Genomic DNA, 287,164 nt, shown 5'->3' with positions numbered 1-287,164 from the left:
TCCTTTGGATGGTCCTTTTGGAAGACCCCAGGGCTCAAAGAGGCAAACACCCATCACACAACCCTGCCTCAAGCTTGCTGGGCCTGCTAATGCTCTACTGATAAGGGTATGCATTTAGTGACCCTGAAACAGAAGGCATTTATCATCTCTTACACCCACAGGGTACCAGAAACCACGGTGCAAACCCTGACAGAATCATAGAAGCATAAAACAGTTTGGGTTGGAAGGGACCTTAAAGATCATCTAGTTCCAACCCCCCTGCCACGGGCAGGGACATCCCACTGGCTCAGGCTGCCCAAGGCCCCATCCAACCTGGCCTTGAACCTCTCCAGGGATGGGGCATCTACAACTTCCCTGGGCAACCTGTGCCAGTGCCTCAACACTCTCATGGTGAAGAAATTCTTCCTAATGTCCAGTCTAAATCTGTCCCTCTCCAGTTTATACCCGTAACATCCTAGCCGGCACTTCTGAGAAGCTGCAGGCTAAGAGGAAAAAAAACAGCCCTGGTACCTTGGAACAACCGCAATCTGAGCAAGAACTCGAGGCACCGTCACGCAGGTTTCCAAAGCCAGGCTGACACAGAAGAAAGGCAGCCACCTCCCCCATCGCCCCCGCCCCGCGAGGCCCCGGTGCGAAGCCGGCCCCCCGCGCACCTACCCCGCAGCCCCGCGTCCCGCCGCGCAGCCGCTCGGGGCCGCAGGAAGTGAGCGCAGCGCTGGGGGCGGGCGCTGCGGCGGCGCGGGAGGCGCGGGCAGCGCTGGGACCCGCGCGGCGGCCAATGAACTGCCCGAGGCGCGGCGGGCGGGCGCTCCTAAGGGTGTCCTCAGCGCTCGGGGCGGGGGCCACCGGCCAGTATCTTTATCGATGATCTGAGTGAGGGGATCGAATGGACCCTTAGTAAGTGGATCCTTATAAGGAAGATTTAGTCTTGATATAAGGGAGAATTTCTTCACTATGAGAGTGGTGAGACTCTGGCACGGGTTGCCCAGGGAAGGTGCAGCTGCCCCGTCCCTGGAGGGGTTCAAGGCCAGGTTGGATGGAGCCTTGGACAGCCTGATCCAGTGGGATGTCCCTGCCCATGGCAGGGGGGTTGGAAACAGATTATCTTTAAGGTCTCTTCCAACACTAACTATACTATGATTCTATGATTGTAAGTTGACAGATGACACTGAGCTGGGAGGAAGGGTCGATCTGCTGGAGGGCAGGGAGGCTCTGCAGAGGGGTCTGAACGGGCTGGATCGATGAGATGAGACCGACAATGGGGGTTCAACAAGGCCAAATTCAGAGTCCTGCGCTTGGGACACAACAACCCTGTGCAGCGCTATAGTACCTCTCTAGGCTAAACAACCCCAGTTCCATCAGCTGCTCCTCCTAAGACTTGTGCTTAGACTATTCACGAGCTTTATTGGTCTTCTTTGGACAAACTCCGGCACCTTGATGTCTTTCTTGTACTGAGGGGCCCAAAACTGAGCATCTTTGGCTTACCTGTGGTATTCGCAGCCAACACGAGTTGATTTGCCCTCAAGCCAGCACAGACGGCACTGCAGGCCACCCCACTTCTGTTGATTTTCTCCCATTTCATTGGAAAGTGCTGAGAAGTCAGTACAAGCTGAAACCATCACCAAGACTTGATGGCAGTGATCTGCCAGCCCAGCTGGGAATCCATTCGTTAGCCCCACTCATTGCTACTAATTTTTGTGGGTTCATAAAGAAAATCCCATTTCTCGGATACATCACTACAGGTCTGAATTGCAGACCACGGAGACTTGTAGCAGAAGCAGCAAATGGTCGGTTTACAGTCAGGTGCATTCCTGGGAACAACAGCTGCTGGGGTAGGTTTTGCTATGGCCTGCAGGGCTGATGCTCCCTGCTATCACTAGTGTCATGTCTGACAGCTCAGCCCGGCCTCAGCTGCAAATCAGGTCCTGTTCCGGGCCTGGGGCAGCATGTCAAGGAAGGGAATTCACCAACACCCTCACCACCTTCACACCCGGCTCCAAAACCTCCTTATGCCATCTCTCCTGTTGAGAGGATAAATATTGCTTGAAAAACAGAGTACTTAGCCAAGATGCCCGACTGCTTAATCACCCAGGTTATCCCCGTCACCTCCTTCCTGTCACTGCCTCGGTATGATCCTCACTTGTTGTGTCTTGTCAGCTCTCATTGAACTGAACCAGCCCAGCACTCCCATTTCAGAGCCCAAATACCCAAATGAGTTATGTTATGAATGCCTTAAATGTTGTCTCTCTTTGCATTCTGATTTGTGAGGTGTTCACTGAGTGGTCTGCTCTCTTAACACAATACCAGATTCACACAGAATCACACAGCTCAGATTTTAAAGAAAACTTTAGGCATTATTGGTGATCCAACAGGGAAAAGGGATAAGCACACACTGGTATAGGCTGGTATTGCATGATCACAGCTCCAGGGCCTGACTGGAAGTGAGTTTCCAGGTGAATAACAGACCTGTCCTGCCCCAAGCAAGCCTGGAATGATGGGCTAGTGCTGCATCACTGGCTCAGCTGCCGTTTGTCCCGTTTGTTTTACCACAAGGTCCTAAGCACAAAGCACAATCAGCATAAAAGCCCAAATTCTCAAATACTCTGTGAACTCAAATTTTACTCAACTTATTACAGCAAGAAAGGTAACAAATTATTAGTAGTGATCAACAACAAGTTAGCAGTAACAACTTTTAAAGGCAGTGTGTCTAATGATTACTACAAGGGAATAAGTGTAGTAATTAAGATACACCACAAATTGCCTCCTCCTCATCATCCAGATCTACAGTCGTGGGGAGCCTCTTTATCGCAGCAAGGACTAAGGGGCTGTCCCTGGACAACTGTGAGGGCCTATACAGTGTGTCTACTCTTAGGTGAGGTCTCCAACCATCACTGTGAGGTGTCCAGCATTTATATGATGGAATAAGCAAATGACATCACCCCAAAACGCGGAGTCTGTGGCCATAGCTGCTTAATGACTCTCCTTCTCACGCTCTCTGCACCGAGAACAGCACAGCACAATTCCATTGATAATAGTGATGTGAGAAGTTACAGATTAAACTGTACACAGAACAACACAATAATAATCCATGGGTCACCTATATTTTTTTATGCCTGTGGATCAGGCCCTCTCACTTCACCTGTTATTGTCATAAACTTGTTACCACACCTCAGCATCTGCAGTTACACTATGTGATGTGCATGAAAGAATGGGCAGGACCACGCCCAGTGCGCTACTGTCCCCCTTCACTGTTGGATCACCAATAATATACAAAGTTGTCTTTAAAATCTGAGCTGCATGAATCTGGTGTTGTGTTAAAAGAGAGCAGCCCATTCAGTGAATGCCTCACATATCAGAACAGTGTGATACAAATCATCCATGGGTCACAAACATTGCATCACAGAATCACTACGCTGGAAAAGACATTTGATATCATCAAACCAAATCATATCTGTCCACTACTAAATCATATCCCTAAGCACTTCATCTATCTGTCTTTTAAATACAGGAACAGTAACTCAACCATGTCCTTGGCCAGCCTGTTCCAGTTCCCAAGAACCCTTTCGGTAAAGAAACTTTTCCTCATGTCCAACTTGAACCTCCGCTGGTGCAGTTTGCAGCCATTTCCTCTCATCCTATCACCCATCACTTGGGAGAAGAGACCAACACTCACCTCACTACAACCTCCTTTAAGGCAATTGTAGACAGTGATAAAGTCTTCCCTCAGCCTCCTCTTCTAGAGGCTAAATAACCCCAGTTCTCTCAGCTGCTCTCCAGCCCCTTCATCAGCTTCTTCTCTGGACATGCCCCAGCACCTCAATGTCCTTTGTGTAGTGAGGGACCCAAAACTGAACACAGGATTTGAGGTGCAGCCTCACCAATACTGAGTACAGGGGCATCATCACTCCCCTGGTCCTGCTGCCCATGCTGTTCCTGATACTGGCCAAGATGCCATGGGCCATTTTGGCCACCTGGGCCACTGCTGGCTCACATTTAGCCAGCTGTCAACCGGCACCCCCAGCTCCTTCTCTGCCAGGCAGCTTTCCAGACACTCTTCACCAAGCCCATAGTGCTGCACAGGGTTGTTGTATCCCAGGCACAGGACTCTGAACTTGTCCTTGTTGAACCCCCTACTGTCGGTCTCAACCCATCGATCCAGCCTGTTTGGACTCCTCTGCAGAGCCTCCCTGCCCTCCAGCAGATCGACCCTTCCTCTCCCAGCTCAGTGTCATCTGTCAACTTACAATCATAGAATCATAGTATAGTTAGTGTTGGAAGGGACCTTAAAGATCATCTAGTTCCAACCCCCCTGCCATGGGCAGGGACACCCCACTGGATCAGGCTGTCCAAGGCCCCATCCAACCTGGCCTTGAACCCCTCCAGGGATGGGGCATCTACAACTTCCCTTGGCAACCTGTGCCAGTGCCTCACCAATCTCATGGTGAAGAAATTCTTCCTAACATACCAGTCCAAATCTGTCCCTCTCCAGTTTGTACCCGTTCCCCCTCGCCCTATCACCACACGCCTTTTTGAATAGCCCCTCTCCAGCTTTCCTGTACGTCTTTCAGGTACTGGAAGCTCCATTCCAGGGTCCATTCAATCCCTTCATCGATAAAGATATAGAGCAGAGCTGGACCCACCCCCGAGCACTGGGGACCCCCCCCTGTAACCGGCTCCAGCTGGATTTAACTCCATTTCCCACCATTCTCCGGACCCGGCCTAGACCCCCTCGGCTCCGGCACGGGCGCTGCCAGGGCTCCAGGACGCGGGGCCTGCACGGTGACGTCACTTCCGCCCGGCCCGTTCCACTTCCGGCGGGCGGTGCCTTCCCCCTCCGGGGTCGGGGCGCGCTCCCTTCCTGTTATTGCCGAGCGGGTGGCGGCTGCGGCGGCTCCGCCACCGCCCGGGGGGCATCGCGGGCCCAGGGGCGCTGCGAGCGGCGGCTGCAGGGTGGCTCGGGGCGCTGCGAGGGCGGCCCGGTGCGGCGGGGTGAGTGGGGCGGGATCCGGGGCCGCCCGTGCCCCGGGAGTGCCGGTTTGCGCGGGCTTGCGGGGACGCTGGCGTTCCGGAGCTCGGAAAGGAGCCTGTGAGAGTTTATTTGCTGGCGTTGTCGGGATCGCGGGATTGCGCTGCTCCAAAAAGTGGAATAGTTTTGATTTAGGCTAAAGTAGAGGTAAGTTTAATCTAAGTAACAGATTCTTCTTGAAAGTCGGACAGAACGCCTCTCTGACGGCGTGTTTGCTTTAAAACGGTGTTTTTCCAGACACTCTTCGTTCGTTGGAGATGATGAAGTCTTGTGTTCAGTACGATCAGTGCTGAACAGATGTTTCTTCTGTAATCATCTCTGTAGCTTTTCCCCATCTCAAATGCCAGGTCAGGCAGAGCTGGATTCAGCTCCAAATTAGCAAGAGTTTTGACTGTTGCATATTGTGTAATAGCATTAGAATTAGACCTTGGGAAGTAGTAGCATATGCGTAAGATTTCTGGGAAAATTTATACATATTTGTGTAAGTGGGAAATACATTCTGTAAACAGCTTTTCTCTCGCTGCACACGACTGATAGGGATCACTCCCTCATGTTGCCCAGGCCTGATAAGAGATACTGGTTTTCTAAAACATCAAAAGGAGTTTTAGAGACTTTTATTTGCTGGCATTTTTGGTATCACAGGGTGTCCTGCTGCTCTTCGGCATCTAGAGTGGGCAGCGCGACCTGGGATGTAGGGGGCAGTTGTGTCCTGGAACAGTGCTGCCTTGGGCTTCTGTCTGCTGGGAAAGCTCCAGGACGTTCTTCTGCCACGTCTTGATTTGTGGGTCTCCTCTCGTAGGGACATAACCTGTGAGAGGAAAACGGTAGTGGCTTGTTGCTTTGAGTGTGCCTTCCCCACCCCGAAAGACAACTGTTTCCTATAAATAGGTTTGGGCACTTCTTGTGATGGTTTGTGTTTAGGCTCGCTGTGCGGCTCATTAATGGCACTGGACCACAGCCTCTGCTGATACGGTGGGTATAAGGATCGGTGGCTACAGCTGCGTGCTTCCAGACTTAACAGTACCAGTGTCACATCTGTGTTGCCCGTAAAAACTTCTTATTTCTTGCTATGCAGAGATCTGGTTTTATTGATATGAGCTATGAAACTGCTATTTCTTACCAGTAGGTGTGCATGTTAACTGAATGTTAAAAAAACTTAACCAAACTAATACGAACTGCATGTTTGTTTTACTTTGGGGGTTTTCTTGCCGTTTTCAGTATTCCTGAAGTTAGTATCAGACCTGTTACAGAGACATACCAGTAACAGCAGCCGAAGTAACTTTTTTTCTCTAACTGTTGTATTATTGACTTTAAGAATGTATTTGAACAGAAGTTGTTTTATAAACATTGCATATTCAGAATGAGTACAAAGAAGGGATATGTTTGGAAGTAGACAGTATGGACTACAAAGCTTTGCTTGAGTTAATTCACAGTTGCAAGCATTCTGCAGCAAATTTGTAAAGGATTGGCAAACTGGATTCTGAATCTGGATTTTTCAAGTACTTAATAGAGCTCTGTATTCTGTTCTGTTTGTTACTTGTACCCCCACATAGCAGCTTTCAGCTATATCAGCCTTTGAAATTCATCACATTGGATAAAGTTAGAAACTTCCCATCATGACATGAGTCATTCCTGAATTTCTCCCACCTCACAATTAATTTATAGAGATGTTCTCATACTTATTGCTTCAGTGCTGTAATTCTGTAATGCAGTGTAATAATCAAAGATCACCTCTGGTTGTGAATAAGCATTGTTAGTTCCTAGGAATAATCTAGTACTCAGGATTATGGGATTTAATGGTTTGTCTGCTGTGGGAGGACTGACTAAATAAGCTGTTCTGAAACAAAGCCCCTTGTGAACTTAAGTTCCAAAATAAATATTCTTAAACAAAAACATGGGCAAACTTTTCCAGAGCTTGTTATTTAGAAGCATATTTTAGCCAATGTCATCATGTAGACAAACCACACCAAGCTACAGCGTTCATTAACCAAGCTATAGTGTTCACGGAGGAATTTATGAAACCACACAATTCCTTATGTGATCTGTGAAATATTCTGCTTTTTCATTAAGACAATAAATACAGCAGCTCCAGAGCTGTGATTGGAGTTTGACTGGAGCAGATGCCCTGTGTTTCATAGGTGTTAACTTGACACCATTCTTAGCAACCTGGAGACAGTGTTTTCTATTTTTTCAAGCACGCTAGGCTCAGTGGACAAATCCATGCCAAGGTGCTTTAGCTGTATGGCTGCTTCAAATTGTTATTCTGTATTAACAGTAAATTTGTTTTGCTTCTTATTGCAGTTTACTTGCATAAATAATAAAACTGAGTTGTTTCTAATTTTTTTTTTTTCCTGGAGTATTCTTTGGGAAAGGTGATGTTTAGCTGTTTACAAAGCAGCTGTGCTTTATTGGAAGTCATGAAGTAGTTCAATGCTTAGTTAACTGTTTCTCTGACAATCCGTCAGTTCCTGCATTATGGAAGTAAGTGGAAGATAGTTCTTCCTGGATAATTCACTTTTTTAAAGTTGCTGAAAACTTTAGAATAGGAATTTCTACAGCAAGCAAGGGTTTCACAACTCACTATGATGCTGTCTCAGAAGACCAAGTAGATCATAAAAGGTTTCCAGTTACTGGAGGAGAATCACACCTTTAAAAGTTGTTATTGGGTAAAGAATGGACTTCCTGATCACAGCTGTTCCTCAGATTCAAGTGTGTAGTGTGCTTTTTAATAGCTTTGTCATGTGTAGTACAATTTTGAACAACCTTGATGATCATCATAGTTTTAACTTCTAAAGATGTTAAAGCTGTCCATGAGTGCCTAGACAACAACCCTAGGGCTCACATTTAGCCTGCCAAAAAGCTGCTGCTTTAACGAATTCATATATAAAAAGTCAATTATCTATGTAGGCTTCTAGACTTCTGGTGCAGATTCTGTAGGTATCAGGAATACTCAGATATCTGAATGCCTTGCACATATTCAGTGACTCCAAATAGAAAACTGTTACTTTGGCTTTTCTTGCCTGTTTTGGAGTAAAGGAAGTTGGGATGGTGATGAATTAATTCTAGATCATGCAAGAAACGCTAGCATCTTGTAGATGGGGATCATATGTAGGTTTGCTTTGCCTGGTTGAGTACATTAGTCAAGGTTAACAAAGATTAATTTGAGAAATTTATTTGGGTGTGGGGAAGCTAAGATTTTCTTTAAAACTTTGATACTGATGAGAAACCTGTTTTTATGATTTATGACTTGAGTGGCAATAGTACTGCAAAATTAGTTTTACCAGTTTAGTCTTATAAGACAAAACTTAAGGTTTATAATAGTATTTTTACTCACTGCTTTATAGTTACTGAAAAATGTGTGAACTCTAGTAAATCTCCCAGGTAAGGAAAAATGTGTGCTTTTTGTGTGCATTATTGAGTTGGTGAGGGAGCTTCGGGGAAGGAATAAGAGGTTGTATTTTGGCTATTTGAAGAAGAGACTTGTGGCTTGTACTGTAAACTAAGGTAGCATTCATGAGGGGCTTTGCACCTTTTTATACATTGCACTTCATGCTTGTAGGAGTTTTGTCTCATCCTTTTAAGAAGCCAGACATCCAGCTGCTCCAAGTGATGATGCCTGTCTGAAAATGTAGCTACAGCTAAAAGAGGTAATTAGTGCAAAAATATTTGCACTAAAACTGGATGGGGATTTTCTTTTGTCCTTTGAGTTGAATGTGTCATGACGAGGAATTGTTATAAGTGTCTTTGTGTTGTATCTTAATCCAAATGTGAGCAGTGGAGAGAGAAAATAGATTTGTTTCTCTTGCTATATGTTTGGTGTCCAAATGTGAATTGTTTTGAGGACAGTTAGTCCAGATAACCTCTAGAGTTTCCTCCCAACTGAATGTATTTGAAGAATCTATTTCTGAATGGTTACTGTAGTGTTAAATGAACCAGAAATAATGCTCTGAAGTATTAACTGTTTTTGTTCCTGCAGCACAGCTCCAGGATTAACTTTTAAAGCAAAGAAACAAAACAAACCACCCCCCCATCATAAAACCAAGCCCAGTGAGGGGGGGCAGGGTAGAGGGAATAGAACTGGTTTGTTTGTTTTGTTTTTTTTTAAAAAAAAAAAAGAGAGAGACACTGCAAATTAACTTTTGGTCAAATGGAAATGCAGCAGACTGAGTATGGGTTAATGTACTTCTGGATTCATTTTCTCAGTCTTAAGCAGTACACAATGGTTTTGCAGCCAGCATTTTATATAGTACACATTTACGCTTCAATTCTACAAAAATATTTTTCTACTTAATTCTGGATGCAAATTTTGTGAAATGCAGCCTGAGAAGCCTTTGTATTTTAAACAAGAAATGTGGGGAATGGTGGACATGGTCGCTTGTTCTCTATTGAGAACTTTCTTTTGTTAAAGCCAGTGGAGTGAGGGAATAAAAGCATTTACCAGGCATAATTGACCAAGTAGACTTGCTCAGGATGTTTGTAGTCTGTTTTTTGAAATAATATGCTCCAATACCTGAACTCTAGAAATGTAAAAATAAAATTCAAAGACACTAGTCTGCCTTTGTGAAACTGAAGGGGAGGGAATGATGGAGTACTGCTGAAGCTTTCATCTTGCTGGCACATTGCTAACTTGCAGCAATAGAAGTAAATTACTGCTATAGTTGAGTTTGGGAACACTTGGGTCAAACATAGAACTCAAGGTTCAGTGATCTCATTTCATGTCCCGTTCCTTTTTGCCGGTAGAAGGTTGAATATGCTTCAAAGAGACTGTGGGTTTGGGGTTTTGTGTGTTTTGGGATTGTTTTTGTTTTGTTGTTTGGTGGGGATTTTTTTTTGTCTACCCACTAAGACTTTCCTTAAATTCATTTATCTTCATAGATTTTTGTGTAGGAAAACTTTGTCACGTTTACTTACAACTTCCAGTTAACGAAACGTTTGCAAATGTAGATTTTGAGGATCACAAACCACAGGGCATATTTGTTGAATACAAAAGATTTATTGAATTGACTAAGTTTTACTGCAAAATTCCCTGGAACTTTAAGACAGCTGAGTCACATTGTTGGCTGTACATTATGACCCTCTTCTACGGCAAAGAAATGTAGAGAAACCATCCCTTGGGTGTTTTCTCTCAGGGTTCAATCAGAAAAAGAAAACTGCAGGGTTGCCCCTAAATTGTACAATGTGTCAAAAACTTATCTGTCATTGACTTAACTGTTTTTGTTATTCCATAGTAATTACTCAGACTTTTGCCAGTACTTGATACAGCAATTAATGGTGATGAATGACTGTTGCCCAGTGTTTTCCAAATCTGTTCCTGCTTTTTAACTCTTGTTATCAACTTGCATCGTGGTCCTTCCAGAAGCGTGGATTTTCTGCTGAGATTGCATTTGTTGTTTTGGAAATGTATCTTAAAACTATAAGCTGTCTAGCTGTGGATCCTTGCAGAGGACACTAAATCTGTGAGTAAAAAACTAGTCCTTATTCCTTTTTTTTAGCTAGTTGTAGTCACCAAAGAAACAAGTTCTTGAACATCCACGAAATGCAAGAAGCCTTGAACAGTACTGAAAAGAAAATGTTTAAGATTCGGCATTTTGTCTCAAACTAGTCATCCATAAACAGAAATACCTGCCTGTTCTGTGATCAGAATCTAGTAACAATTTCTATACCTTGGGACTCTGACATCTGATTTATTAGAAAACTGAAAAGACCAATCTCTGCAAACACGTAGGCAAACTGTACGCTTGAAAATACAAGCACAAAAAAAGTAATAATGAGCAGAGAGTAAAGACTGGTTTACCAAGCAAGCAAAGTGGAGGTGAATTATTTCTTTCTCAAACTCAACAAGAATGCTTTGTGTGATGAGGTGTATTGTTACCCAGCATCAATGCTTGTGTCATTAAGTTACTTTTCATTAAGGCTGGGAAACAACTTGACTCTTGACTACAGGCTAGTTAGACTACAGGCTAGTTAAAAGGTTAGAGTTAATAGTGCTAACTTAAGGAGAGGTTTCCGGATAGAGCCAGCTCCCTTTGGGAAAAGGGAAGTAAAAAAATCCATTCCAAATAATTCTCTAACATATGCTTGTGGTCTTCAAACTACTTAGATTATAAAATAGACTGCTTATTCTTCATTTTTCTGTTCATGTTCCCAGCTCTTAACGGAATAATCAGCAAATGTTGTGACTGGATTATAAAAGTGGAGGTGATACTAATAAAACTGAAAAGTTTATGTGGATGTTGAACAACTAGTTCCACTTAACAGTTTATCAATGCAGTCTCCACTGGCAGGAGGAAAATTATTTATATATTATATTTTATCTTGCAAGTTCACGCTGTCACCTCTGGAGTCTCCTTCAGTTTTGATGTTAAGCACTGCAGAAGAGCACTTGTCCTGAGAAAACCTCTAGTGTCTAAGTGAAAGAGCTAATTTTTAAGCAACACCCAGACATCTTAAATAGTCTTGGCTGTGGTGTGTAAATGAGGATGTGACCAAATAGAGTGCCTGTGGGTGCCACTTTTAGTCTAGTGAGTTTGTTACAAAGATTGATTTATAAAAAATTATGTTTGTATTCTGGTGTAAAATAGTAATATATGAAATGGAAATGCTGTCATTGTCGATGAAGAATTTAACCAGTTATATGAAAAAAAGAAAGCACGTAAAGTTGATTTTAACATTTTAATTGGGAAGATAAAGTTTAACTTTTTTTTTTCATGTTTTAACTACTCACCAAGGTTGTGGTTACTAAAGCTCTAATGATTTATCTCTTTCAATTTGCTTTGAAATGGAGGATAAGGCACTGATGTGTTGTTATCACTGCTCAGCAGCACTCTCTTGATCTTAGATACTTCCAACTTGGAATGTTTTGACATGTAGGGGAAGATGGCGTAACTACTCCTAAGAGATAAAGGATGAAAACGGAAGCCAACAAGCAGCAAAACAACAGAGTTGATACATGAAGAAATGGAGAGCAGAACCTATCCCTGACTGTGGAAACACTTCTTAAATGTATTGTCAAATTACTTGGCAATCCAGCTTTTCAGCTCTTCTTTCATTCCCTCTTTTCCAAGCCTTTCATTGTACATGAGCAGATAGGATAGTATCACAGGCAACTGCAAAGTGATACAAGGAGTGTAACAGTTACTATAGCCTCTAATCTCTTGCTGTCCTTATATGTGAGCAGATTATTTATTTAAAGAACAAAAAAAGATTATTTGCAACATAGTCACTCTTCCCTAATTTATGTTTTTAATAGTTTGAAATTAAATATGAAACATTTAAGTGTTTTTTGTCTTCTGTTCTATCCCAGGATTAAACTTCACCAGGCTGAAAACCACTTTCACTCTTTTTGAATATACACATCTAAAAAAAATTAATGAAATGTTCCACAGAACCATATGTTAAAAATATTTCCTTGTTTGTGCAGATGTGTAAAGTTCTCTTAGTAGCAGTGACTGACTACTACAAGTATCTTTTTGCCTTTTCTAAATAAAGTACTTTCTTTTTACCATAACCCTCTTACAGAGTTCTGATTGCAGTAGTAGGCAGCATATACTTTAGTCTCAAAGCATTTAATCTGAATGTGAAAGTGACTTTCCAAACTTGGAAGTTGAGAAATCCTCTAAACTATTGTGGAAATGTTGCTGGTGTTCACTGTTTAAATACCTATGAGCTTATGAAACTTTCTTCTTTGGAAAGTTGATGTTAATTGTGAACATTTTCCATTTAGGCAAATATTAGCCATTTCTTTCAGGTATAGTAAACATAAATTGTTGGTACCCTGACCTTGTTAGAGAAACAATTTGATTAACAGCCTGAAGTGTAGGAAAGGAGACACACTCACAACAAGCTGAATGCCTCAGTAGCCCCACAGTTGAAATCATGCTTTCTTGTTTGCACGACATAGGGTTTGCAAAGCAGATGCTTCTAACAGATATGTACGGAAATGATAAACATTTGAGAACCATTTGTCACAATTTACCATAGCTGGTTTTAAACTTCAGGCTGAAGCATGCGTGACCTAATGCAGTACGAAGTCACAATGACTCATGTTTGTTTGCACTTCTTAAATACAAATGCAAATATGTTAGTGTCTCAAGAGTGATCATTGTTGCTTTGGCATTCAGCCTGTAAATGCAGAGAAAAGTCCTATTCAACTAGAGTCAACAGCTAGAAGAATAAACCTACACTGCTTGAGGTTTCAGAGAAACTTTTATAAAGCAGTCACGTATGCCTTAGTGTATCAGTAATTTACTCAACAACCTTGCTTCACATAGAAGGCCTGGTTTTCTGAAAGGGCTTTGCCGCAATACACCTGTGTGATCTGTGACCCTTAGGGAGATGAAGCCTGATGGTAGCATGTAATGGTGCTAAATGCTTTGCAGCTGACTAGTATCCCATTGTGACACTCGCATACCTGGTGTGTGGGGTAAGCTGAACGGTCTTGGGCTGCTGGTGCAGTAAATAAACGCCTGTTGATAATCTATGGAAAACTGATCGTGCTTGCTTTTCAGCAGGGTTATCATCTACTGCTAAATAAATATTTAGTTAATCACCGTTGACTCTGTATCACAAACAACTCTGTTAGGTAGTAGTACTTCATTATTTCTGACTCCTGGAAAGCCGTAGTATTTTCCTGTTGGGAGGTAGAAGTAGGCAACTACTTTCTCCACTGCTTTGCAGAGAACTAGATTTTTTTGCCTACTATCTTGTGCCATATGTCTTTGTAGAGGATAGTTTGCTAAGAACTGTATTTATTTCAGCTGTTTATAGGGCAAGAGTATTTAGCTGCAGAATTGAAATATGTCCTTAAGGTGGCTGTGCCTTTGTGTTAACTCTGCCATAAAGTTCCGTTTCTCAATAAATGGTTTTAACAAGGGACTTAAAGAATACCTTGGAGGAGAATGTGGTGTTTTGGTTTTTTTTCAGTTTAAGACAAAGAACCTCTCACTTCCATGGCCTTTGCTGAGGCTCCTCAGAAGTGCTCCATGGGAAGTTAAGTTGCATCCCATCCTCTGTCAGTAAATAAAAGATAATAATTTTTGTTAATGGAATTCACTGAGTCCATGCAGACTGAAACCAATATTTCTATAAATGTCATTTGCCTACAGAAGTTAGTTAAGATAAAATAACTGGAAAGCTAATCTGTATTTGGATAACAGAAACTTCTGTCTTCCAGCTCACTGTTCTGTGTTTAATATTAAAATCTGCAAAGCTGTTGCTACTCATTGCCACTCCAGCATGGTTTTGGTTTTTTTTTTAACTTTACATATTAGTTGCTTTCAGGGTCTGGAGTAATTTAGTATGGAAAAAACCCTTTATCTACATTTAAAGTTGCTGTCAAACTCCATCGTAAGAAATGTTACGTGGGAAGTACACAATATGCTGTAAGTCAGGCTGAGTTTGATGTCTTTTTCAGCTGTTTCTCAGTAAAGGAAGAGCTCACAGGGTGGATCTTTTGTGTAGGGATGGATGTAAGTTAATAAACAGAAGTGGGCCTAATCTCAGTCGAATTTATTATACGTGAACATTTCTTTGTGTCTTCCATCCAGAGGAGCTGGTTAGGTGAATGTTGTAGGCTGAACCCTCTTGTTATACTGTTGCTTGTGGTACAGGAACAAGTGTAGCAGTAAGAGGACTGCAGTATCTCCAGTGTTTTATTGCAGTTCTTTCTCTGCTCTTCTGGGCAGTGGACAGTGGGAGAGGAAATCTTTCTTCCTCTTCAGAACAACTGGAGGTTCATCTTGCTACAGCAGTGGGAGTTATTCTAAAACCCAAGGTGAAATTCCTGGGGGAGGTCAGTGCCAGGAAAGGCCCAGTATGAGGGTTACAGCTCTGCTACACGGCTGCTCACATTAGGTGGAGATTCAGGGTAGGCCAGAGCACACAACACCTGGGTTTGCTCTGTTTCGGCTCCTTGTCCTTGTCTGTGTGCCAGTGCTTCCTGTTTTTAAAGATCCTGTTTACTGTCTGGGTTCCACATATCCCAGGAAGGTGGGAGGATGGGAAGAAACATGGAAAGAAAAGTAAGCAGTGTTACTTCAGGTGGAGTTTTATATTTTTATATATTTTCAGCATTTATTACCTATCTAATCTGGTTTTGTGGGTGACATTCAAGAGCAATCTTTTCTTTGCATCATCTCTACAAATTTACAAAAGCAGAACATTTCTGCGCATGAAAACTAGCGCTGGAGCCTATAGTATTTGTCACAAGGAGCGGAATGTGGTTTATGGTGTGCTATAAAGCTTCAGGTTCTTTCCAATGGTCACATAAAAAACGTTTGTCCTCCATATAAATAGAATATTAAAGAAAAATATGTAATCAGAGGAGAACCTTATTTCTGTTGGTATGAGATGACATGTTGTGTTGATTTTATTGCTGAACTTTAAGGCTTTTTATTTAAAGAGCTTGAAAGAATTTGCATGCTGTTCGCTGAGCTTCAAAGTGCACACCTAGCTCTGGAGGAACAGCTCCAACCAGAACAGAACCAGGTGGGAGAATAAATCTCATCCTGCTGTGTCGCGGGCCAAGCTGATCACTGAAATACTGAGTAAGCAGAGATGTCAAGTGTAAAGAGAAGATGTATTGCTTTTCTGACTCTTTGTTGTGCTTTATGACTACTAGTCTTCTATAAATAACAAAATCCTTTCCTTTGAGGTGAAGCTAGAAATGGAATTACTGAATTATTTTGGACTATAAAGGAAGATTTCATTCCAGGCTTTTCTTTGTTTAACGAAGATAAAAAAAAATATCTGCCTTTAACTGGAAGAAAATGTTCTAGGACAGACATTCTGCTCTTGATATGTCATGGGATCCCTAGGGAAAAAGCAGTCATAGTGGGAGTTGTAGAGGTCACCAGCAGCCTGCAAATGTTTCTTTCTTGTGATCCTGTTTTCATGGCTCCCAGACAGTGAGTGAAGCTATAAACAATATGTCTGTATGGATGGGGAAGCGCAAGCAAGGGGTTTGAAATTAAGGATTTACAGATGTCTTTTGGCTTTCTTGGAGGAAAACAGAAGTCTCTACCAATAGAAAATCTTTTTAACCGTTAATCTTGTTTTCGTTTCAGCTGTTTGATCCTGTATTGTTTCAGTAACAGATAACATATATACATTACCTTGTAGGCAATACTTTATAGTGAGTTCTTTTTTTTTCAGGATGACCTCACCGTTAATTTTATTCAAGTTATCTGAAGGTCACTACAACCAGAATCCAAGAATACTGTGTTCTGAAAGAAACAAACAAAAAATCTTACAGATACCTTTAAAGAAAACAACTTTGCAACATAGTCAGCATTCTACAGATGTTACTGGTAATGTTAGGGTTTTTAGCTCTGTCTAGGACAAGGCACTGTTTTTTTTGCAGGAGGGAAGAAGTTAGTAACTACAACTAAAATTGATAGTGTTTTGAAATACTTTTCTTTTTCAGAAGGAAACTAAATGCTAAGAAGATATGTTTTCGACAGTCTTAAATCCGTTTGTTTTTTTCCCTTGAGCTGTTGTTTGTAATCAGATAAGCAATTCTGCGTATTGGTGCCTTTTCTGTGGAATGCAAAGGGTGAAAGTAATATATAAGAAATGTGAAGATGTAACTGCAGTACAGCAGTCTGCTGCTTTCTGTTCTAAACAAAGCAATATTGCTACTGTTTAAATCGGTGTGTAATAGTATTTTCATGAGGACAGTTTCAGACATCTTTCTACTAGTCTTCTCGGACTTTGGGGAAAATGCCAGCTTGGCAAGGAGGAAGAACAAAATGACAGTACTGAAAATATCTAGTCTGAAGCAGTCTTACTGTCACCACACAGCAGGTTTAGACAGCAGCAAAATTAGGCAGGCAAGTCTGCCCAGTTTTCTTTGTTTAGCACAGTACAGCTATTACAGCACAGTACACTTACGCTTCTTGCTTCGTTCTATGCTTGCTGGATTTCTTGGTAGCTGGTGCGTCATAGATGGAAGAATTTCCTTCTTGCAGAGCCTGAAGAGTAACTGTAACTGCTTGTGCTGATGACAACCTTAACAATAAGTCTTTCAAAGTGAACAAAATTCGCTCCCACCCCTGGACTGGCCCACAGACTTGCACAGTGTGTTTTCACCTGCTTTATAAGACACATGCATTAATGCGAGATGGAGCTCCTCTCCTTGGAAAGCATGTCCACAAATAATTTAAAAAAAAAACAGAGGGAAAAGCCTTTTACATACGTGTTTGTGAGTATATCTTTATTGCCAGATACTGATATCTGTGTGGATTTGGTAGAACGCTTGTGAGTAATCTCTAGACAGTGAAAATCAATTCACTTCATCTGATCTGAAAACAGATAATCTGTAAAAGTCAATGTTCTCTTAGCAAGGAAGGGTTCTCCACACTTTCTGGTACAAGAGCTGTGGAAGGTCATTTCTTGATTGCTTAGTTTTGTAGCGTAGGTTCCAGCTGTACTGAAGGGAATCGGTTGTTTTAGCAAGACACATAAAACTTAGATCAGTGACACTCCTGCTTGAAATTCTTCTGGCAAAATGTTAATGTACAAAAAAACACATTGGAAAAAATACAGCCAGGATGTCCTGCTGAGCTATAGATGCACAGGGCTTTTATGTGTAACAGTGTGGTGAAAACAGCTGCAGTAGCCTCAGATTTCTTTAGGGGGAAAATTTGAGTGGTTTTTTGACTCAAGTTAATTTGTTCCAAGCTTATTTTGCTTAAATTATGAGCATGGAAAGTACTTATTTGAGTACTAATGTTATGAACCAATTTTAATTCTTCTGCAGTACAATTCTTACTGAATTCCTCTCTTATTGAGCGCTATTCCTCAGGGGGACGGAATTCTTTTCAGAAGTAGCAGCAGACTTTATGATAGTCCAAGGTAAAACTTCTCAGTGTTGACATATTTGTATGTTATCAAGAAGGCATTAGAATAATAGTTGTAGGCAGTGAGTAGTAAAAGATACAGTAGAATGAAACTGAGCTAACCATGCTACTGCTGTTCTGCACAGTCAGGTGATGAAACTGTCATAGTTTATGACAACCAGATTTTCTAAACTTTGAATCTCTTCTAAATCTTTTTTGGGAGTGTGTCACCTGTATCAGACTGGTACTGATTTCTATAGTATATCAAAACAGATTATATAAATTAGCATTGATATGTGTTGAAGCAAGTAGGAATGAGTATTTTGCGAGGTATGTTGCTTGACTCCCCTCTTTTTTTGTCCTTATTTTTGAATAGAGTTTCAAAATTCAGTCACTTCTAGGTTGGGTGCTGAGCGAGGTTAGTGATGGAGAATGTGCTGAGTGGATCAGGAGGGCTCTCTTGAGTTGTAGAGAGCGCGATTTGATCAGTGGCTATCTGAGTTTGGCCTTTCTGACCACATGTGCTATTCCAAAGCTTTTGGCATGGGAAAAAAGTTCCAGGTGTTTTTGGAAAGTCAGAGATTTCAGGTGTGAGGTAGTCTTCATTTGAAATGTTTGCATGTATCCTCAGTTGGATTTAAATTACATATCTAGAATTCTCTTAAAATTATAGTCCTTTTACTGTTGGAGAACTGATTCTATTTATTCCAGGCAGCCTTCCAGATTTGAAAGCATACACAGAAACACAAGCTGCCAACTATACTTCAAAACATTTCTGTTTACATTTTTGCTTTCCAAATCCAAACCCTGGAGGCGTGCTTACATGTGCAAGTAAAATGAATCTGCACACAGAATAACTACATGCACCATTTCAGCAGACGTCTGTATCCTGGTTTAAAAGAAAAGCTGCTGATTTGGTGTCGTTGCTCTAAAAGGATTGCAGATTTTAGGATGTCCCTTTTGGACCTTTTGCAAGTCTTTAAAGAAATGATATTGAAAAAAAGTTATCATTTAACAGCTGGAATTTTTAAAAAGCCGATTGACATCTGTTTTGAAAAAGCACTTGTCTAAAAGGCCATAGTATGTATGTGTGTGTTGTCGTACCCCCGCCACCTCCCGCCGCCCTGCCTCTATTTCTTTGTTAGCAGTAATTGGTGGAGAGGGAGGAAAAGCTTGAGTAGAATGAACAACCATTCTTGAAGCTGAACTGGCTCAGCACTGCTGCAGTGGTGCTCACTCCCCTGAGCAGACCTTGGCATTTGTCTGACTCCTTGGTGATCTCAATAAGGCAGGTGAAACAGCAGAAGTTAACCCAAAAAAGGAAAAGTGAGTAATTCCCTGCCCCTTTAATCCATCTGACCTGTAATGAGCTGGCTAGGGGAGCACCAGCGCCAGCATGATAAAGAATGAAAACGCACACCTTGGGCAGGGAGAAGATAGGCTCTTACAGCCATCGGTTCAGGGCCTCAACAGGATTGTAGAACTGAACTTAAAATTTTGACGGCTGGTTTGAACTCAGTCCTTCTTGTGAATACTTTATTTGATTATGGTCCATCTATCTTTTCATTGTTTGTATGTGTGGATAGAAAGGTTCTTACGACTGCACGTTCCTTGTTTCGTTTTGGTTTTTTTTATGCTGGTATATGCTTTAACACTAATGTGTTTCTGCCTACACTTGTAATTAAGTAGTGTAAGTAAGTGTGTGATTCACCGGTATGGATAGGGAGTCTGGTTCATGCTTTGCCTGATCCAAAAGATGCTGTTTAACTTTCTGTGTATTTTTTCTTAACTGTAAACTGAGCATAGTTATCAGTAATTCGGAATTGTCCAAGTTTCTCTAAATGGTGTTATTTGGGTTCATTTGTAATGTTTTGTAATTGATAAGCTTTCCAAGTTTGGCTCTTTAAATACACTGAGTGCTTAGAACTTCCCATTTCTGCATCCTCTCCAGAGACTTACGACAATGAGGGAGATGAAATAGCTTATTTAAGCTCTTTTTTAAAAAGAAGACAGTTGCAAAGCCCTTCTAAATATGCATGAGGTGTTAGATGGGAAAGCATTTTTCTAAACTTGCAGTGGCACTTTAGTGCCTTTGTTGATATTTTTAAAAGCCCAAACTACAACTACAAAGGAGGGATTAAAAAAGACAACCCTTTTGCTACTCAGAGTTGCTTAGGAAGCAGTGGATTTGGGAAAACATCGCTTCCATTCTAATGCTTCTTTTTAAGAACTGAAGTGTGGAAAAAGCAGGTACTGGATGTACTTGGAAGAAAACTTTATGCAAAATAAGTACCAAGGGATGGAAGTGCAAAAATTAGGGTCTTTGGTGGGGTTTGTATGTTTATTGACATGTTTATTTTTTAACTTTATGTATATTTATATATAAATACATACAGCAAAAACTTAGTGAGCAAAGAGCTCAGCTTTTCCACAGCAGGAGCTTTCAGAAAATTGGCGAAAGAGAAGAGATGTGAAACTGTTGGTTTGAGGTTTTCTCTCTTTTCAGTTGTTAAGGCAAGAAGCTACGATAGAGGGGCAGCCCTAAGAGGGTTCTTGGCTTAAGAGTCGACTAAGAATGGCTTTAGAATAGTAGCCTCGTTGTTATCGTAGCCCTGCGCTTTCAGGACAGATGGAGGAGTCACAAATACATAAATACTGCTTCTGGTTAAGGAAATGAAAAATAGGTGGTGATTAGTAGAGTTTATTGATGAAATATCACTGTGTGCGTGCCTAGTTCTTATGGTCTTTCTTTGGCATCTATTCTTGGCCAGTGGGCTACAAGATGTCTCTGCTCTTTCCGGATAGAATTTTTCTTGTGCCTTCTGTAAGCTGGCATATGGCAGCGCTGCTAGAAGGTCGGACACGTGTTCTACTCCTTTCATTGGGCTTGGCAAAGACATTGGTGTGGCTACCAAAGGGAACTACAATGGGGTCTTGATCCTAAATAAAACAAGCCCAACGAAAAAGTGTTAATGGAGCTCAGTTGTTCCATCTCATTCATGGAGAAGAGTTCAGTGGTGGTGTAAGTAGTTTATACTGATCTAAAATATCTAAACCTAAGTTTGTGTACATGGATTCTTAAAATCAAGCACAGAGATTTTAGTAAATACTTCGAACTACTATGTTAGTGGTGTTTGAATGCTTAAGAGTTTTGGAATGAAAAAAAGGGTGTTTTAAAAAAAAAAAATTAAGCATTGATTTGGCTGAACTGGGCAGAGCTGATGGTTTGTATCTTGTCCGAATGGTAATAAATGTTTCTCTTTCCCAATTAAAAATGTGAAGAACTGGCTTTGAGATATGCCTAGAAATTGCTATAATAATAATTTGAGTATTAGCTATTTTCATCCCCCATGCTATTGTTTTCTAATAATAAATTATAAACTTCAAGTTAAAAAATTAATCGTCTGTTTTTTAAGGCCGTATGTGTTTTGGGGTTTTCTTTTTTTTTTTTCCCCACACTAATGTGATTCTGCTATTAAATTTATTTGAGTAGATATTTACATTAAATATAAGTTCCTTGGACAGCAGTTTTATCAAATGTTTTTCCTTTATATGGTGTAAAACATAGCCGTGAATATTCATCTACAACTGTAAGTGGTGTTGGAAAAATTTTATCTGAAATTCCTTATGATGTTCAGATTTTAGACTTCAATGTTTAAATTTCTGATTTTTACATAGGTTTGCTTGTACGAATCACTGCTTGAAAAACTTCCAGTGTAAAGTTATCTGAAGACTTCAAAATGCCTCCACGACCATCATCTGGCGAACTATGGGGCATCCACTTGATGCCACCGAGGATCCTCGTGGAGTGTCTTCTCCCAAACGGAATGATAGTGACTCTAGAATGCCTCCGTGAGGCCACTTTACTAACTATTAAACATGAACTCTTTAAAGAAGCAAGGAAATACCCTCTCTATCAGCTTCTTCAAGATGAATCTTCTTACATTTTTGTAAGTGTTACACAAGAAGCAGAAAGAGAAGAGTTTTTTGATGAAACACGGAGACTTTGTGACCTGCGACTTTTTCAGCCGTTTTTAAAAGTCATTGAACCAGTAGGTAACAGAGAAGAAAAGATTCTTAATAGAGAAATAGGTGAGATGATCTTTATTTAAATATAGCTAATCTGTTTAACTGGCTTTTCTTCAAAATACAAACCAAAGAATTGAAAGGGGTGTTTGTCACATGTGTCTGTCAAAGTTTGCATTTCCTTTAAGTTGTTGCATCGAATGTCCAAAGGTGCTGATCATACTAAAGCTGACATTGATTAACTGTGATTTAAACTTTTTTTGCTGTTCTGTAAACACTACATTCACATGGAGAGTATTTGGTTTGTACATATTTGTAGTAGTATGTGGGTTAGAGGATGGTTTTGCTTGTTCCTTACTGGCAGGATTTCATATTATTACAGAGTGAAGCCCGTTCTGTCGTTTAGGAAGTCAATCACCTTGTTTTGAAGTTTATAGAACTGTAAATTCTGGATTTTAATACAAATCTTAAACCACATTTGCAATACCAAATTTTTTTGACACTGCTCTGTCTTGCTTAGAAAGTAAAATTTTAGGAATGAGGTAGCCCTCACCCCTTTCAACAAAAAGAGTGCAGAAAGGGGAGGGAAACAAAACCATCTGATGTTGTATGGGCAGAGTGGAGACAAACTGTGATGTTTTGAATCATCACTGGAGTAGCTTATCATTTTCCATTATCCACTGAGACAGCGCAGAGAGACTAGCATATATTTCAACACTGGACTAGGTATGTAAATTCGGGCAGTACAAACATTCTCATTTAGTTCCTAACAGATGTACATTGCAGCAGTGGAGACTTGTCAACTGGAAATACTTGTTCTGGGGTGCTCCTAATTGTTAAATTATTTAATTGTTATGAGTGCATCATAAGTAAACTACTTCTGTTTTGTAAACCCTAGCCTGTTCAGGACTTAAGGAGAACAGTGGTTAGCTAACCATGCAACTGGGCAATTGAAAGTTTCCATTTGAACATTCATGCATAAATAATTATTTATGCTTGTAAACTCATTAAAGTAAATGGAATTGCATCTGAGACAGGATCTGAGAGAAATAGACTGCTATCGTATGAATCTGTGCCAAAGAACTAAGTTCAGTGTCTCTTTGAGTGCTTGTCACATTTTTAAATGCTGTAGTTCATCAAAGAAATTGAATAGCTGTCATTCAGTTGTACGCAAAGTTGATTATAGTCCTAACAGCCACCAAGAATCCTGCCAGGTCTGTTTAGGAAACTTTGTGCTGACTTCAGAGGAAGTTTGTCCTTTTCCTCCAGGAGAAGTGTTGGCTGTGAGAGTGGTGATTTAAGGCTTCCAGGATCTTCAGTGAATGTACACCTGTCTTTCTGTGATTTCTGAGTGCACTTTACTTTAGAAGTGATTTGTCCTTGAATGAAATAAAATAATATGTATACAAGCAGAAGCCAGTGGTTAACACAAATATTTTATATTATGTTTTGCTTCAAACATACTTTTTCTGGCGCTGATAGAAGGAATATTTAGCTTTCTTTATTAGTTACAATTATTCCCACATGCTTCCTCAATTCTGTAGGTTTTGCTATTGGCATGCCTGTCTGTGAATTTGACATGGTTAAGGATCCAGAAGTACAGGACTTCAGAAGAAATATTCTTAATGTTTGTAAAGAAGCAGTGGATCTTCGAGATGCCAATGCACCACATAGTAGAGCGTTATATGTCTGTCCTCCGAACGTAGAGTCTTCACCTGAGCTACCCAAACACATATACAATAAACTAGATAAAGGTAAGATGAATATTTGTAGTAGAAACATAATGGTTTTTTTTTTCAGTGATTGAAATCAAGGAGTACAGTTGGTGACGGAGTTAATCACTGTTTTGCTTACCATGTTTAGTGCACTCCAGCTATATCGTATGCCTTAAGTTATTCAGAATAACTTTCTTGATAGAGTGTAGATTCAAAAGGAAGACAACAACACTTAAAATTACATTTTTTTTCTATTTTAATAACTTAATCTTGAAATGTAACTTGGTAAAGAGATGTGATTTTTTTCTTAAGGGCAGAAACAGCTTGTTAGCTTTACATTTTCCTTTGACACTCAGAAATGTGGAATTAAGTGGTACTGAATCATAGAATCATTAGGTTGGAAAAGACCTTTGAGATCGTCAATTCTAACTGTACCTGTCCACTACTAAATGATAGACTGAGTTATCTGCAGTCTTCAAATACGAAACAATTAACTACTGTTTTCTTGAAAACGAAAGAGCCGGTAGCATTAGATTAATAAAAATATTATTAATCTCAAGTCATAAAAGTTTGAATTTATGCTAGAATAAAAACTAAACCAAGTACATGTAGTTCCTTGCAGAAGTTATAAACCTTCTATCAGTTTGGGCTATGAATCTTGTCTACATCTTTCTTCAGTACTACTTTAAGCAATTCTCTATGTTGGAGGGACTAGAGTTGTTTATTTTGGGTTTGGGGGTTTTTTTGTTTTATTTTGTTTCGAAGCTGTATTGAAAATTATAGTCCTAACCTTATTTTACATTTGTTCTAGGGCAAATTATAGTGGTAATATGGGTAATAGTCTCACCAAACAACGATAAGCAGAAATACACCTTAAAAATCAATCATGACTGTGTGCCTGAGCAAGTTATTGCTGAAGCAATTAGGAAGAAAACACGAAGTATGTTGCTGTCATCTGAACAACTGAAACTTTGCGTCTTGGAATACCAGGGCAAATATATTTTAAAAGTGTGTGGTTGTGATGAATATTTGTTAGAAAAATATCCGCTGAGCCAGTATAAGGTGAGTAACATAGTGGATCTATTTTGACATGCACTAAAACAATCCAAAATTGTGAATGACAAAAGTGATCAAGTTTATGACTGGCTTGCTTTTTAATTAAATTATCCAAAACATAGGAGGTAAAAGCATATACATCTTTTAAACTAATTGGCTAATGCATGAGAGTAGTGTGCATATTTGTTGCTGTATACCCTTCTAAAGAAAGGAGGAGAGAAAAGATAATTTAAATTAGAATTTATATTACTAGTGTATTTTTTGTTCTTTGAATGAAATACTTTATCTCTACTATTAGCAATAAATCAGTGGTAGGTACTTTCAGAAATATCTTAGATTTCTGATGGCAAGAGATGAGTTATGCTTGAATGGGGTTGCTGTAATGCAAACGGAAATTCAATCACAACTTAAATTGAGGCAACCATGGCTACTATGAATCTTGTCCATTCCCATTTTAGTGGTGGAAAAAATCTAGGGAAACTTTTTTACTGTTACTCTACATCTTCAAAATTTTAACTTATTAAAGGAGTGATAAATTTCCAGCACTGCATAAATCATTGTTAAATCTTCCTTGTGGCTGGCTGTCCTTCACTGCAGGGATTTTGTCAGTGCTGTGAGTGTGAGGCAGAACTGCTGACAGAACAGCATCTGAGCAGCACTCTGTGGGGCAGACAACAATGTTACCCTGTAGATTTCCTGACAGACTGCCACTGCTTCCTCTTTGAGGAATGTATTGTTCTAATAAATAGCTTCCATTCCTTCGTCTAAAATGGTTGACTTTCCAGAGCAATGGGTGAGAAGGGGGCTGGGGAATCCTGAATAATGGGAAAAGCAGCTCTATTTCTTGGGAGCTGGGGAACAAGTGCAGGCATACATGAATAATTTTGTACAGTCATCTTGAGATCAAACACTAGATCTATTTGATCTAGTGTTGTTTCTTCAGAAGTATCTGCTATGCCTTTTCTGTGCTGTAAAAGAGCTTGCTAATTACACTCCACGGCTGGACCTGTCTCAGCGCGTTGTATTTTGTGGTACTGCTGCCAGACTAAATGCTCTTAAGCCCTCAGTCCTGAATGGATACCATAAAGGCTTACAGCTAGAGTCTGTCAGGATCGGTGCTTAGCATATAAGGTATTAAGCACAACTGAACTAAAAATGTCTGCATCTGTCATTTGTCTTGTGCTCTCTGCCTGCAGCTGGGAGTCCCAGTGTCCGCCGCGCTAGGTCCGCACAGCAGACTAGTACAGCCATAGCCTATGCAAAAGCAGCTCAACTGCTTCCAGGAACAGCTCTAGTCTGGAAGCTGTTTGCCTTGTGCTGCACTACACCACAGCTAAGGGGCACTGCAAGAAACCTGACTTGTTATTTTGTCAGCTCTGTTCTCTATCTCCAGTTCCGCCTTCCACTGGTGTAGACATTATTCATATCAAAGTCAGTATAAAGCACTACTGTGCAATTCTACCTAACAACGTGTTTAAACTATTGGATGTTATAACTGTCAACAGTGTAGAGAGTGTGCATACGGGAACAATGATAACTATAAATAGGCTTTTACTTTTCTTGAATGCTTTAAGGTATAGATTACTAAGAGCATACGCTTGAAAGCATAATAAATTTTGGTTTTGTTTTGTTGCAGTATATAAGAAGCTGTATAATGCTTGGTCGCATGCCCAATCTGATGCTCATGGCTAAGGAAAGCCTATATACCCAGCTACCACTGGACACCTTTACAATGCCATCTTATTCCAGGCGTATCTCTACAGCTACACCCTACATGAATGGAGAAGCTACAGCCAAATCCCTCTGGACTATTAATAGTGCTCTCAGAATAAGAATCCTCTGTGCAACCTATGTAAATGTGAACATTAGAGACATAGACAAGGTAAGGCAAATGCCATATGACATTGTATATGGTTTTCAGCAACTCATGGTTTCCCTCCTGAGTTTTCTGTTCTATGTTTACATTGGAAAAGAGATGGTATTAAATATGTTAGAAAATTAGACCCCTTTGTTATTTAAATTTAAGTACTCAATTCTAAAAAATACAGCTATGTTTCAGCATCTGTAAACTTTTGTGTACTGCTTAAAAGGCACGAGTTGTGGTATTTAGTTAAATATTCTGCTTGATAGGAACAGAACTCAGTTTGCGTAGTTCACTTCAGCTGAGTATGTAATGGATAGAAGAACAAAACCCCTGTTGTTATTTATTATTATGTCTAAGCATGCTCCTAACTTTGTTTTTAAAAAGGGAGGTCTGGGAAAATCAAGAAGAGGCAGGTAGGGTCCAGTCCCATTGAGGTCATACTGCAAGCCTGGCTCTCTTAATTTTCTCAGAATTTGTTTGGTCTTCTTGTTCACTACACCTTGGCTCAGGAAGAGTTGAAAATAAATTCCAGGTTTCTTTAGACTTTCCAGTTTATTGTTGTATTTTTAAGGGTTAGTTTTGCAATTGATGAAGAAGACCAAAACATTTTTTCTTGAAGGGTATGGTTATATGGTGTTCTTCATACCCTACACAGGTGAATTTGGGTTGAGGAGGTGAGGCTATTTAGTTTTCTGTTTTGGTTTTGGTCTTTTACTTGATGGAGATCAAGGGGTAATGTGTTGTAATCACAGTCTGTGTTGATAGCAGTGAAAAAAATTTGCGTATGGTAACATTTCAAAGATAGTACTAATATTAACATTGTTTTCAGATCTATGTTAGAACAGGTATCTACCATGGAGGGGAACCTTTGTGTGACAATGTGAATACTCAGAGGGTACCTTGTTCTAACCCCAGGTAAGCTAAGTACTGAACAACAATAGAGTTGTTGACTTCCAGGGCAACATAAATGATAGCACTGAAACGAACAAGTAAAGTCTTGGCTTAGCTATTATAGAAATAGAGCTTCTTGCTGGGAATTCCTTGCCTTAAGTTTTATAAGGACATTTTTACCTAATCCTGTATTTATAAACAGAATTAAAATATAAGTATTTTGTCTTGTTGCATATAACATTATAGTTTCTTTCCTAAGCAGATCTGTTTTACATGTGGATTTGCAGTTATCTCTGATACTCCAATAGAATTACTCATGAATACTGTGAAATCGGTGTAGCTCTGGGCGACTGAGCTCTGTTTTTGACTGGATCAATAGCAACTGTTCCAGTTGTGGGTTCAGATTTCACCTTCAGCATGAGGCAGTGTGATGTAATGTAACCTGCAAATTTGTTTTGGTGAGGTTGTATAGTGTCTACTAAAGAAGAACCCCTGGGTTTCATCTGCTAACATGGAAGTCACTGCCAGCTCTGGGCTGGCTGTTTTCAGGAGATTTGGCCAACCATTAATATTAACTGGAGAAATGAATCACATGATCTTTGAGATGCTGTTAGTGTGTGAAAAGAAGCTTCATATGAGCATAAGTAAACATATTGAGAAAAAGTATCTAAAAGATGTTGAATTTCTGCCCATAACTGACTAATAAGGAGGTGTGAAATTTCAGCATCTGCTGCAGCATGTGTTAAGAAGTTGTTCTTGATTTGCATTTTCTGTCTGACTTCATTGCTTTGAAAGTTTCAAATTGTATCTGTGCATCTTCTATTAATGTGATTAGGTGTTAAAATTAGAGAGCCTAATAATATATGCAGTTACTGAAAAATAGCTTCTCCCTCTGAATTTCCCAAAGAAAGCTATATTTGAACTGATAGTTTAACTGTTTTAGAGAGATGATCTTCTTGGAAAGGCAGTGAAGAGCCTGGCTTTAAAACATAGATGTAATCACAGAGATCTGTATTATATGAAATGAACACATAGAAAAACTGAATTAAAGTTTATCTACCAATTTCTTTATTCTTGGAGAGGGGCTTGGGCAGTTATTTCCTTGTAAAACTGGGCTTTCAGTACCTACAGACACGTTGAAAAATTAATACTGACCTTAGAAGCTGCTGCCTCTTCCGACTGAGAAAATACAGCGTGGCAGTCTGCTTAGGAAAATAAATTGTGTTCAGAAATTGCACTTCAAAAGCAGAGTTCTGCCAGTTGAGATATAAAGTCTACTTAGAGAAGTTCATGAAAACAAAATATGTATTCTTGTAGAACCAGTCTGTGCTCTTTTTACTATGGTAAATAGAATAATATCTGATTAGGTATATTGTTTTGGATTTCTGTGTTATTTCTGTGTTGTAGTCCCGTCTTGCAGTTATCTTTCTATTTTCTAGCAGTTCACATTAAGTTGAGTTCTGAAAGCTATGCTACATTTTTTCCTGCTTGCTTTTTTGCCCTGAAGTGAAAAATATTTCACAAGCTGAACCTTACATTAGTGTAGCTCGTAAGCAAATCCACCATCTCTAGGTTTCTCCTGCACTGTCAGTTGCAGTCAGTAGGTGGCCAGGAGTGAAAGTGAAGGAACCTATTACTCAGTTTGCAGGAATTAAACCTAGTGTGACTTTTCAAACAGTGTTGATGCTAGAAGGCTGATCAGGGAAATTTTCATTTCCCAGAGGATTAGATGTGGTCAAATGCATGTAGGAGGGCCCTCCTTCAGTAAGAAAGCGTACTCTTAAACACATACCGAGTTTAGGTAGGAATACAACAAATGCTTTTTAGTATAACTGTTGATCGAACGCAGTTGGCCCACACTGCCCTTTAACATAATTTTGTTCTGCTTTTTAAATCTTACAGATGGAATGAATGGCTCTTGTATGACATGTACATTCCTGATCTTCCACGTGCTGCTCGACTCTGCCTTTCTATCTGTTCTGTTAAAGGCCGGAAAGGTGCTAAAGAGGTAAAATACTTAATGGCTTCTAATACAGTAACGAACGAAAGCTATTTAAATCAAGTTTGGGAAGATGTTTGGTAAATGCTGTCCTGGCAATGAGTCTTAATCCAATGTTTGATTTGAATCTGATTAAAATAGAAGTTCTTTACTTTCTTGTATCTAATTCACATTACCACTTTTTCATAGTCAGAAATCAAATATCTAACACGGAGAAAACCTTATCTATTTAATGTTGTAAATAGTGTCTATACTGTACTGCCAGATTCAAAAATCAGTGATAAGTCTTTTGAGGTGCAAATCCCTTTAAACTCAAGTTTTTAAACTGTTTAAAAAATACTTACCTATTTACTAAAAAAGGGTAATATTTATACTTGAATTTAGAGTTGGTTGTTAAAGTAAAGAAAATTAGTGCTGCTTTAGCATTTGATACAAGATCCTAACTAGTGATTTTTAAGAATCTATATATAGCATCTAATTCCAGCCACCAGCATCATTAAATTCTAGGGTTGAGTGTGTCACAGGTCCTGTATATTATTTTGTCTGCAACCAGGTTTATAAATCTTATAGAAAATTCTGATGTATAATCTAAACTTATTCTTTTTTGGTTTAAAACCGTTAACCATTGTCACTACAGGCCTTGGTAAAAAGTTTCTATCTGTCAAAAAAACTCAAAACAGTTATTTGATGTGGGGAAAAATGTTAGCTTATGTTTGCAAGAGTTTTGCTAAAATTCTGAAAAAATGACCGCTGTAACAGTCATTCCTAGAAAAATACGGTAATCTGGGAATCTAACAGCTTTCTCTGGGGTAAAATTGCTCTTTCTTCTGACTGCAGTAATTAACAGATGACACTGAAATCTCATCTTCTCATCTCTTTAAGGAGCATTGTCCACTGGCTTGGGGAAATATAAACATGTTTGATTACACAGACACTCTTGTATCTGGGAAAATGGCTTTGAATCTTTGGGCAGTACCTCATGGGCTAGAGGATTTGTTGAATCCTATTGGTGTTACTGGATCAAATCCAAATAAGGTTAGTATTTGCATAGTAGTTTCCTCTTTAGGAATACATTTTCAAAATATGCTGTATTATGATTAGTACAGAAAAACTAATTCAAATTCCCTTTATATAGGAAACTCCATGTTTAGAGCTGGAATTTGATTGGTTTAGCAATCCTGTAAAGTTTCCAGATATGACGGTGATCGAAGAACATGCCAATTGGACTATATCACGTGAACTGGGGTTTAACTACAGCTGTGCAGGGCTGGTAAGGCAAACTCCCCTTCCAACAACAGCTACTGAAATAAAAAAGTATTATTTTTTTACTTAGTATAATAATGAAAAATAAAAAGCTTTTTAAACTGTTTAAAAATTACTTACCTTTCTATTAAAAAAGGGTAATATTTATACTTGAATTTAGAGTTGATTGTTAAAGAAAATTTGTGCTCCTTTAGCATTTGATGCAAAATCCTAACTAGTAATTTTTAAGAATCTATATATAGCATCTAATTCCAGCCACCAGCATCATTAAATTCTAGAGTTGAGTGTGTCACAGGTCCTTTATATTATTTGTGTATCCTGATTTATTGTAAAAGGAAGAAAAAATTTTTTTTTTGTTTGTATTTAGCAAAGTGAGTAATACATTCTCATTTCTTTGTATTACCAGTAAACTGACCTAATGCTTCACTGACCACCCAGAACACTTTAAACTGTTGTACTATGCAAATTGTTGATATTTCTTATATTGCTGATTCAGGTGTCTGAACTACCTAGTTTTCCTTTTCAAAAGTTGTAATTTGCCTTCAGTGATACTGTTTTATTTTGTTGCGATTTCATGTCTACAGGTAGGCTTTCTTTTGTAACTTAAAGGTACTTGTAACTCTTCACTAGCTGTTTCATGGGCTGCTTATGACAGTGAGTACAGGGAATGCTAAGGAAATTGATAGGCATACATGTGAGTGTAGTTCTTTATCTCCTCTCTTCCATGAGGAAATCTGTGTGCTGACAATTTGGCTTTTTGGTGAGGTTTGGAGCTTTCTTAAAATACGCTTGGGATTATTAAAAAGAGAGAAAGAGGAAAGCAATAAAGCTAAAAATGCTAAGTATTTTAAAGAAAGGCTGTGAAATTAGATGATATGTTTTACATTTTCTTCTGGAGGCTGGTTCAAAGACTTGAGAGGTTCCCCAAAAGAGCTTCTGTGTGGAGAAGAGTCTCAGAGTGGAAAGTTTGCCAAAGAGTGCGTAGGTGTAAATAAGCTTCCAGTTTGGGAATTCTGGTGATACTTGCAATGGTTCCATCTCAACGTAACTTGAACAAAGGGTTGTAGGCATTTGATTTGCTGTTCTACAAGAAGTCCAACAGAGTGGTGTATCTGCTTATGATATGTATGGTGACTGAGCAGTGCTGCAGGGCTCTTAAGTGTTTAAGAACATCTGGCTTCTTAGTAAATAACATTCCTTTGCTATAACACAGCCTATTACCTGGGCTTACGTATGCTGACCTCATTTTTGTTCCATCTGTAGGCCAAAATAGAAAATGATGAGAAGAATAAGCTCTTACTTCAGTGACAAAGCAAAGATCAATTTACACTTTGCAATTTGAAAAAAAAATCTGAGGTAGAATAAAGTCTCAAATTATGGTCTTTTTTTTGTGATAATCCTTACAAAATGGTAGAAGGTGGTCGTAGTGGTAAATATGGAGAAAGTCTACTAATATCAAGGGGACAGGGAAACAGACTATATATCACTGCTTTGGTCTGTCTCATTATTCATGCTGCTTTTCTTTCAACCCTTCCTGTTTGTCTGAAAAAATTCTCTCATTACTTATCCTTTCTTAAATTATATTTCATTAAACACTTAGTAAGTTTGAACATTGCTGTTATGCCTTAGTATTGTATTTGTCCCGTTTATCTTTTAATGTACGATATCTTCAGGTCTAAAGCCAAACTTTTTTTGTTCGGGTATTGTATTTATAGCTGTTTGTAATATTGACTAAAGTTAAGGAGTTAACAGGCAATGTGTTGTTACTTGTTACAAAATCTGTTACTGGATTACTGTGTAGCATTGACCATAACTGAAAGCAGTAAAAAATGCTTGTCTGGAACAGCCAAAATAGCAAAGCAATCTCTGAGGTATGATTTCTACATAGAATTTTTTGTTGCGATACAAACAGTGTAACTTCTTTTTGTTTAACCTTGAAATGCATTACACTGCATTTGAGGTCAAGTAATACAGACTTAAAAGAAATCATTTTTAGGTCCATTAGTATCTCAATTATGAAAGATTTATCAAATATTAAATCTAATTTACTGTCCCACAATTCATAGAATTTCAAGTTTTTGGTGTTGACCGCAACAGGATAAATGCATTTTCCTTCTGGGCTTGACCTAAACTATGATCTTTCTCACCCGCTATGCAGGTACATTTTATACTTTTTTGACTTTCACTTACTCTTTGGGATGACTCTTTCAGAATCAAGATTAATATATACAATTAATCTCTTGTTCAGTATCAAACAATTGATCTTATGGCAGGAGTAGGGTGATTATAGAGTCATTTATGAATTAACTTCCGTACTGAATGTCTCTGGCTTTGCTACTTGCATTGTATCCCTACTGTAATATTTAAGAATGTGTTCTTAAAATTTTCCTGTACCACATAGAATGTAGTCCTGGATATTTTCCCTTACTTTTAAGTCCAGTACTTGTGCTTACGAATGGTAATTACAGAAAACATGTTGGTGCATTAAGATCTCACTACATCACACTACTAACAGAGCAAGGTTCTAAAAATTCAGTGAGTTGATCAAGTCATACCTTAATATTGATAAGCAAAGCTGTAAGCTTGAAGGCCAGAATATTCTTGCCCCATTAATAGTAGTGAACCTATCATGAGAACACATAATTTATGTAATTAAAGCTAGATGTAAAGTAGAAAACTTCCCGTCTGAAGTAGATATTGTGGTATAAACTGACAACTATTTCTGTATTGGTACATGTTCTTAGAAATAACACCACTTCACCTTTTAAAGGGTGCTCTGATATCTCTGAAATTTCAGATTGTTCATTTCTTCAGGTGTGTGGGTTTTTTGGTTTTTTTTTAAAGCTAGATGCCTTGGAAAGACTCTGTCAAAGACATGTAGGTATTTCTCTTTCGAAGTACTAGTTCAACCCGTTGAAAATTTCTGTCAACAAAACTGGCGAAGCTCAGTTCCTGTAAAAACGCTGTTCAGCTCTTGTAGAACTTCTTGTAGAATTTCTGGTACCGCTTCATCTTAAGTGTCAAACTTGTTTACTGCACTTGTATTTTATACTAAAGGCGATAATATATGCTGCTTAAGATTTCTCTTTTTGCAATGCAGTTGGTTCTGTAGTTGAAACCTCAGGTACTGCATCATTTCATATGTTGCTTTGCAAAAAAAACCAAAAAAAAATCATTAAATGAACTAAGAAATGGCAAGTGTAGGAGAAAAACTGAACTTGGCACATGAGCTGTGAAAAGTCAAGTAGTAGTTTTGATACCTTTGCCATTGGTCTTAAGTGGTTCTTGTAAACGAAGTCCTGGATAAAACTAATTTCAGTTTGTACTAGTTCATTTTCTGGTCTTCTTTGGGAATATCTTAAACTAATTCTGGTTAATGTTTTCTATTCTTCCTCATACTCAAGCTTTCCTCTGGTGTTCTACCTTTTATTTATGTAGTTTCATCCCCCATATTCTGCTTTTTGGGTTCTGATTCTTTTCACTCCTTTTAGCAGCTCTGACTAATCTCAAAACTGGAAACAGAAATGACCACTTCCAATTTGTGCTGCATTATGTTGTTCATCAGATGTCCACTGCTGCTCCTTCTGCACACAGCTGATTTGGATGAAATGTTCTTGTCCCAGTAATGACTAAAAGCAGCTGTAGAAATCAAAGCCTAGTCTTTCATCTCTCTCTGTTTTTAAACTTTAAGTCCTCAGGTATAACAAAAGGGAACAAGAGACTGTTGTGGGACATAGGCTAGAAGTGTTGCTATGCTGTTAAAATCCTCCACTTCATGTATGTTGTATGGCAGGAGGAAATGCGTGGAGGGTTAATGGATCGCTTTCTCTTTGCAGAGTAACAGAATAGCTAGAGATAATGAATTAAGAGAAAGTGACAAGGAGCAACTGCGAGCCATATGTACTCGAGATCCTTTGTCTGAAATCACTGAGCAAGAGAAGGACTTCCTATGGAGCCACAGGTATTGATAACCAAAAACCAAACGAAAGAAAAAATCTTGTTGTCACAGTCAAACTTCACCCCATTTGTTCCAAATTTGTCATGATTGTCTTGGATTTTGCTCCCTTTTCTTTATTCTGTATTGTTGGTGTTTAGAAAAGGCTTTAAAGCAATTCTGCGTTGTATGTCTTGGTGCTTAAACACATGGAAAAAAGTAAGGTGTTGAATTGGTTTGAGCTTTCCTCACAGCTGTAACTTTACCTTCACGCATGGATCCTGACACCACCTTATGGTATTGATCAGCTTCTGCAGACAATGGAGGAAAGCACAAGACTGAAGGGACATAGTGAATGGTTATTGAAGCAAAAGTGACGTTGTGTACATATAACTTTTTTCTCTTTCACAGACACTATTGTGTGAATACTCCAGAAATTCTGCCCAAATTACTTTTGTCTGTTAAGTGGAATTCTAGAGATGAAGTGGCCCAGGTAAGATACAGCACTGAATTAGTTTAGAGTTTTGAAGAAGCTTTATAATATGCTGTTTTAAAGAAAACTTCTGGAAGTTAAAAACATTAAGTGCGCACGATATGTTGAATGAAAACTTAGATGATTCAAGTTGCCACTGTAATTGGTTGGTCTGGTCCATAGTTTTTGTTCTCTAGTTCAGTCTGTGTCTTAAGATTTCCTCTCAGTGGCATTACTTGATTCCTTGTTATGTTGCTGATTTGTCAATTACAGTTAAATATGAGGTTTTGCTTCCATTCTTTTTATAGTGGATATAATAACAAAGTCAGCTGGCAACTAATATGAAATTGTTTATTCAGGGAGGACTTGCAAGTAAACAGCTTCTGTTCAAATGTAGTTTGTGTCTGATGATACCTTCTAATGGCTCTGTATTACAACATGTTCCTAATCAATGCAAATGTGTAACGTACTTGGAATTCTTGTCCACAGATGTACTGTTTGGTAAAAGATTGGCCTCCGATCAAGCCAGAACAAGCAATGGAGCTTTTGGACTGTAATTATCCAGATCCAATGGTGCGAGCTTTTGCAGTTCGGTGTCTTGAGAAGTACTTGACAGATGACAAATTGTCTCAGTACTTAATCCAGCTAGTACAGGTACAATAACATATTTTGGTATATTTGATGTATATAGGCGATGATGACAGAGGCTTGAAAAAAACCAAAAGATGATGTGAAAAAGAGGTCATCTAAAGTATCTGTCTACATAGCAGATTATTTAGTGGGAGGAGATGAAATGTAGTTCATTTTCTGTAGTGCTGTGGTTTTGATTGTTGATATTAAATGCCAAATTTTTGCAGAGATGCAGAACTGCTCTGCCAACTGGAACAGGCAACTATTTCAGCTGGCCTGGCATATGGGAAAGTATGAACAGAAGCATCTTCTCAGAATTTTGAGCAAGTTGAGGCTAAAATATTTGGTAAATGTAAAGGAAGTATCAAATGCTAAATTCCTGTGATAGAAGCAGCCGGCGCGCTGTTAGGAGATATTGTTCAAATCCTAACACTTGCAAATATTAATACCAATATCAGTCATTCTACAAAATATAATGTAAAACATAGATAGCTTTTTATTTAATTGTCTTTAATCTGTATATGGTTCATAGAAGTAATAACTGCAGCTAATATTTTGTGTTCTTTTTATCCTTAACTAGGTTCTGAAATATGAACAGTATTTAGATAATCAGCTTGTGAGATTTCTACTCAAGAAGGCACTGACCAATCAAAGGATAGGACACTTCTTCTTTTGGCATTTAAAGTAAGCTTAATATCATCTTAAGAGGTGGTGGGATTCCTGTTAGTTGTATACAACTAGTTGGTCCAAAGTTTTGGCACACTAAACGCCCTTTTCTAGGGAAATATTGTCACTTAAAATAAAGTTTCGTTTATATCGGTTAAGAGTTTGAATGCATAGTTTGGCAACAGAAGTCATCTCTTGCGGTTTCAAAAGGTAGTTAATAATAGATACTTTAGTCTTGTATTTCTTTTTAGATAATGATGATTATTCTAAAAGCAGAGTAGTCTGACTAAGATTGCTGGATGCCTCTGGTGTTGTTAGCTGTTTACACCTTTGACCAATTTCTGCTATTTGAACTTCATTTTGCGTGCCACATTCCCCCACCAGTCCTTTCCAGAGAATTTTAAAAATAGTTGAGGCCTAAAGAAGGCCACCTAATTTGACTGGAAAAGGCTCTGAAAAATAACTGTTCATACATGCTTATTAAAGATTATATAGAGCTTGATAACAGAAATATCTCAGTGTTCTTCCTTGCTTCCTTTGTAATTCCTGGTGTTGGGAAAGCTGAACATAGATCAGTGTACAGCATGCTGGGTTGTAGCTAGGTCTCATGTGAAAGTGCTGTTCTGATATAGTGTGATCAGGCACAGAAATAGGATCAAGGAATTGTTGTTGTGCTTTCAGTTTTCTACTGCCCTTGGTAATCACCAAGGAGAATGGAATAAGTTGCCTCAATAACTTGTTTGAGGGAATGTATTTTAGGACTGTGCAAGGACTGAGAGTATGTAAGAAGAAGGAGGGGCAGAGCCTGAGATTGGCTAGATGAGACAAGGAGAAAATGAAACAGATTAGTTTTGCTCTCTGTAAAGAAATCTGGAACTTGAATTGAAAGCTTGAAGTTTACTACAGAGTTTCTATGAAGCGTGTATTTTAAATAAAGGCCAGAGGTAGAAAAAGTAAGGATAGAGCAAGAAGGAATGGGGGAAAAGCCTAAAAACTGAGTTCTGAATTAGTTATAAAGGGTACTGAAGTTTGATCAGTCCAGTCAAAATGAGATGACTTTTGGGAGGTCAACACAAGTTATTTATCTGAAAAGAAGGATCCATAAGCAGCACTTGGGAAGATGTTACAGGTATAGCTTCATTTCTGGCACCTTTAAGTGGTCTTGTGTTTACGCTATAACTGTTCTTCCTCTCTGTGTAGGTCTGAAATGCACAATAAAACTGTAAGTCAGAGGTTTGGTTTACTTCTGGAGTCCTATTGTCGAGCGTGTGGAATGTACCTAAAGCATCTGAGCAGGCAGGTGGAGGCTATGGAGAAGTTGATTAACCTCACAGATATTCTCAAGCAGGAAAAAAAAGATGAGACCCAGAAGGTATTCATAAGTCGTCCACATACCAAAACTATTGCTGTTGAGTCACAGGAATTACTTAGGACTGTATCTAATTTTATTAACTAGAAAATTATTAATGCTAACTGCAGTAGATAGTATTATTATCCTAGAAGCTGTAATGTTTTCTGTGTGCGTTGCCATTGTCTTCCTCTTAAGGGTTTCAGTTTGTGTAAAATGTGGCTAAGTGGAGTTACTTATGTTGGAACTGTGCAAAACCATGCTTTAAAAGCAAGCCTAAAATCTGATACTTGCTTTCGTGTACATATAATTAGTGTTCTCAAAATCTGAATGTGATTATTTATCAGGTACAGATGAAGTTTCTTGTTGAACAAATGAGACGGCCAGATTTTATGGATGCTTTACAAGGTTTTATCTCTCCTCTTAATCCTGCACATCAACTGGGAAATCTTCGGTATTGTCTTCAGTTTTAAAGTTTGTCTTGATATTTAAGTAAAAGCTTAGTCATGTTCAAATGAACGATGTTAAGGTTAAATGTTGACATATTAAGTATTAGTAACTTCAAAGTTAACTGAATATAATTTGTAGCAGAGTAATTCATAGAGAGTAAAGTACTTTCCATCTTAACGGCTTAACAAATTAAGGAGCAACAGGACAGGTGGCTGTTCCTTTTAGCTGACAGGACTGCAATCCTTTTTCCATTTGTAAGGAACATGCACTGCCAGAGGAAGATTACAATATAGGCTGGTTTTCTGATGGGCTTAACAAATGGTTAACATTGAACTTACTAATTTAAGTTTGAAGCTGAAAGTAAAAGTGCCTGATTGTCAGTTACCCGTGAATCTTCAGTTTCAAAGAGTTTGCAGAAAACAGGCAGAACTTTGTAGTATTACAGGAACATGGCATGGGAATGAAATTGTGCCTATTTCATAGAAACCTTACCTCTTTTCTAGGCTTGAGGAGTGCAGGATAATGTCATCTGCAAAAAGGCCCCTGTGGTTGAACTGGGAAAACCCAGATATTATGTCCGAGTTGTTATTTCAGAACAACGAGATAATCTTTAAGAATGGAGATGGTAAGGAAAAATAAGTGTCATCCAAAAGCTACATATGTGTTTGTCTTTGTAATGTATTGTTCAGTATTTTTTCTAAGCATATAAAGTATTTTTGAAAAATCTTAAATATTAAAAAAAAAATCTTAAAAATCATCTCAGCAAAGCAATCTTCTTTTCCAGAAATATTAAGCATGCACACATAAGTGTTTGTCTCAGTCATATACAGATGTTGTATGTTCTAAGATGCCTCGTCTGTTGAAGTGGTACACGATACCATTTAATGTTTTGGTTTTTTTACTGGGAAATATCTTCAAGCTACTACAGATATGTGATCTGTAATTCCATTGTCATGTATTTAGTGTATATTTTTAAACAGCTCTGAAATCACCACCGCAAATTTATGTTCATTCTCAAGTATTTAATGTCTGCTTTTCTCTGTTGAGAGAACAAAACCTAGACTGAACTATGCAATCCTCATTTCCCTTAGACATACTTTTTGAGTGAAAAGTAAAATAAGACGTAACAATATGTTCTGGTGTTACGAAATTTGCAATCTGTATGTTTTTGACTATTCCAGACTTGCGTCAGGACATGCTGACACTTCAGATAATTAGAATTATGGAAAACATCTGGCAAAATCAGGGTCTTGATCTTCGGTAAGCATTAGAGGTCGTTCTCAGGCAGTACTGTTCTTAATGGGATTTGCATTGATTTGTTGCCAGAGATCGCTTCTGTTCTCCCAAGGGTAATAAATAAAATGCTATAAATAGGCATGTTTGTACATGTTAGAGTGATTTTTAAATTTTTTTAAAAGAATGTTTAGTTAACTAAACTACTGGATTCCATAAAGATAAGATCATATTTGGAAAATACTTGAGTCACATTCTACATACCAGGAATGTCTACAAGAGCTATTACCGACTAGCCGCACACTGGTCTGCTGATGGTGTATGTAGGATTTGCTTTGAACTACCAAACTTGCAGCCCCCTTAAGCAGTGACTCTCTGTAGTCGGTATTTTCATTTCAGTACACAAAGTATGTATGACCGAGTCAGATATGTCTGCAGCTTTTCCACCTCTAGATAGTCAGTGGGTACAGGAGCTTCTGCAGAATGCCAGTCAGTATAAAATATTCTGCTTCTGGAAAACCGATGCGACAGGCTACGTTTCCAAACATGTGTTTGCTGTACAGTATGTTTTTAGGCAGTGGTGTACCAGAGCTGCCAACAGATACTGTCAAACCAAGTATGTTATTTGCACCCCTAGTTCTCACTTCATTGTCATCTAACAAAAGACCTATTGGTCTGCATCATCTCCCAACAGTTGCATCTCGGCAACTGTTTTGTCTCTAGTAGTGTAATGAGAATTATGCTTTGTCCAAGAATGGTTTGCCGAGTTCCAGTTCTCAGTGCCTGTGTCTCAAAGAGGAGCCAGCTATGGAAATGTGCAAAAATACATTCTCTCCCACCTCTTGCCACCATTCTTAAAGAAGCAGCATGGAGCTTTAGAAGAGAAGTTAAATAGTTGTGGTGTGACAAGGTGATTTAAAAAAAAAACCAAAAAACCAACAAAAACTCCCAGCTGTCCATCTGCTAAACCAAATGACTGAGATGAGCTTGCAAGATGAGGCAGCTGATGGACTCTGGCTCCTGAGCAAGCTACAGATTACACTGGTGGACAAAAAATCTTTTGAGGATCTAGAAATTGCGACTTATCCCACTAAGGCCATGAAACTATACATCTCTTGATTTTCACATGCAGATTACAAAAACCCTGATTTATGATGATCTCTAAAGAGTCTATGATTAAAACAACTGTTTACAGTTAGTCCTTTATAATCTGGATAAATCATAATGTTGCTGACTATAGGTTCCAGTTACTGTTTTGTAATCTGTTCAAGTCCAATTCAGAGACTCATTTTGAAGATCCTGGGCTAGTTTTATGTGGAGTGTTACCTGCTGCTTGTTTATAGTAACCCATGAAATCTCAGCATTTGTTTTCTCGGTACTTAAATTCTCTCTATTACTTTGCTTTGAATATAGTTCAGTAGATCTTGTCAAATCATGCTGAGTGCCTTTTTAAGGGCTTTTTCAGTGGATTCCCCAAGGCTTTCAAGAATATGTTAATAAAATTTTGCCTTAAACTTTTGTCCTGATACAAAAGGGGACATCGCTTAGTATGCACGGTGGTGCTGGGCTGACGGTTGGACTTGATGATCTTATTCTATGATTCTTTGAAAACTGAAGAGCTATTTTGGTGGATACAGTGGCTAGCATTTTACTGTACTGATATCTGGTACATTTTTTCCATAAGACTAATGGTAACGCACGTGTAAAACATTAGAAAAATATTCTCAGACAACGCTTACTTGGTAAGAGTTATAAAATATGCCTGTTGCTTGCTATTTTAAAACTTTATTCTGTGAAAAAAAACACAAACCCTTCCATTTTTCAGGATGTTGCCTTATGGGTGTTTGTCTATTGGTGACTGTGTGGGACTCATCGAGGTAGTGAGGAGCTCTCATACGATCATGCAGATTCAGTGTAAAGGAGGCTTAAAAGGAGCATTGCAGTTCAACAGCCATACATTGCATCAGTGGCTCAAGGACAAGAACAAAGGAGAAATGTGAGATTTCTTGTTGCTTGTTCTTCTTGTCATGTGCTCTTTCTGATGGAAATTTGAAGAGGACTAAAGTTCATCAAGTGGAAAATATGTCCATCTGGTTTGGGTCGTGTCCATTGTCCCATCCTATGTCCACCCAACCCCCCCCCTTTCCCCATTTACCTGTTATTCCTTCCTGCAGCTCTTCTAGTGAGTGGCTGTGTGACTTCTCAGTGTTAAAGCATAAGTTGGGGATAGAACTGTGCCGATATGGCTTAAGTGTGTAACTTAACAGCAGCTTATCAAAATGAAAACCGCTGGCCTTGAAAAGAGGCGACAGTCACTTTAATAGCGGTTTACTCTTCTGTGATCTAACTGTAAGTACTTCTGTTCCCAGAGTATGCTGAATTTCTTCCTTACTTTTATTGAAGTCCAGGAACTCTGTTTCATTGAGATACAATAGGAGAAGTTGGTTCCTCCTTTATGAGAAGGGAAAAAAAATATGCACTTTTGTAATAGTAGAATATCTATAGGAAAATATCTCCTTTGTTTGTTTTCAATAGGTATGACGCAGCTATTGACTTGTTTACACGTTCTTGTGCTGGCTACTGTGTGGCTACCTTTATACTGGGCATTGGTGATCGCCACAATAGTAACATCATGGTAAAAGATGACGGACAGGTAAGATGTTTCTCTAATGTGATCTCTCAGTTTCATATGAGTTTATTTGAAAATAAAACCCAAACATCTGAACTATAAATAAATTATCAAATTTATTATGACATCATTTAAACAAGAAATTTCTAATCTTAAAATACCTTTCTGTTTTTCTAAGCTGTTTCATATTGACTTTGGGCACTTCCTCGATCACAAGAAGAAAAAATTTGGTTATAAAAGAGAACGTGTGCCATTTGTCTTAACACAAGACTTTTTAATAGTGATTAGTAAAGGAGCCCAAGAGTGTACCAAAACAAGGGAATTTGAAAGGTGAGCCTTTTTTTAAGTGTTTAACTTCCAGAATATTTTGTACCTAAAATGCAGTTTACGACTGGTGACCATTAATAGTTGAACTTTTTAACTGAAAAGTAGCATTTTAATTGGCATGCAGTGGGTCCGTTCTAATTCTTCAGTTGAAGATCAGCCATCCACTTGTAACTCAGTAGGTGATCTTGGCACTTACAAGGTCTTTGGTTCATGAAACCTCACTTTAGCTTTGAAGGGCCAGCACACGTGTATAAAGATAAATGTTTAAATATGTGATTTTTTCCTTTTATTTAACACTTAAAATCCTCTTGGGATTGCGTAATTGCAATAACTTGAGAATTCTTAAATGTCAGGTGTAATGCACATCATAGCCTTGCTGGTCACTCAGCAATATTTCTCTCCTATAGTTGCCATAGTATCAGCTTTTCAGGTGCCCTGTGTCATTTGTGATATTCTGCAGAACCTGCTAAGAAAGGAAAATAATAAATAAATACATAAATAAATACATAAATAAATTCTGCTGTTGTCATTTTTAATCTGTCTTTCCAGAGATACAGTCTTTGAGAGGTTTCAATTTTAATCTTAATTCATTATTTTGCAGGGAGGGAAGGCAGATAGTGTCTGTAGGAATGCTGCAGTAATTTTTTTTTGCATTTTTGTTTTCTTAACCCGACTTAAATTAGCAATTTCGGCGTAAATGGGCATTTCTCACCCAATGTTGTGATACAGTAAATGCCCGTCTTCAATGCATTCTCCAGAGTATCTATCCAGAGCAACAGCTAGTGCCCTTGTTAAACTACAGGAGAGAGCTGTGTTCCTGGTGGTAGTCAGGAATCACTGTTTGCAGCAGTATACCAGGAAATGTGCTTTGAAATCTGAAATATCAGTAGAAATCGCTAAAATGGCTCTGTGAACTATAACATCGTGTGGAACATAATGAATTGCAGATGAGGTTTAAGGCTAGGTAGCCTGTCTTGAGGTTCATCTGACCACTACCAGTTCTTACAGAAATATACATAAGGGTATTTTCTCAGCAACACTGTGGTGTTTTTATTAGATTAAGCCTGTGTGGTTACCTGAAAACTGTTTTGGAAGTGAGAAGTATTATGCATCTAATGGGAAGATACGCTAATTTTTTTCCCCTGTCTCTTCCAGGTTTCAGGAGATGTGTTATAAGGCTTATCTAGCAATCCGGCAGCATGCCAATCTCTTCATAAATCTTTTCTCCATGATGCTTGGTTCAGGAATGCCAGAACTGCAGTCCTTTGATGATATTGCATACATTCGAAAGACCCTTGCATTGGACAAAACTGAGCAGGAAGCTCTTGAGTACTTCATGAAGCAAATGAATGATGCTCACCATGGTGGCTGGACAACAAAAATGGACTGGATCTTCCACACAATAAAGCAACATGCTTTGAACTGAAATGAAAGCAAAGAAAACAAGAACTGATAGCCCAATTTGTGGGTACTGCACTGTTAATACCCGTTAGCAGCAAAGACTGGTTGCATAGGAATTGCACAAACCACGGATAACATTAGAATTTATGGCAAGAAAAGAGATGAACTGTTCAGACAACTGTCAGAAAATAATGTAAAACAGGGTTTCAGATAGCACTAAAATCGTACACTTCAAAAATTAAGCTTTAGTATGATGTGTGACTTCATGTTATGCCTTAAGCCCAAAAAGGTAAACTTGGAAGAATGTTTCCTTTTTTCATTTGATAGGATAAATTAGAAGGAAAAAGAAAATAGTGCTAGCATGAACATAGAGTCCATCACATATTAACTTAGATCTGGTACAGCAGGTAGAGATTATGCTGGATTGAGCAGAGTGGAAAGACAGTTCAAGTGATAGCAAATATTTAAATGTAGCATAGTTTGAAGGGAAGGAGTTTTAAGCTCAAAGATCTAAACATAATAGTGAGAGGACAGTGCCTTTTAAATGTGCTCAGAGGCATTAACATTTACGGGGTTTAGGTGACACTATGATTTCTGGGTCCGTCACCTGCACAGTTTCTGAAAGCAGTAGGGAATAGGGCCACTCAGCATGGTGTTTCTTCTGCTCAGTATTTCTAGGGGTGCAATTCATTCCTTCACAAAGAAACTCCCTATCATCCCAAAAAACTGACTAAGCTGGAAATGGAATGGTCAGAATTGGGTTTAGTGCAACGGAGAGTTGTAGTGTTCATCTTAGGTTTGCTTTAATCTAACTTGAACTGAATAGATTTTTTTCATACATGTTTTCCAGAACCTAAAGAAAGGTGAGTTATTAAAATTATTGAAAGATTATTTTTTTATAAAGGCTATTTATATAATAGGAACTATTATTAATATATATTCTTTATTTACATGATTTGTCCAATATTCACTCTTTTAATTTTGCAGCCCAGTTTTATCTGTCCAAGACTCCCGTTTCCATTAACGTCACTGAAGGTGACCAGATATACTCCTAGGACCAAATTCAGCCCTGGTGAAAGAGGACACAAGTACTGTTGAAGTAGTGGGAGATGCACCCACTGATGCCAGAGGTGAACTTGGCCTAAGTCTCTTCAAAAATTTTTGTGCATCGCTCTTCACGTTACTGAAGAGATATGCTGGCTATTCAAGGAACGTTCGTTTAAACCCTCAATCTCTGGGTCCACCATTTCTCATTTTTCTTCCTCCTTTGGAAGTGGTTGTTTAATCCAGTAACAGATACATCAGAAATAGCAATTTAGATTTTCAATATGATCAGTAATAAGCAGTTCAACATACAGCAGATACATTGGCTAGCTCAAAGCATGTGGAGTTACCAAACATTTTATAGCTTTGTCTTTTGTGTGTGTGTGTGTAATGTATATTTGTAAATCTAGTTGTTGTCCTCTAACGCAGTTATGATGTGTGCAATCAACTAAATTGGCACCACTTTTTAAAACCGTTGAGAGTACCGAGGATTTCAGATTGCCCTTATGCACAACTTCAGGTAGGACTGTTTTTTTAAATATTAAACAGGTTTTTTAACTAGTGAAGCCCATGATTCTAAGGGTGATGTTCACCCTAACATTTTAAACTTGCTAGATTGGCAGCACTTGGAGTGAATTCCAGAGGTCTAGGGCTTTCAGGGGTTCAGCTCGTTCACTTGCAAACACGCACCAAGGTGCCACTCAGAAAGTGCAATACCACATGTAATATAAAATATGCTGACAGCTGGTGTTAGATTAGAATATAAGTATATAAATAAACTGTACTTTGTGCAGGCTGTACTGATGAGGTAATGAGTGGTTGGCTTCATTTAGCAAATTTTAATATATTAAAAATGTGCAATCAATTATGTTGTGAAAGGCTTTGGGGATTGTAAAGCCAAGACTTTGGTCTTTCAAGACACTTTCATAGTCAAGGTCCTGCAGTCGATTACTGCACAGATGGAGACTTGATCTTGGGCAGGGGGGGAACCCGTTTTGGTGAAAACTATGGAAGTTCCAAGAATAGTATGGGGAATGTGAAGTTTCATTTCCTTAGTTCTACTAAATGTTTTGGAGTAGTCTAATAGGCTTCCCATTACTCTTCTTATTGACTGTTACATTTTCTTTTTCATTCATGTGGATATTTTAACTCCTGCTAACCTTGGTCATACTTTCCAGAGTAAAATTACCCTTGTATATATATTACTCAGCAGTCAGTACACTCTAATGCTTTAGCTCTTTCAAAACATGGCTTAGTTTCAGTTTAAATTTGGTTCAAAAAATCTGAAACCCTGTTGGCTGTAACTCTTTAATTTTACTGAGTAAAACTTGCACAAATGCCACATTAGGTGCTATATATCTTATTTATCTGGTATTGAAACAATGCTTTACCTCGTTTATCTGAAAGAGGGTCAGCCTTTTCCAGCCTGGCTGAAAAGATCAGCTCAAATTTATTGGATGTTATGAGCCCATCTTGTACTTTGCCCCTTCCTCTAGCCATTTACTTCTGTAAATACGAATATAAATGTCTTTCAGATCACACATACAGTGCTCAGCACCCTTTTTTGCACAGACAGAAAGAGTCTGAGGAATCAGACTCTCTTTCCAAAAGTCCCTGCAACTAACTGCTGTGCACAAACAGTAGAATTTAGTATGAACATTAAACAGTAAAAGAAAGGCAACTTCATAGTGATACAGTCATAATATGATTTGGGATAATTATAGCCTTTAAATTTAAAAAAAAAAAAAGTAGGAGAAGCTCGTGAACTTTAAGCAGTTGCTCTGACCACAACCAGGATGGGCATTAGAAAAACATTCTGCCAGTGTTTCAGGAAAATCATTTTTTAAGCTTCAGAGCATTCAGCCCTAATTACTTTATCCTGTTATGCCAGTTTTGTGCTGAGGTAGCTTCACTGGAGGTCGTGGAGGTACTGTTTGCTTACATTGGTGTAGATGGGAGGATGTCATCTGTTCTCAGCATCAGAAATCAGATCTGCTTACAGACTGTGAAGGCACCTGTTACTGAGCTCTAGATTTTTACAGAGATTGCTTGGAATTTGAATTTTTATTTTTTAACTTTTTCCACTTCATAGAGAATTTAAAATGTTCTGTTAATTCTTGAGAGTCAGCTGCACAAAACACTATGTAGCTTATTTTGAGCCTTAATTGAATCTGAACACCTTGCTCCTGCAGAACTTTGTAGTAGGACCACCAGAGCGAGGAGCCCAGGACTGGGCCTTGTGTTTTATTACAAAGCATTAGGAAATGGTGATTTAGCAAAATACGAATTTAAAAACAGTAACTTTTTCAACTATGAAACTAAATTTGATTTAATGACAGAACACGCTGCTGCTGCTGCTGCTTAGTTTTCCTTGAAAATATGTTCTTTGCTTTCCGAAAGGTAGCAGAAAAAGCGCCTGAACTGACTTGCATATGCACACTTTTCTGTTCTGAAGGGGTGCATTAGTGGTTTATTCATAGGTGAAACAGACCTTCAGTGTAATTTTTAAAATATTTTTAAAAGCATTTAAATAAAACCAGAATTGTTAGTGGTTTGGCATCTTGTGGAGAAGACATAAGCCTGCATACTAAGGGCGATATAGAAATTACCAAGCTTGTAGAGAACTTTGTATGTGATGACCCTGTTGTTGGTGGTTTGGACGGTTGTTTTTGTTTGATTTTTTCCCCAACTTTCCTTTTTATGTAAAATATTAAATGCCCTTTAGCAGTCAGTACCCCATGTTTGTTGACAATTTGAAGGTATTTTCTTTGCTTTGTCATTTTATAACTGACATGCTCCAGTGACTGTTCTTAATAATAATTGTCAATTCCTCCTGTTCTGCGTGTCTGTACAGGTTGCAGACCTGGGCTGGACCCATTCAAAAAATAATTATCAAAAAAGCCACTTGAAATTACTATTGTTGATATCTTTGACATCTTGAAAATGCTTCAAGTTAATGAAAAAGGTGTGGTATTACAGAAAGAATTGTAACTTGCTGCTTCTAAGATTTTTTTTTTTTAAAGCTTCTTTCTCTTGTTTTGGTTTTACTTGAATGGAAGAAGAACCACACTTGTTTTTTTTTTTAAATACTATATAGCTGTGGATGTTATTGCAGATTGTTGAAACCCAAATTGGTTTTGCAATACATGTTTCATACAAATAATGAATTTGTATCTTTTTTTCATGCTGAAAGTTGTCTCAGTTTAGGTAAGGCTCTATCTGTCCAAAATGATGTGTAGCTCACCCCCCTGCAGCTGGGGTGGGTTTTTGGTTTTGTTTTTTTTCAGTTTTATTTTTCACATCTGTGCTAATGAAGGCAAGCCAACTGGAAACTGGATATAGAAGTTCTGTCTGCATACGCTAACCAGCTCTGATCCTTGAGAAGTTCTGAGTCCACTTTATGGTGATATAACACTGACTTCATCAGAATCAGCCTGGATTCACAACTGCATATGAAAGCAGAATTAGCCTTATATGTATATTAAAGTTCCAGATTACTTATTCGTATGATTCAGTATGAGAGGAATGTTTACTAGAAGCCTGGTTTAACACTTGACAATTTTACTTTGAAATACTGTTTATTAACTAGTTTTCTAGCTCTTCAATTCACAACTCTTGTAGTCTATTCTACAGTTACTTTCATTCTTGAGACTTGCAGAATTTTTATTGCTTGCTAACTTAAATGTTTCCTCTTCCTACTCTTTCATAGTATAAAGACTTGTTGAACCCACACTCAGGAAAATATTTGTCTTAATTTGCAGCACAGTATTCTTGACTTCTGACCTTTATGGGACAGACTTTGAAAAGTATGAGGTCTTAATTGTGTTAGCACTCCTGACCCTAAGCCAGAGGTAGATCCCTCTGTCCCCACTTCTTCACTTCCCTCTCCAAAACTCCTCTCCCCAAAAGAGAGAGATGCCTGTAGCATTAGTACAACATAAAATATTTGTAAGAGAAGATTAATTGAAGCAATGCTGTGCCTGTACTTTGAAGCTAGTGTCCCCATTGGTTTGTATAAATGTGTCTTAAGTGTCCTTACTGTCACTTCTGTATGTGCTGCAATATTCCTTTGGCATAAAGAAGGCCCAAAAAAACACATACTCACTCTTCACTTTTTTGAAATTCTAGTGCCAGTTGCCCAGTAGCTGTTAAACTGGTTTAGGAACCATTTAGTTCACTGCAACTGCATCAATTCTGTTAGGAATTTGTTCCAATGTTAAATCACAGTTAAACCTGACTTGATTATACTGCTGAAGTTATAGAAAGCCTAATTCAAGCATAAGCTGTTTATCCTAAGAATCTTGTATCTGCTGTAGTTTAGTTAATCCATAAGAGCCAAAATAGGGATGTTCATAGCTGCAATCTTGCAGCATCATTCTGTTTTGTTTCTTTGGTTTAAGTACATTTAATCTATTCCCAGGCTGTATTTGATAGTGTTCTATATCCTGAATTACCAACTTACCCAGGCTGGCCATCGTTGTCTTACTGTTTCATTTGGGGCAGGGACAAGACGAAGAAGGGAGTCAGAGATGTCTCTTCTTTCTTGTCTTACAGCCACTGTGGTCCAAATTCTTCACCTTCTTTTGTGAAGATAGATGTATACAATTCATCATCTGGGAGTATTATCCTTTCCCCTCGCGCCTCTGCAAGTTTAACTTTGTATATCCACACACACTATCAAAGTCCGCTTCTCTGGTGGAGAAAATAATTTAAAATACATATGACTGCAGTCTGATGTCCTGAATTCTTAGGCTTGAAATTCTGAAAGTATTATTGTCATTACAACTGGCTCCACAATTGCAGGAACTCACAGTATCGCACAGATTCATTGAGGTTGGCAGAGACCTGTGGCGATCGTCTGGTCCAGACAGCCTGTTTGGAGCAGGGTCAGCTAGAGTAGGTTGCCCAGGACATCATCCAGTCAGGTTTAGAGCCTGTCCAAGAAAGAAGAGTCCACAGTGAAAAGTTATTTCCTTAATGTTTTTATGAAATTTCTTCTATTTCATTTCCTAGTGTACTTTCAGTGGGCAGCACTGAGAAAAGCCTTGCCTGTTGTCTTTACTCCTCTCCATCAAGTGTGTATATACATTGACAAGATGCCCCTTGAGCTTTTTTCAGGCTAAAAAATCCTAGCTCTCTCAGCCTCCTCTCCCATCCATCATCTTCATGGCCCTTTGCTGTATCCATTCCAGTATATCCGTGTCTGGCTCACACTGGGGAGCCCAGCATTGGACGCAGCACTCCAGCTGCGGCCTCAGCAGCGCTGAACAGAGGGGCAGGATGAAGCCTCACCTCCCTCAACTGCTGGCAATGCTCTTCCGAAGGCAGCCCAGCATCCCGTTGGCATTTTGGATAAATAGAGCCCAGGAGGGTGCAATCTCTTGATGCTTATATGTAGCTTTGTTGAAGCTGGTAGCAGTTACTTGTCTGCATCAAAAGGAGAGGACAAACACCCACCAGTGCTTGAAAAAAGATCTTTTAAAAATATTATCTTTGAAATAACCACTACTGGGGGCAGGGAGGATGTTGCCGTGTGTCTGTCATTCCGTGATAAAAGTCCTGTGGTAAAGTAGTTAGAAAGCAAGACATTTTTAGTAATAGTGGGCCAAAAAAGTATTTATGATGCAGCAAGATGCATGTGTTGTCATACTGAGAATAGTCTTGCAGTTCTTCCCAAAAAAAAAAAAAAACCCAACAAAAAAAACCCCAAATCAAACAAAACTGCAACCTTTCTTCCCTTTCTGCTGTGCTACTCAAGTAACAAAAGTCTGGCCTATGATACTTATTGTAGTTTGTGTTCATGAGAAACTGTAAAAAGTCTGCCTTTTATTTATCTTTGCAGTCTGTATCACATACTGTTTATTAAAAAACTACTTTTGTTTGTTTTTTATCACACTTTTGAGTGTTAATATATATACTAACAAATTAAAATAATATGGTTGCTACGTTTGTGAGTTCTGAAGTGAGGATTTAAGGAATCTTCAGTCTTGGAGGTGTGGTTTGATGTTGCTGCTCTGCTTTTGAAAAAGGCTGGAAAAAAAAGGAAATCAGAATTGCATATATGAATTAATTTGGGGAGGGTGGGGCAGAAGTAGAATTTGCATTATTTATAGATGGGAAGTCCTAGATGTACATGGCATTCATTCTTGTATACATTGATCCTCAAAATAATTTATTTGGGATGTGGGCTGTAGAAGTTGTGATAAGACAGCAGATGTTATTGAAGCGTTTCAGCTGGATGTTTTTTTTCAACCCCCTGTTAAATCAGTCTGGTTTGGTTTTGAAAACTATCCTTCATGCTTTCATTACTGAAACTATATTTAAACAAACAAACAAACAAACTGGGTTGTATTTTTTTTATCCAGCACTGATTTTGGAAGAGTGAGAAACACATTTGGGAAATACAAGTGTAAGAGCATTAGGAGGCGGTGGAAGAATTGCTCCTGCGGATATGTTGGTCTGCTTTGGGCTTCAGCTGCTGACAAACTCATATCATGGGAGGGGTTTGAGCTCTTTTGCTGAGAATTTCACTGTTTTGGAGGGATGAGGCAAGTGTCATGGGTTTTAATGGTGAGTTTTAATCAAGTCACTTCTATGCATCTTGGTCCCCTGTAAGTTTTAAACTTCGTATGCTGGTCCATCCTGTTTCAGGTCACTACTGCCTAGCTTTGACAAGAGCCATGTTCCTGAGGTGCTCAGTCTGCACTGGATCAAACTCCATTATAAAAGGTGAACATCAGAATCCTTACATTTATTTTGATGCTCAGGCTGGGCTTCAGGCTGGAGAGACCAGGGGCAGGCGGGGCTAGTGAGTGTGAAGAAGCTGGTTCAGTAACCTCCACTAATGTTTAAAACTGCTGTTTATTAAAGCATAAGGTGAGTTTTACCTTTTCGAAACAGTTGAGTGGTTCCTACCTCGTTTTACACGCTCAGGGGAAGGGGAGCATCGGTTCTTGCTCCGATGCAAATGTGAGACCTCGCTGCCGTCACCGGGGTGGGATTGCTGGGGTAGTTCCACATCTCGGATTTGGGAAATTTGCATAATAATGCCGACGGTGGAGAGGAATGACTTATTAGCACAGGAACACCTCAATGATCCCTCCTAATTTATGCTCAGAAATCGCTGGTTTCCAACCTGGAAAGGCTGGATCCAAAACCTCAACGCAAGTAACAAAAAAGCAGGAAAACCAATGCTCGACAGGATACCTCAGCTGCCTTCCTCTATGTCGTGTTAAAAACAAATCTGCCTTCAGACAAGGTTATTACAATGACCTTTACTCACCGCTTTCATTGAACAAAGGCTTTGCTCCGGTTTTCTAGAACGATGCGGGGCGCTGCGCGGGGGCCGCCGCGCCGCCAGGGGGCGCCGCCTCCGAGCTGCCAGGGGCCGCCGTGCAGGGGCCGCCGCGCCGCCAGGGGGCGCCGTGCAGGGGGCGCCGCCTCCGAGCCGCCAGAGGCCGTTGTGCAGGGGCCGCCGCTCCGGGGGCGCCGCGCAGGGCGCGCCGCGTGGCCCCGCCCCTTCCCCCGCGGCGGCGGTGCGGAGCGAGGTGAGTCTCGGCGAACCCCGAGGCTCTGCAGCCTCGCCCCGCGCTGCGATCGGCGCTGCGGGGCCGGCGCCCGCCCCGAGCCCCGCCCCGCGGGCGCCGCTGCCCGGGAGCGGCCGGGCTCCCCGCACTGGGGAGTGCCGGAGGGGCCGGGGTTAAGGTGCCGGGTTTGTCCCTTTAAAGCAGAGCCCGGGCGGGAGGCGCGGCCCCGTGAGGCGTCGGGTGAGGGGGCGGCGGCAGGGTTGGGTTGGGTTGGGTATTGGGAAGAATTTCTTGACGCTGAGGGCGGGGAGGCACCGCCACAGGCTGCCCCATCCCTGAGGTGCCCGAGGCCAGAGTGGATGGGGCTCGGGGCAGCCTGGGCTGTGGGATGTTTCTGCCCCGGCAGGGGTGGAACGGGATGGGTTTAAGGTCTCCCCCAGCCCAAGCGCTCTGAGGGGCCTTTCCCCCGCTTTCCCTGCTGGTGGGCAGCCTCGGCTCTCGAAGGTGTCACAGCAAAGGCGTGTGTCTGCAGCCAGGCCTCCCTTGGAGCGCCCTGGGCCAGCGTCTGTCTCAGATGTTTCTGGTGTCAGAGAATCACAGAAGGGTTTGGGTTGGAAGGGACCTTAAAGCCCATCCAGTTCCACCCCCTGCCATGGGCAGGGACACATCCCACCAGATCAGGCTGCCCAAGGCCCCATCCAACCTGGCCTTGAACCCCTCTAGGGATGGGGCAGCCACAGCTTCCCTGGGCAGCCTGGGCCGGTGTCTCACCACTCTCATCTTCACTAGGTTTCTATTGTCAGGAGCTGCCAAGTGCAGCCAAAGCCAACTGACCTGGGACAAAAGGAAGACAAACGCCCTACGCATCTACTGACCCCATGACAAAATTAATACAAACATTTTACTTTTTCTACCTTCAGTTTCCATAGCGTCACTCTTTGTAATGCTTGCGCATCTGATTATGGGTTTTGTTTTATTTTGTACTCAGACTTTAAAGTGTTTTAAAATCCTGTTGCTCTGTGGATGAAAATCTTCTCAAGCTGGTGTATTTGCTACGTTTGGAAGCTGTACAGCCATCAGCTTCTTAGCTGCTCTGCTTGCTGAGACTGAAGAGTGTAGGATTTTGGTAAGAGAGCACGCCTTTTGTTAATACTTGCAACATTAGACCTTTACCTGCAGGACTCTGCCTCAGAGTGTCTGGTTTCTGACAAAAGGCAGCAACAGGGTGCTGCAGAGCTGCATTGTAGGTTACACTGAGTGCTTGAGTACCTGAAGTCCTGACCCGTCTCTCTTTATGGTGAACCTTCATTTGTTCCAGGGCACGGATATGAAACAGGATTGGGGTACTGGTCTGCCTTTAGTGTGTTCTTAACTGTAACAAAATAGGGTAGGAGGTAAGAAGGGGGAGTAGGAAAAGACCCTCTTGTCTTTATTGTATGGAGTTTCAAAATGTTTGTATTGTTTCATTAGATCATGAATGATAAACTAGATACAAACACATCTAATTCTTGAATGTTTCCACTTTACCTCAATTTAGACTATTCAAAATGAACGAACATCCTAAGAAGAGGAAAAGGAAGACTCTACATCCATCTCGATATTCAGGTCAGTGTAAAGCTTGAGTTATAGACACTTCAGAATATTTGTTTTTCTCAGAATAATTACTTTATGAGAAGCAACCACATGTGCTAATACATGGAAAATTAGTAACAAAGGGTGGGATGAGAAGTCTCAGCCTGAATGTATTGAGTACCCACTGTGCATTCTCTGTTGGTGAGCCACTTCCAGTCCATGCCTCTGAGTGGTTTTGTTCTCCCTGTAGATGGGGAAGATTACTCAAGCTACAAAATGAAAATGGTTCTGCTAACACATGAGGGGAAGAATTTTGTAAGAGAGGGTGTCCAGAAGTGTTCAGTGCTGAACAAACTGTGTTCCTGCCACTGTCTCAAGTGGGAGCAGAGTTTGATAGTGACTGTATGTGATACTCTGCGCATCAGGAGAGCAGCTGAAAGTATTAAATCACAACAGGAGCGTTATCAGGCCAGCACAGCACAAAGAGTAAAAATGCAGTTGGTGAAGAAGTTTTTGGTGCGTATGAGTACGTATGTAGGTGCGTCAGTGTGTTAGTACAAAAACTGACTTTTTTTCTTTAGATTCTTCAGGTGCAAGCAAATACATAGACAACAGTGGGATTTTTTCTGACCACTGCTATAGCGTCTGCTCTATGAAACAGCCAGATATAAAGTTTTCTGAAAACAGAGGTAAGAGTTCTGGGCTCTCGTTCTGCAATTCTTTATAAAGCATATCCTATGCATAGAAGTAAAAAGAGTACAAGATATGTAGTGGGTGGCTTCTGAGCATCATTGTGATCCGACTTGACTTAGACTAGTGGAAGCCTGTTTGATCATCATAATCGAAATACAAAGTAGAAACAATGATGACAAAAAGATCCTTCCCTTTTACAGCATTTCTAACAATGACTAGACTCATTTATCTACATGTAGCTAAGTAATGTAAAACTGATGTAAATAATCCAAGAGTTCAGAGGGAATTCACCAGCAATTGCATTGAACTGTACTTATGGAAAACAGCATGTGTTTTTATACAATTTCAGCTAATGGGTGTGAAGTTTAGCAGAACAAATGTGAGAATGGGTTTTTACTATATTTGCATTTCTTTTCACTCCAGTACATTAGCCGGCAAGTCTCCAGGCATCTTACAAAGCATTACAGTTTAAAATGTGAAGTCCAGGAGTATTTAAGAGTGTTTTTTAAATAGTCTTTCAAATGTAAAGTTTTATCTAAGGGGTTTAAATTTTCTCCAGTAGCATCAATTTACTGTTTTTTGCTGAAATTTTAAAGACAGAGTTGTCACTTTTTGAGTTATGTTGTCTTCTGTACGTATGGAAATTATTTCTGAGCTATTTATTGTTACTTTCTGTAATGTAGGTTATGATGGGATCAGTATATAAAGTTATGCTACTAGAATAAGTAAATAAGTTCTGTGGTTAGGGAATCACGATGATGCTAGTGTAGGCAAGTGATGACAGGAAAATCCTTCCTCTATCTTTCAGGTAGATTCCACAGTCCTGTGCAGAGCTTAGACACAGACGATGATGGGAGTCCTGTGCACGCTGGGACATCTCAGTGGAGTGGCTCACATTCCAGTGTGGTGGGGTTCCACTATGCAGAGCCTAAAAAGAAGGATAAAGGTAAAGGTCAAGGTGTATTTGCAGCTTCGATGCTGGGAAGCTGAGGAAATGTAACCTTTTGATTTGACGGAAGAGGTGAAGGATTTGTAGTTTACATTATTTAGTAGATAGACAAACATAAAACATAGTCTGGCTGGAGAAAAATAATCGCATTTTGCATTTGTAAGCAGCTACAGCTAACGGAAAAGTCAAACACGGACCCCTGTGTTTTGCAAGATATTTTAACCTTTTGCTTTAATTATCTCTTTACTCCTGCAGATAAAGGTACTGATAATGGAATGTGCAGAGACTTGTGTGATTCACCAATATTCAGTGATAGCCCTACAGAAGAAGAGAAACCTTTGGATGTTCAAACAGTAGAAATTTCTACAACAGAAGTGAATGCTGTAGAAGTTCATGATATAGAAACACAGACTGTGTCACCAGAGAAACTGGAAGCTGAGGACCTAGAAGAAATCCCTCTGGAAACCTGTAGAATTTTTGAGAAGAACCAGGCTTTGAATATCACAGCTCAACAGAAGTGGCCTTTGCTGAGAGCCAACAGCAGTGGCTTATACAAGTGTGAGCTCTGTGACTTCAATAGCAAGTACTTTTCTGATTTAAAGCAGCATATGATCCTGAAGCATAAGACGTGTACAGACGCTCAGGTCTGTAAAGTTTGTAAAGAAAGCTTCTCCAGCAAAGTGCAGCTCATTGAACATGTGAAACTACACGAGGAGGATCCGTACATTTGTAAATATTGCGATTACAAAACAGTGATATTTGAGAATCTGAGTCAGCACATAGCAGACACTCACTTTAATGACCACCTTTATTGGTGTGAGCAGTGCGATGTGCAGTTCTCCTCCAGCAGTGAGTTGTACCTGCACTTCCAGGAGCACAGCTGTGACGAGCAGTATTTGTGTCAGTTCTGTGAGCATGAAACAAACGATCCAGAAGATCTGCACAGCCATGTGGTGAATGAACATGCGTGTCGACTGATCGAGCTAAGCGACAGCTATAATAACAAGGAGCGTGGACAGTACAGTCTCATAAACAAGATCAGTTTTGATAAATGCAAAAACTTCTTTGTATGCCAAGTGTGTGGCTTTAGGAGCAGGCTGCATACAAACGTCAACAGGCACGTAGCGATTGAACACACCAAAATATTCCCTCATGTTTGTGATGACTGTGGGAAGGGCTTTTCAGGTATGTTGGAATATTGCAAGCATTTAAGCTCTCATTTATCTGAAGGGATTTATTTGTGTCAATACTGTGAATATTCAACAGGACAGATTGAAGACCTTAAAACTCATCTGGATTTCAGACATTCAGCAGATTTACCTCATAAATGTACTGATTGTTTAATGAGGTTTGGAAATGAAAAAGATCTTTTAAGTCATCTTCAGATACATGAGACAGCTTGATGACTTCCTTTCCCTGTAATCAATTTGTTAGAATTGGAATTAATTTTCAGTCACTGAAATGTGATATTAAATACAATTTTAACAGCAATTGTACAATTCAAATGTTTTAATCTTTGTATCAGCAACACACGTATAACAGCTTGGTGTTGTGAATTTCCTTACCTAGGAGTTTCAGTAGGACTAATCACATCAACAGTGTGATGGATCAGATTTTGAAGGGGGGGACAGTGGGATTAGTTGCATGTTGTGATAGTAGTTCTGGTGGTCATCCTGCACTTTCTCACCTAGTAGATAAGACCAAATCTCAAGTTTAAAAAGGGACAAAGAGAAGCCGACATCTAGTTCCATGCTTACAGAACGTCATAGTGATCTTAACTGCATAGCCAGCTCCTATTACCCTCTGTGGCAGCAGGTCATTGTGCTGATGTCTGGCAAATTGAACCAGCCTGCCAAAGACAAGGGCGTTTTAAATATTTCCAGACGTGGACGTCTCCAACTTCACATACCAGCCTGCGCTTGATAAGCTTTAAAGTCGTCCTGTTTTTCTCTTGTACATAACTGACCTCATCTTCACTTTTGTTTATTCAGTGTTCAATTTCAGATCCTGTCTGTGGGACTGTCCATCAGCCCTCTCTTCCACACATTTACTACAGGCTGCATGATTTTTGTCTCCTTTATTTATTCTCAGTTCCTATCTTTTAAAGCACCAAGGAGACACACATTGCTTGTGTATAGATTGGGTTATGTTTTAAGGAGTAATTGTAAGGGAATTTGCAAAGTGATCCAGCTGAGAATGTGATCTTTCATATCTCAGTTTCTCATTTAGCTCTCACTGAAATCATGTTTGTCACCAACCTCATTTAGAGCAAGCCTCTAGTAGTTTATATTATTGTAATTCTGTGTAATTATAATTAGCTTTCCACTGCTAGGACAGTTATTTTAATTCCGTAAATCTTAAACTCATCCTATATGCTGGCTTAAAAATCTGTTCAGATTAGGTGGCGCTGTCCTGCCATTCCAATCTTTAGAGGTGAATTTTTACAATTCATTCTGTATCTGTATTTCTGAGTGGATACTTGGACAGATAAAAATAATAGGCCTTTCAGGTTTTGCTAGTTATCAGGGTGATATTACCCATAAATCAGTGGTGGTGTTTACATTTCTTCTGCATTGACTGTAAATTTGTAATGTAAGATTGTCTAATGTAAGCTTTGTGTAGATATAATTAATGTATAAAACATTTCTTGATCGGTAAGATTTGGTGTTACCAGCAAGGGCAAGGTCTTTGCATTCAACTTTTAAAGCTAAGGATAAAAACTGGCTGAATATGGCCAGTTTATGGAAGTTCTCATTTCTAGAGAAGTACTTCTGGAAAGTCTGCTATGAACCAGTTTCTGTATATTTCTTTGTAGGAAGCAAGACCATTTTTGTCATTTTGAAATGCTGATTTACTTCTAAGTCTTCTGTGTGGTCATGGAGAAGAGCAACCCAATGGTGTCCTGAGTGTGTTTTATTAGTCTGTTGTATAAAGAATGACAACGTCTGTCGTAGAATTGCTAATATCTTATTTTGAACAGATTCATCGTGGATGGCTTAAAATGGTAGCAATAATACAGTTAACTGAACACTAATGATAATTACTTTATGTATCTGGAAAGCTGATTTTGTTCACATGAGGGGTGGGTGGAACACTGGTTCTCTGAATCCCTGCTTTTGGTGATGACACACAGGTGAAATGGCATGGTTGAGCTTTGGAGAGAAAATCGTTCTAGGGGACAGTGACAAGAAGTGGAAAAAAGGCATTTTAAAAAAACCAAACAACTAGTAAGTGGGTGTTAGAATTGTGTATGTTTGCATAGGCCAGCATTGTCCCCTATACAAGAAAGGTGGTCTGTAAAAACACAGAGGCCTGTGAATCAGAAAACTTGTTTGATGACGCCTAACTTCATATCTGACTTTGAGTTGTGCTATTTCTAATCTCTAAATTGGGAATGAAAATAATACCCCATAGGAATGTTACAAAGCCAAATAATTTGTAACTACAATGCACTGCACAGTGTCTGAGGGGAAAATACTTAGAGGTTTGGTCTAGGTTGGATGTTGTAAATAAGGGACTCATGTTAGTGGGGTGGTTTTTTTTTGTATCAGAAGGTGGATATAAATTTATAGGAGTAGCTGCTTTCATTTTGTCTGAGCAGTAACAGGTAAAAAGAACAGGTAAAGAGCAGGATATGGGCTTCCACATGACCAGCTTTCTAAAACAAGAGAGATATTAAGTAGCAGAAAAGATAGGCAGTGAGTGGAGTCCCTCTGGAAGTTGGAAGGCTGAAAGGAATACTGTTCATGCCAGGGACAGCATGGTGGAAATGGGAAGGCAAGCATTTTTTTTCACGTGCAAGGGGGAGGTCAGTAGTCAGGCTCTGCTACACCGAGCACGTGAATGTGGCTGCTCAGGGTACTGCCAGGGGCTTTTTCATCTTCAACCCCACAGCCTGAACAATTAATTCATCTCTGTCCTGAATGACAGAAACGAGCTTTGGCAGTCAGGAGTACACCAGAGTTGTCTTTCTGTCCAAGACTCTCCATGTGTCGCGTGCCGTTGTTCGTTACACCGATACTCACAGGGTTCACCTGCCTTGGGACCAGTGCTCTAAACAGGAGCTATACAAAGTCACAGAGTGTTGTATTTAGAAGCAATTTGTATTTGACTGCTTGAGTTATGACGCTTTAGGTGTGTGTCATGTGCTTCAGCTTCCCAGGTCATGTTTGTTCTTCTGTTGAAGAACACTTTTATATGAAAAGAGTCTGTTGAGTTTAAAACAACATCAGTACTTCAAATCGCTAAAAGACTTAAAGCAAGCGGGCAACTCAAACACTGTGCTCTCTGTAATGCTTATTGTGTGTTGCTGATTTCCACTGTTTATGGTGATACTGAAAATTCTGGCAAATAAACTCTTAAAGACTCATTTTGGAGTTTTGGAAAGCAAGAACCCTTTGTCAGCCTGGGAAACAGGAGGGAGTAATCCGCATCAGTCCTGTGCAGTGAGATGAGAGCTGGGACGGAATGTATTTCCCACTTAAATGCATGTGGATAAATTTACCCAGAAATCTTATGCACATTGTATTACTTCCCAAGGTCTAATTTTAATGTTATTATGAACTTCACAACAGTCAATACTCCTGCTCATTTGGAGCTGAATCCAGCTCTGCTTGAACCAGCATTTGCAATGAGGAAGGGCTGCAGAGGTGATTCCAGGAGAAGAGAGGTCTGTGCAGCGCGGATCACACTGAACACATGGCGTCATCATGTCCAGAGAAAGAACAGTGAATGGACAAACACCGTTTTAAAGCAAACGTGTTGTCAGAGGGACATTCTGTCTGACTTTCAGATAACGCAGTTACTGAGATGAAAATTAACTTTAGCTTAAATCAAAGCCCCCCGCCTCCATTTCACGACCCGCCGCCGCCCCTGCCCTCGATGAAGATGGCGGCCGCCCCGCCCCAGCGGCCCTCACTAAACATGGCGGCCGCCCCGCCCCTGCTGCCCTCACTAATCATGGCGGCGCGACCCCGCCCCCCCTGCGGTCCTCACTAAAAATGGCTGCTCGCGCCCCTACGGCCCTCACCAAACATGGCGGTCCGGGCCGTGCAGGAGGGACCGGAAGCGGAAGCGCTGTCCGCCCCTGTCCCGGCGGCGGCAGGGGAGCAGGAGGCGGGCAAGTGCCGGGTCGGGCCTTTCCCCTCCTCTCCCCGCCGGGCCGAGGGCAGCGGCGGCGGCCTCTGCATACCGGGGAGGTGCCTTTGGCGGGGAGAACGCCTCGTCCGTCCGGGGCGGGCCCCGCCGAAGCCGTTTGAACCCGTCCCGAGCTCCGGCGCCGCCGCCGCCGCCGTGTCTGTCAGGGGCAGAAGCGGCGGGGCGGAGTGCGGCGAGTGGCTCGAGAGGTTTGGTCGCTGCTGTGACTTTCCTTGCAGCTGCGATGGCGGAAGCCTCCGTGTCCCCGCTGAAGCACTTCGTGCTGGCTAAGAAGACGATCACTGCCATTTTCGACCGGCTGCTGGACTATGTCTCTGAGGGCGCAGCCTTTGTGGAAGGTTGGCGTTTGTCTTAAGCTCATGGGCCTTGTCCTTTGCTTTGAGCGTGTTTGACAGCTGCACGGAGCACCTTAGGACATCCATCGCCGTGCTGCTTGGGGAGTCTCCTCTGAAGGTGTTCAGAAACAATGTGGATTTTGTGACATGTTTTAGTAGGGATAGTGGTGTTGGGTTGATACTTGGACTAGATGATCTTTTCCAACCTTAATGAATCTATGGTTCGGTATGCATTCAAAGTCACATTTTTAATTTGACGTGATTTTTTTTCAGCTCAGGCTTGTAGGAATGCCTGGGATGGTTAGATGTATGCAATGCTGATTGCATCACTTGGGCTGGTTGCCTGACCTCCTTTCCATGAGGGTGAAAGCTCAACCTCTCCAGCGTTTATATCATTGCGGGTTTTTTTGCATAGAAGAAAGAACAAACAGGTTCTCCCATTATTCAATAGGAAAGTAAATCATCATGAGGTATTGCAAAAGAAGATGCTGATACCCTCAGGTTTTAGCAATGTGAAGACGTGTGTTCCCACATGAAGCTCGCTGCTCATCTCCCCAGCAAGCTGTAGACAGCCCAGCCTCGCTGCTGTACCCTAGAGAAATCCTCTCCTTCCTTTCTGAAGGAGGCAGGTGTCGCAGAGAGCGGGGCGCATCCACACAGCACGCTGTGTCCACTGGGTTGGGGAAGAGGTTATGCAAATTGTGAATATTTTTCTTCTGCTTAAACGATGAAAGGTTATAAATCCAGCAGTTAGACTGTTGATTGATCTGCAGCGATTTATATGGCTTATTTCAAAAGCACTTGTGATGGAGCTATAAAATGACAAAGACTTGATGTCAGTGAGTGTAGTGGTAGTGGGGTTTTGTTTCGTTTTCTTACTGCCTTTTAATTAAAATTTACAGATTTTTTTTTTTGGCATGTGGAGTAGTGGTTACCTGTATTTTGCATCCTCATGCATGTACTGTGTATGTGATTGTTTGTTGTTCTTTTTCTATGTGTAGCAACATACAGGAACCCAGAGCTTGAACATATAGCAACAGAAGACGAACTTGCAAAGATACAGGCATATAAAAAGAAGTTAGCAGTCATTGGTGAGGTGCTTTCACGGAGACACATGAAAGTGGCATTTTTTGGCAGGTAATGAATGGAATTACCAGAACTTAATTTGAACCTTTTTTTTCCTTTTTCTCTTGTAGGGCTTAGTGTCTGTATATCTATGGTAAAAGCAATGTTGGTTTGTTGGTTTTTTTTTAACACAGTGGTTTTGTTTGTTTAGTATCTTTGTTTTACTGGACTGTTGGGAACTTTTGTTTGTGTTTGATCACAAGTACTGAAAACCTAAAGTTTGAGCTGTTTATTTTTCCATTTATCAGCAGCTGATGGAAAATAGGCAGTTAGAGACACTGGCCTTGTTCAGTGCATAATTAGTTTGATAGAGCTATGTGGTGATTATAAGGGATAACAGTAACAATGTAATTGCATGGCTTTACAGATCAGTCTGATTGAAACTGTGAATTTCTGCTTTCCCAAATCACTAATTAGGTAGAGTTCTAGTTCTTTGTGGTGTTACTGCAGACCAAGTGTCAAACCTTTCGCATATTTAGATAGCATTTCCAAAGTTATAGGTGATTTAAATTCACTTCTCTTCTTAAAAAAAAAAATACTGTACTTTCAGTATTTGAAAATTTTTAGCTTTGGTCAGCTTGAGATCATGTCAGCTATATTTTTTTTGATTTTTGCAGCAGGAAAAAAAAATTAATAAAAAAACTTGTTGCACCGAAAATGTGTTACTACATAATAAGTGTCCTGTTGAGGTGCTGTCAGGTGATACACCGGAAGCACTGAGGTTTCATGTCTCGCTGCTCAAATGTGTTGTGATTTGGATTTCAGTCTCATCTTAGTGGAAAAGTCTTAAGTTTTCAGTGAGAAATTGTAATTAGGGCTTAACACTTCCCATAAATGCCCGTATTCTAAACATTGTGGTATTCTGTCCCTATAATATTTGGAGATTGTAGCAAGGTGATGGAAATCTGTCTTACTGAAGTCAGATATAAAATAGTGAAGTTTTTTTAAAAGATTGTGGCTCCAGGACTTTCAAATGCTTTTATGTGCCTGGTTATCCTGGTGTCTGTTAGTCCTCTTTGCTTCAGGAAGAGTGATTTTTCTGTGCTTAAATTTAAGCATGTAGTTACAAAATTCTACTGGAATAGGAATCTTAATGTTGTAGTTCTAAAAATCCTGCAATAATGTTGGAAAAAGTGCGTACAACAGTGGTCTTCACTTTGCTATAAATAATTTGGCTATTTAAAGAAACATTAAAAGGATCTGGGTTAAAGAAGTCAGTAATATCTCAGCATCGATACTTCACAAAGTTAAAAGTTGAATGTGTTTACAAGGTTTGATTAAAGTTGCTTTTGCAAAGGGCAGAAGTTCAGAACAGGGAAACTGGAATTTAACTCTCCATTTGACATTTTGAATAAATTTGTAAACTCTTGTACAGCAAGCACTGAACTTTGACTAGAAGAAGTAGCTGCTCAAAAATGAGTTATAGGCTATGTAACTTCCTACTGTTGTGTAACAGATACTTGTGGGTGAGAGGTGTAGTGATAGTGGGACGTTGCTGAGAGCTTCAAGTTCTTGCAGATTCTTGTGCTGGTGAACAGTTCCTTTTAATCAGCAAAATTTAGGTTCATTAGCTATCTCTTTCTTCTGAAATAAGGGCAAGACTAAGTTCCATTATTAAAGGTGCAATTCTGCCCAAAATGTGATACATGTTTTCAATCATTTCTTTTCTATGGCAATGCTGGGGTTGATGCAAAGGAGAGGGCAGGCTGCTGCCTGATGTGAGACAGCGTGCCGTGATTTAGCTATTGCTTTAAGCTGTTCTAAGGCATGTTTATTTATGCTAGGAGCTTTTTCTGGTGTAGCAAAGTCGAGGCAGTGTCTTCTACAAGTTCCTTGCTCAGACTGAGGTGTGCCAGATCAAGCATGCTCACCCGTACAGGCTGGGCTTGTTGGGCCAGTGTGTGTTATGCAAATAAAATTGATTTTCTTGGTTGGGTGGGCAATGTTGGTACCAAGAAAGTTTTTTGAAACTACTTTTCAGATGAACTTTTCCTGCACTCCCTATTCTTTTCTGGCTGGCAATGCTGTACTGGCCTGAAGCTCTATCACCTGGGAACAGCTTGCAGTATGTGGGCCTGATGCAATTAAATGGGGATACATTCAGTTTCAAAGGTATGCGTAGTGCTGCTGTGCTCTGCTAAGAGTGCTTTTATTTCTTTCCTTCTAGAACAAGCAGTGGAAAAAGTTCAGTTATTAATGCGATGCTGTGGGATAAGGTACTTCCCAGTGGGATTGGCCATACGACTAACTGCTTTCTCAGTGTGGAAGGGACAGATGGAGATAAGGCTTACCTTATGACAGAAGGATCAGAAGAAAAGAAGAGTGTCAAGGTACAGTTTTTGAAGGATTAGTGCTACTTTTTTTTCCACAATAACACTTTTCAAAAGATCTGTTTTTTAAAACTGATTTCAAGTTCGCGTAAGACTAACTCCACATTTTTTAGTTCTTATCAGGAGTGAATAACCAACAAACTAAAATGGTTTACTTCACAGTTTTCAGTGGATATTTCAGAGAAACAAGTGATATCTTGTTGTAGAACAGCGTATGCTGAGTCGTTTATTTTTATAGGACTCAGAGTAAATTCTGTTACTTGTTAAATATTTGGAATGTGCCTCTAGTTGGGCTCTGTTGGGCTTATTTAACTGTTCGCATTGATATGTTGAACTCTGAGGCAAATTCATGATGGCACTCAGTATCAGGCAGTCTAGCTCTGTAGTGAATACTGCTTTATGGCTCCAAAGAAACTCCCGTCCAGATTTGAAGACACAGCTTGTTTAAACTTTAGAGGCTGATGAGACTAAAAGCTTAAAAATAATTATTAAAAAAAAAATCACAGATATTCACCAGGAGGAAGTATGAACTCTCTTATTCTGTCCTGGATAGATCCTGTCCAGGTTTGCTTGAGAACAAAATTGGTGTACAGACTTGTTCTTGGTGTGTATTCATGTTTGTCTTCTCTTTATGCTCATTATAGACAGTCAATCAGCTTGCTCATGCGCTTCACATGGATAAAGATTTGAAAGCTGGCTGTCTTGTCCATGTCTTTTGGCCCAAGTCAAAGTGTGCCCTGCTGAGAGATGATTTGGTTTTAGTGGACAGGTATGGTTTCTATTTTGGTAAATGTTTTTTTTTTTTTTAGTAAATTAGCCTCTATAATGTTTAAAAAAGAAATTGGCTTACTTATTGATTGTATTTTGGTTGTTAGAATGCAAAATTATCAAAAGCTCTTTTTTTTTTTTTTTTTTTTTGAGAGTACAGAGTTTATTCTCTTGCACTTACTGCCGCCTTTCATCACCCCACTGTTTTTGGCCTTGGAACAGTTGGAACAGCCAACTGTGTGTCTTGTGATTGAGCTGAATAACAGACTAGCTTTTGGCTAAGGATACTTCTAGCTTTAAAACAAACAGTATGGAAGTATGAATAGAGTAGTTGTAGCAACAACCTTTCGCCCACCTCCTGTCTTTAAACACTTCAGACTCATCATGTGAAGTGTAATCTGGACTTTATTTTTAAATGCTTCTGATAAGAGTTGCAGTGCCTATGTACCAAAGTAATAGGTGACCTCAAAATGTAGTTGTGACTGTCAGCTGTGGGCACCTGAGTGTAGGGCTGGAATTTCCTGCAGTCTGTGTATTTAAAGAATTCTGAAAGCCATTGCTTTGTTTATGTCAAATGCCCATGTTGGCCACTAAGCTAGGACTCAGTAATGTTTTTTCAGACTTTAGGTGGTCTGTATCTAACGTGTGAGTCAACATAGATTGAATTTGAGAGTAATTCACTCAAGTATGAGTGAATTTATATGATTCCTTCATAACCAATGAGATAACATCCACAGTGTATTCTGATATAGTTTAGTCTTTTTTTGTTGCATCTCTCATCTTGCAGCTTTGAAAGCACTGGGAGTTTGTCTTTATTTTCTTGGGTGCAAACTCATGTCCTGTGTAAGTCCCAGAGAAAGCCACCCGGCTGGCATAGGGAGCTCGTTGGTTTAATGCACTTCTGGGCTTCCAAGCTTATACAGTTGTGCTGTCTCCTTGGTACATACGTGTAACACAAGTGCACTGGAAGCCCAGAAGGAATCCTTGCATAGGTACGATATAAGGCATGATTTACTCTGCACAGTCTTGATTGCTAAAGGTGAAACATAAAGGGGGAAAAAACCCATCATGAAATCTGAGAGAATGGGCGCTTGTAAAGAGAAAGTAATCTTTTTACTTTTAAATACAGCAAATTTGTGTAGTAAACATGACTTGATGATCATATTCCACTTGTGTATTTTTAAAACTGACAGCACTGTAGTTTTAACTTCACTTTAAGTTCTTATGCTATGCAAGATGTGGGTAGATTTAATAGCACTTTGAAGCAGACATTTATTAATGGAAAAAAAAGTGATGAACAACTCTTGTTTTTTATTAAAAGCTAGAACTTGGGATACAGAGGGGGGGCATTTTGTGAGACTGTCTGAATTTCTTATTAACTGTTTGTCAATTCCCTTGGAAATTATACTGTGCATATTTATTCAAACTGCATTTTGAAATGAGTAGATGGTCCAGTGAATTAATGACTGATACATGCAAAAGTATAATTGGCTTTTGCTGTATTTGCATTAAGCTCGAAGTAAGCATCAATCTAAGGAGATAAGGCTTTGTATCTTCTTAAAAGCCCTTAGGCAATCTCACTCTATTTTTTACCATTTTATAAAAAATAAATACTACTTTGCTGTGTGAATACCAGTTTCTGTTTTTTCCTCTCAACAGCCCTGGCACAGATGTCACCACAGAACTAGACAGCTGGATTGACAAGTTCTGTTTAGATGCTGACGTGTTTGTCTTGGTTGCCAATTCTGAATCAACTCTCATGAACACGGTACGACATGCAATGGTTCTAACGTTACTTCTTCGTTTAAATACTCAGCAGTTCCATAACTGAAATGGCTCCCCTAGACCTTTACTGAAGCTGCTATGAATCACTGCACTTAAATCTTGTGGATGAAATGTAGGGATGGGGGGCAAGAAATGATATATATCCTCCACTAGGGAAAGGAGAATCAAGTTTCTCACCAGTTTTGCTTACTCTGACTTCAGCACCACGTTAGTCCTTTCTATCTCAGTTTCTTTTTTGATAAATGGATTTATTTTGTAGTGCTTGTCTCACTCTACAGTTTGTCAGTATGTGTCAGCTGAAGACACTCTTAATTATCAAAGAAATAGGATATGGAATATTTAATATCCAGAAGTTCAGTAAAATACACCAAGTAGGTGAAAGAAGTTGAATTTCAGTCTTCCTCACGTGTTCTTATCTGAGAAGAGGGTGAATTCCCTTAATACACCTGGTGTTGAGGACAGGTGCCATAGGTTGCCTTCATTGGACTGTGTTTCTTCTGGAGAAGATGTTAGTAATGAGCATTCTCGTTGCATGGTTCTGTGCTGCGTAGAGAGCTGAAGATGTTTCAACACCTTTATTCTATAAAACCTTGTTGCAAGAGAGAGAAGACTTCTGTATACCTTGCTGCCAAAACACTGTATGATTTATAGAAGGCGGGCATGCAAGGTGGCCAAAGGAGCTGTTGTAATACACAAAGTACAGACGAGAGATTTGCTTTACTTTTGTAGCGATCTCCAGTTTTGACTAAACTAAGTATTGTGAATGCAGTTGATATCACTGTAAGGTTTCCGGGTTATTGGAAGGGAGGGCCAGAACGTAGTATAATGCTAATAAGAAATCTCTTGAAGACTTCTATTAAGCCTACTGTAGACAGATGAAATACTCTGATTGTTCTGAGGATAGTTCTGGCATGCAGTGTCTGAACTTTAGTCTAATTATTGAGGCAATTTTTAATACAATAAAGAACTCAATGTACAAAGACAGTGCTTCCTTGAATTCTAGCAAATTAGAATAGTTTGATAGAAATCTGAGAAGAGCATAAAATATGTTTAAAACACTACATTCCATCTTCTGAACAGAAGCGGCAGACTCAAATACAAAAGAGATGTGAATTAAAAGGAAAAGTAAGATGATCCTGGAAGCATTCAAGTCAAAGAGGAGATCTGGCACAACTATGACTTTATCTTCTTCTCCATTATCTCACAAGAAGCGTGCTTTTTGGCTTTTAGTATGGAGGGAATCTGCAAGTTGTTTGCAATACATCCATGCCAGAGTTGGTTTGGGGTTTTTAATTGAGAAAAACGAAGAAGAAAAAAAGATCAAGTTTTAGAGAGTACCTCATTACTGTATGGAAACAATAGGGATCTGCATGCTAGATTTTAGTTTGGTTTAGTAAAGTAACAGAGAGAAGGCCAAATTTGTTTTGGTTCTCTCATTCACTCTGAAGAAATGAATTGTTAAAACCAGTCTGACTGAGATAGTAAATATGCAGGAGAGACGAATGAGCTGTACATCTGCTGGAAGATTCTGTAAGTTTTGTATTTGTCCTGTCCTTAAATCGCAGTCACAGAAGTGCTACTCTGCTTTTTAATGTGATTTTGGGCCAGTCTTTGTTCCTTGTTGGGCATGGCTGAAAGCAACTAAGTAGAAATAGGTTAGTCTTGCAATTTGTTTTAAGCATTACAGTCTTGCTGAGGTTTTTTGGTTGCCATGCCTATAAATCCTCACTTAACACTGAGCACCTTGTAATTATTAGAGTCTGGAAATAACCAGTATCCTGAGTGTATCTTAGAGGGAAAGGAAATAGGTTTTGGCTGTGATTGAGGCTTTGGCTCAGTAAACAGCTCTTACTCTTTTTCCTTTTTAATATTTTCAGCCTGGTAGACACAAATGAAATTGTCCTTAACAATTATGTAACTGCTGTAAAGCACTTGTATTTTGCTTTGCATTGAGGCTAATGGTAATTTATTTCTTCATTTACATGAGTTTATCCTTCAGGTAAAGCATGTGATAACTGTGTTCTCATCCTCCTTAGGCATTGTTTTTACTTCTTACCATACAGGTTTGAAAATATTTGAAGGTGCTGTGTAACCACAGACTTCTTGCATGAACGTGATTTTTCTAATAATCCCTCATAAATTCTCTTCAGACAACGTGCTTGTTTCTGCAACAGTCACCTTGTTGGCACATACATCCCCAACTGATGGAGACTAACGTATCCCCAGTGTTGTGTCCAAAATATCCAGTCGTGTCCTGCTGCAGATTCAAAAAGCTTATGACAGCACAGAGATCTCTTCTGTTTGAGCTGTGCTGTGTCAGGATTCATTTCATCACAACTTACCTATTATGACTGTGAAAACAGCAATGATGGGTGGTAGGTACTGGCAGGGGACCCAAATATGTTTTCAGATACCTGCGTGTCTTATTTCTAAAATAAAAACCTTCAGCAGTGGCTTTTTCCCTGTGGCTCTAGCCATACGTCCTCTGGACGTCCTCGCCTGTGACTTGTCTGTAGGTCAAGCTGAGGTTGCCTAATTGAAGAATATAGTCGGATGGTGTTTGTCTGAATATAGAAACCAGATTTGGCAGGGTGGACAGGAGCATCTTGGTAGTTCAGCTAAGGAAGACTTCATAGTTTTAAACAAGCATCTTAAAAAATGAAATGAGCAGATACAGTCGTGTTTTGTTTGTTTATTTTTCCTTCCTCTCTTCAGCAACAATATTTTGAGTGTCACAGTTGAAGGTGAATTTAATAGAGGGGTTAGGAGGACCAAAGGAGATGAAGTTTTGAAATAGTAGGAGTGAAAGGAAAAGGGGAAAAAAAAAAAGACAGTGAATGATGTGATAGGTTTATGGAAAAATAGACTTCTGCACCACTGTTTTCTAAACTATTTGTTTTGGAGGTTTTCTTAATTTGTACCAGTTTTAAAGAAGCTTGCAGTTTATTTGGCGTAACATTGGCATCAGTTTGAAGTCATTTAATGACTAGTGAACTGTCATAAGCTTTTTTTTTGTGTTGTGTATGAGTGGGTTTTAGTGCTAATGAATTCTTTTTAATAGGAAACTTTTAAAGAAGTTTAACTTCAGAATTTGTTACAGAAGAATCTGTGGCTCTGGCTTCGATGTCTAGAGAGTTTTCTGTTTGTGCTTTAATTCTCAGGAAAAACATTTCTTCCATAAAGTGAATGAACGACTTTCCAAGCCAAACATCTTCATCTTGAATAATAGATGGGATGCCTCCGCATCAGAACCAGAATATATGGAAGATGTGAGTGACTTAATGGTTTTTGTTTGGGTTGATTTTTTAAAATATTAATATGTATGTAAAGAAAAGGCCTGCACATTCATAAAAGCATACTAAATTGGCTAGGTAATGCAGTTATTAAGACCAAGATGGTGTTTTTATATTATTATTAAACGGATAAGTTATTTGGTCAGAAAATGGAAATAACTTGTTCTTTGTTGAGAGCAAAAAGCAGCCTGCAATTCAAACTACAATATGTGCAAGCAGGTAACACAATGGGAGGCTTGTTTAGAACCTTTTCCCTCCACTTATTTTCAATCTTCGTGGCATTACTTTTTATTGTTTAGTGGTAAAGCAGCCTGAGGCTACAGGTTATACACATATGTGTGCATAGAGTAGCTGACGCAGTACAGAGTTAGATGGAACAGTTGAGTGTGCTCTTTGGATCTTCCCAACGGCAGCTGGCTTGCAGTGATACTTATTTCTCTGTATATGGGAGATGAAAGGGTTACCCCAGTAATTGTCAGAGATATCTGACTTAAATAAATACAGGCAGTAGAAGAAGAAAGTATGGTTTGTCCAGGGCTGTTCAGATGGTTAAAAACAGCAGCTGCTGCATGCATGGGTAGGATTAGAAGACATCGGCTGCCTAATGGGTTGTTCAGCATCTGTTTCTGACTCTGACGTTGTGATTTGGTCACTGTTCAATTTTTGGCTTTTTTCTCATGAACTTTTTACCTTTTCCGTAGGTGCGCAGGCAGCACATGGAGCGCTGTCTGACGTTTCTAGTTGATGAGCTCAAAGTTATTGATCCTGTAGAAGCAAGGAATCGCATCTTTTTTGTTTCAGCAAAAGAAGTTCTGAGTGCTAGGAGACAGAAGGCCCAAGGAATGCCAGAGGGTGGTGTGTAGGAACTCTTACTTTTCCTGAAATACAGAAAAATATCATAAAATATTATAAAATATGATAAAAAAAAAATTTAAGATGCTGTCACTGTGAGGAATTGCACTCTCCCTTATGGTCTGTTGTGTTTCACAGGTGAAGCACTTACTGAAGGATTTCAAGCAAGATTCCAAGAATTTCAACATTTCGAGCAGATATTTGAGGTATTTATGATGGGCTTTTTAGATTGCCTGCTTTTTAATGCAAAGGTAGCTCTTCCTTATGCGAAGCTTAATTTTACTGAACGTAATCATTATTAAGAAGTGGGGGGTATAAGATATTCAAACCATTTGACATTTTTGCCTTATCTGTGGGCTCTGATCATCTGTTCTTACCTTGATTATCAGGTATCTGTTACTGTATCAGGTATCAATGACTATTGTTCAGTGAGGGAAGGGACTAAAACTGGACTTGTAGCTCATATTTTGAAATCTCGATACCTGTATAGTCTATATAAAAAAAGACTGTGCTCTTAGAAAGTATTGTATTACTTAAAACCATGAGCTGGGGAAATATTTGATGTATACTAAACCTGATTTTGCTCTGAAGTTGTAGCTTTTTATTTAATTATTTTAATTCAGGGTACAAATAGTAGGAAATCCTGTTTCGCCAATGTAAATCTAAATATTTACTTGCATTTTTAAAGCCAGAGTTTTGAAATTATCACCATTAGCTGCCTACTAGCTCTGATAGTCTCAACACTAATGCTATTTTTGCATCCTTGTTGCTGTACAGAATCCATCCTTCACCTTCAGTTTACCTGCGTTCATAGCTGGAGTTTGCAGTTTCTCCAGAAGCAGACCTGGCTAGACAATTGAATGATTTCTTTGTAATAGGATCCATTTGCCTCGCTGAATTTGATAACTAATTAATTAAAACCATTTGTGGATATCTTGAGAAGGCATTTTGGGTATGCATTGATGGTTTTGTGTAATATATACTGGTGTATCTCATGCAACATGAGCCTGAATGATGTGGCTGTAGTTTGTATACAGCACATGCTCGAGATGGCTCTTGTGTGCCTGAGCCAGTAACTCCTTGTTTGGTATATCTAAAAAAAATAAATGAGCTCTGGGAAGCATTTCTTCTCTCATTACAATCAAGCCCATTTGACCTTAGCAAAACCAAGTTATGTGATGATGTGTGTATATCAAAAAATGTTAAAATAACAGCTTGTTCCTGTCTTGCATAAGCAAAAAAATGTCTGACTGAACTTTAAATTTAGCCTCTATCCACACTTTTACAATGGATGACAGAGTTGCTGGAACGATGGATTCAGAGTACTGGCAGGGTCTGAGTCTGAGCCATGAAATTTCTTGTTTGTGTCACTAGCTATAGCTAGACATGAGTTTTTGTTTGTAGTTTTTGGCCTGAGAGTTATAGTGGCAAACTTTCAAGCAGTAGGAAAAGTGGAAAGAAAGCTTCTAAATCAATTATTGTTCTTTAACATATTTTGCCATGTGCTGTACCCAAAGCTTTGTTGACAAAATCTTATAGTTAAGCACTCAACACTTAGGATATTTCATGATTAAGATGGACATGTGACTTAGTAAATTATGTGATACTGTGGGTGCTCAGCACATCTGTAAATCAGATGTTACAGTCCCAAGTTGGACACCAAAATGAGAAGCATCTATCACAAGGTCACAATCATGACAAGTTTCTTTGCCAGAGGCAAGGGCAAAACCCGATTCTGTAACAGCACTGAATGGCCTTCTTTCACTTTATCCATCTCATTCGCACCTTCTGATCCCAACAGGAAGTGTGGATTCTGTAAGGATTCTGTAATGTTTTTACCTCCTCAGCCATGTTTCGTCCTGAAATCAACGCGAATTGCTTAGAATAGGAGTGTGATCACATCACTTAAAGAGCATGACTACGTGTGCTAAATTATGATTGCCAAAGTTATTTAAATTTTGAATGTCTGATATTGCAGCACATTCAGGTTTTGTAGTCAGTTTCCCAAGTTATAATGGCATTTGATTTGCTTTTAAAGCAGAGCTGATACTTAAGCGGTTCACCAGGTCTGAAATTTTCAGACCTCATGCTCAAATTACTGTCACTTGAGCTGATAAAGAAATGGATGCTGGTGTCAGTTATGTTTACCGGCACTAGGCAATATCAGCCTATCTATTGGTGAAGAATATTGTACATCAGGTAGGATTTTCTGTGTTCAGTCTGGGAATGAAATCCTCCTTGATACCATGCTTTATGCACTGCTAGAGCAAATTCAGATGCTGTTAAGCCGTGAGTACCTAAAGCACTTCTGGCTGAAGCACTTTGCGTTTACTCTGTTTCCTGACAGAAAAGCTGCAAATCCCAAGACTCTTGGATTACACTCCAGCTGTGAAAGGGAAGGGATGAGAGCCCAAATGCTTCTGTCTGTCCTTGTCGAACACTGACCCCTTCTTTGCTTCTGTCTGATCTTGCCTTTATCTCCTTGTCCCTGCTCAAGTGCCCTGCTCAGACTTTCCAAACACCTCTTAAACTCTTGTTACCCAGTTCACCTCTCTAAGCTATCTCATCACCTCGTTTATAAACTTGTCCACGCGTTCCTTGTTCCCACTGGCTATATCTGCTGGTTTTGCTGCTCTGGATTCTTTCACACTGCTTTTGTCTTCACTCAGATTGGAAGGGTTCTTCCCTTTTTCCGTATGGGCTGAGAAGAGGAACTGTTACTTTGCCAGTACTTCCACATTCCTGATCTTAGTATCAGTTCCCTGATGGGAAGTCTGTTCATCCTAGGACTGGTACAAGCTCAGTGTAGCTGGAATCTTAAAAAAAAAATTGAGAAGCAATCCATCAGTGCTAGTTTGTTGAGATATGGGAAAAATTTGGCTCATTTTCTAAAGGTATGTAACTACACTTATGTAGACTTTTGTGTGAGAGCAAAAGGCATTCAAAAAATAGATATAACACATTCTTCTGCAAAGCACAGGATGGTTAAAGTTGCAAGAAGAAAAACTAGTCTAGGTGTTACCAGAAATACTCATAAGCAGTGGTGAAATTAAGGTTTTAGACACTCGTGTAGTAGCTTTAAAAAGTGATGTTAGTATGTATGTCAGCTGTATTACAACAAAGAAGGAAAATGTACAATCTTAAATGACCTGCAAGTTGAATTAGTGGATTAATTCTGAATTTTTATACTGTGGAATAACAGAAAGTAGTGTGTGTATCTGTATTCTGAAATTTTACTGTGAGCTACTTAGAAATGCCTTATTGAAGTGGCAGAGAAGTGCTTGCACATTGTGCTCTGTGCAGTAGTGCTCAGTGGATGTTCTACATGAAACCAAACCCCACTAGGCCTCAGGCTGTAGTTTTCCCAAGTTTCTTCAAAAAGCTGGTAACGGAGATTGTGTGTGGAGGGGAGAGACAGGGCAGAATAGTAATTCTGGCTGTAAATTGGAGTGAATAACAGCCTGAATTAGTGTGCTACTGCAGAGTCCTTCCCTAACACTGCATTGGAGTGTAAGAAGCTGTGCACCTAAAGACTGTCTTACTATACTGGAAGTGGGCTGGAAGGTAACTGGTTTGGGTTACAGTGTTGAAACATAGCTTTTCTCTGTGCCTCTATAAATACTTACTTACAGGCTAACAGCAAAACTGCTGCTGTCCCCTTCTTACCTTTCTTGGTCATTTAACTAACCTCTGTGTTTTTCCTAGTGCTCTAACTTGGATTTTCTGATTGTGTTGTGAGTGACTGTCATCCTTTTCTTCACCACATACTAATGTTGGGAAGACTCCTCTGTGTCTAGTCTAGCTCTTACAATGTGCTGATATTTAGAAACTCTGGCTTTTCATTGCTGATTTCTAGATCTGCTTCATCGAGGAACAGGGAATGTATTTTATCCATTTTGTTTATTTTGTTTTGTTCTGTTATTTTCAGATAGCTGAAATGTGTTATTACAGCACATGCTAAGGTCATAGGCAAATCTTTTAAAAGCATTCTAGACCTGTGTGTCTTGTGAAAGATGCATCCACAGATTGAGAACAATTTAAAAACCCCATAGATCTGTTATAAAGAAACCAGCTGCTTGCTTCCTTCCCCTCAAGCGCAGAAGATGTTGCTGCTTCGTGGGGACTTAGTGCAGGCTGAGCTCCAGTAGTGTTTAATTGGCTGCATAACTCAGGATGTGCAGTTGCCTGAGAAGATTTGGAAGTTGTAATTTTTGGTTTATCACAATTGCTTTATGTTTGCCCAAGTTGAACGTTTGTATTTTGCTTCAATCAGCGTCCTGTATTTTCTGAATCACTGTACATTATTAAACATTGAAGACAGATTAGAAGTTGTATCTTTAGAGCATTGTCTACTCATTCATTTAACACCCCAGTAATCTGCAAATAAGTTAATATTTTAAGGACTACTTAACAACTTTTAAATCCTATGAGAGAATCCTTGTTTCTTATTTCTAATTGTATATTTTGTTCCTGGATGGTCGCTATTGGCATGAGCACATGAAATTTACTGACAGAACTCATTCTTGAAACTAAGAATATTTATTACACCTGAAAATCCACAAGCTGTGCAATATTGCCAGCGTTCATGTTAGACATTTATAATTCCAAGGAGGTTGCTTGGAAATTTTTCTGAAGAGCTAGATTAATTTTACGTGTTCTTCGGAGTTTTCTTTTTTCTTTATTAATTTGTTTTAAAAGAATAAAAACCTATGCACATTACTGTGAATGAACACAAAGGTACAGATTTGCTGCTGTAGATTCATTTGATATTTCAGTTCTGTTGTCTTTTAATTTCTATGCTTTCTCCCTTTTTATTTCCAATGGATATAAGTTCATAGTAAAATTAGCAGCATGTGCTTCCTGACAGTGAAATTCCTGAATGTGTTGGCATGGAATTGCAGTAATGTGTTGTGGCTTGGGCCCCTCGCAGGAGTGTATCTCGCAGTCAGCCGTGAAAACCAAGTTTGAACAGCACACTATCAGAGCTAAACAGATAATAGATACTGTGAAAAACATTATGGACGACATAAACATAGCAGCAGCAGAGAAAAGGTAGGTTGGTTGGAGGGCTGGTTGGCTTTGGTTTATCCAGATCCTCTGAGGAGTCACTTCAATGCTGGTGATTTTCTTGGGCCATTAAAGACTTAAAAATTCATTTTTCTCACTTGGTAAGAAATAGAGAATTTCTCTGGTGTGTCAGTCTCGCTGCTATTCACTTGCACCGCTCGGCATTGCTCTTGGTGTTCAAGTTCTGTATAGGGATCTTGGTTTATTTTGTTACTCTCCTTTACTGATTTACTGTTACAAAGGCAGTCAGTGAATTTTCAATTTTATTTTTTTTCAAAACTGTTTGAAATTTTAAGTTTTTCTAGCTATATCCAGCATTTCAGAAGTGATGTTTGGGCCTGCTTTACATGAGGGTTTTTTTTGCCAGCAGAAACACTGAGAAAATAAATGGATGAACTTTAATTTCCAAGTGGTTGGAATACTGTAGGGGATGAGAGGAGCCCAAGCCATCAAAGGCTTAGACTCCAGCCTGTTCCAGATTGTATCCTTAAAAATCTTTATTCTCTCTTTGCTCGTGTAGTCCTTTTAGTGCTGATGATAGCAGCTTATTACTCTGATAGTTTCATATATTCTTGGAGGTTTGCATATGTATGAGTTTTTTTCCTCACTTCTGTTTGCTAGCTGTTGCCTCTCCTGTACACAGTGAACTTGCTGTCCTGTTTGATCCTTTCCATCTATCTCCTGTCTATGTGTTTCCACAGACTCCTGAGTACATCAGCTTTTACAAACTGCGTGTTTACATACTAACTTGCCTCACCTGGTCAGATCCTATGAAAACGTGCTGTGAAATGTTTGAAAATATTCTGACACTCTACTTCTTTCTGTCAGTCAACCTCCCAGTAGTGACTCCACTTAATCTGAATTGCTGTTTGAAGTTTCTGCTGGCCCTTCAAGATAAAACTGCTCTAGATTTTAAGCAATTTTTACTTAAATGATAGGTCAGGGACTTCTGCAGAGTTTTTTATGACAAGGTTAGTTTCTTTTGCCTCCCCTTTGCTTTGCAGAGTCATCAGGCTCGTGTTGCTGTTAAGGAGTAGTTGAGTGGTGCTGGCGAGCAGCACTAGGACAGTTTGATCGGATTTATCCTTTCTCTTTTTTTAATTTTTTAAATCAGAATAGACTTAAGTATTAAAGGCACCTGATTCCCTCACCTTTCTCAACTGTAGTTTTGTACAACGATAACAATTCAAACTCCAAATGCTATTTTTGTAAATATATCAAAACATATCTATATTGTAGTCATTCTGAAGCAGTGCCTCTGCTTTTTTCAGCCAGTGTCACTTTGGATTCTTCTTGGGTGCTCAGTAGACAGTCAGTTAGGTGGTCTGTGCCTAATTACAGAGCTTGTTCTATTACTGGGAGAATACCTGCTGGTGATGGTTATTTCCCTTCTGCTGTGTTAGAGTCCATTCAATGGAGGAGCGAGAAGACCAGAGGGATAGACTGGACTTTGTTCGAAATCAGCTGAACATTTTGACAGAAGATACTAAGGAAAAAATCAAACGTGTTACTGAGGAAGTAGAAAATAAAGTAAGTAATAGCAGTGTGAAAAATCCCCCAGAGTCAAGTGCTGTCTCTTCTGTAAGGCAGGTTCTTCCGTTGCCTACCCACCATATGAAGTACCTTTGGAATGGCTACTATGTTCCTTCTCCAGTACAAAAAAGTAAAAAATAATCAAACTGGTAGCCCTTCCTTACTCTCCGGTAATTGAATCGTTTCTGAATCAGTTGCTGCAGTGGTCTGTCTTCGGTCCAGCTGGAAAAGGTGGGAGAAATATTTCATATATTTACTGCATTCTTCCAGGTCTCCTCTGCCATGACTGATGAGATTTGCCGACTTTCAGTTTTAGTTGATGAATTCTATTCAGATTTTCACCCTTCTCCTCAAGTGTTGAAGCACTATAAGACAGTAAGTTTTCTTGTGTTATTTGAAGCTAGGTTCTTTGTCTTCCATTTAATTTCTACTTCATTATTTTTATAATTTGTGTAGCATTTTATGTGGTACTTTTAAGTATTGCACGGTTATTACTTTCTGACATGCCTGTGTCTGTCTACCTAAAACTGGAAGAGGTTGAAAATATTTTCTGCTTTGGTTTTGGAAAGAAATCATTCTTTGTTTCGACCGTCTTCTTACTAGAGCAGCTACTGAGACTTTTTAATTCACTCACATCCTGAGTTGTAGTCTTCATTTCTACGAAATAAAGACCTTGCATAACAAATTTTCACTGCTCCTAAAATGAAGTAGATCCAAAAATAAGATTACTTTGCAACTACCAAACACTTTATGGTGGGTTTTTTTTTCATTTTTATTTTTAAAGGAAAAAGGCAATTTTTATTAAAAAAAAAAATCTGTAAATTTCTCCTCAAACTTAGTATTTTAAAGGCTCATACACCTGTAAGAGTTTGCTTTGTAGACTTGGACTTTGCTGCTACTGATGGACTGCTGCAACTTCCAGCCTTGTTGATCAGCTGGGACTGCTGCATTTTCAGGACAGTCTCTGCCATCCTGGCTCTGTACAGTGTCTGGAGCAGAACTCCATGGGGGTTGATGGGATCAGTTTATCTTTGTGCAGAACAATGAAATTGGCTCCCATCAAATGGTGACAATAAAAGCTTTGCGGGGCACTGTGGTAGTAGTATGCTTTTCAGTGTCAGTTTATTGAAAATACAGACTTTTCTATATGCCTTTTAATGGTCACAGTTGTAGAGAAATCTTTCACTTGGATTAGGTTTTCAGTCACTGCATGCAATTTAGAAGCATGGTATTTCCATGGTAACATTCTTTTCTTCTCACTGTAAATAATAATGCTTAGTGTTTAACATTGCTCCGTATAATGCAGTTGATCAGATAAATATAAATGGATGAGCATGTATTCTTTATAAAACTTCAGGAATTGAACAAACATATAGAAGATGGTTTGGGAAAGAACCTGGCTGACCGTTGCTCCAGCGAAGTCAATGAGTCAATGCATCAGTCACAGCAGGAGATGATTGGTAAGAGCAGGGAGGAGGAATGTTAAGATTTCTGTTCTGAGGGAAACAATTTAAGAAACTAACTATCTTTTAAAATATCTTTCTTTCTGATTGTGATTTAATGCCATTGCTATAAAATGATAAAGGAAAAGCCATCTTAGATCAAGACTGTCTGTTCAGCTTTGTAGCCTGTCTCTGATATTAACCAGTAACAGATGCTTGGGGAGAAGAATAATGCACCCAGGTAAATATAGTGATCCATCCCCAGTTTAGGGACTTCTGAGCCAGGATGCTGCATCTGGATTAGTGGCTTAAGCTAGCAGTAATGGACCTGTCTTCTGGGAACTTGTCTAATCCATTTATAAACCCATTTAAACTTCTGGCTTCCACAACATATATATGAAGTACACTAATTGTTAGCTAATCTTTCTGCAGTATAATCCTTTCCCTCAGTCTCTCCAGATTCTGAGTGCAAACCAGGATACATTCACAAAGTATTTGTGCACTGTGTAACTTCATTGCATATCCACAGCTCTCATCTGATGGGGTAATAAACAATTCAGAGGAAGATCATGGAATTACATGAAGCCTTCTGTTACCTTTGCGATAATGTTGCCTTTTTCTGTATGGCACCAGAGAACTGCTGGATAGACCAACTTTTTCTTAGTCCATCCTTGTCTTTTGACCATTCATAGAGGTCTTTAGTTAATTTGACTAAATTAATTTAGTTAATTTTTCCAGTGGTGCTTTCGCTCTGAATTGATTTTGTGTGCCTGTTTCTTTTTTTTTTTTTTGAGAGCAATAAATTCTCTGATCAATACTTACAAATAAATAAATAAAAGAATTGGTCAGTTTAGATTATTTTAGTTCACAAAGCTGCCGAGTAGTGCAAGGGTTCTACTTGCAAATGTGCCATAAATGATTAACTTTTATTGTTAATTTGTTAACTCATCTTTACTGTTCTGTTTCACTTCTAGAAAATCTGAAACCATTGTTGCCTTCTGCTGCTCATGATCAGCTCCACTTGCTAATTCCATGCAGGAAATTTGATCTTAGCTATGATCTAAACTGTCATAGCCTGTGTGCGGATTTTCAGGAAGATATAATGTTCCACTTTTCCTTGGGATGGACTTCACTCGTAAATCGTTTCTTGGGTCCTAAACAGGCTCAGCGAGTGCTGTTTGGACTAGCAGATCCAAACTTACAAGTGAGTGCTCCAGAGATAAGGGTGACATTTTAAGCGCCTTTTTCATCTTCATGAGAATGTATTGATTTTTACTGTACGTGCCTCTACTGTTTACATGCTTGCTGCTACTTTCCCTCATCCCTTTGTGTGAATTATTTTTGGTGAGGGTTGTTTTTATTGGATTATATTCAGGGGTAGAAAAGAAAATCCTGTCCTAAACTTTCTGCAGCCGTTACCCGAGTCTTGTTTTCCTTTGAATTTGAACCCTTTGGGTAACATTTTTGTTTGTAACTTTTTGATCCTTACGTCCTACACAGAACGCTTCTTCTAACCCAGCTCCCTGTTGAGCAAGGAACTGTCAAAACCTCCAGTGCTTACCAGGAGCATTGTACAGATTTCCATGCTGAAGAGTTTCATTTAAGTAAATCAAACCCTGAATATATGAAAATAAATGCTTATGTAGTTCCTTAATGCTTTTTACTCAGGCTGCCATATTCCACTCTTCTAGATCCCTCGTCCTTTAGCTACCACCCCATCTGCTGCCAGCCTTCCTGCCATAACTCCGGAGAACGTCTCACATGATGATTTTATGGTTCCTTTGGTAATGAGTTTAGCTTCACTGACATCACGGACCTCTATGAGCATCATCGTTGTTGGCGGAGTGGCAAGTAGCATTAGCAACGGGCACTGTACTAGAAGAGATGGCAAAGATTAAGCGGGTCTTTCCTGTTCGGGGTGCAACATGAAGCATGTAATAGACTTAATAACACTGGGCTAGAGGAGCGTGTGTTATATGCTGGCTATCCACATATAACACATATAGAAAATTAATCTAATTGCTCTGAGGGTAGTTGAATGTATTCTTTATGCCATGTGTCTGTGTTCAGATTCTGAATTAAGGGATGATTTGATGGTCCCTCATTCGGTTTGGATTTATTGGGAGCTTTGCTTTCTCTTTCCCCCTCTGTGAAAAAGCAGTGAGGCTTCTGTAACCTGCGTGTTCTCCATGCCACTGGGGTACCAGCTCATTTGAATACGGATGTGTTGCTCTGCAATAATAATATGGAAATAATATATTTTCTTCAACAAATCTGGTGGGAAGGTCATGAAGATGATTGAAGTGGGTGGAATTAGATTTTTATTCTGTAGGAGAACTTACTTAAGGTAATGAAGAATCTTCTTTTTCAGATTTGGAAAACAGTAGGCTGGAAACTCATCTCTCTGTCCTTAAGTATGTATGGGTTGTTATATCTCTATGAAAGACTGACTTGGACCACTAGAGCAAAAGAGAGAGCCTTCAAACAGCAGTTTGTAAACTACGCTACTGAGAAGCTGCAGATGATCGTCAGTCTTACCAGTGCTAATTGCAGCCATCAGGTTCAACAGTAAGTGTCACCCTGGTGTTTCCCAGCAGTAGGATGTAAGTCCGTGTTGGTGCAGTCCTGTGGTGTCCTGGGAGTGGGGACTGGCTGTGCATCGCATGGGACGGTAGCTTTAGTGTCCCTTGGCATTTATCATGAGGGAGTCTTAAAAGAGATTGAAATTGCCACCTAAAAAGGCCAATATGTACATCTGTGCGTGTGAGTCATTCTTAAGTCGTAGCCTTTGTCCAGCACCTTACTGTAAAGGTGGGAGTTGGCCCAGTTCTAGTGGAGGCTGAACCGCCCTGCCTTTAGAAACCTGTGAGTCAGTCTGTCACTAAGGGGGAGCGTTTGTTCTGGCCCAAGGGTTGGTATGGGCCAGTCCTAAGCAGCGAGTCCTGGCTCGTCTGCGCTGTGGAAGAGAAACTAAAGAGTCTTTGTGAACTGTTCCTTCTTGTGTGTCTATTTCCCAAATACTTTTTCACCTGTCTTTGCAAAGTAATGTCTGGGTGATTGTGTCCCACAGCCCCTCCTGTTGAAACAGTTTGTTCTGATTAAATTATTATTTCAGAAAATTAGGCCTGCTAAGTGAGACCTCTAACCAGCAGGGTGCAGAACACCTCTCCTGTGTAGCCCAGGGAATACTTTACTAATACAAAGCTCAGCTTCAGCAGAGGAAAGAGAATCATCCCTGTGTCCAGCAGCTGTGTGTCTCTGTGAGGACATGGAAGAGCTGGACTCAAACCAGTGCTCCAGTGAGGTGAAGTAGAGAGGAGAGGTCTCCTCTCCTGTGGGAGAGCCTGGTTGCTGGCCCGGGGTGGTAATGGGTTTTTTTTGTCTCTTGTGTGCAAGGATAAGTCTTAGAACTTTGGTTGGGAGCACGTGGCTGAGGCAGCAACTAGGATTGGGTGCCTCAGCCAGTCTGGGGTGCTCCTCACCCTGCAAAGGGCTCGTGTTCCTGTGCGCAGGGCGCTTAGCGTGGTGCAGGGAGCACTCGGCTGCTCCAGCATGTGTTGCTGACAGAGTCCTCATCTTGGACACGCACGTGCTGATGCGCAGTCAAAAAATGCCAGACAGTTTTGGCAGACACTGGGGTGCATTTTTAATGCCTAAGGTTTCTTTTTTTAATTAAAAAATACGTGATTCTCCTGCTTTCTGCTATTCTGTAATCTGTTAACAGCTGGAGAGTTTGATTGCTGGGTTCTGCTGCACACTGCGATGCTGTGGGATTTATGTGGGTTTCATTTTTTTAATTTTTTTTCCATAAATGACAGTTACAAACTTGGTTTCCCTTTAGGGAAATGGCCACTACCTTTGCTCGGCTCTGTCAGCAGGTGGATATTACCCAGAAAAACCTGGAAAAAGAAATTGCTAGGCTTTCCACAGAAATAGATCAGCTGGAGAACATACAGAGCAACTCCAGGGAGCTAAGGTAGGAGCCTTGCGGACATCAGTGAGACTGGTGCTTGTGGAAATGAGGTAGGCAGAGGCACAGAAGGGTGTGCAGCAACACCTGTATTACTTGTAACTGAGCAGCTTTGGCTAAGTTAAATACACGAACGCTTCTACCTAGGTGAATGAGCAAAGCTCCAAAAATATTCTTTCTTAGCTTTTTGCCTTTGTCTTCCTTTATTGTATGGGAGAGATGGCTTTCTGAAGACTGTTGGTCTTCTGTAGGTAAATTAAGGTGGTGCCCTCCCTGCAGGACACGAGAGCAGCTGTACTGTGTAGAGGCAGTCACTGCAATGTTGTTTTTCTTCTAGCACCAATAGGGGGTGTTTACAGAAGAGAAACTTCCAGCAGTTGGTGGTTTAGGGACATAACAAGCAGCCTCAGCTGTAGTTTCATGTTCTTATCCCCTGGCTGCCGCCTGCCCTTGGGCATTCAACACCACAACTGGCTGAGCACCTCACAACAGTGCACACTCTGTGGCACGGAAATGCTGCACGAACGGCCTGTTAGGGACCCCGCTGCGTGCCCTGCTTGCACGGCAGAGCCTCTCCCAAGTTAAACACTTAAAGGAAAGGCCAGAGCCAGGGAAGTCCCGGATACACCTGGCACAGCCGTTGGGGGAAAAGGAAGCATGTAGCGGGCAGCTGGCAGCCTCCTGCTGCCTAGTCAGGCCCCATGCTCACTGCGGCTGAGGCTTAGGCCAGAGCACGTGTTTAGTTTTTTAGTGCAGTGAGCTTCAGGAATTGAATAGAAGCAAAGCACTACTCTTCCTCTGTGATGTTCCTCTGTGATGTACTGAAGTAAATCCACCGCTTTTGTTTGTTTTACAGAAATAAAGCCATTCACCTTGAGAATGAACTAGATCGCTTTACAAAGCATTTTCTTCAAAAGAGTAAATGAAACAGCCTTGCTCACTTTCCTGGGGATCCTTTGTAGGACAAAGTAGAAATTTTACAGATTATACTTCTCTCTGGAGTCACATGAAATTATTTCTATTTTAAATGTTACTTTGATTACACTTGTTAATTATTGTAAAATTTGTTTTGGACTCAGATGCTGAACCAAACTGAAGAGCTGTGGCACTCGGTTATGTTTGTTTTGCAGATTTTGAGTTAAAAATTACCTTAAAACACTAAATTTCTTTGGGCACTCGACAATAAAAACCCAAACTCTTATTGGTTTTCAGTAGTGTTGGGGCAGTGGCACGTCTCGCTTCCTGGCATCCAGGAGTTGCTGCGGGGAGAGAGAGCTTATCACAGTCACTGCTGTCTCCTGTTTTCAGTTGCTGAGGAGTGGGCCAGGGCTGGGTGCTCCTGCTGCTTTGTGTGGGGTGGTGGGTAAGGAAGGGAAGCACAAGCTCTAGCATAGGGAAAGGGTCACTGTTTTGAAAGCAAGTGAGATTATGCTGGGCAGCAGTTCCTCTTCCTCAAATGGAAGTGAAAGAGGACTGAACTGTGGAGCACTCGCTGATGAAACGCAGTAGGCTCCAGTTTCCCCTCTGGCTTCCCCATCTAGCCAGGGTGGCACTGCTGAACTAAAAATAACCTTCTTTCAACACATTTGTCAGGTTTCTCATAGTTTGTAAAGTGGTGATGTGGTCATTTGCCCAGGAGAGCACTGCCAGAACCCATGGCAGAGCCGCAGGTGTGGGTCACTGCCACCACGCCCACATCCACGCGAAGGGGAGTTTGCCATGTAGATTGGGCTTCACTCACCTGGAGGTGTTGGGTAGGGAAGCTCAGGGTGTCAGGCTTGACCTTGAGCTTCTGCTGCTGGATCTCCAGGGCCAGGAGAGGGTGGGTTTGACTGGCTTTACTCAGGTGATGTCCTCAGCAGCCCCTTAGATCTTCTGTAGAACACGTCTCCTCCAGGAAAGGCTTAGGGCAGCTGTGTCAGCTTAGTTCCCTCTGTGTGCATCTCCAGCAAGGCAAAGCCTCTCTTAGAACAAACATTTTTTGCTGTTGCCATCTGCAATTACTTAACACCTGTTTTTTTCTACCTTGACTTTTAAAAAATAACTTATTTTAAAAATAAAAGCCTTTTCAAAATATTTATATATTTTTATGGAAGTGTTAACATGACTAAATGAAATCTTCAACAGTAAACAAGGGCTACTGTCTTAAGGAAATAGATGTAAAATCTAATGCTAGAGGCAGTTAATTATTTAAAGACAAAGCAAGAACACTTGTTTTCACCAGAGTATTTTAGTGCTTGTTTCTGACTGTGCCAGCCTAGGCTTGGCTCTCTTGGAACTTTGTTAACAGCGTTGAGGTATTTGAGGGCAACTGAGCTACAGCCCAGCCTTGTTGTGCGTGAGGTTACAGGTGTGTAACAATGCTCTCCGGTGGGAGCCTTTTCATGGATGTTGTATCAAGATAAAACGTTCCATGCATGTGTTCTACAGTTATTTATTAAAAAAAATACTCCCCCTGTGTCCTAGTAAGTTATTGGGCAGGGGGAGCGGAGGGGAAGGCCTCACCCTGTCATATCCATAACCGCTGAGGTGGAATTGCAATAAGCTGCTTCCCAGAGCAGCCCGGCACGCAGAGCACTTTGTACAGCAGCTACTGAGCAGTTACATGGTTTGGGGAAAATAATGCTGTAGACTTAAAGAAAAAGGCGTGTGCCCTAAGGGAGTGGGGATTGTGTAATGGGAATCCTGATGTCAAGAACATCAGTCTAAGACTGATTTGGTTTTCCCTGGCCAGGACGGGTGCCCAAGTCCCAGCTGGGTCCCCTGCTGCAGCAGCCCCAGGCTGCCCGGGGAAGGCACTTGCATTATTTGTTCCTCAGGGCAGTTTACCTCTCTACCATCTGGCTGTTCAACATGCACCCGAACCTTGCACTTCATGGGGACCAGGAAAGCAGAGGTGATGGCTGTAGGTGGAGCTCATCTGTGCTTCCCGCGTTGGGAGGAACCTTTGAGGCAGGGGACCTGCAGCACAAAGCATTCACCACTGAGAGGGTCTGGTTAAAAGCACTTGTTTATTGGTTACAATATCAACTCATGGCAACATCTTTCACTGAGCCACTGTACAAATACAAAGAAAAGATCCATCGTGGGGAAAAAAAAAAAAAAGCTATAAACAGAGTTCATAGCAAGTGATATTTTTTTTTCACAGGGAAGTCTTTTTACAACAGCACTGTTAAAGAACAAATGGCACGAGTCCCTGGTTTTTTTAATAGCTTAAATAAAAGCTTTAAGACTGTTTCTGAATACATACACAATCCAAAGGCAGTGCAGAATCACTTCATAATTGGTAACATGACCAAAGTTTTCCAAAGTAGTCAGCAACAAGTTAAAAAAAACCAACAAAGGTAGCCAATGAGAAGTGCTGGAACTAAAGGCAAATTAAACCCAAGCATGTTTAGAAGCATTTTGTTTTGGACTCCTTTGGATGTAATATGTACTACAAGTGTTCCGATGCTTTTATTTAAAAAAAAAGGAGAAAAACACAAAGAGAGCACCATCGTGTAAGTAAAACAAAGGCTTGAAATACCTAAGACTACTCCACCGAAGTCCATATTAGTTAAAACCTAAACATACTGTGTGGTATAAGAATGTCAGGCACATGTAATCTGTTATCAGTTATATCAATTAGTAACACTGCTCACACATTTACCATAACAACACTGCATTAACATTCTGCATGTATTTTACATAACCAGCAATTGGATAAAAAGGCTTGTGGTGCCTCTGAAGTGTAGGAAGTAGTTTTACCAGCATGCATGCCAGATTACTGTATACAAAGTGCACCATCAACCCATGCTTAATTACTTTTACAGGAAATGCTATCTCAAAAATCAGTCATTCTGCTACACAACCATTTATACCAACGAGCTGAATTAGCCAATACTCTCACCAACATCTTAAAGCACAGCACTAAACCTAGTGGAGGTGACAGTGTCCTCAGAGAGGGACGACTAAACACTCTTGGAATGTTATCACAATGTTTTCATTCCACCTTAACATAATGTGAACTTCATTGTGGGACAAGCGGTTACACTAACTGAATTAGAGTTAACTATTTCCACCCCATGCATTACAGTAAGCACACTGGGACCAGCTCGTACATTGGTTCAGCTCTGCCAAATCAAGGTCGGGCCCTCTCCTTAGGCAGGGGGAAAAGCCTATTTAATCCGCATTCCGTCTCCGATGGTGTATGTTGTTGTCATACAAGGACCCAGCAGTTCTGCCAGGAACTGAGACATATCTGCAACCGAGCAGGGCAGAGGACAGTGATGTTTGGAAGAAAAAAGGTCTGGCGGCAGATGGGAACAGGCTCACATTACTGGAGTAAGCGAGTGTACATCAGCAAGATGCCACACAGCAGCATTTTGGTTTCCAGAATCCCAACCAGTATCTCTAGCACACAGGCATGAACCCAGGCTGGGCACTTGCCTGGTGAGTATTCTCTATTGCAAAGTTAAATCAACATTGGGAAACGCTGACAAAAACTGTACCTGAATAAAACAGACCTGGTTACGCGAAGCACACAGTCCCATTTTCTAAGCCATAACCAACGGACTTTCAGAAGAGAGGCTGGGGAAGAGCTGCCTTGCCACTGCTCTTGCGCAGTGTTCTCAGTTATTCATTTTATAATCGCACCAGTTATCTGAAATTCAGATAGCAATGTAGTTTGGCAACAAACTTTTAAAGGCAGGTTAAGGTGTACCCGCTCGTGCTGCAGCATCTGCTGTGTAACCAGGGAATCAGCTCTCACAGTGCATGGGGAGAAGTCCCACAAGCTGCACACTTCAGCCTATACCAAACTATAGGCACAAACCACTGAGATTCACAGCTGGCAATAAAGCCTTCTACTTAAAACCTAATGAAGGATCATTTTATAACCTTCCCCATATCTGAAGGAGGTTAAGCTTTCACCATTAAAGCCACATCTTTAGTAAGGGCATCGATCTGGAAAGATCACCAACAGCCATTCAGAAAAAGGAACACCACAGCCTGACAAGTTCATTACTTGGCCCCATCCAACAATGTGTTACCTTAAACACAGTAATTAAACAGCAACCATCACCATGGCAGGATCTATCACAAGTATCCTACCAGTTCCCAAGAAGTAGCAGACATGGTTTCCCCAGTCATGCTCGGGTTTACTCTGGGTTTCCTTGTGCGCCAACGCCAAAGGAGGCACCTCAGGACCTGCAGTGCTACAAACCCCAGTTAAGCCAGCAGTAAAAGCTGGCAGAGAGCTGTGTGATGCTGTTGGAAACCTCACTGACAAGTGGCTGCCATTCCCTATTATTCATTTTAAAAGCAGCCGAATCCAACAGACAGCCCCAGCAACAATGACAGTGACATTATTTGCACCGATACCTGTACGAGAGCCATGTCCATGTTCACAGCCCACCTCAACTTTTAAGAAAAGTTATATACATTTGTAAAATTGCTTTTGGAGTTTTCCAAGTAGAAACCACTTTAATACCAGAATGTAAAAATGGCACCTGTCTTCGCAATGGTGTTGACTAGGAAATTGGTTCAAAACACATTTCCATGGAAAAAAGGTTTTAGAAAAAGAATATATTTCTTACAATTCCTTAGTAACAAATTTCCAGAATGATTTACTCAAGGCAGCTGTGAGTTAAAAAAAATAATCAAGTGTACCACTAAAAAACCAAACTGAGTCTGCTCTCTTCGGAGAGTAACAAGAATTCCACAATAGTTCTGTTAATGCAGACAGATCACAAAGCAAAACGCTGAGGAATTCCTGTAACACAACACAGTGTGATTGTGGTCCTACGCCACAGCCTGCTGTTAATAGATGTACACTTCTCCAGCACAGGATGCACCTTTCTCTTTAAAAGTTAATTTACTGTGATTGACCGGTACATTGATCGGCTACTTCACCATTACAGACGTGGCACGTTTACAGGCACAGTCTGGAAGTACTGAAATTTAGGATTCCGAATGTCAGAAACTTGACAAATCATCATCTCTGCCACAGATCTGTTTTGGTGTATTACAAGATACTGGGAACTTATATTTACTACCTGACCCAGCGATCCCCAGGCTCCCCATAATGTCAGATAAGGGCAGATTAACATTCTCTTCCGACCCGATTATTTAAAATTCACATATATTTAAAATAAGTCACTGAGGAGAAGCCGATAGACTTAATTCCCCCTTCCAAAACCACTGCACACATTCTGATTCCCAAGAGAACACCCATTGGAAGCACAGGCACGCTGCCAGGCACTAAGAAGTTCAGCGATCTTCCCGAGTAGTTTCAAATGGGCATCAGTCACTTGGTTTTCCTCTATCTACACTCAATTGTACGTGATCAGAACCTATCATCTATAAGCAAGAGACATAAAAATCGGAATAAAATCAGGAGTAGGAGAGGAAAATGTCTATTTACAGTGTCAGAGCTGCAGAACAACTAGCATCTAAATAAGCCACCATGGCACAGACCTCTGTGAGCGCAGGAGAACAAGCAAGCCGCTAAGTTTATGGTGTCAAGCTTTAAAGGGTCACACAGGTAAGTAAGGTTATTTGGTTCCTTGTAAGTTACACAATTCCTTTTATAATTCACACTGCACATAACTGACAACAAGCGCTTTTGGTTGTGGTATGCTTTGGCAAGCCCCTGCTTTGGAGGGGGATTACAGGCGATTAACTGCACATTTAAATCTTCTTTAAGAATTCAAGCAAAGTCCTCCTGAATTTCTCAGCTGATTGTGGTAATTGAGCAAGCTTTGCAAATGCACTGCTCTCTGCACTCCGAGCATCACGCCAAATCATTTTGTTAGTGCAAAGCAGCTGAGTTTGTGATGGGGCAAAACTACCTCATCTCCTTAGAGCTGCACTGTCCAAAAGGAAAAGCACTCAGCCACTGACGCCACCAGTGCAGGTCGCTTGGCTTCCATACCCGAGGACTGCGTGGAATAACTGATGCAAAAAGCTGCAGTAAGGGAGCCAATACTTCTGGAACCCAATTTTAATTTTATTTTTACTTTATTTTTTTAATTATTTTTGCTGTTGTTGCAAGTCTGCCTGGCATTAACCCCTTGGTGTTTGGAGGCCATGACTGCCAATGGATGAACCAGGAACCACTGGCTTGAAGGAAGAACCCCCATGATTAAAAATAGGCAAGCAGGTCAAGAAGTGAGTGAATAAGGCGGTAGGTATTAACTGGGAGTCTCCAGGGCCTTTAAAAAAATTCAAATGCCTTCCATTATAAAAACACATACATACCATTGGCTTCACTTTATCTACAGTAAATTCACAAAAACATTTAAAACAGCAATCTAGTTCACCCGCTACAAAACTCAGAAGTGACATCTCAGGTTAAAAGCAAAGCTATAAATGTAGTTCCTTATAAAATGCAAACATATTTCTTTACATACAGACAAATGTTACATGATTGGCTGCTATAATGTGTATATTCTGTTATGTACAAAAAAAAAAAGTACAGGATTAACAGACTGAGCACAAGCAAAAACCCTTCAAGGACAATCTAACCAAACCACCAAAAACAAAAAGACTGGCTCTTAGTTTGTCGGTCACCATGATTATGTGTGCTGGCCCCTTTTAAAAAGTCAGTGATTTCTTCCCCCCTCCCCTATTTCTTCACTTGATTTTTTTTCTAGTTTACAGAAAGCCTTTTTGTGTAATAATCAGTGAATAGAAAAACTTCACCTGCAAATACAAGGTAGAAATGTTATTTCACAGCTATAGGCTGCAGCATTGATCTCTCCAGGTCTCAAATGGAGAATGTACATGTTTGGCTCCCAGTTAATTCCAGATTCTGAGAAAACTGTCCCAAGACCCTGTAGCTACAGCCATGCCGTCATCGGTGACACCTAAACAGCTGACACGGTTGTCATGGCCAGCAAGGACACCTGCAAAAGGAGAAGCAATGCCAGTTAATATTCATGGCACGTCAAGGACTTCAGCTGCTGCTCTGCTCTCCCCCTGTAAGTCTTCAAATTTCCTAAAAAAGATGTAATGCAAGATCTAATTGTCCTCTTCATCTTTACCCCGACCAACTACATGCACTGTAACAGCCAGATCACAAAACTCAACAATGAGATTTTTAAAAGCAGATGTACACAATACTCCCTCCATTTTTCTCTCTGCCCCTGCGACTTATCCTTCTCTCTGCCCCAAAGACCTCCTCTTCCCTAATCAGGCTCTCTACTGTTTTTTTCCCTCTTTTCAGCAATGCTGTCCACAACTTCAGCCATTGAATACTTCCAAAAATCAAATGCGATGTCCTCTGACAACACCCAAGATACAGAAACTACCCTAAGCAACCCATGTCTTGCAAACCCTAAGGATTAAAAATTCCCCATGTATTGTGCCCAACTATTATAAAAGCAGCACTGTACCCTACCTCTTCCCACCTGGTTTATGCTTCCTTTCTACCATTCCTGCCCTTGTCTGCTTTCCCAAGGTACCACAACCAGGTCTATGAAAATTCGGCCTGTCCATGTGCCTCCCTTCTTATGGAAAAGGATGTGCTTTTGGTCCACACAGCAGAATCAAGGTTCAGAACCAAACCAGGCCCCAGCATTTAAATTACTATACGGAGTGAGAAAGATGTAGATATGCTATAAACATGCTACCATAGAATTGTACTTCAAGGGGGCCAAAGGAAAGCTGGGAAGGGATTCTATCAGGGAGTGCAGTGACAGGACGAGGGGTAACAGTTTTAAGCTGAAAGAGGAGAGATTTATATTAGATATTAGGAAGAAATATTTTCCTGTGAGGGTGGTGAGGCACTGATATGGGTTGCCCAAAGAGATGGTACATGTCCCATCCCTAGAGTTGCTCAAGGGCAGGTCTGGATGGGGCTTCGAGAAATCTGATCTACTGAAAGGTGTCCCTTGTCCCTGACAGAAGTGACTAATTCAAGGACTGAAGTGTCCACAGCAGGAAATTATGGTCCTCAAAGCAAAGTCTTATTACTAACTGAATTACTTCTTTTGATGGGTGCACGAGTCAATGCAAATGTATAATTTTGTATCACTTAATTTCATACACTTTAGTGAAATACAGTTTCTGTAGATGTAATGTAATTTTAGAGGCTGTTCTTTAGCCTTAGAGTTGGTGTCTGCCAGCACAGAGACACATCGTGGCCAATGCCCAAGAACAGGAGTATTTCACTGACTGGAACAATGACTCCAGACACCATCGAGAGGGAACTGTAATGCAGTGTAACAAGTGGAAGATACAGCCAAATGCAATAAAATAAAAGAATGCCATTACAAAAGAAAGCAGTGTTAAGAGGAAACAAGCAGATTCTGTAACGTCAGCAATAGCATTGGCAATGAACTGGCTCTGCACTGTGCAGATTTTGAATACCCATCTTCTGCTAAGGAAACAGAAAGCTTCAGCTTGCTGTGGTTACGTGTACTCACCCGCTCTCTCCCCTTTCAGAGTGTCCCACACGTTGCAGTTGAAGTCATCATAACCTGCTAGCAAGAGGCGACCGCTCTTTGAGAAGGCCACAGAAGTGATCCCGCAGATGATATTGTCATGCGAATACATCATTAATTCCTGATCTGCACGCAGGTCAAAGAGTCGGCAGGTGGCATCATCAGAACCAGTGGCAAATGCATGTCCATTAGGGAAAAACTGGAAGTTTTAATTAAGAGACAAAGAGTTTTACATCGGAAAAATACATCGCTCATGCGTTATTTCAAAAACATCACAGGACTGTTTTGCCAGGGAGATGAGATAAAGGCAGAATGATTTGTTAAAAATCTCCATGTTAAAACATCACATACACACAGCTCTGCCACACCACACTTACACGATAGTATTGGTAACACCTGAGCAACTGGAATTTTGCCCAGACAGTTCCTGCATGTGGTATAACAGGAGACAAAGGGGATGCAACTAACTCCCACAGAACGAAGCAAGACGCCGTTCTGTGCATCCTGGCTGTGGGCCAGGAAGACCTGGCTGAGGTGGTATGCAATGTTACACCCTGAGCTGGTCAGCCCTTGGCTCAACCAAAAGAAAAGACTGGAAATTTAATTGCTTGCTTGCAAGCCACAGACATTTTTGCAACAGCCATATTGATTGAAATAGGAATGAAAATAGCTCAACACATCTCAGGATTCAGCTCTAAGTATAGGAACTGCATTTTTCTACTGGTCATGCGTTTGGTATTTTCTCAGCCTTAATAATTTTTCCTGTTTATCAAAAACAGATGCAGCTTAGACTTAGATTTCATTCCCCATTTATCAGAGCTTGCATCTTGCAGATCAGAACATAGTGTTACTATGACAGAGAGGAAATATAACCCAGTTTATAAATATTACAAAATTATTCCAGGGATGAATATTCAACCTAGTACTGATTTTAACCTTGCCTTCCAGAATATTTTGCTGAAAGCTCTTTTCAACAGAAAATATCAAATACACATTTGTTCAACAAAAAAGTGCAATGTGAGGATGTCTGGCTATTTTCCTCCCTCTCAGGGTATCACATTTATCTACAATTTTCAGTTTTTAACACACTGCCACACTGCAGAATTTCCCTCCTCCATTCTTTGCTTCTTAAAAAAAAACCCTCAAGTCTCAGTTACTGAACAAAAACATAGCTGAAACTATCCAAGAACACTCCAATGCATCATAGATAACAGTAATAATAATTCAGTTACAAACTAGACCATAAGTTATTAAATAACCTTATATACAATTTAACAGTCTCCATCCTAACAAAGTAACTGATTTTAAATCAAGGTAACCCAGTAGACTACAGAGCCAAATTCATGCAATCACAGTTTTTATCCTCCCCCATCCTTTCCATGTGGAAATACAAACCATCACTTACACAAACTGCATTAATATCTGACACATGCCCTGTGAACGACTGCCTGCACATTCCATCTCGAATGTCCCAAAGCTTCGAGGAAGCATCACAGGCACCCGAAACAAAAGTCCTCATATCTGGACTTAGAGAGAGACTCATCACATCGCCAGTATGCCCAGTGAACGTGGTGGTCTGTTGACCAGTTTCAATATCCCACAAAGCGCTGCAGACAAAGCAACAACATTAACACAACGTATGTGGTTATCTGAAAGTTCAAGTTTTAAATACAAATTAAAGCATTGGAGAGGAAAAAAAGGGGGGGGAAAGAAAAAAAAGAAAGGCCAACATAGCTCAAAAACTCACCATGTGGTATCTCCTGAGCTAGTGACAATTTGGTTGTCATCTAGAAAGCGACAACAGGACAAGTATCCTAAAATCAAAACAGTTACATTAGCTTCAAATCCAGGAATAACAAATGAAGTTTAAAATCCAAGAGCAGATTAAAGTTCTCCTGCAGCTAGTCTGTGACCAACAAAATTATTCACAGTTCACAAGGTACCTCAAAGCCAGATTGTTTCATATGGTGCAATAAAAAACAATGCTGAAGCAAGAATGTGGCTGACCTGTATGCCCTGGGAGTTCTCTGCTCACTCTCACATTGCCCTCTCTGGTTTTTAAGTTGTATATGGAACAGATGTTGTCCAATCCACCACAGGCAACGTAGTTTCCAGATGGTGCATACGCGCAAGTCATCACCCAGGAGGATCTCAAAGGAATGGCGTGCATCTTTGGAAAGACAGAGCTCATGAATGCTACGTCATACGTTAGCTTTCATTTTGCACCGAGGTAATTTGTATCAGTTAATGAATTAAAGAAGAATTAACAAACAGAGTAGACTGTAAATTTCAGTATTTTGATTTCACAACATATTACAACCCATCCCGTATTTATACATACTAGGATGAAAAGTACCAGTTGTCTCCAGGGTAGATATACGGAACATCAGTACAACATTATTTAATAGTAAAGCTATTTTAAATTTAAATATTTACAACATTCTTTTATTCTACTCTGATTCCTTCATCCAAATCTTCTACATCTCTGAACTACAGGTTATAAAATGGTATGGCTGTACCCATGGAGACTGGACAGTTTACAGAAGCAGATCCCCACTCCACACTCTACCTACGCTTTTCTCATTTAACGGCGCTCTTTTTTGTTGGGGTTTTTTTTCCCCTCCTCCTTTCTCTGCCCTCAAAAGCAAAGCACTCTTGTAAATTCTGAGGTTCTGTGTTTCTACAATTGAAAACCAAATTAGTTTCAGAAGCAGCACCACACAGGTAGAGAGCAACAGCTACAAGCTACTGCAATAGTAAACTCTAAGTAACACGTAAGATTTTCACTCCAACTATTGCTTCCCAGCCACAAACTACAACACATCACCAGCAATCAGCTAGTCATGAAAGAAGAAGAAAAAGATACTCTGAATTAGGAAAAGATTCCTTCATTTTTGCCTTGCAACTATAGTAAAAAAGACACAACCCCCCTCAAACATATTCTGCATGAATTATTGATATGGATTATAAATAACTCTACCTTATTTGTTGTATAACTATCCCAAATAATTAGTTTTCCATCTTGAGAAGCACTGACTAGTAGCCTAAATATAAACACAAAATAAAATGTTAATATAAAACAAACCACAATATCCCAAAACACACATACTTCATGCATGATTAGCAAGTGACTCAGAAATTTCATATTACCCTCTGCTTTTTTTTTTCCCCTTGGGGGAGGGAGAGAAAGGCAGCAGGAGGCAGCTTTTTGGAAAGAATCTGTGAAGATCTATAGATTACCTGACTGAAGAACCACGTGTTCATAGGGACTCATGATTAACAATGGACAAACCCAAACGAATTACTGAAAACCCATTTGATGAACTCTCTCCACAGATGCTTTTATGTTTCATACACTAATATTTAACCTATAGAACTACACAAAAGTAAACAAGAAAATTAGGGGAAAATAAATCTTACAACCCTGAGGCACTGTTAACATCTGACTATCAGTTGCTCTGAAGGCAGCAGAATGAAACTGCTTCCAAGAAGCTAAGTAGATTTTCCCACTATGTGCAAAAGTATCTTTTCCCTCGATGAAATAAAATTTGTCTGCAAAGTTCTTCAATCTCTGTTATTACAGAAGTTATGTAATTATTCAACATCTTGGAAAACACAATATCCATCATTGCAAAAAATACCACATACCCTCCCCTCTGCTTAAATAGACTTGAAGAACTTAGTTAAAACTAAATGAAGGAAAATGCAAAATGCCTGTGGTAAAAACAAGCAAAGTACCTCTCCTTTCAACCACAGCTTCTCCATTACCACTATGCAATCCTCACTGGTTTTGAAAACGCAAACTGTAACTAAAGATAATAACCCCACCACAGTCGTGGTCTGTGATCCCCCTGCAGGGGCACCAACACCACACTATATGGCTCTCAAAATATGGTATTAATTCTGAAGTCCACAATCTGATTTCTTACCCTTAAATCACAGGTTTAAGGATTACTTGTACAAACCTTGAGTCAGATCCCCAGTGCATAGCATAGATTTTGGCCAAGTGACCTCTAAGCGTACGCCTTGTTCGCATTTGGATTCGACCCACTGAGTCCAGACTTGTTGTGATCTAAAAATAAATAAAACAAACCCTTGAGATACCAAGAACTATTTTTACTATACAAGATAACTGAATACATTTGAACTTTGATAGAAAACAATCTATCTTGGCAAGCAACATTAAAAAAAAAGATAGAAGTGTACAACCCAGGATTAAGTCCACGCAACACTGAGGAAAACAGATTGTCCAGAAGATACACTGACACGCACAATGGCTGAACCCTCAGGAAGTTTTTTAAAAGCAATCCTATGTAATACTGAAGCTTTTCCAGACTATTAAATCCGAAAGTTTTTCACCAAAACTCATGGAAGAAAACCCTCCAATACTTACTGCATTGTTACTTTTTAAAGCATGGCAAAACTTTAAACGTAAAATACTTTTGTTTCCAAAATACAGTTAGAAGACATTTATTGAAGTTTTTCTAAATATACTAAACACAACAAACACTCTATTTAGAAGGTAAACTGGGAGTAGGACCCACTAAGATGGTGGGGGAGTTTGCTGTTCACTTTATTTGTTTGGGTTTTTTTGGTGGGGTTGTTTCACTTTGTTTTAAATAACTGGATAAATACACAGTACATTTCCAAAGGCTTCTTTCACTTTATTATTTCAGCTTCTAAACAGGAACATGTTACAATCATAAATGGTAGGGATTTTTTTTTATATATATATATATATACACATCAAGTAACAGCTAAACACAAAATTAAAAACACACCTGAGCAAGAGTTGTGTCACTACATGCTTTCCTTGCATCCTGAAACAAAAGAATGGAACAATTTGAATTTAAAAGGCAACACCAAGCATCAACTGAGAGAAAGCGTCTGAAGAAAAAGTAACTCCTACGCCAGGCTTCACCACACTCAAAAAGCCACAAGTCAAGAACAGCTTACACACCAATATGCCTTCTGTCACCCTGTTCTACTGTCCAAGGAATCTACAGCACGGGCACTCAAGCTAGGGGTAGTGGAGGAAGAGGGACTTCAGAAGGGCCGTGCCCCAGCAACCTTTGAGTCTCCCTTTCTACAGAATATGAGATTCAAAGGTATTCGGAGCCATCCTAAAGTCCCAGCGCCTACCCTCTTCCCTGTATTCTTTCCCCGGTGTGGGCGTGCTCACTCATGTTGTGCTGAGCACCAAGGGAAGAACTGATCCACCTGAAAAAGCAACCACATATTATAGATGATTAGCAAGCGTTGTGCTACATGGGGCTCTTGCATTAACCCTTTTATCGTGCAGATGTGGCGATGCTAGTCATGAGAGGCAGTGTGAAAATGTACAGACAGGCTCTGGAGAGCAGGACACAGAGCAGGCTTGGCAAAGCTTAAGTGCTGGTGCACTTCAGGCAAAATGAAGGAAAAAAGCCCAGTCAACTATGACCCTCATTGATTTCATGGACTAGATAGTGCTCAGATCTCCATACAGATACTCCATCTCTTCTTCATTATTTCAGGCTCTACTGGCACATGACTGACTTTCTGCATATTATTCAACCCTACCTAGAAAACAGATTTCACTTTCATTTGTGCAATCAGAGTAACAGCCTGGACCCCTGACACGGGCAAGCACCACTGAGCCCAGTTTGCAACGCGCCCATTTTGCACAAGCTGTTTCCAGTTACAATTGCGACTGCACTGCACTCCTGCACCTCAGGCTCCCCCCTCTTCGAAAAACAAACATAGGCACGCAGTCAGCCACTTCTGAGAAGCACAGTTTAAAACAATTGGCTTAAAATTAGACAAGAACTCTACAGCACAAGCTATAGATAAACCCAGCAGCAAAAGAATCACAGGGTCAGCCACAAGACCCTCTCTAACTCCCTACAATTCCTGCAAAACCCTTCCACCCACTGTAACCGATGAAGCAGGCACCCCACAACTGATGGAGGACCATCTTCACCACTAGTTTGTGTGTGTCCCCACCCTGAGAAAGCCTTCAATCTGTACACTAATGGCAACGTCTTCTTCGAGACAAGGAACAGAAACATTTACTCACACATTTTGGAACTGTATCAACACATTTAGACCAGGATCTTAAAATTTTTCAAGCTCGTGCCTGAGAATTACTTGACATTGCAACTTTAGCTTAAATTTTTTAGTGTTCGTTTATTTTGACCACCCTCTATAGCTTTCCTCTCAGAAAGCAAGCCTGAGATTGGATTAAATCATTGCAACTGATTTTTAAAATGTCTGAACTGTAGAAATATTTATGAAATGTTGACGTCTGCAATCAGGAGGGGTTTAAAATACCAGAGCAGCAAATCCCCTGGCACTTTGGACTTATTTTATCCACAGGAAGAAACACACCGGATTTTAAACAACTTCAATTGTTTAGTTTAGCTGAAATACTGAGATGTTCAATGTAAAATGAATTCTGAATCCACTCTGAAGGAAACAAAGCAATTTTTCTTAAAGAATGAGCTATTAGCAACATCTATTCTTGAGGCTGTCTAATTCTTGCCATAGAATTGGCAGAGTTGCAGGAAAAGCAAAGTTTCAACAGGTTATTTTAATTCTCACATTTTAACTGTCATTTCTACATATGCATCATCCTAACGGAATCATTAGTGTCATAACATAAAAAAGCTCCTCTATAGAACTGTAGATTTTCTCAGTTCATGCAGTAGATTTCTTCTCACAAATTCTGCGTTGTCTACCTGCTCGATCCACGTGCAGCCTCCACAATTTCCTAGCACACACACTTAAGATTCCTTTTTTCCCCAAGCTATAGGCAGTTTTTTAAATAGTGTCTTATTTGTTCAAAATGTCATTCCGTTTTAAATCACACTGTGCCAACTATGCAACACTTCCAAAAATCATACCCTGAATTTCAGTTCCTGAAGTGAGGATATGCATTTCATGAGAACTTTATTATAGACAGAATTAGGGAACAACTTTAATCATGAAGCCATCCTGCTACCTAACTGTTCATAGATCACTGATGTTTCAAACTCAAATTGATGCAGTCTTAGACTATGCTGGAGAGATAAAATATCTGTGTATGGAACAGAGCTACACCTGCAGTAACTGCACGGGCAGGCGAAGGTAGCCACAGCCCCTAGATACTGTAAAGAAAAAGTCATTAAACACTTCTAAACCACTGCAGACTACAAAAAGTCTATTGGGAAGTTGATGGGTATGCATCACAGTTTATTCTAGTTTAGGAAGCTGCTAGGTACAATCTTATCTGGAACACATTTACAAACACAAAGGTGACTTTTTGATTATACTGTTAGACAAAATACCAGGCAAAATCAAGGAGCTGTAAACGACTAAGAGAGCAAGCTTCTGGCTGCATATAAAAAACAAACTCTCTTAGTGATCTACCCTCTTTTTAGAAGTGCATCAAAAATAATTCCGTAAAATTACCAGCCCACTTGATATCCTAGACACTTAAAAAAACCTTAGTCTTTTTAGCTCCTATTCTATCCCCTTGCCCATTCCAACCAAAACACTTATTTAGAAAGAAAGCCATGCAATGATTTAATGTGAGATGAACAGTCAACTATATAAATATGAAACTGCATTATTTGGTAAAAAAATGTCTTGATTATTAAATTATCGGGAGCATTTTTAATTGCATATTAATTTAAAGTTAAAATTAAACATAAGGTATCCAAACTTGCAACCAGATCCAAAAGGCACTAACTACCAAAGCTGAATCAAAAAGCTCCAATGGCAACAGCCATAGCTACTCAGCTACCTCCACGCAGATCCCATTTCAGGTTTCAGGGACAGAGTTACAAGGGTTAACCTAAAGCCACAAAATGCAGCCCTTAAACAAAATTAAGCAAAGCAAACACTCCCGCAAGGCAGACAAGCTCTTACTTGCCTGGTATCTCTTTCTTCACACAACAGCATTTTGCATAACACCAGACTGATTCATTACTAAGACTGAATTAACGACTAACTGGCTCATCCCATCACAACGTAATAAAAAGTCTTTCCACTTCAGGTAAGGAAGGGCTGAAAAAATCTGTATATTTTTTATTTGTGCAATTCCATAATAAAGCTTAAATTTACAAAACCACAAATTAAACTTGAAATTTATTTGCATTCCTCTACAGAGCTGCTAGAAGGGTTAGCCAGTGCCACAATACTGCCTGACTCCTGGTTTGTCTTTCACTGGTGCATTAAGTGAAAATGATAAAGATCAGAACTCTCCTTGACTAACACTGAATGAGCATCAGTGAAAGAACCATTTGCCCGCAACACATGCAGTGTGTTTATGGCACAGCTGATATTAATAAGCAGCTAACGGTCCACTGCATGAAGCAGCAGACCACTGCAAAACAGCGCTGCTGGCATATGTCGGCCTAAAAATGTCAGTGTGTATGCAAGACATCCTACAAATCCTGTAGTCTTGGCTGATAGTAATGATTGCAAATAAGGTATTCCCATTCAAATCAGATTTATGGATGCTTCATACTTAGAAAAAGGAAATTTTGATGAAGAATAAACAGACTTTGAAGATCCTGATTATGCTTTGTACTTTTTTCTCTACTGAAACCTGCAATACTGATATATATGCATGTTGCAACAGATTCCTAATAAACTGACTTTGGGCATGACAGCTCATACTTAGTTTATCTTCAATGAGTAATTTCAACAAGAAATTAGCACATACAGGAGGACCCGCATTTTCAAAAACAAAGTCAACAGGAAGCAAAGAAATAGGGCCTGCAGAAACGACATCCAGTCGGGAAGGTTCGCTCACACTCCATGCTGTGACCTGCATGCTTATCAGGACAAGTTTCAAAACACAGCAAAATTCAACAGGAAATAAAACATTTTGTTCAAGAAATATTATGAATGCATTTCACAATACCCCTGGCTTACTGTTCTGATTTTTAAGCAAATATCCTGAAAATATTTTAAGCTCTGCAAGACTTAAAGAGGAGCAAGTGATATATGTGATCTTTTTATACTTTATTTCTTTAAAGGAGAAACTTTACTATGAAAAATAAGCAATTAGCAATTCTTACTCTGATTTGATTTCGCAGCTGCTCTGCCTCCTGCCGTAACTGTTCCAGCTCACTCATCTTCTTCAGTCTCTATTTCTCACACTCCACTGGTAAAAAAAATCTGCCAAAAAAAGGGAAGAAAAGTAAGTTTCGGTATCACTTTCTCCTCTTCAAAAAACATAACCCCACCCCATGAACCTATATATCTTTATTCAGCCTTTAGAATAAAGAATGTATTTTGAATATAGAATCAACTGTCAAGAGTCACCCACTGCGCTTTACAAACTTACTGGTGAAAGCACTGGCAGCGCCACTCTCCTTCTCCCCCACTTGCAAACCTCCAGCGCCTTCACCTCAAGATGGCAACAGAGAGCAAACACTGCAGTGGTCACCGGAAACATGGTCCTTTGAGCCAAAGGACACTATAACACAAGCACCTTTGCACATGATATTGGCTGCTGTCTTAACTAAAGATGAGAATTTTTAATCCTCGACTGCAGCTGAAATAGGTTTTCCATATACTTTTCCATATTTTCCCTGGACCAGGCACAATGATGCTTTCATCTCAAAAGCATCTGCAGGGTGAGAAAGGGATAGTGAAAACCAAACCATCCCTAAAAGCATCCTCGTGTTGGTACAGCCCACAGCAGCCTAAAGCAATTCTCATCTGAATAAGGGCTCAAAGGAACCTTAATAAAAAGATCAATCGACAGTAAGACCACATGCAAGCACACTTTCAGGTCAGTAATTTTTTTTCAATCAAATTGTGCGTCTGATTTTTTCAGTGTTGTGCAGTTTCCTCAGATCAATTTTCCTCTTTATTCCCAGAGCAGCCAAACACCACTACAGACCTCCTAAGTCTATTCACATACATTTAGACTTCACTATCCTTGTAGTGAAAGTAAATAAGTGGTGAGCTTGCCCAGCAACAAGCCAGGCACTTGTCTGCGGGGTTTTTCTTTTATGATAGAAAAAGCACACCAGAAACGTGGTGGTGGTCCCACTACATGATCTAAAAAACCCAAGCCACTTCGAGTTCATAGAATAAAGACGGTAGTCAGAATACTGCACACAAAATGAAAATTGAGGAAGGAACAGAAGTGGGGAGAAGCACACACTCAAAACATCACCCTAAGCATTTAAGCTTAAGAGACAATACAGTAGTGTCCACCCAATTTAGTCCACAGAAAAGTGACTGAAAACCAGGGGAAGAAAGGCCACAGCATGGCTAGTAAGGTGTAGACCTCTACAAAAACCTCTTTGTTCGGTCTAGCTACTGGTTCTTTGGAGTTTAACAGTGACATGCTCCAAAAGACAGACTCTGGAAAGCTTTTTTCCATCTATAAAATACAACACTTCATAGGTACAAAGAGTGAAAGTTATTGGTTCAGAGCAACTTACTAATAAGATAAACATTCTTGGACCAACAGCTCATACAAGTGTTTGAGAGCTACAAAAACTTCTCGCTACTCAAGAAGGAAAGTATCCTGATCCATTATCTACCTTCTTTTTTCATTCAATCTGAACCTCCATACCTTCTACAGATACCACGGCAAAGTCCATGTCACAACAGACCCACAAACACACATAAATGGGACCACCTCCAAACCAAAATACATCTGAACTGGTAAGAGCACAGTGGTGACTTGGAAGGTCTAGCTATCATTTTCAGCTCTACTTACGTGCTACGAAGTCCACATCTTTCCCTCCTTAAACCTATGCTCTGTGCAACTATACAGACATTATAATCTATACATAAGCCTTCTAAGAGACAACTTGATTTACCATTGTCTTCCTATTTCACAAGCTTAGACTGTTCAGTATTGCTTAATGCACTGTAGGCATAAAATTTCTAGATGTCATCAGCACTGATGTCCAATTTAAAAAAATCAAACATTACGAACTGTAATCACTTTAGCACACTAGCTAATCACATGCCTTTATAGTCTTTGAAGTTTAATTGCAACTTTAATATATTTAATAACTGTAAAACTACACCTCTATGAAATACAGCCCGACTTTCAGCTCCAACAGTGTCAAATTATCCTTTTTAGAATGTTTTCCCTTTTTTTTGTTCTCAAACCTTCATGAAGGTATTACAGGCAAAGCAATGGTCTCAAATGTCTAAAGCAAGCCAGCCATGATGATTCGCCAACATTTCAGCAATCTTGCATGCTATTTTTAACAAAAGATAAAGATTCCTAGCAGAGAAGCTGATGTATCTCTGATTTTCTGAGAAGGGAAGTCAGCTTCTGCCCTGTGATGTGCCACAAATTTCAGTGCTTTGTAAACAGCAACTTCAACAGAGAGAATAATTGATCATAAAGAAAGTGACACTACTATTCAACTCGAAGCACACGTGGCTGGTCACAAGTTGCTAAAGTCAGGGCAGTTTTTCAACTGATAGCTAAAACTACGAGTGTATTAGAAAACTGGCTGTAGCATTGCCCCAGCACTCAAAGACCATCAATGACCATCTGCACTTCAATCATGAAGTCAGCATTAATGACTTTAATGTCCTTCCTATCAGTACTGTACATCATTAATGCCATTTCTGTATCAAGCTTCACCAGCAGCTAAACAGATGTTAAACTTAACAGCTCTAAATCGCATTATATCTGATATAGATTCAGATAAGCCTTCTCATCCACCCATCTCCAGCTTAAAAATCAATTCATAAGCAAAATAAAGGCCAATGACATTTCATACCCTTTTGAAAGAAACGTTTTTTACTCAAAAAGTCCTAGCAACATCAGTATGTTCTAACTTTGCAAGGTCACTAGCATCACTGCTCAGCAGAACTGTATCAGCATTTCAAGGTCAAGCTATACAGCAATGAATACAGCAACCTCTCAGCCAGCACGCATTTCTACAAAACCCAGATTCACTTTAGAAGTGCGTTATTCTAGCTTTAAGTATAAAGGTTCCTACACAGTAGCAGCAGCTGAACCGCAAACCTTGAGATAATTCTTAAGCTATATATAAACACCAGGATACTACAATAAACAAAGTAAGTGTACAGTGTAATCATTAAACTGAAGTGTATGCTCACTGTCACTGGCTGGCTGTGGTTCCCACTGCCACTGCTTGTGCGTTCAGATGATCACCCACCATACAGTATTCAGCACACCCGCCAGCAAGATCTCTCCTCTCTGCATTTGGAATTTGGTTTTTTAAGCACTATTCAAGGTGCCCACAGGAAATTACAGAAATGAGTGGGTAGAGAACAAGCTCTCATGGATGCTTTTCCAGATTCACACTTTCTCTGCAAGCAGTATCTCTGAGCTCTTGTCAAACCACCATGTGAACACCTCCCTGATGCCATACTCGTGACAGAAAAGCAGGAAGATACGCACGTGCCTGGAACTTGCGCACACAGACGCATCTGTGTCTGTTTTAACGCTTCTGATGCTATACGGTTAAAAGAAAGGAAAAGAAGGAAGCCATAGTCAAGATACAGTTATGTGCGTAAACAATTATCTAGACTACATTTACTTGCTGTAATATTGGGTTTAAGTGTATTAGTGAGGTGAGCAGTGAAGCACAGCAAGAACACAGAGTCGAAATGGCTGGCAGCAATGGCAAAGCAGAGGCTGCATCCTATAAACCTGCCCTCAGCACAGGGAAGCAGGTCATCACCATAACCTCCAAGCCTGCTATTTCCCAACACTACCAGGCATCAGATAAAAAATAACTTCTTTTTTATCATGTGAAATGCTGGGACTGCTTTCACGGGGCTTTCGGGGACTGCAAAGAACAGAGGTGATCTCTGTATTACAATTTTTTCACACAACAAATTACTGAAAACCTCAGTGGTCTCAACTCCAACCTGTGCTAGGTTACAAAGGACACACGCCTGTTCATTCTTCCTTACAGGAAAATCAAAATACTATAGCCAGGAAGGAACACTGCTCCAAAGCCTGGAAAATTATTCCAAGCGTGAACTTTCCCAGGAGCCCAGCTGTATCATACTTGGCCTTGCGGGAAGCAAAGTCATCCGCTGTTGCACCTCTATGGGCAGAAAGATCGTGAGGATTCCTCCTGTCACCTCAGGAGACTGCAGGTAACATAATGCCAACCTTATTAATATTTTCAATAATTTTTTCATCAGAGAAAAAAAAGTATTCCAAGTCACCTTAGATGAAGGACACTAGTGGTACCTGCTTTTCAACATTCACAGGTAGAAAACCCGACGACGAAACCAGTTGTTTCTCTTCAGATGCAATTCATGATGTACCATGCATAATATTATTGGCTATGGCAAAGAAGCCTTGAGGGTATGAGCAACAACAAGGGGAAGAACTTTTTAATACCACTGGTAGCCAGGGGCTGTACCACTGCAGGACACCTAAGTGATTAGGAAACATGGTCAAGGACACAAGCTGCTTCCCATCAGAAGCAACAATACAGGGAGCTCACTGTGAGCAATACTCATTGTGCAATCAAGGTGGCACATCTTTGCCCTCATAAAAGCAATGTCACTTGTAGGCTGAAACGTTTCTCAGTGCAATTTTTCCTCAGAGGACTTGTACAAGTGAATTTACTGATACCAAAATAAAGTGCCTCCCGAGGCAAAATAATTAACTAAGTCAGATTCCACAGCATATCTAGTGTCAAGAAAGCCACTGGCAAGCTCGAGTGCTCCACAGATAAATTACCCCTTACATTACTCCTGATTCAGTAGCAGCATAATTTGCTAAGAGTTTAATTCTTCATTATCTGGGCAGGCAGTGACAAATTACCACAGGTTCTCGTCTTGGAAGTACTTTTTCCGCAACACGTGGACTCAAACACTAGGGCTGAAAAAGCACCCTTTTGTCTGCAAAAACTCACTCCAAACGCACTTGCAGATACACTGCAAGAAGATTCACTGAGCCCAGGATGTCTGTAGCTCCCTGGCCAGCAGCAGGGCAGGAAGCAGCGCCTACATGAGCCAGATGCACATGCGTTCACCAGACAGGGGGCCCGTCAACTCTGTTGCATGGAGTGGGAGGCTGGCACAGAGTCTGATAGCCAATACAGCTCTGGAAAGTGAAGAAATGGGCTGATATTTGCAGATTACTCAAAGCAGCATACTCAGGCATGTAGCAGTAGGACTATTTAGTTCTGCAAAGCAGAGCTATTTCTAACTCTCAGAAGATTACAGTTTACAAACCAAGATGCTAAATAATTTGGTTCCTTTTTAAAAAAAAAAAAAAAAGAAATTTTCACTTGCCTCAGCAAGCTTAGCTTATTCCCATGTAAAAAACACCATGTAGACAGGAGGAAAAAAAAAAAATGACTAGAGAAGTGTGAGTACGCCCCTCCCCACAACAAAGCGTTGCTATTTTTGTGCCAAATACATAGAGATTAAAGGGACTGCAAAAAGAACAGTCTGGCTGGCTGGATTCTTAAGAGCTATTGACTGACGAATTACCTAGGCAAGAATTCTATTTTGTATCAAAAACTCAGTCCTTTAGAATTTAAATAAGTGTTTCCCTATATACATCAACCTCAGTGTTTCAACTCGTATGCACTAAGATCTCAAAACCAATCAACATGTAGCAGCAGAAAGTAAGAAAGGAGGTTTCACAGAGCTTTCATGTGATCATTCCTACCAGTGATCACACAGGTGGCTAAACATAAGGAATGCTAACTATAGCGCTTTACTAATTATAGGAAGAAGACACCCAAGAAATACTCCAGACCTCTCTCAAGGGAGCTATCTTGGTAACTCACACAGAGTTAGGCTTCTGTCCATAAAATCTTTGCATGCTGAAGCCACTTGTATGAAGCTTCCTGGTTGTCTTCTGCAGCTGCTGACAGCATATGCAGGTTTTTCTGTCTCAGAGGTGGACAGCAGAGTCTGCTTTGAGGCTGAGCTCTGGCAGCACACATAGACTAACGCTTTATATATTCAGGATGTGCCAAAGAAGATTTCGATAAAACATTTCCTCATTTAGTGACACTAGTCCAGACTTCAGCAGCTTTGCCCACTCATTTATGTCTTCTCAAAGCCACGAACAGAGAAGGAAAACAGAGAGAGGTTTTATTTCTTACAGCCTGAAGGGAATGGATTTGACGTATTCAAGAACAGTTCAAAATCCATAAACTTTCACACAATGGACAAACCCTTACATAAAGTGAAATCTCTGCCTGTATAGAAGATGTTTAAAATAAATGCATTAATGCTATACTGTAGTTACACGCCTTCATATATAAAAAGTATTTTAGTGTGAATTTCATATATTTACTACAGTAGAGCTGCTTAAGGACCACACATACACTAAGCTCTCCACTGAGGAAACATAAATATTTAATGTCTTTTTTTTTTTCTGTATCTCAGCCCTATGTTGTCTTTCCTGTGTTTCTCAGAGACCATACCAGCCATTCATTTTCCCAAGAATTCATTGTTCTGATTTGTAGCTGAACTGCATCAATAAACAAAGACAACAACAAAGCAAGGAGCTTTTATATTGGTCAAATAATACTTAAATCCAAGCAGAGAGAGGTGTAAGTTGAAATAACAGTATATAAGGGCTGTAATTGTGCCATTGTGTACCTTGCTTGCTCCTTCTCTCTCCTCTCAAACCTCTTCAGTGCATCTCCTTCCCTTCTGAAGCTTTACTGCATACTTTTGAGGGGTGCATTAGCTGCAGAACATATTAGACACTCCCGTAAAGAAAGAGAATAAAGGTTAATTTAAAATAAATTCATATCATTTAGAAAGCAACCTTGGAATTCCTAACTGAATCTTTTCCTTAAGATTTTTAAGTTTTCATTTGGTGAGATGAAACTAATTGTTGCTCTGATTTCCGAGCCCCCAGGCAGACGTTAAGGGAGAGCTCTCCCATATTCAGGGCCTCTGGTCTCCCCAAGAAGAAAACAGGAAGCAGCCTGGGTGTGACCTCGCTTGCTGAGGTCAGTGCTATTGTTGCGCTTCTGCACGTTTTGGAAGTGTTTTAAAGTTATATGCCTCCATTATAGCTTTGGTACAAAAACAGGAAATAATCAACCAACGCCTCGAGAGAGAGGAAGGGTATTAGCAGAACTTATTTAAGCACTCATTTCTCTAACAGACCCCATCTTCAATTTAAGGAACCTATGAATATATGTGCTCAAAATCACATGTACAGCTGAAAAGGAGTGGTTGCAAAAGAGACCCACAAGCAAAGAACAAATCAGTGGGGTAAAGAAGCAGTCTTGCCTCTTCATGTGCCAACCAGCCCCCGTGCAGTTACATCACGAACACAACCCCACCCACGAGCTGTGTGGCAGCGGCAGTTTCAAGCCAACAATATTGCTCCTTCCTTCCTCCATCAAAAGAGCTCACACCCCTACACATCAGAAAGAACAGAAATGTGCAACTTCGCACACAGCTTGTGATTTTAGAATAAATTTGAAATACAGCCTGCCACATAAAAATATTTGTATTTACCGCAATAACTGCTTGGAGGTATTGACAGAAGGAATTTGCGTCAGACAAACAAACACCTGTGTTCACCTTCAGGCTTCAATACTGTAAGTATCTACCTGCACTGCTTCTCATTCCTAGAGGAGAGCAGAGGACACGGTGGCTGGAACGTACGCTGCAGATGTGCTGAAGTCTGTGCCCTTCCACTAGCACCGCCAATACCGCCCATGCACAACTTGCAAACAAGAGAGCAAACCTAGTGATCACCCTTAACAGATCACAACACATCTCCCCATTTGATCGCTGGTTTGATTACAGTTTCCATGGAAGATAAACAGATCAACAAACACTGACCTTGTTAACAGCAGTCACAAAAAAGACAAAAGGAAATCACCATTTAAAAATTGGAGTGAAATAATTCTTACTAAGTTAACTGGTAAAAAACAATCAGTGACTTAAGACTTTTGCCCTTCTTTATAGAATAAGTTGACACTTCACTAGATCGGTGTCTTAAGCTCAGAGATATAAGTTTATTTCTAAAACGCAACTGAAAGTCTATGCCAAGTACATTCATAAAACACATACAGAAAGCCCCTGCTCTTCTTTGCCCACACACACTGGATTCTAGAAAAAAAAACACAACAAGAAATTCACTGTTAAGCACGAGGCTGAAAACAGCACAGGAAGGAAGGAATTTTTAACAGTCATGAATATTTCACAACTCCAAAAGAGTGTGGGGGTTTTTTTTTCCCAAAAGGAATATTCTTACATCTTATATTCATCATGTTCATTTCCAGGTCAAAATGTTTTGGTATGTAAGCACACTTATTTTTATCACACTCCCTGCAAACAGAACTTCACATGAAAGTCAAGTTAATTGTCTTTAGTGACTATAATAATGATTCTTCAGTAAAAACTGGGTTCACTGACCACAGGACACTCCATCACTGAACAAATTGTTAATGGGTTTGTAGTTCAAAACGCATAAGTGGCAAGAAAGACAATGCAACAAAAAGGTGTAACCCTAAGGAGCAGAATAGACAATAGCAGTTCCAGTCCAATTTCTTCCTCGGGGACAGACAAGTGGAAACAAACACACAGGGTGAGCTGATGCACTACATTATTTGCTTCTTCAAATACCCACCTACACCCAGAAGCTATTCTATTGAGTTTGGCTTTGAAAAGTGTACTGGAGTGACAACCCAAAGTAATTTTGAAAGACCATTCACATTTAAATCCATCTCTAAACAAGTTTGGGGTTTGATTTTTTTGAGAGACTCGTACATTGATATTTACTGAAGTGGCACCTTCAGGGCCAAGCAGGGTCAGCATACAAAATCTGGTCTGGCACCTACAAGCACAAAGGGTTCCTTAAACAGCCTCCTGGTTTCTGAGAGCATGCAGACTGCACGGTATGCACAAAAGGCACTAAGTACACAGAACATTTTTACGTTTGAAGTCAGTGGAGAAGATACACATTAAGAGAAACTAATAGTGTCTGCAGGAAAAGTGCCTGGATTCAGCTAAGATGACAGTTCACTTGACTGAAAAACTGCTAGCCAGGAATTATTTCAAAGTGAAGCATTCTCACACACTTCAGGAGCAGACAGCCCGGCAGTACCAGTTACACATACACATTGCATCCTTTCAAATGTATCACCAGCCTGGGGAAAAAAATGCATTTGATCTATACATAGCCTTCAGCACCCTTCCCTCCTCCTCACCATTCAGCACCGCACACACGCTCCCTTGGTACCAAAGCTACAGCCAGGCATTATGCAGTTCGCATCACTATGCAGCTGTAACACTTAGCATACAGCTGTACTCTTTCACAGAAAAACAAAGGAATATAAACATTTGCTTTTTTTATACAGATCAGATAAAACTACTGCCCTCAGGTCTAATTTTAATTTTGCTTTTGGTTTACAATACGTTTCTGGTCAATTATTTATGATTCTAAGCCACAAAAATTGAGTCCTCTTCCAGACGAGTTCAGGCTACTTTAGTAGAGTTTTCTAATTTTTTTTTTTTTGAGCTGCATGTTATCACAGACCTTCAAAACAAAAAAAAACACCAACCAAAAAAACTATCAAAACCCTCACTTTACACAGAGCCACTTAATGAGTAGAAATCCTACAGCAGAAAGTGAAAATCGTAAGTACTGCTTTTCACCCCTCCTAATGCAAGTATTAGGAGTACACAGGCTGTGTAACTACTTCAGGTACCACTTGTGATGAAAAGGATACGCATAATCTATTCTCTTCAATTGCTTTTGATGTTTCTCATGCAGCACTGCCTAGTTCCAAATGGTCACTTATTTATAAACAAACTACATCAAACACTAAGAGAAGGTTTATGTTAAAGCAGCAAGTATTGCTGCGCTTTTAACCAGCTTCACACTTTCAAGGTTTCTCAAAATAAAAGCCATCTTTATAGTAGGAGTATTTTTCATATACCGATTATATCTATATAAAAACCCTTTTTATAAAAAATCCTATCTAGATAAAGCTGGCATTATTTAAAACGAAACTGCAAATTAAATTTGCAATTCATTATTTTTCACACCTTTACAATGCCTTAAAACAGTCACACAAGCATACTGCATACTGTGGCCAGAAGTCAGAAATTACCTGCCTGGCTATTGGAAGGAAAGATGGTCCTACATGAAGCTTCCAACAGAACAGAAGGCAAGAGAAACAAAATGACAAAAGCAAGGAGTACAACATTCCCACTAGAAGCCTTGTATCCTAAAGTTCCCTAAAGCACTGTATCCTTTTCTATGAAAACGTGCCCCTCTCTAGATTATTAAGAGCAGAATTCCCTGCTGGAGACTAAGCCCATGGCTACAGACAGGAATGTATCTGCCAGGCCCCATGGCCACCAGAGCTCACAGCTCCACAGCCTTCTTTGTTGGAGGTTATCTTTCCAACCCACTGAAACTTCTCATAAACACTCCTGACGTATCTCAGGCAAAGTGAACTGGGTCAACAGTAGCCAAGCCACGTACCTGTCTCTGCTCCTAGCCTTCAGCAAGGAGCAGACACTGTTGCGCTAACTCTTTTGGTTTTAACATTCGAAACAGGCATATTTATTATCATTGTGGATGTTTCTTCAGCAATTGTGACTGAAACATCAGTAAAAATGGCAAAATGTTCTGAAATTCCTGCTTCCAGAAGCTAAGCACAAAGCAATCCAGTATCTGACTCAATGAAAAAGCAAACATTAGCCATACCGATGAAACTCTCAAGCAATTTAGCTGTTTGCTTAGGATGCTGGCCTTTCAGCTGCTGCCTTCTCAAAGTCACCATAAAGGTCTATGATTCAGGGCCACGAGATTTCTGTAGAGACTGAGAACAGAAGACTGCTCAAGCTTCTCAAGCAACACCACCAGGAAAAGTCGGTTTTCTTTTCCTCATGCCACCCCTTTTCAAAGTGTGTGCTTCATTTTCACTGCCCATCTGCATTTGTAACTGACCATAAGAGAGGAGCAGGGAAAAAAGCTTTAATGTCTTCCTGTCTCCAGCTACCTGAACATCCCAATTTGCTGCTTCTCCTCGAGTCTGGGGGACAGCAGCAAGGCACCGACATGCTCAAATACTCATTTATTTTGGACTTGTACTTTTTTAACCTGCTGTACAAAAACACCCCACCAAAACCCAGCTCCTTCTTTTAGACTGCTTCTAAGACAAAAGAGGAGTTTCTCCTTCTCTGCTGAAGATCTTGGAAACTAAGGCTGGGCTTGTAGCACCCAGAACCGTGGTTTTACTTCCTGCCACCTCACTCTCCACACTTTGGATTGGGTTTTGTTTAGACACCTTGCATCCAAACTACTAGAAAGAGCAACCACAACGAGAAGTTTCTTGCCCCACTAGTGATGGTAAGATTAAAAAGAGGCATTTAATATCCTAGAAAACGCTGCAAAGCTGCCCTGTGCCCCAATGCTCTTCTTCCCTAATATTGTTAGGAGCACCCAACATCCGTGCTATGCCCTCCCCACAGATCAAATGGAAGGGAAACGGTACTAACATCATTACTAGTGCTTTGAAATTAAAGGGCATTTGGACTTAATGTCTTCTTGGAAGATTTGCTGTGCCGTTTTCTGAATTCTGTCTATTGTACCCAATGCTGAGATCACCACAAATCGTCCGTAGCTCTTCTACTGCCTTCCAGTCCCACCACCAACATGCACGTGTAAAGGAAAGGACTCCAGTTTGCCTTCTCACACAGCAACACAAGATAAATACATTCGCCTAAAACATAATTTATGATTTTAGGGTGGGGCAGCTTTTATAGAAAAAGCCTACCTAGAATCTAATACACCCCAGATTTATTAATTTTTTAGTACTCTTGCATTGTCAAAATCTTTTAAGTCAAATCACCAAAACTGATCAAAGTCTTTAGATAGTGACTGAGGCTCTAAATTTACAGTTTGTTAAATCAGGTTTTGACAAGTATAATAGCACCTATACACGCAATTGGAATATTTCTTTCAGCTCAGGAACAACTAAGCTTAATTTAAATCAAGAATCTAAAGGAAAACATCTTCCCTTTCCAGACTACAGATAAAATTGGCTTACATGAACAATCACTTAAAGCAATCAATCATGACAGAAAGGGTCACCAGAAAAATCCTCATATCAAATATTTCTTTTAACCAGATCACTTTTAAATACCACATGTTTTAACAAAAGATTGTGAATAAGAATCTCTAACTCTAATGCAAGACTTCACAGTTTGTGTGTTATTTGTAGCATTTATTTTAATATATAAATAGAAAATTACACAAGTGCAATTTATGTCTTGAAACATAATTACAGAAATAATTACTACAGTAAATATATATATACATATAGGGCAGAAAAAATTATACAAAAATTAACCCAACAAGAATCAAGTCATCAAATTATCCTGAAACTGCTTGGGTGCTCTGTACTGGATTAGATGCTGACCACCTGAACTAAGAACTGCACTATGGAAAGCAAACAGGTCCATGACTTCCCATTGCTGACTGCCAGGAGGTAATTTGTTCTTGTCAGAGACGCCAAGCCAGTCATCAAGAGCGGCTCCAAGGCATTCAATCTCATTTAGGAAACACATTCAATCCTGAGATTGATCTGATTATTTTATTTTGTTCCTCTTCCCGCCATTTGAAAATTAAAATCCTATAAAATAATTCTAATCTTAACATTACTCAGCTCTTTTAATGTTTCAAAACAGTAGGATTCACAGTGACTCAAACACTTGGCTTACATTGAAAATCCATATGATTAATATTTGTCTGAGACCTAACATAAGAAGGAGAGGAAAACTACAGTTTCTGCAAATTAGCAAATCTGTTTTGCCTCCAAACAACTAATTTTGTGTAATAGGTGGAATTAAAAGTGCCTTTTGCTCTACACTTACTTCTTTCACCTTCTTTCCAGTTAAAGTCATTTCAGAAGGCAATAGACTGCAAGACTTACAGTAACTTAATCAGAATTTGTTCTACTGTATCTAAGCATTTTTTGAATACTTTTGGAAGCCAAGACATCTTAAAGGAAATGAAACTGTCTTCACTGCGCAGCATAACTATTTGCTTCTCCATGTCCATCAATATTTGTTTTAATTCTGCTTTTTTATAAACCTTCAGCTCAGTTCTTATTCATCTTCTCATTACGGCCTTTCCCCACACTGGCTACAGCAATTCATAATAACTAGAACATCGAGCATCACTGATGGCATCCAAGCTGACATCCACCCAAAACATTAAGAACTTCACCTCTTGGTCTTCTGTTTCAGGCCTTCTGCAAAGACAGGCTGTTCCATGATTCCCACACTGCTGAACACATTAACACAACCTAAACAGTACAGATTTTTTTTTTTTTTTAAAGTAAAGCTGCAGCTCTGTACAGCACTGTCTCATGCTATCTAGAAAGCTCTCTGAAGCTGCCTGCCCTGGTATCAGATACCAAACCACAACCGTAAGGGAAGAGCATGCGTTCATGTTTTTCGTGATCATTTGCATTAGTGCTGTTTAGCATCTTTCACATAAATTCTATTACAAAACACTGGGTTGCAAAACACAGAAGTTTCATATAAGAGCAAAACAATAACAACTAAATTTAATTACACACTTCAGAAGATGAAGTAAGTGACAGGTCTGCACCCAATTAAAGGGGAGAAAAACTTTGGTGGAACTTAAAAAAAACTTTCTACATTAACAATACTGCACATACTTTCTAAAAAACAAGTTCCAGGCACTTGGGAATTGCATTAATCTGAGTATCGATACGCTCATACAGCACCATGTAGAAAATACAACCACAGCATTATTACTGTTCCCAAGTATTTACATTCCATGAGCAAGCAGTGCACATCAAACTCAGATTCTGAATTTCCTACTAGTTTGATGAGACTTTTTGCAGTGACTCCTGAGATAAAAAACAATAAATCAAACGGCCCTGTCTTCAGTCACACAGCAGCCTTAATTTATGACACTGGTAGAGCAGACAGTAACTGAGGAAGATTTACAAAGCACTGTATATTCTGGTCTTTTTTTATTACATCTTACTTCACCTTCAAAATCTTAATATTCATAAATTTTGTGGCATTTTTAAAAGTTGCACAATGTTCTAGAAGAGAACTATGCACAGGACTGTATTCAAAAATATTTTTGCAAGGTTTTCTAATGAGGTTTTTAGTCCTAAGCTTTTCTTTAGAAACTGTTTGTAAAACTAAAATACATGGACAAATTAAACATCAGGTATATTAGTACTCCAGTATGCAACACGAACATGCAGTTGAAACTTTCATTATCCAACATAATTACAGCCAGATGACATTTGTAGCCAGCAATCTTCTGCTGAAGATTTAAGTGAGCTGTCTATCAAGACCAGCTTCTCAAGCACTTAGGGAAGGGCTGAACAAGAGAGACCACAAGCTCTTTGCTGTACCACTTTAACAATACACAATACAGAAAAAGACATCCCTGCAACCTGAAACTTGCACTTTTCACGGTTAACAGATAAAAGACATTTTATATTATTGTTATTATAACCTTGGTTCTCAACACATTAGACGTGTATAACTCATCTGCATAATGCACCTTAGAAACTGCTAATTTTAAAGAAACAATACGTAATTCAGTATTGCCTATATTTTGCCATATTATACACAGAATGAGACACAATCACATATTTATGATAGCTCCCTTTTTCATAGCCCCCTTCTTTCAAGATAAAACCAGCCTGTTATCTGGAAGCACAAATTAACTCCACCATAGCTATCCTGCTTAAGAATCACCAACAAACATTGCAAAACCCTACTGAAGATTCTCAGCCCATCAGAAGACACTCAGGATCATAAGGGTTTGTCATGTGGTTTGTTTCATTTGAATTTGTTGATGTAGTTATTACCCCTCCTAACATAATTTCAGACTTTCCCCAGCTCTAACCACTACTTGCATCTACTGTGTCTGTCACTTAATAGTCAGATTAGTGACCATCTCTTACACCACCCTCAGACTTTCCAGCAGCAGTCAGACAGCAGCTTTATGATTTCCTCCCCACCCTCCAGTAACTTTGCAGGCTCGTGTCCCCCAGGATTCCCACTGGAACCTGAACAGCCACTTCCTCCCCACAAAAATCTCGGGATCCTCTCTTTCTGCTTGGGGAAGCACAGGAAATTCTGGGAAGCACATCAAAGACTGCTGCGGTCAGCTCTGGAGGAGGCACAGCAGCCCCCGGGAGCCCACAGCAGCCTGTGCTGACAGCTGGCAAAGAGAAGCACCCAGCTGCCAGCGGGAACCGCCTCTCGCCGAGCCATCGCGCTCACCTCCTGGCTCAGATCCTCCGCGGAAAACACACACAAGATTTTTCTAAGCGTAGAGCAATCTAGAACACAGAACCCCACTGCATCCATAAACCCCACCAGATTCAAAAAACGAGTTTGCATCTCTCTCAGTGTTTTACAGCGGGTTTTGGAGGCTGGTTACCCGTCTCCTCCCTCTAAAACATTTTGCCACTCTTTTCCTTTCCCTTCCGATCACTTTACCTAACAGGGAACAGCTACTATTCGGTTGTTTCAGAAACTGATCATATGTAACCATATCAAACTCTAAGCAATTCTTTTCCTCCGCTCATGCTTAACTTTGGGACTTACCGTGGTCCTATTTCAGGACTGAAACCAGCCTGGAAAATCGTGTATTTTCCAAGCTACAATAATCAGTCTAATAAAAGGCAACACATCTATACCCAAACTGTGTAATTAAGAGAAGGGAACAGACAGATGGCTTATTCTGCATTAGTTCTGATAATATTACAGCATAAACCAAATAACGTAAATATAAGAAGATGACATTTGCAGTCAACCATCTTCTAATGAAGATTTAAGCGATCCGAGCCGTCTATCAAGCCCAACTTCTCAAGCACTCAGGGAAGGGACTGCCGGACACGGACAATCTGGATGTTTTTCATCAATTTCCAGTGGGCATGGAAATAAAATCTAAAGACACCGATAACTTCAGCAATAAGTGCAAATTTTAAAAACCAAAACCCATTCTGCAGAAGAACCCGCAACACCGACAAAGCGCGGCACAAAAACCACCTCATGACTCTGCACTTTTCCCGAGGACGGGGATTCCTCCCGGTTCACCCTCGCCGCGACCCTCAGGCAGAGCCACAGCCCTTTCTGGGCGGATTTAGGGAACGCAAACGCCGAAACGAGTTCTAGGCAAGTGGCGGAACGGAGCGGCGCTTTCCCCGGGCGCCGCCTGCCGCCGCCGCGGGGGGATTTTGGCTGCCAGCCGCCGGGAACGCAGCGGCGCCCGGGCCCCCCCGTTCCGCCCGGCGAACGCAGCGGGTCCCCGCGCCCCCCCCCTCCCCTCCGCCCCGGGCTCTACCTGCCGCCTCGGCGCTGCCCGCGCTGCGGCCGGGCTGTCCCCACCCCCCCCTCCCGGCGCGGTGGTGCCGCCCACGCTCCCCCCCCGCGGGATGGGGCCACCCGCCAGGGGCGCGGCCGGGCCCGAGCACCACCAGCGCCCCCCCGCGCCCCGAGCCCGGCCGAGGGGGCGCCGAGAGCCGCACGCCGGCTCGGGGATGGCGGCTCGGGGATGGCGTCCCGGGCGGGCGGTACCTGCGGGCCGGGCGCCGCCGGGGCCGGTGCGCGCGGTGTCACCGGGGAGCCGCCGCCTCCTCCATGGCGCTGGGTCGCGGCGCGCGGAGCCCCGCCTCCGCCCGCATGGGCCCGGCCGACGTGCCGGGCGTTGCCATGGCAGCGCCGCGCTGACGTCAGAGCGCTTAAAGCGGCCGCGCCCGGGGCGCCGCGTGGAGACCCGCCCTGAGACCCGCGGTCACGTGGGGTCGCCCCGCCAGGGGCTTCGCCTGGAGACCCGCATCGCCCCGGGACCGCGTGGAGCCGCCCCGCGGGAGCCCCGCATCGCCCCACGTGAAGCTCCGCATCGCCCCGGGGGCGGTGCGACGCCCCCGCATCGCCCCGCCAGTGCATGGAGCCGCCCACCCCGCCTGGAACCCCGCATCGAGACCCGCGGCCACGTGGAGCCGCCCCGCCCTGCCCCGCGTGGAGCTCCGCATCGAGCTCCGCGTCACCCCGCGGCCACATGGAGCCCCACACCGCTCTGCGTGGAACCCCGCAGCCACGTGGAGCTCCGCATCGACCCCCACATCGCCCCACGTGGAGCTCCGCATCATCCCGCGGCCATGGGAAGCCCTGCGTAGAGCTGTCCCACGGGGGCTGCGGGCACGGCTGGATTCGCGCCTCTGTCCTTGCACGCAGAGCTGAAGGCAGCGCGCGTTTCCCAGACCCTCGCGGCGGCCGCTGCCCCCCAACACCCCGGGAGAGTGGCGACCCTGTGGGGGAAAGGGCCCCATGCTCTGCGTTTCCTGGTGAGCTTGCGGGCCTCATCAGTAAGCATACTACGGCCCTCGGTGCCCAGAGTACAGCCGCGCTCCTCGGGTCAGTGTATGGCATGAGCCGTGGAACTTTGCTCATCGGTAACGAGGCAGAAGGGATAGGCGTGAGTGGATGGTTGATCTCATGTAGTGCTCACAAAGAGTCCCACAACAGTGCACTCGTCCTTGTATCGGCCATCCGTCCTTACCCTGGCATGTGGAAACAGGCCATCAGAGACTGACTGCCAAGCCTTGGTGCAGATCTGTCTGCCTTTCCACTTCCAAATGCTCAAATTACAATCACAGAGTCATAGAATCATTTGGGTTGGAAGGGACCTTAAAAATCATCCAGTTCCAACCCCCCTGCAATGGGCAGGGACACCTCCCTCCGGGCCAGGCTGCCCAAGGCCCCATCCCTGAACCATAGAATCACTAGGTTGGAAAATACCTGTTAGATTAGTCCAACCGTTCCTATCTGCCACTAAACCATGTCCCTGATCCAACCTGGCCTTGGGCACCTCCAGGGATGGAGCACCCACAACGGCCCTGGGCAACCCATGCCAGTGCCTCACCACCCTCTGACTAAATTCTTCCTTATGTCTGTTACAATCAAATTACAATCGCCAAACTACAACCACAGCCAATGTAAGACTGTGTATATATGGAATAGGCACTTCATGAGACGCTCTCTACCATAGCTTCTCTGAGCCTTGCCTGCTCCGCTGACCTTGATGCCACAGGGCCACATCTGTAGTAGTCATGGATTTGGCACAGCCGACGTCAGGCTGCCTGGTCAAGACTGTAAAGGCGGGGGGCTTGTATCCTCCATCTGCTCAGCATGGGTCTGCCACACCACCAGCACCACCACGTCTCAAGGTTTCTGTAGATATTTCACGTGATGACTGTGGGTAAAGCAATCACTGAGCTATTAGGATATTACTGATCAATGCTCAGTGTTAACATCAGTACATGCTGGAACGTACAGTACGTACCGTAATGAAACAGCTCATTGCTTACCTTAAAACGGTTTTAAAAATCATTTATGCACTTCTCTTAACTGACTCAAGCCTATTATTTTAATAGCTTCGTCCTGGTTGCAAAGTCTGCATTGTGCTTTCTTGCTCTGTGATACAGCTGTCCTCTATTTATCTGAAGGACAGATGTCATTCAGCAATGTGTTTACTTTGCACTTCATGAGTGATCACATAGCAAAAATCAACAAGGAATACATTTTATTTTGTTGGATCATACTTGAAGAGGAAAACCCCTTTCTCACAGCCACTGTATCACAGTAGAAATTGCTTAAATTTTTATAAAAGGGAGAAACTGGCACGAGGATAGTTTTCACATAAACTACACTTGCTCCCTTACGATTTTCTTTATTTAATACTCAGATGTCTGCATAGTCATTATTGACAAGACATGGTCCCAGAATGAGCGCATAATTTCTTATCTTCCACTTTGAAACAGCTCTGGAAAATAATGGGCAGTGAGCAAGGCCCCACAATGGATCAGATGGTATTTAGGTGGTTACGTATTATGAAATTATCAGGCTTTGTCCCTTCAGCGGAGCAAATTAAAGCATTTTATAAAAATTACATAATTTATCTTCATGACTCATTTGGGAGACAGGGCTGTTTCTTCAGTTGCAGACTGGAAAAATCAAACACAGAGGACACGGTTCTCAGCAGGGGAACTCCTCTTGCAGGAGTGGCTTTGCTGCAGCTGTGGACGTCCAAGGCAAAGCAAAGTTTGCAAGGAAGAGCATCTTAGACCAACCGATACAAATAAAAGGAGCTGTCTTTTCTTGAAAAGCTCATCTCAACTGTAGTGCAGTCTGTTTAGTCACTTACATCACGCATTTATTATATGAAGGAGTTACGAATTCCTAATGAAACAGAAGTCCCCAGTCCTGCTACTGGCAACGTTTTACAACCAGTTTTCATTCTGTTCTTCTGATCATTGGTTTCATATGCCAACCCCTACTCTGCAAAATTAGAGCTACCCCTAATGAAAGTATTCTTATGCCAGTTCAGCAATATGCTTCATATTATTTTAGAGTTTATCTAAGGAATCAATTTGTTCTGCACTGAAAGAGAAATGTTGAGATACAGTGCCAGGTGAATTTTTAAAATCAATATCTAGATCGGTTTCTCTAATATGTTCCCTTTGAATTATGAGTTACTACAGCCAACACAGCAACTTCTGTTTCTGAGTGATTAAACGCTACTGGAGGCCCCCAGTGCTTGGATTCCTGCCCAATGAGTCTGAAACATGTCCAAAGGGAAGGTAGTGGAAGGGAACCTGTTTGGAGATTGTGCTGATTAAGCTCTAAGTGAAAACCTCAGCAAAGGTAGCTCCAGCAGCACCCTAAACACCCTTTTGATGGAAATTGTGTGAAACACTGTGTGTTAGTGCAGTGAACAGGCACTAGGAAGCAATGGGACATTTTCTAAAAATCTCCGCAGCCTTGGCAGGGCCTGAGACCAAAAGGCAGAAAGATGGGCAGGCACACGTATAATTTAAGCAGCTATAAATACCACTAAAGTCTATGCTTGTCTTCTCTTGGTTCCAGAGGAAAGCGGAGTTCATTGTCAGCTTGGTACTTTCCCATGTTCCAGATAGCCCTCACATTTCATCAGCCCATTATCTAGTTCCTTCCCAAAACACTTCAGGAAATATGGAAACAATCACATCTGTTCAGGAGAGAAGTTAAAGCAAAAAAAAAAAAAAAAAAAAAAAGACAAACCCAAAAAAAAACCCTACCAAACCCTGATAACCAGGAGACAAAGTTCCAGAGGGAATCCCCTCCCCTGCTGTGACAGAATCACACTGCGCCTTTGACTGATTTCAGGAAAACAAAAGAAAAAATAAATTGCTCCTTTCAGACTTCAGGATTAATTTATTGATGTCGCAATCCACTTTCTCGACACCTTTCTGGCAACGCTGGTTTCCTTTCATCATTGGTTTTTTTCTATTGGTTAAATCAGGCCACTCCCTCAGTCTCTTACACTTTCCTTTTGCTTTGTCCTCAGTCTTTATGTCTGACAGCACTTCTGCAAATCCACACAGCTATTCAGGTGAGATATGCTAATCTACATCTTTCCCCCTCACCTTTCTATCCTTCTCTTCAGATCTAAGAATAAAAATGGTGATTAACCCCTTACTAATAAAATCATAGAATCATAGAATGGTTTGGGTTGGAAAGGACCTTAAAGATCATCTAGCTCCAACCCCTCTGGGATGGGCAGGGACACATCCCACTAGATCAAGCTGCCCAAGGCCCCATCCAGCCTGGCCTTGAACACCTCCAGGGATGGGCAATCTCATGTCATTCTTTATTCAAGCCTTACAAACAGCCAGAGACTTAAGAGTTAATTTAATTTACTGATACAGTTTAATTACTCATTAAGCTGGATTACACACATTATATTCTAGACATGATAGGAAAAGTACACCTTCACATTTTATGAAAGCAAATGTTTTATTGCTTTACCTTTGAACTACTGGTTTTATTCTCACTGAAGTATACCATTCATTCATTTCAAGAACCCTCCACTTGCTCGGCTGCACAACTGAAGCATGACAGATCCTTTTTTTGTCATTGTCAGTGGTTCTGCTCACATATGAGTGACCTTTCACAGCACCCAGGAGCAGCAATCTGTCTGCACACCAGCTGATGCTCTACATGAAATGCATCTAAGGTGGCAGGTTAGTTCACAATGATGTATGTGTCTCTGTAGAAGTCCAAGAAGGAATACGTATGGTGACTGCATGAGCTGCCACTGCTCACCACCGACCCCTGTCTTTGGATAACTGTTTAACTGTGGGGGTAGAGGAGACTATCCTTGCTGCGTTTTACTAGTCCTTGTGCTACCAAGAAACAGTGAACCTCAGTTACTAGGGCTGCCAATCCAGCATAATTTAGTCCCTTTCATATCCACATGCTTATTCTCTAATAATTAATTCAAATTAAAAAAATCAAGGAAAAAGACTGCAAGGAGAAACAGTAATAATATATTTCTTGTTATTGAGGAGACTGATGAAACTGTGGATGTCTGAGAGTGCTTTTACTTTTTGAGGTCCAGTAAAACAACCAATCAAGCTACATGGTTGTCTTGTGCAGCTACAGTTTTGAGTCTCGATTCCTGACTCCAGTGTGAGCCTGGTGACTCACTCTTTAAAGAGAACTGAAAAATCACAGAACGCTATTTAAACAGAAGAAAGGGGAGTGGATATAGATGCTTTATGTATGGCCTAGATATATGCATGCCTTTATTAATAATATATATTAATATTTCTTTCAGACAAAATTATGAGGGATACACAAGGAACGGCTGAAAGTGATTATCATAAATAAACAGGAACAAAAATCGAATAGGCTGTAAAATCCATTTGATCTATACTGCTCCCTTTCAGGACCAGTGGCAACACTGAGAGATCAGTAGCAGGTTTCACAACCTTACTGTAATTTGCAAGGCGTTTCACCAACTTAAAATCACTCAGTAAGGCAAAAGACAATGCTCATATTAATCACCGTGCTTCTGCACGTGCTGTGATGCTGCAGTCCAGCCCACCTGTAACAATGGCATGTGAGGGCTGAGAAAACGCCACAGCATGTTTCGGATATTCTTTTCATTCCTTCTCGAGGGGAGAGGAGTATGCAAGCAGAGGAAGGGGAATCTGTATTTAAAACCTACACAGAAAAAGTCTGCCTGCGAATCCCAGACTCGGGGGACAAAGGCTCATGTCAGCTGTAACTCTCTGGCAGCAACTTTGCTTGAAATGGCCAGGCAGAAGGCTCCTTTCTACCAAGGCTGTCGGTGTGGAATTGTAATAGACACTTCCATAAACTGCTGTCTGCTCAAATGTCATGATGTTGGCTCTCTGCCCCATTTTCAGCTGCAGAGAACAGCAGATGGGAGGGGCAGAAACAATGAGGATCCCTTTTTAACTCTCAGTTTGAAAAATCTCCCAGCCCTTTGCAGCCAAATAGCTTTTCTCCTAACTGTTATGAATGGTGTTTTCTAGATCCTGCTTTGGAAATCACAGTTGCTTTATCATAGACCTAACATAATCCTAAATGCCAGGATTTTTGCAGTGTGTGCAACAGGAAGCGAACAAGGACTAGTTAGCTGAACGTAGAGCAGCAAGGGATCACTTCTTGAGAGTTTTCAGTTACTCCTTCGACAGACGAGGAGCACAATTTACATGAAAATTGTGTTCCAGGTATAAAGTGGAATGAGATAAAAGAGAAAATGAGTAGTCATGACAGGACCTTAACAAAGCATTCAGTAACTCAGATGAAAAAAAGAGTGTGGAATTAAGAAGAAAGAAGTATTAAATAAGTGTTATTTTGTTCAGTTTGTTCAGAGATTGTTTGGCCCTTGTATGGAACAAGATGGAAAGCCAACTGAAGAAGCATGATCACGTCCACTGTTAGCTTTCAAAAGTCTTACCAATATAAACTAGTTTCCAATCACAACAAAAACATACTTTTCACATTTTTAAGGAAAGATTGTTGCATTCCACTGCTGGCCAATTTCTTAGAAAGTAACAGGTGAATATTTTTAGTATCTGTGTTTGCATAGTACCACCAACAAATGAAGGCATTTAAACAGCCAAACCCTACTGTGTTTAAATATAAAACTGTCCCACTGAACACACAAGGTTGCTAACTGCAGGCTGCAAAATGCCAAAGCTATTCAGTGTCACACCGACAAACGCTTTGGTGATGATCAGTAAATGAATGAAGGCTTAAACTCAATGACTTTGCAATTGCATTATCGTAAAGATGGTGAAGGCTATTAATTCCAGTTTTGGAATCCAAGTTAACCTCCAGGTGCAGTACAGCAAGGAATTTTCACTACAGTCAAGTGTTGTGTATTAGACAAATTACAGATAAATTTCACTTTCCTCTGAACTTTGAGTCTAAGTTTACACTGAGTTGTCAGGAGTATTACTCAAGCTTGCAGTTTTTTAGTTTTGCTATTTAACTTACAGAGGTTTTGGTACCTGAAGAATTTTATGGTCATGAATGAGGAAATCTGGTACAAGAGGCTGGTTTCCAAGTCACAGAGAGACAGAGACCACTTTTAGTACGCTAGTCAGCATATTGCTGCTACTGTCTCTTAACCTGCATCTGCATCATCATTGTTGCTATGACCCCAGCGATTCCTGAGGGAAAAGGGTTTAAGTTATAGTGAATTCATGATATTGGAATTGGTACCGTGGCATGGCACAGAAATGACACTATTTCCGTGGTTATGTGCAACAGTTTTAAAAGGCTGTAAGTAATATAAAATTATACAGCAACTGTGCCCTTAACAAACTGCTGTACCCTGTTGGTTTATACTTTATCCAAATTAAATCGGGGGTAGGGAATAGAGAGAACATTGACATTTAGAGAAAGAACAATATATACTCTCTGCAGTGCTGGTTCAGGTCTGTACCATAGCTGTGTTTCACTGGTTTTGCTGCTTGCACATCACATCTGTTAGATGGGTTGAAGAATCTAGAATGTTTTGGGTTTTTTACAGTTCAAAGGCTAAGATGTCTGTAGTGGATTGATGTTTGTACATCAATAATGACTCAACTTTTAGATCTAATTCAGGAAAGGAAAATGAAGAACAGAGGCTTATTGGGCTTAATCAACTCATCCACACTTTAAGGAGCACATGGAATATAAAAGTTGGCTTAGTTTGTGTTTTCCTCCAGTAAATAGCACTAGTACATGCATAGCTCTTTTTTTGTCAAAGACTTTAAACTGCTCTTCAACGATGAGTCTCTTTCTGTGGGAAAGTAAGGCACAGAGTGGTATAAACAGCTTGCCAAGCAAACAGTGGCAGAGCCAAAATCAGAATTCAGATTGCCTGCCCACCTGCCTTCCTTCTACCCTTGCTGCCGAGCAAGTTAGCCAACAAGAGAGCTTTTCAGATGGAAGAACAAACCAGCAAACAAAGGAATGAAATTAAATATAAGCAAATTGAAAATGACCAGCAAGCTAAATGCAAAAAAGAAACAGTAAAATCATTATAAAATAAAATTAGAGATTACAATAAAGAAGTAATTTCCATTTTAATGCATGACTGCTAATGGTATGTTAATGATTTTCCTCATATACACAGGGCTTTGGTCCAAAACTCTGAATGAAACCATTCATGCTGTTCCATGTATCTTTTCCCAGAAGATATCAGTGCTTCTTAGCCAAGGTGCTCCTTATTTTTGTTGATTTTGCTTGCCTGTTTTCACTGTGTGTCATTTCAATGCTGGGGAAACCATCAGCTTGACAGCTTCGCAGGCTCATGTTCTGTCTTTGCAGAGAGGGGAAGGATGTGCGGCAGCAGAGGAAGCTTGCCACAACAGCGCTCAGCTGCACGCCTCAGCTCCGCTCTGCCCCAAATGAACCTGCTGGCACAGCTCTGTCCCCCTTTGCTTGTGAGTGAGTCAGTTAGGGACAAGGGCAATGCTGCTTTCTGTGATGCTTTTTCTGCTGGAAACTGGACTCGGGCAGAGTTTACATCATCCATCAGAGTGTGTTAAGGTGGTAACAGTTTCTAGTCTCTAATGACCTGGGCTGGACATTTGTCTGGGCAACAGGCCATAAACAAAAAGCCTCCCTAAACTATTACCAGCTCCTCTGAACCATACAAACCTCTGTAATGCTGGCACAAAAAAAAAAAAAGAAAAAAAAAAAAGAGGCACTTTTTAAAATAAAGCTTCTCACAACTGACAGAGAAGCAGAGCAGTCGCCCCCACACACACCTTATTCACTAACTGCACTGGCATTCCTTCAAGAGCTCAGAAGGGCCCAGAGCTGCTGATTCAAAGACATTTGGAATAAGAACTCAAAAATCAAAGGTTTTTGTTCCTTTCTGGCTTCTTGCTTCTTTCCTTGGGCTGCTCTGCCTTCCCATGCTGAATGTCAATCAGCAGAGCAGGAGCACCTTTGCAAAGAAGTTCTGAGTATCTTGGCAAATACATTAAGAAGCATTTGAAAAAAACACAAGGTTTCCACAACTCCAAAGAAGAAAAGGCTGGTTTAGAGTGGTGGAGGCTCAGTGACAGATGGACACAAAGAGTCAGGAATCAATAAAGTTATACAACCCTGTCTAAATCATTGCAGACACAGAGGTGTCTTCTAAATAATCTGCACAGTGTGTCCACAGCTTATTTTCAGAGACATTTGCTCACATCAAATATACCCTGGAAAAAAATCTGTAAGAAAATTGCCAGAATCAGATGCTATCTGCACTTGCAGAGAATTGAATCTTAAGTCAAAGTGGTTGTGATCAACCCAAAGAGTTTCTCAAAAAAGGCAGTTGCATTTTTATTCAGGTCTGTCACTTTACAACTGACAGCAATCTGATGTTCAGTGCCATCTTGGAATGAGTAACAGCTCAAAAGTTCACTGTGGATCTCTCATGAACCTGTGGTCAGGACCAGCCTAAGTGAGCAAGGGGAAAAAAATTATTTGGTTTCAACAAATTCAAGTCTCCCTCTTTGATGGCCTGAGGAACCTGGATGATCTTCATCTGTTGTAACTACTGAAGAGCTGGGAATCTGTTTCTTTTGCAACCTGTCAGTTTGACGGCTACATTTAAAAAATGATCTGTTTTGCCAAGTGATACCATAGGAAGCTCTAAGTGACTGAACATTTCACCTTTCCATTGAAGCAAGCAAACATTGCATTTACTATGTTTAATGCCATTTTTAAGGCCAATGTAAGAGGATGTTCCCTACAATTGTTTGAATTATTAATATAACATTTTGAATCTTAAAAATAAACACAATAGTTTTAAGATGGCCGGTGAAATTTTGCTGCTACATTGATTAAAACCCGAATAATTCCGTTCACTTCAAGAAACTGTAATAGGGAAGAAGATTTACCTTTATTTTTTTGTATTGCTAAAACAGAAAAACAGAAAGAGAAAACATGAGCACTCAGTAGTGCTAATATGAACCCTAACATTGTCTCCATTGCGATGAGGCATACTGTAATCAAAAGGTATTTCATATTTTAAGGCTAAATCATGTTCAGCTATCCCTGTAACATGGGCAGGGTAGGCCTCTTGGAGCAAGTATGAGAAGAGGCTTGGCTATTCTTTAGATTTCTTGAAGTTTCCTACCGCAACAGGAAACTCAGGAGTTGAGCAACAGACCTGGCAAAATGACCTCATTGATCTCTAAATTATTTCTGTTAAAAAAAAAAGAAAAATGAGATAGTAAAAGGGATTGGAGAAGTCAGGATATGCTGGCTTATGTGTGCTTTGTAGAAATGATTAGCTGAGGTAGAGGGAAAGAACATCAAATGGAATAATGTCCCTGCATGATTATCTTCAGACTGCTCTGATTAATGACAAATAGTAGAGAGCTGGAGATCTATACAAATGTCATTAGACCAAGGGTTGTAATGTGATTTAGTGATGTGGCTTCAGTGATAGCTGCTTCCCTTGACAGAGCAAAACAAATGGCATTTTAGCATTGTTGGTTCACTACTGTGCTAAAAAGCAAGCATCCAACATAAATGTTTGTCTGTACGAGTAGGAAAGCAAGAGGCTGATGCTTATTTGCATCACTGTTTATTAAACTGATTACTTAAATTGGCATAAAGAGACTCAGGTCCTAAGACAAAATGTACTTCAAAACACTGCAACAGTGCAATGTGGTTTGATCTTCCCAGCACATCAAATAAAGATTCATTTCTTTCCCACTCTTCCCCTACTTCTTTTTCTTAAATTCTCATTCACCTTGCGTTGTCTTCAACTCTCACAGGCCAGGCTGTCACTGGCTTCTCTAGGTGACACTTGCTGGGCGATGCTTTCTGCTGCACCATTGTGTTTCAGGGGATCACCAGTTGCAGTCACGCTGGCCAGGCTCCAGCTGGCCAGGCTGGTTCTCAGATTGCTTTTTCTAGCTATCTATTTGGCAGCCCTCATCCCATAACAGGGCAATTTTTTAACTCTTAAGGAAGTAACAAGAAACAAACTTTGTTTGGGATTATGAGAGACAATGCTGCTTGCAACTCTATAAAGCTTTGGGGGTTGTTTCTATAATCTTAATTATAGCCTAAGTAATTTAATCCAGTTGTCTCTGTGGTATAGGAGCCTCACACTTACTTCATACCAGAAGAGTTAGAAAATCATCTGCAGAAAACTGCCCCAGTCCTTTTCTACTCTCCAGCCAATTAAGGAAGGCAGAGCTCTTTTCAATGACTGGAGGAGTTTGGGTGTGGTCAGTGCAGCAACCTGAACACATTCCTAAACAAATGGATATTTGTTATTAAATGAAACAGTTCAATGAATAACTGAATCTTAGTACAATTATATCCAACCAACTTTCACCTGTCAACAAAATCACCACAAAAGGAAGTTCTTAGTGAGTATATAGGACAGACAGAAATTAACTAATTGAAATCTTGGTTGTCAAATTCGTATTGGTGATTAAGTTCTTTATGGACTAACTGCAGCAGATCTTTTTGAGCATTTGCCAGTATGCCTGTCATCAGCAATCTACACAGCATATGAATACAATTTTCTGGTTTACAACCTTAATTTTATTTCATTTGTAAGCACTAGGTAACAAATTTAGCAGGGATGTGCAGCTGATGAGCAAGACCCTGAAACACAGTGCACAAAAACATATTCCCTCTGACTTCTGTCCATCTTCTGGAGGACATAGTACAGTTACTGTTTGCCTTCTTTCATGGACATATTGTTCATACCAGCGGGAGGATGCTCCTTCATGACATACGACTGGCAAAACATCAGCGTGCATTGAAAACAGATACTCTGCAACAGTCTTCAGACACTCTGCATCTCAGCAGAGATGAATGTAATGAAAATATTCTCAGCCTAAGATAGGATAGGGAGGACACGGTTCATAGGCTTCAGCACTTCCTTGACGACCTTCATGATACAATTAGTAAATTATGTACCTGATATGCTTGAACTCACTGACAAAGCCAGGAATGAATCCCTCAGCACTAATTTGGAACAATTGTTTAACAAAATGCTATTCCTGTGATCATTTTGCTTTTCTGCAATATTTGTAAACTGACAGGGGAAGGAGAGACCTTATGCACAGAAGACAGCGCTGTGCTTTCTGTTTATTCTAGACACAGAGTAATACCTAGAGCTTCCTCTAAAAGCCTGCTGAGAACATAAACTAAAAGAAAGTCTCCAAGAGGAAGTACTGAGAAGTAAATAGGCAGTGCAGGCAACGCTGCTGCGACTCGCTGCAGAAAGTCAGTCAGTGTGTCAGAGTTCTGGTGAGTACCCTGAACGTAAGCCTGGGAGACAGAAACTGCTATATAATTCTTTCCGTAACATGTAATTACATTCTTAACCTCTTTGTCTTTTTTCCTTTGTGATAAAGAGGAAATAATTCATTTCCAGCAATATAAGTGTCTTTAATTCAGTTGGATCAAGGCTCTTCTTTTTTTTTTTTTTTTTTTTGTTCTCCCTCCCCGATTCAGTGCCTGACTCAGAACCATCATTCTTAGTGCTTCTGTCACACTATTCCACATTTCCTAGTGGTTTTCACTACTGCAGTTTGGAAGCACTCTTTGTTCTTACAGTCCCAGTGCCTATTAAGACTTTTCTTTTAATTTTCTTTGACGTTTATTCCTCAGGAGCCGGATCCTTGTGTCCTTACATGTGAGCCACATCTCCCAATGAATTTGCAAACGTGCAGGATCAGCAAGTTAGAAAGTTTATTTGTTCTTCGGGGTTCTCTATGTTCACAGGAAAAAAGGACGCCTATAGGCAAACACTGCATCACTAAGTTTCATCTTCACAAAAAGGAAGCTTAGAGAGGAAGGAAGGCACAAGAGTGCAAAGTCAACGACTGAAAAACAAAAACCAGCCTTCTCATTTTTTTTTCCTGAGAGGTTGGTGGTTACAGACACAGTTACAGAACTCTGAACTTACACGTTTCTTGAAATACATCAAAAGATTCCACTGCATTGGCACAGTGTCAGCAGTAAGAACTGATTCCAGAGTGTTGTCAGAAAAATATATATCTTTCGATATATTTTCGAGACATATTTCAACTTGGATATCTCTACTACATTTACATTCAGGCACCTGAAATTTCTAATGGCCCAACACCTCAGGCTGGAAAATACTGCCTGCTCCCGTTTATTTCATCTTTGATATCTGCGTCAGAGAATGCTGGCCTGGTGTGTTGGAAGATGTAATGTATTCAATTTATGTCCTACATAAAAGTTGAGATCAGCAGCAATGACTAGATCCAATCTGCAGCTTTAATTCAAACAAACAGCACTGCTGACAACAATGTTTCTGTGGATAAGGACTCTGTCTCACAAACTTATACATTAGACAATCTTCAAATTTCACTTTAATGCAGATGTCCCTCTTCTGATGTCAGAAATTTTGTGGCAAGTAGTCTCGGTGATGATTCAAGGCTTGACACAGTCTAACTATCCAACTGTGTGAAAACTGTTGGTGAGAAAGTACCAATATCTTCTTTTGCAGCAGAATGAAAACCTTTTCATCTTCGCTGTCTGCTGTGCACATACAGGACAGACCTACTGCAACACACTCATGTATTTTCCAGCCAGAGAGATCAATCTGATCTTCCAGTCTGACATTTTATAGCAACAGAGTCAACAGTTTTCCCTAGGTAGTGCCTACATAACAGCCTTTAACTTATTGATGTTAATTCGTATTACATGTGCATAGTCTTATATAGACAAATTTTCAATTTACAGTAGACAAACCCTCAATTTACTGTGCATGTGAAATACCACATTTCTTGTCCAGATATGCTAATGTTCAATGACCCACACTAACAGACACATAAGTCTCATTTTCTGCTATTGGATCTAAATACATTCCAGGCATATATTTTGTTGAATTGTCCATCATTTCAGTGTGATCTAACTTGAGATGTGTAAAACCGATAAATATGTACTTCCAGAGATGTTTTACAGAGACTTACCGTCATTTTATTGATTATTTGGGTCCACCATCCTTAGACTTTCTACAAAAAGCAGGTAGATCTATTCACACTCATTTACACAGTTCAGTTTTCTGCATTGCTTCTATTTAAACTGAAATAATTTCCCTACACGGCAGGTCCATTTGCACACAAAAAGCATAGCACAAGGGTTTGAATGCTCTGCAAAAGTCAGACCTAAGTCTCAGGTAGTTCTACCTCTTGCTGAGAGTATTTTGTACACTTCTTTGTGTAACCTTGAAAACAGAACATGCAAGATACAGTGCCATTACCCCTAGATGATGCAATAAGTGTATGCCGCAGCAGCACTACTTTGCCAGTATTCCAACAGGAAATTATATTTTGTATAGGATATTCTATTCTATTGGCATTATCACCACTGTCAAGGCTATCAGTAGAAGCGTTAAGCAGACAAAAAGTCTACCAGAAGATCTCAGCCGTTTGTGCTACTGTATGTGCCTTTATCCCTGTCTGTATCCCTCAAATCAAGAGAGAAAATTATTTCTATAAATAAATTATTTTAAATTTAGATAAGTACAAGCTAGAGCAGAAAGATGCTCTGGAATACTGGAACAGCTTGTAAATAGGAAAATCTTTCACTACTACAAAATAAGGGCGTAGCTGCATTGTCTGCAGGAGTTAGCAATGTTCAGCCTTCTGGGGGATACAGCAAGAAAAAATTAATGCAGCAGGAAATATTTCTAAACAAGAAGCTAGCCATCTGCTAAAAATGCATTTTCTGTTGTAAAAATGTTCCTGTATTTCTGTATCTTATTATCATTCACTTTCAGATGCTATTCCTTCAGGCAGTTTTAAGGAGTCAGCTAAAAATAGTCCTCTTTCTCAGAAAAAAAATCTCAGAAACCCATGAAAAGAGGAAAAAATCTTCAATAAAGGATTATTATTACTATTATTATTATTATTATTATTATTATTATTATTATTGTTATTATTATGCCCCTCTGACCACCACCACTGAATACAGAATTTCTTCCCTTCCATCCTTTTTTGGGTTTTTGGTGCCTGTTTTGCAAACTGAAGAAAATGACTGAAAATCAGTTTGCATTCAAAACACCACACTTGCAATGAAAAGGACAGGATATTATACCGTTAAAATAGATTCGGTATAATGGTAAAAATTTTGTGACTGACAGAGGAGCACCTTTGTGTCATAAATTCCCATTTTTAAAGGACAAAAGGGACTATGACAATCAGTGTCTGAATTCCTACATAGCAGAGACAATGTAATTTCACACAATAATTCCTACGTCAGTTCCCTGCCTTTTGATCTGTAATAGCAAGAGAAACTTATACTTTACATGTCACGCCCTGCAAGCAAAAGACCCAGGGATTTTTCAGCTTTATCCACGAGAATTATCAAGCAGATTTAAAAAAACCCAAAACATTACCAGCAACAAGGCAGAATTAAATTCTGGCTCTGAACAATCTTGAACACAGATGAATCAGCATGAGGAAATAATGATAGGATGGGAATATCTTTTAGAGACATCATCTTTTACAGGATGAACACTGGGTAAAATAAAACTATTTTATACTTCACAAAGTTCCTGTAATTGGATCTTGGAAAACAGATAAATACTGCAATGGATCTGTTGCTTCATTAGCATGCACTCTGATAACAGGCACTACAACATCCATCCAGCTCAGCTCTTCCTTCCCTCTGGGGAAGGCTGCTGCAAGTGGTTGACAGAGACATGAGTCAGGTTCTGTAGGATCAGCACACTTGTGTTTTTAGCCTTTGTACTGGCTGCAAACAGGAGACCAGGCAGTTTGAGGCCAGGGTGGAAAAGCTGGATGGAGCATAGTTTTTTTTGTCCCTGATAAGGGGACCAGTGCTGGTTAGAAGTTGTTTCTGATGCTTTTGAATAACCATGAAGCTGTTGTAGGTGACTCCAAATGGGTGAGAAATAGATTACGCTTTAGCCAAAGGAGCTCTAGACCCAAGGGTTAGCTTTTGTAACTTGGAATGAGGATTTCTGATGGTTGTCTGGAAGAGTCACAGCTTCATATTTCGACCCCTGCCTGCTCTTCGACAGTTATAAAAGTGTGGGAAAAGCTTTTGACTAGTTCATGTTAGAAAATCTTCTAACAGCACTGTTAGGCCTAGTTTAACATTTCTGTCCATGGCCTAATTAGTATAAAAAAAAACATGGTAAGATTTTCAGAGGTTGTGAGACACTCTGTCCTACTTTAATTTAACTTTCACATTACATTGCTTCTGTATTTATATGAGTTTTCTTTATTAGGTCAGCTTGAATTTGGAGCAGTTTAATATCTGAAACACCTTGCTAACCCACAGAAATGTTAAGCACAAGTCTACATTACAAAACTGGAATTAAGTTAAAGCCTGAAAATGTGACCTCTGTTTTCAAGCCTGTCATAGCTCGCAGCTCCGTAATCAAAGCCTACAGGTCGTAAGCAGTGTCAAAAGAACTCGCCCCTTTTAGCCCCAAACCACATGCTGAGCTGGATACCTTCCTGAACGTGGAGACAGGAGGCACCATTTACGTCTGTGTATAGCTTTTTCTGTACATTATTTCCTAACCTTTGAACACTTCATTTTACAATATGAATATTGCTTTGTGTTTTATTTTTTAGTAGAACAGTGATTATATTGGCAGTAATACTGATATAATTCTCGTGCTGTGAGTCCCACTGCTACACTTACATGAGGAACTGCAATACACAGATTACTCAGATAAGATAACGTAACCAGTGGGAAATAAACACAAAAGGCTCACTTACCATGACAGTTCTGGAACTGCACCAGGGATGAACTTGGCTCTGCGGGTTCTCCCAGCTCACAAGTCCTAAAGCATCACCTGCAACATTTGCCAGGCCTGCAGTCCAACCTTGTTGCCCCTGCATTTAAATAAAGAGCCCCTCAGCTGAGCTCTATCTCTTTACCTTCCCATTCACTAGCGGTTTAAACAGACATTTGATTTTTCTATTCTGTGTTTGCCTGTAACTATTTTTAGCAGCTAATAACTGACACCCTGGGGAGCATGATGTCATCACACTTCGCACTTACAGAGCTCTCGAAAGTCAAAACCAGACAGCAGCAGCTGTCATCACGGTGAGCTGGCTCATTAGGTGAGGGTAAGGGAGTGATACCACCAGAGCTGAGTTCAAAAGACCAGACAGGATGAAGTTCAGTCAGATCTCAAATAAAGAATGGTTCTTTCCTTTGTACATAATCTGCAGCCAAGATGTGAAAAAAGGCATGCATTTTTTAAGGCTGTTCAATACCTCTTACAGTACTGACAAAAACAGCCTTACTGGCAATCATCGTGTCACATGCAGAAGTTTTGTGGACTTCAGCACTGTGAAATCAGTTCAACAGCTGTGGAGTCAACACTGGTCAACTATCCACATCACAAAAGAAAACTACTGAACATGCAGCGACTGGCTTTGTTAGCAACCTCAGCAGAGAGACTAAGGACTAAGTGATCGTGGACCTGAACCTATCCATGTATCAGATTTTGCTCCCAGTATATTTAGTGATTCATCATCCTAGAAACCTCCATTTGCTTGGGTAAATGAGGCATTTCTAATCTCCCTTCAAAAGGTGGAGCTTCATTCCCTTGCTCATCTTGTAACTCTTCTTCGCACCTCTCATAGTTTCTTTGTCTGAAAATAGCTAAACACACTGTAGAAATACTCAGAAGGAGTTAGCACTGCTTGTAAGATGGTACCAATATTCCCGTACCTCTGTTAAAAAGCTTGCACCTTCCATTATCTTTTCTACGATAATTACATTCCATTGTCTAATCATATTCGTCCTTCCACTGAAAAGTACAGTCAAATTTGTTTCCACCTCTGGCACTTCCAGTTCATATACCCCTACGTTATGGACGAAGTTATAGCTGAAGCCAAAGTGTGAGGCTCCGTACAGTATGCTACTTACTTACACAACACTACCAGCAAGCTAGTAAAACAGTTATTTCTTTTTGAATGATAATCTAGTATTTTTCAGCACTGGCAGCACCTCCAACTTAGTCCTATCTAGGAATTTCACCTCAACACACCACTAAATACAACAGGTCCCAAGACTAACCCCAGATAAATACCACTTGTAGCCTTTATCCAGCCTTCTCACTTTCTTTTGAATATGACCTTCAGTGAGCACTTTAGCCAGCGCACAATTCTTGTCTGCACTATCATGATTTCCAAGTCCAAGAACAATTTCCTATGGGATTCAATTACTGGAATCTAAGTGGATGAAGCCCACTTTTATTACTCCTATGAAATCAATTATCATATCGGAACATATTTAGCATTATGATCTACTTTTGACAAAATAATGTTGTAATTTATTCCAAAATAGGTCCACACTTGCTGTTTTCCAGCCATGGAAAAAAAAATCCCAACAAATAAACAGACAACATCCCCGTCCAACTTCCCAAAGAACACAACAAAATAAAACAAACCAAAAAAACAGACTCACTACAAACTTACATTACTGCAGTTTCTTCAGCATTCTGGAAATTATTTGCATCACCTACATTTGTCTTACCACTAAGCTTTGCTTCCATGCCCGCAGCTGTAATTTCTAGTGCCTCATGGTAGAATTATCACTGCTCTTATCAACTACGTGATAATGGAGGCTGAACATTGACTTGATATGTGGGTCTGAGCTACCAAACTGTTGACTGAACCCTGGCCTTTGTATGAGATATCCCACTTTGTTCTTGTTCTACACTGAATATAAATTTCATACTCAGTGCAAGACACTTGGTTTGTATGGGCACACAAATTGTAACAGGTGCTTCTGCAAGTGAGCACTACAGCAACCTAACCAGGAATCCTAGTCATTGAATAAATAGGGTGTGATCTTTTCATTCAGGAATATCCCCTTATTAACAGTTTTCTTTTTTCTCCCTCAACACACGTGACACCTTGAGCACCTGGAATCCCATGGACATGCCTGAAATTCATGCGAAATATTTTTTGTTCTCTGTGAACAATTACACACTTAGAATCTACGTTGGGTTTTGTTCATTCTTGTCTCCCAAGGCAAAAATCTAAACCAGGATGTTCTAAAACTCCTCAGCATGTTGGGCGCACAGTCTCTCAAAGCCCCAGATGAAAAGGTTCCTTTCAAGTATCAGAGATGATGTCCCTTAGAGAATCATGCTGTGCTGCTTTTGCCCATTCCTTTGAAAGGTTCTATCAGGAAACCTCCTGTTATCAGTCACATGGAAAATACCAACTCGTCCCCAAAGCTGAGCTGACGTCAAAGACGGACATTTAAAGGATCTGTCTAAATGCTTGTTATAAGCCACAGTGAAGGAGCACCCACATCAGACAAGTGTAGGGGATTTGCTGGCACCAGAAATAACGGGATGACACAGTAGCAGGTCTAGGGACATAGAAGCATGCTGCTCACAGAGAGGTTTGCCTAAAGAACTTGTTTGTAACTACGATTGCTTATTTTCTTCTCACAGCCTAAAAGTACATCAAAAAAGAAGACTGAAAAGAATAGTAAAGCTTAACAATGGTGGAATGAGTAGATTTGTATGTATGTCTATTTTCTTTGGCACTAGAAGAGTTTAGCACCAACACAGATATAGGTTGTGGGCATTTTAAGGGCTCAGATGAATTCACTATTTATGAATACATATCAGGGAAAGAGAAATTTTTTCTCCATGAAACATGCAGCCATGAACAGTATTAGTGTATTTTTCCACTGAATTAATGAAATTTCTCATCCACAGGATTGAGGATATTTTGTGTCTCTATGTACAACTTTCCAAAGTCATCTATTCTAGGTCTTATATTTAGAAGCTAAAGTCTACTTGTTAGAATTTTAAAATGCATTTCCCTTTAGCTGTCTTTCCTACCACTTTGCTCACATTTTACAAATGTTTGAGTGATTCACTGGACAAGTCTTGCTTTATACATTTAAACCATTTCTTTGTTTGTCCTTGTGTTTCTCACTTTCCCTTGAGATTTTCTTTCAGTCCAATTGTTTTTACACATATTTACCATTAGTTAGATATGCGAGACAATAATAATCAGATTCCTAAATAAAAATTTGGCTTTATTCTTTTGTTATCTCAAAGACTGACGTACCATACTGCATAAACATCTGTTTCCTTGCTCAATTCCTAATTTTCAGTTTTGGGGAATATACCCACTGTGACTTTGCAATTCCATGCTAATTATCACTTGGTCCTCTCTGTATAAAGGGCCCCTTAACAGAAGGAGGAAGTTTCTTCTTACTACTTTATTTAGGTATGGTGAATGCTTGTGCAAGAACTGGTGATGCATATCAACCAAAAGGAAGAAATCTTTTCTAGCATCAAGAAACATAGTGATGTCATTGTCCCCCTGCTTCATTTAGGTTAAAAATAAATCAGAATAGACATTTTTATGGTGATATATACAGGAGAAAAAGTTGGTGCTTATATTTTTAAGTCCCAGTTGCAGCAGAAAGTAAAATATACAGCGAGTATCAGGATCAAATTGTAGCATCTGTCTGTAAAGATTTGTTGGTATAGAGCTGTCACCCACATGGCTTCTTGTTTTGCATTAAACAAGACAAGTGCAACAGAGAAACATGAAAAGTGTTAATAGTGCTGCAAGTCAGCTGCAAGGGACACAGAATTCAACAGATCATCTAAAGCTAGGGCTTGGATACAAAATTTTCAGTAACAACATGTGAAAAAAATGTATTTTCAGCCATTAATAAAAAATTCCAATCCTTTTTGAGTTAAAAATTTTCACCCATTTTATTGAAAGCCAGATTCTACTTATATTCAGTAAATAGTGCTTCCTTAACAAATCAGATATGGCAAAAAACTATTTTGATTATGAACTTTTCTCTATTTTTCAGAGATCTTGTTGAACTAAACAGCACAATTTATGATTTTGCCAGGGCCTTTTAATAAAGCCAATCCTGATTAGATAAATACCTCCCATCTCTTTGAAAGAATATAGAAGAAGAAAGTCCTTGAGTCTCCCTGACCTTGGATTCAGTTACAAATGCAATGCACATACCTAAGGTGCTCTCTTCATCTGACTTTCTTTGTCTTTCAGATAAACTATTTGGCCTCCACACATTAGATCTGGATATCATGTAAAGAACAGAAAGAAAGTCTGAGGGGAAAATAAAAGTTCCCCAAGGTGATGGCATACAAGGAAAGAACATTATTAATATTAGGTTTCTAGTCCTAGGTATTGAGTTGCCTTTGCAACAGTCTCTACATGGGCTGTTTTTACCACTGCCAGGGTTTAATACCAAACTCAGGGTTTTTAGGTACGCAGTTAGTTTACTTGAGTCTCCTACATAATCAGGGAAGAGTGTCAGGCTCCTCTCGAGGTGCTTCATAGCAGAAACCATATTTGTGCATTCTGAATTACTTTCTGAAGGAACATCCTCTGCATTTAATCTCTCAATATCCCAGGACAAATTGTCTTCCTCCTTTAGGCAGCTATGTTAGGCACGTTATGATAGGCAATAGCAACTGCCTTACACATCTCTTTCCCTCTGTTTCTGCACTACATTTCTATTACTTTCAGAAATTTTGCTGAAGCCAAAAGTAGTAGATTTTATCAGTGCATTAACTGGTTCAACCACACTCTTTCCTGCTCTGATACTTCTGGTTGTTTGCATGTCTAAACAGCATATCATCATCTTTGATCCCCTTTAGGGAGCACGCGCTCCTCAGTCTGACTATTTCTGATACCTCACCTATGACCATCTTCTCCAATTCTTTACCCAAAGGGCCATCAAACACTGGAACAGGCTGCCCAGGGAAGTGGTTGAGTCACCATCTCTGGAGATATTTAGAAGACGTGCAGGTGTGGTGCTTAGGGACATGGTTTAGTGGTGAGCTCAGCAGTGTTAGGTTTATGGTTGGACTCAATGATCTTAAATGAGTTTTACAAACTAAATGATTTCGTGATTTTATGATTCTATGTCCCTATCTATTAACATGGAATAATGATGTCTACGTAGGTTTGTGAACTGCTTTCATACTGATGTGTGAAACTCACTATACAGGCATAGAATATTGTATTCTTATAACTAATCAGATGTGCAGTATGGCTGTTACAGTCTCCTGTATTTCACCCAAATATCAATTTATTTACTTCTTGTAATTTGTCACACTTCAATAAAATCAATTTGCCATTTCTGAGAAGACAGCATACTGATTAATAAAAACTCCAGTCTACTGCATGTCCTCCCTCCTGTGATTTGTAGGCATGGAAAGCACTGATACATTTCCTTTGTTGAGCAAAAAAAAAAATCTGTAACACCAAGTGACATGAAAGAGAAGGCCTATTGAAGCAAAAAATTATCATAGAATTCTTATGGAAGAGCCAGTACATTAAGTATGTGATTCTCTGCCAGTGGAAACAGTCTACACAGACTATATAGACAGACAGCAAAGAGCAGAGACTGTGACCTCAATCACTGTTTTGGAATCAGACAGAGATAGAAGTCAGGAGGCTCCAGCAGCTTTGTTCCATCCCTCTCTGAGACGCTGCAAGACTCATCTGGTCTAGATCCAGCCTGCAGGTTATAGTAAGGACCACTACTACTTTTAAAACTGACCTAGTCACAATAGCTGGTAGCCACCCAGAGGAGGAAAAGCATAAACCAGAGGGACACCGTGCTCGCTTTGTTACAGAGCAGATGTCAGTATTTCCCAGGGAGGTCATAGAGATGTGTATGTCTGCAAAAAAAAGTATTCCCAGCTCCACAGAGGTCATTTCACAAGAGAAAATGTGGAATCTCATGCTAAGCACTTGCAGAAGGGTGAAGACACACAATATACAGCAGAGTACCATATATTCAGGAATAGTCACATCTCAGTCCCTCTGGTGACGAAGCGAAGTATCCACATAGTACTTGAGCAGGTCTTTCAAGGCTGCTCATGAAACCCTGGGGGATTCGATCCAGCCATCCTCCTCAGCAGCTGAATGCCCTGTGCCTTTGGGACACAAATCTATCTGGAAATTTAGGCAGGAATTTTGAAGGAAACTGCATGGTAGGAAAATCTGAGCCTGAGTATTGTATGGCTTTGGTTTTTGAATTTATTTTCTGGATTATATCACCACCATTGAAAACACTATTAGCAATTGAAGTCCAAGCCATGATGAAGCTGGTTTCAGATGCGCAGATGAAAGTATAAATTCAGCTTTTGTTTGATAGATAGGGAGAACATGAGACCCTAACCTAGATGACAAGATTTAGGTCTGTTCCTAGGTCTGCTACCAAGCTGCTCATTGTTCTGAGGTACTTGCTTTCTTTTTCTGTGCTTCAATTTCTGTAAAATAAGGCCATGACACTTACCTTCATTATAAAACACTTTGAGATCTGTGGATGAAAGCTACTAAATAAGAACGAATAATTATCATTAGGTTGGATCCAGAACCAAAAGTTTTCTAGTTCAGCCTTGGTTGTGATAATTATAATCTCATCAAAAGAGTTTGGCCTAAAATGGCAGAAATGTCCTAAGGGTAACTAAAAGAATTTTAGTGTTGTTCTATTAGAAACCCAAGCTTTACTTGACTCTCGAGTCTCCAAGTCTAGTCTTACTTAAGCCTAATCACCTGAATGTCACCCTAATTCTTCATGGTTGCGTTTTGCTATTTAAGAGTTGAAATGCCTGAAAATAGAATTACTGTTTGCTCTCAAACAGTTGTTTTCCTCATTAGTACAAACTGAATGAAAACAAAGCAGATAAAAATGGACAGTTAGAATTTCAAGCTGAATAGATTTTATAAATCCAGTCAAAAAATTATTTAAAGTATATCCTGTATTTCTGTAAGATCAAAAATATTACCCTTGATTCCTTAAGCTTTCAGCTTTTTCTTGACAACCCCACTGCTCCTCTTGGATGTTTTTAGTCTTTTTATAAACCTCTTTAATAGGCAAACTGAATCCTGCCTCCCAACAGCATACCAACATACCTGAAACAAGAAGGTATATGTGCTGAATGTTTCTTTTCCTATAAGCTTCAGTTCAAGCCTTTAATGAGAAAAACACATTCTTTTTCTAAAGGTGAAGCACTTCAGCAAATATTGGTGCAATATAACTGATTTATTATAAAGAAAATCCCCTTTAAGAAAGGACTCTGAACTCATCTTCCTAATCCAAACTGTGCATCACAGTCTGAATTTGCTAGTCTGACAGCACTACTAAAATGCCTCCCAGAGACTAAATTCAGGCTCAATTCAGGTTTGTCTGCCCAGCAGAGAATGAAGGCAACCCCACAGCAGAGCTTAATGGCTCTAACAGCTTCTATGGTAACTCCCCCATTCCCTCCACATAGAAAGTAGCCAGGCAAAGGAGTATTCCTCAAAAACAAATGTTTAAGAGGAAGAATCCCCATCCAAAGCAGGCAATTCAGGAGCAGTCCAGTTCTAGACAGTATGTTTTTTTTTTAGCTTCCACTGAACATTAATGATTATAACTCTAAATTTCTATCTTGTTTTATGATGTTCTTACTACATTACATCACGCTATCCTGTGTATAAAAACAATGGAATGAAAGCCTCTAATTCTAGCTGTCATAAGTTAAAGAATAAATGGCAGCAGAAGCTTTCACTTATAATTGCAGGATTCTAGGTTGCTACAGAAAAACTTATCTTTTCTGTATGTGAGCAAATGCTCAACCCTTTAAGCAAAATTTCAGAAACTGTTAAGAAGTTGTGCGCGCTTAAGAGTTAATGGTGAAGGTGTCACTATGCTCAGAAATAGAGCCGACTTTTCCATGTCACATTCAGCTTATTAATAACCCAATTATTTCTGTCGCAATGGCACATACCTCTCTGCTTTTTCTTATTATGCAACTAGAATAGCTTTCAGAATCGCTTTCGACTGAGCTTGAACAGGTAAACTATAAAATTCAGCTAGAACTGGGTTTTCTATTGAAATGCTACTGAAATTCAATAGATGAATGTTGAGTGACATAGAGTATGCAATTATGTGAGAAGACAAGATGCAACAAGCCATCTTGGAAGTACTTCCATTTGTGAGAGAATTTTTTCTTGTTCTGCATCTGAATACATTAAAAAGCCTGTAATCAGTTAATAGAGTCAAATGCACGATTCTTAATTCTGAATATCTCTAAAAAGATGAGCTTCTTGTGATTAACTTACAAACAAAGCCAGCTACAAGAAGCTGGTTCAGAAAAATCAATGCAGGGAATCATTGCTAGTTTTCTCATAAATATTTCTCCCTTAGAAACCACTGAAATTTACACTCTCTTTATCATGTGTTGTATAGGGTTATAAGCAATCACAGCACTTCCTACATAAAATAATACAGATCTGAGTAAGATGGATATAAAAAATTATATACAACCTCCTGGTAAATTGCCAAAGTGGCCCTTGTGCTTACAAAATAGTGCATCAGTCTAATCTCATCTCTATGTGTACGCATGTGTGACAACATTGCCACAAAGCTGTTTCGTTTAGCTGTGCATTTTCATGACATTGAAGCTCAGGATAATGTATTTTTTATTCTATTCAGTATTTTCACACAAGGATATCTACAACCATTATAAAAAATCTCCAGTCAGAGGAGTGGGGAAAAGAAGGACTTCAACTGCTCAGTTTCTAAATTAAGCTACATCTGCAGTTAAAAATAGCGCTTCTGCCTGAAGATGCTATGCTGCCTGAATTTAAATAGCCTGTTTCTTTCCCTGACAGATAACATTTATTGTGCTCTCTGCTGAAAAAAATAAAAAACCAAAAACCCTTCTATTAGGCAGCTACCTTTTCTTTTTAAGTCCAATTTCACTTCATCTAAGATGATAGAATTAAATAAAGGAAGTCAGTATTCTACCCAAGATGTAGATCAATTTTCCTATAGATACAGTTCTCAAATTTTAGTGAATAGATCTAAAAAATTGCATGTGTATATGGGTGACTTTTTCTGGCTATTTCTGCACATTTTTCCAGGAAGATCTACAGTAAGAATATATAGCCCAACACGCAATCTGGTTTCTACAATACACATCCTAAAAGTTATGTGCCTATCCCTATGAACCTCTTTTGTTTCATTTACTTTCATATATTTCTAGGTGTTTCATTGCTGATTCTAGATAAAAGAAGTATTAAATGCAATTACATGCACTGTACATGAAACGGTTTACTCACTGTTTGTACCTGAAGCATTGAATGGAAAGGATTCGAAACTGTATCCCATTTCTCTCTGGGCCTAACACAGAGACAGCACAAGGATATCTATCCTAACCATATTACTACTGTGAACACAGCCTCCTTGGGCTACTCATACAGAATAACTCAGGCACTGTCTTATATTGCATGCAGATTAGAAAGGTAAAATTTCTTTTAAGCCATCCATCCCCTTCTTGCCAAAGCAAGTTAGTTCTTTTTTGCCAAAATTTCTAGGGCTCCAAACAGCGTATTTTAAAGTTTCAAGTTCTGTATCTATGCTGGCCTCTGGGAAACCATTAATTTCGCTCAATATTCATTCTAACTTTACTCTATCTTAATTTCAGGATTTTATGAGAATTAATCAGATTAATTTCTACATTTTAGGCAAGAAAATAAGAAAAGCATACTTACAATGTGTAAAAATGAAACTTGAATCCTGCTCTATTGAGACTACCCTTCTTCCCCCCTCTTTGTTAAAATGCATATTTCATATGAGCATTCCCAAAGGAATAGCACAGACAGATTCGGAATAAGTAAATGAAAGATGAGATGGATATAAGTACTCCTCTTACCCCCGAGCAAGACTTTCATATTGCAGTCAATTTGTGGACTAAAAGCCTGAAAGATCCCTGAAAGCTCCATAAGCATCAATAATATTTGCAATGATGTAAGCCAAAGGCAATGATCTAAATTCTGCAGTCCCTAATTGAATAAAACACCCATTGAAGCCAATAGGAATTGCACTTAATGAAGCCGTACAGCATTTCGGGTCTGTAGCATTTTACATAATGTTACTACAAAGCATGTATGAGTACTTTTGTTTGTATGGGGCAATGTTTGCAAGATGCAAACCTTTGTGAAAGCAGATAGGACTGGAATACCCACATGTAGTTCATTGTGTAGTTGCAGTTGAACTGAACTGCGGACCTCAATCAACACCACGTGAAGGCAGGATGCCCGCTCACTTATGTAGGTGAAGCTATAAGGCTACTTTGATTTGAGGCAGCTAGGTTAGTCATGTTATAGAGGAGCTGAATTTGACTCAAATTTTAGATAAAATGAGAAATAAAATTACATCCTTGTGAAATTTGATGTGCATATTCATAACCCAAATTTCTCATTACCAGAGTAATATAACTTCTCTGAACACATTACCCCAAGCTATAGTCTCAGCTGTTGAACACTTACAAATAAACAGGTACGTGTGTGGCACAGCCCTGCCACACTACTACTGCCTGAGTAGTTTATTCAAGATAAAGGTGTGTCAGGACTGAGAGAGTTCTGGGAGTTCAGTGTTAGTTGGGGTCCTTACCTGTTACACTCCTTACTCAGCTTTATTAACAGGCATGTGCAATGAGAGCCACATGTGTTGCCACTGAGGAATCAGAGAGAAACGAGTCAGTCAGTAGCACTGGCACTGCAGATGGTTGGTATTACTTCTGCTTCTGGGGAAGATGGGATCATGGTTGCCAGAAAACATTCGCATTGCACTGTGTCAGTGAGCTCCACAAAAGCATGTAATAATGTATGTCATGAGTCTCCAGCATCATGATCTTTAAGGTCCCTTTCCAACCCTAACTATACTATGATTCTATGATCCTGTTCATGTGAGGCTGTATTCTCTTCCCAGAGAGATCCTTTGAATCACTATTACCACCAGATAACAGATGTTGCTCTTCAGCAAAGTTTTCCATACAAGTTCTCCTAATCATACGGATTTTTTCAACTTGACCTTGTAACTACAATAGAAAACCAAAATGAACTGAGGAATCTCAGAGGGCTGTGTTGTGTAGGACTTAAAATATCTCAGTAACTAGGCCTTGAACAACATGACTACTCAGAACACTACACAAAGAATAACAGATAATGTCTATGGTCTTCTAAAGTAAACACTACTTATTCTTAGCTTAGGAAGAATCAAGCCCTAAAGTATTCAATGCACTTGTCCAACATCATGCAGTAAATATGTAACAATTCAGAACTAAGTGATCCAATGTTCAAAAGCATCTATGTCTCTTTGAAACTTACAGCCTACAGACATGCAATGAAACTCAAAATAAATCACTTGAAAATAGGACTAAAAGTATGAATTGGAAGCTTTTAGTAAAGTACTTTAAAATGCCCACCGTCCAACAACTGCTTCTGTTTTAAACCAGAAGACATTTTCTCTCTAATTACTTAATCAAAGTGAACCTGAACATGCACTTTAAAAGAGATGTTGAAAAGTACTGTAGTATGTACTACATTTCAGGCTTTCCTAACTATGAATAGGTCAAATAACAGTAACTTTCTTTCCGCATGCCTTTACTGTGTTCCCGCATTGCAGCTTTGCATGACAGAGCATATTTTCACCACTGTTTTTCAGAAATGCCAGTTAAGTGGTAATTTAAAATCAGACACTGATATTGTAACTATTGCTGTGCCTTCTGGTGTCACTTTAATTAAGTTCATGCAATTAAATTATTTCTCTAATGCCCTGAATACATGCATTTCATGATTTGACATCAGAATTTTGGAGTTATGTCACCACATCCAAAAAGTAGTAGTGCTGTACTTATTCATAGCAGTGGACGGTCAGACCCAGGTAATGCAATAACAGCTTGGATTTTAAACAACAGCAACAAAATACAGAACAATAGGGCTTTGGTTAGATAAAAATGAATTAGTAAATTTTTTATCAGATGGTCTCATTAACCACTACAAACAAGGATTAAAACTCACAGTATTCCTTTAAAAGGGATACTGTTCATTTAAAAACAAACAAGGTAATGTCAGATCATGGATAGATGATGCCTATCGGACAAAATCATCTATCAGGTAAAGAAACAACTAGAATTCACCACTTCAAGGTCTCCAGCAATAGACATGGCATTAAATGGGTCAAATTGCTCAACAGCACTCGCACTGCAACATGGCTAAATACTGTATCCCAAACTTCAGTGTCTGTCTCTTATTCAGCCTATCATCCCAGGCTCACCATCCCAAACTCTGCATACCAGCTTCATCCAGATGCTCCAGGAATCTTTGTAGCCTGCTCCCCGAAGCTCTCTATTACTTAGTTATTTTACTGCACCTCCAATCCGAACTCCACTAAAGCCACTTAGTTCCACCTAACCTTACAGCCTTCCTACAGTACTCCCAGATTGTTTGCTTTGGACTTATCATTGCCTGTCTCCTGTATCACTCCTCAGACCTACAAATACCTTGCCCTAATTGTTAACACACATTACATTGTGAATAACTTGCAATGCAGACTTCATTCCCTTTTCCTCCTTTCAGCTTCTCTCTGTCCCACTGTCTGAAAGCAAATGCTATCCTCTGTATAGTACAGTCACAGAGCATTTTCCAGTTGGAAAGAGAGAGGAGAAATAGATAAGACAGGAAAAAGGTGAACAGAAAGATAAAGTTCATCTCCAGAATGGCTTACCTCGGAATCTCTCCTTTGAAGACCTACTTTACTAATTAACACATCTAATCTAGTTGCCATCACGTTATTTTTCTGTCATAAGACACCACCCACTATAATATAAAATGATATTTTTCTAGTTTTGCTTCCTAAATTACTAAAAATGGTGGAATCTTATAGAATGCTCATGCACCTAGGAACATTAGATAATGATAAATTTTATTTGAGCTTACTGGTTTTTTTCCTCTACTGTAATCAGTTAACTATTACACACATTTTAAACAGCTTAAAAGTGATATTCAGAACAAAGATATTAAAAATATCAGTATCAATAGTATCAATTCTTAGAAAGAGGAAGATCTACTTTCTTCAGAAAGATCTACTTTCTTCATATTTTCTCAGCAGCCAGATAAAAAGATCATTTTCACCTCAGACTAAAATTGTCACTATCAATTTTCTTCTCTCTCATATCTGCACATCCAGACTCTCTGCTGTGCTCCAGTTGTTTTGATAATGCACAGCTATCATAAAAATATCTGAATACACAGTAGCATCTAAAAGCTAGCAACTGGAAATTACCATGCTAAATTAAATGCCTTAAATGTATATTTCCACTGGGGAAAAGTGTGAGTCAAACTCTGTATGTATTTGTAACAAGCAGGGAATACAGAGAAATAAATATGTCCTTTATTCTAGTTTGTGTGTGTCATGTCCATCACAACACCTAAGATTGCCGGGACATAAAGCACATGGACACTTTGTTTATGTGAAAATATGCTAAAAAGTAAATAGTAATTTTGATGAGACAGTTCTTGTTTTTAACTTTGATACCTTAGGAATTCTACAGAAAAAATACAACCACCTCTTCCATCGTCCCTTTCTCCCAGGAAGCCAGATCACAAACAGGGGACTGTATCACCAAACACGCTCTTGACTCGAAAAAATTCTGATGTAACTCATTTAAAATAACAAAATAAATCCCACCCCAAACCAACCACTTCAGTCATGTGTGCCATAACCCAGACTACACAGCAATACTTCATAGAACCTGATGTCATTGGGAACTTCCGCATGACTGTTTGTTTGGGTCTTTTTCTTCCTTCCTTACGTATTATTTACATGCCTTCCCATGCAAAAGAACAACATTTGAGCGCATTCTGTGAGGCAGTTGTCACCACAAGCTTCCACTGATAGGATCAGTTCCAGAAAAAACGCTGGAGGCTCTATTTTCTTATTGCCCACAGGTGAGCAAGGAGTTAGCCCAGCCTGTGAGCCTGCAAGCATCTATTTAATAGACAAGATTTAAAAACAACGGGAGTTCAATATCTCATAGGATAGGGCTCAACTCTGGATTTTCACAGTTGATATAGCCTGCTATATACATACCAGTACAATGAAGACTATTCAGAACTTCCCATTTGCCTTAGAGGCAACCAGAGTTAATGCTCTGTAATCTGCATTACAACGAATTGTGGGGTTTTTTTTTTTGTTTGTTTTTAATTAATTCTTCTGAAAATATTTTTTGGGATGACTGGATGTATATGGAGAATGTAGTGGCAAGAAAGGTTTACAAAGAGAATAAATCCTGACCTGCCATATATGCAGCACTACTAAGATTTTATTGTTTAAATTAGACAAAATCTCTCTGCTATTACTAATTTCAAGGTCAGCTACACACATAGCAGAAAAAAAACCTGTAACAATGCTCAGTGTTTTGAATAAATCCAGACAGAAAAATCTCCACTTACCTCACTAGTTGTAGGATGTTATTTCATACTCTGCAAACTTTCACTCCCTACTAACTAAACAAAAGTTCTGCAATCTTGATGCTAGAATAGCTCTCAAATACATACTGCAGAATACCAAAAAAGAGAAAGCCTATGTTGTCCTTACTAGCAGGCATCTCTCCAGGGATGATTGGTCATTACCCTGGCAACCCTCACAAATGGCAAATGACGTAAAGAGAGTGGGAAAAAAGCCACTGAGAGCAGAAAGCACTATATGCATTATAGATAGTTCTGAGAATCCATGTTCATATATGCATTAAACTGCTTCAGAGGAGCACGAGGGACCTTCCATTTTGCAGAGATGCCTGCTGAGGTGAATAAGAAACTTTCTAATTTTTTTCTTAATCAAAGCATTGGGAGCATTTTTAAGTCTTTAATTGAAGCAAATTGGTTTCTGATGATTTTAATAATTCAGATACTGTTTTTATTCTCTTTTTTACAATTCCATTGAAATTTCCCATTAAAATAGCTCACAGTGGTATTCAGACAAGAGTAGATGTATTTGCCATTATTCCATTTCATTTTACTTATTGTTACATAAAGTTTCTTATTGTTATATTTATTCACGTTAGCTCTCATGCCTTTATTCTTCCCTAACAATGCATTTGTACAAATTGCACGAGAGTTCTTGTGTTTATGTCACTAGAGATAAACACATTAGCATATGTATTTAGTGTTACTGATAACTATCCTCTGCCTAAAGACAATAAGATTTTAGCCAAACATCAGAGAACAAATTAAAAAGCACTTTGCTATTTTTGCACAGCATGATCACAGGGAATTCAACCACACTATGATTTGTACATCACAGAGCTTGAGAAATGTGGGTGTGGTTAATTATTCCACATTTAGATGGAAAAAAATCACAAGTAAGATAAAAAGGAAGTCTGCCAAGAGATCGTTTAGCATCTACATGACTCTACAACATTAAGTAAAACGATGGAATTCTGGGTATGAAATCCAAGAAAAGCATCTTCCAACCCTGCTTGCGTATGCTACCAATTACAGTTTAGGATCAGGAATCCTTTTACTTGCTCTTCTTTGGACCTCAGCATTTCTGGATTCCTAAATGCACGTAAGCCAACTTTCAAAGAACATACTTGAAAGCATTACCACTCAGATCATTTTATAGCCTAAAGGAAAGGGCACAGTTCTCAGAGGTGAAATAAGAAGAACCGAGGAAATAAGTGAACGAAGCTAGCTGCTGTAACCACTTAGCTATTATGTAAAAGTTGGATGGGAATGGCTCTACCATGACAACTGAGTTTTGTGCTGAACTCCTGATGAAAACACAGTGGATGTATCTGAACTCTGCCCCACTTCAAACCTGAAGTGAAGGAGAAATAATGAGCAGCTGCAGCCAGTTTCTGTACCTAGCTGCCTAAACTCAAGTAGTTGCAATTTTTTAGAGTAAAATTTAGCCCTCATTGAAATTCAGATGGGATTCAAATTTAGTTGTCCTTAAAGAAGAGGGTAGACAGGCTTTAGATGCCCAGCTTGTCCATACAAGAATAAAGGCAAGAAACTCTGCCAACACCTAAGTTAAAAAATTACATCCAGGTCCTTCAAGAGCAAATAAACTATGCAGGTAGGAAGAATTGGCACGTTAAGCACAGAGTATGCATTTCTAGCAAAGAAATACTGTTAAAAATATGAATTTTTAAGTGTAAAAAAGGAAGACTCTGAACTGATAATTTTACAGAGAAATACATTCACTGCTTCACCAAACAATGAAGGTGATGTAAAAGAACAGTTGCTCTGAAATAATGAGATTTCCTTATGGGCATGGCAACATTTGCAGCTCTGGGCTTCAGGGTATGGCAAAGCCATGACATTGCTGCACTGTTGCTCTGCACCTGGAAAGAGCCTACTGACACTAAGAATGAATTAGCCTCACCTTCTGCTTTCTGTTGGCCAGATTGGAGATGTGATTCAATCTTGTCCAGTCCCACAATTCGAAAGCGGAGTAACGAGAGAAGACAAGTGTCTCCACTCATTCTTTTTCCACTTGTTTCCAGTTGGAGTGTTAGATCTATACAGAATCACCATCTACCTGAGAGGAAATGTAACTAGATCAACAGCAGGGGCCCTGATTGTCCTCAGCACCAGGGCAGTGAGCTGAGATTTAAGGAAACTCATGTTAAATTCTCAGCTATACTACCAGCTTGTTGGGCGAGTTCTTACAAAATGTTTCCCCACCTGTACAACGTGAATAAAGGTTCTAATTCCTTTAAATAGTGCTTTCAGTGCTGTCACGGAAAAGGTGATACATATAAGAAAGGGCTTAATTTTTATTGTTTTCAGAATCTGCTATCCCCCTGCAATCAGGAAGAAGGCAGGACACTTCTACCATGATGGTTTTCCAAAAAGGCTGAACGAGCCATTGCAAGTGACTGAATTTTATGACAAAACAAGTAATAGATAGGATATTCAAAAGATAATGTTCCATTAGGTGTGCTTTATTTATTTGCTGAAGACAACTAATCTTTAATTATTTAAACGCTGGCAACATCATACTAGCAAATGTTCTGATGGGTTATAATTGAAAGAAACATCTTGATGGGAGCATGGTGAAACCTCAGTATAACATTACCTCTGATGTGACATTTTTCCTAACAGGAGGAGAGCAAGCACTATTTTGTGTTTAGAAATCAAAGGTGGAAAAGTTCACCCATATGTAGATGGCTAATGCATGCTCTATGCTTCCCGTGGATCTCCTCTTCGATGGTCCAAAGCCAAGCTTCTCATTTTCTCACAAAAAATTGCAGAAATTTAGATCCAACTACAAATTTTCCACCTATCTTCCAGTTATTATCATAAGTGAACAAAATTTTATTATCAGTGCTCCCGAACTTGCTTTTTTTAAGACAAATGTGGTCTGTCATGGATATATTTTGCATGCAATGTAATTAGATACAAGAACAAAAAGGATTTTTAAATATACAAAAACTTCCTATGTTTTTGCAAATTGGTTTTAAACCAAATTTGGCTTTGAAACCTTCAGCTTCTTTTATCATATCCAGCCCTACCAACCTGCTTTTGACTCAGCACATGAGACTGACTAACTTGAACGTTCTGGGCAGCACAACAAGGATAAATCCAGTCAATGGACGGGAAGAAAGGGGAGACGCTGGTGCAGAGCTGCAGTCAGGAATAAGGCTTCTAATGGAGTCTTAGGAAGAGGCACAATGGTAGATTCTTACACCCATTTTGTGACGGTGTGCACCAGCCATGCTGCTGAGTCTAAAATATGTAGTGGCTGACAGAAAATTGGATTGCCAATCCTAAAGAATCCTCTGCATACGCCAATTACATTTGCCAATACATTAGAAAATTCAATTAAATATTGGTCAGTACATTATAAAAAAAAAAAAAGACTGGAGACAGAAATAATCAGATAAGTGAGTTATTACTGATTTTATTCTAAGTGATTCATCCCAGGAAAGAATCAGCTCAAGTCAGTAGGAGTTAAAAGTCTTCAGCATTTTTCTGGATCAACCACTCAAATGCTTGAAAAATGCATCATGTTGTAGAATCTAGCTACTTAAAAACGTCCGTAGTTACTCGGTATAAAAGACAATCACAGAGGGCCTTCTCCATACTTTCCAAGTTCTATCCTCCCTCTTACAGCTGTTTACTCCAATCCGGTTTTTAGCTGGAAAAAAATAGCTGAGGTTTTAGGTGGCCCAATGCACTCTATGCCAGAGACTTATGGAAAATAAAAAATACCCTATCAGAATATATTAGTTCTATAAAGGCCCTTACACTGTCACGTCACATACACATGAGCAAGGAGTGAATGGTGAACGTGTTTCTGAACAATACACTGTTAAGTAGGCAAAATATTTTTTTTTTTCTTTCTCTGTCCTTCTAGAGGACAGACATGTGCCTTGGCAGAAGGTTCCAAACCCTTTATTAGTGTCCTTGCAGTACTCCATTAGCGATATTGCAGCTCGACTAGCTGATGTCAAGGATGTCCATGCCAAAAGATAACAACATTCCTTAGTAGCAGAAACCACAGGCTTTCAGCATTGTCTGGCTTTCCCACAATTTGGCTTTAACTGGGAACATTATTACAGTGAAATTCAGTGAAATAAACTAAGGACTAGAAAGTAATAATATTCAAAAAATGCAAACATCTGAATATGAACACATTGCTGTTAGCATCCTTTAATACTCAATTTTAATCAAATTCACAGGCATAGTCTGCTCTTTAACACAGATGTATCCAAACACAGCAATTCATTTATCTTGCTCCATCTTTTTTCCAGTTCCAGCATTTATCGTCTAGCACCTTTGTGACTCAGATCAGTCCCTCCTGACCCCATAAGCTATGTGCCAAAATATTCCAATAGATGGCAACCGCCTTAGCTGGGCAACCCTGGGGTAGGAAAACTGGAATAGATGTGACAGGAGAGGACAGTGGTAAGTCCAACCAATCCAACACAAGACAGGGCATGGTCATACAGGCCACCAATGATGGTGACACCTGCAGTCACTGGTAGTCGACTTACTTTCAGAGCTGGTAGTTCAGATTAACCATCACTACCAAGTCAACTAACCATGTTTCCAGCAAGTGACACAGCCTCAGGATTCATACAGCACTAGAACTTACTACTAAGCAACATAGCTTTTAGGAGCCTAGGACTGGCTATCCCTGTGCTAACATCAGCCAGCATGAAAGCACTAGTATGCTTTTAGAGAAATTGTATTTACAACTCTGCTTAAGGCAGATCTAAAGAAGCCATTCAAAGTAAGCAGCTTAAAAGGCCCGATTTCCTCCAGTTGCATTTCATGTTTGGATTCCTTTGTGTCTCAAAAAGCAAACTTTCTGATCTAACCTCTTGATATTCATGCAGTCTGCGTTCTAGATGGATTGCCTGTTGTCAACTCATGTAATAGAGCTTATGCTGCAACCTTATCCTCTGTGGAGGAAACCAAAAAGCTAGCGTAAGCCCAGTTTCCTAAAAGCACTAGTATAAAAACACCTGAGACTTGCCCACTCTAGTTCTTCCCTACCACAAGCACCCCAGAGTGGTAGACAGTTTTCTATCTCTATTTCTTGTGATTGTTCAAAGAAAACAAGCATCTTGGCTGATAATAAAACTTTCCCCTGTAAAAGCCTTCTGTAGTGAAAACTTGCAAGAAATTAATAAATACAAAATACCTAGATTGTTGTAGAGTTGTGCTCTTATATACCACTTATTTCCTGACAGAAATAACATCCCTGACCACCCTCCTAGCCACTATTCCCTATGCCATTACTAATTTTCATATAAAGGAGTAAATAACGAAAGCTATCCACACACATAAGCTGACATCAGGACTCGAGGAAAGCTCATCATTTGCAGGTCTGGCCAAGTTCTGCACCCTAACACATCTTTTCCTGACAACACTTGGAAACATTCATTCCTCTCAATTTCCTTGCAATTTCACTTGGGCCTGATGCACCTCTTGGCTACAATTCTGCCGCACAGAAATAAAAGACACTGTGCCAGTATAAAAGTGGTGAGAGAGAAGAATTGGAAGATTCTGGAAGTGGAAGAAAAAGGCATTACAAATTTGTATGTGATTAAAAAGTCAGAGTTCTTATAATAATTATTAAAAATGCCATGAACTTATCTGTTGCAGCAATTTCAATGATAATCAAACAATACAAAGATCTTATCTAGCACCCCAACCACTTTTTAAATGGAGCAGATACAGATGTGTGCTGATGCTGTAATTTAGCAGCTGATAATTTTGAACAGTCGTAGCATGACTGTCCTAGAATACAGATTTACTGTGAATAAATATCCAGATAAAGCACTGCAATCTTAATCTTCTCCATATGAACTGCTGCTTCCTGAATAAAAGCACACCCTTTTCTGCATCAGACTTCCTGCTGCAGTGCGATTGCATTGCTCTACATACTGATTTTGGATGACAAAGTACATATTTGTCACAGTAATGACCTGAATGAATTACAAAAGAAAGATAGTCTCTTCAAACATGCCCATCCAGCAAATACACTATTACTTTTCCTCACTGACCAACCATTTAATAATTAAGTTTATAACAATTCCTCATTTGTGATACAACAATACATAAATCTAGAAAATCAGGTCAGTACCTTGGTTTTTGAAACCCAGTAGACATAATACTACTCTAGTTTGTATTCCAAAACCTGCTGCATTGATGTTGATTGGCAATGTCTCAGTCTCTGCTTTGCCTATGCCCTCTCCTGGTGGCAGAATGTTGCACAGAATAAATATTACACTAAAACCTCCCCTTTAAAAGAAATATTTCCTGATGTCAAGTGAACACTGCTCTCTGTAATAAAAAAGGCCAAGATTCCAAGCCTAACCAGCCTCCAGAAAGGTGACATAACAAGTGTAATGACTCCTGTAAGATCATTGCGTAATGGGATTCCAAAAAGGTAAAATGAAAAGGTCATGATTCCTATAAGATCATTGATTAGCACACACTTGCAGCTGTACTCCCAAGATTACCTCATTTCACCCAATTAAGGATGCAAATGCAGAAATAGGGACTTGGGCCTCTTTTCTCTCAGAGGAATAGGCTAATCAGCAGGCTCTTCTTTTGGATTCCTTACCTCAGGCTGCACAGAACCGTGATTCTTAGCTGCACGGTTTCACAGTTTGCAACTGCTACAGAGCACCCTCCTGGGAAGCTGGGAATAGGAACCTGAATCTTGCATGGCTGAAGACGTGTACTCCATGCTACCTGATCAGCTATTACAGACAAATTTCCATTCTAGCAGTGGGAAGCACAGGGGATCAAAATGCTTTATATAATAGTAACGCTCAGCTGACACAAAGATCTTCTGTTTATCAGGCTAAGCTTGCTTCCCAACTGTAAGTAGCTTTGTTTCTACAGATGAGAGGTATTGAGCCAGGCCAGGTTTGCATCAGCTGCCAAGCTAATAAGCCCTGCAGGAATCCAAAGTGACTACAGACCAAACACTAAGCCTGAAGCAGTAAGTGCTGCCAGATCTGAGCCAAATGAGACATATGTACACAAGAGACTCATTCGAGAAGGGCAATACAGACACGCTTAAGTTCTGGCCAGAGCTGGCTTAGCCCAGCAGACCTATTATCTCAGAACCAGTTCCAAGCAAATGTTGCTGTACCACCTGCACACCGATTCTGGCTCTGTGAATTCATACTACGCCTGAGCTAAACAAGAAAAGGAGTCCAGAGTCCTTCAATGTCGTTTCATAGGAACCACTTACGGTTCGGAACAATAAAGCAGCACTAATATTACGTGGGATTTTCCCCCATTTTCCAGAATACCCTAGCTGCTATTATTGCTGCCCGTCAGCTGGAATCTCAGCGTGCACTCCTTTGGTTTTTCCCCTGTCTGAAAACTAGTCAGGCCGTCTATTCGTAATGGAAAATTGACTGTATATTAACAGCAAACACCATCACTTTTTCCTTCAACCACGTTCTAAAATAAGAGTTGAGTCACAGGGCTTTTACAAAAGGACCAGTTAAACACACTAGCTCCAAAAGAAGATTCTGGAAATGTGTCCCTGCGACTGCCTTGCTGGAGCTATACACAGATTTCAGACCAATCTCCCCTTCCTCAGCTTTTTCAAGCTAAGCCCAAACATCCCTTATGGTGGTTACGCTGTTACAAATCCAGTTTCAAGTTAGCTATCTTTAGTAACTTTTTATGAAACACAGTTCAGTGCTTGGACTCCAGTCTGAGGTAAGAACCTAAAGGTCAGGTGTGGCAACGTTGAGGCCCCTTAGAGATGTTTAGCATTTAGTTTGTGCTCTAGCTCTTCCTTTGCAGAAGGATGATAGTGTACTTATTCTCACAACACTCCTGTAAAGAAGCAAAGTATTAAAACTGACAAAGTACCCAAGTACTTTAGCAAAGAAAGTAGAATGTTGAGAGGTCATACAAAGTTCTTGAGTGAATGAGTATTAATGACTGGTTTGCATTTTCATCTACAGATGGGTTTTTTACTGCACAAACATTTAATACCTCTTCTGAAACTAAGAAAAATAAAACCTTTAACACGCATTTTGCAGTCAGGAAGCAAGGAGAAACACAGACACTATCAGTTACCCATTGTCCCAGTCAGTCTGCTGCCACATCTCAAAGCTGGCACTGCAGTCCGTGAGACTGATTGGCAGTTGTATGACACTGTTCAAAAGCATCAGGATATGAGCAACCCAATGGGGGAGCACAAGCTTGTTGAGAAACAAAAAAAACCCATTCTGTTCAGTTTGGGCTTCACATATACATCACTTTCTACATTGCTTTATATCACCAGAAAGTTGAATGCACTTGCTTGAAACCGTTACATCTTAAAGAAGTTTTAAAAAAGTCAAAGTGATAACCAGGAAACTTCAGATTCTCCAGACTACCAGTGACGAAATTAACTTTTGCTTATTAGTAAGCACCATCATTTGGAGTCTCAATTCATGCCTTACTTCTAAAATTATTTTTCTGTGTATTCCTATGGACAATTTATGCTAGTGCCTCAATCCAGAGTGATTATACCCAGTGTCACATGCAGTAAATCGGTATGTGATATTCCCATGAAAAGCACATTGTTTGCATTACACCCACACCTGCAACTCCTGCCAAATCATTCTGACCATTTATACCAAGATGGGAATGTAGATAAAATATATTCATTCTTTCTATCTACTTTGACTTCTTAACCTTGCTTCTAAGGAAACTAAGCAAAAATACTTTCAAAAGACAATAATACTTGGGTGTCATGGACAGTGGTGGAAAAAAAACAGATTTCATGTGCCTTTATGCAAACAGAGGACAATGTGCAGGTATTCACCGAAAAAAATCTCAGATTTAAATCTCTTTAAGCATTGTTAGACACTGCTGAAAAAAAAAGATGCCCTAAAACTATTTGTCTTGTGCATTGAACTTTACAGCAGCAAGGATAACCCTACAAAGCAAAGTCACTATAAAATGTTATCACACCACAGCGATGATGTTCTACACACTTTCCACTGACGTAAATGCCTATACAACTGCAAGGCAGAGAAAAGTAAGACCTAGACAGTTATCAGCCTAAATTTCTTTCCCCATATCCTCCAGACTTCCTGAGGATTACTCAGATTAGGCTTTACTTCCCTATGCTTGCAAAATCCTGAGAGCTCTAGAAATCAGCATAATTTCCAGTGCACACTACCTTGCAGTTCTTACTACCCATCGGGGTCAGCCACTGGAGCAGTAAAGATGAGTCAAGCACCAGCACGACCTCTCCCCGTGCCTCACACAGCCGCAAGCCTCTCCGCCCTGGCACACGTTTTCTGATGACATGACCCGGAATTCTTCTGTGTTGAAGAAATACTGGAGAAAAATAAAGCATCAGAATGCTGTGAGTTTTTAATGCTTGCAGATCAATCACAAGCAGCTCTTGTGCAAAGAGCAGGATCTGGTTCAAAATGTCAATTATCATATGAATACAATGAACCATTACTACAAAATAAAGTACAAGCAGGAGCTAAATGAAGATGCCTGGCACTGTAATTCCAAATTCTTTGAACTGCTTTTCCCACCTGCAATTAATTCCTCCTATTCAAACAACTCTACCTTGGATATTAGTGCCACATACTGGAAATCATGATAACACATTAAAAGATTTCATAGTACAAAATCGACATACACTGGCTTTATGAGGTATAGTTAGGCAAACAGCAATATGTATCTTTCTAATGATAGCATACGTACTTTGTAGTTGTACTATAACTTAGGTAAAAACTTAAATTTCTTAATTGTATGATAAAATCTTTACGTTTCCCCATTAAAGAAACTGAGAATCAAACTATGTCAAATTAAGTTCCTTACTCACAAGAGTTTATAAGTCCAATCACCTCCTGATATTCTCATAATTGTACTTTAAAAAACCCCACCCAACTGGCCATCCCTTTCTGTTGCATTGTACTATGTTTTGATTTGGGATGAGACTTAAAGGTGTACTGTTGGTCACTGTCCTAACATTAACCTCTGGAGCAGCACCTCTGGAGCTCTAGTCAAACACACACATCTGGGCTTCACTGGTATAAAGTTTGCTGAAGTTTGTAACAATATATTTGTAATAAGAGCTTTACAAAATTCCTGACTAAACTATCAGGTATACCAAATGTACATTTTATCTCTCTTCTTACCTCACTGATTAAATTCCATGGAAATACCAAGGTATAATTTAAAATTAAGTCACAACTTAAAAACAAAACACCAAAGCTTTGTAGAAAGCTCTAAACTCTCTATAAAACTATAAAATACTAGATGCCAGCTAGTGGGATATCAAGGAGTATTTTAAACAGGTTTTATTCTCAGTGGAAGAGCCCGGAGCTGTACTGCCTGCAGCAGAGAGGGGCTCACAGACAGCCGACCCGCAGCCCCGCTCCGCACCCTCCCACCCTCCCACCCTTCACCTCCCGCCTCGCGATTGGCTGTCCGCCTCTCGGCCCCGCCCCGGCACTCTCGATTGGTCGTCCTCGGCGAGGCCCCTCCCCTTACCCACCACGATTGGCTGTCTGCGGCTCGGCCCCGCCCTCTCCGCTCGCGATTGGCCTCCCACGGTGAAGCCCCGCCCATCTCCGCTCGCGATTGGCCTCCCACTGTTAAGCCCCGCCCATCTTCGCTCGCGATTGGCCGCAGCGTCCGAGCGGCAGTTCGGCGCGCAGTGGGCGGGCGCGCGCGCGGTAGCGGCGCCGCTATTGGCGGGAGGGCGGGGGTCTACAGGTCGGGTTGAGCCGCCGGCGGAAGCAGCGGCCGAGGCGCTATTGTTGTGGAAGAGAAGGGACCGGGGGGAAACAGCGAGGCCGGCTCGGGTCCAACGGCAGCCATGAGCGGCGGCGTGTACGGGGGAGGTGAGTCCGGCGCGGCCTCGCTCGCCCGCGCTCTCTTCCCTGCCCCGCGGCCGCCGAGCGCGCCGCCGTCCCGTGAGGCAGCGCGTGCGCGCCTGCCCCGCCCCGCGCCGCTCTGTCCGCGCCCGGACCCGCCGGCTTTGGGGCGGCTGCGGGCCCCGCTCGTGCCCCTCGTGAGAGGAAGGGGCTATAGGAGAGCTGGGGAGGGACTGTTTACAAAAGCTTGTAATGATAGGACGAGGGGCAACGGGTATAAACTGGAGAGGGGCAGATTTAGGCTAGACATAAGGAAGAATTTCTTCACTATGAGAGTGGTGAGACACTGGCACGGGCTACCCAGGGAAGCTGTGGCTGTCCCATCCCTGGAGGGGTTCAAGGGCAGGTTGGATGGGGCCTTTGGCAGCCTGATCTGGTGGGAGGTGTCCCTGCCCATAGCAGGGATGTTGGAACTAGATGATCTTTGAGTTCCCTTCCAACCCAAACCCTTCTGTGCTTCCCCGGGAGACTGGGTGAGCCTCAGCAGGGCTGCAGCCTTCACTCACAATCTGTGTGTTCTGGCCCACCTTTCTAATTCTGATCAAACCTGAGAGGTCTGGGCTCACCTGTGTGCATGTGGCTATTAATTTAGCAGATTTGAAAGCTTCCTATTGTAATCTAGATGGAACTATCACAGGATTGTTTGGTAGGAAAAGACCTCTGAGATCATAGAGTCCAGCCGTAAATATCCACTACTAACCCATACCTCTGAATGCCTCATCTATCCTTCTTTTAAATATCTCCAAGGTAGTCAACCACCCCTCTGGGCAGCCAGCCACTCCAGTACCTGATAACCCTTTCAATGAAGAAATTTTTCTTGATATTTAATCTGAACCTCCCCTGGTGCAACATGAGGCCGTTCCCTCTTCTATTAGAATTCCCTTTATGCCAAAGGAAAGTATTGCAATGTTCCAGTTAAAGCCTATCTGCAATCTTCTGATAGCTCTCTGATAACTGGAGTTCTGAAAAGAGAAGTTTCTCCTTATCTTGTTAAAGATGGTCTTCTTTTCCAAGCAAACGAAACAGGCAGCAGGGAAAGGTCAGGATTGTAGCAAAGGGTAATAACCTTTCACTACTTCTTTCTTAACAATCTTTTCAGATGAAGTTGGGGCTCTTGTTTTTGACATTGGCTCGTATACAGTGAGAGCAGGCTATGCAGGCGAAGACTGTCCAAAGGTGAGAATCTGTGCGGCTCAATGGAAATGCAACATGAATTTGTGCCTTAGAGCTTGTTTGTTAGTTACAAGGTTTCAGAATATGCTGGGGTTTGTTCTGACTATATTGCATAAGAGAAGCTCTGGATTTATGAGCATAAAACCACCCAAACCATTAGTAATTCTCATACACTGCTTACCTCTTGCCTCACAGGTTGATTTTCCAACAGCCATTGGTGTGGTGCTAGAACGGGACAATGGCAGCACCCTTATGGAGATTGATGGTGACAAAGGCAAACAAGGGGGCCCAACTTACTATATAGACACCAATGCCCTGCGAGTTCCGAGGGAAAACATGGAAGCCATTTCACCTTTAAAAAATGGAATGAGTATGGTGCTCTCTTTTCTACCTGTTTTTAAAATAGCATTACTGGGCTTTAGAAAGTCATAGCTTTCCTGTAAACAGATGCTATATATAGCAACAGAAGCTGTAAGAACAGTTACCTAGTCTACAGATTGCATGAGATATAGTTGGTTTACAGTGTTAGTGGACTTCAGGCATAATTCTTGAAGTGTTATGATCATGGTCATTAAAGAGGAAGAGAACTGTGAATACAGAGGTGTATGTCCGCTGAGCGTAGCCCTTGACTAAAGAGCTCTATGCAAAAACAGTATTGGAAAACCTTTGTGAATTTATGAAATTGAACAAAAATTAGAAGTAACTAATCTGCTCACTTCAATGTTGTTACAGTTGAAGACTGGGATAGTTTCCAGGCAATTTTGGATCACACTTACAAGATGCATATTAAATCTGAAGCAAGCTTGCATCCTGTCCTTATGTCTGAAGCACCAGTGAGTAAAAGCAGTCTTACATTTTGAGAGGTCTTAACTGTATCTTCTTGCTGACTTTACAGACATTGGTCTTGGACAAGTCTGACATTGGCTTGTTGGTTATGAGTGTTAAAACCTAGCTACAGAAATAACAATTTTAAAATACTTTGCCAGATCCTGGAAGGTAATCTGTTTAAGACAAACGTCTTTAAAAAATATAGTTTGAGATAATTGGTATCAGTTGTATTAGAAAATACTTATAATGTGCGAACATTATTCACTTATCGATAAGAAGACAAAACTAAAATAAGAATAAATCTCACTTTACTGCCTAGAATAAAAGCAAAAAGGTATTTGGATGTCTTGTTATGTTACACTTAACAAAATGCCATTGAAAACCTGTCACTTCATCCAGCCTTACAAGGACTATTATGTGACAGAGAATAATATTTCCAATGGAGAAGTTTTAATTATTCTGTCTTCCTTTCTATAAATGACCTGTAAGCTGGGTGAAGAAGATTAATGTAGGAGGAGCTGATCTCTTCTATCTGGTGAACTGGGGTTGCTCTATGCAGAGGTAGGAGTTGGAGTTGATGTTCCTTGTGGATCACTTCCAACTCGGGTCATTCTGTGATTCTGTAATACAAATTTCTGGGAAAACTTGTGAACAAGGTTTCTGTCATTTAATAATGCTCAGTACTTGAAGGGCAGATCTTAAAGTCAGAATACAAAAGGTATGCCATAAAAAGGTTTTGCTTTTCTTTAAGAATAATCCTATGAAAAGGGTTTTCTTTCTCATTATTTGTTTGTGTTGAATTTTAGCTTGTAGAGTATGGATGAATTTGCAATGGTTCTTTCATGTTTGAGGGCTCAGTGGTGTCTGAACAGATGTTCCTGTTAACATTCTCCAGCAGAACTAATATGACTTTAACGTATTTGCTTGGAAAAAACTTCATTTTCAGTAATCTATGGAATATTTGATATATGCAATGGTTTAATAGCGAGTGGAGTAGAACTGTAGGAAGATACCTTGGAAACAGGAAAATCTGGATTTATTTTTCTTTCAACTGGGCAGGTTATTTCATTTATCTTTCCCCTTGTAAAATGGGCATGTTACTTATTTTCGAGAGTTCTTTGCACAACTGATCCTGGAAGAGCTGTAGAAGTGTAAAGAAACCTCTGTTGTAACAGTAGAAGTGTGTATTGCTTTTAATTCCTTGTGATAGGTAAGCGTGAACGTATTGTAGTATAACTGGAATAGAGAAGTTTCTAAAGAAGTAAATTACTAGGAATCTGTCTATAGAATGTTGATATGATTTGAAACTGCTCTAACGATCCTCAAGATAAATGCATCTTCCTTTTGGCTGCTTTTTGAGGTTTGGTTTATTTTTTCTTCTAGTGGAATACTAGAGCAAAGCGTGAAAAGCTAACGGAATTGATGTTTGAACACTACAACATCCCTGCCTTTTTCTTGTGTAAAACCGCTGTTCTAACAGCGTATCCTTTAGAATGCTTTTCCGTCTGTGTCCCCGGAAATTATGGTAAAGCTATTCTAGGCAGTTCCTGGTATAACAGCACATCTAACTTCTTTCAAATTAACTTTTCTGTAAATGTCTAAAGAAGAACTAAACAAATTCCGTTTCTGAACTTTGAAGCTTTAGAGCACAGTTTTGAAGTTCTCCCAATCTGACTGTTTTCCTTGGAGGTGATAGTCTTCCTGCCCTCCTCTTAACGTTTCTTGCTGTTGTAATGCCATGGGTAAGAATATTACGGACCTGGAATGGAGTTGTCCTGATTACAAAGTGCAGTAATTGCAGCTTGAAATTCCCATAGCCTTGAGATGAATATTTATAATTATTTTGAACTAATAACATGTTTTCAGCTTCAGAGTGTAAATGAGCTTGGAAGTACTTAGAGCTTGCTATATAGTGTTGACGTGAAGTCTCACCTTTGTACATCCAAAGCTGAAGTTGGTTCACAGAAATTAAAGGCTGTTCTCTCTACGAGGTTGTGCACTTCATGGAAAGAATATATGCGCTGGAAAATGGCAAATCCTTTTGTGGAGCCAAGAAATAACACATCAGGGTCCTCATTCTTGGTTATGTTCTCAATTGTCTGGCAACATTTTTTTCTAAAGTGAAAATTATGATATTTTCCTTAATCATTTTGGCTAGTTTTGCTAATGGCAGGTCTACAGGTCTCATTTTGGATAGTGGAGCAACACACACCACTGCTATTCCAGTGCATGATGGATACGTACTTCAGCAAGGTAAACATTTTCATGAGTAACAGCATTGTGGTATCAAGGTTGAGTTACGTTTCTTTCTGCTTTTGCAGTTTTGATACTGTTTTTAAATCTCTGTATCCCCTTAAATAAGGGGAAAAAAAACCCTAATGGTGTTCAGTGACAAACACTTTGTTTGGAGAGTTTGTTCATTCTTTCAGTGCTTTCCAGGTTTGTGGGATTTTTTTGGTTCTCTTTGTCTTGTAGGTATTGTAAAATCACCACTTGCGGGAGACTTTATTACTATGCAGTGCCGGGAACTATTTCAGGAAATGAACATAGAGATAATTCCTCCATATATGATTGCTTCAAAGGTGGGAAAGTAACTTTATTTAGTTACTTTTGACTGGGGAGAGGCTTAAATATTTAATTGATGATCATGTTTCCTACACTCTCAGGAAGCAGTTCGTGAGGGGTCGCCGGCAAATTGGAAGAGAAAAGAGAAGTTACCCCAGGTCACTAGGTCTTGGCACAACTACATGTGTAATGTAAGTATGTCATTTCTCCCACTCTCAAACTCCTCCAGGTGCCCAATAAAGAAGTTTTGTTTGCAAGCGTATCAAGCTTTCCTCTTGAAGTAGTAGAACGTTTTTAAAAAATCAGTTTCAATTCTATAAATTCTATTAAATTGAAGACTGAAATTCTTATAACTGTATTATTCTTAACTCCGTAGTGTGTCATTCAGGACTTCCAGGCTTCTGTCCTCCAAGTGTCAGACTCAACCTATGATGAACAGTACGTCACTGTGTTTTCCTTCTTGTGCATGGGGTGCTTAGTCTGTTATTGCTGTTGGTTGGATTTTATTACGGAAGTTTTTTGATAAAGTCTGTTTATATCTGGAAGTAGAAATACAGTGTACATCCAGGTGACAGTGTTTTATTATGATCTTGTGCATCTTGGAATTAATATCAAAAGTCTAAGTCATAACAATCACAATATTACAGTTGAAACCTTGCTGTTTAATGCTACTGAGATATCTTAACACTCTGTTTACATTGCACTTTAATATGTTGGTTCCTAACGAATGCTCTAGGGTAGCAGCACAGATGCCAACAGTTCATTATGAGTTCCCCAACGGCTATAACTGTGACTTTGGTGCTGAGCGTCTAAAAATTCCTGAGGGATTGTTTGACCCTTCTAATGTAAAGGTAAACCACGTATGATATGTAGTAGTTGAAAGGCTTTGAATACTGAGTTATCACATGGCTTCCCTTTGTATAATGTTCTTAGTTATGTGATTTGTATGTGTATTTACACTGTGTGGTTCTCTTGGGAATGCAATTTGCCTGTAGTGTTGTAGGGTTGGGCTAGTGGTGGACAAAATATAGTTCAAAATGGGTGGTGGTGAACTGAATGGGAAAATACAATATTTTTTTTTTTCCTTCCCTAGAAAAGGCTTAGCTCCCCCTCTAGTAATATTTATAGATTCAACTTGTTCAGGGCTTCTGTATGCCTTGCTCTTTTGAAGTGATGCTATGTAGATTACCAATTTTTATTCTAGGGTTTATCTGGTAACACGATGTTGGGTGTGAGCCACGTTGTCACAACAAGTGTTGGAATGTGTGATATTGACATCAGGCCGGTAAGCATTAGTCAGACATGGATTATTTTAAGGCATAGATATTTTTGTGCTGATACATTTTTTTTGGGACTAGAACACTGATGAAGAAATGTGCATTTCCTAGGATAAGGATAAATGCATTAGAAAAATTCCTTAAGTATAAGATATTTGTATTCCTTAAGTATTAGATATAGAAATACGTATAATTACTGGTTTGTGTTACAAAACGCTAAATTAGAATTTTTTTACTTCTACACTGTGTTTCTCCCTATATTTAAATAGCTTATGTCCAGATTTTATGGCTGGCACTGCATAATGTACATTGGATTGGCTTCAGATGAGCATTTGCTGTTCATAACATTGAGTCTACTGTTTTTTTGGCATGGCAGATAGACTTTCTAGGCGTAACCAATCATAGGGAACTTTTGTAGAAAGTGAAAAGAAGAAAAGAGGTTTTAAAGGAAAACTTTCTTTTTTTACAACTATGTTCTAAGTTCCACGTGTGCCAGTTTGAAAATATTCAGATTTGATGTAGGTGGCATGGGAGCAACTTCAAACATTTTTCGTCTTGAGTAGCATGTCAGGCTGGCTGAGTACGCCACACCATGACTTGTGTCTACCGGCTGCAGCATTAGTGAGATGGAAAACTGTTGCAGTGCTGTGGGGTTTTCCTTTGTGGTTGGAACGTCCAGCTGTAAGGAAACCAACAATTCAGATACAAGAGATATGTGTAGGGTTCTGTAGCAGAATATACTCTGTGAAATCATGTAGAATAGTTAATCATATAGCTTCAGTTTTACTTGTGTAGTTTATATTAAGTTGTCTTGAAATATTTTTCAAGTGATTAAAAAATTAATTGCAATGGTAGGAGTAACATTGTTGGCATTAAGTGATGTATTATTGCTGTTGATTATGTGCACTCGTGCCATTCCTCTCTATTCTGTGAAACAGTTGTTTTCAGAATGATTTCAGCATTGATATAGTAGGTTGTTTATTCTGTCTTTAGGGCCTTTATGGCAGCGTGATTGTAGCAGGAGGAAACACTCTGATACAGAGTTTCACAGACAGATTGAACAGAGAGCTGTCTCAGAAAACTCCACCGGTAAAAAAGCTCTTTAAATTATTGCCTTGAGTTACTTACCATTTTGTTTTTCTGCCACATAAATACACAAACGTATCATAGCTGTGACTTCGTTAGGAAACTAACAGCTGAAGAAAATTCTGTGGGGTAAGAAATCTCATGCTCTAAAGGAAAGAATGAAGTCTTGAAAGGTTCTTATATGGAATGAATTATAGCAGATATAACTGCTTTCTGAATGTTTTACTTCTCCATTCCTGCTTTCAGATTGTGACTCTAAGTTCTTTAACTGTCCCTTAAGCAACAGTCACTGTTTCCCTTGATGGCCTCTCTTTTGGAGTGTTGCTGACTAACTTTACGCACATTCAGTCATTCTGCCTGAGGTCTTGTCACTTTGTCCTGGGAATTGTTCTTCCTGGATTCTACAGACAATTCAACCTACTCATACATAAAACCTGGTGATTTGATGTCCTGGTATGTTTTTTTAATCACTGGTTGTCAAAGAAAGTATTACTACCTTACACCTGTATTATTGAGAGTACTTATAGCTTATTATTTCTTGAATATTCATACTTGAGAGAAAATGTTCTACTTGTAGCAACTCTGAAATCATGAATCTTCTGAGAAACTGTGAGGTAGTTATTCACTGCTGCTTACAATAGCTGAGGAGAAACCCACTGAAATTCAAAGATTTTATTGCTACAAGGCATTGTGAAAGCAAAAGAAATGAATGGGTCCAAAAGGGACCTGATTAATTAATTAATTTCAACCAGGTGAGACATCTTAGTCCCAGAGAGCATTTTACGTAGCCCAGTGTTAGAGATGACAATATATGCTGTGAGTATTATTGCTCTCTACCTGCCCCACTTCTAGCCTTAAGCATTTGCTGCTGGTACCTGTTGGGAGATGAGATAATATCCGCATGTTCTGTTCCAGTGTGGCTGTTCTTGAATTCTAAGTGCAGGACAGATGAGCATTATTGCAGGTTTAATAAAATTGACCTTTCACCTGCATGTTGTTTTATACACCAAATTCCTTGTGCTGTCCTTCCCTTGTCCCCAGAGGTCACCAGCCTACAATTTGTCTGATTGTTCTTTCATCTTACCACCTTTTCTCTTCAGAGCATGCGCCTGAAGTTGATAGCAAACAACACAACAGTGGAGCGGAGGTTCAGCTCGTGGATTGGTGGATCGATTTTGGCGTCTTTGGTTAGTAAACCTGTGTTGCTAGGTTGCTGCGCTAATCAACACCGTCACCCAAAAATCTAATTCTGCCTTAGTGTGCATTGCTGAGTTAATGTTACCATAGCAATCGTAATCTTGTCTGTCCTTGTATAAAGTGAAGAGAATCTATTTAAACATCAAGACAATGTGAGCATTTCCAATTAAAAAATGACTTGTCCCGTTCTTCTATTGGTAACGCCAAGGTGCAGGCCTGAAATACAATATCTAGAAATGACGTGCATATAGTACACCATGGAAGTGGCTACTGAAATGGTTTGTGAGGAAAAGGAAAGGGAGACTGAAGTCGTCTTTCAGTACTGTAACTTTATGTCTTTAATCGCTAGCAATATGAAACTCAAATGGAAGGACGGTTAGCAGGTTAAGTTCTCTTACCTCATTTAATGTAGAGACTTGCTTGTTTTTCCTCCTAGGAAAAGCCAATCATGTTTCACTTAACCTTCATTTGTTTTCTGATTTATATTTTTGTTGTGTGTTTTGTTTTGTTTTTTTTTTTTGTAGGGTACTTTTCAACAGATGTGGATTTCTAAACAAGAATACGAAGAAGGAGGGAAGCAATGTGTAGAAAGAAAATGTCCTTAAACCTCTTACTGTGAAAACTGCTGCCTGCTCAGCGCTCATGTTTTATAGCTTTAGCACACTCAGGAATGGGATGGACTCTTTTTTGTAGAAAGTTTATATTGGAATTTTTGCATAATTCAATTTCCATTTTAACAAACCTTAGACATTTTTGAGAGACCTAAATGGTACTGTCATAGAAAAAGGATGTTTACATCCCTTGTAAAGCAATAATTCATGTAACAAGCATTTTATAATTTTGTATAAATGTCTATTTTCTCTAGTATCTTCTCCTGGGAACAGCTTTACAGGTTTAGCTAATCCATAGAGATATAACCTTGCCAATGCCTCTGCAAATTTATTAAAAATTTCTTGTCTACTTTCATATCCTAGTCTTCCTTGCTGGTACTTTGGCCTTAAATTTCTCTTACTTCTCTCTTAAAAAAATAAAATTTGGTCTTTTATATTTGAGTAACTTTGTGAGTACTTGGAGAGAAAATTCCTCTACTGTGTTAAAAATGGGATGTTTGTGTTCAGTGAACCACTCCAGGTGACTCAGTTCAGTGTAAACTTCTACTTTCTAGGGAAAGTATTGCACTCCATGTAGCGAAAGTTTATATGAAGCACTGATTTGCTAATTTTCTATTATGGAGAAATTTCAGTAAACAGTCAGTGCTTTCCACCTGATTTTTAAGAACGTATATAATGCCTTTATGATGTAGGTGAGAAGCAAAACTTGTTCAAACCAGGGAAGTTAAGGCAAAGAATTGCCTTTAAAAAAACTTAAATTTTCCAAGACAAGAAGAGTTGTGGGCAGCCTTGAGACAGGGCTTGACATTTCACTGGAGCTGGAGCTCACAAGGCCGTTCGCTGCTTGTTCGCTGCTGGTAGGGCTCCTGCAGTGGACTTGTAGTAGGGCCAGTAAGTGCCTGCATTTTGCACAGGGAGTATGCACTCAGGAGCAGACAAAGGAGGGGGATGTTTTTTGACAGCAGGAACTGGCTGTTAAGATGCTGCTCTGTATTGCTGTTAAGCTTTCTTTAATTGACAACTGTGTGATGTTCTCTATTGGGATTCAGTGAAGTTTTGCTCCTTAAAAGCTGTGGAAAACCAAATAACATTTAGCTGATTTAAAACCAAAAAATATTGTATCCGAAAAGACCCTTTAGGTAAATATCAATTAGGCCTCTAGCTGAAAACAGTTTCACATTACCTCCAAACAATAAAGTACTTTATCAAACCAGCCTGCTTTTGTCTTACCATTATAGCCAGGGGGTTTCTGTTGAAACAAAGTCGCTTGCTCCAGCTTTCCAAAGCTATTGACCAACCCCACTTCCTTCACAAAATGTAGCAACTGTAAGTTGGCTACAGCAGGTGCTGTAGGTCACCAGCTCCTGTTGTCATACCAGAAGACTCGGTCAAGTTTGCATTCAAGTGGAGTGTGGAATGTCAGCTGGGCTTGTGTCGTGGCACAGTGCAATGAGGCGAAAGAAAGTGCCTGTGGCATCAGTGGAGTACCAAGACTGATGGGACAGCTTGTAGCTGTAGAAGACAGAGAATAGCGTTTTTTTTGTTTCTCTTCATTAATTGAGTATGCATTTTAAGCTCTTCCTGTGCTTAGGTTTCCTTATGTCTAATCAACTTTTATCTTCTGTGTATCTTCTTAAAAAAGAATGTATGATGGTCAGATCTGTGAGTGTTCCAGCACCGTATGGAGAGCAAAACACTGGGGTTTTCTCACCACAGGAAGGAGTTTCTGTTTAAGAAGTGGGTATTTTGTGTGATGCAGAGGAGCAGCTGAAGGCCAAGACAATGGAGACACATCTGTGTATCATCTACGTTTTTGGTTCCCATGGAATTTCGTTGCTTATCCTATTATATTGCATAGCACACTTGCTTCCTAAAATACTACTATTTGTGACTATTCTAAATTTGTACACAACCTAACCTTAAGGAGAGCTTTTAACCTTAAGTGTTTACCATCAACTGAGAGCAACAGCAGTACCTTTCTGCTTCAGTTTCGTAACTTGTTACCAGTCTGCCTACAGACACTTTGCATGCTGCAAAAAACACTGTGCAAATGTTTGAATTTACAGTAGGGATCCAGAAATCCACATCTAAAGGCTGCAGTGTTAAAAGTTCAAACCAGTCTTAAAGCAGGGAAGAAGTTTTTTGTAGTAGACCGAAGAGTGTATTCTCCTTTCTTTTACGTAGACGGTGCATGTGAGGCAATTGACTGGTAACGGAGATAGTCAGGGAATTAAGGCAATAGGAGCTTCAGAGGTACCCGTGTTTCTGCCTGGGTTTAATGTGTATTTGTTAAGCTCAACCAGGTAAACATTAACCCTAAACTTTATACTTCACCTGGCTGGCAGTTGCTGCCTTTCACTGTGAAGGATGTATGTCTTGCTTTTATAATAACTACTTAACATGTCATTTTTCAAATGTTTCCAGAAACAACTGTTAGGATTAATTTGAGTTATACACCATTTTCATTCCAAACCACAAGTTTAATTTAGGACAAATAGTGGATTAAAAAAACCAAAAACATAGATAGTCTCAGGAATGCTCAGTCGAGTTGTTGGCTGGTTTCAGAACTTGTTTGGTGATCCAGACACAAAGATACTCGACCAACTGCTTGCTGTTCTCTTCCAACATGTCAATGGCTCTGAGATTTTACAGCAAGGTGAGGGAACTTCCTTTTCAAGACCTTCTGCCTCTTCCTTTCTAGGTTTCGCCTTCTTACCCTCCTACGTAGAGCTTTTTCAAGTCTGAGTCTGAAATAAAAGTCAGTGTGGTCAATTTCTAGATAACTTATAACCACCTTAATAAACTTAGCCTTCTAATCAAATAGAGGCTCCCACTGATTAACAACTTTGGTATTAATTTGATTTTGATAAGTAAAAATGCCTGCAAACTACTTTTTTTCCTTCCGCTTTTGAATTTTACAGAAATTGAGCCTCTGGGAGGACCTTGGGTACTCTGCATGTAAAATGACTTCTACAGTGCAACTTCACAGACAACCCAGTCTCTCAAGAACTAAGATGGGAACAGCAAAAAAGGAAACGGAGCAAGCTGTAACTTTTAAAAAGCCTTATTTTCAGTCTACTAGCTGTTAAACCAAGATTATTACTATTTTTTCCTTGAGAAGTAGAATAAGGAGGACTCAGGAATGGATTAGAAAATAACTTTCAATGTCAAAACAAAATCTTTTTACCTGATGAAATGATTCACATGAGGTAAGTAATAGAATCTCCTCTTTTTGTACTTTTTGTTCAAGTACCATGGTATTGGCCATTCCTTGTAAGTGTACCTGTTCAAGATGAGAGAAGTGATTATAGTTCATATACATTTGTCTTCATTCCTGGATTTTACCTGATACACTTGGTTACAGGTAATTTCAAAGCAATCTGACCAGTAGACTGCAAAATTTATAAACGACTATGTACTAAAGCTCAGTTGGTGGCTTCATTTGTAACTGTCTCCTATGTCACTAGCATCTTTTTGTAGGAAGTGGTCTTGCTTTACAAACTGTAGATATCTGAAGAGAGGGCCCAATAGAGATAATGATTCTTTGCATGTTTATTTTGACTCCTTCATGAGAAAACTTTGAAAAGCTGATGTGAACAAACTATGTGAAGAGTTTTGTTTGTACAATTTTCTTCTAAATGTTGGTGTTGGGAGGGTCACATCAGGTACAAATCTGCCTGAACATAAGCCTTTCCCCCTACATGTAGACTCTTACTGTTTGGGGTTTCTCTCACATACGGGCTGAACAGATGGCTGTGCAGACTTACTACAGATTCCACACATCCCAATTGTGTCATGCCTGCTGCTCTGCATACTGCAGAGTTCCTGCAGGGCTTAGGCCATCCCATCTTTTCTGCCCCTTCCCCCTGCTCCAGCTGGGGACTGGGCTTTCAAATATGTGGACACACCCTTCTTTGCGGACAGTGTTTCCAAACAGAAAGAGATACACAGAAGCCTTATCCCTAGAGCAAGATACTAAACACACTAACCACTAGATTTAGGTTTAATGGGTAAACAAATGCATAACAACTGAAAATTACCCATTATTATCATGTGTGCCCTTCTGTTATCTACACTGTTACTGCAGAGCTGAATGCAATTGGGGCCTTGAATGCCAATACGATGAGGCTAAAATACTGGTTAATGAAACAGCAGGTCCTGCCTGAGCCTTCAGCGTCCTCACCTGGCATTACAGGTTATTGAAATTATCTGGACAATAAATAATTCTAAACACAGACACTTCTAACTAAATTAAATATCTACCAGGACCAGTAGGGAACTCCAACGCATGTTTATGGGGTCTCATGCAGTACTGAAGGGACAACCACTCCAAGTGTGGATTTTGCCTTATAACTAGGGAACATAGATGGTTCAACTTGAACAGTACTGCCTGCTTCATTCCTGTGGTACAGAACAGCGATAGTAACAGGCATCCTCTGCCTACAGAAGTCATATCAGTTACAGGAAACTAATTTGTTATAATTAATGGTAGAGTTTGTAATTTAATTATTTAGCAACAGTTATAACCACATTAAAAAAAAACCCCAACAACAAAAAAAACCACCAAAATTCAAGAAGCAGCTGAATGCTGACCAGAAAACACATTTCTTTCTGTACAGTGTAGGCATCCTTTCTGAATTAGGTGAGAATTTTCTGGTAAAGAGACATACAATGAGAAAAATTCACACATATGAAAAACAGTTCTCTTTTCCATACCAGTACGTCCGGCCCAGGAAGTCATGTCTCCACTCGCCAGGTACTGGTTTTTCATGGCCAGTCTGTAAAAGCCTCAAAGCAATTTCTCTTTCTCGGACAACTAAGTCTATATTTTTCATGGACTTTTTTACCTGGAAATAGGAAACAGTTTCATAATGGGACAAAAAGACACAATGCTGACAATGTAAGAGATCTGAGATGAAGATCTCAGACAGAATTTAAAGGGAAAGCAAAGGTAATTTAAAGGGAAAGCAAAACACATTAGGAGTCCCATCATGAGTAATCTCACAGTTGTGAACTAAGTGAAACAGCTGAATTGGCCCTGAGTAATAGAACAGGACAGAATGGGTGCTTAAAAACCTAACTTGCAGAACAGACTGGAAACAAATGACAGTCTGGTATTCCATTAAGACTTGCTGGCTAATACATGAAGTTAATCTAATGCTCATGCTAGAAGTATAAAAAACTCTGAGGCAGAGGTAGGGAAGGCGCAGGAGAAGCAAACAGAAGATATGCTGTATGTATTTCTGAAGGCTGGTTTGTACTGGCCATTTGTTACTCTATTTTTCGCTTTGGAGTCGGGTCACAGCCTCAGTAATGCCTTGTTGCCGAGTACAAAGCTGCCTCAACCAAACTGTGACATTTGACTTGAAGGGTTTTAGCCAGGTCTGTCTGATATTACTGTAACGTGTTACATATGGCAACATGTTACAGCTCTGGGCAGCTGCTAGAGCCCATTTTAATATGCAGATTGCTTTATTTTGTCCCAGTGGGATCACAGTTACCACTGGTGCTGGTCTACTTTTCTTGGGCTTCAGACAAAACGAAAAAGGCTATTGGCAAGATTTGACTTACAAAGTGTTGGGACAACTTACTTAATGAGTTCCTTATCAAAACAAATTCTACTGTGATTTATAGCTGCTGTATATGGATGTGTGGCTGGGACTAAACAGAAGATACTATTCAGAAAGGGAATAATTGATCACAGTTTGGAAATAGTATTATGATAAATTAGAACAAGATACACTGGGAGATCCAGGTGAATGTTTTATATTGGTTATTCCCTCATTTATTAGTACAGTGATGAAATGACAAGAATAGGAAACCAAAGAAATCTATGTCTCACTCAAAAAATAGAGGCCATAATGTAGTTGCACATGTGTGTGATGGCAACTATCAGTTAAATGATTAATAATACGAAGACATACGTAGGAACCATGAAAAGATCAGACTTCACAAATTAATTTTTATAAACGGGGCAGGGGTATCTTAGAATAAGTCTCATGTCAAACAGCTGCATTATTTAACTGACCAGTGAAGATCTAGATTTCTGTCTGTGAGACATAAGCATAAAGATGGCAGTTGTAAATTAAGTTTTCAATGGTAAAGATACTGAGGAAAGAATTTAAGAAATTAGTGGCAGAATCATGACAATACAAAAGAAGCAGGAAGTGACACAAATGAGGACAGGGAAGAACCAAAGGACACAAGCTTGGAGAAGGCAACGTCAGGCAAGAAGTAGACAACAGTTAAGAGAAAACAAATTTGTGAAGGGTTTACCAAGACTTTCTAGGAATGCTCTAGTGCAGTTTCAAGGCATGAAGATGGCAAAATATTTCTTAATATTACATAATGAATGGAGAGGCCTTTCCAACCACGGTGCTCAAACACAGTGTTTGTGCTTATACTGAAATCAGGGAAATAATTTTAAAAGTGGTCTTTAACCAGACACTTCACCTTTCATTCAGCAATTTTACTTACAAGTTGTATTTTTAGCTTGTACGAAAAAGTTACCTTTTCTAATCGTTCTGGACTTGGCATGGGCCTGAGTTGTCGTTTTGATTCTTGCTCTAAAGTTAAAAGCATATTTTTTTCCTTCAGTAGGACATACCTAGATCAGAAAGCACAGAACTTCAAAAAGAATGTCTGGATGCACCGGCAATCACTCACTCACCCCGCTGCTGGATAGAGCACAGTGGTTCAACCTATAATCCGTTATCATCTACGTGGCAGCTTCACATCAAGAAGCACAATGATACTGCCCAAGTGGAGAAGTTGGCAGAGGCGGGGAGGGGAGGGCTCACAAGGAGAGACTGAGGGAGACAGATTTACCTAACCTGGAATGAAGTGGGCCAGGAAGGGAGAAGGTTAGCACTGTAGTCTTGTACTACCTGACAAAGACAGTCAGACTCTTGTTACTGTCACACAAGATTTAGGAAGGAAAAAACTTATTCACTGTAATTAAGTACAAGTTTAGCTCTAGCATAGGTTGCCTAGAGCAGCAATGCAATCTTCTGCCTTACACACTTTCAAAACATGAATGGAGGCAGCCCTGAGCAACCTGATCTGATTTAGAGGTTAGCCCCACCACAGGTTCCCTAGAAACAAGACTGTCCTGCAGCTCAAAAAGCCCCCCAAGGGCTCAACTCTGCCTCCTCATCCCAAACCTGAATGCTTTGTACTGGACGCAACTGCTACACAACCACCTGCAGCACAGCTTCCGTATTCTGAGCAGGGCCAGGACATGGGCTGCTCCAAGCCCCAAGCAGGCTTCAGCATGCAGAGCTGTACACACTGCCTGCATTTTAATAAAACATGCAGAGCTGCTTTGAAAGAAGAGAAGCTGCTCCACTGTAACTTACATACCAAAGTTTGTGCAAGTCTTCACTGCTCTTGCCCCTTAGTTGCTTTATATTCCATGCATCCCCTGTAAAAAAAACAAATGTTTTTTTAAAGAAAACAGCTTAATAGAACAAACTTCTCTTATTCTGAAAAAAAACCCCAGTGCTCCTATTAGCAGGCTCACATCACTCAACAGAACAAGGATGACTTTTTTAAAAAATCCTACCTCTTGGAATGCCATCTTGTGGACATTCAGCTTCATTTTGAATACACAAATACATAAAAAAGGCAATAATGTGTACTGTGTGTTTGTAAAAAGCTGGGAACAGGGAAAGCTCTAAGATGAACATGCACATGGAAATATTTTTCTTCCATGGCACTGTATATTTCATCAAAGAACATCTCTTCTATAATACAATCTTGAGAGCAAGACAGAGGACTTGCAGCAAAATATTTTTCTGCAAAATAGCTATTTGCTTTTATAAAGACAGAATACACACAGAAAATGTAAAATTAACAGGCATAAAGAAGCACAAATATAGATTTACACATACACATATAAGTTTCACATAGCTATGAATAGTTCCTATAATGCAAAAGGCCAGATTTCAGCTGAGCACAAGTGCCTCACAGACAACTGTCAGAAATACTAAATACAACTCACCAGACTTGACTGCTTTTTCTCCCCAGTTTTGTGGATCATCAAAAAATTCCTCCAGACCCTTCTGAGACAATGTAGTGTGCAGAAACCTCAATGGATGGAGGGGTTCCACTTGCACTAGGCTCTTGTGAAACAGACTCAGTGTCGATCTACATAAAAATCAGAAAGAAAACTATATATGGTAAGAAAAATAATACTCAACTAAATGAGGCTGCTTCCCCCACCTGTGAAGGCGCAGGTCCCACAGACAGGTGAATACTACGAGCCGAGGACAAAGGATGCGAGTAGTCACCTCAGTGCTGCTCTGTCCTCTACCCCTTCTCACCTATCGTTTGTCTACACTCGAGGACAAATAGCAATGTGGAAATTAAAAGGAAGAGCGAGTTTGCGGTACAGCGCAGGCCAACCCTGCCTGCCCTGCCCTGCACAGCGACACACGAGCGGGGCCGGAGGCAGAAAGCCGAGACTGTGGGGGGCAGGGGAGGATAGCAGAGACAGCGGCGGCGACAGCGGGGCGGCACCTCCAGGCTGCCTCAAACACAACCCCCGTCGGGAACGGCCGATACAGCCACGGGAGCTCTCCTTCCCCCTCGAACCGCGCTACGGGTCGGGTCGCGCCCCCCCCGCCCGACCGGTGCCCACCCGGGGATCCCGGCAGCCGCCGAGCCCAGCCGCAGCACGCCCCTCAGGCGCCCGCACAACGCGGCCATGCCCGCGGCCGCCGCCATAGCCCCTCCCACAATGCCCCGCGCCGCAGCCCAGAGAGGACGCCGGAAGGGCTTGCCCTTTTCCAAGATGGCGGTGGCCTAGCTTCACCCTACCCTACGGCGCCCCTCGCCCCGCCCTCCCCGTGCCAGTTCCAGCGATGGCGGCCATGAGCCTGCTGCTGCGGGCGGCCGCGGCCTGCGGGGCCCGGCGGGCAGCGAGCGGCGCGCCCTTCCCGCGGCTCGCAGGGACCGCCCGCCTCCCCGGCGCCCTGGGTAGGGCCCCCATGGGGGGAGCGGTGCCGGCGGGGGGCCGGGGCCGGGGTGACCTTGGGGAGAGGAGGAGGGCAGGAGGAGGGCGGCCCCAGCGGCGCTGCCCGGCCTGTGGGAGACGCGGTGGGGGGACCCGGGGGAAGGTCACGGCTCTCCCGGTCTCCTGAGGAAGCGTAGAATCATAGAAGGGTTTGGGTTCGAAGGCCTTAAAGGTCGTCTAGTTCCAAGCCCCTGCCACGGGCAGGGACACCTTTCACCAGCTCAGGCTACTCGGAGCCCCATCCAACCTGGCCTTGAACACCCCCCGGGATGGGGCAGCCACAGCTTCCCTGGGCAGCCTGGGCCAGGGCCACTCTCATAGTGAAGAATTTGTTCCTTATGCCTAGTATGAATGTGCCCCTCTCCAGTTTATTATACCCATTGTCCCTAGTGCTATCGCTACAAGCCTTTGTGAACAGGTCTCTTTTAGGCCCCTTGCAGGTACTGGAAGGTCGCTGTAATAATAACATAATCCTTTGGTTCAATTTTCAGCTCCTGTCCGACATAGCAGCGGCCATGGGAAGAAAATGTTTATTATCAAGGCAACGAGTTTTTATGATACTCGGTTTCTGAACTTGTTGGTGAGTTATATAACACATCCCTTGCAAATGGTGTAAATATGTTTTTCTCTGTTGTTTGTGTGACAGCAGCTGAAATGTGATTGGCACTATTCACATAAACAAGAGTTTCTGGTTTTCCTCCTCCAGATTTTTCTGTCACATGTTGTAAAATCAGGGCCCAATGAAGTAAAAAGATGCAAGATCAGCTAAACAGCAAAGATTGTGAGGGGTGCTTAAATCAATGCTGTAGTAGTATTCTTAATGTATGTATCTGTGTTTGTATATGCATAACCTACATGTGCTTTCCACTCTATCCTTTCTAAAATGTGTTTGGTTACTCTTCTGCAGGGTTTGCCTTCAGTTACCTACACCACTAACACCAGAGATTTAGATTTAGGAAGCCTAGCCTGAGTTTGACCTCTAAAAAGCTGGGCTTCAGGTAAAGCCTATTATAATGGGTAATGGTAAAGCTGATCCAACTCCCTTCACGTGATCAGGCTTCCTTTATCTGTCCTCCACAGTTATCAAAGCCCATAGTGGCTGTATTTATGTTGGAGGATATTGCATTGGTATTAGTGTCCCATTACAGTGAAATGCTGAAGCCAGTCATCACAAGATGCTGAGACAAGCGCTCAGGGAAAGCATTAATGTCTGCTTCTGCAGAGACTGACTGCTCCAGGAGATTGAGAGCTGAACTAATTAGGCTCAGGGACTGACACAGCATCGCTGTTTCTGTGTTGTAGTTGCTTAATTAACTCATTTTAAGCAGCACTATGCCCATATATAACATTCCTGTCTAACCTATGAATGCAAATTCAAGAATTATTGGCTGTTACATCATTTTCAGATCGATTTCATCTAAATTTTGTCAGTTTCCCATACCTTCTTTTACTTTTTATCCCCTATACAGAGATTCTATGTATTTCTGACAGGCATACCAGTGGCACTGTTCATAACATACGTCAACATCTTTATTGGTGAGTGCTCTGTCATGACTAACCTAAGTACAGTCAAAATCCTTTAATGGCAACTAAGCATGCGGGATAGGAGAGAGAGATCTTTTAAGGCTTGCTCTTTGGAAGACCATGATACAGGCCTAACAGTTACGGTAATATTTTGTAAGTACACAGAAGATGTTCATAGTATTTTTCTGTAGTTGTTGATTTTTTTAATAAGCTTTCCATGCTTTTTAAAATGGAAAAATTCCAGCTTCTGACAGTTTTTCAAAACATCAGTGAGGTTCAGCAAATAGTTCCTCTGTATTCAAGTGAGTCTTTATTGTCTTGATTTACATAGTGTGCTAAGAAGGCTGCATGCACTGCAACTGTCACTTTTTATCTAGCAAAAAAGCCAAAATTCTGCTTGACAATAATTGTTTTAAATCTACTATCGTAATAATATGGAATTCATTTAATAGAGAAAACAGGTAAGATCTATGCTTTCAGCTCACATACTTCAAAGAGCATTTCTGTGGACTTAAGTTTAGTTATATTTTCTGTATAGCTGCTAACTTCACCCTTTTGTCATGTGGCTTAAAATCTACGAGCAGTGTGAAGCGCCTGGAAAAATTACAAGTCTAAATTTTCTGATGAGCTCATATTGAGGGATTAAGTGTGAAATAACAATCTCTCATTAATGTGAAAGACAGAATATAAGGTACTAAAAACAAAAATAAAAGTACTTCAATTAAATATTCCTCCCTTTCTTTCCTTTTCAGGTGAGGCTGAACTTGCAGAGATTCCCGAAGGTTATATACCAGACTACTGGGAATACTACAAAGTGAGTGTGAAAGGGCGGGATGTTATGGGCAGCCTTCCTCTTAATACTAGTTTTGGGAGTAAAATGTGTGGGGAATGATACTGAGGAGGGCCATATCCCTGCCACTGGTACCAGTGTAGTGAAACTCAAATTATGCAATTATGATTTTAGTAAACTTGCTTTTTTCAACTTAATGGAACATGTGTGTTGCTGTAGGAAATGCTTATTGATGCAAGTAGATGCAAACGATCTCTAACTTTATGCATGTAAACTGCTGAAGCTGCATGCCAAGAATTCTTTTTTAATATTCCTAACCAGTAAGAAGTCTTCTGTTCTCTTTATTCTTAACATACAGTTTTTGCCTTTGTTTCTTGCTCTGGAACTATGATATCTTAAGATACTTGAGTTTAAAGTGACATTACTTGCTTTAGTATCGTTGGCTAGTGTTGTTTTGAAGTCCAATGTCATGCATGCTTTTATATCTAGAATTGAAGATTTCATTTCATTGTATTTTCTTAAAATTGGTCCCTGGCTTCTTTCTGCAAGCACTTTTTCATTTTTTATAGGAAGTAATTGAATTCAATACTATGACAACTGTTTCAACTCATTTAGAGTTTTGTTCCTACTGAAATGACCTCTATGTGAAAGCAAAACTTTAAATGTAACTGATTACAGTGAGAGACTTGGAGTCCATTTCTGTGATTACACTGGCAGTTGAAGGAACTTTATTTCAACAGAAAAAAAAGAAATCACATCTCTCATTCACTTTGAATTTTGCTATAGAATAGTCATCTGCAGGTTATCTTGGCATTAAAAGTGGCAAGACGAAATACAGCTTTTTAGGGTTCTGATCTTACAAAATGTCTTCAACTTCACAATTATGGTTTGAATGGCAGCACCTGTAGTGTTGATGGCATGTTTTCAGGACTGGGAACATGAAGTATCATTTAGTTATGATGACGTTTCTACTTGGAAATTTCATGAATAATCTCTGCTTTTGTATTTTCTAGCACCCTATAAGTCGCTGGATAGCTCGTTACCTCCTTGACCCCCCTGAGAAGGAGTATGAGAAACAGATGGCTTTGCTTGATGCTGAAGCGAAGAAAACTGAACTGAGGCATGTTATGTAGTTGATGTGTTTTAAAATACCAATACATACTCTAGTTGACTGTTTTATTTTGGTTAACGTGTGGTGTTGGATGCTGACATAGCATCTTTACTCATGTATCACTTGACCCCAAGTGCTTGCTGCACTGGCTGGTGCCAACCTGGAAGTTACAGTATTTCTAGTCCATGCCTTCTCAGCATTGATATTACCAGAGGTGGAATGATCCATGGGCAGTTTTGTAAAATAACAGTGTCCCTTCAAAACAGTTTGTATAATAAAGGCATAGCTGTGTCTTCCTGACTCACGAAATGAATAGCTTTTTGCTTCTGTTAATCCTCATAGCGTAACTGAGTAGCTGAATGACAGTTTACAGGACTGGTCATGTTCCTTGTTGCTGCTGAAAATCTTGTGGGCAGCAGTGGCATTGTTGCACCAAGCTTATTCTACGTTTGCTCAGAGTTAACTGTGGTGGTAGAAGAAAGTCTGAGTTCCATGAATTGTTGCTGTTGGGACCAAGATGGCATAGCTCCTTCTACTATCCCGTTTCCTTCTGATTTTCTTGCTTTAATTTATTTTTATTTGAAAGGTGTAACAAAGCTGTCTAACCCCTTCCTAAGCAAGAACCTGTGACAGAACTCCCACAAGTATTTTTATTACTGTTTTGTGAGATGACTTGCTGAGAAGAAATTGAAGTAGAAGGATGTAATAGGTCATGTTTTAATTGAACCCTTCATATTTTGGTATTAGCTGTGCTTTGGTAGTATTTATAAACCATAAACTCGTAAACTCATTGCTGTTGTTAGTATATTCTGATGTTAAACACTAATACATGTACGATCAAAACTGATAAACTTCATGTTGAGCGTGCCTGTTGCTCTTTTGTTTTTTAGGCTGATGGAGTTGGAGGCACGCAGACTGATGAGACACAGGGGAGACGGACCTTGGTATCATTATGAAACACCTGATAAAAATCTTGTTGACAATTCTATGAAATCCACACCTGACAATTAAACAATTTTAAGACAGTATGTGTGGTCTTAAATGCATACTGACAAATTGTGACTGAGCTATGTAATATACATCCTGCTGTTCACTGACAGCAGTGAATAAAAATAAACAATGTTTGTGTTGAATCTGGTAATTTCAGAGAAACTGTGGCAGTTAAGCTCGTATAACTGTTCACGTTGATAGTCAGAGAAAATGCCTAATGTCAGCTGACAATTACTCCTTTTCTCCAGAGCATTAATGTAGATTGGGGTTTTTGACCTAATACATGTGAAACAAGTTGGCAATATTAGTCTTTGTTGTGTGATTTCTATTATTTAACATTGTTAATTAAAGCTATGGGAAACTGTAAGGCTTTTTTTCTTTCACGATGCCTTGTGACAGATAATTTGTGGAAGATGACCTAAGAAAAATAACATTCAGGGCTTTGGAATATTAGGATTATATCTACCACTTTAGAAAAATATTTTCTTTTTCATTACTTGTAGTCAAGCTTACCTTTTACTATTTTTTCCCAACTTGCATATTGTTCAACATCTGCTGTCATTTTCTTTGCATTATCCAAAATGTTTGTCTCTAGATATCTGCTAATACCCTTCATCCCTGATAGTGTCAGTCATGCTGCTTCTTCATTAGTTTTGTTGCCAGTTTTAAAACTTTTCCTCCAATTTATGCTTGTCTGCTCTTTCATTTTCTTTAGTCTTGCCTTCTAGTCTGTGTCTAGGAAAGACTTGTTAAAGACATTACAAAAAAAAAAATCCCCAAATAAAACCAACACCCCCCACCCACCGCCCCCCCAAGAAGAACCCTGATGGAATTCTGTGCATCTTTCAGAACTGGACACTTCTCTGTGTACACCATCCAAATCAGTGATCCTCTGATCTAAAGACAGAGGGTAGTCTTTAAAATTAATTTTAACAAGGCTTTGATTGTATTACCTCAGATATCACCTGTGTTTTCAGAAGGCAGAATTACGACAGAAGTGCTTCCCTACACGTTACACCTATGACTATCTGCACTGTCAGATGTAGAAGTAGAAAACAAAAGAAAAGTTCTTAAAAATTAGAAGTGTGGTGCATATAAATTCAAGTTTCAGTGATTTTTAGCAGTTTTTAAAGCCTGAGTCTTTCATGTACTCTTGAAATACCCCTGTAGTTCCTAGGCTGAAATCTATGTTCTGTCATGTAAAACTCCTGAGAAGGAAGGACATAACTGGACAAATATTTAGTATTTTCCTAGTAACTGCTGTATATCTAACATTTTTAGCAATATATTCAAATTATTGATACTGTTAGCTTTCTACTCCCTGGAACAAACTTAGTAAGATAAACAAGGGAAAAACAGGGAACTGCTTATTGAAGTTGTTATGAAAGGATGGTTAGGATGTCTGAAGGTTAACATTAGTTAAAGGGATTTATGGCTTACTGCTGGGTGAACAGATACCATCTTCTGCCAGGTGATTACACAACTTTGAGTATATAAAAATGTAAGCCCTGAGAGCAAAATCTCAAGATGAAAACTCCAAACTTTATGCTCTCAATGCATTTAGCATAGAGAGGCCACTTAAGCGATTTTGGAAATGAAAAGGGTAAACCTTTATGGCAATGTTTAGAATAACTCAAAGGCTGCTTTTCCAGGGTGAACTAGAATTAAAAGAGCAAACCAAAAGAGTTTATATTTAAAAGTCAAGTGTTATATTAAAAGCCAATGTGCCATCTAACTGTAATTGACCAAGAACAACTTAAGAAGTACCTAAGGCAAATCAAGTTGCACCTGAGGGCACCCACCCAGCCTTGCTGTGCGTTTTCAGGATCTTGGGGCTATTCACCATTTCTGACGGATGGAATGCAGAGGGTTCTCTCTGTGGCAGCCCTTTACCACTAGAGGGATGTGCTTGCTCAGTTTCTACCTGTCATGGTACCCCGCCACCGTTTTTAAGTCCCTCAAGAGAGCGATGGAAAGTGCCTCATACAGTTTATGAGCCTAAACTATCTGTCCATATCCAACATTACCACTCTTATTCAGGGAAGTAAGCCCAAGTCCTTTAATAACTATGATCATCTTGTGGTTTCAAACTATTAAAACACATACGTTTCTCTGTTTACGTTAAGCAATGTTGCACAGCCTATTTTAAGCAAAGACTGCCTTGCTTGCTGTTTTCCTAGCACTGCCAAACATTAGAAAGGCTCTCATTGATTTTGTATCAGCGCTTTAACTTGTCCTTTTTGTTTGAGTCTGTCTTTCAGGTTAGACGGCTTTCGTCTGATCTTGTAGTTCTCATTGTTTATAAATGCTGAGTTAATCATAAGAGAAGCCATTAAAAAAGCACAAAGCCTTCGTAGGTGAAATAAATCTGCTTAGTGAACCTCTATTAATTTGTGGTTTTTATCTAGCACTCAACAATGCTCACGAGTTTTTGATGTAATGTCTGTTCTTAATTAAGTCTAAGGCCGTTCCGTTGACATTGTATTCTGTCCTTGGTATTTCACGGTGTTCCCAACACTTGATTTTTTTTTTGCTTAGAAAAACTGCTGAGAACAGACTGCCCTGGTCTGCTCACTCCGTTTCTTCTTGCTGGATACAAACTCATTTTTCAATTCTGTTCTTGATTGAGGTTTTACTAGAATCACCTTTTGAAACTGAATTTTTGAGGTAAGAGGTGGTTCTAGCGATGGTTGCATCACCTGCTTGGAAGTGATGGAGGAATCCTTGGATATAACGTGAACTGTAGGTGGAAGGCTATTGGTCTGCATTACTCATTATTATTCATTTTAAATGGGTCAGTTATTTCTTTAATAACTGAAGGTGTTCTTGGGCGCTGGCGGAGGCTGCCCAGGGAGGTGGTTGAGTCACCGTCCCTGGAAGGGTTTAGAAGATGGGTAGATGAGGTGCTTGGGGCATGATTTAGTAGCAGACAGGTGCGGCTGGAGCCGAGATCTCTAAGGTCTTTTCCAGCCTAATGATTCTACGATTCTATGTCAAACCTTAACCCTGTTGCTGTCAGGCACACGCAATAGTTATCAGATATTGCTTGGGAAAAAAGAATTTTTCAATGTTTTTCGTCACTTCACTCTATTCCTCCTCTCCCTAAGAGCATCCTTTCCAACCAAAACCAGGGAAACACAGCGAACGGCCAAAAAAAAAAGCGTCATTTTAAGGTAACGGAGCCCTCCCTTGAGAGAGGGTCTCCGGGTCTGGCTGCACGCACGGCAGCTCAGGGCTGTGCGAGGCTCCCCGGGGCACCTCCGGCCGGGCACCCCCGCTCCGCTGGCCCCGCAGGACCCGGGCAGGCGCTCCCGGCGGCTCCGAACACCGCCCCGGGACCCGCAGGCACCTCCCTCGCCGGGACCCCCGCGAGCCGCCGCCGCAGCTGGTGCCGCTCCCGCTGCCATTGGATTAAAAATAGCATCTTCCCTCCCCTCTCCTCCTCCTCCTCCTCCCCCTCCCCCCTTCCCCGGCTGCCCTGGGCTCCGTCGCCCTGTGCTCGGCCGCGGGGAGCGAGCATGCAGCGGGGCGGCGGCGCGCACGTGGCCGCGGGGGACCTGGGCGAGCTGCTGGTCCCCTACATGCCCACCATCCGCGTGCCCAAGTCGGGGGACCGCGTCTACAAGGCGGAGTGCGCCTTCTCCTACGACTCGCCCGTGAGTGCAGCGCGGCCGCTCCCCGCCCGCAAACCCGCCCCTCCCGCACCCCTTCCCCCGAGCCTTCAGCATCCCATCCCATCCCATCGCATCACCACCCCTCTCCATCGCACCCCGTCCCTCCTCCGTCCGCCGCGGGGTCCCGGCGGGGGGAGCTGCCCCGCACCGCCGCCCCCGCTGTCCCGCTGCTCCCTGCGGTTTGCTCCTTTCTCTGCTGACGGCGGCCCGAAGCGGTTTGTTAAGGCTCGGGGGTCTGGGAGGCTCCTGCCTCGTGCGAGATGGGCTCGGGCTCTTCCAGCTCCAGAGGGGTTTAGGGAAGGCTCCTGCCTGCTGGGAGATGGGGTCTGGCTCTCCCAGTCTGAGGGACTTTGGGAAAGGCTCCTGCCCCTTGGAAGATGGGCTCTGGCTCTCCCAGGTCCTCCTCATTTTCGCTCCCACGCCGCCGTGGTGGAAAGGGAGCAGTAGCTGCCTGTCTCGTTTGTGTATTTTGGCTAGCGGATGCCAATCGTTTTGCTTTCCTGCTGTCTCGGTGCTCCTTCTCCTATTTAACATCTTCAGAGAAAGCCTTTACTTTCCAGGCTATCAGTGAAAGTCTCCCTTGAAAGACTTTCTCTGCCACGGTTTCAGTTCTGTCGCTGGACTTCAATGAAGTCCCCTCTAGCTTGTTTAGTTTGCTGTTAAATGAATGTTTGACGAGCAGTAGACTTCCCACGGCATTACAGCTGTCTTGCGAAACATCCACAAGCTCCGCAGATTTTGTGTTACGCGGCAGATTTGGGGCCTAACTCGTTTTGAACTTCGCTGGTAGTCCTGGAAGGCTTCCTGAGTGGTAATGGTTGATGCTTGGTAAGAAACAGGTGCTTAGAAAGTATGCTTTTTAAAAGGAGCTGAAATTCTATTACAAGTTGCTTCTCTCTCTGAAACTGAGGCTTCCTAGAGGTGATTGAGCACTATTTATTGATGTTAAAGTCAGTGGCAGCAATCAAAAGGAAGGTCAGGGTTTACTTTACAGAATATTTAATGAAAGATACCTTTTGGACAGATTTTTTTAATCTTTTTTTTCCCCTGTCTTTGATAATTCCTTCTAATACAGAAAATCAGAATTAGTTTTAAAGGTGACTCAGCTGTCTGTTGTTCGTCATGTCTTGTTGAACAGAGGTTATTTTTACCCACACTCTTCAGATCTCAAGTGTCACCCAGCAGCCCTGGCTGTAGTGGAAGGCGGTCTGATTAAAACTGCCAAATCAGAGTCTACTGCAGAGGTGCTAATTGCATTATATACTTAATAAGGGATTTTGGGGGGAAAACCCAACTCACCACAATCTTTCCTTCAAATTTCTGTTTGAGAAAACATGTGGTTCACGCTTATGGTTTATAATAAGTTTCTGTTAACCCCTAAGAAGGGATATGAAATACTGCTACGAATTAAAAACAACCAATCACCGCTCGCCTCCCAACAACCCTCAAATAAACACAGCTGAAGCTGTTATAGCAAAAGAATATGTTTGAACAAAACAAAGCATTTGAGCAAAACTTAAATTAACTGAACATAAACTATGTATAAAAGTATAAAAAACAGTTGGAATTGCCATGTATGTGTTTTTTTCCCAAAATGTTTTGTCCTTTTGACTTTATTGGGAAGAGATTTCAGATTTTGGAAAATTTCGCCCTTTGTTAAAGATTTTGTTTAAATTGTGTGATGGGCATTCACGGGGCACACGGCTTGACAGAACCTGTGTGGTAGCAGTAGAAATAAAGCTAGTCTCAGTTTCTATTTTATTCCATAGCTTTTCAGCCCATACCACCCCTTCGTTTAGCTGAGCGAAAGAGTTGTCTCAGATTTTTACTTTTTATTTCCATATAATCTGACAGATACTTGCATATTGTTTCTAAGGTGACGATTTTAAAGGGAAAAGGTGGGCTTTCTTGGGCAAAACACCGTCACTTACAATTTGAAACTAGCAAAGCTGTGTTTTTTACAGTCTTTCATTGAGATGGAAAGTGAAAGGATACAGGCAAGTTGCTGCCTTGTCTAAAGGGAGATGTTTATCTCTGTATGCTTTGTATTAGGTTAATTTAGTGACTTATGTTCTTAGGTTAGCTATGTATAAGCTAACCCAGCCTCTTCCTATTGCCCTCTCTGCCTCTTTTTGAAAGAATATACATATATTGTTTTTTTTTTTTTTCTTATAATAGTAAAGCAAACAGTCAGTGTTAAAAATCATGCTCTTCATTTTATTATCCATGATAAAACTTCAGATTACATTTTTGTTGGGGGAGGCATTTTCTCTTATAAGCTTATTTCTTGGTATTTTTTTCACATGTTCTAATTTTTCCATTTCACTCCTTGTCACAGTTCTGACTTCAGCACTTCTCTGTTTTGAGTCAACTCAATGCAAGCTATTTTGTTCTGTAACTTTTCTTCATGTTTTCTACCAGATCTTATTTCGGTAGTTTCTTTCATTAACACTGTAAGGCTGTCTCTCAAGCTTTACTCTTCTTTATTTAAAAGAAGTAAACATCATAGTATAGAATGGTTTGGGTTTGAAGGGACCTTAAAGATCATCTGATTCCACCCCCCCCGAGTATTTGTCTGTATCTTTTAAAGTTAAATACCCAGTCACACAGCAGCTCTATATTCAGATTTCTTTAGCTATACCAATTGCATATTATTACTTTCCCAGTAAGGAAGTGTGGTGAATTCTAAACTGCAGTAACACCCGTCAGACCTGTCAGTATTAGGATGTATTATTGTTATAGAGAAAGATTCCACAGCGTTTTTGAAAAGGACCAAGAATGGTGGGATAGTCAAACCCAGAGCTGTTTGTGTCAGGGAATGCCAAAGGAGGCACTGGGTGTAAGTGGCTCCATATTTCGCATCCAGTTGTACGAAGTTTAACAGGACAGTGAGACCTGGCTTTTGAATGCGTGTTTGTCGCTCTGTCAGTTGTGTCCTCTTGTGTGGATTTGAGCGGTGTAGTGTCACTGAAGATCCTATGTTCTGGTGGTTACAGGCTGCTTCACTGTTCTCAGAACTGGTTGACTCACTGTTCCCTTCCCCTGGGTTTTAAACCTAACTTCCCTGGGTGCAGATCTGAAAACAATGGCACCTCTGTGCTACAAGGAGAGTCATGAGTTGAGAGATTTCAGAAGTGTGAGCATAGGGGAAGTACAAGTGGGTATTCGGTGTATTCGGTGTATTTCTTCCATGTTGGTTAAATGTAGCATGATCTTGTCAGAAAGGTAGTATTGTTACAAAAACTACTAAACAGGTGAGAAACTCATCCATAGATTTGGCCTGTTTCCAACAGAACATACTAGGGTTAGTTTCCAGGAAATTCATCAGAAACAGGAGGTGAATTCTATGTGCTTAAGAGCCCTAGTGACACTTTTCAGTTACTTTGTCTCATAAGATTAGAAAATATGCCTTTTTATGGCTTTCCTGGGATTTTTTTTTTTTTGGTGGTTTCTAGGAAAACTGTGTTTCTCTGATGAGGGCTTCTACTCCAGTTAGCAGTTCTGTTCTTTATATGGGAATTGAGAAGGGGGGGAATGCCGCCTACAAAAGAGAAGTGTGCAGCCTCCTGTCGAGTACTGCTCCCTGCAGTGACTGGCCCAGATGCTATGGTAGCCTACTGCTTCCCTGTGTTTTAGCTGGTGATGAAGTCCTGTACCTCTTATTATTCAGCTCTGATGCACAGTCCCTCCTGGTCACCGTTTTTCTATATCTGTGCCACTGTGATGTAGGTTTCTTCTCTCCTGTTTCATCTGCTGTGACCGCTCTTCATCTTTTGGCAGATGAACTTGACTTTGTTCAGTAGAACTCAGGAGGGAAAAAGATTCCATTTCTATAGTTTTTTGTCCTCTTATATAAAGGTATAGCACTCAGCTGGAAATTCCACCTTTTAATGGGATCCTTGTCTCAAAGACCTCTGATCATTTTAGATGAGACACACCTGAGGGAGAGGCAACTGCTCAGAAAGAGATACGAACTGGAGTATGAGAAAGGCTTACGTAGAGTCTATGCATGTTGTTGATGGATGTGCTCTAAAGCCTTCCCCGCGAAGGGACTTGGGTACAGCAACAGCGGAGGTTGAAAGTCTGACACAGTGACAGGGCCAAGCGGTCTGGTTCTGTAGATTGCAAGACTGTGTTTGAGCAGCTTAAAGCTTGGCTTCACTTTGCTGGAAAACCTTGTTGCTGACAAGAGCTTCCTTTGAGAATCTTGCTGACTTAGTTTTTGTGGTTCAGGGACTCTAGTGGTTGCGTTAGGACAATTCCCAAAGGCTAAACTGTGCTTATGCTTGTCTGTTTAATAGACATACGGTCAAGACTGAAATCTTTGAGAGTTTGCAGTATGTAATGGCTATCAGCAACTTTAGAACTGCATAAAACTTTCTAGAAATAAGCGTCTCCTATCTGACTGTTCCTTTGGTCAGTATTCCCTGAAGAAAAGTTGCTGGGGCCACTGGCTGGGAGGTATCTTGCTCCTGTTGATGGGACAAGAGTGGCAGTGAGGAAACAAATAAGAATGCTGAATATACCAAGAAAAATCAAATACTCTAGACAAAAGATTTTGTAAAATGGCCTCTAGATTATTGAGGCATTGATTTGCTTGGTGGTGGGTGATCACCTGAAAAATCAAAGTGGTGTAGTACTGTTGCATCGCGGAAGATATCAAAGCTGTCTAATGGGCGTTTCCCTGGCTAGGAGTGCCCCAGAGCACTAAGGTTACCTAAGTGGTCTTCTAAAGCTGAAGGATGGTAAAATCAGTAAAGGTTGTACCTGCAGTGGCTCACAAATGAGAAATAACTATGCAGGTCTGAAGAACTACCAATGTGCGTTGTGCATTACTGTGAATTTGATCTAAATTTGGATCTTACTTGCCTTTCTGTCTATATCCACGACTGACCAAATTTCAGTTGTCCCGTTGTCCAAAGTAATCACAGAATCATAGAATGATTTGAGTTGGAAGAGACTTTGTCCAGTTCCACTCCCCCCGCCACAGGCAGGGACACTTTGCACTAGACCAGCTTCCCGAGAGCCTTATCCAGCCTGGCCTTGAACACCTCCAGGGATGGGGCATCCAGAACTTCTCTGGGCAACCTCTTCCAGTGCCTCACCATCCTCACAATAAAAAATTGCTTCTTGATATCTAATCTGGAAATGTCCATTAGTTGGCATTTACCCCATAACATGGAGGATTTTGAACTGTTATGTATTTGCTGTTATAACTTTATCTGGTTGTTCACATAACATCAGCACCTCAGAGTCCTGGTAAGTTTTTTTTTATTTCAGTGACATGAACTTTCTTCAAGCTGTTCAGTATTTTCCGTGTTGCTGTTACAAAGTGTGATAAAATAGTAAATATTTATTGTGGTCTTTGGTTCTCACTTGCCTTTTTCTTTCTTAATGGAGAGCTGGGGAAGGATTTCTTTTGCATTTGAAGCTAACAGTCCAGTTATTAGAAGCCCTGCCCTTTATTTCCTGCTGCCAGATAATTCATCCTTTCTTTTTCTGCCTGACCCAGTTTTTCTTTTCCCATCTCTCTCATCTTTGAGCAGTTCATGGCTCCCCTTCACTGCTTCTGTGTGTTTTCACATCAATACCTTGTGTATGTCTGTGTCCTGTTTCCTTTTTTTCTCATTCTTTGGTTTTCCCACTCCTCCTCTTTACCAGATATCCAATTTGGCCACTACTTATTTTTCATTTTCTGCTTTATTTTTGTCACCATTGCTTTTTTGTCACCTTTGGGTGACAAGAAAAGACAAGCTGTCTGCATGGCAGAATTCTGCCAGTGTTCATACCCATATTCCTTTTGAATGTGGCTGGATATATTCCTGGCCTTGAGCACATGTTTTTTTTAGCTGATGAACAAAGTTTTTATTGTTTATATTTGTTTATGGAGACTTTTGAAGACATGAGGTGCCGTTTTACTCTCTTCTTTGATACCTATGTTAGCAAGTTTTACCATCGTTCCAGTGGATCTAAAGCAAATACCTGTGTAGTAGACATTGTGCCCAAGGCTGTAACTGATTGCTGCGTTCATAGATCACCACAGCAATTGTGGTTTTACAAAGTCATTGTCTGAGACACCTCAGGAGTTGAAATTGCTAAACCCTAGATTCCCCTGAGGGATTTAAATGGTTAGAGGTGGGCGTTGGTAATGGGATACAGGTCATGAGTTCAAATCCCGGTCAGGTTAGTAGTGTTTAAAAGCTTTTAGTGTCTGGTGCCGCGAGTATCTGTGAAGTGAGGTGGTGATCGCTCACTGAGTCCTTGTGGCCTGGCATTTGTATTTGCCGGATCTCTCATCTACCAGCTTCCTTGCTCTTCCTCAGGTGTGTGAGGAAGTAATTCGGTCACGTTTCAGCTCTCTTTCACTGTGAGTTACCTGTGTAATTGCTGTGACCTTTTAGGCTTTTGAACAGTATGTCCGCTTCTTTCCAAGATGTGTGAGAGAAGTCTGCCTGTGTTCTCCAGGAGAAATAACTGTTTTGTTAGTAACCACAACTAACTAACTCAGATGCTACTTTTAGCTCATATACTGAAAGTGTCAGATTGTTGTCATAGGCTGCTTATCAGAAACAGTTCAGTGGTTTCTTGGATTCTTTCCAGAAGAAGAGAGAATGATCTCCAAGAAAACAAATGTGTCAACAAAGTTCTTGAGACCGTAGAGTGACAAAACTGTATATTTTTGTTTAGTCTGAGTACCTACAGGATCCTCTTGCAGTGGACACGTCCATGACTTTCTTGCAGAAGGAGATAATGCAAAATGATTTGGAATACAGGGTATAAGAGCAGACAACGAAGGTATAATGGATCTTGAAGTACATAAATCTGGGAAGGAGTAGGGAAATTAAAATAAATGTAATAGGTTTTAAACACAATTTTATTTTATGAATATTTAGAATACCAGGTGTAGAGTTTTCTTTTAACCACTTAATTACTTTTGAGCACAATTGTAGATATCAGCCCTGTTCTCAAGGCTGTGGATATTTCAGATTCAAAGGAGCTGCATTGTTTGTTTTATGTTTTAATGGCATCTTGGATAGGGATTTCGTGGTTCAGAAATGAGATGGCTAAATAGTGTTTACTCTGCAGAGACAGTCATTGTGATATCTAGATGCTGAAAGACTGACTTTATGGTATACGTTAAGTGTGAATGGCAGATAGTCTCAACCCTTGCTTTACACTGCATATTTGAAAATGTTCAAAGCATTGAGCTGCCTGTCAATCAGCACCCCCAGGTCCTGCTCTGCCAGGCAGCTTTCCAGCCCCTCTTCCCCAAGCCAATTTTCTTAGCCTGTTGTAAGATCACTTGAGATCTGTTCTTCTCAGACAAGATTGTGATCAACAGTACGCATGGCTGAATCCTTGGACCATCAGCGTTGCCATGCTTCTAATATTGAATGTTGTTCCTGCAATCAAATGGCCAGGTTCTTTTATTTCAAGCAAATGTCTGTGCTTAATTATTTCAGTGCTTTACAAATTTCTGCACCTACAGATCTTTGTGGATTTGGCACTCAAGCGGAATTTTTCATGACTAACTTCTAGATCTCCAATTTGGACACTTGCTAATCTTTAGTTGTGAAGTAACCTGTTTCAATGAGTTTCCGTAGACTGTGATTTGATGTGTAAGTTTCATAGAGAACTGATAATGTAAACACTGTAGTGTTCTATGAAAGCTGAGTTTTAAGTGCTTGCTTGATAAGAGAAAGGGTTGACAATTCTTTGTTTTTTCTACTTGTTGAGTCCTTTCTATCTCCTTCAGTTACTTCTGTGCTGTAACTATTTGTATCATTCTTTTTAGGATTCAGAAGGAGGTCTCTACGTGTGCATGAACACATTTCTGGGATTTGGAAGGGAACACATTGAAAGGCATTACCGGAAAACAGGACAGTGTGTATATTTGCATCTGAAGCGACGTGCAACAGAGGTGAGACTTGTGCCTTCCCAACTAACTACGCCAGCATTTCTTGGGTCTCTTGTGCTCATTTAGACAACATATTTCAGACATAGACTAAATCTTGAATGATGGAAATGAACATGTTCAGATTTGGGGCTCGATATCAAATTCAGGTGCTTGGATTCCAACTAATCCCATAGCTTCAGTTCCGAGTTGAATTAGAAGCCCTGAAGAGTCATATCTCAAAGGCAGCTTGTTGCCTGACTTCCACTGCTCTTTTTTCACTACATGCTTCTGTGTATCACATACATATTGTCTGCATATTATACGCATACTGTAGGTAGCTAAATACTTTTCTGAATGCTGCCTTTAAGTGTAAAATTACTGATTTTGGCTCAGACTTGGCTGGAAGTGTCTGAGATTTTTTTTTAATGTAAGGTTTCAACTCGGGGTGGCAGGATGACCTTTCATCCTAAGATTTCTGTTCAATTAAATCATAAACACTAATCCTGGCCTGGGATCTAAAATTTAGCTTAAATTAATGTTGATTCTAGAGCCACACACACTGACCTCATTCGGTCTTGCACACTCCCCCCAACACGTGTGGATGTGTACGTACAAAACTCATGTTCACTGTTCTTCTGTAATGTCACTGCATATGAATAGCAATTTATAACCTATGCTTTTTATAACATCTCTCCGAGTATGGTTTGTCTGGCATCTTTAAAGGGCTGTTAATGACTTCTGACCTGAGCTTTATGGAAGGTACTGTGTTTGCTTACAGCTCACTCTCCCATAAGCTCTGTCTTTTTTGGCAAGTTAGAGGGCCTAAAATAGCTGCTTGGAGCAGGACAGAATACTTCACGTTTCTCATTCTACAGCAATGTTTCCCCTGGGTGATGAAGGCTCCAAGTTATGTGAAGTGCTCTGACCCCTTATTTTATTTCCAGTAGATGACTACTCATATTTTGTCAGAGTTATAGTGAGGAGGATTGCCTATCTCCCAGGTTGAAATAGTTAATGATGTTTGTTATACTTGAGAATTGTCTTTCCTTGCAAGGGTGATAGCAACATTTTCCTTCACACTGTTAACTGAGTTTTTGGAGAGCCTTGTCCAGTTTTAGCAAGAGTCCTTCTGAGTGAATTTAACACTCCTGAAAGATGATATCTAGGACTAGAGACAGGTGGGCAGAAATCTTGTCAGCTTTCCTTGAATATAACTTTCTTCTAGCATGTGACCTGGGAATTTTCAATATTAAGGTAAACTGAGGTTAAAATGAGGCCTCAGAAAATCCTTTCCTGGATAAAGATTAGATTGAGGAGTCCAAAGGAAGAAACAAATATGCCGACTTGTTGTTTGGTGTTGTGTACCCCTTCAATTGAACTAGTTCAGTGATTCCTGTTTTTCTCCTTGTGAATCATCATGTAGCAGAAGAGCCTGGTATCTGTGTTGGTGGTGACGCACTGATGCTCTGGGTCATGTGGTAGGAAACGGTGTTTGACAATACAGTACAGGTGATGATTGTGTTTTCTAACATGGCTCATAGATAGGATTCCTCATACATTAACTGTAGATTTTGTTTACCATGACTTTTAGCTTCTTACGTGCTATCTGTCTTTTCCTTTGAGCAATGTGAAACACCAGACCTTCCCTGGAACATTTTTATGATGTCTGGCACATGCTGCATTGTGGTTTTGGTTTTTAAGCCAAGCTTTTGATACAGTAAAACAAAAAGCATTGGATATGCTGTCTTAAGGTTCTTTTAGTAAGGCTGCTATTCTGCTTGCGGTTCCCTTGGCATCATCCCTGCAGAATGCACTGCATTGCTGCAGAAATCCCTGTTTGCTTCCAGAAGTGTTTGGAATAAGCGTCAGTTGTGTACCTTGTCAAAATTCATTTAGAAAGTAAGGGTCGGATCTTCAGCCTATTGGCTGAAGTAGAGATAGAGTATCTGCCAGTGGCGGATCAGCACCAGAGGCACCTGCTGAATCATCAGAAAAGTGCATGAGTACAATTTTGGAGCTCCCTCCGGTGAAATTCTTAGCTAGATCAAGAAAAATGATTTTTTTCTTTTTTTCCCTGAATTTCACTCTTTGGAATTTTTAAATCAGCCACTTGCCTGTAGTGTGTGACCATTGTATAAACTGCCTGGATAGTGTTCAGCCCTGGGCTGAGCTTCAGCTTGGTGCTATAGTGGTAGCTTGGCCCTGTTGGAAACACTGGGCAGGGAAACACGAAATTTCCTACAGTAATGGGTTTGTGGAGATTATTTGGTGATGACCCTATTATAAAAAATATGGCAATAGTGCAGTAAAAGGGAATGCGGGGTAGGCTACACTGACACCTTGTACGAGAAGCATCACAAATGGAAATTAATGCCTCTACTGATGCATTGTGTGGACTGTCATTTGCTGGGTGTGTCACACGTTAAAATCCAAAATTCTTTTGTGAATGAGGAACATTTTCAGTGATTTCTGACAGGTGGACAAACAAGGTAAAAAAAACATGAAATACTGTTTTTTTCAGGAGTATTGAGCATCTGCAGTTTCAGTTCCGATGTATTCGGCAGTTTGGAGAATGATGAAGATTAAATGGTTAATGTCAGGCTGGCAGTGATAAACACTCCATGTATATTCTCCCTCTTTGGAATCTCAAGTCTTGATGACTTGCACAATGTACCACTTGGTGACGTCAAAATTCAACTGGAGCTTCCTAGTGTTGGAAACAAAATATTTATTAGTTTTGAAGCTATAATCCTGCGAGTATGAGCAATTTATTCATAATGTATTTGTAAGTGGATTATGTTGTATCTTGCTGCTGCTTTTTTTTTTGTTTTCTAAATAGATTTGGATTCTTGGCTACTTCCTTTCCACTTGTTAAAAATGTTCTGCTTGTTATTTCAACTTTGAGATTTTTATTTATTTATTTTTTTTTTTAAATAAATGCTGGAGTTGTACCCCTGGCTCCCTTCCCGTGGGCTCTTATATATGGATAATAGGTTCTGTTCTGCCAAGGAATGTTAGTTGGCATCTGCTCTTTCTAAGAATGGAAAACTTGCCTGTGATGTATAAGTCCTCCCTGATGATTCAAGCAGTCTGCTTTGGCCACAGCTTTATTTACATGCTGAAGGGAACCACCCAAAATATGTGACCCTTCCACCTACCCAAGGAGCAGAGGCAAACATGAACTTTCCCTAGACTGACAGGTTCTTGGCTGATTTCTCTCCACCTGTTGTATCCCAATATTATTATTTAAAAAAAAAAAGTTGCCTAACAACCTCGCCAGTTACATTAACATTATGCTGTACAGAATGCCTCATGTAGGCATTACAGCCACAGAGGTTTATTTGATTTAACTTGATTGGATTTAATGGTGCCTGTTAATAAACAGCTTAAGAAGCAAGTGCATTGACTTTTGCATTTCCTCAGCTGCTAGTGTTTTCGCTAGTAGTCTGAAGTATTTTGAAGGCATGCATCATGATGGAAAGGATAGAAGAAAATTACCTGAACTGATAGGACACGGCAAACTGGTCATAGAGGAATTAGTTATGAAGGACTGAATCTTTTGCAGATATAATCTTTTCTTCCTCTCTCTCTAATTCAGCTTTAGTCATTAAGAAATACTGTAGCAGATTTAGTGGTAAGAGGTCTGAGTGATGCTACATATCCTGGTCTTGTAGATAGAACAGCAGTCACAAGTGGTCACCATGAGATGTGCTCTGCTTAATTCCTAACAGAGCATAATGCGAAGGATTCAGATGGTGGCTTTTCTCACACCATGAGGGTCATGTGCAATGATGAATTGAGGCCAGTTATCAGAGGCAAATGAAGAGGATTTACATTCTTGCTCAGCAAGGACAGTGATTTAATAGAAGGACCATGAACAGATAGATGTGTGTCAGACATGGTGATGGTATAGGGTCATTGCTGATTCACTGTTATCTCACTTGTATTTTTAATTGTTTCTTTCTCCCTTTCCAGAAGGTACCAGGAGCATCTGGCGGAGCTTTACCAAAAAGGAGGAATGCAAAGATATTTTTAGGTATTGTGAACAGCGGTTTTCATAGTCCTTTTCTGACCCTGTCTGCATGTGTACTTGGGCTCTATCCACCATTGTGTCCAGGTTTGGGACTCATTGTGGGTTTTCTTTTTCTGTTTTTCTTAGCCATTTTGGTGCATATTCAGAGATATGAGTATGTATACATGAAACATTTTAATCTGAACTGGGCCTTCAGCCATTCTCGGGCAGCCTAGGGTCTGGCAGATGTTTCGAGGCTAATTCTGTTCTTTTACTCTTTGTGATATTCACAAAATACACTTTTAATAAAATGTTTATCTATACTCAGTGTTTAGATATAACAGGGCCTCAGTGTGGCACTGTTCTGCTCTGCAGCTGGTCCTAGCAAAGGTTGTTACCATTTCAAAGTTGTTACACAGTTGTTCTTAAGCAGTGTTGTGATCTCTCCTGTAATGAATGCAACAGTATAGGTATATATATCATGAGAATCTCTTACCAATTTTTATTTTGTTAAGTCCATGTTTATCTCCCCTTGCTTCGTGGAAAGCAGTTTTCTTACCATGTCCATTTCTTTCAACATCTGTTGATTCACATTACTCAGAAAACCTGAGGTCCTGATAAATATGGATGAGGGGAACTTGGTGCAATTCCTATATTCTTCCTCCTCCCACCTCTCTGATCAGTCTATTATTTATTCTCTCTGTATTAATAGCAAATAGTGAGTTTTTCTTCTAGTAATGAAGCGGTTAAATGTTTTCTCTGCAATTGCCAGCTCTTATGGCTATGGGAAAACAATAGAATGATCTCCTTTTAGAAATGCTTTGATCTGTGGAATGTGTCCCTAAGAGGCCTTTGCAGGTTGTGATTGATTAAATTGTCGTTAATGTCAGGAGTAAGTTTTGCAAGGGAGGCTTAGAGAGAAAAGTCTCCAGATGAGTCAGAAAGAAATTAAACTGCTTTTGTAGGAAGAGACTGTTAACTCATGGATGCTGTTGTAAGTGTCATTTACTGTTAGTTTACAGTGAAAGTAATGTTTGTCACTGCATGCTTTTAGAATAATAGGTTCAGAAACAAAGCTGGCGGCAATGCAGCAATGGTTGTACAGTGTTAGCAAAGTGGGTGTAAACAAGAAGTACAAAAGCACAATCCAATTTTATTCTTGCTGATTTACTGCGCACCTTTTCAGGCTCCTGTCATTCTGGAATGCTGGCACATGGTGTGCATCACAGTGTCTCTGTTGTGCCATGCTGGCACATCCATCCTTGCACATAAGCGTTTTTTTCCCACTGAGTAGATCTGATGGAGCGGTTCCAAGAGTCCTGGTCCCAGTGAGCTTGTGAAGATGGTGCACTTTTGCTGGGGTGGATTTAGCACATAGAATTATTGCCATTTCCAGCACTTCCAGGATCTAATGCACTTCTGAAAATGTATCTTATCTGATCTGTTGCTCCACTGCAGTCCGCTTTTCATTACCTGCTGGCTTGGAGTAAAATAGTATCAACTCTCTGCTCTGATCCTTGAGATGACACTTACATGCATCAAAATGCTTTGTATCTGTTTCTTTGGCTCAGCAGATTTTATTATTTTTTTTTGTAAAGAAAAGAAGAAAGAATTATTCCTGTCCTTGTTCACAGCAGAGGAAATGAAAGCACAGAGAGGCCAGCTGGTGTGACAAGTTTGCATGTGGCAGCAGCAGAGATGGTTAGCAAAATTTGACATCTCTTGTTCCAACATCTTCCTCATTGGTTTCGAGCTGCTGGACAAGTCATTTGAGTTCTGTCTTTCTCATTGTGACCTTGGGCACCTGTGGTAGAAGTTCGCACCAAACTAGCTATTATCAGCCCATATATGTAGTCTGTGATTTGGGGCTTACCCTGTCAGACAAGAATGGACAATGATCACTGCGTGCTCCAACATCACTGTGTTTCTAGGTGTCTTTGAATAATTCCCTGAAGGCTCAGAGATTTAAGCTTTCTGTACAAAGCCAATCCAGTTTGGGCATTTGTTACATTGCTTTTTATAATCCTCTTTGGTGTAAAGCTATTGAAGATACTAAACCCATTTCAATCTCCTTAGTATTAGGAAAACATCTTTTGGATGCACGCTGACTATTTTCTAGTGCTGCTGCTATCCAGCGAATGCTATAGAAACACAGACTAATTGTGTCAGACAACTGGAAGCTTTAGCTTTCCTTAAACATTAGAAGATCCATATCAAAGTGTGTGTGCATGTGCATGCATTAGGTTTTGGACTCGTTTTGGTTTGTTTTTCTTTTGGAGAAGGCAAGAGGGGGTTGACTCTGAGTGTTCTGTTTAATTGGGAAGCATAATAATTCCCAATTGAAATTGAAATGTATGAACTGCCTTTAATCTAGATTGTTTAGATGTTGCCGGCAGTGTGGAAATTGTAACTTCAGCTCAGACCATGGAAGCTTTCAGGGGATTTAGGGTGATATTTAAAGCAACCTGCATCACAGTGCGTGGAGTGATATCCTCACTTCATTGTTATCTGGGCTAGCAAGTTTGAAGATACTTTGTGCATGTCAATATGCGTGGCTATCTTACAGAGAAGCTTTAGATCCAGTCTGTAAAATGGAAAGAAATTAATTGATGGGACAAGATGATAGCTCCTCATGACGTTAAGCCTCTCAGATAAGAAACGGCTGCACTATTGTCTTTGGTACACAACTTCTTGCTTAAATCAGCAATGATATGGGAAATGTGATACCCGTTTTGGGGAAAAAAAACCAAAAACCTAACTGGACCAGGAAATGTATCATCGCTGAATTTAATTTGCATAAATAAAGCCCATCTGGAAGAAAAAGAATGAATTATAATTGATAGAGAGTTGTACAAATATGACAGAACAGAAAAGAACCATTGTGGATTTTCTGAAGTAAAGTAATGGTTCTGGGTCTGCCAGAATACTCTGGGACTAGGCATAGTATTCCTCCTGTGTAGTCAGTGACTATGTGAGTAAGAGCAATTCTATTATCAGGATGTAATCTTCCTTACAAGATCCTGATCAAAAAGGGGAATAGAGTAAGGGGGAAATTCTTCGTGGTGAAGGGATTGGAGGCCCAATTCTTACAATAGAAAGCCACCATCAGAGTTCCCCTGGACCTGTTACTCCCAGTAGTTATCAGCAGAGTCCTTTTAATGTTCTAATTATGAAGAGCTAATGTGATCTTAAGTGGTTTGGAGAAGGGTTGAAAAGCAAGTATATAGAGTTTGCTGATTGATTTAACATTATCTAAGAGATTAAATCTAAAAGTTATTTTTAGTGTGTTACTGAGTAACTTAACAATAGGTGAAGTAAATGCTGAAAAATGCAAACAAGACCAGAAGTGCTTTAACTGCATGTGCACAGTCATAATTAGCTATTACTGTTCAGAAGGGTACCTCTGAGAGGGATGGTGAGAATCATTCTCCAAAAACATCAGCAGCAGCAGAAATGGAAGAATCAAGGGGGAAATCAGGAGTGGAGCAGTGTTTTATATTTTGTTCTCTATTATTTTGGTTTATAAAAAAGATGTGACCTGCCCTTTTGAATAGGGAAACAACAGCTGCATGCAATATTGTCCACCGTGTCTCTTTCTCTAAAACCAAACAGACACCCACCCACTCATGCCCCTGTACACCTACCCACCTCCCAACAAACAGAAATCCCAGATAGATATCTTTAAGGTAGGAGGTACACACTGAGGGAAGAACTGCCACATTTTTGTCTTGCTCTAGTACCCTCTTTTTGGACATCTGTTGGTCTGTGCCAGAGCCTGGACTCCAGACTAAACGGAGCTGGTAGAGTGGCTGTGGTCAAACTTGCCTGTAGATAGATGTCCTTCTCTAGATCAGGATCTGCAGCAAGTTGTGTGAGTTCTGTTTTGAGCAAAGTCTGGACAAATGCGAGCCATCAATTAAAAGTGTTTTGAAGTACTCAACTGAACAGCTCTGTCAGCAGATCCGTGAGGGTGGTGGTTGCTGGTGAGAGGAGTGTCAGTGAGGAACAGTATCCATGACACACAGCTGATCTCGGAGAAGGCCTTGGAAAGGAAGGGAAAACTTCCACTTAGAGAGTCTGGGAGAATGTGTAAACTTGCTGAGCTTTTTCTGGATAGCACATGCCTGCCTACGGCAGTGAATGCACTTACAGCTACTGTTTCTGAGTGTAAAGGCCATTCATAAGAGTGGCTGTTCTGGATTTGACCACAGCTCCACTTAGCTCTCTCCTAGATCTCATAGTGCCTGGTAGCAGAACCCTGTTTGCAGTAAGGATGTTTCGGTTTGGTAAGCTTCTGGAGAGGAGTTACACCACTTTTTAAGTTTATATTTATGTGAGTAAGCACATAGAGAATATATGTTATTAATGGAAGAGTTTTGATTTAGGAGGATTTGAGTGTTTCTGAATTTTAGTGTAGTAGAGTTGTGCATGCTCCTCAGCAGTAGCAGTGGAACCCCGATTAGACCATGAATGAACTTGTTTAGTTTTGGCTTTGCCATCTAAGCTTAATTTGAATGTAGAATGACGAGCAGATACCTTACATTAATAGAGTCTTAATAGTTCGCTGGTTTTGATAGAACTGAGGAAGTTAGGCTACATTAACAAAGGCTAACGTTGCTAGCAAAATAGTTAAGAATTTGAATTTTGGTTGTTTAACTTTGCTTGTTTAACACATGACTGTGCCAGAAATCCAAGGGGTGAGATCTATAGCTAGCAATAAGAACAGCATACTGATTCTTTGGAAGTGTAGCAAGCAATTTGAATGTTATTTTACAAGTAGTGAATGATTCAACCCATCCTAGTAGAAAGTTTTCTTTTCATTTTGCCACACAGGCAAACGTTATGACTGGAAGGTAATTTTTTAGAAAACTTCTTTTTTTTTTAATGGCTCATCTGATGAGGTCAGTGTTTCAGATATGCCTGACAGCAAATGAACTTGGAAGAGTTTATAATTTCCAGAGTGCTGCTGCTGCAATTCATTATTCTTTAGAGGCTTCAGGAAGAGATCATTTGATTTAAAGACTCAGTCTTCTACTTCTAGGTCAATACAAATTTATCCATTGCTTTAGTAAGAGTAGGATCAAGCCCAGATTCCTGAAATGTCTTTCTGGGGTTTCAGACTTAGTTTTAGGCTCGCTAGTCAACATTGTCATTCAATTTTCATGTTTGTATTCCCTTTCATACGCACAGACACATCCATATGCACAGGAAATCCTGTTTGAAGGTCCTGCCTGGAGTCTCCCTATGCCACTATTATTAGTGCAGTCAGTTGGTAACTTGTCTAAATCTGATCTGGGCACATCCATTCCTTTTCTTCCCCTTGGGTGGGTTGGTTTACAGTACTCCATCTTCCACTTCCAGCTGCTGTTTTCAGTCAGTTCAGCAGTAATGCATTTCTCGCCATCACTGAAGTGATGCCTGTGAGCTGGAGTAAATTTACTAAACACTTACCCAAATTACCAGTGTCAATCGATCCTGTGTTTTAAGGTGTCTGTTATTTTACTTTGCCTGTTGTCCTGGCCTCCCGGCACACCACTTACACCTTACAGACACTTTGTTTTAGTGACCATGGTGCTTTACTGGGTCTCTGAGGAAGCACAGTAAAGCTGTTAGCCCACTAGAAGGGCAGCATCGTCGTGTGGATATTCACCACCAAGCTGTCAGCTCTTTAAAAAGATTAGACTGCTTGGTTGTCTTGTGGCTCAGTCTCAGAACTGAGTAAACCCTTTTTTTGCCCAGGGATTCTTCTACTCACAGCGCATCTTGGAAGAACATCAGTGTCCAAGGAACAGCTTTTTATGAGGTATAGTGATTGAAAGTTCATATTTTTCAGTGCCTTTAGTGTTATAGTAATTTTTAATCAAATATTTGGAAGTAGAATTCCCCCTGCCCCTCTTTCCCATAGGTACACCTGTTCCTCTCAAATTCTGCACGAGTTTTAAAATCCAAGTTTGAATCTACCTGCAGTCTTCACATGATGCCCGTTGGCTACAGGGTCAACCTCTGCCCTCACCTAGTGTGGGCTCCATTGCCTTCTAAACTAATAGTCATCTGTTTTTATTATATTGACGCTCATGTTTTCTTAGCCACGTTGGCCCTTGTATAGGCACAGAAAAGATAATGCAGGTAGAACTTCTTACTGAACTTAGCAACTATGACTCTTGGCATATACAAACCAAGATTTAAAAACATGAGTAGTGATTTGGGGGCTTCAAACTGAGGATTGTTAAGAGGTCTGTCTGACAGTCAACAAAAGGGATTAGTTTATATGGTCATCTGCTCTATCAAGAGGTTTCAGTCAGTGATTTAGAAGTCCTTTCCACTCTTATGTACTGTGTCTGAACCCTGAGGAACTATCTTCAGAGTGATAATTGCCAAAAACCACCAGTGGTCCTTTTAATTTCTATTCAGTGGGGTGGAAGCGTACCAGCTTTGCGTGGTCAGCTTCAAAACTGGAATTGCCAGTTAAATCTTCATCTTTTTTTCCTCCCCACCTGGAACTGATATGAAGCTGTATGTATCTTTCTTTAAAATAAGAAGTGTGATGCTGCCATATCGGCATGTCAGACACCCAGAATGCCGTACTGACAGGACATCATTTTCTGCTTTTCTGGTAATGTGAATGGTGCGAATCCTGAGAAGGTGAAAAGGATATTTCCTTCCCTACCTGTTGCGTACGAAAGGCTGGTTCTCCTAAGTGTGTGAAGTCCTTAGATGGCAGGGGATGATTGCTAATTGGATACTAAGTCTTTTATCCCTGGATCACTAGTTCGAATGCAGGTCAGGTCACTAGCAGTAAAGTCACTACTATCCGGCTGTTTTGTCTGGCTTGTGAGATGAACTGAAGTGTGAGTCTGAATTTTGAACCCAGGCAACTATATCATTGCTGTTTTTATACAGTGGGTTGTAAATACTATAAACTTAATGTTGTATCATAAGGAAATGAAAATACCAGCAATTCTTAAACACATCTCAGGTAACGGTGGCTGATATGAGCTGTCCTCAGGTTCCCTCTGGTGGCTGAGCGAAGTGTGTGACCGCAGGACCTGGAAGAGGTGGTTGCTGCCTTTAAACCTGCCTGAACATACTCTGAGTTTATCCTCTGTGAAGAACCTCTGTCATATTTAGGAGATGGTCAGTACTTTTGGTTTTGCTGCACTGGCTACCATCAAATTTCTGGACATGAAGTGAAAATCCTCAGTAATGCGTCGCCACGCTTATCCTCAGCTTGGAGATGCTCGTGTTTCTTTGCTTCGTAGAGCAAAAGAGCTGACTTTGCAGACTGCATCTGTTGAGATTCACTCCTTTATCAAAACAGAGGAGTGTAATACAAGCTGGGAAAGAAACTTGGAATAAAACAAGGTTGCTAGCTTTCTCTATTATGCTGCCGTAAGGGAAGGGATCATTATGAAAATAGTGTGATTTGGGGAATTAGTAATGAATGTTTTCTTTATAAATGTCGTACTCTCAATATAAGGAAAAGTTCTTTCTTTTGTGTCCGGATTTGTCTGAGGAGAAGGGGTATTTGTTGATTGCTGCTGAGAAAGAAGTCTTGCTGCTGGAAGTCACTGACGGTGGGTGTTGTCACCCCTCACGTCTGGCTGGTGCAGCAGGTGAGCCAAAAATTGAATGGACGCTGGATTACCTTCCTCTCAAAAAGTGGCCTTCCAGGTCAAGTTAAATTATCTTTTGGTACTTTTTATTACTTAGGCTGTTCAGGCTATTACTACCCCCCGAGTACACAGAGAGCTTAGTTTTCTGAATCTGGCCTCTGTCACCCTCACCTCTCTCACAGGTACACAGTTGAGATTTCAGGCATTCCCAGGGTGCAGTGCCTGTTTAGTATTGAGTCAGTCATTAAGCATATGCGTGTACTCAGAGTAAGAATAAGAGCCCGCTTTAGCTACTACTAATGCATCTTCTTTCTTAGTTTAACCTTATTGACTGTTTGTTACATCAGAATACGGTAGATCCAGTATGTCCAGATAGGAGAAGGGTCCAGAAAATCCTGTCCTTGCCCAGGTTATTCTTGCAATTGAATCTTGTGTAATGCCTGACACAACACGCACATGTTTGGTCTTAACTTTTTCAGTTGTACTGGAAAGAACTGAACAAGATTTTAAATCAGTCTTGTGACTATGGGGTAATTATGGTTTTGATAAAGTCAAAGATATAAACACTAGCCATTTAGTTACCTCTACACCCTCTTGGCTTCTCTCAGAGCCCACTTATTTCTGGACAAGCATTGTAGCTGATGTTGCTTATTCTAGGCTCATAGTTAAGCAAAAAAGTTGTCCTTATGCTGAAGTATGAGTAAGAATGTACACAAGCATTTTGGAAGGCTTGGTCTTCAAAGGAAAGCTTTATTAGTTAAGAATCTTTTAAAGAGGTAGTTACACTGATTGTGGAGTGGAGTTAGCAAGAGACGGGTAATGCTGGTGTAACTGTACTTGCTGTAGCTATTTGAGACTATGGATGAAATGCAGGAACACTTCTAGCCATGGGCATCTTTGTGGAAGAAAAGGCCACAGGTTTGAGATGGATGGTAGCCATAGCATGTTTCAGACAGGTCTGTTTATCTAGAAAACATGAGGTCTGAACAGAGGGGCATTGTTCCTGCTCTGCAATTTGGGCGTGGGTAGTGTGATCTGGTCTCCACACTGCATAGTGTTTCAAGATCCTGGGTAAAAGGCATAGCAGTATTACATCCTGATTTTGTCCAAAATGAGCAGAACTGTGTTAGCTGCTTCCTAGAATGTGATGTTAGCAACAGAGGACAAATTGGCTGTGACTGAGGATCAGATTAAGATTGAAATTTGGGTGCTCAGAATGTCCTTTTGCAGGATGATCAGATTTCCGTTTAGATCAGGATGTCACAAAACTTTTCTAGCCACAAGAAACTACTGACACTGTCAGCTTGCAGCCTGGTCACAGGCAAACAATGCTTCAGAGTGGTTCCTCTGCCACAATTTAGGAACCTTGATCTTGGGACAGTCTCCTAACATTCCGGATCTTGTTTTCCAGATCTAGAGACAAACGGTGATCTCAACAGTGATGACTTTGAATATGAAGATGAAGCAAAACTTGTTATATTTCCCGATCACTATGAAATCTCATTACCCAATATAGAAGAGTTACCAGCACTGGTCAGTGAATGTGTGCAAGTGGTGACAGGAATTGTCTCCTGCTTTGGTTTTTATCAAGATGGTGCTTTGTTTTCTTATACGTGGTGCTTGTTTACATAAAGATCTTTCTTAACTAGTTATAATGGAGATCCGGTCTTTTTTGAAAATCTGCTTTGTCATTGTTTCTTGGATTTCCTTTTACCCCCTGTAGTCCTTCTGTTATTGTGATGCCAGCTTGTCTCAGGGAAGCTCATATAGTACATATGCTTGCTGTCCTGCTAAAATAACAACTACTGTGGTCTAGAAGAATGCATGCATATTTAAGTATATAAATAGTCTTACTGATAGCCAGTTCTGTATGTGGTTAGCAGTGAGTTGAATGCAAAGTTCTGTCCAGTCACTGAATTGTGTTGGGTTTTGATTGCCTTACGTTTGCCTTCCAGGTGACGATAGCTTGTGATGCACTCCTCAGTGCAAAATCACCGTACAGGAAGCAGGAACCTGACTCCTGGGAAGAAGAGCTACAGGCATCTAAACATGCCAAAACACTTGTACAGCTAGACAATGGTGTTAGAATTCCCCCCAGGTGAGGGTGGTAAGGTTTGTACTGTCCTAAATAAAAACTAAAGCCAGCAACTCAGCCAACAATTCTCTTGCCTGACAGCGGGCCAGTTGCGTGTGTTTGTTTTGACATACTATAGCTGGAAATACAGGACTGTTTCTTGCCTTACATTATTTCTGTTTTTCTTCCTGTTTTCTTCTGCAGTGGTTGGAAATGCTCAAAATGTGACCTGCGGGAGAACCTGTGGCTAAACCTGACAGATGGTTCTGTGCTGTGTGGGAAGTGGTTCTTCGATGGCAGTGGGGGGAATGGCCATGCAATGGATCACTACAAGGAGACGGGTTATCCCTTGGCAGTGAAGTTAGGAACCATCACACCTGATGGAGCAGGTCAGCCACCTGGCAGGTTCTGAGATGGGCTGTCTTTTGTGCATGAGACTAATGGTGTGTATCTATTAACAAAAGTGAGTTTGTGCTCATAGTGCAAATGTTTGCAAGACTGATATGGAAAGAAAACCCTGTGAGTCTGTGGATCTTGATTGAGTCTTGGGGAAATGACACGCACTCCATTCAGAGAAAGCCCTTAACGTTTTTTATCTGCTCTTCCTCTGTTTTATATTTGGTGTAAATAGGGTTTTTTTTGGGTTGAATAAAAGTAGATTTATAGTAGAAGCATGGTATTATTTTGAAACAGCAGAATCCAGAGAAGTGCTGTCTTTCAGTTCTGGTACTTTGCTAGGGAAAATGATTCAATCTTATATAACATAGAAACAATAACAGAATAATGATTTTAGAGTCAGAAAATTCCATTCTTATCAATGTGCGTGTTCTCTTTATCATTATGGAAACTGTGCTATTTTTTCCTTTGTTTTGGTAACATTTTGTTCAGTCTGAATGCTCATCTTCATTGGGCTGCTGTGATGCTCATTTGTAAAATGCCTGATGATCTTGAGAGGGAAAGAAAGCTATAGATATATCCTTGTTTGCATATTCTCAAAGTGTGATGTTCTGCAGTGTTGCTGTGGAGAGGATTATTGCGTGTGAGGATTAGATGGATTAAAAACATGAGAGGCTGAAAAAGTCATAAACAAGAGGTCCTTTGCAGCTGTACAGAGAAATTAAAAAAACAAAAGAACACATAGCATGATTATATTTTGGTTTTAGTGCTTGTGACCATATAGATGAAAAATAACTTCTTAGAGCAGCCCCTTTTTTAATACATGTCATTTGAGAGTTTTTTACCTTAAGTCTTATTCAGTGTCAGGGAAAGGAGACTGTAGTCAGATTCAACAAGCTGTGCCACAGAAGCATTGGGCAAAATTAATTCTTTTCTCTCCCAGGTAGAATATTGTTTCCTTGCATGAGCCTATTCTTGGATGATTTCTATCTTGAGTCCCTAAATTATCGAAGGTGTTTAGGATTTGCCCAGCTGTAGGTTTTAACTGCATCTACAAAATACACAGACTATTCTTTAGTGGTTTTTTTTCCAATTCTTTTTCTTTTCTTCTGATCTTTAGCAGCAGCAGTACTTGTTTCTTTATGGCTGCTGTCCTGCCTCCCATGGATCAGCCGCTTTCTGTCTTCTGTGGCTTTTGGGATAACAAAGGACAGGCTGTCATCCTTCCCTCTGAATGAGGGGCAGCAGCTGTTTTCCACAGACCTTTGTTCTTCTGGGTGACGTTTACTTGCTTTCGCTATATAAAAGACTTCCCTCCCCCAAACCTTTTTGTTTCCTTTTCAATATTTATTCTCTTTCTGATTTATATTGCAGTGGTAATCATAACCTCTCAATAGGGCTGGATGACAGATGAGCTTCAGGAAAGAGGCTCCGTGACAGATACTGAGTCAAAGTCTGTCTGATTTCTGCTTCCCTGGGCTGGGGGTGAAGAGGTGATGGTAGAGGAGTAATAAGCATTAGTCCCTCTGCTGACATAACTTCTTCCTTTTTCACACCAGTAAGAAGAAAGAGGTGGTGCTGCTATTCCACTTATACATAAACCCTAAATGTAGGAGAGAGAGGAGCAGAAGAGAACTCCTTGTCTTTTCTTGAGAAATCTGTGTTGTATAAATTATGAAGATTTCTGGGATCAGGGCAAATTGAACCAAACTTTTGTCTTCCATTCTTGGACCATAGACAGGATGTAGGATAGAGTCAAAGTTGGTTGCTTCAATAGGTTGAGTACTAGGCAGACTGTGCTACCTCTCTTGACAATGCCATTAGATTTAATTTCAAGCCCTTGTGAGGTTGCCTGTTTGAAACTGATTTGAGAAATGAAGTGGAGTTTAGCAGGAGGAAGCCCTGTCTGATGGCTTTGTGAATAAATTGCTTTGTGGATGCTAATCTCAACAATTGTCAGGTTCTTCTTTGGGGGATCCTGTGCAACTTGTTTGTTCAGGGACAGTGTTGCCATTATTTGTTATACTTTAAGTAGGAAGGAGTGATGTCTACGCAGCCAGAACAGGTGTAAATCTTGAGCTGTGGAAGAAAAGGAAGTTCAGGTAGCACTGTAACTTTTATTTTCTTACCACAATATGAAAAATAATAATATTTTTTCTCTGTTTAAGAATATTACTTGTCTGTCTCAGATTTTTCTTGTTATTTTTGTTCCCTACTTCCCCCCCTTATATTCTTCCCTTCTTCCCCTTTCTCATTCTAATGATACCAGCTTGTGTGTGTCACGTGCGCTGTCTTGTCTACAATCCTTATCTACCAGAGTCTGTATGATAGCACTATGGACCTGTCTCTGGAGGCTCTCATCATCATTCTGTGCTTTGCTGCTCTTTGATTTTTATGAAATAAGTGAATTCCATCTCTCTCCCATGAATTTTAAGTTGGTAACACAGCAGAAAGTGCTAAAGGATACAGCATGAGCTAAGCTTGAGCAAAAGATTGATGTATCTTGTGTTCCATTTCTGCTGGTCTGGGTCAGTAGTCCCAGATGGCTGTTCTCTCTCTTCAATTGCCAGAGCTAAGGACAATCCAAAGAGCTCCCACACTGAAAGTACTCAGCCAGGATCAGTTGATGTGTAATCTTGCTCCAATAGGTGTTTGAACTTCGCAGGATCTTTTGGCTGTGCTCTGATCTCACCAGAAGGCTATGGGAATGTTCTCTCTTGTGTGTGGGTGAACAGTCATGTCTTGCTACTACAAAGTGGAATTCCAGCACATGGGCAGCTACAGCCACATGCATGCCAGAGAGGTCGTCAGGACCAATGTTAATAGGAGGTTTGATGTGGCTAATCAGCAGCTGGCAGCACAACTCAAAAGCACAATTCACTGATTTGAGACAGTTAATGTTTTCCACAAAGCTGGTTAATTTTAAATGTTGCATTAGTTCTTTGAGGTCTTGGCTAGCCTTCAACTTGTCATTTCAGTGGGGGTTTGGTACTGGCAGACTTCAAGGAGACTGTCTTTATGTTAAAATTGTATGTAGGTGACGGGCTGATTTGGAGCCAAGGTCTGTAGTTGCCAGGAGAGGGCAGGGTAAGGACATTTCAGAAGTGGTATTTGTGCTATGAACAGCCTTTACCTGGGTTCCTACTCTCTTCTTGTGAGTTTGTTTCATCTTTCTTCTGGCTAGTTTTCTTTCTGTCAGCCTAGGTCTGGTCATACGGGGCAAGGTCACTCTGAGAAACTGCGAGGCATGAGGGAAACTTGGCTGAGAGAAGTGCAGGCAGACTGGCAGAGTGATTCTGGATTTTTGTGTGAGACCAAAGCAGGAAAGTAGTTGTTCACGACAGAGAAAGACTAGAGAAATGAAAAGGTAGAAGGCTTGTTCAAGTCTTACTAGTGCATGTTTACCACTCATATCCTTTTATGATGCCTGCAGCTTTACTGGTAGGCAGCTTTGCTCAACTAGGTGAAACCTGCTCTGGACTCAGATTTGTTACAGAACTTGCTTGGTAAATACTGAAAGTGAATTTCTTCTCTCTCAACCATTTTATCCTTCTGTTGGATTTATTACACTTGTTTTTACAGTGAAAATATCATCACTAGATGTATTGCGTCCATCAGGACTTTGAACTTTGCCCTGCCAAAATGTTTACGGGTTTTCAGTTAATGCTATAAGGCTATATCATAGAGCCAGAATTGAAATCTAGATCTCCTGTACAACAACACAAGACGCCTCAGTCATGAAATCAGTCTTTCTCCCTAACCACAAGATAAGTGTTACAAGACCAGTCCATTGGCGTCCAAACCAATAAATGCATCTATTCCTAATAAAGAAGTTCTCCCTGAATTTCTGTGGGAAAAGGGCAGAACTGGATTCCTTAAACTGTACTAGAAGTTACAACACCATAGGCAGTAGTTGGCCCCATCCAGTTACAGTTTTAATATGTCTGCCTGTATCTAATAGCTCCACAAAATCTCAAACTCTATTTGCCACGATCAAAATGTGGACTGGCCACATATCTGAGAATTTTGCATGCCCCATTCCTTGTTTTCCCAAGTTTCTTACTTGGGGCAGGTGGCAGAAATACTGTGATCACTATAAATATTCTTAGATTTTAGTACTGTGAAGGCATGTAATTTCTGTTGAGGAGAGTAGTTGAGGTGATTGTGTTGAGAAAATTTAAGGTATTTACTGAGCCATGTGGTTATCGATGCATTTTTCTGCTGGTCATAACCAAACTTGGACAATATGAATAAGGCATCTTGTATAGGCAGTCCTGTACTGAGAATGCAGTGTTGGTAAGCAAAGAGAAGGGATAACACTTGATACTGCAGCTGATCTGTTTCTCTCTGCTTTTGTAGATGTCTATTCTTTTGATGAAGAGGAGCCGGTTTTAGATCCGCATATAGCAAAACATTTGGCACACTTTGGAATTGATATGCTGCAGATGCAAGTGGTAGGAAATCAGTTTTTTTTAATTCAGTTTGTTGTTTACTTATTGTTTTGTTTATTTGGAGGTGGGAGAGAAACACGAGAGTGATCCTTCTCGCTTATATTTGTGTGATTCGTTAGACTGTATTTAGGTTTGTAAACTTCAGGTAGCCAGTTCGTGTTTTAATTTCTGAGGTCTGAGATGAGTGAACTGTTACTCGTTACTCTCAAATCTGAAAGTTGCCTTGCAAAAGAGTTCCTTTGTAGTCTTTAGTTTACCTGTTTTACTTCTTATGTGTTATTCAAGATGAAAAACCTCATTCAATTTGAGAATATCTAGAATATTTAATTATAGTCAGTGAAGGAAAGCCTATTGCATATGTAAACAGACACAAATCTTAAGCAAAAATAAGCTAAGCAATGGATAAGCAAAAAAAAAAGTGGTCTAAAATCTAGAAAGCAGTGTGGTCTGTGGTGTGGTGCACTAGAAAGAGACTGGGGCAAGTCCTGGTCCTGAGCATGTTGCTCGCCTGTGTTAGTAAAGAAGTCCTTTTAATAATTTGTGTCTTAGTGGATGCTGATTCCAGTTCAGTTTAAATAATCTAAGAAGCCTGAATGGAATATGGTTATATATGTTTCTTTGCTTTAGTTTGTGGTTTGTCTTTTTTACATGTAGCAGAGTATCCCTGTCTGAGAACCTGAACATGAAATCTGTTAAAAATGAACAAACCTGTTACTGGCTTAGTGTATTTCATTGTCCGAGAAAACTGGTAATAGCTCTAAAATTATAGTGAAAACTTAAACTGCGGTTTCAGAAGCCTTCATGGTGCTAATAATAGTTTTGATATTTCCTTGCCAATATCTTGAATAAAAAAATCTCTTTTATCCTGGAGTCTTTCTGGAAAACACATGTTACTCACCAACCTTGAAAACTTAGTCTCAGCTGTTGCAAAGGTTTTGCCTCCAGTCTTCAGACTAGTCTGAAAAATTCTTAGTGAAGTGGTAGAGCAGTGCTAGCAGTAAATGACACTGTAGTGCCCTGTACCTATGAGCTGTGAACAAGCTGTGTACCTGCAAGCTGAAAGCTGAGCCGTAAAGGGGAGAAATTTCAGCATCACAAATTTTCTCTTCCGTTTGAAAGAAGGGAAGAGATATTTGATCTGCGGCTTTTCATCTAGTTTGTTTGCTAGGACCAACTTCTACAGCAGCAGCTATTCTGGGCTGTTAAAAATGGAATATGAATCCTGAAAAAAAAATGCAGTGTTTTGATGTTGAGGCTTGAGGTCACAGCATTGAGAGAAGTGAAGTTCCCAGCTGGGAACATGCAAGGAGCCAGTGGTCTGTGGTAAAGACCTAAGAGGTATATTGGAAGAAAAAGCTGCTGGTTTGCTGACCTGATCTTCTCCCCTACGTGCAGGACTTACCTCTCCTTGCTCGTTGGTTTGGCTCTTCTTTTCTAGTGTGTATATCACAAAGCGGGTGGTGATGATAGAAGCAGCATAATTGTTGCAGAAGTTGAGCAGATTAAAAAAAAAAATATCTTGTTGCTTTCAGACAGAGAATGGGCTAAGAGATAGTGATATAAAACCAAGGGTCTCCGAATGGGAAGTGATTCAAGAAGCTGGTGTGAAACTCAAGCCTGTGTATGGCCCAGGATACACTGGTATGAAGAACCTGGGAAATAGCTGCTACCTCAGTGCTGTCATGCAAACAGTTTTCAGCATCCCAGAGTTCCAACGAGCGTAAGTAGCTTCAAACTAGTTCTTTTCAGTAGCTGCTGCATTCTTCAATCTCTTGGTTTTTTCTAAGCAAAATGGTAATTTCATTTTTTTTTTTCTCACCTGCAAACAGATCTCTGTCAGTTTAGTGGCCACTCAGAGCATTTAGTGATTGTGTTGTGCTGTGGAAAAGGCTGGAACACGAAACCCAATCTGCCTTCAGTGGTGGGAAATCATATGCCACCTTGTAAACTTGATTGCTCTGTCTCTGCTTTCTATATACATATGTACATACCTCTGTTTATGTCTGTGTTATCAGTATCAGAGTAGGGGTTTCTGTATTGGCATGTGCCTTTGTGTACCTACAGGTTTCATTCTATTTCTCCGGTGTCATTTGTGAAAAAAATCTGTACTGGCACAAACATGTTAATATTGATCTGTGCCAGTGCAAACCAAAGCACCTTTTGCATGCAGTTACGGCTGAGAGGGAAACTATGAAAGGCATTTTTTAAATTAAAATTCTCATGAAGAAAAATCTCATTTCGTGAAAAGTGTAGCGTAAGTGTGTTCTTCCACTGAGTAATGAAGAGGGTAAAAGGACAAAAGCACAACGGAAGAATATGTAGTATTCCTGACTGATCAAAACTGAACACACGGCTCCAAAGAGAGAAGCCTTTTTATAAAGGACAGTTTATGGTTTGCAATAAGATTCAGAGTGCTCTTTCATTCCCCACCAGCAGCAGAGTGTGAGCTGGAGACCCAGCTTTTAGATTTTGGAAAGCCTCTGGGGTTTTCATGTAGCAATTGCCTTCTGGAGAAAGAAGAGGGTGAAAACTTGTGTTTGTTCACTTGGTTAACCACATGGAATACAGTCTGTGGATTCATTAAGTGCCAGTTTTCAACCACCATTTTCAAAAAATCAAAATGGGCTTCACCAAGAGAGGACTTTGGAGTGATGTGGAGCACTTGGCATCAACAAAGTAGTTGAGATCTTTGATGAAAGAGGGACCAGGTAGAAATTAGAAGTGTTCTTTCAACGTGGCCATACCTACCTAGTCTATTTTCCTTTGTGCTCAAGGGAAGCAATGCTCAGATAGTGTGCTCCTAAACACTTCACTTTCCAACAAACTGGCTAGAAAGATGTATATGTCAGTGTTAGTTGTCAGTAGTTAGCATTTATTTCATTGAAGAAACTCAATAGAAACATTGGTTTTAAACCTAGGTCTTTGATTTTTGAGCCACACCATTCTGCAGCTGTTCCAAGATCAAGGAAATATTTGAATTCCAGATAAAAGCAGCACCATATAATTTATAGCTAGAAGCTTCTAAGCAAAACTTGCATGTCCATTTCCTAATTCATTTACTGTTATTTCTCCATGATAGAAACAATCACCAGGGATAGATTAAGTCATTGCTATGATGTGAAATTTGACTTATTAGCACAGAGGAAACCTGCTGATGTATCACTGCTGAGGGCTGAGGATACCCTTGAGTAAATCTAGCTGAATATTTTTCCTTTATTCTGCCCAGGTATGTGGGAAACCTTCCACGAATATTTGACTACTCTCCTCTTGATCCAACACAAGATTTCAACACTCAGATGTAGGTAACAATTCTTAATGATCTACTTGGTCAAGTTAGATAGAATTTAAATAATTTAATGGCAGGGCAAAAGAGCAGCTCTGCTTGTGCTTTAAAGTGAGATATGGCATGAAATAGAATGGGAAGATTTGCCTGCTTATTTGCAGGTAATGATATTTGTCACTGGGTCAAAGACAGTAAGTTTCTTTTTTGCTTAGAATAAAAATCTGCGTATTTTCTGCTTTTCTGACATGTTTGTTTCCCCCACCACTTTCTTCCCTACAGGGCTAAATTGGGACATGGCCTCCTTTCAGGCCAGTACTCTAAGCCACCCGTGAAATCCGAGCTTATTGAGCAGGTGATGAAAGAAGAACACAAGGTATTTGACTGAGTTTGTGCAGCCTGGTAACTAGGTAAAAGTGATATCCTGAGAAAAGGGAACAGGTGCTGGGCATTGAAAAACACGTGTGCATCCAGAATGGGATGCTTAGCAAGGTGGAATGTACAGGATTCTAGTCAGGAGTATATTAGTCAGGAGCTATTTGTGCAAAGCGTTAAAGCAACCATTGGTTCTCCTAATAAAATATTTTGGTACTCCAGTGATGAGTGCAAAAGTTTGTAGAACTTGCAGCTAATGTTTGTCTTCTTCAAAGAACAAAACAAAAGTGTTGCTTGGAGAGTCCTGAGTACCTGAAAAAAACTTCTAAACCCTCTTTAAATTTCATAACGAAATATAAAGACCTAAGAGTTGTTTCCAGGAAGTTTCTGACAATATTCCACCTGATTTCAGGAGAAGCTGTGATGCTGGGAAAACCGAACCTAGAATATATTTGTGTCCCTGCCAGCCGCTGTTATTGTGACCCCAAGCAACACGTGGAGTGAAACCACAGACAGGATATTTAGAAATGAAAGGTTGACTAATAACCAATGCTGAAAATATTACCTGTAGAAAAGAGCTATCTTTATGGAGAAGTTATCACTGATACTGCTATAGTTTTATACACAGTAAAAGTCATGCATGCCTCTGTCACGGAAGTATGGTGATAGTTTCCATGGAAATAGACATTTTCCTATACGTTCACCTCTCTGTTATTGATGTGGGAATTTCTCCTCCTGAAATCAGAATGCCAGGGAGATTTTGAACAAAAATAGAGCATCTAGTAAAGAGTAGTTTGCATGATCTGAAAATCCTATGTCTCCTGAGTAATTGCTTTGTACAGTAGCTGTTCATTGTTTTAGAACAACAAATGAACCCCACTTGTTTCCTTTAAATAAAGTTTAAAACTTGTTTTACGGGGTGTGAATGAAGAATAATATGCTGGAAATTGAGGGAATTGAATGCTTCGATTAAAGCTACATCTCCATGTTTAGCCCAGCTGCCGCTATTAGCAGTGAAATATTGAGAACTTTTTAATGGCAGATGGTTTAAAACTCTGTCAGGTAGTCATAGGTATCTACTGGTGTTTAACACTTGTGTTGTTCGTATGTTCAATTTAATGAAGTTGTAGTTATGTGTATCAGATGACTTCCTTCTCAAGCAGTTCATAGCAGGTATTAGGATTTGAAGCAGCTTTTACTGCTTTTGTTCTTTGCTGTGTAGAATATTTAGTTGGGAAAACAACCCCCAAGTATATTTATTTTCTCAGTTCCCTCACTGTGAGCATACAAATCTGTTTTGTTGGTTTGGGGTACTTTTTTTGTTTGTCTTCATCACAATAAGATTGGTATACATAAAGATAACATTTTGTCACCCAGGGATTTGTACTGGCTTTTATAATAAATATAATTGCATAGGATCTTAGGCCTTCAGCCTAAGACACCTTGTGTCTATAAAATAATTTATTTTTTTTTAATGCCTTTACTTTTTTTTTCCCCCTTCCTACATACAAAGAAGTTCTGTAGCTTTCTGGGTCTCTGGAATCCATCCAAAGTTTTTGGGAATTGTTGCCCGTAAAGCATTCATATGAAATCAACAGTGGTCCAGCACAGTCTATATTTAGCTCAACTGTTTTGTGACTGTTGATGAGGAAAGCATGCTAGGTATTCTATAAATATTCGTGGCACTGTGGAGCTAAAATTTTTCACCGTGGCAGCAGTTTTCTTGTACCCAGTTTAAACATTAAAAACAGGCTGAAAGACTAAACAGATATCAGATAGGACCTGATTTTCTGTTTATTTCTTCTGTGACTTTTCTTGTCCTTGAGATGGAAGGGGTTTAGAGGGCATGATCCACTCCTCTTCTGTGGGCTGTCTCACATGACATGTTTCTCTTCTCTTCTCAAATGGCTGAGTAAAAAGTGTAGAGATGGAAATGAGGCTTAATTCCAAACTCATTGCATTATACATCAGGGCAAATGTGCTACCTTGCCATATTTTTACTTCTGGCATAGAAAGAAGCCTGGTATATAGTAATTTGAGCTGGTTTATGCATTTCTCTTCCCCAGTCCTAGCTTAGATGAAAGGCAGCCGAGGATACTGAAGTGATATATAACCTAAGATTCATAAATCCCTAGAGCATCTCTTTGTTCAAGCAATATTGAGACTTTCTCTTTACGAGAACCTTTAAAGAGCATCTTAGCCGAACATGGTTGCTGGTGTACTGCCAAAAGTTGAAAAAGCATTAAAAATTGAGAACCTGCTTCTGATTTCATTTAGTGTAGGGATACCTTACCCTAGTGAAACTAAAAATAACATCGTGCCTTTTTAGCGTATGTGTTATGTGCCTTCATGTCATGCTGCTTTTTCTACTTTTGTATTGATATGGTAGCACAACTGTAGGAAAGAATGAGATTGGATGAGTATTTAACAGCCTCTGGTGTATCCTAAAGGCTACACTTTCACTTGGATTGTCTTGATTATTTGGTCTCTTGGAGGATGAGGGCAAATCTGAGTTAAAAGATAGTTATTTAAAAGAGGTGATAGCTAGTGTCGAGGATGCAGTCTGGGGTGATTGGGGAGGCTTAAGTGGCATAGAGGGTGAGAAAGTCAAAACTAGGACTCTTGTGGAAGCTAGAGATTTTCTAATTTGGGGCAGTTTCCTACTGATGTAACTGAATGGCTAAAGGCAGTTACGCTATGGTCCTTCAACATGACCGATACCTGCAAATTGCAATTTCATGTCTGTTCTTAACAACCCATCTGGGGAAGCGTGGTGCACACATCAGTTATTCTCTGCTTGATTCTGTAGAGATCTCTGGAAAGGCTTTGTTCTGAATAAAGCTGATACACCAAAGTGACTCAATGCTCACTTACTTTTAGGTGGAACAGGAGTCTGAAAGGAATGTCAAATGTTAGAAAACAGTATAAGCTTTTAGCCTTTCTGAAAACTACTGAATTTTAGCCAACCTTCAGTAATCTGTCTTGACTTGCAAATGCCATAGAAAATTCAGATAAAATCAACACTGTAGGAATTATGTCATAAAACTTGTTCTAAAACCCCTGGATCATGTTTCACTACCCTTTGCATTTTTATAGAATGGAAAACCAGCTGAAACTGAGACTATATTTTCTCCTCTGGTAGAAATGGGTCATAGATAGAGATAATAGAGAAACTTTGGGGTACTTGTTCCAGGAACGAATAAAAATCCTTCTTTAAAATGTTTCTCTTTCTTTCATTTAGCTTCAACACAATGGAATATCTCCCCGAATGTTTAAGGCTTTTATAAGTAAAGGCCACCCAGAATTTTCCTCTAATAGACAACAAGACGCACAGGAATTCTTCCTACATCTTATAAATCTAGTAGAGGTGAGAAAACCTGAATTACTGTTTTTCCTTTGTTATATTAGACAACAGGGACAGAGCTACTGTGTGAGCATTTTTAAAGTTTTTTAATATCCTTTTTTTAGCCCTGGATATGTGAATATGGCACTAATTTAAATGTATTTTGGTTTAGAAACATTTGTTTCCTTAATTGTCCCTTCTTTTTACTTCAGACTCTTGCATGGCCACACAGAGGGCCAGTGCTGCTGCTAACTGCAAGAGATATAGAAAGATCAAGCATCATTTTACAGGCTATAAGATTTGTAAACACATATGACTGTCCTTTTAATGTGCTGTTCATTTCATGATTAGGTACTATCATTTGTTTACCATATTGAAGTCTGTCTTAGAATATTAATGAATTGGGTATTATTATTATTGCAAATTTTTATAATTGTTGGGAGCAAACTAATTACTATGTCCAGTTCTTTTACACATCCCAGCTGTCCGTCATTGAGTTGTGAGCAGGAGGTCTCCTCTGCTGAAACCAAAGTGGTTGGTTGTCAGTTGGGTATTTCTGTATAAAGTGTTTGTTCCGCTGAGCTCCAGCTCAGTGCTGTGTGTGGTGTAAAAGAATCAGTATTGTGAATTTTAATGCTGTCTTTCTGAAAAGGAAATTTACAAATACATGTGGTTTTGATTTAAAGCCTTCTTTTTCCTAGTCTTTTTCCTGGTCTACCTCTCTCTTTTTCCTGTTTTCCCTGAGAATCAAGAGTGTTTATTCATATATTACAGTCTAGATGAAGTTATTCACATTTGCATGCATTGTGTTCCACATCCCAGAACACATGTACTGATTATAGGCTACTTAGAAGACATCCTTCTGGTTTTTGCCTGATAACAGACATTAACATGAACAATAAAGAGGAGGTATATTATTTGTGTGACATTCCCATCTGGATAATGACCTACAAGTTGCTTGTTCTGTTTCAGTGCGGATCCAGAGTGGTAGGAGCAATTCTGTTTGCTGAAAGGATGCTCGATGTTATTTACGTGAACTTTCTGTCTTTATTGTAACCTGCCACCTTCCTACTTTCTTCTGTTCACGTAGACTCAGTCAGATTCATTAGTGCATACTCTGCAGGTTACTATGTGTAGGAAGTTACTGCTGTATATACAGACATTGTGGCTGTCAGCGAGGTTTTCCGTGGATGCACGAGTTCTGCATGCAATAAAATGCAAGCCAAGGTGCTGGACCTGAGAGCAGGATTGTTGTTTCTGGGCTTTCAGTAAAATAACCAGCAGCCTTTGGGTTCTCTAGTTATTTTAATGATTGTCGTTAAATGATTGGATCTAATATTCTTTTCAGAGGAACCCTGTAGGTTCAGAAAACCCTAGTGATGTTTTCCGGTTCCTGGTGGAAGAACGCACACAATGCTGCCAGTCCAGAAAGGTCCGCTACACAGAGAGGGTGGACTATGTCATGCAGTTACCTGTCGCCATGGAGGCAGCAACAAACAAAGGTAAAGAAAGAAACGGGTCCATTGACTGACCTTCTGGTGACTCTCTCAACCAGGGAATGAAGTTCTCACTCCCCGTTCAAGGCCATGTGGCAAATCAAACCAATGAACTGATCATGAGAGAGTTGCTTGGTTTTGTTTTCTTTAAAGGAGATTTTAAACACATTAGTTAGTGGCTTTACTGTTCCCCCTTACATGTTTAGGGAGTAAGGATTCTAGCTAATACTCTTGGCAAGTTTTCAGATAGATTTCTTCTCAGAGTGTGGGATCACCGTTAAGTGTCACCACCCAGCACTGTACAACCAAGAATGGCAGCAGTTTGTACGATCAGAATTCCGTGAGTTAAAACCTTAACCCGAATTTGATCCAGGGATGTAGCACACCACTCATAGTGCAACTTATTTATCCTTGTTTTTTGTGTGTGTACATGCACATGTGTGCCTAAAGATCCCCATTAGGACCGGATTCCCTTTATCCTGGGCAGTGAACCAGTACATGAAAACCTCTTAATTTAAAAAGGAACTGAACATACCAGCTAATTAATCTCTTGTGAAAAAACAAACACACACAAAAAATAATTTTTTAAAAAAAAACAGGAATAGATAGGCTTTGTGTCTACGAGCAACAGACTGTAAGATCTAACATGATAATAGAGAATAGGAATATAAGATAGTTTGTGGTCTATAAAGCCAAAATACACTATTTGGATATCCTGGGCTTTAGAAGAAAGAGGAGTGAAGGAAGATGAAGTGGTGAACATTGATTTAAGACTTGGAAGCAGGAAGGAGGTACTGACAAACCAGGGTTGCCCTTGCAATCAGTGGTAAAGGGTCTTTCAGACTAAGATAAGTGTATGCTTGAGGTGGAAGTGAGAAGGATGTCACAAGAACTCTAGAAGGGGGAGGTGCCTCTGGTTTCATTCATAATTTTATAATTTAAAATATTTTAAAGCCAGAAGGAACATTTCTGATTATTCGATCAGATCCTTTGAAATAGCACAAGACAGAGAATTCCAGCTACTGCTTTTCACTTGGCCCACAGCTTCTTGAACCGGATACTATATTTTAAATAGAGCATTTGATTTGAAAATTTAAGTTTTGGAGAGCTTCACATTCTTTGTTCATCAGTTCCAGTGATGTTTCTGTTGCTTATAAAAGAGCATTTTATTTCCAGGCAGTGGCTCAGGAGGTATATTACTTTATAAATTTACTATATGGCACTGTGCAGCTTGATGGTGTCAGGACTCTTTCTAGATCATATATAATCCTATCCTGTCTAGAAAGTTAGATGACACAGATCGACAGCAATAACTTTCCAAGTCAGTTTGAGCTGATGATATGTAATTGACATTATTGTTAACAGAGGATTCTGGCTGTCATGGCAAGGTTTTAATAACTTGTTGCCCAGTATTTCAAGTTCTGTTTCTACCATGAACAGAAACCTTTAACAAAGATTTGTTGTTGTAAATGTAGTTTCTGACGCCAGTGCAGACAAGAAGATTTAATGTCTAGTTGTAGCCATGTAAAAGTTTTATTGCTAAGTAGGTTTTTGTATTTCTGAAACTTGCAAAAATAAGACTGATGAGGGATATCACAACCACGACAATGTTCATTTAGCTTCTAGTGTCATGTGTATTTCTCAGATGAATTAATTGCCTATGAATTGAAGAGACGAGAAGCAGAAGCTGCAAGAAGACCTCCACCAGAGCTTGTCCGTGCCAAAATCCCATTTAATGCATGTCTGCAGGCCTTTTCTGAGCCAAACAACGTAGAGGATTTCTGGAGCAGTGCCCTACAAGCAAAATCTGCAGGAGTTAAGTGAGTGACTGACTGCCTATTAAAAATCTGTATGACAATGCTCTGGCCTTATCTTGCTGACTGGATGAGGGGCAGAGAGAAAAAGACAAAGACATAGCGGACTTTGGTATTGTATTAGTGTTGGGGCTCATAATGTAATGTGTAGATCAAGCCTGACAAGAGTTTTAATGACCAACGGAGCAGGAAATAAATTCTTCTCGAGTGTTCAACTCCAAGAGGCAAGACAGTCTGGTTGTTAAAAGCTTGAAGTTCAAATGCTTGTAGCTTAATTGTCTGCCTGAGTATTAAAATGGGATATTATGTTGGCGATCTAGACTATTATAGTCTCACAGAGCTCTGTGTGATTTGTTAGGAGATAATAGTCTGGATCTCCTGCTTAGTCTCTTAATGTCCTCATTTGGCTGAAAATGCTTAAGGGCATTGTGTGGCAACAAAACAGGGTGAAGCAAATGAAGGTTGTGTTTCTTGTGATAAAGTTCTTTAGGTGGATGGAAGTATTTTGCATTTATGAAAGGCTGTGCTAAAGCTTTGGGGTTTATATGTTTTTATGATTTATGTTATTTATTATCTGTGTCTGGATTTCAACCCATCACCTTTGTATGCTACAGCGTTTGCATACATCTGTTAAGTTTTCTGTCACTTGCATGAGGCTGTGGTACAAGGTGGGCATATAAAAGAAGGAACTCATCTTGTGTGTTTTTGGTCAGGTATACTTGATAAAAGAACCAAGAGCATCTTCAGCTTACAAAAGCATTAAGAAGAAATAGGACAGCAGGTGCAATTTTTAGTGGCAGTGTTTCTTGCTGAGAACAGGAGTTAGTCTCTTACCTAGTTCCATTTTTATGTCAGCAGTAAGAAGTCATTGAAAATTTGGCTCTGCAACTGGTTTGCTATGGCCAGGTACCTTCTATTTTTAGATCACTTAACATATTAATGACTCATTGCTGTCTTAGCATACAGTTTCACTGACATTGGATTGAAAACTGGGAGACAAGTGCACATAGTGAAGAAAAATGCAGCAGAAATCTGAAGTTTTTCTGTATTAACCACGAATGTGTTGGCAGAACATTTTAATCTTTAAATAGATCAAGAGTTAATTTGTAATTCATCTGTTCTTCATCCCCTAGGTCTTTAAAAGCATTAGACAATGAAGAATAATTTGCTGTTTAAAATTCAAAAGTTTCATGCTGGAAATGATAAAACTACTAAAATGGCAAGATGATACTAACAAGAATTTAGAAAGTAATATTTGTAGTGGTAGGCTGTATTTTTATGATGCATTTACTCTATTTTACCCATAGTTAAGAGAATTAGAAGAGAGGACAATAGGTGTGAATGGAAGATAAAGGAAGGATGCTGGAGTATTACCCTACTTCTCCACTGTACTTGAAAACTTTATAATGGAATTTATGTTTATAAAATCCATCATTATTTGTTTTGCTCAGGGCTGAAATTATACATCTCGATGTGCATGAGGTACTGAAATCTGTGCTGCTTGTGACTTTGTTGCCTTGTTTCTATTCTATTCTATTTCTTGTGCTTCCCAGGACTTCTCGTTTTGCTTCGTTTCCTGAGTACCTAGTGGTGCAGATAAAGAAATTTACCTTTGGCCTTGATTGGATACCCAAAAAGCTTGGTATGTGTCTTTTATGTCTACCTTTTTCTCAAAGTGTACACACTTTGGTCTTTAATGAGGGCCTGGCCTGATTCTCTCATTTATACTGTGCAGATCCTAATTGAACCTTCTTTTCTTTTACGACAAATTAAACCAATCCATCAGGTCTGTGGAGTTTAAAATACAGTTTCATGTAGTCTGACCTCCCTGTTAAATTGTGCTTTAGTGTTCTGAATTTCTCGAATAACTGTTGAGTTATTGAGTACCAGAATCACCTCTCTGAAGGAGTAGGTTGCACCATGAGGTCATTTTGCTGGATTTGTAAGCTTAGTCTGTTTCTCCACTTTTGTAGATGTTTCTATAGACATGCCAGATTTCCTAGATATCAGCCACCTTCGGGCCAGGGGTCTCCAGCCAGGAGAAGAAGAACTTCCAGATATTGCTCCTCCCATTATCATTCCTGATGACCCAAAAGGTATTCAATGACTTCTCTCCTATATTCCCCTTTCCCTCTAGCTCATCCAATTCTCCTTAAGCTTTGCGTTTTGGAGCTGTGGACGAAAAAGCAGCTCTCCAGTTCTGTAATTGAAGACTGTTATAACAGCCTTTTTTTCTGTCCCTACTGAACAACTGTAGCTCTTCCAGGCTTTTCTGTTTTGATGCTTTCAGGATTTGTGATTGATGCTGTTGCTCTGGACCCTCTCCAAATAATTAATGTTTTTATGAAATTGCTGTACCCAGTGATACACATAATATTTTGTGAAACATTATTTCACTTGCTTTACTGACTGTAGTCTCATACTTACGCTGCTGTGTGGTGGTTGTCTCTCTTTTGCAATAGTGTAATCCTGCTCAGTGGAGGAGTTTGTGCTGCGTTATGATCTCTTCATCTTTACTAGCAGAATAGTTCTATGTCTTCTGTGCCCATAGATGATCATCCTTACTTTAGGATGAAGTCCTTGTGCTCATGCCTGGTGAATGTTGATAGGTATTTAGGACTTAAGTGGACAGGGAAGAGTGTCATGACCTCTACATTTATGAAAATCGGCTACATAGAGGGACCATCTTCTCTCCATTTATTGACCTTCAGTGCACGTTCATGACTCACTTTCTGTAAAGTCAATGTGCATTTCCCAGGGCCTTGTGCGAAGTACTTGGTCTCAGTCTTCTACACTGAGTCTTAAGATAAGTGTCAGAAGTGGAGTATTAATCTGCTCATTTCTTAATTTGCATAAGAGGTGTTACTAAACCGCTGTTATCTTTTGAGGACTTATGTAGTGAATTTTGTCTAAAACCTGGTGATAAAGTAGGCTGGGTTGTACTGTAGCTAAATCAGTCTCTTGGTACCTTGTGTATAGTCCATCCTGGTCAGAAGGAATTTCAAAATCTGTCAGTTCCTATGGTTATTTCTGTAGAATTTCACTGTTACAGTTCTGAGCAGATGGCATTCTGTTCAGTTGCGGAGTTTACTTGGATAACTTGAAACGCTTTGGTTCAAGATGGAACAGCAAACACAGTGTCTGCGGAATTGATTCATTCACAGTACAAGAATACTTAATACATAAATGACTACAATTTAAGAAAACAGCTTTCCAGACATAAATTAAGATTCAAAATCTTAATAATTTTTGAAGTACAAGAATTGTTAGGTTGCAGTAAGCCCTAGCAGTTGCGCATACGTGCATGGTCCACTTCTCTGGATGTACATGGGCTTCACAGCCCATTAAAAAAGTCTCTGTCTCAGGGAGCTTATGTGGGTCAGAGGAAAGGCTATGGCAAAATTCAGTTCTCTAAAGGTGTTAGTTTTGTCCTTTATCTGTAGGTTCCTTACCAAGGCCTCTTCTTTTTTTATCCTCTTGCTCAGTGGGCTGACCTAGTTTAAGTGTGGGTGCATGGGTGATGGCACCTTATTTATAAAAAAATAGATTCTTGCTTAAGTGGCTGTAGGTCAGCCATCAGCTGTATTTCCTAGGGGTTTGTAGTACCAGTGACACTTCCCTCTCAGCTGAGTTATGCAAATTACTGGGTAGAAACATCCCTGGTCTACTTCATGGAAAAAAACCATTAGGGATATAAGAATGAATATGCCTTGCCTATAAGAGATCAAATGTTTCTATGACTTTAAACACATGGGATTGTTTTTTCCATATGAATCTACTTAGCTTTCATTTAAGTCCTTTTCCTTTCTCAATTTTCAGATCGTGTGATGAACCATTTCATGGAATGTACGTATCTCACTCTTCTGGGACTGGTATTTCAGCTGATTAAAAAATTGTCATGCTTTTGCTCAGCTAATAGCTTCTCCGTCGACATAGATATGCATAGAATATTGCCTTGCATGCTTCTAAATAACAGCTGATTTTTGTACTTGTTCAGCCTATACTTGTGTATCTGTGCAGGACTTACAGCATCAGCATAGCCAGAATATGAGCTGCTCCTCTACCTGTTGCTCACCAGCAGGATCTTACAGCTCTGGAGGTCACAGATGCTTGATTCTGGCTTGTTCTGGACTCAAGTCTCAGCTGTAGCTGTCAGGCCCTGTCATTCAGGGATGAAGTCCAGCTGGAGACTGCTAGATGCAGCAGCTGTTGTTTCTCTTACCGGCAAGATCCTGCCTTTAAGAGAGGTGATTGCTTTTGGCTGCCATCTCTAGCAAAGCCCAGCATCTAATATATTAAAAATATTCACCACTGCATTTCATGCGGTGAAGAAGTTAAGTTCTCTAGGAATTCATCAAGCTTTAAAGATCTGTGTAGATCACTGAGGCAAAAGATTACCAGTAAGTCAATGACAAATACTAAAATGCTTTGTGGAAGGCTGTTTTCTAATGGATGTGGGTTTATGGCAGTATTAAAACAAATCCGAGAGATATGTATTGTAATGTGTGGTACCATGAATAAGAATAAGAAATACTATACAATGGATGAAATTAGACTTTTGTATTTTAGAAGGTCCTTTCTTGTAGCTCTAGATATTGATGAGTCTTCAGTTATGCAGCTGGCAGAGATGGGGTTTCCTTTGGAAGCATGTCGGAAAGCTGTGTACTATACAGGCAACCTGGGTGCTGAAGTTGCTTTCAACTGGATCATTGCACACATGGAAGAACCAGGTCAGTGACTGGAAGGTTTAAGTTGAACTCAATTCCAGGTTGTGTATTTTGGCAGTCAGTAGAAATTTTGTAATGTGTGACAGCGAAACAGCGGCCCCCTTGCCCACTGGAGCAAGGAAACCTGGAGATGTCACTGAATTTTCCTAAGCTGCTGCTAGGATATGCAGATCTTGACCATTATGTGGCATCCTCTGCCTAGAAGACAACAAACCTAAGCTACACCAGAGGTACACTCTCCTGTCCTCACTGATGGCATGGGCCAGCTCTCTGTTTTCCACCTTTTGGCTAGGTCTGTGCTGCTAAGGGGAAAGATGACCTGTGATCAACTGTAAGTACAAAGAACCCTGTGGTCCAGATGCTTTTCTTCATATCGGGCTTCTCTAGCTCAGACTAGAGCATTCATGCTGTGCTTAGAACTCAGGCTATCCACTGATGGACAGGGCTGCTAGACATTCTCCGCTTTGTGTTTCATCCATACAAAGTTCGGACTCATGATTCAGCACTGAGTATACCTGAGCACTCCCTTGCCAGGAGACTCCAGATTTGGTTGAAGTCACAGTTCACTCTGGGCTTTTGTGTTGCTTGTGTAAATGAAGAATGAGTTTCACTTGGGCTTAACTGACATGTTTCAGCTAGGGAATCAGTTCATTTTACATATATATGTGTATCAGCTGGGTTGTCTACTCTTCTGGTGTCATCATTGCTTCCATACCAATCTTTGCTACTTTCCTGTAGTAGTTTAACTTCTGTGATGTGCCAAGTTGTTCCAGCCTTCTCAGTATGAGTTCGTCCACCCAGATATTTTGCAATCTGCATGTTCATCTCGTTGTTTTTAAGGCTTTCTGCACATCTAAATCCCAACTGGGCCAGTGAAATGAAGATATGTTGATTTCAGGAGTGCTTTTGAGATCCTGTTTGTTGTTTGTTTTGTGTGTGTTGTTGACTTTCCAATTCAGTGGGGCAAACAAATAAACTGATGAATGTTTGTTCCAGACTTTGCTGAGCCATTGGTCATACCTGCATTTGGAGAAACTGCTTCGAGTGGAGCAGCTGCATTTGGAGCTGCTGGGCTAGATAACCAACCTCCTGAAGAGATTGTTGCAATTATCATTTCCATGGGCTTCCAAAGGAATTTAGCAATTCGAGCACTGAAGGCAATGGTGAGTTCTATAAGTTATTGGTAGCACTTGGGGTTTTTTTCACGTTATGTGCTTTTCACATATGCATGCTGAGATGTCTTTGAAATATGTATAAAAATGCGCTTACTGGGTGATGCACATAGAACTAGTCTGGTAAGCTGTGGAATGCTTGACTTCTCTGACTTGGAGTAGGAAAGGCGGTTTGTGTGTTTTTACATGAATGTTAAAGTGTAGAGGAAAACTTTTGTTTCTTTTACCATCTGTTGAGAGACAACCTGGATGCCCGAAGTCTATGCATCTTCAAGATGAGAACCTGGGGGCTATGGGAATTGGTTATGGGAGGATTTCTTTTCCATCTGTCGTGTTTCTGCAGAGTGCTTGTTGAATACTGTTTTGCAGGAAGGGGGAGTATATATATCACAAGTTTTAAGGGCTGTTGAACAGGATTCTTTGTTCAAAGACCGAGCAGTAGCATGATTTTAGAGAATGTACTAAAGGCTGCTCTTTTGCTTGTTTGACTCACAGAACAACAATTTGGAGCGAGCACTGGAATGGATCTTCAGCCACCCTGAAATCGAAGAAGAAAGTGAGCCTGCTTTGGACACGATGGATATGGAGAACAATGCTAATGCCAATATCCTTTCAGAGACAGGGTCGGAGGGACCCAGGATCAAAGATGGGTCGGGAAGTAAGTTCTCCTCCAGCTTAGAACTGGCTGTAATGTTGTTGTGTCACACATGCATCATTTGTAGAGGTCCTTTCTGTTTTGAAAGTAGTTATGGTGGCTTTCTGGACATGATCCAGACAATGTACTTCCAATCTTGCTTCTGGGGCAGAGTCTAGCTATGGGGCTGTGAAGTTCTGTAAGCTGTGTTTGCTCAGAAAACTCTTTGCCTGAACCTATTGAATAGCCTGCGTCCAAGTTTTTTTGTTGCCAAAGCATGTAAGTCTCTCCTGGCATAGCTTTACTTTTTGTTTTGTTGCTATTAAGATCAAAAGACAAATAAAAGTTAGAATGTTTAAATCCTCAGAGGCTGAGCATCCTAAAGATAATGCTGCTGTCACAGACCACCTGAGTTTCTGTCTTTCTGTGGTCTGATGGGAGATTTGATAATCCCTTCAACCAGCTTCCTTATTCTAAATATGGCAGGTATGGTTGGTATCCTGCATGTACCGTTTTGCTATTTTCTTTTGGTTTTTTTTTAGTTTGAGATCCTCAGTCATACATACTGCTAAATGAACCACAAGATGGGGCTAATGTACAGCAGTCAAGGTTGTGAATTAGGCAAAGAACCTACTGTAAGTGTAAAAGCACTAGAGTACAAAAGCTCCTCTAACCTAAGGGTGCCACGTAATGTTTTGTGAAGGGTCTTTAGGGACCAGTTCTAGTAAGTGTAGTTTGTTTTAAACTTGTACCTCTGATCTTGACTGTAATGGTCTTTAAAAATCAGTTAACAGCCAATTTGGTTTTTGCTTCTATGGTTGCTGTTGTTCTATAAGAACATTCATTTATTTGTTTCTGACATTATAAAGAGCAATCTTAAGTCTCTTGGAAACATGGGAAACATTGATTGTCATTAGGTTAAAAAAAATATTTGGAATAATAATTTTTTGTGGTACTTAGCCTTTATAGACTGAGACCATTTACTGAGTGCCTGAAATCCTGATAACCAACATGATACTGTAAAATGGCTCCAGAAAGCCCTCTCCACCAAAATCCAGGCCCCTGTTCTTATGCAATATCCTGAAAGAAGGTACCCTTTTACTTTTGGTGGTAATTTGGGTGAATGGCATGAGTGGGTGGGGAGCAAGAACCGGTGCTGAGTTCTCCAGAGACGTTAAACACAGAAATTGTCCTTTTAGTAAAGGAAGAGGTTTCTTTCCTGTCCTCTCTTTTATGGGCTGCTGAAAATATGAACTTCTGGTTTTGGTTTATTTATATGGGATCTGTGACCACGCTTACAGACACAGCTAATTTGTGTGCAGAATGAACTCTGTATCTGGCACTTTACGTGGTGCTCTCTGTGAAGTGGGAATAAGTCTGCTGTTTTCTTTTTCCTAGTAAGGGCTGTGATCACAGCCCTGCTGTGTGTGCACAGTTCTATATGGGTTTGATTTGGATTGGTTTGGTGTTTGACGGTGAATCTGACTGCTAGTTAAAATGAGAAAAGGCTGCAGGCTTAACAGAAACTGTGGGGATGCAGAGGCTGAGTTTAGGAGTGCTTAGCTGCTTCTGCAGCGCTAGAAAGAAAGTTTCCTCTGGAGTCATATTTCAATATTAGCAATACAAGACTTATACTCTCATTTGTATTTCTCAAACAGGATATGAGCTGTTTGGATTCATCAGCCACATGGGAACATCCACAATGAGTGGCCACTATGTTTGTCATCTCAAAAAAGAAGGAAGGTGAGTGGAATTTGGAGAGACACATAAGCAAATGTTTTTTCTGAAGCATTCCTTTGTACAGAGCAGGGTGTGTATTCATGGCAGGCAAAACATGCATGTCATTACCATGTATACTTTTCCCTCCAAAGAAATTAAGATTATTACAGATTGTAAATGCAATGAGTCAGTTTTGATTCCACCAAGGTTTATGCTGAAACATGCCATTGTCCTTCCTCTGCTTGCTGTTCCAAACCTCTTTTGTTTTGGGGCATCAGTTCTGTATCTGACTTTGTTTATCTGAGCTTAGCCCAACTTCCTTTCACTCCCCATCATTAGAAACCCATCAAACTATGGGCTGATATTAGTATTGCTAGTGCTGGGAGGCTGATCTTGGCTGTGATTTTGATATGCTTCCATTATTTGGCATTGGGAATCCCTGTTATTCCTTCTTTTGGAACTATAGCTACACGTTCCTCTGCACATCCCTCTTCCTTTTCAGTTCCTGACTCTGCCAGTAACCTGCTTCGTCTGTTTCTCTGATCGTTTGTCCTTGTTGTGATGCCTAATTTTAGATTTTAAGCTCTTTGAAGTTTGGTTCTGAGAAGCGCCTGATAAACTTGTGATGGTTTTTATACACATGGAATGTAATCAATCTTGTTTTAATTTCAGATGGGTGATCTACAATGACCTTAAAGTCTGTGCCTCAGAACGACCTCCCAAAGACCTGGGCTACATTTATTTTTACCACAGGATACCAAGTTAGGCCTCAAATCTATCACCTGGCCTTAAGAAGCCATAAGCCTTTTTAACCTGCCCTAAAAAAGTGTACAATAAAAAGGAAAATCTAAAACCAACAAAGACCCCTAACCCTTGGACTGCCAAAAAGCAAAGGAAAACATGGGATATTTATAGTTTATTTAAAAAACGGTCATTTGATTCCGCCTTAAGTGTTAGAGGGAAAATTTCTGTTAGATAATGTATAGCACACTGTTTTAAATTTGTACACCTTTAAGGATACCTTAAAACCATGCAGATTACTGATGGATTTTGCAGCTAGGAAATGGAGAAAACAGAAATTTCAGAGTTGAACCAGAATCCCAGTTCAGCCCAGCTCCTGCCTGCTCTGCCCATGCATCTGTTGAAGACAACGGAGAAATATTTGCATCTTTGGTAACTGGGAGCCAGTGTTTCCAACCAGAGTCCAGACCACTTAGAGAAATCATATTGCATATAAAGTTGGAGGGAAGGGGGTGTGTGAGTGTTCTTCAAAGCAGAATGTCTTATTTGGGAGATTATTTTCGGTACAGTGAGAAAAGTAAACTAAAGTTATATCTGTTGGAATTCGGTTTTATAATATTTTGGTTTGCCTTTTTGATGCATAAACCTACAAAATTAATGATGATGGGAGCAATCTCCTCTCGGTGCTCTGTACATTTTCTGCCAAAGAGAAATAATAGATTTTATTTTTTCAGAAATAGGTTTCTTCAGCTTCTCTTTAATCTTTTGCAATTCGTCCGTCAGATTCAGGATTACAGATGGCTAAAAGGAGCAGGCTTTTTGTCTACAAAATTAAATGTTTACCCTCAGGAAAGGCAAGGTTGTTATTTTTTTTTTTTCTTGTGAAGAAGAGGTTAATGTCCCATAATATTTCTTTCAGGGAAATTTTAGTCTATACCACTCACATTCCAGCTGAACTCGATTCCCTGACAAAGTACTCGCAGTGTAATTCTGATTTCTGCCAAAGATTAATATTTAGTTCCATCCATGAGTGGGGGAAATTGCTTAGTGAAACTGATTTACAGATTTGCCCCTCTCTCCTCCTTCCCTTTAAAAACCAACCAACCAAAAAGCAAAACCAAAAAGTGTAAAAAAAAAAAAAAACCTCATCACCTTGAAACGATGTTTTGGCTCTCTTAGCATTTGCAAATACACTGATACTCTGATCTCTTCAATTACATGCCTTCTAAAGGGGTTTTATATCTCCAGCAGGGATGAAGGGGTGGGTAGCTAGGGGCTGACCTTTCCTGTCTCACCTTTTTGTGGTGTTATTTCGGTTTCTGTCACAGACAAGAATATATGATCTTTTAATTGCATTTGAAAACACTAATTCTAGAAAAAATATGATGGTGTGAAACCTTTCATGATTCCAAAAACTCCCAAAGGTTCAGTGTTGGCCACTGCTTAGAGGCTGTTGCTGGAATTGCCTCAGATAGTCTTAGTGAGCCCTCACAGTAAATTGAAACAGTCAAAAAAATGAAAAATCCTCCTTACAGAGTGCAGGAGAGGCAGGGAGTGTAATTACATTTTCTCTGCAGTCAGCGCCTCCAAGTTTAATAGCCAAATTCAAACAGCTACACTATGGAAGAGAACCCAAATTAAAAATCTGATTATGAGTAGGGCATTTTATTTTTTCCAGCGTCTCGGGGAAAAGTAGTTCTCCCTCTGGTCGTATAGCTTCATGCAGAGACAAAACACTGTTTTTTAATTTTCTTTTTTAAATCAGTTTTGATCTCAAATTATGGGAGAGATTCTAGTGCAATAATTCTATAGAGTGTAAATGGTGGCTAATTGCCAGGAGAGCTTCCTGCACTTAGTGCTCTTATTGACACAAAAGAACAGCATTCCTAGTACCTTAGCTCCTGTGAGATTCAGCTGCCTTGTAATTATTGAGCCACCAGTTCTGGACAAAATAAAAGCTGCCAGAATTTTTTTTTTCACTTTTTCAGGTTTGGAGTATTTGTGTATTTCACCAGAAAATGCCAAATTTGAAGATGGTATCAGCAAATTATGCAGTGATACATCTTCTCTTTAAAGTGAAAGAACTAGAATTCCATATATCTATGTTTGTGCTTTTGTATTCTGGCAGCAGAAAAAGGACAAAAGACCTCTCTCTCTCTTTTTGTTTCTTTTCTAATTTTTTTGACTGCCCAGTTAAATTCCAAGAAAGTTCAATACAACAGCTTTCCTCTTGCCTCATGAACTTAAAGGGCTGTTTGTAAACTAACAAGATCTGGTGGCCACTACCTTTTTATTTAGAAACCTTGAGTAAATAAAGGCCACCAGTGTTGTTCCCATGTTTATTATTGAACTGGAACCATGGCTGGTCTCGTAGGATTAAGGATGGAGCTTGAACTCTTACAAATTTGTCTGGTACCTCCTAAAACTGGAATGGCTGTGGGACTGGTTGGTCTCAGTTAGCAGGAGACGCACTTAGAAATCTGAGAAGCGATAAACTGGAAATGGTAAATGAAAGGGGAGACCCATTCGCTGGCTGTGATAGATGAGCTGTAGCAGCTCGGTTTCTGAAATCCTTTTCATTTCATCGCTCTGCCTGCCTAACTACCAACTGGGTCAGAAGTGCAGAGGAAACAGTTTGGGAGAAAGGTTTACGGATCTTCTAAAATTTATCACTTGAGAATATGTTGAGGTTTGTCAGCTGTTTGAGAAATTGTTTTATCATCTCCCAAAGTAGTGGCTTCCCTCCTTTTTCAAATGATCATCTCACTTTTGCTCTGGGATACGGGGGAAGAACATCACGAATCTGGAGGAGTAGGATGTAAACCCCTGACTCTTCAGCCTAACGTGGGCAGAGGAGTTTGTTTCATTTGTCTGTTTTAAACTCCAGCATGCAGAAGCCACGTTCAAACAGCCAGCACTGAATAGATGACTAATTTATCCAGCTTTCCCAATAACATTTGTGTGCACTTAATTGCGCTGGGCCAGGCCCCAGTGCACAGCCTGGACAGTGGCTGATGGGAACCTCCATGTCTCTGGGTACTGTAGTAGCTCGGGGGGTTAGGTGTGCAAAGAACTTCTTGGCAAAAAAGGATGGAGGAATTAAAATCCTGGTGAGCAGTTTGAGACCATCTAACCTGAGAGTTACGTCAAGCCAGACTTGCCAGCAAATAATGCTCTTATTTCTTGTCCTGGTTTTTACTTTTTTGTATGATACATTTAAGTTAGGACAGTGGAAGGAAGAAAATTCAACAACTTTTCCTACTTTTCCATTTCTCCTCTCATTCCTAGCAGCATGCTAGATCCATTAGGACCACGTGGACAAACTCCAATTTAATCTTCCTAGATGAAATATAATTAGGATAAAATTTTCATTTATTAAAAATTAAAAAACAGGTATAGATGTTTCTGGACTACTCTGACTTGTCACTTTACTGGGTTCACTGGCACTACTTCTGACTGACTTTGATGTAACTGAAACCAGCATCAGTCTAGTTTCTTTGATTCAAGCAGCCTCCACTGGGTCATAGTACACATCCTGAATATGGATGCAGCCGGAGCTTGTTAGCTTGTTCTCAAAGTATCTCCAATTCATTCCTTTTTTTCTCCATCCTGGCAACAGCCATTTTTATCTATTTTCATGCTTTGAAAGACTATGCAAAACTTGTAACTGGACATAACTTCTTATTTTTCCTATCACCCTTCCTACCTTAATGGCTGAAATCAGTTTCTGATTTCTATTCACTCCTCCGTGGTTTTACTGTTATATCCTGGAAGTGTCTGTACTGGTTTACTTTGCACCATTCAGAATTGTTTGCTTGAAGCACTGTTAACATTTTGGAGAGTATTTGAGATGAGAAAGGTTGTGAATGACATTGTTGCAACTGTTTTAAATTAAAAAGAAATATTCTCAGATCTTGTGACTGTGTGGATTCTTGCTTTCTTTCCTGTCTGAATTGAAGAGGAATAGGCTGAGTATGTCTGATGCTGCCTGTTTTCTTACTCTTTGTGGTCATGTTTGGTGTTTTACTTAAAAAACCTGCATAGGGAAGGAAGACATTTGTGAGAGTTTTGATTTCTTTTGACTCACAGCGCTTCTGTGGATTGGAGAAAGCCCTGAGTGGATATAAAACATGGCAAAAATAGACCACAGGATTTAAACTAAGATTGATTTTTTTTTCCTTTTTTTTTTTTAAGACTTTTAAGCTGGTTGACATTCTTTGTACACAAGAGTTGGCAATGTTCGTGTGGAGGAGTGTTGTCATTTCAGCCCCAAGTTCCTGCTGTGTCTTGGTCTGTAATTCCTCATATTAATTTAGCAATTTGACGTGTTGTTCAGTAAAGGAGAATTCTTTTTTTGCTTATATGTGAGGGCTTTACATAGCAGTGTGACTACCAGGATTCTTTAGTGGATGCAAGAATAGGCCAAAAAAGAAGGCTGTGTGGGAAGGAAATACTTTAATCGTTTTGTAGAATCATGAGATTGGGAACTGGAGGAGAGGTAAGAGATAAACCTACTGCACTATGTGATGTTTCCTGGCATGGGAGTAGAGGCCATGTGAAGTGTTGAATGATACGAAAGCTGAAGATGGTTCAGCTCCTGAAGTCCAAATTTAATGATGTGTTCTGGTTTCTTTTCTATCATAGATGTCCTTCATGCTGATGACAAGTCACACCACACTGTGTTCACACCACTTATAGCAACTGGAAGAGGTGGGAGAACGTGGCTTCTTGTGCAAGCTAAAGGGCCCTGCTCAGACTTTATGCAAGAATTTCCTGCATAGGATTTGTGTCCGCTGACATTTGCGGTCTGCTTGTGGAGGGCAGTATTAGATAACTGACGAGTTCCCACCACCCCGGGCTCTGGTCCCCATCGCTAGGAGGGGAAGTAAAACCTCTCTGTCTCTCTGGTCTGCTACAAGCACCACGCGAATAAGGGAGGCTGACGGCTGTGGTGAGAGACGAACGCCAAGAAAATATTGAAGACAGTGCATGGGTGACAGCTGGTGTGGAGTAGGTGATTATGTTTTCAGACTTCTTTAGCAAAATCTTTTGTAGTTGTTTCTTTTATTTTTCAGCAATTTTGTATGTAGGATTTGGCACTACTGCTTTTCTCCCAACTTCTGTCTATGTTTGGCTTCAGGACTGCAGTGCCGGGCTCCTGATCCGTTTCCTATGGAGCACGTAACTAATAAGCGTTCCTCCTGCTGCTTTGTTGGTACATTTGGGCAGCAAGAACTAAACTAACCTTAACATCGTTGGGCAAAACACGCTGGTGTCGAGCACATGCATAGCTTTCATCCTAAGTGTTTTTAATGCCTGTTCCCTTTTCTTCTTTAGTAGAAGGTTCTGGTTAAAGCCACAGGCAACCCAGTTGGCTTTTTTGGACAGATCTTACCTTCTACAAGCAAACTGTGGCTATATCTTCTGTATTTATTTCTGGAGTAACCCACGTGTCCATTGGGAGTGTCAGCCTTCAGATCCATGCCAGCGCTGCCCTGCCTCGTCAGGAGCCCTCAGCGATACCTGTCACAGCCCCCTTGCTGGCTGTCATCTTCTCTGTCCACAGTGATGTGTGGAATTTTATGTCCTGCCTGTGCCTCTGCTTATGTTAACGCAAAAGCATAAAGATAATGTCATTTCTACTCTGCCAGTTGTTTCACCTCATCACATGAAAGACAAAACTGAAAACCACCACTATCCAACTCCCACTGTGGGATGTTGCTTGAGTAACAATTTCAATTACTGAAAGTTGGCTTTGTTTTTTCAGAAGGATTGTACTGTAACATTATTACTTCTGCTTTAATTTTGAGGTGTGCAGTTTCATGATCTTCAGGAACAATTCTGACCTACTTTTTTTCCCCTTCACATGGAGTGATGTGCAAAATGCTTTGGGCCAGACCTTGGCTAGTATAAACTGCAGTTGTAAGTATAATTGATCAAAATGTTGAAATAAAAATAAATATTAAAAATAACCACAGAGTAATGATGAATTTATGAAAAATGTTTAGTAATGAAAAAAGGCCTTCTGGGATTCATTTTTAAGCAAAGAAACATGTTAACATCGTAAACAGTAGGATAGAAGATCTCATTAAAAAAACCCAACTTTATTTCACTTGGAGAAGTAGATCTCTCCTTTCAGTTGAAGTAATTATAGTCCAGACCGCTTTCAAATCGAAAAGAGATTTTTAAAGATTTGAAGCCACAGACAAATTTTTATTTTTAAAACATATTTAAAAATTGCACAGTTATAAATACAGGTAAATAAATACAATTTAATATGTGGAAAAGAACCCAAGGAAGGCATGCTTCCGTTACAGTACAAAAATACTACAATAAATGTGGTGCTCTGCAAATAGTAATCTATGACCTTGATAAATTGAACACATCGAATATGCACATCATTCATTTTTGAGGAAATAGATAGTTTGAAAGAGCAGTGCAAGGAAACATCAAATTAAAGCATCAGTAAATTACAGGTCTGTGTTTAGTATTATACACAGCTGATAATGCACTAGGTATACAGAGGCAAAGTTACCTGTAGTAAGAAACTATTCTTTTACTCCGTATGTACTTATTGACTCAGATTCTCAATCTGGGTCGATATGAACCTTCGCAACAGAATGTAAACATTCAAGTGTAGGGCTGCACTCCCACCTCCGCATCCAGCACCCACCTCACTGCTAAGCCTTGCACCTACACTTAACTATCGACGCAAAAAGTTAAGTGAGCAATGTAAGTCTTTGCAGCAGCAGGGCTCTGCAGATGGCCCAGGCGAAAGTATCTGCCAACCCTATAATCTTTCTTGTATGTTGGCTTAAAAATAAAGCCAAAAAAGCTGATGGTGGATTGCAAAGGTTTTCAAACAGTTTACAGCATATAGAAGAAACCGCACAGAATGCCTCTCAAAACAATATAGTTTTATTTTACTCTAGATATGTTATACTCTGATATATAAAATATATTTATAAATGTTTTGATTTTTCTGAATTTACAGTAGACTACTGATATTAAAAAGGCTATTCAAATTAAGGTTTTAGCCAGTGTCGATGGCGTTCTGTAAATGTGGAAGGGGAAGAAAGATCAAAGCACATTAAGTCTTGACCATGCAAGCTTGCTCAATGGGCTGTCGCGTGTGCAAGCATTTGTAAAGTTACAGCTGATTTTAGAGAACTTTAGATTCCTTCTGTCTATTCTGACCTATTGCTTTGTGGGCTGAGGGTCTGAAACTTTCTGTGGATTCTTTGATATGCTTGTTTTTCATTTTGCCTAGGTTTGTTCAAACTGTCAGTTGTCTCTTCATGCCTGGCACTCCTTTCCTCTGATTTATTTCACCAGTCCAAAAATGTAGAACTATAATGAAGGAATCTGATTTCTAGCCTAGATGAGGTTTGAATAATAGATAATACTGCATTGCATACCCACCATTATTTTCACAACGTGCAGTGCATTTTGTCTATTACTTTTTATCTATGGATACTGGGTATTTTATAGACATTAATTACATAAATTTACTGTACAGACTGCTAAGCAGACGACACTGGCAATCAGAAATCTCAGTTTTTCAACTGTGCAAAGTTATTCATGCGAAATAACTACTATGTCTCATTTTGCAGATGCATGTTTGGGTGAGAGGGATCTACAACCGTTTATGTTTCATTCCTGGCTCCAGCAGGCAATCATCTAGGCCTCAGGCTTTGCCTCTGTAGCTTCCCATAGTGTTATCAGTTATTATTTCTGTCGCGGTGACTCTTGTGGAGGCCCGTGCTCTACAGATGTTCATAGGATCACCCAGCTGATCTGCTGGTGGTATCGGGGTTCTTATTTTCATTTGACAAACAGGCTCAAGTTTTCTGAATTGGCTCATTAGCTCTTCATGATTAACTTGATGTTCTGAGCTTTCAGCTGATTTAAGTGTCTGCAGCTGAAATCAGTGGATGCAGCAGATGCTGCAGAGTTTTACATCTACATATTTCAAACAGGACAGTCAGGAACTGAGCTGCCTTCAGAGCTGGTGAGCAAGTCTGAAAAGCCTGGCCTCTGGTAAGTCAGTGTAGACTGAGACAATAGTTGTTTCACTGGTTCTGGGAATCTTTTTCTCTTGCACAATTTGGTGCGATCTAGTTTTGACTAAAAAAGAAAATGTGAAGATCTAGACAACAAGTGTCTCTGTGAAAGCTGCACGTGCTTAGCTTTCTAATTCTTCAGAGTATACTAAAATGCGTGCAAATGTTGTTAGTCCAGATGTCTGTTATTAAACACTTGAAACAAACGTGAAATGTGCGAAACAAAAGTATTTCTAAGGAAATTTCTTTAAAAAGGGCTCCGTTTTTGGTCTAAGCTGTTCCAAATAATATGAACAAGTGTTTTGAGTTTGGCAGATGCAAAGTACTTTTGAAATAGCCCATAAAAGATACCAATCAATAGTTTAAAAATACCCTATGTGTGGGCCTTCTGCATGCATTCTGTAAACATATACTCAAGTAGCATAACTGCATGCTTTGTGTTAATATTTCATTGAGATTATTCGCTAATGTAGTTGCATGCAATATTGTCATGTGAGGTTTTGTGTCATTTGAACCTCCCTCTCAGTTTTTTTACAAGTGCTGTGATTTATCGGATCATAAGAAAATACCATTAGATACAGGTATGCTTATGTGTTTACCTAAAGGTCAAATCAATTCTTTATACTGGTATAAACCAGTCTATTGCAGCAAGGTTTCTAGAGTCATTACAGTTTAGAGAGATCAGCAAGAAATGAGCCTATTGCCTTCACCGCAAATCCTCGCTCCATAAATAATCACTTTGATTTCAGCGCCTGCTTAGCATGTGCAGTGGTGTCAGAGGCCACCTCTCCTCTGGTAACTGAATACACGCACATGACCTAATCACCCAGAGTGTTGAGCACTCCTATGAAGACTACAGACTTTGAGTGCTCAGCAGCTTGATGGATCAGACTTACAGGTTATAAATATTCATAAAGCTTTGCAGAGGAGAGGGACAGTCACGAGCTGGGGTAAGGAAAGTATTGTTTTTTAATTACATGAAATATAAAATAGAAGAAATACTAAAAAACTTGGAATCGATTACCTGGCAGTGATAAATCGCCTCTGAAGAAAGAGGGGAAACAGGTGGGACATGATGATAAACCATTGTAACACTCTAATTTGGCATCACCCCATAGATGCTGTGCAGTTGTAATCCTGAAATGTCTGAGTCTCTTCTCTGCTGAAATTGATAATCTCTATGCAAATTGCTTCCTGACTTAGACAAATCTTGCGTTTGTGTGTTACCTTTCGGTTTACACAAGTGGTGTTCTCACCTCTGCAGTCCCTGAGGCAGCAGCACACCCCTGCTCCAGTGTTTTGCTGTCACAGCCAGCGGCTGTTTTGTGCCTGTCTCCCATCCCTGCACACCTGGGCAAGGCAGGCATGACAGGAGGTTTTGACTTGGTCGAGCTCAGAGGGAGGGCTGAGAATGGGACCCAGATTTCCTGTCTCTCACTCTCAGGCTCAATCTGCTCCTGTTCAGCCGCTGCCTTATTTATCCTACCTCATGCTTGGTTAGAAGTATGAGTACATGAATTTCCTTTTCAGGGTGTAATTATGCTGCAGCCTGCTCACACATTCTCTTGCTGTTTCAGGCAAATATACACGCTTGCTACTGAATATTTAAGAAGTATCATGAAGAGGAGGGATAAAAACTGTATCTAATCCTGTCTTCTGTACTGACAGTGCTTGGCAGTGGGTCTAAGGGACGGTAAAGCCCAGGATGTTGAAGAATTCCCCAACAATAGTGAGAGCCACTGAGCCTGACCTGTTAAGAGTGAGGTGAGCTCAGTACTGGCCACTCTACCACACAGACAGGGCGAGAACTGGTGTCTGGTGTGAGGAAACATGTTACCATCCCCTGTAAGTCCGTCTGCTTTAGACTTTGCCTTCACTCAGTGTCTTGGTCAGCAGTAAGTGGTTCACTGGCCATAGGCTATCTAAAACAGGAGGGAACAGTAGGGATAACCTCCGAGAGCGAGCACAATCTCTTTGGATAGGCTTTGCAGCCTGTGCCCCGTCCCACAGACCTGCAGTGCTTGTGATGCGCTGTGGGCCTGAGTCTCCCCTTGGGGAGGCAGTGTTCAGCCCTGGTGATTTGTCTCTAGGTTTACACAAAACACTTCCCTTGTCCCAGTGGCGTGGGTGTGGGCATAGATCAGCAGATGAGTGCAGTTCTGAGCTGTGCATCCCAGGATAAATCAAAGCTACCTACTTTGTATGTTCTTCTTGGGAAGGCTAGGGGTTGCATTAGGTTTTCCTAACGGAATAGCTACTTGTCCACTTGCTAGTGGAAAAGAGGTTTAGTGAACTGCTATCAGTATCAAATGACCCTTATAATTATGACTCTTAAGAAGTTGAGCAGCTAATTCCTCTGGATGAGCACTGATTATCCTAGACCACAGCACCAAGGATATTCAGAAGAACTTGTGTGATGGCAGGGCATCAGGCAAAATCTAAGCACATATGCCTTTGCTTTACAGCCTCTTCTCAAAGCTGCCTCCCTTCTCTTCTATCGCTTTCCAGATTCAATAGCACTGCACCTTCTGCTCTGCCTTATCAATAAAGAGCTGTCATCACACATCGCTGGCAAAGCAAAAGAGCAAACTGTTGTCAGCAGATATGCATACAGCAGCCCACTTAGCAAAAGTGACATTCCCAGTCAGTCCTTGATAACTAGTCCTTAAAGAAGTTACAGGAATCAAGTGCTAAATGTTTGATAGATGGATAGGAATATATGTAAACAATAAATTAATAAAGCACTATGAAAAAAAAATCCTGTAGCTATTTCAGCATCTCTGTTCTGTGGGAGAGAATGAGGGGTGAGCCTTTTATCTTTTAATGAGAATTGATTATTTTAATTTAACAAACTGTAGTTGGTGACTAGATGCAGTTATTATGCTGTCTTATATGGAATTTTCCTTTAAATGGTTGCTCAAAATAACAAGACAGCTGCAAGAAACCTTAGGTTAGTACTGGCGAAACTGTCAAATTCCCACAGAGCTTCTTTCTTTGTGATCTGCACGGTTGGGTTTTTTTCAATCCAGCTGGTTGAACTGGATTTTTCTTTTAATGCAGTTTATAGGAAATGTGCTATTTGTCCCACTTTAACACATTCCATTTGCTACCCTGCACATTGAATTCCTGAGCACAGATGAACACAGTAGCCATCTAATTACACTTTTTGTCTTTCACTATTAAGGAAAAATATGTAAAAATATCAACAACTTGAAAGTTACCTCCCTAAAAATTTCTATTCCTGTCTTTACTGGTACATTCACCTTGAATTAAATGTGTTTGACTGTAGTCAAATCAATCCATTCAGCATGTGTCGGTGTGCTGCCCCCAGTACTGTTCCCCACTCATCCAGCAAGGGGTAATTAAGATGGTGTGTATATACATACATAATTAAGTAGCTGCAAATACTGATGTTATCTAAGGATTTAGTCTTCTGCATGGAGGTTACTGAGTCTTTTGCCACTGCTTGCTGTAACGCAGGATCAAATCTTAGCCCCAATCCTACAAGCATTATATAGACCCACTTTTTCAGGGAGTGCTTTCCCTTGAGCATGGTCTGCAAGCATTAATTCCTTTGAAGGCTTTTCTTTATTTGCAATACAGATCTGTGGCTTATTGTGTTCTGCAATGACATAATTCACATACAACATGTATGTGCATGCACATGCATGTACATGTGTAGTACCTGATGGATGCATAATAGAATAATCTTTCTAATAAATATTGCAGTCTATACTGTATTTGTATTTCTCAAACATAAGAATATTGAAAACCCTCTCACCACATCTCAGGAAATGATATTTGGTCCTTTATGCCAACGAGGCTATCCTGTACATTCTGTTGTTAGTAACTAAAATACAAGCATAGCACTATTTTACAAAAAGAAAGAATAAAGTGCGTAAGTACATAGATAGGTGCAGATCCTGCTATGAGCTCCTTTGAAGCAGACATACTCTGTTCAAGGTCAGGGATAGCTGGTTTAAACAGCAACAATTTTAGTGCAAATTACCACTTCTGCTGGCAACACTTGGCCTTCCCATATGTACATGGCCTAATCCTATAGACCTCCATGTACAATGTTGCTCTTAACATTGCACATGGTTTACAACTGTATGAGCCTGCAGAGTTGGGCCTGAATTAATCAAGGTGCCTTTGAAAGAAAAATTTTCTCGACTGCCAACTAATAAATATATTCAAAATGAAATACATCCATGTTACATGTGTCTATTTTCAGAGCTATGTTAAAAATGGACCTTGAGAAGACTTTTCAACAAAGAAACTAAAGGATAGGGAATCCACATTGTCTGACAAAGTGATGTCAGCATAGTGCAATGAGCTACTAAGCAGGTTCCTTAGATGCATTGCTTGCCATTCTAATGTGCAATAATGGTTATCTAGGTTTGTTCTTAATATACTTTTCTTTGTATAGCTGTGTATGTAGAGAGAGAGAGCGAGAGAGCTTGCATGGGATGAAGATTCTTCAGAAAAGGCTGTTTCATCTAGTTCAGGGCTTTGTCAGATTAGCTGCAGCTCATTTCAGTCCTCTGAGTTTGAATTTATTTACATTATTTTGTGCTTTTGAACTTTTCCTTTTTGAATAACGTCTGAGAGAATTTCCCTATTGATCTACTGCCATGCTCTTTTGGAAAATGTGGTCATTTTGAGACAAATAATAAAAAAGTTTGCTGTTTCCTAATACAATTGAATCAATTTGTAGATACTTTTTTATTATGGTTCTAGATTAAAAGCTCTTAAAAGAATGTCTAGATCACCCACATTGGCAGCTTGAAATAGTTCTGGCTGGTCCATCATAGACAGAGCAATTCGAAGTGCTGCCCAAATATTGCCTGACAGAGCAGGGTGTGGAACCTGTTGTTGATTCCTGCTCTTTCTTTGCAAACTGAGAGCAGTGAGAAAATTGCTGACAGCCTCTCTGTAGGGGAGAAGAAAAAAGAAACAAGTAATATAATTTACTTAACAATTGGAGTAAGACTTTCTAAAGTTCTATGCTGGACTCAAGTATATTATTTTAAACTATAGTTCATCAATCTGTGATGGTCTTGCTTGATTTTCTTTAAACAAATGGATGTGGCTTCTACTAATGCAGAGCTCGGTCTATTCATATGTCTGGGATATTGTCTTCATTGCTGTGTAGCTCCCCTTCATCCTAACTCTGTTGACAGTTGGGACCCTGAAACATCACCTTTGTTTCTTGAAGGATGTACAGAAAATTGTTTTGATGGTACTAACTACTTGAAGCAATTTAGTTGAAGAATCCCTTCTGAAGACAGGCTTTTAAATTAGATTTTAGGACTAAGTTTAACTGTGAGAACTATCCCACTGATTATAGTAATAGTGCTTGTACTTAGAGCTAAAAAAATGCTTGAGCAGCTTGCCGAATGAGGGATTTATTTTCTTTTGATAGACATTCAGTAGTTCTGTTATGTAGAATTTATGGAATAAGAAAAGTATCATTGCTTTGTCAGTACTTTGCAAAAAATAATTACAAAATTTTACAATAGCAGATATTATGTAACTATATGATTTTTCTTGTCTTAGCTCCAGCTAGAAAAAGAATTTTCACACTGTAGTTAGAATCCCTGACTTTTTTGTTTACACATTTTTGGAACTTACCTGTATGCCCCTAGGTTTATGCAACTTATCCCTAAATTGTATCTGGACCTAATGAAGCCAGGCTGGATCTCTAAAGCACGTGTGTAGGCCTCAACGGCTTCTTCACTTCGATCCCCATTTGCCAATGTAGCTCCAAGACGGTTCCATAATGTATAGTCCTGTTGAGAAAATGAGTTTTCTACTGTGGGCGTCAAAAAAGAACAAAATACCTGATTTTTGCTTGCAAACTAAGGAGGACTACAGGAAATAAGAGTATTGTGTCATCTCTTAATTGACACACAATGTGAGGTTCTGACATGAACCTCACATAATTATAGGCAACTTTATATAAGTAGTGCAATTAATCAACATACAGCTAGAAACTGGACATGTATAAATCTGCTTCTAAATGAGACTGTATTGTAATTAACATTTCTATTTCAGGTAGTAAAATTTTAGTGGCTGAAGTGACATCTCATTAATATTAGCCTGATCAAAAGTGGAGAAAGAAAATGGCCTGTAAAGCTATATTCTTTAGAATGTAAAAGCAGAAAATGTACCTCTGGCCGAACAGTCAAAGCGGCACTAAATGCATCTATTGCTCTGTTAAATTCTCCATTCAGGTGGAAAAGAACTCCAAGTCCCGTCTGCAAGTCAGGGTCTATCATATCACCATTCTGGTGAGCAGCCTCCAGGTACAAATCCTTCACTTCTTCAAGTAGTGAGCTAGACAAGGGTGAAAAATAACTTGAAGTTCCATCTTACAGTTCTTTACACATACTGTAATATTGTTTGCATAGCCAGAAATGAAACCCCCTTGTATATTGTTCCTGATACATCCACTGCTACTAAAATTTTAAAATAAACTTCTTCAGCTTTGTCATGGCAAGGATTTACTTCCAGGTGCTGTTGTAAACTAATGTCTGGAATGAAAAGGTTCACCTCTATAATGAAGAGCACAAGTCTTATGAGGAGCAGCTGAGGGAACTGGGGCTGTTTATTCTGGAGAAAAGGAGCCTCAGGGGAGACCTTATTGCTGTCTAAAACCACCTGAAGGGAGGTTGCAGCGAGGTGGCTGCTGTACTCTTCTCCCAACTAACACTTGATAGGACAGGAAGAAATGGCCTCAAGTTGTGCCGGTGAAGTCTAGATTGGATATTAGAAAATATTACTTCACAGAAAGGGTTGTCAAGCACTGGAACACGCTGCCCGGGGAAGTGGTTGAGTAACCGTCCCTGAGGTATTTAAAAGACGAGTAGATGTGGTGCTTAGGGGTGTGATTTAGTGGTGGACTTGGCGGTGTTAGGTTAACAGTTGGAATCTATGGTCTTAAAAGTCTTTTCCAACCTAACTTATTCTGTCATTCTGTTAAGTCAAAGGGCAGCTATGAACCCAAGTGAGATAATGTGAAAGCTTATTAAAACTATTAACATTGGATGTGTTTCTCAGACATGAAGGAATTCTTTACTGGCAAAAATAGTAGTCATCCTTAAGAGAAACATATCAAGTGATTAGTCAAGACTCCTGAAGCAAGATCCTAAAATTTAAGACTTCTGTACCCTCTGAAGGCTTCATAAAACCTTTGCACCAACAACAACATATATCAGCGGGATGAGGCCCAAGAAGAGTAACACACAGAAAGCAGAACCCGTGTATTTTATTTTTTGCTTATACTAAGTTATCTTGTAATTAAGAATAAAATGTAAGGCCTGTCTTCAAAATGACAAGCAGTGAGATAGCCCTAGTGTTTTAGTTCTAAAAATCGTGTTTATATCTTTAATGTCTTTATCATGCATCTTACAATTCAGCGATGCTTATTTATCAACCTCATGAAATCATGACGAAGGGCTTCCAAAATGGATATTATTCCTGGATTTGAGTGGCTTATTGGGATATAGGAAATGTGATAAACTGTAGGAAGAACACACACATAGAGTAGGATATAGGCCTGCTGTGGATTTGAAAGCAGCTTAAGAAGGGGTTTGCTGGATGTGGGAATACAGAGGCAGCATACAGGGTTAGAGGAAAGCGATGGGAGTTGAAAAGAAGCATCTCTTTTTAGCTGTTTTGGGTTTTTTTAACTTTCAGAGATGGCATAAAATGGCCTTCAGTCACTAAAGTGAATGTCCTTGTGTTGGCTTCCCAATCCAGCCACTAGAGGTGTTGAGTCTTTCATCATAGAGAACAGGCTGAACTTCTACAGAGTAAGTAAGGAGGCACAGCATCCACCAGTGTTTCTAGTGGATTTTCAACATCAGGGTTTACACTGTACTTACCTTTCATCCGATGTCTTAGACATTCGCCTGGTAAGTGCAGGGGACCCTTTTTTGCTTTTCACTATGTATTTGTATTTTGGATTTTGCTTTATCCAGTTTCTTAGAGCTTGATACGCTTCTTGTTGATGGCCAGTATTAGTGTAACTTACAGCCAGGGCCATCAGAGCTTTTAAGTTGTTTGGCTGTAGTTCCAAGCACCTAGGCAGAAAACAAAAATATATTGAGGCATTTTTTTAGCCAAACACAATTCTTGAATTCTCCCAAAAGAATCTCTGTTAAAAAAAAAAAAAAAAAAACAAACAAAAAACCACTCACAAGTAAGATCACTGCAATAATGCTTTTAAAGAAGGGACTTTGTCTTATTTCTCTGTGCTAAGTGCATTATACGTGTATATGCACACCGCTGTGCGTACACACATGTACTTAAACATGGGCATGTAAGTTTTGGTTTCATCCTTCTGGTAAATGTAGGCAGATTCATTTTTATAGTATCTGTCTGGTAAACAAAGAGAAGCTTTACGTAAATTAAAGCCAACAGTTTAATAGTTTTCAGCTATACAGAAGTAATTTGAAAACAAAATGCAATTGAATATGGACAAAGTGCTTTGAATGGAAGCATGAAAACTACTACAGGAAGATGATAATGCTGCTGATATTTTGGAACTTGCATTTTACATACAAGCATACTGTGATCTTCACATCTTTATCAAATTAAAAATGTTTTCAGTTTAGTATTTAGAAGCTGAAGAGAACTTGTTCCAATTAAGAAAACCTCTTCATTAGGAGACAGACTACAGAAAATGTGTCAAGTGTCTAGACTATCAAAAAGGGACTATGTCTGCATTATGCCTCATTCATGTTTATCACGCCACGTTACTTTTCTCTTGTGCAATTACTTAAATTACAAGATTAAATATTGCACTTTATTTATAGAACAGAAATATTCATCACCAGTCATCCCTCAGAAATCACTGGCAAGATTTCTGTATCTATGTCAATGCTTCAGTTAGCTAAATAAATGCTTCATGTCACAAGGTAAGCATGTAATTAAATATACCTAGGCTGTCATGACCTACTAATCATTAGACCCCTTATTTAGTAATTATCTTCATCTACCTTTGGAGGGCGACAATGGCTGCTTGCTCGTTTTCATTCTCTGCCTGCGTTATGCCCAGGAACTGCCAAGCCTGCAAAAATAATCATAATTGCGTTGTTTTGTCATATATACCCAACTGCAAGCAGAGTTACAGCTAGTATCACTGTTAAGAAGCAGGAGTAATAAAAATAGCAGCTCTAAAAAACTGTCAACATTCTTGTTACATCAAAAATGCTCATCTTCTCTAGAGCAGCATTTAAAAGATAGTTTGAAAACATCAGGAAAAGAAGGAACGGTTTGAAATATTGTCTCTTTCAGATGCTTTTAAATGAAAACTTGGAAATGTTATCTTTCCAAAACCAGATTCTCATCTTATAGAGAGCTCACCTTAATTTCACGGCATACACTGTTCCAAAACCACTGTTACCATTCAATCTATTTCTGTCAGTTTTGACTAGCAAAGGTTTGAGCTTCGAAATCACTCGATCATTGCGTGCTAAAGGGAGTCCCCTTTTCATTTATAAGTAAAAGGCGATGAGTGAATACCTCTGCATCATTGGGTTCTTGTAAAATAGCAGCTTCCAGGTATAAGATTGTAACTGGCAAGTCCCCTTCTTTCATTTTTTTTAGTCCTTCCTCAAAAGCACCAGGCCAGTCTTTGAAGGGATTCTCAGTATGGAAATAATAACCCTGTAGAAGGGAGACAACGGACCCATGATGAAGCATTGTAGCAAGGAATGGCAAATCTATAAAATTAAATGATTCTCCAACTGGATGTAAATACCCTTTGTTCTATGAAACTGGTGTGAGCTCCCCCATGGAATTTCAATGACAAAAAGTATAAAAAGTCAGCATCATGAGACATTTATATTTCTGCACTCTTTATTTTTACTTTAGCTCTGAAGTTACACTCACTGGTACTCATGTTGGGCTCTCCTGCTCCTGTCAAAGATAATGCCAACAACTCACACTGACTGCAATAAAACCAGAACTGAAGCTAGCATGAGCCAAATGCATCCAATTTGATGGTAAAGCGCGCACACACATCAAGCAGTTGACTCCATACAGTGACTGTAACCTGATGTCTGTTCAATTAATACATTGAAATCTTCAGTTAACCTTCAGGATATAGAAGGGTGTTGCAAACACCTGAGTTTGTTTTAGGATTTCTTTAAATTTTGCCTTTTCTCTTCTTGCCACTGTGGTGTAATGGATGTATGCTAATATCAGCTATATAAATTAATCAAATTAAAATATACAATGGAGGGAATGAAGAAGAGAGACAGAATGTCTATTATTTCTATCCACAACAGTGTTTGACTGTGCTATCCCAGATTTTTTTATTTGGTGCCCTTCCTTAAGTGCCCATCTTCAAAAAAGCCCATTCAGCATTTTCCTTCATGATCCTTTCAGCTGAATTCAGGCAATATGCAAGTCTAAATATATTCTCTCTATGGTATGGTCTTTTAAATCTACCCTGCTCACAGACACGTAAAGAGGATGAGCTCTTTTGGGTAAAATTAGCTTCTATGTCCAAAAAGTTTTCTTGAGCTCCCTGGAATAGTGGAGGAAGGATGCTCTGCATTAAAAAACTTTGTGTTACCTTCTCAATGGTTGAGATGGTGACTTGCCCTGGTGCTTCCTGGTTCTCTGAAATCCAGTTTCTGCGAGCCATTTCTTCCCATTCTGCTTGCATTTTATCCCAAAACTCTGTGTCTGACTGGAAGAAAAAGAGGGAACAAAGGGGAAGAAAAAGAACAACAACTCTTTAATTTCTTTCTACCAGTGGTCTGACTCTGGCAATTTTGCATAGCAGTATTAGTTCTATTAATAATCATACTGACAAATAATACAGGACAAATTTGGAATTGCGTCTAATTGCATTTTCTTTCTTATATTTGAATACATTTTGTCAACAGAAAACTCTAACTTAGAGAGAGCCTGTGTTCTGTTTGAAGCAGGATTTGCAGCAGCTTACACAGCATCTTGGTGATGCTAGCAGTAAATTGTTACATAAAATTTATAGGAAAAGAATGCTGCTATTCGTTGGCCATAAGGAAAAAAAAAAGAAACAGCTAAGCAAATATGAGAAAGAATAACAATAGATAAAAAGGTTTAAAGGAGAGCAAGCATCCCACTTTGGTATATTCACCGTAATTTTCAACTGTGTAAAAGAGTAATGGCAAAGTTTAGACAAAGGGTGTTTGCACAAGTGAATTAATACAAATGGGGCTTTCGGGCATAGTAGAGAAATCCTTATGTTACATCATATACTGTGCTGGTGAGAGGAATCTGTAAGACAGCATAAAATTGTACAGTAAAATTAACATTGAGCTCAAAAACAAGAGGAAAAAATGCATCTCCAAGAGAAACAGAAATGATGAAAAAAGAATGATATTTAGGATGTGTTACAACCACAGAGAGGGAACCACTGTGGCTACCAGAAAATGATGCCAAGAAACAGAAATAGGATTTTAAAAGAAAGAGGGGAGAATCCAAGTTGAAGTGCTACTTTTTTCAGCCTCCACAGATTAGTCACAGGCTCTGAAAAGCAGTTCCATAGCAGAATATATGCTTCGCCCTCTGAGCTTTTGCAAAGTTCTCTAGTTTCTACAAGATCACGGCCAGAACTTCCTTGAAGTGACACTACTGAGGGGTTTCTCAGGGTATTCAGGTCAAAAACAGCAGCACAAATAATTCTATTGAAGTTTAGACAGAACTATTTGAGAGTTTGGTGCTAATAAAAATTAATTGCAGGTATTATAAACTGGTCTAGATAGTTTTGTCTGAATCTTCATTACAAGACTGATGGCCTTTGCTACTGCTCCACAGGCAGGTATGATTTGCAAAAACAGAGCTTAGTCCATAACTGCGTGACTTGCTATAATCCTTGTTTTTAGGCACCTTGAAAAAGGGAAGTGCAGGGTATTAACATATCTAGAATGAGTCAGCAGTGAAATATTTCTGTAGTATATTTGAAATGAGGTGCAAACAATTAAGAGAACTTGCACTGGCTAATGGTGGGTGCTCTAAACGTTAAGGCTCTTCTCAAATGACAAGGTGAATTCCCTGTCTAGAAATCTAGCAGGCATTTCCCTTTGGTTCTTACTGTAGCATGTGACTCCTGATATGCAGCACTTTCTTCCAGCATCTCAGAACTGAGTCCTGCAGTTGTTGGATGTGTAAAGGTACCTTCTGTGGACTATGAAACAAATGTGAGTCATTCAGTCCTGGAGAGGAGATTTCCTTCTTTGTAATAGAAGCGAACAGAACACGATAACTCTGTTACACAGCTTCTGAGGTTTCAAAATTTTGCTTTCATTCCAAAATTGATGGACATGCAGTCTTTTAAATAGTTGTGAAACTGTGCTGAAATGTCCTTTTAGGGCTTGAAAAGGCTAGGATAATGAATCGGATTGCTCTCTTCTTTCCTCTTATCAGTCATGACCAGAGGCACTTGAATTCCTTAAACTATCCTGTTCAACAGATGTCTCTATCAATTATTTTGCATTCAGTTCAAATCTGCACTGCGTTGAAGAAGAAATTACTTGACTGTATTTTCCTAGCAGTAATTTTGAGATTCAGGCCGAGTTGAAGGAGTGGAAATTTCTCTTTCCTACAGACTAATAATAATAAAAGTACTGAAAAGTAATTAGCAATGCCTTTTTTAAACAGATTAATTTATAGAATTAGTTAATATATATATACACACACACACACGAGTTTATATTACAGTTTTTGCTTGTATTTTTCCCACAAAAATCCCTTATGAATCAATGGCTTGGAAATATTTCACATTTCTGCAGATTGTAAGCAATCATCTAAGTAAGTTTTAGGTCCTTAGTTCAAATTCTTCTGCTTAATTATATATTTATAATTTACATAGTTCACTGTGTGCGTACTCCAATTAAAAAAAGCTAATTAATTACTATGCGTTCAAGTAGCCGTGCTTAATGTCTATAGTGAGTCAAAGGTGGAGGAAAAATGTAATGGGGAGAAGACCTGCTTTGCCATAAAGTCTCTCATCATATTCTACTTGGACACGAACCAGCACGTCCAGCATGTGGGTTTTCTGAAACTCGTATGGCAAAGCTGCACTCAGCAACTGGATCTTGCACAGTTATGGCACCTGATAATATGCTATAATATTGCCGTGAAAAATGACAGTGTTAATAGCAGAGCAGTTTAATGTCCTTGAGGAAGAGGACTATAAATATTAGTCTTTATTAAAGGCCTCTGCCTATTTCAGCTGTCATTAGTTGCCATTTTTTCATGGACTTCCGTGGCAGGAGGGTTAAATTATTATTGTTTCTGAAAATCTGGCTTTGGATCAAGACTCTGAGATCTAATTTTAACTCTGTTTGCTATGTGACTGGTGCCAACTACTTAATTTCAGTTTTTATTTCTACCTTAAGGCTGGTGAATTACTTGGGAGGTACCAAAAGTTTCCAGATCAGTTGAACACTAACATGTTCTCAGATCATCTGCAGCAGTTAAGTGGAATGACGGCCAGAAAAAAAACATTCACAACATTTGACTGCTTCCAAGCAGAAAAGCCTGTGTTGAGTCAAATAGGCTATTTTTGCTCTTAGTATTTAAAAATATGCTGAAGCAGTTAAACAAATAGGAGGCAAAATATTTCCAGGCTCTTAACTTCCTATGATACAGTGAAGGGGGATATTTCCTGAATATTGCTGGCTAATTTTCAAAGTTACCTTATTTTCATAACTTTAAGAGTAGAATTTCGCCTGTCCTGTTCTGCTATAACTTAATTTGGAATGTTCCTTCTTGATCAGTGTATAAGAAAGACAGGTTCTGTGGTTCTTTGTTAATGCATTGGCATACTCTTCAATGTGAAAGACACAGTAAGTTAAACTTATATGCTAACTATGTAAGATTTCCTTAGTTAATATCTTCTCAAAGCAGAACTTGAAGTATACCTTTTTAGTAAAGTTTAGAAATAAAAATATTATATCAAGGCAAAGATTTGAGAGAGTAACAAATGAAAAGCATCTGAAAGGCGTAAGCTTCTAGATCCCAACTTAAAATGGGGTTTAGGCAGTCTTAGGCACATTCAGAAGTGAGGTTGAAATAGTATGACAGGAATACCATACGTAGAGAAGGAATTCTAACCAGTATTCATAGGAACCACAAAGCTGATGATTCTGGACTATGTTTTCCTAGGCTATAATAATTTAATCTCATCTTCTTTCTACTGTTGTCACATATTTTAGCTGTAATATGTTATGATGCTTCATAACAGTATATTGTGCAGCAGATGGCTCCTGTGATATGGTGGTATAAATAAAATGATGCTGAGAAGGACAGCTCAAAATGTCTTCTGCATAAACTCACAAAACAGTGTGGCATCTGCAGTTCAATCTCTATGCCAGGGAGTTGTGGAATAAGAAAATATCAAAATTGCTCGTTTCCATCTCTGAGCCATTTCTCAGCTGGAGATTTTTGCACTTTCTTCATTTCATTTTTATTTATTCTCATTACCAATAGTGTAGTGGATGGTAAAACAATAGTTTTGACAGCGTATAGGTACAAGGTAGATCTGAATCCCCATGGAGGCATTTTTTAAATATTCAAAAGTATCAGTTTTTTTGGTAGTACAGAGCTACTTATTAGAAAGATTATGTTAAAACATATTTGGTATGGCATTTGGAAATCACGATGACTTTGGGCTCTTTGTCCTTCTGTTGCATGCATAGCAAAGGGATGAAGCAAAAGTCAAACACATTTTCCAGAATGATAGAAAAATAGCCAAGTCTGCAAGTACCCACTAACTGCAAGTGAATCTGGATCTTCTCTAGTGAAAAAGCTAATTTACTTATCACTTTACTCTTAAAAGATTCCCCAATGGCATAGAACATCTTTAAACCTTATTAAGAAAGTATTACCTCACAGATCTTCATTAATCTCAAAGTCTGACATCTTAAAATCATTCCCAAAGTGAATACTGGGTGGAGGATGAAGTTTGGTGTCTTCATTTACTGAACTGTTAATTAATTCCTTTCGAACTAGGCCATAAAGAACCTGAGATTTGCTTTCTTTTCTTGATCAGTATTCTGGCTAATCTTACCACTTGGAGCTTTCCTAGTTGAAGAATATTACAGAAACATCCAAAGCCTAGCAGATGAATTTTTGAACTGTATCTCTTCTCTGCTTAAGAAAGCACTAATCTTTCTGAGATGGGCTGCAATTTATTTCAATCACTCTGGTATTATTACCACTTCATTTTAGCTAGGATGAAAATTCAGCTCTTTTCATATTCAAATGGAAATAACTGCTCTATAAGGTCTTGAAGAATGTTTCCCTTTACGTTTTAACTACCTGGTCCAAGTTTCTATTTTAAGCAGAAGAATAACTTAAGACTGCCAGCTATACAGTTAGGGAAACATTTAGTTAGATTCTTTTTTATAGCTGTTTTTTTAGACTACATTAAAACATTTTAATAACCTGTCTTTGTTCAGAGACCTGGCTGAACAAAAGTCAGCAGTGGCCCAAGTGGCCAAGAGCATCTTGGCCTGTATCAGAAAGTGTGGCCAGCAGGAAGAGGAAAGGGGTTGTGCCTCTGTATTCAGCACTGGTGAGGCTGCACCTTGAATACTATGTTCAGTTTTGGGCCCCTCCCTTCAACATTAGAGGTGCTGGAGTGTGTCCAGAGAAGGGCAATGAAACTGGTGAGGGGGCTGGAGAACAAGTCTTATAGGAGGCAGCTGAATGAACTGGGGTTGTTTAGCCTGGAGAAGAGGAGGCTGAGGGGAGACCTCATCCCTATCTACAACTACCTGAAAGGAAGTTGTAGCGAGGTGGGTGTTGGTCTCTTCTCCAAAGTGACAGACGATAAGAAACATCCTCATGTTGCACCAGGGGAGGTTCAGATTAGACATCAGGAAAAATTTCTTCACTGAAAGTGTTATCAAGTATTGGAACAGGCTGCCCTGAGAGGCGTTTGAGTCACCATCCCTGCAGTTATTTAAAAGACGGATAGATGAGGTGCTCAGGGATATGGTTTATTAGTGGACAGGTATGATTGGACTTGATGATCTCAAAGGTCTTTTCCAGCCAAACAATTCTAGGATTCTAGAACGACCTTTAAATATACAGGTTTGTTGGTTTTTTTTTGTTTTTGTTTTACAATATATTCTCCTCTTTTCTTTACTCTGTAAAGTAATTCAATAATGTCTCGTAATCTGTTGTTGGCCTTAACTAATTTTTTTTTCTGCTGAATGTCTGGGAACTCCTCTTCTCACACAGTTTCTGGCAATTTCAAGAGTACTGACGTATGCTTAACCACTAACCCTAACGCAGAGATGTTCATCATCAGATTCTCTGTGTTGCAATCAGCAACAACATGTTCCACTCTAAGTATCAGTCCACAGTGCAATTAGGAATATCTAGAGTATTTTAATCAGTGGCAATTTGATAGCAAGTCTCTCCTTTCCTGCCTGGAGTAAATGTGTGTGGTGTGTGGCATCAGAAAAGCTGTTGTGTTTCACCAGCAGTTGTTTATAAAGAATCTGCCTGATGAGATAAAAACAATGCACCCAGAAAATAGAAGAAAAATGCATTCAGTGTATGGTTTATAAAACAGCTAACTTTCCGATTGTGTCCATTTCAGCCCTGTACGCTGAGTTAAAAACTTTTTGGTATGCAATAAGATCCTAAGAAACTATGGTAGAAACCATGCAGGCTTACCTTAGTGTATCATTAAAAATACCTTACAAATAAAAATAATTTCTTAAATAAATTCTGTTTCTAGCTAGGAGGCAGCATAATGATTTCAGCCTGGTTTTGTTTGTAATCAACCTCTATTGATCTAGAATAGCTCAACTGCCAACACTGGAATTACAAAGGTATAAAACTTGAGTTCAAGGAGTATTAAAATACAGACACTAAAAGTTAAATCTAACCCCAAATATCCCTGAAGTGATCTAGATGTTGGAGAATAATGAGACTGCAGTTAATGCTAAAAATAATCAGTTTTGAGGAACTGTTTTCGCAGCCTCATACTTTCCATCCTAGAAAATCATTTCAGTGACTGTTACATAATTCAGCTTGAACATTTGTTCTCAGTGGAGTGCAACTGTCTTGAGTTTTGTGGCACTGGGATTTTGAAGAGTTACTGACTGAACCCCTGAGAAGATAAAATGCTGAAGATTGATGTATGTATCTATTTTTTTTTTCTTATTCTGTTAAAAAATCTGTATGGCACCTTGTCTCTAGACAGCATCAGTTCAACTGGGACTAAGGGTATAGGACAGAACTCAAGAGGAATTTTTCATGTTGGAATAGTAGTAGTACTTAGTGAAAAAAAAACAGATGTGTGATAGGAGAACTGTCCAAATGCCTGCACCTGTTCAAACTAATTTGATTTATGAGGAAAGAAGAGTTCTTCTTTTTAAGATTCTGCCAGTAATTATGAAAATGCATTGGTGCATGGTTACTGCTATATGTGCAGTCTTACTGTGGAGAATTGGGTTCTCCAACTGATTGCACACATTCAGTTGCTGGGAAAAAATATGTTTCACTCTCATACTTTATTTGGAAATACACATCTAGGGGAGTTTTCTTTGCCTACTTACTATTGCAATACAAAATTGAAATTGAAAAGCTGCTTCTGTCTAATCTGCATTTATAGATAAGGTTATTTATTTTTTTTTAAGAGACAACTTGCTATTTTAAATAAGTAACTCCAGGAGACTATCTTTACTCTGCTTTCAATATTCCAGTTCCAGCTTTCTCCTACACTTGTGCTGCAAGCTGAATAAGAAATACATAGAACCTTAGCTGAAAATGAAAATAGTAAATGAAGTAATACCTCAACAGCTGCCTTTGCTCTTTCAAATTCTTCCTCCAAAGAGTGATTTCTGGAGAGAAGAGGCCCTCCCCAACGCTGCTCTTTCATTGATCGTGCCTAAAAAATAAAAGAATAAATTAGAAAAGGATGATATATTCTCTGCCACATTTCTGAGTTATTTCCTTAATTGCCTAGAGCCCCAAATGGCCTTTTTCTTGGGCAAAACGTGTTATGTCCCTACATGAACTCTGCTGAATTCTCTGACACTGTAGCAGAGATCGTCCCTCATGGGAAGCAGAGTAAATTATCTTTTCCAGACTTTTCTTTTCACTCAAGATGCATGAAAGATGAAGGAACATCCGAGGGACAACAATGCAAGAATTGGGCTGCAGAGGGAAGAGCTGACAATTTTGTAGAAGACTTTTACCTTCACTGTTTCTTCTCCTGTATTATGACTGTGGCAACATATTCCACCCACTATGCTCCAGGAAGGGAATGTCTCATTTCCCCTCTAGATTTTGCACTTTTATTTCAGGTACTGCTTTGGGATCACATCGGAGAGCCAGGTTTGCTATGGATTTCACTGGAAGGGCCAATCTTTTTTACAAACAGCTCTCTCGTCTATGCCTTACTCTCAGTCAACCCCACTGGAAGTACATAACAAGTTTCTCCCCATTCTTTTATTAAAAACATTTTTTTTCACAAAACACACAATACAAAACCAAACGGTATTCAATGATGACAAAGCACAAAGTGGCCTAATCTTGCTAAACACAGCTCTGACTGCTAATCATTTCCCTTGTGTTTGTCAGAGGTTAAACTCATTAGCCATTTGCCTGACCATAGTCCCAACTGCATTAATTTATGTTATTATATTTCTGATGACTGTACTCGTAATATTTAATTGCAATGAGCCATACTGCTGAAAGACTAATTCTGCTTACTTCAGACTCATCGGGCCGTGTTTGCAAGTGTTGGAACGTGCGCTGCAAACAACTATAACATTCCTGGGTGTCACCTAAGTCCTGTGCAATGCATGGTCAAACACATATGTCTGTGTGTGTACACACGTGTTTTTTTCACCTAGAAAGACGACATTTGTTTGTAAATCTAGCCCTAAAGTTTCTGATTTATTCCTGACCCTTTTGTCTCTCAGGTAGAGATTGATGAGTGAAATGTGTGCTGGGTTGATGATACACATACAGTTAGAAAAGAACAATTACAGCACAGCTTCTGAGAGAATTGTGTGGTATGCCTTCTTCTTTGTTGGCTTCTGGACTTTGCTGCAACTGACAGGAAGCACAGAGCACAAATGAAGGGCTACACTGAGGATCTATTGTTTATGCTTTCACATTCACTACCTCTGGTCCATGTTGTTTAGAAAATAATCCTTTCCTTTGTTGAGGCCAGGAAGAGATGTCAGGCTGTCACTGAAAACACACCAAAACCCAGTGCTATAGACAAAACAGTTATTTTATTGATTAACAGAATTTAGGGTAGAGCAGATAACTTGTCCAAATAGTCTATTTGTCTGTATATCACAAGACAGTGTTTGTCACTGAGCATCTGCAGAATGAAACTGACATTCCACAGGGAATAAATTGAGGTTGTCTGGAATACAAGTCTTTGAGGAAGGTGCTTGGATTTAATTTAAAAAATCAGGACACCTTAATTTTATCACTTTGTTTGCAAATTTGTTTAATTGCCCTCCTTGTTTCCTTTATCGATTTTAATTTCAATTTTCAACTATAATTTCTTTTTTTCAGCAGTTTAAAGTGCTAATTTTCTCTATGGAAAGATATTGATTACTTTTACCAGGTTTTAATTGTTTTTTTAAAATGATATAGAGAGATCGAGATCTTAAATTATCTCATTACAAGGAATTTATTCAGATTTCAACCTTTTCTGTGTCTCTTTTACTCTCCCTCCTTATTTTTTATAGCTTTTTTTTTATAGTCATACAGACAACCAAAGTGAATCCTTCATTCCAGTACCCATCTTGCTGATTCTCCTCTATATAGAAATTAAGTGATCTCCTGTCTCCCACTAATTGTGTCTGCTTCTACACACTCTTCTTGCCCCAGTGCTGCTCAGGGATCACTCATGTTGACATGCTCATACACTCTGAGCCATAGATTCTTTTCAAATTGCCTTCCAGCATGGAATTGTAAGTAGAGCCTTCACTCTTGTTCTGAAATGCAGGATTTTTCAAGAGACTGTATTGGAATACGTATTTAGACAGATGTTTTGGTCACCAGCTCATTTTTATTACTCCCTTATTTACTTTTGTTTTAATTCCACTGTTTCACCATATACAACTTTTATCTGGAAAGGCTTGCATATTTATGTTTAGATCAATAATACTGAAGTTCATGGTTTCTCTTTGGAATCACAGGAGAACCCCCATGTGATTACAGTTCCTAATAAATAACTACTGTTCTTGAGATCTTAGCTTAGCCAGTTCAAATCTGTTTAACAGCTGCTTTATTCATATTGCATGGTGCTAATTTTAAAATCGGAATATGGTATATTACCTCAAACATCTTGCAGGATATCACAGCAGCATTTATCAACCTGAGCTGTAATCTGATCAAAGAACTAAATTTGGTTTTCTTGACACAAAACTCTGTTGATAGACATTAATTATGTTCCTAGCCTTTTCATTATTTATGAGTTGGCTCTTGCAAACTGTTCGATTACTTCTGCTTTTTAATCTTTTGTTTCCAGTGACCGCAATTTCCTTAGGTCAAGGACAATACTGTAAATTGTGATGTTCAGACTGAGTAGTTCTGCAGAAGGGCAGAGCGAGCTTTTTGGGGCAGTAGAGAGGCAGGGGAAAACCAGAACAAGAAGCACAGAAATTCCCTCTTCTGCCACATGTCAGTGTATACACGTTGTCCCCACATAATCCCCACAGAAATATACTTTCTCCTCTATTGAATGCACAGCCAGAGGGAAAAAAGTAATGAACAGAACCCACAGAATTTGCATTTGCATATAGACAATGCAGAGTCATATTCTGAGTTGTGATACCCAGAAATGAAAGACCCCACGTATAACAAACCTGCTGCCTTTTGTTAGTGCAGGAAGAGAGGGGGTGGAATGGAGTACCAGAACTGGAGAACTTCTCATTGCCAGCTGATGATGGGGTGAGACTCTGCAGCTGTCTCCCTTAAGGGGAGTCCAGGTGGGGTATGGGGCAGGGTGGAATGGGTATGTTTGAGGCATGGACACTGGTTTTATATGTTCACCACTCCGCAGTAGAGGTGCTGTAGCTGATGACCGTCTGCTGTGTTCAGAGACAAAATCCTCCATTCCAATACATTTGACACACTTGCCTGCACTTGTAGTCTGCTTGTGTGCTGTTGGACCTTAACTCTTGATGAGAGTCTTAAATTATAGTCTTAACTTTTGAGCAGTCTTCTAATAATGAGCTAAATCTGTCCCTTTTAACTCTTAATTTTGTTGAGTAACTGGCACGTTCAAGGACAGTTGGGGCCATTAGTCTTACTGTAGCTACTGGGGAGAAGTGGGGAATAAATTTTGCAATGTAAATATTGTTGCCCCAACCTGCAGATTTCTGAGGTTTACAAGCTTTATGCTATTGTAGGTTATCTCAGTACTAAAGAAAATAAATAAAAGTGTGTCAAGGAACTTTCCAGAACTGGCAGATAGAGGAAGGACCAAAGATACTTGAGGCCAATACAGTTTAAGGGTTAATGATAAATAATGTGTGATACGACTGGAATACTGAAAACAAGATGGCTACATCCAACGACAGCCACCATGCTGTTGCCTGTTCCATCCCTCATTTCTTCTTTATTAATTCAAATCTTGCCTTTATGATTTTGTATTGGCACACGTTCTGGGTAACACAGGATTTTGTTAGGAAGATTGCATATTTTTAATGAAAATGTGACCTAGTTAGTTAGTATTTCATGTTGAGGAACTAAACCTAACTCGTCAAATAGTGATGAAGGTGATTGTCTGAGAAGCTGCTGATGGAAAATGCAGCAAGTTTGACAAGATGAAATCTTTAGAGTATGGCAGAATCTGTTCCATATGCAAAGGTTACCCTTAAATGAAATAGACAAGATCTGTAGAGGACCAAGTAAGGAAAACATATGTTCTGATAAAAGCTCTTCTTTTACAAGATTAAGAACACAGTCAAGACGGATGGGTCTGTTGGGCACTGACAACTTTGATGGTTCAAGTATAAGCACAAGATGAAGCAGGCAGTGAATGGAAATACTAACTTTCTAAGTGACTCCCTAGAATAAAAACTTAATCTCACTCCAGGTAATTTGTTTGCACTACTAACTACATGTTAAACAACATTTTATTACTTGAATGGACCACAAATTTGAAAAAGAGCAGCTTCTGAGAGAACAAAACAAAACATGAAATATACCAGAACAACAGATGAGAATTTTATACTCTGCTTCTTTTTCAGTTTGGCTTATTAAATTTCACATTTGTTTCATTTTGAAATGACAATCATTTTACAAAATAGTAGAGAGCCTCAACTGACTGAATTTATATTGAATTAAAAATATAGGGTTTTTCTTCTTCAGTTATTCTAGTGGAAACAGGAAATAGACCATATGAAATACATGTTATATATTAAATTATGTAACTGCTTTGACAGAAAGCCACAGCACTTAAATTCTGTGACTGTCTACTTGATTTACACACATCTCAGTTAAGCACAAACTTCTTGGCATTAAGATTAGTTTGAGGACCAGACTCCTAAAAAGGGGCTAGAGGTTCTTGAAGATAAGCTGGACAAAGCATGTGAAAACACGCTGTCCCTCTCAAATGAATGATGTTATGCAATAGATCTTTTCTGTTACTAAGATGTATAAATCTATTGCACAGAAAGGCAAGATATCGTGCCTTACAACTAGTGTTTGGCTTTCCAAAGGGAAAAAAAAAATCCTGTTTGTCATATAGAGATGGCAGGGAAGTAAAGGAGACTTTTTTTCAAAACCAAAACATAGGAATGGATCCTGATAATGATTATATTTCTGTTTTCTGGGAAAACTAGTGCATAATCTCAGGAAAGACATTTGGCATTTTGGTGTCTCATTTTTCCATTTTCAAATGAGGCTATTATTTTCCATTAATTTTCCATCTGACAGAAAGATTTTGAAGTCCTGGCCTAAAAATAGCTATGAAAGAGCAGAAAATAATTTTCAACTAAAAGTTAATCCACCCAACAAATCTCTCATGCCCCTACTGGTGGCATTGACTGAACTTGAAATTTTTCCATTTAAAAATGAGAAGCAGGAAAGAAGGTGTATAAGCAACCTGATCCATGTGATTGCGTACATAAATGTATGTTTGTACACATATATGCACACACACGTATCTGAAACCATACAGCTCTAAGTAATCATTTCCACAAGGTCCTGTCCAATAGACAACATGACAGTGGAATTGGGCAAATCTACAAACCTTCAGCCCAGAGCCCTCCGTATTAGAGTTCCTTTTCCAGCAGGAAAAAGTCCTTTGACCACACTGCTCTCCCACCTGTGGAGATAAACTGCTAATGAACATTGGTTTAATGATTCTTTCCTGTATTCCTTAGCCATTTCCCCGTTCTGGGGAGCCCTGGTTGACCAAGAGACCTTGAGAAGAGTTACATTACAGGGATGGGGAACCATCAGAAGCTTGTATTTCAGAAGTGGAGGAAGGGAAGAAAGTTGACACTGTAAACTGTAGTTTGAAGTCTTTCTCTCTGTACAAGAAGGTCACAGTTCACTGCAGTGCTAAACTCTGATTATTTCGTACGTCGATATCATTGAGTTATTTTAGTAACATATTAGTTTGAAAGCTGTGTGAAGTTTCAGCTGTATGAATCTTTGAACTGATGATCCTGAAAATATCCCTTAAATAGTCCTTCGAGAACATGAACAGTTACCAGCGTGAAAATTGCTACTTGTCTCTTTATTGTTACTAAATCTACCAAATCCTCTTACCTGTGTTGTAGGTGCAATTTCTAATTCTGATGCTGAATCAGATTCCAAGGCACTCTTGACATTAGTCAGCTCAGACTGTGATCTGTTTTCTGTGGACCTAGAAATAATGCATTTACATACTCAGCACTGCACACCAACACATGCTGCCTTAAGTCTTTCAAGTTCATAAGCACATACTGATTACTTAGGTTGTTTCTTTCAACCAAATTGTTTAACTTGCAGTTCTCAAAAGTGCCTGGACCCTTCTCCATGTTCCCACTCATGCTTATCAGTTGCCTGCAGACCATAGTTAATAGAATAGAACAGAGTCAGGCCTGATACACCCGCAGAGCCCTGGGTCTATACTGGCATTAAACGAAGTATAATGGAACAGAGTCTGTGCCTCTAACACTGGTCTCCTCTTTCATAGTCAGGCAAAATAAAGTTATATAGTGACATAAGACTGTACTTGCAGTCAGTATCTAATAATCATCCACCACATTACGAGAATTCACGTTGGCATATGCACCTTTTTGTGCCACAATACCCTAATGTTCTTTCTTCCTAGAAAATGAAACCTGGTAGACCAAAATCAAGTTAACTGGGCAAAACTTGTGTAAAGCCCTAAGTTAATGAAACACGCAGGTAAAGGGTGGGCTAAGATATAGGATAAGCAATAATTAGTTACAAAACTGCTTCTAGTATACGAAAATTATAATTAATGTCATGCATAATGTAGTGAATGAATGTCACTGAGAAGGCAGCAGAATTAACCTACATGAACTGTTCCCAAAGGCTAAGTCCAATTCTTCCCTCATTTACATTCCCTGCAATTTTAGTTGAACTGTGTGAAAGAGGTAATAGTTGACTTGGATATTTGGTCTTGCCTCTTCCAGTTATATGTAGTAACTCTGCCCTCTTGGTAGGAAAACCAAAATACACTGGATACTCAGTGACTGTCAAATCACTGCCAAGCATCTTTTTTCACTTATTTTACTCACATGCTTGTAATTGGTTTTGGATCACTGGATGCCTCTGTAAAATTGTCACAACCATTTATTTAGTAATTGCACCTGCTACTTTTCACAACATTAAAAATTGCTGGCAAAAATGTCATTTATAGTGTACTTGCTTATGATACATTGTCCAAAATGTCTATTTAAAAACATTTTAATGTGATCATAACAGATTTAATAATACGAATTGTCATCAAGCAAGTATTTGTGTGAATTAAGAAAGCTGGCCTGGAAATGTTTTTGTAAGGGAAGGAAAATGTTGTACCATAAAAGCTCTTTTGATGGAACTCTAGATGATGATGTTCGCTCTGTTGAAGGGTGACCCTTGCTACTCCTGTCTCCATGAAAATTGACATCATCCCATTTTTCTAGCTGTGTCTGAATATCAACTGAAAAATAAGAAAAGAAAATGTGAATATTTTAAAAACAGTACTGCAGAATTTTTTTTCTCCTCTGTTAAATGTAAATTATAGAGAAAATGATGTCACCAAAGACTATATTTTAGTTAAATATTGTGCACCTTTCTAGCTGGTATTCTGTGAAAATATTTGGGAATCTACAACATTTTTCTAAATCTATTAGCATTCATGATCAGAGTGTCAGTGGAACTCTCGATTTAAAATCAGTGATTTGTATGTAATTTAGATCTGTTGATAAAATTCTATTAACTATTTGATAGTTTTAGATATTTTTAATTTCTTAATTGTAGTCCACTAGTAAAAATAAATCTTCCGGTAGTGACTAACATTTAAAAATGACTGTGTAGGCAACTGGGATTAGGCAGTAATATGTTGAACTTGTTTTGCAGAAATCAGATGTTCAACTCCTAGTTGAAGATAAAGTTCTCTAAAAGAATTTCTGTGCTGATGAATGGAAAATTTGCTGCTTTGGTATAAATTACATTTACCTTGCAAATTTCTCAGTTGCAGTGCGAGTAATTTACTTTGGATGGAACCAAATTAAATTCACCTTTTCCAAAGCTCATCTATAGATCATGCTTGGCAGGATATTGAGTTATTTTTGGGATTTTTTTTTCGTTCTGTATAAATATAGCTCTTTTGTCAAGAACAGATTTTTAAAAATTTTTTTTATTTTTTGAATCTCATATGCATAGATAAAGTAGTATTCATAAATATAATGTGTATTTCTGGCATTTGCGGTTCTGAAAAGGATATCCAGTATGGGCTGACTCTGATCTGGCACTTTACCTATTTCTCATTATATACCCTTATAGATTTTTCTGCCATGTTACTCACCCTGACTAAATTATTTTATTAAGTTTATTTTTGCACATTTAGTGGCTACTAAAGGTATAATGGCAAAGGCAAAGGAAAAATATGTCCACAATATTTCAAGTTTAGTGTTTCAAGTAGTTTATGATGTGGAACAAAGGTTACACTCCCTGCTAACGTGATGTAACAAAAATTCTCGTGTTACTCATTATTTTGTGGTAGTAGCGGGGATAAATTAGTGCTAGGTGAGGCTATGTAGCACTGATAAAATAGCTACACTCTTACCTAAATCTAGTGAAGACTTGTCTGAAACTCTGACAGCCTGGACTTTCTGCTCAGTATCCACACTGATAAGGTCAGAATTGTCTGTCTTCTTTCTGTGGGTTGAAGCTTTTAAGCCTTCACTTCTTGATGGATTCTCTGATTTCTTTGCTTTGTTTTGGGTTTGTAAGACAGGTTCACTGAGATCCAAGAGATCCAGACCTGTTGATAATACTTACAGACAAAATGTTAGAATTTAATGTTGTTTTAATTCAAATAGGTCACTTAAAAAAATTGTTTTAATTGGAAAAATACTGCTAATGTGTTTGCATTTGACTAGAGTTGATGTATCTTTCCTGGCTAAAGACGATGACCAGCACGTTCAAATATGACCAGGGATTTCAGGCGCTTAACTGGATGTAGTTTTAAAAAGCTTGATTTGCTTAAAAAAGGTTTTCCCCTGAAAATGTTGAAGACATTTTAGGTCTTAAGGCTATAGCCTTCCCTCACAGATTTTCTTATGCTGTAAGGTTTCCCCTGTACAACTGAGCTTTTAGATAAGATTTGGTTTAATCCTGTGAATTATCAAGTACCAGTAGCAGCTGCTTTGGATACTACTGTTGTGCCACATGACATTATGGGAAAAGAGTAGATAGCTTCTTGGGTGGACTTCCAGGGTCATAAAGGAATAGTGGTATGTTTAATGATGGTTTCTACTGTTGTTGCTCTTTGTCTTTTGGGAACAAAATATTGAATGCAATTATAAATTCTACTGCTATTTCTATTAAGGACTACATCGGTACAGTTCAGTCTCAGTTCTTCATTGAAAAGTAACATTAAAAATTCTTTAGCACATAGAAGATAGAAAAACTCCTTTATCATTGTTTTATAAAGCAGGTGTTTTTAGCAGGTCAGTGCAGTGCTTTATCTGTCCTGGTAAATCGGTGAACTTCATCGATCTTCATAGAATAAGAATTTTTTATTCTGTTATTAAAAATAATTACCCTCCACCCCCCAGTCTGATAGATATGCCAGGTAGACATAGGATCTAAAGATACTTACTTTTTTACCACAAACACCACTTTTAAACAACCTGAAATATTTCTATTTATTCCTGTAATACCTTAAGCTATATACAAAAGGAAAAAAATATTATTTACAATTATTTAATTCACTGTTCCAGTTTTTGTGATTAGAACTTGCCTATTGCTTTAGACACATATTAATTAGATGTGAAGATAATCACCCAGCTGTCAATTATTCATTTAATAATTTGCATGTACATAGATTTTAATTAAATGGCTTCTAACAAGCCAAGTAATTTTATGACTTATCACCAGAACATAGTAGTGCTATGCTGGTTTTATTGTATTTCAGTTGTTCTTCTCAGCTGCTTTGATTACCTCTGCACAAATATCAAATAGGAGGAGGCCAATTTCTAAACACACTTCTGAAGAACAATATACTTCAAATGTGATTCAATATAATTCAAAACGCTTTCAGGATACACTCTTACTTTTTATTATCTACTCTACTATCTCACTCCAACACAAAGGAGCTAAGGAGTGTGCTAGATCCTTTCACTAATTAAGTGTCCAATCTCAGTCTGTATAAACTGTTTTGATACTTCTTCCGTCTTCTCTGACATCCCATCCAAGTTTTTATTAAAGAAAATCTTTCAAGAGTAAGGAATTAGGTTGGTTAAAACCTGACTAAGTGTGGCTTTCCCATAGGTTAACATTTTGCAAAAACAAAGATTGGACAAACTGATATGTACCTCCTGTCGAACTTAAACAAGTTCTCTTTAATTCAGCCCTAGAAATCTGGCAGAATACGTGTGATTTGGATCTTTTATCTACTAATAGGTAAGGCAATTATAATTTAATACCAGCTTGTAATTTCATGTAAACAGCAGCAAATCAAGAAATCACTTGACAAAAATATACTGTAATTAAGATAAAATAAAAATTATTTACTTCTAGTGAGGGATAAATAAAGTATTTTGTTTACCTGCAGTATTTGATGTTACAGGCCTTGCAACAGCTTCAGGTTTAGTTTCACAGAGAAAGTCATCAATGGAGGGGCTCAGAAGGGGTCTGCTTTCTTGTTGCTCATTCACCAGCTAGCAACAAATAAACCAGGGTCACAGGGTGTTGTTGGGATGCAGAATTTAAATAAAACATATTCTCACAATATCATGTGCTTTATTTTTGATTGTGAGAGAGTAAATATTACAATTAAAAGGTGTACAAATAGCTCTGGGCTTGTAATGAAAAACTTCAGTCACTCTTTTGGGGCAAAATTATATTCTAGTTTTACAAATCGCACAAAAATAAAGCAGCGAGGTGATTTTTCTGTAGCAATTATTGCATACTATTGCTTATAGGGCTAAATATACAAGGCTTGATGTATCTCCCTTCAAATCAATGGGTGAAGTTGGCCTTCGCTGTCACCAGGAGATGAAGCAGAGGTTTTTTTGTGTTTGGAAGAGGTCATTTTTTTTCAGCAGTAACATGTCTTCCCACAGAACTTACACAATACCATTTCATCTAGCAAATGTTCTTTAGCCCGTTAAACAATAACCTGCTGAGACAGAAAACACTTCTCTGCAATACAAGGACACATGAATGAGAGTGGATGGAGCTTGCTGACTGCATGAACATCCTTCATGAGTTATGCCTGTGTGAAGAGTCGAAATACAGTTTTTATTTATGATGAGTTTTCCCTTTTTTTGTAATTGCATGGATGCATTCTTTTCCTTCTGCCTAAAAGAAATCTCTGCATTACAGACTATTTCATGTATTTGGGATTAGCAAGACAAAGCAGTAAAACAATTTAATAAACAAAGTTCTCCTCTCTGCAATCTATTTCTGATTGGAGGATCAAGACCTAGGCTGAGCTGGACGGATGTCTGGTGGTGTGGCCTGCATTTACTTTATTAATGTGAAAACGTTTTCCCTCTATTACTTTCAAATGGAGCTATTTCAGCTTTAATTTTAACCTCTCTGCTCTCTTTCTCTCTGCTTTGTTCCCACTCATTTTCCAATGCTGAATTTTAAAAATTCTCTCTCATATATATTTGAACTTTTAAACTTAGGATGCTAAACATGGGCTAAAACTGGCAAAAAAGGTATTTACTCATTTTATGTTGGGTAATTACTGGCATTTAGTTACTTTGGTAGCAGGATTATGTCCAAAGATATTACAGCTAAACAGCTTAGACTCACTGTTGTTTGGTGCTTGTTTTTGATATTACAAAGTTGCCAGAAAAATACTGTAGCTATTAAAATAAAAAGGCCATTATTTTGATGAGTCAAACATTTAAGCTGGGACTTAATGCTGACTGACTGTATAGCATGTGTATGTTTGTTTGCCCAGGACCTTACAGTTTTGCACTGAAATACCAATTTACATGAGTAACACGGCAGACAGATGAGTGATTGCTTGCCCAATTGTGTGTAGCAGGATGTGCAAATATGCGCATGTAATTTAGAAATTTGACAATGATATTTTCCCCAACTAATTTTGTGTATGCTAAACTCAGACTGCATATGGACCTTACTGGTGACGTGATCGTGAGGACTTACAGCTTTCTGAATCGATTGCCCAGGTTGCTGTCCCATATAACACAGAATTTACTTGCTTAGTTTGGTAAATCTCAACATTGATTGGAAATTCCATTTATACCAGCTGCACACTTTGCTTTCCGCTAAAGCTCGCTCTACAGTAACTACATTATCTCCAGGTATATAGGTTTACTTAATATTGATATTTAAGACCTAGGAGGACCTTATTTTTTCTGTTTATGATTTGGTGTCAGTCCTTACTCATTTCTATTGGTGAAAAAATGAAGGTGGATACTGAGTTAATTCTTATCAAAATTCTTTTTAATATTTTAAAAGTTTCTTTATGTCCAATTATCAGCAAAAATTGCTTGAATACATTTTTCTTTTTGCACTTACACATCTCATCGTAGGAACTAACATCAGCAACAGCTGCTACACTTTTGGAACAAGCTGCACATTCTGGTGAACATAGCATCCAACAGAAAAATTGTCAAAGACTCTGGATCAGCTGGATATTCAATGATCTATTCTGTGAAACACTAACAGCATAAAGAAAAGACCTACACCATTTGGAGGGGAGCAGGAAGGAAGAAGAGGCTCTATAGGAATCACTGTAAACATAAAAAGTTCATAGGAAATACTCTGTTTCTGTACATTAAGAGCATATCAATAGGGTACATTATTGCATACAGTTTAGAGGCTTATCAAGTTTCCCATTATATTCCATGGAAAATTTAATAGGAAATGGGAGAAGGAGAGAGTGAAGGAAGTTTATAAGAACCAAGAGAGCCAAGATCACTCACTGGAGACTGAAAAATTGAAAATCTGAAGACCAACTGGAAAGGAAATTTATTGCCCAAACCTGTTGTGGGGGTAAAAGAGTAAACTGTGGGAAGAGCAGCAGTAATGCCAAGAGAATCATGGAGGGGAAGAAGACAGGAATCTGCAAAGATGTGAATTCTCCAGGGTTCAAGTGAAATATGAAGTAGCAGATGTCTCACAATTCTTTTTTTTCTTTACAAAGCTGGTTATCACATCCCTGGAAATTTCTTTATTGTGTTTGTTTAAGCAAGACCTGCTCAGGAACAGGCCCTCTTTAATTTGAAACCATCAGTGCATTCTTCAAAGTCCCTTGATAAAATCGTTCCTTCAAACTGAAAGCAGATTGGTGGTAATATCCACTTCATCAATTTTGCCAGCAAACACCAAGATTTAATTTTTACTAAGTTGTCTTTTTTTCTGCTGCATTTGCAGGACTTTTGTTTAATTAGAGAACATACAGGTTCCTCATCTTTGACTCCCTTACTTTGTGAACATATGCACTAAATTCATCAGAGATGGGTCACTCAAATGATCAGAGGAATAACAAACACATTTTACAGGGAGACTAAGTTTGACTTGCTTAGTCTAACAAAATGAAGGTTGACTAGGAATTATTCTTCATGTATACATAAAGGGAGAGTGGCTAGATGACATTGGAGGGTGAAAGTTATTTTAGCTGTTGAGAAAGGCTGGCAAGACAACAGAGGGATCTAAACCAGCCACAGATAAATCTGACCTGGGAACTAAAAGAAACTTTCCCAGCAATGAAGTGAATAAACAGTATTTTTTTAGGGTGGGGGGACAAAAAGGCTAACTATTTAAAATGGCTTTTGACAAACTTTCTACCTGTCTGTTTAAGATATGATTGTTTTTGAGAAGTAAACCGTGGCCCAGAGGATCCCTCCCAGTCCCATGCTCCCATGACTAAGGACTGGAAGCTGTAGAAATGTCTTATTAAATGGATTGTTCTTATGAAAAATAACCTGCTTTCAACAGAAATAGCTGAGTCAAAACAGACAGCAAATGATGAAGTAATTCTTAATGAAAACAAACTACATACTTGCAGGAATAGAACATATTGGAAAAACACTTTTTTTTTTCATGAAGCTGACATTTCATGATGAATCAAACATAATGCTAAAAATTGCCATCAGCTAATATTTTTGCCATTTGCAGGTACTGGGGTAGGTTTCTGACATTACAGTGTATGCAATGCTACTTGGTAAGTCCTCAGCCTCACACTTTGAATTTCAGGTTGCTGCCTCATATATTGGACAAAATCTATCCCCAGTTTAACTCTGCTCAAGTTATTAGAGTTATATCAGGCATGAATTTGGAGTGATGTTATAAAACATTCATAAGATGAAAACTATTATCTATATTAAAGCAATAATTTATGGTTCTCAAGCACATTTCAGGGTGAATATCACAGAATGCTTTACAACAGTCATGAATCAAGCCTGGCACTACTGCAGAGATGAGAAGTATTATCTCTACCCTGCAGGCGACAGTAGCAAACCGAAATTAAGAAAGCCACCCAACATCACCCAGTGCTGGAGGAAGAAGCACTGGGAGCAGGAGCCAGTGGCTGGCACTGCACCGCCGCGCAGCATTTACACGTGCAATAATTGTACACGTGCCAAGCAATATAGACTCAGCCTGTGAAACTGATGGTTTCCAAGTACTAATTTAGCCAGCAAATGCCATTAATTCTCACAATGTCTCTAGGAACTTTATTTTCCTTTATAAAATCCTTTTTAATTAAAGAAAAACCCCACATGCTCCTTTAACTGAAGATGTAAAATCTGCGGAGGGTGATACTTTCTGTACTAGTACATCTGAAGAGACTCATCCATAGTTTAAATACTCCTAAATTCAAATGAATGTTCTGTGACTGACTTGCTATTGGACAGCACCACAGAAAAAGGTGCTTTTTCTTACCTTAATGCTACTACTGGAATTTTTCTCTTCCAACAAGCCTGTAGAGATTATTTTTGTGATTTAGGAGGGATATTGAGAGACTCAAAAGAGTCATCTGACAGCTTTTATCAATCTCCCTATTTAAAGATACTCAAAGCATGCGTTATTTATCAGAGATCAGAGACAAGGTGCAGAGGCTGGGTCTGGCAGTGGCGCTGGGTCTGGCAGTGGCAGATGGCTGTGCTCGAGGCCATGTCTGCTGTATTTCCCCCCCCAGCACTCTGGGCTGCAGGACTGCCCAGCCTGTGCTAAGGGAATCACCCGGTCCCCTTTTTCTGTGCTCTCTCACACACCCCATCCACAGCTGTCTGCATTTGGTCAGCTGAGGGACTATATTGTCTGCAGCTGCCTTTGATGCTGATTTTCCTTCTCCTGGGTTCTCTGGTTTGGTAGTGGTCTCTATGCTGCCTGAAGAGCTTCTGTGAGGAGAGGAGGATGCAGTACCTCATGGCAGTTCTCTCTCTGGATGCTTCTCGGTCCTCAATGGTAGGTGACAACCCTATGAATTTTGTTCGAACAGTTCACTTGGTGCCACATATAATCAAATCCTACGTGGGTCCTGGACATGGGAGTGCTGGGAGCAGAAGGGAAATGTTGCTGTAGAAGATGTGCAGTGGTGGTCCCTGAGAGCAAGCAGTGGGCATGAGCGTGGTTTCTTCCTTCTAGCTAATATCCAGCCTGGTCTCAGCTTCCTTCAGTCACTCATGCAGCACCTCTTCCTCTGCTCTGCAGTTCCCTAAATCCTCCCAGGCCTTAATTTCTCCCATTGCCCTTAAGGAATGCCCTGCCTGGTAAAATGCCTTCATGGAGTATTGGCCCCAGGGCATCTCCCCAGCTCTGCTGTTCTTTAAAAGCTTGTTTTCTGTTAGTCTTTAGAGCCTTTGGCTTATGGTTTTAATATAGGTGCCTCTTGTGATGCTGGTGTCAGTGGTGGTGTGTTTTAATGTGCCAGAGACCCCGTGAGACAATGCATGTGGATGGCAACTGCTATTGCTTTGGTTTTGCTTTGCACCCAGTCGACATCTTGTGTTGTAGCAAGAGAGCTGGGAAATACCTAAAGAGTAGCTTGATTTTGTACTAAAAATAGACAAAAAGGGGGTGGGGCACTTGGCAGGGCTCTGTTGTGAAACAGCTTAGTTTGGCCTTGAGGTAGAGGGAGCTGAAGCATGCCTCGGGCTCAAGGGAACAGCCGAGAGAACCAGCTTCCTACCTAGTATTGCATTTACAGCTGATAATGTTCACCTGTTCAACTTGCCTTGCTCATGGCTACAAGTGCTTTGTCTGCTTTCTCCTCTTAATCCCCTGGGCTTGTGCTGTGGGACTGCTGGAGCATACCGAGGCTATTAGTAAAGTATGTTCCTGACATCCCATTTTATATACTGTCTTGCTATATTCCTGATCGTCATCTGTTTGCAGTGCACAAGGCATGCTGTTTTGTTTCTTTTTTTTTAATGTTAGTAGGGCATAAAATAATGCTAGTCTTTAAGATAAATTACTCAGAATCTAAATTGGTGGGTTCCAGTTAGGCATAGGCAGCTAATTAGCACCTATGTTTTGAGCACAGAGTGAACTAGTTCTCTTAAATTAAGTGCTTAATTCCCTCTCTGTTCAACAGGGAGAGAGAAATGCCTAGAAAAGCAACTCCAGAGGGACATCCTGCCTAATTTAAGCCGTCCCTCAGGAGGCTCTCAAAGGCACCTAGCTTTCCCACCAGCTATATATGGAATTTATTTTAGAAAGACTGGTTCCACAAGCACCTAAAACTTAGATGTAATTGGCTACCTAAGTTAGTTGGATTGGATTCTACCCATTTTGTCACCTGAGGCTGATTGAATTACTCAAGGCACTAATTTAGAAAGCCCCGAAACTACTAATGGATGATCACAGTTCAACAGGAAATCTTCTCCTGGGCACTTAGAGGTTTTGCTCTACTGCCCATTCAGTATGATGATGAGTGGGTGGCTGCTGACTGCATCAGTGAAACAGCCAGACCTAGAAAGCACAGGGTCTGGTAATGAGCATGGGAGAAAGTAGGAACCTTGTAACTCAGATTTTCTATTGGAGATGTTGTGTTTTTGACATTGGAGAAACTTGACTGCTGCTTGGGTGAAACTGGACAAATAGGTGAGCGAGTTAGATTAATCCAAGTAGTTTGTAATTTTTAAACTACTTTTTTTTAACTTAAGGCATCCACTAAAGGATGAACTTCAGTTACGGATAAATTTGTATGATACACAGCAATGGTTTCTTGATAGGTTTTCTGCACTTTTTTGGCACATTTTCTTACCCTAGTGCATGCCACTGAAGTTGACAATCAGGTGAATGAACTTCCATGAACTAGCTATTTCTAAAAACTGATAATTGGGAAACACAACATGAAATTGAGGTTATCGTTCTCTAGAGCATAACTGGCCTGACAGCTGTGTCTGCAGATTATTATCTTGGCAGGATAAGATCTGGAAGTTCTCCTTTTCTGCTCGCTGAGGATGGTTTGGAAAGGGAACTCCTCGCAAAATCACTAATCTCATGCTGAAAGTTCAAACCGCATGAGCTATTTTTTACTTCACCCACTCTTCTAGTATGTTTATAAATATTTCACAATCAAAATTGCCACCTCTCACGCTTTATTTACTGTTGTTTAGTAAGTGTGATCACTACTTGACTTCTTGCGTTATCCTTGTGCCAGGGTCAGAGTCATCTTTTCTGTGTCAGTGTACTGTGAATTTACATTCCAGCCAAACTGATGTGCGAGCCAAATATTTGGCTTTCTCAAGAACAGCGAATCAGTTCACAGGGCACACAGTATAACTGACTTCCACATAATGTGTATTGTGGGAAGCTCTCAAACAGAAACTAACTTGCTTCTCCCTCCTGCAAAGAGCAGTTTGGTGTTGCTGCCTCTCTGAAGACTAGTCTCGCTCAGCAGGTGATAACAGGAACTCTGTTGCTTAAGTAGTACGAAAGGTGTGGAGTGACCTGTGAATCAGAAGTGACAGCATCTTACCTGAAATCACACAAGCCAAGTGACTCCCTGGGGTTTGACGTAAACAACTGACAGAGGGCTTGTGTGAAGTCAGAGAAAGCTGTGGGAGGCTCACTATGGACACCATATTGGATATTTAAATTCATATGCCAGCTGTGATGTTTAAAGCCTATACTTGATGTCTAAATTGGTAAATGATAACATGCTTATGCTATGTTTTCATAAACAGCACCTGCATTGCTTGATCACTGTGTCACAGTGGCATCCCATCTGTGTTCCTAAGTACTGACCTGTACAAATTATGGTGTCTCGCTGCAAGGCAGAAGTAAATATCTTGCAGTTCATCATCTCGTTCTGCCTGTTCCTCTTGCTCTGGCTAAAGGAAACTAAACACGGGAGTTGTATTTGGCTTCTGCATTTTGGCCTCACTCCAGCAAAGCACTTGAGCATGTCCTGCAAAACTTAAGGTTAAGCACGTGCTTAACAGTCTTGCTGGATCAGAGCCATGGGAGAAGGGGAGGAAAGTTGCGCTTGTCATATTTTGACTGTGACTGACAGTTTGGCCTTTACTACTTGTATGAAAATGTGATTTACTGTGAATCTGTCTGTTGCATTCGAGTCTTCACGCTCTATGAAGCAAGCTCTTTACTAGAATTGAGTATTTCCCTTTCCTGGGTGTTAGATGATTGTATTTATTTGCTTTCTCTCACTTGGTTATGAATTGTCTTTCTGATGTTACCTCGCAATTTGTATGTCAGCCTCTCCCTTCCCCGATATCACTATCTGAATTGGAGAATTCCTCTACAACAGTGATCAAAGACAAAGTTAATTCAGCATCATAGATGCTTACAGAGCCTTGCAGTAACGTAGTTGCTGAGAAATTTCAAGGTATTTCTTTAAAATAACATAACAGAAATAATTTCTTCATGGAAGTACATAGTCTATACTGCTAAAATGGTGGGCTAGTCAGCTAAGGGATTAGCAGATTGATATGTAAGCAAAGTAAACGCAGGTTGGGAAGATTTGTAGAATAGGAAGGCTACAGAATCCAAAGTTATCTTTTGAGAAAGCCCTGAAGAACCTACATTACGGGAGAAAGCACAAGTGATACTACCTACAGAGACAAAATGGTAACTGAGATGCTAGATTCTGGTTTCTGTATCATTCATGGAAATGATCTTTTGTGTGGCAACATCAGCTGAGGGGGCAGTCTGACTTTTAGAACATTTCTGAACTGTGGTTCTCAATAAGGTGCAGGTGATAGAAACCAGAGGAGCCCCATTTCACTCATAATGCAGGTATTGCGTTGGTACTCTTGCAGCATCTCTGGGGCAAATATGATGATTGCTGACAAAATATTAGAAAATTATTTAATGTTCTTCATTAGCTGAGAGTAAAGACTGCCAGTATGTGGAAGAGAGCTGCACGTACAAATTATTTGTGAACCACCACTGATCCATAGGTAAGTTAAGCAGTAGTGAATTGTATGCAGCCTCATGCACTATTCTGAGTATGGTACGTAACTGAACGTCTCCTTAGATGGAAGATGCACTACTGACGTTTTTTAAAGAACAAGCCCTCATACTATAGCAGCGTGAATACTGTAAAGATAAAGATGAGTGAGTAAACAATATCAAATGTATCATGGCCTATCACAGAACTTATTTTTTGTGAAGCCTATCTCACTCTTGCTGTTCTTGAACTGTGGTGAAAATGCCCTTTGTTCACTGTCCATGCAGCAAAAGTGATCTTTTACTGTACCCTTGTTGTACCTTTGCCTATAGATTGTAATTATTTTGAAATAACATATTTTCTTTTTTTGTTCTTTCTGTGGATCTGTCTTTTAAAACAAAGTTCTGTAGCATGTCTAGAGTATAAAACTGTGGGTTTGGATGTATTATTGTGAGCAGTCATGGGCAGCAAGTTGTAATTTCTTGTTAAGTTATACAGTCTTCCTCTGTAGGGATCTGTCATGGCATGTGTGTTTGTTTTGAAATGTTTTTTGCAGACTGGAAAGCTTGAAGCTCACTCAAAAGTTGTTTGTGAAATTGTTTTTGGACTTGCAATTTGGTAGCTCAGTTTCAGTGTACAAGCAGCAACTTCTCTGAACATAGAGCAACTGCAGTACGTGGATTGCAACTGTAACAGGATAGTAGATTTTTGCTTAACATTCATGAATGAAGAACCAACAAATATCTGAGAATTAATTCGACTCATAAATAATTCATACAAAAACCAGGGTTACACAGGCATAATATATTATTAATGAAAAACGTTTGTCAAAGTCTTTCTGTGCTTATGGAAGGGTAAGGCGTTTTAAAATGTACGAAGCAGTGCTGTTAGTTTTTTATTTTATGAAAAAAATTACACCATCAATTCCCATGGTAATTTCAAATTAAAGCTGTTATTTCATGGACAAATATATTTAATCTGTGTGACAGAGAAATCTGTATAACTTCAGGCAAGCAGCCAATTTATGACTTTTAAGCATATTGTCAAGGCAACTTTATTATACTCATGAGAATATTTCTGCTGAAATTATGCATACTGCCCTAAAAGCAATAAAAGTGCTTAGTAATATTTAACTTAGAGGTGAAGAACCAATTAATATTTGTACTGCTAAGGATGCATTTAGTAATTTAATATTTTCTTTTTTACTCTTGTACTTACCCTGTTTTACTAATAGATGAAAATGTTATCAGTGGAATTTAAGAAGTGCCCCTTGCTAAACTACTGAAAACTTTTATAATTAATCAAGAGAGACAAACTGGAGATGTGTAAAAAATACTGCTAAGGAATTTATCATGACTCCTTTAAAATGCGTATAAAACATCTCAGATCTACTCCTCCTAAGATTAGTGAGGAAATTGTCACTGTTCTCAGAGGGCAGGTCGGAATGTACAGTGAATTATTGTAGTTCGAACTTAATTATTGCCCTTGTCATGATTTTTGCTTTTTTTACATTAACGTATATCAATTAGTTAAAATTGAGTTAATTCTGGTTTAGAATGCTATAGAAGAGAACAAAAGCTCATCACATTCATCTAATTTTCTCCCATTCTGTTATTTTATTTTGTAAACCTTTATGGAGTGGGCTGTAAATCATTGGAAGTCTAATGCTAAGAATGGGTATGATGGATTCAAATGGGGCTGTTAACTTCTACATGGAAAATGCGACAATGCCGTCAAAATCACTTAGTGAGTCCCTGATAAACATTAGAAAATCTGCTAAGAGCATTGGGAGCGCTATCTTTGCTCTCTTTCCTTTATAAAGTCGAAAGGAAGCATTTGAAAGATCTCCTGCTGGTGTTAAACAAAAAAAACCCTCAAACCAAACCAAAACGCACAAACCCCTCAAAAAAACCCAAACACCTCCCAAAGCACCGAAGAAACCATAACAAAAAAAACCCAAACAACAAAACCCCAAAAAAGCAAAACCAAACCCCCAACAAGCCAAGAAAAAATCAGTGGAATTTTGGCAGTGCAAGTATTTTTGTATTTTACTCATAAGCACTTGAGTAAATATAAATAGGCTTGGATCAACAAATGGAATGCAAATGAAGTTCACTTTAAAAACTAAAAAAACAATGTCGCTACTAACTAGCGCTTGATAGATGCACTAAAAAAGGGTATCTATTTCATGACTGCATGCCAATTAACTCCACCGGATGCTTAAGGCTTTTTAAAAATTGTCATGTGTGTTGTAGCTTGATTTATTTATTTATTTATTTTTTGAGACAGGATAAATTTCAGCGTGCTTCTTATAATAAAAATTCAACTTTTAAAATTTCTTGTTCCCAGTTCAAATTCTAAACCTGAGCGTTCTGTAGGTTAACTTTGAAAATTATGAACTTTCAATACCTAAATTGCACTCCGAGCAATGTCTCTGTATTTCATGTAGATTCAAAGTAGGCAGGTCCCATATTTTTCAGTTATAAACAGAAGCGGGCATGGCTTTCAATATAAACTTTGCATTTCTTTTTCCTCTTGGTGAATTTTTCATCCAATCATATTTTTGTTCATGTAACACCAAAGCATGTTTGCCACAGGATCATCTTGGGCAGGCCTTATTTCTTTCTATTAACGCTGTAGGCATCCTACCATCAGTAGCTTTCCAGTTCTCTAATGAAGAATCTAAATTATGAGTGATGAATATGGGACAAAACTCTTGTGACACTGAGATTTGTTTAAAATCGGGCTGGCAAGGCATTTAAGCAGGCGATTTCTTACTGCTCAATAAAGCAGTTAATCATACTTAAGTGTGGATTGAATTACTTTATTGAATCGGATCCTTTGAGGTTCACAGACCTGTAGTAAATTGAGAATTTCATAGCTGACTGTATGATTAAACTTTGACTCCAGGGGATATTTAAGTTTAAATTTGTCATTAGGAAATAATTCTTAAGTAAGCTTTTCTTTTTTCCTGACAAATGCAAAGAAGCTGTGAAGAGATTAAACAAAAATTTTATTTTGAAATTAAAATTTTTATGCATGATTTTTCTTATTTATTTATTTATTTCTCTGCTTTGGTTAGCAGTATATCTGCCTGTAGCTTAACTCCCAGTTCATCTTTGAAAATTTAGCAAACTTTCTTTTGCCTTTTCAAGCTTCTATTCATATAAAAAATTACATTTTTTCATTTGTTCCAGTTTCTTCTGAATTATCTTTAAAAAGTTAAAGGGAGACAGCAACACAGAATAGAGTTATGTTCCACGAAATCCCATTAGTACTGGAAGCTCGCTCTCTGTTCATGTTTGAAGTATTACATTTGGCAACTACTGAATGCTTTCTCACACCAATAAAGTGACTTCCATTGAAAATAATTGAGATGGAATCACAAAAAATAGGTACTGAAAGGCCTATTCAATTACTAACAACATCCCTCTGCTTCTCATAGTATACACATTACTACTGGAAGGATGGTCAAGAGTCCCAGCTGCCATGTATTGGCATAGCCTTACTGGAGCCTGCAGTACTTTTATAGTTCAGGTTATTTAAAGATTTGTCTCCAGACCTGATGGTATAAAATAATCCCTGATGATACAAAATAATCTGTCAATTGGAAACTTCATCAAAATGTAATTCACAGTGACTATTTCTGTTGGCAAACAAGTGCTGCATTTCACAAGCAGGGCTTTGCTAGGAGCCCAACAATGAAGTGTGAATGCGTAACTGACCTCTTCTGTGTTGGATGTTATTAACGTGTTCCAGAGGAAGAGAGCATAGAGGTATCTCTTAAAACATGAGTACTATTTCTTTCAGAACAAGGATTTGGAGTCTCTTCCTTGTGAATCAGATTTCACTTATGCTTTCTGGGGAGTCTGCTTCCACAGTCAGGCACAATTAATCCTCTACTCATCAAGGATTTTAGAAATGAGACTTCCTTTTTTTTTTTTTTTAATTAACTTTTAGAGAAGCCACTACTTCTCTACCTGATCTTCATTCTTGCATTTTAACTTGCAAGTTTCTTGTTTAGTTACAGGGGTGGAGCTACTTAGGAAGTAGGTTTTTAACTTGGGTACCTAAGACGTACACGTGCCTATACTGCGTTTGCTGGTGGTGACAACTTTGGAAAGACCAAGTCTTATTCTCTTGACCCAAGTCAACCTGGCTTGACAATTTTGCAGCCAATTTGGAATTTGTGTGTTTCACTTGTGAGCAGCAACCACATCCATCTGTTTCATCATGTAAAGAGGAGAGACAAACACTTTGATGAGGACTACATGTATATCACAATATGGTGATGTGTTATTCTGAATGAATGGTCTAATGAGAGGTTTGCACGGACACACTAGAGAAACAGCATCTCAAAACAACATTACAGCCAGACAGTTAGGATACAAATGATGTATGCAATATGGTTGTATAACTGCACATCACAAATACATGATGCAGAGATGGGTATGGAAAATACTCACTTTTTCACTTGATCCTGCTTCCTTTTGGCTTCTGCACCCCTTTGGTGCATAGCAGGGAAGTAGGTATTTGTGTTTAGTGGAAGAAATTACACTGACTAACAAACACAAGCATTTTACTCATAAGTTTATCATAGGCTATTGTTGAGTAGATTGACACACAAGCACGACAAATGGTGCATTAAACGTTGAATGAACCGAGGCTGAACTCCTGGCCTTGTTGAAGCCAATGGAAGTTTTGCACTGTTTTTTTGGGGTGGGGAGAGAATGGTCGATAGAGGGGACAGCATTTTATATTTGTTTGTAATTGTTTGTTAAACATTTAGTAGAAAATTAGAAAGATGCCTTAAAGAGAACAATTACTTTGTGCAGTTACTTCATAGACATTTGTGTTCAGCACAGGCAAAATATGACGTTCAACAGGGGCTGAGGAGGAGGTCACCAGACCTAGTTTCCAAAGTAGATGATGATATTTCTATACCATATGTGTATGAGTGCAACACATCTGTGCTGGATTGTGTGTGTATTAAATACCTTCAAAAAGTACAGTAGCCACTATCCCAAAATGTGGAAGGAGTACAACAGGACTGTGGATTTTGTTGAAGGCTCTCACAGAAGAACAACTATGTGCTAAGACTACTTCCATTAAGCCTCCTGTTGAGTAGGAATAACTTGTTTGAGCTGAATGCCGTTTCTGGGGGAGCAAATTAATGTATGTGAGTAACAGGAGGGAGTAAAATCCACTGTCATAGTGAGATGGAAGTGTTTTGCTTTGTTTGTCGGAGTGTTCAGATACTGCCTTCAATAAGGCAGTGAAACCACCTCAGGCTTGATGGGTGCTCCAAGGTGTGAGGTTTAGTGTGATGATGTTGTGTCCTTCCTCCAGATGAAGTTGTAGAAATGAAAGCAATGGGCTGTGCAAAGCAACATATTCTGACTTGGACCAGGAGGCGAATCCCAGCAAGAGCTTAGGGATGGGATCCAAGGTATTGAAAATGATGCTACTGTGGTTATTTCTTATTTTATACATGCATTGCAAATGAATATTTGTGGTGTGAACATTGGCGGCATGAATTCTAGCTGAAGTTTTAAATTGGTTATAAAGAATTCCTGGTAACTAATATATAATGTACTTTCTACGGTTTCCTTTATGTGGGGGGAAAAAATACATTTTTCATGTCAAAACATCTAAACTCACAAGGCATTATATAATTTACCCCACACTATTTTCCCCCATGTCAGTAAGGAAACACGGTGGTAGTGGTGTGAGATCCTCTAGCAGATGAGTTCCACCAGCTCCACTAAAGCTGAAATTGTACCGAGGGAAGGCTAAGGGATGGTTAAGGTTTCCCTCAACCTGTGTGCGCCGCATTTTATGTAGACTTTTATACGCGGCTGGTGACTCGCGCAGTGTCGTCAGAGCCCCGCGCTCTGCCCACCTGTGATGTCATAGTAAGGAGGGGCTTTTCTTCTGCAGACTCCTCCCTCGGAATCTCCTTCATCACCATGGCAACAGCCTTATCTGCCGCCCTAGAGCCTTTCCCCTACAACAGTGAAATCAACAATGGCGCGAATCAGCAGCGAGCTGGGCAACAACCGCTTCCCAAAAACACACCCCAGAACCATCCAGTCGTTAACTGACGGTGTTTATGGCTCGAAGCAAAACTGGCTTGCAAGTAGAATACACAAAAACCACTTAAAAATAATCATAATAACAATTTATCTATGAACCCGTTAGTTAACAACGCGTTTGGGATCTAGACGGAGTCTTGAGACCTATTAGAGTTGCCCCATTGAAGCCAACAGGAACACGGCACCGCCTTGGCGGGCAAGGCTGGCTGGAAATACTCCAGTGTGAATGGAAGGACCTTTTGCAGGATAGAATCTCCACAGGACTAAAGTCTGCAGGATCAGCCCCACCATTTAATTTTAGTTATTCAAAAGTTGCTATCTGAAATACCTGGTTTTTGCTTAAAAATGGCATCAAGTTGATTTTGCAAATAAAGCACAGATCCTTGTAGTTCACTGAGGCAAACTCTCATTGAAATTTGAAAGTATAACCTGTAGGACTGGGCCTGCAATGTTTATAGCTTTAGGAACATTTTACAAAGCAATTTAAGTCATATAAACAGTCTTTTTTGCTAACAGAACATATGGAGCCAAATTCTGCCATCATAGTCATTACTACAGTTCTCCAAAAAAATGTAATTGTTAAACTTACTGTAAGGATTGTTTTTAAACTCAAATTTTCTTAACACCCAATATATTCTAATCTTTCAAGGCTAAGTTAAATATTTTTAATAATATTTAGTTTTAATGTTTTAGCCAAATGAATAAATGCACCAGCATCATGTGCCATACGCTCTTTGAAACCATGCCCATCCTTTAGGAAGGGTACTTATCTTGAATTCACAGGGATTTCAGTGTTTTGATTTCTCATGTTCTTGGAAGTGACAGATAAAGTCTGAGCATACAGCAGAACTGCATTATGCTGGTGACCCTGGGCTTGTCCTTACCATTACACTTAAAAAGTTCCCATTCATTTCTGTGGAAGTTTTCCTGCAAAGACTGCAGGATCTGGCTCCATAAAAGCAACATTTTACACTAGACATATATATTTAAATACTCTAAAGTCTCTTAACAGAAGGGGTTCTTTACTAACGCATTATACACTAGAATTACTTTCACTAGTACTGTATTCTATGCCCAATGAAAAACCAAATGCTATTGATTATACTAAACTACAGGCTGATTCAGAAACATTTCAACAATTGCAGGTGAAAACATAACATTCTATTGCGGTTTTTGAACAGATTTTAATAATCGCCACATCAATGTTAGTGTTAGCTTGCTTGTGCAACACATCTACAGTTACCCTACAGAGAGTTCTTTGCATGCTGCAAGAAATTCTCAGAGCAGAAGTGTCATAAATGATAAGCATGCTGGATTTGTGATGCCTTTGATATCCAAAGAACTACAAAATCATTGTAAAATTAAATATATTTAATTCAATGAGAATTACTTCTAAGTGGTGAACGTATCAAAGGTTCTTGGCCAATTACGTATTTACTTTCTTCATGATGCATATGACGTATTTCAGGTCTATGAAGCTTTTTTTCTAGTATGATGCATGGAGCTATCATTAGCTAGCACTAATAACATGCTATTTGATCTTTATAAAACTTAGTCCTTTTGTGCTGAGTGCTTGAACAAAATAGTTTATCAGCTAAAAAAAGATGCATTGGAAAGCATGCAGTGCTTTTTATTTCTTGCAGAGTGAAAACCCACCAAAGCAAAGGTCAGGTCACTTTTTTGAAGACAGAGCCACTTTTTCTTCAAGGTTTCACCTACTGCCTGAAAAGAGTTATGATACTCGTATTAGTGCCGGCTGTTAACCTTTCATAAACATAACTCTGCAAAGCCCTGGGAGTGGCTGATACCATATATAAAATCTGTCTCATCATTTTAAAGTGCCTATAGTACAATGTAGAACAGTAACCTGAGGAATATCTCTGTGCTATTTTTTTTGTGAGCAGACTTTGTATATTTGCTAGTCAAAGTAAGTGGTTGCTACTTCTATTTTTTTTATTAGGTCTTTATTTTGGCTTTCTTAAAAGACTACATGTAAGTCAGGTTGACGTATTTCTGGCTACTCCGCTTATAGTATGAAAAACATTATTCTGAAACTGGAAGTTAGTAGGGAATTTCCTGGATACCAAAGAGAGAAGCACTACAGTGAAATAACTGAAACTTTTAGTATTTTGGTGAGAAGATACGTAGGTGACCAAATCATTGGAAAATCCAGTTTTTTGTTTTGGTGACTGGAAATGGATCTTGTTGTCTAATATAATATGTGAAAGCTTGAAAATTTAGGTCTCTGTATTTGCTGTAGTGATTACTATATATGCAATCCTTGCCCATGAAGAGATTAGTCAGAATAATTGGAGAGGAACGAAAACAGCTTCTCTATAACCAGGATAACCTTGTTACTGTTGTAAACTGCAGCTGAAATTAACATCTCCAGCATGTTTCTTAGAATAATCCTTCAATGGCTATTGTTTATTGTTGTGGTTTTGGGGATTTTCTTTTTAAATAAAAGTCCTTTTTACTTGGTCTCCTTCAATATTAATTGTTGTTTTTCAGCATTTTGGTTTACTATATGTATTTATTAGTTACAGTAGCTTATTTCTCAAACCCTGTAATTCTGCAACAGATAGTTTTACAGTTGCTAACCTTTAAAATGAACAGTTCCTTGACAGTGCAGGTTAGCAAGGCAAGTTTTTTTCACATGTAAATGATTATTTAATAATTTAGTAAATAAATCTCATCATTCCCTGTTTGTCTGCAATGTATAGATGCAAACAATCGTGGTGCAGGGCATGACAATCAATGTAAAAATCAAGACAAACATGTATTGATGAAAGAATAATATATTATTTGTTTTCATGGAAGATACTGCTTTTGAAAAATGTGCCAATATTTCATTAATTAATACATTTAAAATGGAATGGTTCCTTTAGGTGATGTCTCCTGAGCAAATTGAGGAATAGAGTTCAGAGTATTCCCTTGATGATTAATATTTATAGTAGAATTGGGTTCAAAACTTAATAATTGTTTTTCTAGGTTTATACTTTGAGATCAGATAATGGATAGCAATAGCCACTTCTAAGGGCATATACTGATTTGGCAGGATTTTGTAAAAAAATACTCTGTTTTTTGCAGCTGCTGTTTCCGAATAGTTCTAAATTAAATTTTTATACAAGTCACGCTATTTAGATGTGGTACTTAATAGTTAGTATTTAATTAAACTAATATAAGAGCATGTTAATGTAAATTTCTAGGATAGCATTTTAGATCATTGGTGCATATATTTTGTAACCTTCCTCATGAAAGATAAAGATTTTCTTCTTTAAGCACACGGACTAAAGTATCACATTCAAGTCACAATGGTACATCAATTAGAATGAATGCATGGGCACTTGAAACATTAATATTTGGTGAAATACTATTTAATGCTGTAATTATTTTCTTCATTACAGTTGTTTGCAAATTTGTTCTTGTATATGAAAAGCCAATGGTCGCTGCCTTGGAAATATTTAATATTTTGACAGCACTATTTAAACTATAATGATTAACCACAGAAATTCTTTGTCATCTTCTGTGTAGTGAAAGGATTTTATCTAAATCTGAAACATAATTAGAAGTTTGCTTTTGACAAATATTTAAGGTAGTTGAGTCCCAGATTCACTGTTCAGGAGTGTTTATGCCACTGGTTGTTGTGAGAAAGTGAACAGAAAGAAATGGAGTGCTTAGATTAGTGGGGATTTTTCTATTTTTTTTTTTTTTTAAAATAGTTCTACATGGAGAAAGGAATGCTGCCTTTATATAAATGTATGCGGTTCCTTTTATTTTCCAAAGATTCTACCCAGCAGTGTCAGCTTTACTTCACACACGACAATGCATCCCTGTTCACTGAGTTATTGGAAATGTTCTCAACATAGGCGTGTCTAAATGTAAGCTTTTGTAAAACTGAAGTTTTAACACAGCTTTCCTTTAAAAGAAATTTGATAGAAAAAAGTGATATGTAGACAGTGCTAGTACATGTTTGGTAAGATTTCAAGTGGCATCTCTCCCTTCTAGCTGAAGAGAAACAGAATAACTTGCTGTATTTGCAAATATAACGCTAAAAGAGGTGAGCAGCTTTCCTGAACTTTTCACGTCAGGTGATTGAAGAGTGTTTAAAAACAAAATGACAAAACCCCCACCGCGTACTTTTCAGTCCAGAACACCTTGATGTACTGATTTCCTCTTTTAATAACTTTA

At 39.7% G+C, this 287,164-nt stretch overlaps 10 protein-coding genes and 1 long non-coding RNA gene across 24 annotated transcripts in view; 6 read left to right on the top strand and 5 right to left on the bottom strand.

Moving 5' to 3' along the window:
* ZMAT3 (zinc finger matrin-type 3) overlaps positions 1-4,789 on the bottom strand; it is an 18,225-nt gene extending 13,436 nt beyond the window's left edge. Inside the window, exon 1 of one of the 3 annotated variants that reach the window (XM_054074760.1) lies at positions 4,703-4,789. The gene's annotated coding sequence lies outside the window, so the exon portion shown is untranslated. Of the gene's footprint in view, positions 1-510; positions 618-657; positions 755-4,702 lie in introns of those variants that run through there. The other 2 variants (XM_054074757.1, XM_054074759.1) reach the window with 2 other exon arrangements.
* A 46-nt stretch (positions 4,790-4,835) lies between these two features.
* On the top strand, positions 4,836-43,791 carry PIK3CA (phosphatidylinositol-4,5-bisphosphate 3-kinase catalytic subunit alpha). Of its 4 annotated transcripts, none has more exons than XM_054075027.1 (21): positions 4,836-4,989; positions 21,541-21,954; positions 23,433-23,642; positions 24,415-24,665; positions 26,296-26,541; positions 27,353-27,438; positions 29,317-29,422; positions 30,296-30,448; positions 30,549-30,683; positions 34,513-34,637; positions 35,022-35,103; positions 35,572-35,736; positions 36,293-36,396; positions 37,579-37,750; positions 38,074-38,180; positions 38,680-38,801; positions 39,358-39,436; positions 41,235-41,405; positions 41,945-42,062; positions 42,217-42,368; positions 43,521-43,791. In XM_054075027.1, the coding sequence occupies exons 2-21, from the start codon at positions 21,603-21,605 to the stop codon at positions 43,789-43,791; spliced, it is 3,207 nt and encodes a 1,068-aa protein (XP_053931002.1). In that variant the 5' UTR covers positions 4,836-4,989; positions 21,541-21,602. The 4 variants fall into 4 exon arrangements, with proteins under 4 accessions (XP_053931002.1, XP_053931001.1, XP_053931000.1 ...); XM_054075026.1 differs by lacking the exon at positions 4,836-4,989 and adding an exon at positions 4,997-5,173; XM_054075025.1 differs by lacking the exon at positions 4,836-4,989 and adding an exon at positions 16,210-16,332.
* LOC128853087 (uncharacterized) lies at positions 42,379-49,412 on the bottom strand. Its single transcript, XR_008451327.1, has 3 exons — positions 49,273-49,412; positions 43,726-43,787; positions 42,379-42,831 (listed from the first exon to the last, which is right to left on the bottom strand). It is a non-coding gene; the product is annotated as an uncharacterized LOC128853087 (long non-coding RNA).
* Positions 49,413-53,390: 3,978 nt separating this feature from the next.
* ZNF639 (zinc finger protein 639) lies at positions 53,391-59,908 on the top strand. Its single transcript, XM_009559289.2, has 5 exons — positions 53,391-53,462; positions 53,874-53,941; positions 54,490-54,597; positions 55,410-55,547; positions 55,806-59,908. Exons 2-5 carry the CDS (start codon positions 53,884-53,886, stop codon positions 56,951-56,953), a joined length of 1,452 nt encoding a protein of 483 aa, XP_009557584.1. The 5' UTR covers positions 53,391-53,462; positions 53,874-53,883; the 3' UTR covers positions 56,954-59,908.
* Positions 59,909-60,618: 710 nt separating this feature from the next.
* On the top strand, positions 60,619-90,125 carry MFN1 (mitofusin 1). 4 transcript variants are annotated; one of them, XM_009559288.2, is made up of 17 exons: positions 60,620-61,045; positions 62,044-62,179; positions 64,335-64,497; positions 65,142-65,266; positions 66,925-67,033; positions 70,212-70,319; positions 71,045-71,198; positions 71,334-71,401; positions 76,126-76,247; positions 77,666-77,792; positions 78,066-78,170; positions 79,153-79,255; positions 80,212-80,441; positions 80,929-81,084; positions 81,609-81,805; positions 83,079-83,213; positions 84,064-85,843. In XM_009559288.2, exons 1-17 carry the CDS (start codon positions 60,931-60,933, stop codon positions 84,131-84,133), a joined length of 2,223 nt encoding a protein of 740 aa, XP_009557583.1. In that variant the 5' UTR covers positions 60,620-60,930; the 3' UTR covers positions 84,134-85,843. The 4 variants fall into 4 exon arrangements, with proteins under 4 accessions (XP_053930833.1, XP_009557583.1, XP_053930832.1 ...); XM_054074859.1 differs by having other exon boundaries at positions 61,028-61,160; positions 84,064-85,847; XM_054074858.1 differs by lacking the exon at positions 80,929-81,084 and having other exon boundaries at positions 60,619-61,045; positions 84,064-90,125.
* Positions 90,126-90,132: 7 nt separating this feature from the next.
* Positions 90,133-118,315, bottom strand: GNB4 (G protein subunit beta 4). The gene is made up of 10 exons (XM_054074860.1): positions 118,163-118,315; positions 101,680-101,779; positions 97,414-97,452; positions 96,598-96,704; positions 95,613-95,676; positions 94,640-94,802; positions 94,380-94,446; positions 94,038-94,239; positions 92,615-92,831; positions 90,133-91,093 (listed from the first exon to the last, which is right to left on the bottom strand). The coding sequence occupies exons 2-10, from the start codon at positions 101,734-101,736 to the stop codon at positions 90,987-90,989; spliced, it is 1,023 nt and encodes a 340-aa protein (XP_053930835.1). The 5' UTR covers positions 101,737-101,779; positions 118,163-118,315; the 3' UTR covers positions 90,133-90,986.
* A 41,653-nt stretch (positions 118,316-159,968) lies between these two features.
* Positions 159,969-169,336, top strand: ACTL6A (actin like 6A). Of its 3 annotated transcripts, none has more exons than XM_054074195.1 (14): positions 159,969-160,130; positions 161,263-161,339; positions 161,532-161,706; positions 162,069-162,169; positions 163,548-163,645; positions 164,323-164,417; positions 164,640-164,746; positions 164,831-164,920; positions 165,106-165,167; positions 165,466-165,580; positions 165,934-166,014; positions 167,000-167,095; positions 168,193-168,279; positions 168,814-169,336. In XM_054074195.1, exons 1-14 carry the CDS (start codon positions 160,106-160,108, stop codon positions 168,892-168,894), a joined length of 1,290 nt encoding a protein of 429 aa, XP_053930170.1. In that variant the 5' UTR covers positions 159,969-160,105; the 3' UTR covers positions 168,895-169,336. The 3 variants fall into 3 exon arrangements, with proteins under 3 accessions (XP_053930170.1, XP_053930172.1, XP_053930171.1); XM_054074196.1 differs by lacking the exon at positions 159,969-160,130 and adding an exon at positions 160,261-160,441; XM_054074197.1 differs by lacking the exon at positions 161,263-161,339 and having other exon boundaries at positions 159,991-160,130.
* Positions 169,337-171,339: 2,003 nt separating this feature from the next.
* MRPL47 (mitochondrial ribosomal protein L47) lies at positions 171,340-177,657 on the bottom strand. 2 transcript variants are annotated; one of them, XM_054074199.1, is made up of 7 exons: positions 177,542-177,657; positions 176,903-177,048; positions 176,263-176,323; positions 175,411-175,507; positions 173,617-173,747; positions 172,088-172,183; positions 171,340-171,647 (listed from the first exon to the last, which is right to left on the bottom strand). In XM_054074199.1, exons 1-7 carry the CDS (start codon positions 177,625-177,627, stop codon positions 171,530-171,532), a joined length of 735 nt encoding a protein of 244 aa, XP_053930174.1. In that variant the 5' UTR covers positions 177,628-177,657; the 3' UTR covers positions 171,340-171,529. The 2 variants fall into 2 exon arrangements, with proteins under 2 accessions (XP_053930174.1, XP_053930175.1); XM_054074200.1 differs by lacking the exon at positions 177,542-177,657 and adding an exon at positions 177,124-177,527 and having other exon boundaries at positions 171,342-171,647.
* A 66-nt stretch (positions 177,658-177,723) lies between these two features.
* Positions 177,724-182,465, top strand: NDUFB5 (NADH:ubiquinone oxidoreductase subunit B5). The gene is made up of 6 exons (XM_054074194.1): positions 177,724-177,879; positions 178,408-178,496; positions 179,386-179,452; positions 180,193-180,254; positions 181,244-181,350; positions 182,232-182,465. The coding sequence occupies exons 1-6, from the start codon at positions 177,765-177,767 to the stop codon at positions 182,350-182,352; spliced, it is 561 nt and encodes a 186-aa protein (XP_053930169.1). The 5' UTR covers positions 177,724-177,764; the 3' UTR covers positions 182,353-182,465.
* Positions 182,466-185,789: 3,324 nt separating this feature from the next.
* On the top strand, positions 185,790-235,659 carry USP13 (ubiquitin specific peptidase 13). The gene is made up of 21 exons (XM_054074188.1): positions 185,790-185,987; positions 193,801-193,926; positions 197,878-197,938; positions 206,939-207,060; positions 207,483-207,625; positions 207,806-207,990; positions 212,357-212,451; positions 213,981-214,168; positions 215,675-215,746; positions 216,011-216,104; positions 219,345-219,470; positions 220,795-220,948; positions 222,588-222,762; positions 224,310-224,398; positions 224,730-224,852; positions 226,576-226,602; positions 227,343-227,486; positions 228,480-228,646; positions 229,151-229,313; positions 230,948-231,032; positions 231,681-235,659. The coding sequence occupies exons 1-21, from the start codon at positions 185,850-185,852 to the stop codon at positions 231,772-231,774; spliced, it is 2,571 nt and encodes an 856-aa protein (XP_053930163.1). The 5' UTR covers positions 185,790-185,849; the 3' UTR covers positions 231,775-235,659.
* A 2,094-nt stretch (positions 235,660-237,753) lies between these two features.
* On the bottom strand, positions 237,754-284,692 carry PEX5L (peroxisomal biogenesis factor 5 like). Of its 3 annotated transcripts, XM_054074189.1 has the most exons (15): positions 284,630-284,692; positions 282,781-282,885; positions 281,345-281,383; positions 268,086-268,197; positions 266,100-266,309; positions 264,848-264,971; positions 263,588-263,684; positions 257,628-257,723; positions 250,401-250,517; positions 249,344-249,487; positions 248,818-248,888; positions 247,702-247,899; positions 245,986-246,151; positions 245,447-245,604; positions 237,754-244,745 (listed from the first exon to the last, which is right to left on the bottom strand). In XM_054074189.1, exons 2-15 carry the CDS (start codon positions 282,847-282,849, stop codon positions 244,541-244,543), a joined length of 1,806 nt encoding a protein of 601 aa, XP_053930164.1. In that variant the 5' UTR covers positions 282,850-282,885; positions 284,630-284,692; the 3' UTR covers positions 237,754-244,540. The 3 variants fall into 3 exon arrangements, with proteins under 3 accessions (XP_053930164.1, XP_009557577.1, XP_009557578.1); XM_009559282.2 differs by lacking the exon at positions 281,345-281,383; XM_009559283.2 differs by lacking the exons at positions 266,100-266,309; positions 281,345-281,383 and having other exon boundaries at positions 237,755-244,745.
* Positions 284,693-287,164: the final 2,472 nt, after the last annotated feature.

The sequence above is a fragment of the Cuculus canorus genome, chromosome 9 (genome assembly GCF_017976375.1).
Source record: "Cuculus canorus isolate bCucCan1 chromosome 9, bCucCan1.pri, whole genome shotgun sequence".
In the NCBI taxonomy this organism is placed as follows: Eukaryota; Metazoa; Chordata; class Aves; order Cuculiformes; family Cuculidae; genus Cuculus; species Cuculus canorus.
Note: the sequence above shows the minus strand (reverse complement) of the source record. Positions and strands in the feature narration are given on the sequence as shown.

Bases quoted from the DNA above. Each gene is read 5' to 3' on its own strand.
- PIK3CA (XM_054075027.1), top strand. From the start codon at position 21,603: ATGCCTCCACGACCATCATCTGGCGAACTATGGGGCATCCACTTGATG. The intron at 34,638-35,021 runs GTATTGATAACC...TCTCTTTCACAG, and splicing joins GACTTCCTATGGAGCCACAG to ACACTATTGTGTGAATACTC. The intron at 41,406-41,944 runs GTGAGATTTCTT...TGTTTTCAATAG, and splicing joins GACAAGAACAAAGGAGAAAT to GTATGACGCAGCTATTGACT.
- ZNF639 (XM_009559289.2), top strand. From the start codon at position 53,884: ATGAACGAACATCCTAAGAAGAGGAAAAGGAAGACTCTACATCCATCT. The intron at 53,942-54,489 runs GTCAGTGTAAAG...TTTTTTCTTTAG, and splicing joins ACATCCATCTCGATATTCAG to ATTCTTCAGGTGCAAGCAAA. The intron at 55,548-55,805 runs GTAAAGGTCAAG...TTACTCCTGCAG, and splicing joins GCCTAAAAAGAAGGATAAAG to ATAAAGGTACTGATAATGGA.
- MFN1 (XM_009559288.2), top strand. From the start codon at position 60,931: ATGGCGGAAGCCTCCGTGTCCCCGCTGAAGCACTTCGTGCTGGCTAAG. The intron at 65,267-66,924 runs GTATGGTTTCTA...TCCTCTCAACAG, and splicing joins GATTTGGTTTTAGTGGACAG to CCCTGGCACAGATGTCACCA. The intron at 70,320-71,044 runs GTGAGTGACTTA...CCTTTTCCGTAG, and splicing joins AACCAGAATATATGGAAGAT to GTGCGCAGGCAGCACATGGA.
- GNB4 (XM_054074860.1), bottom strand. From the start codon at position 101,736: ATGAGTGAGCTGGAACAGTTACGGCAGGAGGCAGAGCAGCTGCGAAAT. The intron at 97,453-101,679 runs GTAAGAATTGCT...CTTTTGTTTCAG, and splicing joins AGCTGCGAAATCAAATCAGA to GATGCAAGGAAAGCATGTAG. The intron at 94,240-94,379 runs GTGAGTTTTTGA...CTTTGTCTGCAG, and splicing joins AGCTCAGGAGATACCACATG to CGCTTTGTGGGATATTGAAA.
- ACTL6A (XM_054074195.1), top strand. From the start codon at position 160,106: ATGAGCGGCGGCGTGTACGGGGGAG. The intron at 160,131-161,262 runs GTGAGTCCGGCG...CAATCTTTTCAG, and splicing joins CGGCGGCGTGTACGGGGGAG to ATGAAGTTGGGGCTCTTGTT. The intron at 166,015-166,999 runs GTAAGCATTAGT...TTCTGTCTTTAG, and splicing joins GTGATATTGACATCAGGCCG to GGCCTTTATGGCAGCGTGAT.
- MRPL47 (XM_054074199.1), bottom strand. From the start codon at position 177,627: ATGGCGGCGGCCGCGGGCATGGCCGCGTTGTGCGGGCGCCTGAGGGGC. The intron at 176,324-176,902 runs GTGAGTTGTATT...TTTTTTTTACAG, and splicing joins AGAAAAAGCAGTCAAGTCTG to GGGATGCATGGAATATAAAG. The intron at 173,748-175,410 runs GTAACTTTTTCG...TCCTATTTCCAG, and splicing joins GTCCAGAACGATTAGAAAAG to GTAAAAAAGTCCATGAAAAA.
- NDUFB5 (XM_054074194.1), top strand. From the start codon at position 177,765: ATGGCGGCCATGAGCCTGCTGCTGCGGGCGGCCGCGGCCTGCGGGGCC. The intron at 177,880-178,407 runs GTAGGGCCCCCA...TTCAATTTTCAG, and splicing joins CCGCCTCCCCGGCGCCCTGG to CTCCTGTCCGACATAGCAGC. The intron at 181,351-182,231 runs GCATGTTATGTA...TTTGTTTTTTAG, and splicing joins GCGAAGAAAACTGAACTGAG to GCTGATGGAGTTGGAGGCAC.
- USP13 (XM_054074188.1), top strand. From the start codon at position 185,850: ATGCAGCGGGGCGGCGGCGCGCACGTGGCCGCGGGGGACCTGGGCGAG. The intron at 207,061-207,482 runs GTCAGTGAATGT...TTTGCCTTCCAG, and splicing joins TAGAAGAGTTACCAGCACTG to GTGACGATAGCTTGTGATGC. The intron at 229,314-230,947 runs GTAAGTTCTCCT...TTTCTCAAACAG, and splicing joins GATCAAAGATGGGTCGGGAA to GATATGAGCTGTTTGGATTC.
- PEX5L (XM_054074189.1), bottom strand. From the start codon at position 282,849: ATGGTGATGAAGGAGATTCCGAGGGAGGAGTCTGCAGAAGAAAAGCCC. The intron at 264,972-266,099 runs GTAAGAGTGTAG...CTTATTTTTCAG, and splicing joins CAAGTCTTCACTAGATTTAG to TTGATATTCAGACACAGCTA. The intron at 249,488-250,400 runs GTAACACAAAGT...TCCCTTCTACAG, and splicing joins CCATCTCAACCATTGAGAAG to GGTTATTATTTCCATACTGA.